General features: G+C 43.9%; 3 protein-coding genes across 3 annotated transcripts; all 3 read left to right on the top strand.

Moving 5' to 3' along the window:
• Nucleotides 1-84259: 84259 nt before the first annotated feature.
• PLXNB1 (plexin B1) lies at nt 84260-214268 on the top strand. The gene is made up of 36 exons (XM_032211836.1): nt 84260-85378; nt 111411-111593; nt 130193-130321; nt 135890-135990; nt 138660-138792; nt 142013-142169; nt 144546-144654; nt 144763-144871; nt 146832-147683; nt 151462-151587; nt 153681-153803; nt 158142-158235; nt 158894-159060; nt 163163-163314; nt 165884-165989; nt 167576-167712; nt 169818-169994; nt 172617-172785; nt 175998-176240; nt 180167-180343; nt 181949-182097; nt 182227-182327; nt 183324-183541; nt 185285-185463; nt 186753-186819; nt 187944-188090; nt 191886-192063; nt 192923-193026; nt 203464-203548; nt 203762-203928; nt 205317-205477; nt 207250-207397; nt 208660-208724; nt 208831-208906; nt 211044-211118; nt 212300-214268. Exons 1-36 carry the CDS (start codon nt 84260-84262, stop codon nt 212402-212404), a joined length of 6588 nt encoding a protein of 2195 aa, XP_032067727.1. The 3' UTR covers nt 212405-214268.
• A 27022-nt stretch (nt 214269-241290) lies between these two features.
• LOC116524032 (SRSF protein kinase 3-like) lies at nt 241291-257719 on the top strand. The gene is made up of 9 exons (XM_032239129.1): nt 241291-241494; nt 243330-243417; nt 246952-247058; nt 249375-249531; nt 252000-252082; nt 255327-255434; nt 256085-256154; nt 256247-256339; nt 257535-257719. Exons 1-9 carry the CDS (start codon nt 241291-241293, stop codon nt 257717-257719), a joined length of 1095 nt encoding a protein of 364 aa, XP_032095020.1.
• A 14055-nt stretch (nt 257720-271774) lies between these two features.
• Nucleotides 271775-284266, top strand: LOC116505029 (probable peptidyl-tRNA hydrolase 2). The gene is made up of 6 exons (XM_032212333.1): nt 271775-271905; nt 272011-272085; nt 274636-274737; nt 276463-276560; nt 280394-280508; nt 283213-284266. Exons 1-6 carry the CDS (start codon nt 271810-271812, stop codon nt 283300-283302), a joined length of 576 nt encoding a protein of 191 aa, XP_032068224.1. The 5' UTR covers nt 271775-271809; the 3' UTR covers nt 283303-284266.
• The last annotated feature ends 4092 nt before the right edge of the window (nt 284267-288358 follow it).

The raw sequence follows: 288358 nt of genomic DNA, 5'->3' as shown, positions 1-288358 counted from the left end.
GTCAGCCGGCGTCTCCCCGCGCTCGCTCTCTCTCTCTCTCTCTCTGGGTCTTTTGCAGTAGCCGCTCACTCGCAGCAGGGGCTCTCGCGCCTCGCCTCGTTGTTTGCTTTCAGCGGCGGGCCGGTCGCCGAAGTACTTTCCAAGCGCCCGGCAGCGTCGCTCGCCTCCCAGGGAAACCCCGGGTGATTGACTGACGCACCGTGCCGCCGGCGCGCTTGGATCGGTGCCTCTTTCCGCGCAAGGAGCAGCCGTGGGGAGGAGGTGGACTTGCGGGGAGTTGGAAGGGGAAAGGGGGGGGGGTGCTTGTTTACACCGCGCGTTGGAATTCCCCGCGGCGGACAGAAAGGTGACGGAGGGTCCTTCCCGGCGGCCGCGGCTGGTGCATCGGCAGAGACGCGGAGATCGCCGCCTGATTGATCTGGAGCGAGGAGCCTGGGATCTTCCCACCTCCCCCCCCCCCACCCACCCAGGGCAAGTTGTTTGGAGATGGCATTTGGGGTGAGTTTGCTCCTTACTTCTTTCTCCTCCCACCCCCTCCCCATTTCTTGGGTCTCTCTTTTGTTTCATGCTTCTTCTGCCTGCCCGGGAGGCTTCCGCGGGTGGAAAGGAAAGAAAAAGACGAACGGGAGGAGAGAGAGGAAAGGGAGGGGGGAGAGAGAGAGAGAGAGGGAGGGAGAGAAAGAGAAAGAAAGAAAAAGAATGAGAGAAAGAAAGAGAGAGAGAAAGAGAGAGCGAGCGCGCAATCAGCAGCTTTTCAACCTTGTGGCCCGCCTGGGAGGAGGGTATAGAGACCCCCCCCCGTTTCCTCTCTACCTCCCTTCCTCGTCCCCCAAGTTTTTCTTTTCTCCCATTCATTCTCCTTCTCTCCCTCTCTCCCTCTCCCCTCCGCCCCCCCCCCCAACCTCCTGAGAGCAAGGCGGCGCTGGTTTGAATGGGAGTTTTCTTGGCTCTGGAAGGGGGCAACGGGTTTGCGCGGGTTTGGGCTCGCCCCCCTTGAACTTATTTGGGGGGAAACGTCGCCCTGAACCCCGCGTCGCCCCGGCAGAGCGAGTTGGGGTTCGTGTGCGTGGGGCATCCGCTGAATCTCGGAGAGGTGTGTTTAATCGGAGGCGTCTCCGGCTCGCTGAGAATGACCCCTTTATTCCCGCTTGCTTGCGAAGCCTCTGCCCGCTTGCCTCCCCTCCCCGCTCCCATCTCTATTCCTTTTCAGCCTTGCCAAGAGAAGGGGGCTAGCCCTCACTCACCCACCCACCCACCCCCAGCTAACCAGCTTCAAGGCTGGAAATCCTTTGCTTTTGCCTTCTCCCCCTCCCTGGGGAAGGGGGAGAAGGAAGAAGGGGCGAGGAGAGCCACCCTGAAGCAGCAGAGACCTTCCCCTCCGAGGGCTGGATTCGGTCCCACCCCCCAGCCTTCTTTGTTCGGTGGAGGTACTTTGCTTGTCCCCCAGGGAGCTGGCGATCGCGCATTTCGCTTCTTCTTGGTGGAAACCTGAGATCGTTTCCCCCCCAAGAAGATGGCAAAGTGGCTTTGGGGTGCTGGGATCCTTCCCTTGAACCTGTTGTAGAAAGCAGGGATCTATGTGCTTTCTGGTTCCCTTCTGAGTTTGGAGGGACCTCTAGGAATAGAGAGAAGCAGGCGTGGTGGAGCTGGTAACAAGGATCTGTGTGGGGCAGCTCCCCTTTTGCTGCGTTTTTAATGCCCTTCTGGGTGTATTAAACGTGCTCTTTCTCTATGACTGAGAAAACCTGGGTTGTTTTTTCTTCCCCTGGCTGGCAAGGAGGTTCGGGGTTCGATTAAAAAGGCAGCGGGATTCATGGAAGAAAATCAATTTTTGGCCTGCCCATCTATTCATTTTGGGTTGCTATCTCCATCCGGGGGTGGGATGAGAGGATTCCAAAGTTGGAGAACTGATGGGAAAATGTTAAATGAACAAATCGCCATGTGGGGACAAGACTTAACAATGACTTTGTGTAGCATAATTGGCCACTTATCCTTCTTTTATGTACTTCATAATCTGGAAGGGAGGTTGTGGATTCTGTGCCCTGTCTCTTGCTTTCTCTCGAAGAAGTGAAAGTTACTGTGCTCTAATCCATCCAAAATCAAGTCTCTCTCTGTGTGTGTATTTGTGTGTATGTTAGTTGTTCATTTACGAAGATTGCATTGTCATACTTTTTAACAGGCGGCTCTGTAGATGGAGCAGGTCAGATTTGCAAGTCAAAACATACTGTACAGATATCCAGTGTTTTTCCTTATTTTATTTTACTTTTTGTGGAAAGAAAAAAAGTAAGATACAGTGGCACAACCTTAGGGATTGAAATTATTGTTTGAATTTCCCATAAAAGTTTGTTAAACAACGACTTGTAAATTGATACAAGTCTTGTCTATAGGTGTTTTCAGGCGCATCCATAGTGCTGGTGAGAACTTTTCTGCATCAATTTACAGCTTCAGGAGAATTAAGTTGAACTTGAACTGATTAGACATCTCCCCCCCACCATCCTTTGCAGTTACAATTTAGAGATTTTAAAATATATTGACAGGTAGGACATGGTGCAGCCTAAGAGAAGGATGGTGTGCATCCTTGCTGCAGTTAGAAGATGCCAAAGGTATAATAAAAACTAGGTTTCCCTCTCTTCATTTTTTTCTTTTGAGTCTACTTGGGCCATAGCTAAGGTATCCCATAGTGTAATGAATGGGAATGAGAGGTATTATTTAAAACATGCTACATTACATAATGTAGGAGAGCTGTGTTAATCTTGGCAGTCCAAAATCAGCAGTCTGGTAGCACCAGAAATTAAAGCATTCCTTTCCATCTGGGGAAAAAAAATGTTTTCAAGATTAAAAAAAAAGGAATTGAGAGGGTGAATGAGAACATAAAATCTGAGGAAGGGGCACCTATCTTTTCATGCCATGGTAAAACATGTTCAGCCAGGGTGTAATACTGGCCAGACCTAGAAAACATACTTCCGCTGAATTGCCAATTAAAGGCCAGGCCAACAGTAACTTCTTATCCTGGAGAAATGCAGACTTCTTTTTTTAAAAAGCCTCTTGTCTTTAGCAATAGAAATGCCTTCTTATGATTGGGTTTCACTTTGTGTAAATGATTTTGCTTTGGCAAAAATACCCACTCTGTCTTAGCAGATCTGGAAAATGGAACTCCTGCTTGGGAATCAGGGATGGCATGTGGATTGTTGGTCTTTTCCCTCATAGCAGTGCCCGATACACACCAGAGCAGCACCAGGCTGTGCAATAGTTGTGAAGGGCAGCCACTGTCATCACCTTGGGTTGCCTGTGGAGCAACAAATGTAACACAGTGTGGTGTGACACTTTGCCAGCAGATGTCACCCCCTGTGTTGGAGAGGAAAGATTTTAATTCTTTGGAGATTTTGAAAATAGGGAGGGGCTCTCTTTTCGCAGCACAGGATGGTCTCTGCAGCAAGGGCTTTGTCTGAGCCTGCTTTTAAAAGCCACCTCATTCTTGTCATCTGTTGAGGTCTTCTAGGCATCTGTGTCTCAAGCCACTTACTGCATTTCCAATCAGACTGACAACACTGCTAGGTCAAAAGTCCAAAACTAATGGGACATGGCCATGGGATGTTCTGGTGTAGTGCATTCCTATAAGTGCAGGACATCTGGCAAGTGAATTGCTGACTATGGACTCCTTGATTTACTAGGGTCAAAGGGGTGGTGCAGAAATTTGGTTTAATTAATGCAGCAGAGGCTAAAGCAGTAGCATGTGCCTCTGGTTAAGAGGAAAAACCTTTCCTCTATCTACCCAGTTACAGACACAGGATCTAAAGTGGTTTTTTTTTTTGTGTTTTTCAGGTCAATCTTGACTCCAGGTACCTACTTGAACAAGCCCTCTGCATTTACCACTGATTAATTGTTCTAAGTGTCAGGAAATTTCTTCTCAGTTCTAAGGTGCTTCTCTCCTTGGTTGGTTTCCCCCTTTGCTTCTTATTCTACCCTCAGGTGCTTTGGAGAATAGCTTGAGTCCTCCTTCTTTGTGGCAGCCCCTGAGATATTGAAACACTGCTATCATGTCTTCCCTAGTTCTTCTTTTCATCACACTAGATGTACCCAATTCCAGCAACCATTCTTCTTATGTTTTAGCCTCCAGTCTCTTAATCATCTTTGTTGCTCTTCTCTGCACTCTTTCTAGAGTCTCCACATCTTTTTTACATCGCGGCAACCAAAACTGAATGCAGTATTCCAAGAGAGAGAGGGAGGGAGGGAGGGAGGGAGAGGGAGAGAGACCAAAAGCCACCCAGCTGGCTTTGTGCTTAAAGCGGGATTAGAACTCACAGTCTCCAATTTCTAGCCTAATGTCTTAATCACTATACCAAGTTCCTGTATCATGCTAATCTATGTTTTTTTGGCCAGGCCACAGTGATGTATTGACTTTTAGCTGTTTCGTGTACTAGACCTGGTTTTCTTAACCAGGGTTTATTGAAGTTCCTACAGTTGGCTGGGCCTGCAATGCTAAGTTGCAAACTGTTGCTTATAACTTGTGGTAGTGGGTTCCTATTACTTGCCAGGCAAAACAAACAAATGATTGAGGGTTAGTGCAGACGTTTTAACCCAGCAAGTGACTGTCTCAAAGGCACCTCACAGATTTCATGGTTGTGTTGTAGGTTTGAACTTGGATATCCCCCATGAGGGACAGTTTGTCCTGGAGAACATCTATGATAGTTGATACTAACTTGATGGACATATAATCGATCAACCAACCAATCAATTCTCTAAGTCCAGTGCTCCTTTTTTACTTTGGCTTCTGTTTCCTTGCGGGCAGCAGCAAAATCTCTGAGGAGCAGAACAATGCCTGGAGATACAGACTCTGCTAAGCCAGCCAGAGAACCATCTGATTTTCAGCAAAACTTGAGAGCTAACAGCTTCCTCATTTTTTTTTTTCTATAGTCTGGGAGAAAACCGAGTCAATTAATTCCTGTAAGCCATCTATAGTCTGGCTTGTTTCAGGCAGTTAGATAAATTTTGCATATAAACATAAATATTCTGGCTCCTGCCACTCTGCTTCAGGCACCACAGGGACTGCTTTCATACAAACATACTTAACCTAGTTATACCATTTTCTGGGCTTCAACATTATATTAAATTGTGACTTAAGCCAACAGGTGGCTTGCATACAGCAGGCGAAGCCACAAAACACCTAGTCAAAATTACTTCTAGCCAAGTTTAGCAAGGTAGGCGAATGCAGATTGCAGGTCTTCACCCAATCTGGCTAAGTATGTTATATGAACATAGTCATCAAGCTTAAACAGCTGTGTCTAGTAAGGCTTATTGTACTGTATGAATCCAGCCTTTATAAGGTATCGAAGATGCTTTGTTGCTTAGGATATTGTTCGTTATGGGACTCAGACAATTGTGTTTAATTCAACAAACAATGGTTAACTTGATGACAGTCAGTGCAAATTGCGGATCCTATTACCCAGCAAAATTTTCCCCGGAATTCACCTAGCCTGATAATGAAGAAATTTAGAATGGGAAAAGCACCCTTCTCCTCCATTTGGAAACCACCTGCTTGACTTCCCTCCTCCCACCCTATTGTTCCAATTTTGTCACCCCCCCCCCCTTTGTTTCTTGAGAAAAAACATTAAAGTGGGAGCAACTGGGCAGTACCTTTTGATTGGAACTGCTAAGAGTTTTTGGCCTAAAGAATATCCTCTCTTCCATTCCAAGTTGCAGCTTAGCCGAACAGGTTAAACATTCACCAGTCCTCCTGTGCCACCTCTCCTGCCTCAGTTATAGTTTTATAAAATCTCATTTAGGAAGCGGCTTTGTCAAAGATCTCCCTCCCCTTTTCTCCAGGCATACTGTTAATCTCCTGGGAGAATGTGCCAGCTCAGAAATCTTTCCAGACTCCTTTATTCTAAACCTGGCCTGCTTCCCAACCCTACCCCAACCCTCTCTGTTTTCCTCATTCTGGAGCAGAGTGGGCAACTTTTGCTTTGCCACACATTTATTTTCTTCCTTTTGGTCTTCTGAAGGCCAAGGGAGAGGATGGGCGAACAGTGATGTGACTAAAAGAGTCAGGGTTACGTTTTTCACACTCATTTTCATTTTGGGGGTGTCCAGAGGAAACCTCATGACAATGAGGTGCATCAAGTTGGGTAAAAATGTCACTCTTGTTTCAGATATATGTCCTTTCCAGCAAAGCTAAATGCATAAGAATTCATCAATTCACCTTTTGTGTTTGGATAGTCTTAGAAATGGGATTGGGGGTGTGTGTGTACTAATTCCGCAGGATGCTGCTTGCTGCTCTCGGGTGTAGAGAAAATTAGTAAGAAAGTGATCCAAGAAAACCTTGCAAAGATCAGTTGTAATGATGAATGAAAGATTTCAGAAGTTCATCTGTGTAGACTATGTATGTCAAACTCAAGGCCCAGGGGCAGGATCTGGCCCACAGGCTGCTTAGATCTGGCCCACGGGGCTGCCCTGGAAACATCGAAGGACCGGCCCTCCTGAAGACAGCCCTCCTGAGCTCCATTTTCACTGGCAGAGGGTTGCAGGAGGCCATCGCAGCTGAAAATGGAGCATGCGAGGGCCGGGGGCAAACCCTCCTGAGCTCCATTTTCACTGGCAGAGGGTTGCAGGAGGCTATCACAACCGAAAACGGAGGTTGGTAGCCTGTTTCCACTGACAGAGTGCTTGGGCCACCACAGGCGCCCCCAACACAAGTGACATTGAGCTGGCCACACTCCCTGGCCATGCCCCCCCAGGTCAAACACAACCCTGATGTGGCCCTCAATGAAATTGAGTTCGACACCCCTTGTGTAGACTAATCTTCCAATCTTATGCATTCTGGATGTAGAGGATTTCAATTTCCAGAATTTCTAGTAGCTGAGTTGAACTTCATCACATCTGAAGTCCTGGTTAAGACAGCTGGTTACAGGCTGAGGGGAAAATAGGAATTAGAAAAGAAAGTGAAGGAAGAAGTCAACACCTTTCGTTTTCCTTTTGAAGTAATGAAATATGTTTGCTGAGTCTGAAATAACACTGTAATCTTAGGAATGAATATGTCATTTTAAAGCAGATGATTCCTGGTTCAGTTCTTGCCGTTTCCTTTAGAAAGACTTCTGCCAGTGGACAAGGAGGGGCCTTTGCCTTTGCATGAATGTTTGGGGAGTTGCTAAAAATGCACAGCATTAGACCGAAGTACAGGTGCAGTTATCTTTGTGATCACTACGCAGGGCAGAATCCTTCACTCAGTTTTTCTTTCCCATAAAAAAGGAGTCAGTTCACATCAGTGGTGGGTTTCAAATTTTTTTCGAACCTACTCTGTGGGTGTGGCCTCCTTTGTGGGAGTGGCTTGCTGGCCATGTGTTCTCTCTCTCTCTCTCTCTCTCTCTCTCTCTCTCTCTCTCTCTCTCATCCCCTCCTTTTGTCTCTCTGTCCCTTTTTCCTTTTTTTCTTTCATCTCTCTCTCACACTTTTTCTTTCTTTTTTTCTTTTTTTTCTTTTTTTCTTTCTTCCTTTCTTTCTCTTTCTCTTTCTCTCTCTCTGTGTGAGTCTGTGTGTGTGTGTGTGTATGTGTCAGTGGTGGGTTTCGAAATTTTTTGGAACCTCTTCTGTAGGTGTGGCCTGCTTTCCGGGTCCACTGGTGGAACCTCTTCTAACCGGTTCAGTAGATTTGACGAACCGGTTCTACCGAATAGGTGCGAACTGGTAGGAACCCACCTCTGGTTCACATATACTGAACCAAGCTTTATTTAATCATAATTTGGTGAGTAAATTGTCATTGTGTAGGGTTTTTTTAAAATAATGAACCTGACCCATAACTAAATTAGCTGAGTTCCCATAGAGATAGTCCTTGACTTACAACCATTCATTTAATCAGCATTTCAAGTTACGATAATGCTGAAAAAAACATGCCTTAAGACTAATCCTCACACTTATGAGTGTCACAGTCCTCCTGCAACTATAAAGAGAAATTTCCTAACAGCTAGAACAATTAATCAGTGGAAGGCCTTACTTTTAATAGTTCTAGGTGTTCCATCAGTGGAGGCTTTTTAAGAAGAGATTGGGCAGATAGTTGTCTGGAATGGGTCTCCTGCTTGATCAGGGGGCTGGATTAGAAGACCTCCAAGGTCCCTTCCAACTCTGTTATTCTGCAATCATGTGGTCCAAATTCAGTCACTTGGCAATCGGCATATATTTATGATGGTTGCAGCATCCTGGGGTTATGTGATCATCGTTTAGAGCCGAGGTGGCGCAGTGGTTAGAGTGCTGTACTGCAGCCACTTCAGCTGACTGTTATCTGCAGTTCAGCGGTTCAAATCTCACCAGCTCAGGGTTGACTCAGCCTTCCATCCTTCCGAGGTGGGTAAAATGAGGACCCAGACTGTGGGGGCAATATGCTGACTCTGTAAACCGCTTAGAGAGGGCTGAAAGCCCTATGAAGCGGTATATAAGTCTAACTGCTATTGCTATTGCTATTTACAACCTTCCTAGAGAGCGTCCAATAAGCTAAGTCAAAGGGAGAAGCTGGATTCACTTAATGACTACACAATTTCCTTAAAAACTGCCACAAAAAGGTCATAAAATTGGACATGACTCGATTAACAACCACGTTGCTTAGTTCCGGCCTGAAATGTGGTCTTAAGTCAAGGACTACCTGTAACTTTTCCAGGCTAAGACAAAACCAAACAAGCCCCATTAAGGGTGTGTTTCTTCTGCCAATTTTCTGGAGAAAATTCTGATGCTGGGAAAGTTGGAAGGAAAGAAAACAGGATGACCAGCAGCAAGGTGGATGGATTCAATTCAACTGGTAATGAGTGCATAGTTGGGAGGTCTGACAGAACAAGCTAGGGACAGATCATCTTGTAGAAAATCTATGTGGTCACAGGAATTCAACAGCAATATGAAGACATATTAATCAGTCAGTTGTGTGACACATGTAGCTAAACGGCCATCCTTATTAATATATATGTGCTTTAGTCAGAATCTTAAGAACCACTATTTTTTGTTTCCAGGAGTTAGTACTAGAGTCTTCAACAAGGTTTGGCTTCAAATTTCATTTTTGGTAACCCCAAAATATTGGTCATGACATTTTTAATTTATCTGATAAATCTCAGGCTTTGTGGTAAAGAGTGTAAAACAGGGGTGTCAAACTTAATACAATACAAATACAAATACAATAGTGGAGTTGGAAGAGACCTTGGAGGTCTTCTAGTCCAACCCCCTGCCTAGGCAGGAAACCCTATACCGTTTCAGACAAATAGCTATCCAATGTCTTCTTAAAGACTTCCAGTGTTGAGGCATTCACAACTTCTGTTCTAAGTTGCTTCTCTCCTTGATTAGTTTCCACCCATTGTTTCTTGTTCTACCCTCAGGTGCCTTGGAGAATAGCTTAACTCCCTCTTCTTTATGGCAACCGCTGAGATATTGGAAGACTGCTATCATGTCTCCCCTAGTCCTTCTTTTCATTAAACTGGGCATACCCAGTTCCTGCAACCGTTCTTCATATGTTTTAGTCTCCAGTTCCCTAATCATCTTTGTTGCTCTTCTCTGCATTCTTTCTAGAGTCTTGCGTCGTTACATTGTCACATGACGTATAGCGACTTTCCCCCTTCACCAAACCAGGGATGGGCGTGGCCAGCATGTGACACATTCGGTCCGCGGGCTGCGAGTTTGACATCCCTGGTGTAAGAGGACAGTGTGCATATATTTCTCTGCCAGATGTTTTGGCTTTCCCTGGTCATAATACAGTAAATGATCTCTGTCTCAGGTTTCCGGAAGTTCTTTCAGCAAACTAGGATAGACAAATATTGAGTGATCTCAATTTCTAACGCAAGTTAGGTTAGGTGTATATGATCAAACAATGTATGCCTGCAATGGAGCCTGCAATCTTGATCAAGATTAAGACAGACATCATGTGACAAAGTAGTCATTAAGAGAGACATCATGTGCTTCACTCAGTTACTGCAACTGCAATAGCAATAGGACTTGGACTTATATTCCGCTTCATAGTGCTTTTACAGCCCTCTCTAAGCAGTTTACAGAATCATCATAAGGCTCCCAACAATCTGGGTCCTCATTTTACTGACCTTGGAAGGATGGAAGGCTGAGTCAATCTTGAGTCGGTCAGGGTTGAACTCCCAGTAGCAACCTGCAGTACTGCATTCTAACCAATCCTGCTGCTGTGGTCAATAAGTGATACATGGGTTGTTAAGTGAACTGTCGGTGGGCCTCAGGAGTGGGGAGGCCTGGTGCAAGCTACAGGGCTCACTGGCATGTGAAAAGCTGCCATGGCCCAATCCTTCTCCCTGCCCCACCATGCCCTGGGGGCCTCAGCCAATTACAGGGACCAGCAGCCCCAGTTATCTTCACATTTTTATGCTATTATTACCAGGCGCACCCACCCAATGTGAGGCGTATCCTTCCCTGAGAGGCTAACTTGCGCTATTCTGCAAACAGGCGTCATTCTCACAATTACTCAAAGGGCTCCTAAGAGCCTTCCAGACAGTCACAAGAATAGCAGCAGCTCTTGTTTGCTAGCTGAGAATGAGCTGGCATTGGTTTTGAGCCATTTTAGTCTAGTCACAATGGTTAAGGCTAGAAAGCGGGACACTGTGAGTCCTGGGCCTCTCAGGCTGGGCCAGTCACTCTCTCTCAGCCCAACCTACCTCACAAGATTGTTCTTGTTGTGGAAAAGAGGAGGAGGAAGGAGTATTATATATGTTTTGCTGCCTTGAGTTATGTGTAAAAATAATAAAGGTGGGATATGAATGACTCCGTGCATGCATTATTGGATGGATGAATGAATGAATGCATGAATGAATGAATGAATAGCAATAGCAGTAGACTTATATACCGCTTCATAGGGCTTTCAGCCCTCTCTAAGCGGTTTACAGAGAGTCAGCATATTGCCCCCAACAACAATCCGGGTCCTCATTTTACCCACCTCGGAAGGATGGAAGGCTGAGTCAACCCTGAGCTGGTGAGATTTGAACCGCTGAACTGCTGATCTAGCAGTAGCCTGCAGTGCTGCATTTAACCACTGCGCCACTTCGGCTCTTATGAATGAATGAATGAATGAATGAATGAACGAACAAATGAATGAATGTTCCTTCTGTGGTTCCTATTATAAAAGCAGTATACTTTGTTGGGGGGGAAAACTCAAATGCACAGCATCAGTTCATAACTTGTTTCCAGCAAATGTGAGATTTTTTTGAGTTCAGTTCCGGTCGTTTCAGCTCATGCACCAATGTTCAGGGGAGAGTAGCAGCTGCGGAGGTTGTTAAAACCACTCTAAGGGTGCTTCCAGTAGGAAATTGGTGCCTCCAAGGCCTGCAGAGGGAAGCCATGAATGGATAATTCCAGAGAGTGTTTTGAGGGTACTGAGATTGTTATTTTGCTTAAGCAAAGCGTGTTTCAACTTGGCCAGAATCTGGATGAGAGGGAGAGCCTTGAGGTATGCAAATCTGAGCTTTTTGAAGTGCCAGTTTGGAAGGAAGAGTGGGATGTGACTAAATGGATAAAAAATAATGTCACTGAATAATTCAGCTCGAGGAGTCGAGCGTAAATTGGAAGTCTGAAAACTAAGCACTTAGGCACAAATGCAGCTCCATGGGGACTTCTGGAAGTCTGTAGCCCCAACACATCTCAAGGGCCCTCATTTGAGGATGAAATCCGTCATTTCATACGCTGCTGATAATGAGGTCATGTTTGAGCCATCTGTTGGTTCATGAGCAGGAGTACAGCAATCTATTGCCTTCATATCTCTCTTTCCATATGGGGATTTCAGGGGGATGTAGATTTCACACCCTACTGTAAAGATGCTACTCCAGAGCTAGTGAGTTGATTGGGGGGGGGGGGGGGGGCTCTAGATTGTCTGGCCTGGCCTTCAAAGGATGTGACCTGATTTTGTGCTACCCTCTTTCCCTGAAAATAATACCCAACTGGAAAATAAGCCCTAGCATGATTTTTCAGGATGCTCATAATATAAGCCCTACCCCCCAAAATAAGCCCCAGTTAAGATCATCAGCCAGACAGACACAATTAGTACTGTATTTCTCCCAAAATAAGACCTAACCAGAAAATAAGGCCTAATGCATCTTTTGGAGCAAAAAAAAAATATAAGACCCAGTCTTATTTTTGTGGAAGCATGGTATATCAGTGCGTGGTGTGGTTGCTTTTGACTCAGCAAGCTTGCTGCTGTGCATGATGAAAATAGGGCATGTTTTAAGCGTAGTGGTTCTCAACCTGTGGTCCCTGGGGGCCTGAGATGTCATCACAGGAGGTCTACGAAAGCTTGAAGAAATGGTATGATTTAAATCTTGAGTTAAGTCTTGGGGGTCCATGGCCATGGTTGGTGGCCACAAAAGGTATTTAAAGAGGGTCCTTGATGAAGAAAAGGTTAAGAACCACTGGTTTAGCATGACTGGAAAGCCTGCCCATGGTAGCTTCTTCAAGAACCCATGGTTAAATTAATGAGGGATTAAGGTGATGTGTGAATCCAGTCATTGAGCTAAGGCACCAAGTTGGGTTCATGTAGAATAGAATAGAATAGAATAGAACAGAACAGAACAGAACAGAACATAATTCTTTATTGGCCAAGTGTGATTGGACACACAAGGAATTTGTCTTTTGCACATATGCTCTCAGTGTACATAAAAAGACATGATACATTCATCAAGAATCATAAGTTACAACACTTAATGATAGTCATAGAGTACAAATAAGCATCATATCATACTAGGAAACAATCAGTATAAATCATATAGCATATTAAGCCGAAAGCTGAATAGTTAGTTGTGACTTTCAGGTGTCTATCCAGCCACTATGATTTCAAAAGTATGTTTAAAGATTCAGAGCAAGAGGCGAATCCTACCAATGATTCTTCTGTTTCTGATTCCTCTGGTTCAACTGCGAGGACAGAGTTCAGAGTTTTTTTTCCCTTCTGTTTTAAATTAACTACAATATGGGTTTCTCTGAATTCCACAAGCTGTTGCCGTCCTCTAATCTTTTGCTGTTCAACTGTGTGGGGAATTCTTTGTTGTAGCCCCAACACATTTGGAGGCCCTAGGCTGGGAGAGCTGATGTTCATTGTAGTTTGTTTGAAACAAGCTCACACCAAACCATGGTTTGTGGAGTTGATTTACTTCGACCATCCCTAGTTAAGACAAATCACATGATTTGAGGATTGGACATAATACTTGGCTGAGGCTGAGAATGTGAAAGGAGAATATATGACCCCATTCATTATGATTTGTAAATCATGGTTTAAGGTATCTATGCTGGGTAATAGCCATTGAAGCCTAATCAAAATCACGGTTAAACTAATTCTGATTTAAAACAAAGGATGAATTCAACCTGAGATATGTATAGATGTGGTACCTATGGTTTATTCACAGGTGTTTGCAAGAGAATGCAAGTATCATAATGTCAGAAATGCATAATTGGCATATTTGCATAGATGCTGGGATACAAGCTTGTTAAGGGGGATTTTTGCTGTACATGTGTTGTCATTTTTCCATCATAGTTGGCTACCTGGGGACATCTATATGATAGCCAGATGATTGGTCTATGACAGCTCAAAAAAAAAAAACAACAACCACCACTTGTGCTGCATGGAGTAGGTTAAACGACTTCCTGGTTGAGCTCAACTCTTGGTGACTTCATAAATATGTCCAGGTATTTTTCTTGAAAATGATAGGGGAATGGTTGGCTTTTGCCTTCTTCCATTTTTTTCCTCCTCAATTTTCCAGTCTAATTTGCAACTCTGGGACTTCCTGATAATTTTCAATGCAAGTAGCCAGGTCTCACCTTGATTAAATTCTTGGAGATTTGCCAAGAGAGACTGGGTGCTTTCACCAGAGCATAATATATAAAAAGAGTATAAACATATTTTAAATGCATTTTTAAAAAAGAAATGTCCTTCATTGTACAGAGTACCTGCCTTGGACTTCATTGCCAACCTATTGATGCCCTACACTGCATTGTAGGCTCTAATGAGAGAAGTGCAGGTAGTCCTCAACTTACAACAGTTCATTTAGTGACTGTTTTTTCATCACTGAAAAAAGTGACTTATGACTGTTTCACACTTACGACCATCGTAGTGTCCTCCATGTCACATGATCAAAATTCAGATAGTTTGGCAACCGGCTCACATTACGACAGTTGCAGTGTCCTGTGATCAGGTGATCACCTTTTGTGACCTTATGAGTAGCAAAGTCATTGGGTAAACCAGATTCACTTAACAAACATGTAACTGCTTTGGTTCACTTAACACTGTAAGAAAGGTTGTAAAATGGGGCAAAACCCACATAACAAATGTTTCACTCAGCTACATAAATTTTGGGCTCAATTGTATTTGTAAGTGGAGGGCTATCTGTAAACAACTTCCCCATTCATTTGTTAATTGTTGAGTTGGGATGTCAGGGAGGCCTGTTGGGTGTAGAGGTAGTCCTTGTCTATGACAGTTGTTAAATAAACACCACAGTTCCTAAGCAAATCCATTTTAACCCAATGGTCATATTTTGCCAGAAACCAGAAGTAAACTCTTTCAACCAAAATTTGAAAATCACTGTCACATGATCGCGGGATGCTGCAAATGGCCCTGAAGGTAAGCCAGTTGCCAAGCACCTGGAAGGGTGACCATGTGACTCTGTGTGTGTGTGTGTATGTGTGTGTGTGTGTGTGAGAGAGAGAGAGAGAGAGAGAAAGAGAGAGAGAGAGAGAGAGAGAGAGAGAGAGAGAGAGAGAGAGAGACAGCGCACTGCTGTTATAATTTCAAAATGGGCTCTTAAGTAGTGAAGTTTGAAGGAGTGCATCGTAACTTTAGATGGTTGCTAAACGACCATTCATAAGTGGAGAACTACCTGTATTGGGAAAAAATGAGACAGAATTTGAAACAGCAAATTATCAGTCTTGATACACCCAGCAAAAAATAGAATAAGATTTGAGATTGTTACAAAAACCAGTTTCCTTGCTGTGCATCATTTGTGCTTGTCTTTCAGAGGCTCCCAGGAGTATTCTTTTTAAAGACCTCCTTTTCTTTCTCTTTCTCTTTCCTTCTTTTCCTTCTTTCTTTCTTTCTTTCCTTCCTTCCTTCCTTCCTTCTTTCCTCCCCCCTCCCGGATTTTGCTTTGATTTATTTTAACTTGCAGCTTTGTGCCTAGCACTCACTCAGTGCCTAGAACTGAGTGCTCTCAGTATTGTATATACAATAATAACAATTCCGACTTGGGACAGCGATTCCTTCCTTGGCTTGCCTGTTATTCTTCTCGCATGCTTCCTAAATTGCTTGGAGGGAGGGGTGAGGAGGTGTTTTTAGAATGTTTAAAAATAGCTCAATTGTCTTTTGATAGCTTGCTTTTTGAACATAGGCCTTCTATGGTCTTTCCACCAGAAGAGACAGAAGAGTTATCCTTTATAAAGATTTTTTTTTTTTTTTTTGCTTGTGCTTTGGCAATTAGATTTTTTAAAAAAATACTGCCACAGATCTTGGGGAATGGAAACTTCCTGTTGAAGGAAGAACAGATGGGAAAAGCACTCTGGGCCCATGCCACCCATGGTTGCGGTGGGATAGGACCGGGAAGGTTACGGTGGGAGAACTAACTGCTATGACAAGGGGATCTGGCTTCATTGGGAGCTCTGCCTCCTACCTTCCTCAACGTTTTACATAAACACGGCACAACCCTACTATTAAGGAGGCTTGTTCTGAATTGCCTTGGCAAGTTTCTGGGCAATATGCAGACAGCTACAAGAAGCAACCTCCAGCTTCCTGCCCATGGAGGGGAGGGGGCTTGCCCCGTTCTCTGAGGTCTGCAGTGGAAACTCAAGCGAGCTTTCTCCTCCTCCTCCCCTTGCCGGAAGAAGGGGGTCTGAGCTTGTGTTTGTATGTGGTGGGGGTGTATTGGGGGAGTTGGATTTAAGCACAGCTGGCTTTGGTGGGAGTTTGGCTTTTGTGTTCCCTGGACTTCTCTCCCTTTCTGCCCCGAGTGCCAGGGAGTGACAGCTCACCGGCAAGCTGCCAAGCCCTGAATTGAAGAATGTGTGAGGCCTTCAGCTCTCTCACATGCTTTATCGAGGGTGCAAAGAATAGCCTCGACTCAAAAGCCACTGCAGTGCAGGTCAAGAGAAGGAGGAAGAGGAATGTTAGCGTTAACCCCTTGCTTGCATTCCTGGAGGGCAGCTCCCGAGGGAGAGCAGGGTTGAGATATAACAGAATAACAGAGTTAGAAGGGACCTTGGGGGTCTTTTAGTCCAACCCCCTGTTCAAGCAAGAGAACCCTACACCAGAGGTGTCAACTCAAGGCCCAGGGCTTGGATCCGGCCTGTGGGGGTGCTTAGATCTGGTCCGTGGGGCCACCCTGGAAACAGCGAAGGACCAGCCTGCGGTTCTTCTGCCAGCGAAAATGGAGCTTGGGAGGGCTATGCGTGGCTCTCCTAGGCTCCGTTTTCAGCTGCAACAGTTTCCTGCAGCCCTCTTCCAGTGTAGATGGAGCTTGGGAGGGCTGCGTGCTCCATCTTTGCTGGCAGAGGGCCGCAGGAGGATCCCCCCAGGCCACCATAGGTGCCCCTGACACGAGTGACATTGAGCTGGCCATGCCCACCATGGTCACGTCCACCACGAACATGCCCCCCTAACCCCCTCCCCCTCCAAGGTCAAACACAACCCTCAAGCGGCCCTCAATGAAATCGAGTTTGACACCCCTGCCCTACACCATTCCAGACAAGTGGCTGTTCAGTCTCTTCTTACAGTGATGGAGCACCGACAACTTCTGACGGCATCCTTAGGTTGTTGTGGGAGTGCAGCTGATGGAGGAATTCTGGGATTGAAGTCCACACATCTTAAAAACTGCTGAGGCTCAGAAAGAACTGTTATACAGATAGTCCTCAACTTGCAACTGGTTGCTTAGCGACCATTTAAAGTTATGACTCCTCCCCCCCCAATAACCAGGTACTTACAACCTAGTTCCAAAGTGGGTGAGTGGGTGGGGAAATCCCCCATGGTCACATGACTGATGACCTCTTTCTATCAGTCCACCATAGAAAGTGTCTTCACATATTGTATTACAGTATGGTATGCTGGTTTAACCGCTGCGGACAGGAAGGCACTACAGAGAGTGATCAATTGGGCACAAGAAACCACTGGTTGTCCTCTGACCCCACTGGATGACTTTACCAGATTGCGCTACTTTAGCAGAGTAAGGAAGATATTCAGAGATGATTCACACCCTGGTCAGTGTTTCTTTGCATTTCTACCATCAGGCAGAAGGCATCAAAGTATAGCCAGCCGAACAAACAGGTTTAAAGATAGTTTCTATCCTTGGGCTGTGAGACTTTTAAATACAACCACAATCACTCCATGCACACGCTAGTTTTTTTTTCTTTTTCTTTCTTTTTTTTCTTTCTGCTATAATTTTGCACCAGTGAGGTTAAAACCAATTTTGTTGTATTTAAGTACAATGACAATAAAGATTATACTTATACTTACTTATACTTACTTATGACTGCACATCAGCGAATTGGCAAATCACCTGCATTTAGGACATTTCGGCTGAAAACTAGCATTTACTTCCAGTTTTGGACAAAAATGCTCCGTAGCGAACAAAGAGCTTGTTTTATGACTGTGGTGCTTGCTTAACTGCTGCAAAAAAACATATGGTTGCAAAAACATGCTTTATAACCTTCATGACTTATGACCATAATGGGCAGTCTCCATTATGGCTGTAAGTCAAGGACTACCTGTAAAAGAACAACTTCATTTCTAGACTGTGCTGAAGTGGCTTTTTGGGGTGCGTGCATGTCATAGCGTGCTGTCTGAATCTGGCCCATATGGTGTGTTGTATTGTGGTGTGTTGTGAGAACTCAACCGCCAAGTTAAACAAATGATGCGAGCCCAGCCAATGGGTTTCCTCAGGGCCAGAGGGAAAGGCCTATCTCTAGGCTGGCATTCTCGCAGTGGGCAAAATTAACATGGCCTGCTATGCAGGGGTGGGCTGCTGCAGGTTTGCATGGGTTCGGGTGATCCTCTAGCTAAGGATCTGCCCAGTTCAGCAAACTCGCAAGTCCCACCCCTGGCTGGTCCTGCCCCACCCCTCCTGCCCCACCCACCCCGCCCCTCCTGTCCCTCTCCTCCCAGGGGTCTCCACACTGCCCGTTTGGGATGCCAGGTAAGTACAAGGCACGCATGGGGGCTCTGGGAGGGCGAAAAGCAGGCCTCCCGAAAGTTCCAGAAGATCGGAAACAGGCCTGTTTCTGGCCTCCAAAGGGCCTCCGGAGCCCGGGGAGGCCATTTTCGCCCTCCCAGAGGCTCAAGAAAACCCTCTGGAGTCCGGGGAGGGCAAAAACGCCCCCTTCCCTGCCATGGGGCAGGAGGCTAACTAGGCCACGCCCACCATGGCCACACCCACCATGGCCACGCCCATCCAGCAACCGGACAGAGAACCCCTTGCTAAAATTTTTGAAGCTCACCCCTGCTGCTATGAACGTGCCCAGTTACTTCAGTCCGGAGAGGAAATTCCCTGCTTTCTCCAGCAAGTCTTATTAAGTCTTTTCTTCCTTTGCCTTTTACAGATGAGGCCTTTCGGTTTTCCTTGAGAGGTACAGTTAGCAAATCGCTTCCTTTTTCTCCCAGACGTTTTCTAAGTTTCAAGTCATGCCTTCTTAAACTGGACTCTTATTATGGGCAATTACATAGAAAACATGCTGTTCTTGGGCATGAGTGTTTATGATGGTTGCAGTAACCTGGGGTCATGGGATGACTTTATGCAACCTTCTGACCAGCAAAATCAATAGGGAAGCCAGATTCATTTAACAACTGTATTGCTAATTTAACAACTGCAGTGATTCACTTAACAACTATAGCAAGAAATTGAGGACTACCTGAAATATAAACGTTCTTTCTTCCCTCCATCTTTCTTTCTTTCTTTCTTTCTTTCTTTCTTTCTTTCTTTCTTTCTTTCTTTCTTTCTTTCTTTCTTTCTTTCTTTCTTTCTTTCTTCTTTCTTTCTCTCCCTCTCCCTCCCCCTCTCTCTTTTTCTTCCTTCCTTCCTTCCTTCCTTCCTTCCTTCCCTCCCTCCCTCCCTCCCTCCCTCCCTCCCAAAACAATTAGGACTCCTAACACTTCATACAACAGCATCCCATAATTGGAAATTGGATCTTTCAAGTCTAGGTTGGCTAGCAAAACATATTAGGACAGGGTTGGATAGCTTATGTTTTAGCTTCTGGTGTGTAAACCCAGCCATCCCATTAAGTCCTAGGTTGATTTACTGCTCTGGCTTAGACATAATGTGCACAATGAACACAGCAATTATATGTGTGCATGGTTTAACACAGGTTTAGGGATTAGGGCATTGTGCAAATGCAGTCTGTGATTCGGAGAAATGTGAAGCAGTCTCAGATGTATAAATGAAGATTATTGTCCAATCTAAAAAAAACACCAACCCTTTAATTCCAAATGGCAAAAAGAGGTCTAATGCTGAAGCCGCTTCCTTAATTTAAGCCAGTCATTTCAGCATCTTGAGTATTCCAAGGAGAGCAAACATAATATTTATTTATGCCTTAATAGCACCGGTTTTTATAGCGTGTTCCCGCCCCAGTAACTCAAAGGAGGGAAAACAAAACATAAAGGAGTGATAGGCTGTGAAAAGACCAGATACCAGATGGCGATGTGGGAGATGAAACCAACCACAGAATGATAGAGGGAGAAAACAGGAACTGCCGAAGGTTGCACAGCGGGATTGATTATGGTGGAGCAAAATCACCATTTACATAGCTCTGCAATCAAAGAGGTCAAACAAGAAGAAAGAGGCTCATCATGGATCTAAATAGGGGAATGAGGCATGTTGGCCCAAATAAAACATAAGCAGACCAACTCTTGAGAGTTGATTGGCCAGGGAAAAAAATGTTGGTGCTGGGATGGATTCAGAGTGAAAACATGAGCCCAGTGTGCAGTTGCAGTGAAAAAAGTACACATCCTGCTGGAAATTGTTAGAGAAGGAATCTCAAAAATAGCAGTCTCCTAAAGCAGGGGTATCAAACTCAAGGCCTATGGGCTGGGTGCTTAGATCTGGCCTGTGGGGTCACCCTGGAAACAGTGAAGGAACGGCCTGCGGTGCCTCTGCCAGTGAAAATGGGCTCCTGAGCTCCCTTTTTGGTTCTGACGGCCTCCTGCAGCCCTCTGCCGGTGGAAATGGAACCCAAGGGGGCGGCGCATGCAGCCTCCCCAAGCTCCGTTTCTGCTGGCAGAGGGCTGCAGGAGGCTATCGCAGCCAAAAACGGAGCTCAGGAGCCTGTTGTTGCTGGCAGAGTGCTCCACCATCACAAGCGCTCCCGCCACGAGTGACATCAAGCTGGCCACACCCACCCCGGTGCCCGAGGTCAAACACAACCCTGATGCAGCCCTCGGTGAAATTGATTTTGACACCCCTGTTCTAAAGGTTTTTTGAGAGTCAGTTTGGTGCAGTGGTTAAAGCACAGGCTAGAAACCAGAAAACTGTGAGTTCTAGCTAGTCCTGCCCTGGGAACAAAGCCACCTTGGGCCACTCACTTTCTCTCAGCCCTAGGAAGGAAGCAATGGCAAACCACTTCTGAAAAGCCTTGCCAAGGAAACTGCAGGGACTTCTCCGGGCCATCTCCAAGAAGGCATGATTGAACAGAAGAAAAAATGACTTAATGTAATGGTTTCTCTTGAATATATCATTCTGTTCATCCCTTTTCAAAAAGGATATGGTAATGTTGGAACACAGTGGCTCAGTGACTAAGACTTGTTGATGAGAAAGCTTGTTGATCAGAAAGGTTGGCAGTTCGGCAGTTCGAATACCTAGTGCTGTATAATAGAGTGAGCTCCCGTTACTTGTCCCAGCTTCTACCAACTAGCAGTTCGAAAGCACGTAAAACTGCAAGTAAAAAAATAGGAACCACTTTTGATGGGAAGGTAACAGAGTTCTGTGCACCTTCAGTGTTTAGTCATGCTGTCCACATGACCACAGAGACCTCTTCGAACAGTGTTGGCTCTTCGGCTTTGAAATGGAGATGACCACAGCAGAAAAGGGGCTGACGTCACGACGGCACACCCTGCTATCTTGGTGCTCCGAGATCGCAGTTGATATTTCTGCTGCTAGACGGTCCATTTGGACCTAAACCGTCCCGCAGAGACGGTGATTGAGAAGGGCACCTCCTGTTGATCTCAGGGACACCGCAAAGTCCCTGAAAGATCCAGGAATAGCCTTTTTTTTCTGGTGACAGAAACGCAGCTAATGAAGCTGCTGAAGTTGGGACAGCTCTGGAACGGGAAGAAAGCGAAAAGAGAAAGTGTGTCGAATTGGTGAGGAGATTTTATTATTAGAAAAAGAGACTACCCCCCCTAAAAAAATTAAGTTAAATTAAAATTGAAGATAGAAGACTGTAAGCGGCAAAATTAATCTACATTAAACTTAGTGTGTTATCCTATTTCTATTTTTTTTCATGGATGGAATTTTTGCAAAGGCTCCCTATTTTTCAAACTGAATGGATTAATTTTTTTGTCTTTTTTCACTTTTGCTTACACCTATGGATTAAAATTTTCCTTCTTTTTTATAATGCTTGATTGGATTGTTTTTGATCTCCATTTAAAGGTTTTTTTCTTTCTTAAGCTTGGAATATAAAAAAGATAATAAGAAGGATTATAAAGAAGTTGTACCAAAAGGAGGAAAAGCAGTTACACTGCCACTTAGAGGATGGAGGGTGGATACATTGTTTTTTTTCTTTCTCTTTGATCACTTGAGATTCAAGGTTCTTTCAGTTTGTTTACTGACAGTGATAGTAGGAAGAGCACAAGTTGTTTATACAGGTGTTTTTTGGGAGTTCTATCACTAGCTATTGGAGGGAAGACAACATTTTGTCTTGAAAGATAATAAATGAACCTGTTTGAAGTTTATTAAAATAGCCTTGAATCCTATGGTGGGAGTGCCTGCAAAATTGGAAGAATGGCACAGCAGGAAAAAGAAACTGTAACATTGCAAATGATTATGTTTGAAATTCAAAATCTATTAGTTGTGACAGAGAGAATTGAAAAGAGATTGGAGAATATGGAATACAAAACAGAAAAATTTGATGGAAAAACTGAGGATGCTTATCAAATGAAGAATGTGGAGGACAGAGTTCAAAAAATGGAAGAAAAAAATGAGCAAAGAGATAAGAAAACTGTGGATACTGACAACAAAGTGAGCGTGGTTGGTAATGGCAAGAACAGAATATGGAAAGGGGAGCTAGATGGATTGGAACTCTACCCTAGACTTCAAAGCAAAGAAGAAGAAAAGAGAGAAAAAATGACGGAGATAAGGAGAGAAATCTTGACAGAAGCACCAATGATAACCAAAGATAAGCTGATGGAAAGAGCAGATGCTGGGTTTCGAGCTTTTATGAGATACGAAAGGAACAATATGTTGCGAAGAGAAGTTTATACAAGATTTATTAAGAAAGTAACTAGAATATTAATGCTACAAATGGCAAGAGATATAAGACTGCACTATTACTGGAAAGATACAGGTTGATGCAATGAAAATGTATAATAAAAACTAGGCTAAATTTAGTTTAGTAATAGTATGTATAAAATGAAGTGACAATAACTATAGTTAAAGAATGATTAATAATGATAACAATACATATGGATATATTAGTTTGATAATATGAAATTTTATATAAACAACACATGGAGAATATGAGAGGAGGTTTAAAAGCTTTATCTAGAATATGTTATAAAGATGTATTGGGATTGGATGATTTTAGGATGATTTAATAGAATGTTATCATATAATCCTATTCTAGATTTTGAATATTATATATAAAAGGATGTAAAAACAATTATAGTCAAATTAAGGTTGAGATATAATAATCGTGATATACATGAATATATGTGAATTTAAAATATGTGATTTGATATGAAAAGCAGGTGATGACTATGGAAGAGATGCATGGAAATACTGTAACCAACTGACACACTTTCTACAATTTGTATTTTTATGTTTGTTTGTCTTTGTTCAAAAATAAATAAAAATTGTTTTAAAAAAGAAAGAAATGGAGATGAGCACTGCCCCCTAGAGTCGGGAACGACTAGCACATATATGCGAGGGGAACCTTTACCTTTAATGTTGAAGCAACTCAAAAGAACAACTAGAATAATCAAGAGACTGAAGGAGCTGTTCTCTGAGGAAAGATGATTTCTCAAGGGAATAGTTAAACATTGGGGCAGGGTGGAATTGTATAAAATGATGCAATTGGAGAAGAAGTCTATGAAAATAACTTTTTTTTCCTACTCCAAAATTAGAATCTGGGGTTATCAAGGAAGAAGTTGGATGGGAATTCCAGATCAGATAAAATACTGTATGTACGGCTCATAGCTAAATTTGGATATACGCTATTTAAAATATAATGATGTGCATCTTTAAAAAGATTAATCAGACAATCATGGAGGCTGTAGGTTAAATTTAAAATCAGAGAGAAGAAGGGGGCCTCGTATGACCAGTGGGTCAGGACTTGAAGGAGAAAGATGTGATGACTTTGGTGCTCTCTGAGCTTGCTTGTTTTATTGCAGACATTTCATTACCCAACTAGGTGATGTTGTCAGTGCTAGGGTATGGGTTGGCTCCTTGTTTATATGCAGCAGCTTGCCCTGCCATTATTGGTGAGGGCACAGTTTTCTCTTTGGTAGTTCCTTAATTAGGCTATTGTTTTCTGCTTGATTGTTTGATGTTAGATGCTCTTACATTCCTAACTTGTTCCTTTTAGTAAAATGTGTTAGACCGATTGGGTGCTACCATAGTCCTGATTACTGGTAAGAGCAAATTCATGATGAAATCAAAGATACGAGGAAAGCGGCTTTCTCTTATTGAGGGCTTCAAAAAGAAGCTGGACAACTTTTGGCTTGGACTCAGTTTTGCATTCCTGCCACTGAGAAAAGAGTTGGACAGGATGTCCTGCAAGAGCCCACCCTCTTCAGTTGGGAAGGAAGGAAAGAAGGAAGGAAGGAAGGGAGAAGAGATGGAGAAGGAAGGAAGAAGGGAGGAAAGGAGGGAGGGAGGAGGGAGAAGAGATGGAGGAGGAAGGAAAAAGGGAGGGAGGAAGGAAAGGAAGGAAAAGAAAATATGAAAGGGTAGATGGCAGAAGGAAGGGAGATGTGATGGAGTAGGAAGAGAAGAAGGAAGGAAGGATGGAGGGAGGGAGGAAAGGAGAAGAGGGAGAAGGAAGGAAGAAACAGGAAGGGAGGAAGGAGGGGAAAAGGAAGAGAGAAAGGGAGGGAGAAGGGAAGGAGAAGGAAGAAAGGAAGGAGGGAAGGAGGGGGGAAGGGGAAGCAGAGATGGAGAAGGAGGAAGAGAGGAGGGAAAAGGGAGGAAGGAAAGGAAGGAAAAGACGATATGGAGAAAGGATGGATAATGGGAGAACGGGAGGAGGGGAGAAGAGATGGAGAAGGAAAAGAGGAAGGAAGGGAGAAGAGATGGAGAAAGAAGAAAGAAACAGGAAGGGAGGGAGGGGGAGAAGGAAGAGAGAAAGGAAGGAAGAAGGGAGGGAAACGAGATAGAGAAGGAAGAAAAGAAGGGGGAGAAGAGATGGAGAAGGACAGAGGAAGGAAGGAAAAGAAGATATGGGGAAAGGATGGATGGCAGGAGGAAGGGAGGAGGAGAGAAGAGATGGAGAAGGAAAAGGAAGAAAGGAAGGAAGGGAGGGAGGGAGGAGAAACAAGTAGATGCTGGTCTGCTGTGCCCCATCATCCTTTACATGGATTCCTTTCTCTTCCCCCTCCTTGTAAGTTAAGTTTATTCACTGTGAAAATAATTCAAAACAACCCAAGAGGATCTCTGTCTGCTTACTGGGACAAAACTGTATGGACGGTATTTTTTACTCTGAACTAGCATAGCTCCTTCTCCTCTTTATGCTGAAATAAAATACAAACTTTTCTTATCAGAACAATAAGAGCAACAGAAAACTTACTAATTGTAGTCTTCCATGATCCCATTCAAGGATTCTCAATGGCAAATTACAGTCCTGGAGAACCAGATCAATTTGCCTGCTTGTATTTTTTTTAAAAAATTATCCTAACTTTTGAATGCAAAAATGGCAGTTTATATCATATTGAAATGACAGAGATCCACCTGCTCATTCTTCATCTCTGACTTACTAGCTCTTTTGCATAAAGTGCTCAACGTGTGAAAAGATAGCGTCCGTGACTTACAACATTTCATTTAGTGACTGTTTAAAAAGGGACTTGGAACCGTTTTTCACACTTACGGCCATTGTAGCATTCCCCATGGTCACGTGATCAAAATTCATTTGCGTGGCAACTGTCTCATATTGGTGACGGTCGCAGTGCCTTGAGGTCAGGTGATCCCCTTTAGCGACCTTCTGACAAGCAAAGTCACTGGGGAAACCAGATTCACTTAACAGCTTAAGAACCGCAGTGATTCACTTAACAACTGTGGCCAGAAAAAGGGGGCAAAACTCACTTAACAAGTGTCTCACTTAGCAACTGAAATTTTGGGCTCAATTGTGATCGTAAGTCGAGGACTACCTGTATTTAAAAAAAAAACACAGATTAACATAAAATGTGGCTGATGGCAATGGCCTGTCCCTGCTGCAAGTGGTTTTAACAAATTTAGAGTTGGAAAGGACCTTGTAGGTCATCTAGTCCAACCCTCTGCCCAAGCAGGAGACCCTACACCATTTCAGTCCAATCTCTTCTTGAAAGCTTCCAGGGATGAAGCTCCCACAACTTCTGAAGGCAAAGCTGTTCTATTGGTTGATTGTTCTCATTGTCAGAAAATTTCTCCTTATTTCCAGATTGAATCTCTCCTTGTTCAACTTCCATCCATTGTTCCTTGTCTGGCCTTCGGGTGCTTTGGAAAATAGCTTGACCCCCTGCTCTCTGTGGCAGCCCCTCAAATATAGGAAGACTGCTATCATGTCTCCCCTGGTCCTTCTCTTCACTAGACTAGCCATGCCCAGTTAATAGCAATATAGCAATAGCAATAACAGTAGACTTATATACCGCTTCATAGGCCTTTCAGGCCTCTCTAAGCGGTTTACAGAGTCAGCATATTGCCCCCAACAACAATCCGGGTCCTCATTTTACCCACCTCGGAAGGATGGAAGGCTGAGTCAACCCTGAGCTGGTGAGATTTGAACCGCTGAACTGCTGATCTAGCAGTCAGCCTGCAGTGCTGCATTTAACCACTGCGCCACCTTGGCTCCAGTTCCTGCAACCATTCATCGTATGTTTTAGCCTCCAGTCCCCTAATCATCTTGGTTGCTTTTCTCTGCACTCTTTCAGTAAATACATTCCTTTTTTGTGATCAGAATCGACGGCTTATTCATTACATTGAAAGACTTTTAGGTGTGTTAAGTGCTCCTGTCTGGGAGCACTGATTTTTCTGTTGGTTGTGCTCTGTTTTGTGGCTTCCTGTTTGATTTAAGGATATGGCCAGGAGGTATTGGGAAAACAATCATTCCTATGAACCCTAAATTGCTTAAGAGGTAGAAAACGATCATCTTCAGCTTTGCTTACCGAAGTGGGTAGAAATTGGAGCTAATGGACACTAGATTGGGCTTGTTTGCCAAGGCTGGTTTGCATCATTGTTCATTCAGCTGCCTGTTTGCAGTGAGGTATTGTGTGAAAAAGGCTCTTTGTCTAGTGCAGAATCCGGAGAGGCGGCTTCCTACCCGGAGACAGAGCACAAGCTGCCTGCCAGGGTGTGAAATGCCCGCCTGGGCCTATTGGAACTCAGCTTCCTTCTCAGTGGGAAGTACACTTGTCCGCCTGTCAGTTGGGAAAGGATCTGCTCCTGGCATTCGGGCTAATTGCTCATATCACAGATGGCTTTCAGGGTCCATCTGCTGCCTGCCAGAGAAGCCGCATTGTAAAAGTAGAGATTGTTTGCTAGCAGGAGCTGCAAGCCATGACCTCGTTGGCATCAGAACGGAAGAGAAATTTCACTAAAGGAATCTTCTCTTCTCTTTTGTTTTTGGTTTTTTTACAGGGCTGGAGAGGGAGGTAGCCAGTTTAATTCAAGGCAGTGCAATTAAATTTGCAGCATTTGCACCTTATGGATCATGATCAAACTAGCATTCAGACCTTCTTAGAGAAATACTGAGAATGCAGCTCTCTCCACATATGGATATATGATATGATATGATAATATGATATGGTATGGTATGATAGGGTAGGGTAGGGTAGGATAGAATATGACATGACATAACAACATAAGAACATAGCATAGCATAGCATAGCATAGCATAGCATAGCATAGCATAACATAACATAACAAACATAACATAACATAACATAACATAACATAACATAACATAACATAACATAACATAACATAACATAACATAACATAACATAACATAACATAACATAATCAGAGTTGGAAGGGACCTTGGAGGTCTTCTATTCTAACCTCCTGCCTAGGCAGGAAACCCTACACCATTTCAGACAAATGGTTATTCAACATCTTCTTAAAAACCTTAAGAATGCTCCAGTTGGAGCATTCACAACTTCTGGAGGCAAGTTGTTCCAGTGATAAATTGTTCTAACTGTCAGGAAATTTCTCCCCAATTCTGCTTCTCTCCTTGATTAGTTTCCACCCATTGCTTCTTGTTCCACCCTCAGGTGCCTTGGAGAATAGTTTGACTCCCTCTTCTTTGTGGCAACCCCTGAGATATTGGAACACTGCTATCATGTCACCCCTAGCCCTTCTTTCTATTAAACTAGACATACCCAGTTCCTGCAAGCGTTCTTCATATGTTTTAGCCTCCAGTACCCTAATCCTCCTTGTTGCTCTTCTTTGCACTCTTTCTAGAGCAGCGGTTCACAACCTGTGGGTCGCGACCCCTTTGGGGGTCGAACAACCCTTTCACAGGGGTCGCCTAAGACCATCGGAAAACACATATTTTCAAAAAAATACAGAAAACATAAAATAATTTTATGGTTGGGGGTCATCACAACATGAGAAACTGTATTAAAGGGTCGTGGCATTAGGAAGGTTGAGACCCACTGTTCTAGAGTCTCCACATCCGTTTTAGAAATTTTTAGTGGACTTTTTTCAGCCAAATTACAAGTCCCAACATTCTTAGGAAAAGCAGTTCCCAAAATGATTTGGAAAGCATGTAATTCCTTTGTGCTAAATGTTCTATTTAATGGGCAACATTTGTATTTTATAATTATCCTTAATTTCAAGGTACCTGTGGTATGTACTTCAGGTATTTCTTAGATTACAACCTTTCGTTTAGCGATACTTTGAAGATACAGCTGCTGAAAAAGCTGACTTACTCGCACTCACAACTCCTGCAGCATCCTCATGGCCATGTGATCAACATTTGGAGTGCTTGGCAACTGGCATGTAATTATGATGGTTGTAGCATCCCAGGATCACATGGTCGCCCTTTGCAACTTTCCCAGCCAGTTTTCATTAAAGCAAAGTCAGAGGAGGAAGCCGGATTCATAGTCACATACAGTATTTCACTCAATCTCTATGGAGATTCTCAGTCATCCAAGTCATGGTTCTCCCAAAGGTGCTTTTTCAAGAAGCAACTGGACTTTCTGGTTTTTCTTTGAATACGTTTCTCTTCTCATCCAAGAAGCTTCTTCAGCTCTGACTGGATCCTTCCGTTCCCCACCATCCAGTCAGAGCTGAAGATGCTTCTTGGTTGAGAAGCAAAACGTCTTCAAATAAAAACCAGAAAGTCCAGTTGCCTCTTGAAAAAGCACTTTTGGGATATTTCACTTAACTGCAATGATTCACTTAAGAACCATGGCAAAACGGTTATAAAAATCAGGCGTGACTCACTTAACAACTACCTTGCTTAGCAATGGAAATTCTCGTTCCAAATGTGGTTGTAAGTTGAGGATTACCTGTGAAGAACTCCGGTATAACTAGGGTGAGAATCAATCTTGGGAATAGATCAGGAGCACAGGATAAAGATTTTTGCAGACTTACGTATTACGATAATGATGAGTTTGTCATGTTACGGTGCCCGTCTTTTAGCTGAGTCTTTATTGGATGTTTGTTTTGCAACATTTGTTAATGAAGGCAAATTTTGCATGTCCTCAACTCGCAAGATCAAAGCGAAGGGCAATTGAATATAATTCAGCTCTCCTGAAAACTAAATTAAGCTTTGCAATAATACAAACTGAACGATGACGTGCGTTGGAAATTGAAGCGAGGGCTTTGTTAGGAGAAAATCAGTAGTTGCAAAAAAAGTTTCCACAGAGGAGAGAGAGCAATGATGAAAGTGGCGACGGTACTTATTTTGCTTCTCTTTTTATGGGGCTTTTGAACCACAAATTCTGCCCCCATCGAAGACAGACAAAGGCAGCTGATCCTTCACTTATGGCCACAATTGAATCCAGAGTTTCTTTTGTTAAGTGAAACATTTGGTAAGTGAGTTTTGCCCCATTTCACGACCATTCTTGCTGTAGTTGTTAAGAGAATCACTACAGTTGTTAAGATGTAGCACGGTGTAAAGTGAATCTGGCTTCCCCATTGACTTTACTTGTCAGAAAGTCACAAAAGGGGATCGCATGACCCCAGAACTCTGAAACTGTCATAAATATGAGTCACCAATGCTCGGGAGATGCCTAGCTGAGGGCTTCTTTTGTATCCCCATAAAATTGCCCGGCGAAGTGGTACCCATTTACCATATTTTTCAGAGTATAAGACGCATTGAAGTATAAGACGCACCAAGATTTTGAAGAGGTAAATTTAAAAAAAGGTTTTTGCACTCTGCAGGCCTCCCAGACCCCCTGCACCCCTCATTTTTTGGTGAAAAATGGTTCATGCAGAGAGTTTGAGAGGCCTGCAAAGTGATCCTGGGGGCTGGGGGGGGGGCAAAAACCGAGCAAAAAATGGCCCATTTTTCGTAAAAAACAGGGCACGCAGAGACTTTAGGAGGCTTGTAGAGTGCTCCTGGAGGCTGGGGGAGGGGGCAAAAACCGAGCAAAAAGTGGCCCGTTTTTCATTTGTTTTTGCCCTCCCCAGCCCCCAGGAGCACTTTGCAGGACTCCCAAACCCTCTGCACATCCATTTTTGTGAAGGGGCGGGGTTTCGGGTGGCCAAAATGCTGCATTGAGTGTATAAAACGCACCCAGATTTTCACACTCTTTTTTGGGGGGAAATGGTGCGTCTTATACTCGGCAAAATACGATGCCTGCTTGTGGTTTCCTGCTTTCAAACTGCCGGATTGGCAGGAGCTGGAGTGTGTGACAAGAGCTCATCCCCTCCCCAGTGGCAGCGGGTCTCAAACACAAGGCTGCCAATTGTCAACCCAGTGTTTCTGCTACGCTCCTGCTCTGTAGGATATGAAAATGCATCACAAATCAATGCTGTCAGAACCCTTTGTAGGTTACCAGAGTTTGGAAAGTCTGGTCTTCCCAACATACGTGTCTCCAGATGCAAGGATTTCAGCAATGGCCATGCTGGGCATCCAATACATCTGGAAGGTGTCCAGGTCAAAAGAGGGCGCGTGGAAAGCTCTCTAGGATGGATAAGCTGTTATAGAAGTTTCTCCTGGAGGTAGAAGGTTGGTTATCTACTGGTGCATCATTCCATCGAATGAGACCTGATGGAAAGTATGAGTTTTGATGGTTTGACAGCCTTTTCCAAATAAGAATGGAAGAACTTACTGCACCCATCCACCACCCACCCAGCTATTTCCCCCTGAGGCAGTTTGAGCAAATCTCATTTTCCATTGGGGAAATTGACGGAGGCTGATGTGGGAGAGCGTTGGCCTGTCCTGGAGAAGAATCCTCCGAAAGAAGTTCTTGAGAGGCTCAGGCAAGAGTGGTTGAGTGGGCTAAACTGGAAATGGTCCCTGGCTGCCACCGCTTTCTGTGAGATTAGCGCTGGGGCAGAGACATTACTCACCAACTAGGAATGCAGCTCTCTTTTTCCTTAATGAGAACAAAACATTCTTATTCCTGCTAGTTAAAAGGCTAGGACTGGCTGTCACCATGCCAACAGATTCTTCTCCCCTGGGAGTGCCAGCGTAGAGGATCCTTTCTGCCTTCCTTTTTTTGGGGAAAGGTGAAACAGACGAGCTCATACTTGACATTGGGGTGGGGAAAAAAGCACCCCCCCCCAGTTTGTTTTATTGGCTTTCTGCAGCTTATTCTACTTTGTATGTAAAAGTCCATGTGCCTTAGCTAAGGATCACGGTGGAATTTGCTGCAAGCTAGGTGTGAGATCTCTTTGGGACCGTTTAACCTTGGGCCAGAACTGTTTTGCTGGATCAGAAGGACATGAGAAGAGCTCTGAGGGATCAGGCTAAAGGTCCCTCCAGTCCAGCTGCTTGTTTTCCCACACTGATCCACCAGATGTTTTTGGGAAGCTTGAAACAAGACCTAATAAAAGAAGCTGATTTGCCTTTGGTCTGTCAAAACAGCTAAGTCAACACTGAGCATGCTGTCTGGAGATGGATGGAGTGGGAGAAAAGTAGATGGATGTGGAAGGAATAGGACAGTGTTTTCCAAACTTGATCACTTTTAAGATACCATGTTTTCCCCAAAATAAGACAGGGTCTTATTTTCTTTTCACCCCCGAAATAAGCGCTTGGCCTTATTTTTGGGAAGGTCTTATTATTTTTGAGGTGCAGGAGACAGCGAGTGTGGTTATCTCATGGCTTCTGCTGTGTTGCAATATTTTGGGGGAGGGCTTATTTTCAGGGGAGGGTTTATTTTAGCGCCTACACTCAAAAGCTTGATTGGGCTTATTATCCAGGGAGGTCTTATTTTCAGGGAAACAGGGTATGTGGACTTCAACTCTCAGTTGTTGGCTGGGGAATTCTGGGAGTTGAAGTTAGTGGTGGGATTCAAATTTTTTTACTACCGATTCTGTGGGTGTGGCTTGGTGGGCGTGGCATGGCTTGGTGGGCATGGCTTAGTGGGCATGGTAGAGGAAGGATACTGTAAAATCTCCATTCCCTCCCTACTCCAGGGGAAGGATACTGCAAAATCCCCATTCCCTCCTGATCAGCTGGGACTCGGGAAGCAGAGAATAGTTTTGGGGTGGGGCCAGCCAGAGGTGGTATTTGCTGGTTCTCCAAACTACTCAAAATTTCTGCTACTGGTTCTCCAGAACTGGTCAGAACCTGCTGAATACCACCTCTGGTTGAAGTCACCACATCTTAAAGTGCCCCATGTTCAAAATATACTGTATTCCTGAAGAGGTCTTGGCCAGCTGGCTACCTGTGCAAATCACTCTGCAAAAATGTTAGATTCTCTGAGCTAGCAACCATTGCAATATCATGTGTTGGTAAATTGTGCTAATTATATGCTGATTTTTAAACGATTCATGCTTTTGGTTTGGTTTCTCAACATGGTTTTGAGGTAAGCTGCACGTGGATCAGTATGTCTGAGTTTATTATTTTGTTAAGTCATAATATGTTTCCTTGGGTTTGGCTCAGTCTGTAACTCTAGCCATTGTGGTTTGTAGGCTGAGATTTACAGCTTAGAGAGATGGATCAGTCTGGACAATTATAGCTTACACCTTGGTAAAACAAATCATAATGCAGTTACTTATATAAAAGTCTGTGCCATTTTTGGTTTAATAATTCATTTCTTCGGTTTCAGTCATTTTCTTTGTTCCCTGCCTTCCTGAATATTTTATGTATCAACTCACTGTTCATAATTTTATAAAGCATTCTGTCTCCATGGATGAAGATCTATCTAGGGCACTATTTCATTTACAATAGTAGCAGCTACATCCCCGTGAAGCTTACAAGCCATTTCCTTACTAATGATTTATAATATATTATGGCACATTCAACTATCTCAGTATTGCTATAGTAGAACTAATTTCTGAACTTCAAAAACCCAAACTAAACTACTATTATATGGCAGCCAAGAGATAAAGTATTTGCTGACATCTGGTACACAGGTAGTCCTCAATTTACAACCATAATGAACATGCATTGTACAAATTGTGTCATACTTTTGGGCACCATAATGATGGTTGGATTATGTTGGATAACATATTATCAGTTGCTAATAATGAAATAACAAAAGACAAGGTGTGATCTGATGTTTGACCACAATATCTTCCTTTTGAATCTGGAGAGTCCATATGCTTGATTGTGTCTTCCAAATAAGTCTTTTTTTGAAAAAAAAATTCTGTCTGTTGCAAATAAGCCCAACCTCTTTTTTTAGATAGAAATAGAAATAGTAGAATAGAAAAAATTAGGAATAGGAATAAGGAATCAGAATTCTACCAGATATGGGATAAATGGTATAGGTGGATGGAGGAAAGAAACAAGAATCAATGAAGGAATATAACAAAACTCAAAAAATAATAGTTGTGAGTAAAATAAGAGGGCTAAGAATGGTGAAATCCAAATGAAATACAATAGAAGGGGAAATAATATAAGGTGAGCGGTATCGATTGATAATTGCTATTAGAAAGAACAGGAAGCTCCTGTTCGTATTGTATTGTGTAAATGTGGTGTATGTCGAAGTTTTGTGTTTGTGTATTTTACATGTTTGTTAATAATTTTTTTTAAAAAGGTATAAGAATGAGAATGGAATAGAATAGAATAACAGAGTTGGAAGGGATTTTGGAGGTCTTCTAGTCCAACCCCCTGCTCAAGCAGGAAACCTTACACCATTTCAGATAAATGGTTATCCAATCTTTTCTTAAAAACTTCCAGTATTGGAGCACCCACAACCTCTGAAAGCCAGTTGTTCCACTAATCGTTCTAACTGCCAGGAAATTTCTCCTTAGTTCTAGGTTGCTTCTCTCCTTGATTAGTTTCCACCCATTGCATCTTGTCCTGCTCAATACAGTACAAGCCAGTAAGGGAAAATTTCTATCTCTATCCTGTGCTTAATGAGAAGAGGAAAACATTGCACACTTCAAGTGGGCCTCAGAGGCTGGGCGGCAAGATCAACTCTTGAGACGGGTTGTGCTCTCAGGAAGCAGAGTACAGAATAACAGAGTTGGAATGGACCTTGTGGGTCATCTAGTCCAACCCCCTTGCCCAAGCAGAGACTCTACTATACCATCTCTGACAGATGGCAATCCAGTCTTGAAAGCTTCCAGGGATGAAGCTCCCACAACCTCTGAAGGCAACTTCTGTTCTATGGGTTGATTGTTCTCACTGTCAGAAAGTTCCTCCTTATTTCCCGGTTGAATCTCTACTTGGTCAGTTTCCATCCATTATTCCTAGTCTGGCCTTCAGGTGCCTTGGAAAATAGCTTGACCCCTTCCTCTCTGTGGCAGCCCCTCAAATATTGGAAGGCTGTTCTCATGTCTCCCTGGTCCTTCACTAAACTAGATGATGTGATCCATTCAGTTGTGTCCGACTCTTGACGATTCTATTGGCCAGGTTTCTCCACATCTTCCAATCTTGCCCTCCTTCTTTAAGATGTTCTCTGATCTGGCTGGTTTTCTGCTTTGAGGGCATCCAGCCACCATGTTCTTTGACAGCCTGGTTTGTTTTACTCTTAACTCTCCAAGCAGGATTGCTTTCTCCAGTGAATTGCCCCACATGACATGGCCAAACTAAGTGAGATCAATTTTGTGATTTTTGCGTTCACAAGATGTCTGGTGTTATGCTGTCTGGTATTTGCTTGTTATTTGTTTTATTTTCTCTTCCATCTGAAGAGGCTGTGTATTGCGATGGAAGTCTCCTTGGTCTCTCATTCATTTTCCATTATTTTTCCTCTCACCATTCTTCTAAAAAAAGCCATTGGCCCATTTCATCTGATATTTATTTTAAGCTAAAATGGGCTCTAGTTTTGCAACTCAGTGTGTTGCAAGCTAATATGAGTTTGTGGCTTTGTGTATTATACAAACCCAGGCAAACAAAGGGAATAAGCCAAGGTTTGGTTAACTAAGGCTTAGTGTCTTGTCTGAACACAATCACTATGTTGTTACAAACGGGTCATTATCCTTAGTGAGGACCTTCCTTTTCTGCTGGGTCAATAGGCAAGAACTGATGATAAGAAAAACAGGACCTTCCCTTTACATTCTCCCTGTTATTGTGTTTTTACAGGGTGAATTGCATTGACTCAGAAGAGAAATGTCCAGGCAGTCCCAATGGTAAGTGCAATCGTGGGAAGATTCGCCATGGCATTGCTACTCAGAAGCAGAGGAGGGCGATGGGCCGGATTTAGGGATATGAATATTCAGGGATTGGGGCAGATCTTTCTGAATGATATCCGGTGTGGGATCAGTGTGGGATCTTTGGGCCAGAAGAGTGTTTCCACTGTGATTAGTCCTGATGTTTTCTCTAGATCAGGGGTGTCAAACTCGATTTCAATGAGGACCACATCAGTTTGATCTCAGGTATGTGTGTATGTGGGCGTGGCCTTGGTGGGCATGGCCAGCTTGACGTCACTCACGATGTTGGGAGCATCTGTGGTGACCGAGCGCACTGCCAGAGAAAACGGGCTTAAGAGCTCTGTTTTCAACTGCGATGGCCTCCTGCCGCCCTCTGACAGTAAAATTGGAGCTTGGGAGGGCCATGTGCGTCCCCCTCCCCAAACTCCATTTTGCTGGCAGATGGCGGCAGGAGGCCATTGCGGTTGAAAATGGAGCCTGGGCGGGCTGCACACAGCCCTCCTGAGCTCCATTTTTGCTGACAGAGGCACTTATGGTCAATCCTTCATTGTTTCCAGGACGGCCCTGTGAGCAGATCTTAGCACCCTGTGACTCGGATCTGTCCCCTCGACTTTCAGTTTGACACCCTTGCTCTAGATTGTGGGTGTCAAACTCGCCATGTCACGTTGCTGTCATGTGATGTTTCGTGACGTTCTTCCCATTTGCGGAGCTGGGGTGGGCGTGGCCTGTGCATGACGCACCCGTCCCGCGGGCCGCGAGATTGACACCCCTGCTCTAGATGCTATGCACAGATAGTTCTCAACTTATGACTGTAATTGAGCCCAGCATTAAAGTCATGCCAGTCATTAAACTGCTCATCTTGTGACTGACCCGATGTACAAATTTCTTTGCAGCAGCCATTAAGTTTATCTGTGGTCATTAAGCGAACCTATTGTCTGCAATGGTCTTCTTTGCCAGAAACTGGAAATAAACACCAGTTTCCAGCAAGAAACATTAGGATGCTTCAATGGCCATAAAAGTGGGCCGGCTGCCAAAGGCCCAAAATGCAACCATGCGACCCTGGGGGTGGAGGGAGGGGTTGTCAGAACTTCAAATCCGGAAGTATTTTGTGTGTGTGTGTGTGTGTGTGTGTGTGTGTGTGTGTGTGTGTTCCATTGTAACTTTGAATGATTTGTCTGAGGTCAGCCATCATCCAAGGGCTAGTCAGAAATGTTGACTCGATAAGGAAATAATGCTAGGTCTCTATCTGTAGGCCTATAATGGAGAGAGTGCTTGTATGTGTATGCATGGAGGTGTATTGAATTGATTCATCCAGTTGGGTTCCCTCTAGTGGAGCTGCTGCTGTTGCATCTTCTTGGGGATATTCACTTGATATTACAGAATAACAGAATTGCAAGTGTCCTCGGAGGTCTTCTAGTCCAACCTCCTATTCAAGCAGGAAACCCTATCACATTTGGTTGTCTAATCTCTTCTTTAAAACCTCCAGTGTTGGAACACACACAATTTTTGGAGGCAAACCACTCCACTGGTTAATTGTTCTTACTGTCAGGAAATTTCTCCTTAGTTCTTAGGTTGCTTCTCTCCTGGATTAGTTTCCGCCCAGGCTTTTATTCAGGAGAAAGAAATTGGAAAACCGCACTGTTTCAACTTTCTTACTCTTCTTGTAGCTTAGCAAAATGGTCCGGATGTGTAAGAAGCTAATTTCCTTTCACAGTGAGATGACTGAAGAAGGTGGAAGTATTTTTCATTTTAATTATAGTAAGGCACGGAACTAACTGAGAGTTGAAGACAATGTGGGAAAGGAAAAGGAAAATGTCATGAATCCCGCAGACTCTATTCAGCAGCTGCTCTTCCGGGAATACACACAAACGCACCATATAGGTAAAATAATAAGACTCAGGATACAATAGCACAACGGATTAATTTAATGGACCATATTTTTCGGAGTATAAGATGCACCAAGATTTTGAAGAGGCAAATTTTTAAAAAAGGTTTTGCACTCCCCAGACCTCCCCAAAACGGCCCGTTTTTCGCAAAAATGGGCCCATTTTTTATTTTAAAAAGGGCATGCATAGCCTTTAGAAGACTTGTAGAGTGTTCCTGGGGCCCGGGGGGGGGTAAACAACAAAGGATGGCCTATTTATCACTCATTTGTGCCCTCCCCATCCCCCAGGAGCACTCTGGAAGCTTCCTAAAGGCTATGCATGGCCATTTTTGCAAAGGGGGCAGGGTTTTGGGAGGCCAAAAATGCTGTATTCAGTGTATAAGACTCACCCAGATTTTCACCCTCTTTTGGGAGGGAAAAGGTGCGTCTTATACTCCGAAAAATATGTTAAGTCAATAGAAGCCTCCTGATCTGCATCTACTTCCATGATCCCTATTTTGTCCTGCTTCTCCAATCCTTCCCCAGAGAAGCTTTTTTTCCCCTGAATCCAGAGTGGGAAGAGACACTTTCTCCTCCCATGATGGAGGGGGACAAAGGTTTGAGACACAATGGAGTTTGCTCACCTTCCTTTTAAAAGCCCATCAGAAGTTTTCACGCTCTTAAGCAGTTCTTCAGGGTTTGATTTTCCGTGCTCTTTTAGCTTCTGTCTGTTCTAATTTGGCAAATCAAGTCTGAGCTCCCCTACTCAGAAATCCTTTCAGGATGGGGATTTCTCACTAGCCAGTACAAAACTAGTGGGTGCAGTTCATTGATTGTTGTGATGTTATTTTAGAGAAAGGTCAGCAGGTAGCCAAGATGGTTTTCCCAGTTGCAATGTATGGCTGTAAAAGTTGGGCCATAAGGAAGGCTGAGTGCCAAAGAATGGAGGTCTTTGAACTCTGGTGCTGGAGAAGACTCCTGCGAGTCCCTTGGACTGCAAGGCGATCAAACCGGTCAGTCCTAGAGGAGATCAACCCTGATTGCTCTTTAGAAGGCCAGATCCTGAAGATGAAACTTAAAATACTTTGGCCACCTAATGAGAAGGAAGGACTCACTGGAGAAGAGCCTAATACTGGGAAAGATTAAGGGCAAAAGAAGAGGACGGCAGAGAATGAGTTGGCTGGATGGAGTCACGAAAGCAGTAGGTGTGAAATTAAATGGACTCCAGAGGATGGTAGAGGACAGGAAGGCCTGGAGGAACGTTGTCCATGGAGCCCCAATGGGTTGGCATGGGTTCGTAATTAACAATAGCCAAGATACCTCTATCCTCTGCATTGGGTATCTTTATCCTAAAAATTGAAGAACCGTGAATATTTCAAAAATAAAAATAAAAGTAGGAGTAACCCCTAAGAGGAAGGATTGATGTAACTGCCTATTTCAGGATAGTTTTTCTCTATTTTCCTGATCATAAGCTTGCTTCTCCACAGGTTTGCAAATGAGAAAGGAGAACATTAGTAGCTCAAAGTTGAAATGAGGGGGTCCTTGGTGCTCTCTGAGGTTGGTTTGTTTTTATGCAGATGTTTCATTACCCAAATTAGGTAACATCATCAATGCTAAGAGCCGAGGTGACGCAGTGGTTAGGGTGCAGTACTGCAGGCCACTTCAGCTGACTGTTATCTGCAGTTCAGCGGTTCTAATCTCACTGGCTCAAGGTTGACTCAGCCTTCCATCCTTCCGAGGTGGGTGAAATGAGGACCCAGACTGTGGGGGCGATATGCTGACTCTGTAAACCGCTTAGAGAGGGCTGAAAGCCCTATGAAGCGGTATATAAGTCTAACTGCTATTGCTATTGCTAGCATGTTACCTAGTTTGGATAATGAAACATCTGCATAAGAACAACCAAGCTCAGAAATCACTGAGGACTTCTCAAGTTTGCAATTTTGGTAAAAAAAAAAAGTCATGCATATTTTTATCATTAAACAAATCATGGATGAAATATGGCCAGTGAAAAGAGAAAAAAATGGAAATGGGTAATGACTGTAGATATCCAGTAGAAGCCAGGATGACATCAGGTCCACAATAATATCAAGACATAGGGAACATCATGGCTTCCTCCCTTGTTCCCCCACCCCCATCAGAGATGACCATAAGTAACAGGAAGAAGTTCTCAATAACATCTTCCTCTAAACAGGTAGTCCTTGACTTATGACCACAGCTGAAGCCCAACATTTCTGTTGTTAAGTGAGATATTTGTTAAGTGAATTTTGTCCCATTTTACAAGCTTTCTTGCCTCAGTTGTTAAGTAAATCACTGCAGTAGATAGGTTTAGTAACCTGATTGTTAATTTCCCCCCCAAGGTTGCCTCAACTACAGGTGTTCCACAGATTTCTGCCTTTCCCTCTAAGCGGTTTACCAGTGATCGTTCCACCCTTGTCCGTGCATAGATCTCACCTATAGCAGGCAGGTACTAATTTTTCTTTTGTTTCTGCATGGAAGATGCTGCGAAAGGGAAACTTATTTGGTGATATTGCTGGCATCTTTTTTTGTGGATGAAGTTAACTTGAATGTCACATTATTGCTGATGAGGCAGTTCAGTGCATCTCATGGTCTACAAATGAACTAATTCAGTATTCAGATCATAATACGCTATAGAATCACAGGGCTGGAAAAGATCTTGCAGATCTTCTAGTCCAGGGGTGTCAAACTCAATTTCATTGCAGGCCGCATCAGGGTTGTGTTTGACCGTGGCCGGGGGTGGGGGTGGGTGGGGCATGGCCAGCTCAACTTCACTCGTATCAGGGGCGCTTGTGGTGGCCCAAACACTTTGTGCCAGCAAAAACGGGCTCCTGAGCTACTTTTTCGCCTGCGACAGCCTCCTGCAACCCTATGCCAGCAAAAATGGAGCGCATGAGGGCATCCTGCGGCCGTCCTGAGTGCCGTTTTCGCTGGCAGAGGCACCGTGGGCTGGTCCTTCACTGTTTCCAGGGTGGCCCAGTGGGCCAGATCTAAGCACTCCACGGGCCGGATCTGGCCCCCGGGCCTTGAGTTTGACACACCTGTTCTAGTCCAACTTCCCTGCACATGGCAAGTATTGTCGATTCAGGGTTGTCAAACTCGCATTGTCATGGCGTCACATGACGTAGCACAACTTCCCCCCCTTCTCTAAACCAGGCATGGGTGTGGCCAGCATGTAATGCAAATGAACTGTGGGCCACGAGTTTGAAACCCCTTTTCTAGTCCCTTGCTATGCCTCTATGGAAGCTCTGTTTCAGACATGTATTATATGTTGGATCTTGTGGCTTCTTTCATATTATTCATTTATTTAGAAAATTTATAAGGCTGCCCAATTCCATTCATGAAATAAAACCCCAGATACAAAACCCATTACCCCTACACACACACACACACACACACACACACACACACACACGACAACCAAACAAACCAGTTGATGGACTCTGTATCACACTAGTGTTTCTAGGCTTGCTGGCAAAATCATCAGGGCTGGTCAAAAGAATGTTCAGTGTGGGCCAATCTTATCTCTGTGGGGATGAGCAGGGGTGAAATCCTCCTGGTTCGGCCCGGTTCACTTGAACCGGTAGGGGCGATTGTCCCTGTTTCTGCAAACTGGTAATAAAAAAAAAGCTTCCGAGGATTGTGCAGCTCAGCTGTGAGTCGCGTGATCATCGGAAGCTCCCCCCCCCCCCCGCTTTTTAAAGCATTTTTTTCCTGCCTATTTGCCGAACCGGCGGGAAAAAAATGCTTTAAAAAATGAAAAAAAAAGCTTCCAACAATTGCTTGGCTAACACCTGATTTGCGTGATCGTGGGAAGCTTCCCCCCCCCTCCCGCTTTTTAAATCATTTTTTTTCCTGCCAGTTCGGGCAAATAGGCAGGAAAAAAATGCATTAAAAAGTGAAAAAAAGTTGGCCATGCCCACCCAGTCACATGACCCTCCCCACCAAGCCACGCCCACAGAACTGGTGAGCAAAAAAAAATAGATTTCACCACTGGGGATGAGGTTGCAAAGGAAGGGAGGGAGCCACCATGGAGTAGGCCCTTCTTGGTCCTGGCAGACGGACCTACTTAAGAAAAGAGACTCATAATATGCCTCCCTGCTCTGGTGAGTTGGATATATGTAACTGGGAAAAGAAAGTCCTTCAAATAACAAAGGGCAATGCTGAAATATGTAGGTGATGGCAGCATCTGCATAATGCAAACTGCCCTCATTTATTTATTTCATTTATTTATTTATTAAATTTATATGCCACCCATCTCACTCCTCCAGGCAATTTACAAAATGATAAAAAGATAAATATAAAAATAATTAAAATCAATGAAACTTAAATAGAGACTAAAAACCAAGGGGATGGATGACACAGGTCTGAGAGTCTTCCTCCTCCTCCTCCTCTTCCTCTTCCTCTTCATCTTCATCTTTGTTTCCTGCAGGAAGACTTTGTGCCAGATGCTTTTGTATAAATCCATTTTTTTTCAAACTTGGCAATTTTAAGACGTGTGGATCGACAACTCCCAGAATCCCCCAGCCTGCAAATATAATACGTTTTACAGATTATAATTGTAACAATTGAATCTAAAATAAGTAGGTATAATCTGAAAAATAAAATGGTTAAAAAAACCCACAATATTAGTAAATTGTCTGGCAGCCCAGACTTTTGCTCTTCTAGGAAGGAAAATAGAAAAGGGAATTTTTTAAAACTGTATCTCTTTTAAAAAGCAGGAAACCCTGTCTGCCACTTCATTTCAACATCTTGAATCCGGGGAAAACAATTGGTCTAAGCAAACGGTAGAGTTATATTACAGTTGCAAAGACATTGAAGCAACTGTCGATTAGGTCTTTTCCTATTTCTGTAAAGAGACGGGGAGGAAGCTGGACAGGATGCATCTGCATTTAATCGTTTTAATGGCCAAGCTAACACAGGTTGTTGCCTTTGCTGAAAAAGGTTATTTCTGCCTTGGTTCTTTATAAAGTAACTTGGCCAAGGGGAAAAAGACACTTCAGTGCCGGTGAAGTGTAATGGTTCAGATCTCTGACTGGCCCTTGGAAGATCCAAGTTCTAGTTTACCTTCAGAATTTTTCTGAGAGATTTTGGGCCAGCTCCTCTCTTTCTGCCCAATCTATTTACAATTTACTATAGCAGAGTTGGAAGGGACCTTGGAGGTCTTCTAGTCCAACCTCCTGCCTAGGCAGGAAAGCTTATACCGTTTCAGACAAATGGCTATCCAACATCTTCTTAAAGACTTCCAGTGTTGGGGCATTCACAACTTCTGGAGGCAAGCTGTTCCACTGATTAATTGTTCTAACTATCAGGAAATTTCTCCTCAGTTCTAGGTTGCTTCTCTCCTTGATTAGTTTCCACCCATTGCTTCTTGTTCTACACCTGATGACTTGGATTTACGAAGCAAAGAACCAGTGCGGCTCAAAAGAGTGTGGATGCCAGGGCTGGGCAGCCTCAGAATATGTATCCCTCCCAATTTACTGATTTACTGCAGTGCCCAAATCTTGTCCAGGTGTGCCTGAATAGCCAATGGCCTACTAGACACACCTGATATAATGCATTCTTGATGGCATGGCTCATGGCCGTGATGGTAAACCTATGGCATGTGCGCCAGAAGTGGCACACAGAATCCTCTCTATGGGCATGCGCGCTGTCGCCAGCTGCTCTTTTGGTTTCTGATGTGCGCATGCATGCCGGCCAGCTGATCTTCATGGGTGCCGCAGCACTGGAAACCCGAAGACCAGGTGGCCGGCTTGCATGCACACACCAGAAACCGAAAGACCAGGTGGCTGGCACGCACATGTACATCGCCCAGCTGGTTTTTGAGTTTCGGGTTCCAGCATGCCTGCCTGCACATGTGCACATTTTGGTTAGGGCACTTGGTGCCGAAACATTCGCCATCACTGGCTTATGGGATGCCAGGCAGGACTAGTGAAAGTGTGTGTGTGTGTGTGTGTGTGTGTGTGTGTGTGTGTGTGTGTGTGTTACAGGACTGTGCTTACCAGCTCCAGCATTAAGAAGCTGTGACCAAGTTGGTCCCTGTCTGATTAAATAGCATTTAGGTCCTAGTTAGGCATGTTGTGTGATTCCAAACAGATTTCATTTAAATTGCATTGTTTGCAATGGCTGCATGGAAGATACGAAAGCACATCCTGACAAATAGTCCTGTTAATATTAAAGGACATATTACAGGTGAAACTCGAAAAATTAGAATATCGTGCAAAAATTCATTTATTTCAGTAGTGCAACTTAAAAGATGAAACTAATACATGAGATAAGACTCATTACATGCAAAGCAAGATAGTTCAAGCCGTGATGTGTCATAATTGTGATGATTATGGAGTACAGCTCATGAAAACCCCATATCCACCATTTCAGAAAATTAGAATATTACATGCAATCAATAAAACAAGGATTCTCTATGGGGTTCAGGTCAGGCGAGTTTGCTGGCCAATCAAGCACAGTAATCCAACAGTCATTGAACCAGGTTTTGGTGCTTTTGACAGTGTGTGCAGCTGGAAAATGAAGTCAGCATCCCCATAAAACTCATCTGTGGAAGGAAGCATGAAGTGCTCCAAAATCTCCTGGTAGACGGTTGCATTGACCCTGGTCTTAATGAAGTGGTCCAAAGTCCTGTTGCTCAGTGGTCCAAAGTCCTCTTTTCTGATGAGAGCAACTTTTGCCAAAAGTACCAAAAACTGGTTCAATGACTATGGGATTACTGTGCTTGATTGGCCAGCAAACTGGCCTGACTTGAACCCCATAGAGAATCTATGGGGCATTGCCAAGAGAAAGATGAGAGACATGAGACCGAACAATGCAAAAGAGCTGAAGGCCGCTATTGAAGCATCCTGGTCTTCCATAACACTTCAGCAGTGCCACAGGCTAATAGCTTCCATGCCACGCCACATTGAGGCAGTAGTTGCTTCAAAAGGGGCCCAAACCAAGTACTGAGTACATATGCATGCTTATACTTTTCAGGGGTCTGATATTGTTCTATGTACAATCCTTGTTTTATTGATTGCATGTAATATTCTAATTTTCTGAGATGGTGGATTTGGGATTTTTATGAGCTGTACTCCATAATCATCACAATTATGACAAATCACGGCTTGAACTATCTTGCTTTGCATGTAATGAGCCTTATCTCATATATTAGTTTCACCTTTTAAGTTGCATTACTGAAAGAAATGAACTTCTGCACGATATTCTAATTTTTCAAGTTTCACCTGTATATTGAACTGATATGAGTGCTTTAGAGTTACATGTATTTTACTAAAGCTTTTGGTTGCAAATAAATGTTTAAATACAATCAGATTTCATTTGGGATCCTTTTAACTTGGACATTGTACAGGTAGTTTTCGACTTAAGAACCGTTCATTTAGTGCTGAAAAAAAGTGACTTACGATCAGTTTTCACACGCTTATGACCATTGCAGCAGCCTCATCATGATCTAAATTCAGGGCCGTGGCATGTGGCAAGTGTTTATGACAGTTTTACTGTTCTGGGTTTGTGTGATCACCAAGAGTAATTTTCCCAAGCAGATTCTGACATGCAAAATCAATGGGGGAAGCCAGATTTGCTTACTGACCGCATGATTCACTTAACAACTGCAGAAAGTTGCTTAACAACTTGGAAAAAAGGGTCGTAAAAGGGGACAAAACTCACTTAACAACTGATCTGCTTAGCCATTGAAATTTTTTGGCTCAGTTGTGTTTGTGAGCCGAGGACTACAGCAGTGGGTGTGGAGAGGATCCAAAATGGAGTCATTAAAAAAAAAACCCATTGCTACAGTGAGCCTGATGGTTGGAATAAATCATGGCACGTGTGGTCTAAAAAGGCTGGTGTATGTTTTTGTGCTCTCTAAGGCTTCTCTCTGTTTGTATTGTTGAAACATGACCAAAGCGGGAGAGAGCTGCTAGAACCGAAAGCGGAGTTTAGAAAACGAGAGGCCAAGAAAACGTGATCAAAAGCATCTGAGCGGGTGTCTATATAAAGTAGAAATTAGAATTTCAGGATTGTTTAGTCTGCAGCACACAAGAGGTAGAACCACGTTGTTTGTTTAGCTAGCAGAAAGTTATTCCTAGGACAGCTTGTTTCTTTCACTTCTAAGAGGGGAGAAAAGCATCTGGACAGCGGGAGGAAAAGGAAGATTTATTTTTTAGCATCTAATTGGGGAGTAAAGGGTAAGCAGCCTATTTTAATACCTGTCAGCCGCTGCCAGATCACACTCACAATGAAATGTGTTTGTTTCCTCGAGAAAAAGATTTCCTGCTAAATAATAGCCATGGTTTTTGCCAAGCTGGAGCTCTTCACATGTGCTTGACTTCATCCTATTAGCCATGCTGACCCGTCCCATCTGGAGATCTCTGAATCACAGTTTTGCATTCACACGTCGTGCTAAGGCATAATGAGCTTTGCTTAAGTGTTCTTATGCTGTACGAACCTATTTGGGTTTGTCTTCCAGTTGAATTTGACCCTTAGAATGTCTCCAAAAGTTGCTGTTTGCATGTGATGGGTGGGAAATTACAGGTATAGTCCTCAACTTGCAACCATTTACATAGGGGTCGTTTGAAGTTACGACGTCACTGTAAAAAGTGACTTGTGACTGCTTTTCACACTTATGATCCATTATAACATCCCCATGGTCAAAATACAAATATGTAAAATACAGATGTTTGGCAACTGGTTCACATTTATGATGGTTGCAGAATCCCGGAGTCATATGGCCACTTTTTGCAACCTTCTAACAAGCAAAGTCAATAGCAATAGCAATAGCAGTTAGACTTATATACCGCTTCATAGGGCTTTCAGCCCTCTCTAAGCAGTTTACAGAGTCAGCATATCGCCCCCACAGTCTGGGTCCTCATTTCACCCACCTCGGAAGGATGGAAGGCTGAGTCAACCTTGAGCCGGTGAGATTAGAACCGCTGAACTGCAGAACTGCAGTCAGCTGAAGTAGCCTGCAGTGCTGCATTTAACCACTGCACCATCTCGGCTCTTGCCATCTCTGGCTTCAATGGGGAAGCCAGATTCATGTAACTTAACAACTGCAGTGAAGCATTTAACACTGCGGCTAGAAAGGTCCCAAAATGGTACAAAACACACTTAGCAATAGCATTTAGACTTATATACCGCTTTACAGTGCTTTACAGCCCTCTCTAAGTGATTTACAGAGCCTATTGCCCTCCAAACAATCTGGGTCCTCATTTTACCGACTTCGGAAGGATGGAAGGCTGAGTCAACCTTGAGCCGGTCAGAATCGAACTGCTAGCAGTCAGCAGAATTAGTCTGCAATACGGCATTCTAACCACTGTTCCAGTGGTGGGTTTCCAATTTTTATTACTGCCGGTTCCCTTGTTCGCGTGTGTTCGCTCATGCGCGTGAGCGACACTTCTGTGCAGAAGTGGGTGGGCGGAGCCTCCCGCTACCACCGGTTCGCCTGATCCGGGCCAAACTGGGAGCACCTCTGCACTGTTCACCCTTGTTAGAAACCAGTGTGAAATCTTTCCCCCATCTGTTTGTAGCTCCAGTGAATATTGCAATGGATGATAGAGCTTTGAGGTCATTTCTTATTGTCTGTTAGTGCCACTCCTTGGCTCTCTCACGAGCACTTCTTCATGTGATGCTGAGCCTTAAATTCCTGTTTGGGGTGCCTCATCCTTCAACTCTACGAGGCTTTGCCACTTTTAGGTTTCCCACTTTGCCTGGAGACCTTTTCTCTCCTGCTTCAACCAAAGGTCTTGTAGTCTCTGGAATGTGCGCAACCTTTCTCCTTGCTTTGCCTTTCGTAATAATTACAGGATGCTTCCTAATGATAGGGGGTGTTTATCAGAAATCCTGATTTGCCTGTGAGTATTTCGAGATTGCCTGGAGACCAGACTGCTTTCCAGCAAAATCTTACAGAAAGTAGACTTGTTGTACAGAGTTGCGAAGGGGAGCACAGGTTTCATAATCCATCACAATTCAGTCCCACACTGCCTGGGGGCCTCTAAAGGAGGGTGGGATTTCCTATCTGTCAATACTTGCTCTCCTTTCACTTCTGCAGATGCAAAGAGGAGCAAGTTTTGAAGGAACGCTATGAAGCCCATTGTCATTCTCCCCCTCCCCCCCTGGGACTGAAGAACAAAATAGTCCCCAGCCGTATATAAATTTGGGAAACCTGTAGAGGACTAGACACGTTAATAAAGTTATCGTGAGACATACGGCAGGTTGTGGAATGCGGAGTGTTGCGGGGTTGTTTCTAGATTTACGCATTACAAGTAAGTTACAAAATGGTTTCTTCCTACCGAGTGGGAAGAATTATTTCTAGTTTTCGGGGTTGAAATGAGGGGTCCTTGGTGCTCTCTGAGCTCGGTTGTTTTCTTGCAGACGTTTCATTACCCAAACTAAGTAACATCATCAGTGCCATGTGCTTTCTTGCTTTGAACTTGGTGGTTTCCCGCAAATCCAGCCAGTCTAAACCACGTTTACGGATTAATGTGTAAAAGACTAGTTGTGTGGTTTTATTCAGTGAAGAAGGTGGCTCAGTGGCTAAGACCCTAAGCTTGTCAATCAGAAAGGTTGGCAGTTCAGCGGTTTGAATCCCTAGCGCTGCATAACGGAGTGAGCTCCCGTTACTTGTCCCAGCTTCTGCCAACCTAGCAGTTCAAAAGCATGTAAAAATGCAAGTGGAAAAAATAGGGGCCACCTTTGGTAGGAAGGTAACAGCGTTCTGTGCGCCTTCGGCGTTTAGTCATGCCGGTCACATGACCACGGAGACATCTTCAGACAGCGCTGGCTCTTTGGCTTAGAAACGGAGATGAGCACCGCCCATTAGAGTCGGGAACGGCTAGCACATATGTGCGAGGGGAACCTTTATCTTTATTCAGTGAATGGTGGGAGAAGCAAGCCAGGCTTAGTATAGGGTTTCTGGGGTCAAAGGATGTACAAACATTCAGTGTCATGAAATTGCAAACTTTTGTACAATCCTGTTCAAGGAGGTACATCATTTCCTTTAGCCTTTCTATTTGCAGGTGAGAAGTCTGTCTTAGCGCTTTCTCCCTCGTGAATGTCTTCCAGGGATTAAATATATGCAAAAGTTCGGTTCTTCTTCCATTGCAGGCGGTGGCTGTTCTCTAGAATAAAGAGATGGTGGCTAGCATGAATCTTGAGTGAGGGTTTTGACTGCACTGGAACCTACTTTAGAAGGGCAGCCACAAAGTAGATGTCTTTCGTCTTACAGGTCATCTTCAGGCTTAAAATAGCCAGAGCCAAACCTAAAATGAAGGTGGGCTTTTCAGACTGGGTGGGCTAATTATGTACATCAAAAGCCCTCATGCTAAAAGGGAAACATGTGCCAGAAGACAGTTGATGAGAAGGTATGGGTATGTGTGTGGGGGAGATGCTGTTGCTGGAATTTATATGAAGGACTATAATCCAATTCAGTTAGGTAGTTCTTCATTTTGGAGCTAAATTCTTTCCTCTCTTTTTTCTTTGTTAAAGCTTCACAGAGTTCTTGTTTTAGAAAAGCAGGAACAAAATACAAGTACGGTAGTCCTCGGCTTAATGACTGCAATTGGGACTGGACATCTGGTTGTTAAGTCATTACGGTTTTAAGTAGAAGTGCCCATGTGATTGGAAGAGTTTTTATGACATTTTTCACCATGTTGTTAAACAAACACAGCGGTTGTTAAGTAAAGGCAGTGATTGTTAAGCAAACTCTATGATCGTTACCATATTTTTGGAGTATAAGACGCACCTTTTCCCCCTAAAAAAGAGGGTGAAAATCTGGGTGCATCTTATACACTGAATACAGCATTTTTGGCCTCCTGAAACCCTGCCCCCTTCGCAAAAATGGATGTGCATAGCCTTTAGGAAGCTTTCAGAGTGCTCCTGGGGGCTGGAGAGGGCAAAAACGAGCAAAAAAATGGGCTGGTTTTTTTTTTATTTTTCCCACCCCCCCACCCCCCCGGCACCGTTCAAGAAGCCTCCTAAAGGCTATGCATGCCCTTTTTTGGCAAAAAAACAGGCCCATTTTTGTAAAAAAAAAACCTGGCTGTTTTTTGCTTGTTTTGGCCACCCCCCAGCTCCCAGGAACACTTTGCGACCCTCTCAAACTCACTGCATGCCCCGTTTTTCACAAAAAAATTAGGTGTGCAGAGGGTTTGGGAAGTCTGCAGTGGGCAAAAACTTTTTTTTTTTTTAAATACCTCTTCAAAATTTTGGTGCGTCTTATATTCCGTTGCATCTTATACTCCAAAAAATACCGCAAGTGAATCCATTCACTCAAATTGTCAAAAAAAAAACCAACGCAAAACCATTGTGAATCATACACATGTAACTGTGAAATATTGCAATGGGTTGTAAAAGTAACCAGTTGCCAAGTTTATCACATGTGGTCAAGTGATCATGGAGATGAGAGGTGGTGGTGGCGATCAGAGGGTACTTTACATTCTGTATTTGCTGTAAACATGAGCAGATGTTAAGCAAGCAGTTCTAAGTTGAGGACTTCCTGTGTAAGAAAACTTTCATTATATATGCAAGTCAAATATAATTTCAAAACATGGCATGATAAAGAGTTCCAATCAATCAAAAGGTGTTTTTTAAAAAAAAAGTACAGTTCATTATGCAGTAAATTGTACCAATTAGTTCCTGCAGAGATTCAGAGGGAATTAGTACTTTTGCAAGGATATGAATGACCAGCCAATATAGAAGCCGGAAAAACTCTTTTAGGCTACACAATTATGAGAAGCCAATCACAGTTTTCCTTTTCATTTGCTGCGTTGGGAAGATAAGCTTCCACCACTAATTTCCTGTTTCTCTTCAGCAGTAAAACTCTAGACACCTTCCATACTTGATTGCTATCATTCATTTCTTCTTATGGCAAGCAGGCACTTTCTTGGCTTATTTATTCTTTCCCTGCTGGCATTGACACCTATTAGAATTAGAATAGAATAGATCTGGAAGGGACCTTGGAAGTCTTCTAATCCAGCCTCATGCTTAAGCAGGAGAACCTATACCCATGATGGCGAACCCGTGGCACACGTGCCCGAAGTGGCACACAGAGCCATGTCGTCTGGCATGGCGTTGCCTGTTCCTCTTCCGGGTTTCTGGCGTGCATGTGCAGTCGATGAACAGCTGGCCTTAGTGCTTGCGGCAGTGCCAGAAACCGGAAGAGCTGGTCTTCCATTTTCCAGCATGAGCATGTGCGCCAGCTGATCAGTGTGTGAGCATGGGGGGCAGTAACCGGAAGACTGGCTGGCTGGCGCACACGTGTGCGGAGGAAATTGGAAGTTCATTTAATGGCGTGCACATGCCCCCCGGGGTGGCTCCTCTTCCTGGTCACAGACCAGATGAGTGCCCGCGCAAAGTGCTTCCTTTTTGGCACTTGGTGCTGAAAAGGTTCGCTATCACTGACCTTTACTATTTCAGACAAGTGGCTGTCCATTCTCTTCTTTAAAACCTCCAGCGATGAAGCTCCTACAATTTCTGAAGACAAGCTGTTCCACTGGTTAATTGTCCTCACTGTCAGGAAGTTTCTCCTTAATTCTAGGTTGCTTCCCTCTTTGATCAGTTTCCAACTGTTGTTTCTTATCCTGCCCTCTGGTGCTTTGGAAAATAATTTGACCCTCTCTTCTTTGTGGCAGCCACTCAAATACTGGACTATTGCTATCATGTCACCCCTTAGTTCTTCTTTTCTTTAGACTTTAGAATGCAGCCATTCTTTGTATGATTTAGTCTCCAAGGCCTTTAAACCTCTTAGTTGCTCCTCTCTGAACTTTTCCCAAGATCTCAACAACTTTTTTTTTTGTAGTGTGTAGTATTCTCCTGCATAATATATCTCAACGCGGCAAAAATCGCAGGGAACTCACAGCCTTTATAGGTAATATGAACCTTAATAGTTAGGAAGCCCAAATGCATACAACTCTATTGGGAATGCTGTAAGCGAGGCTGGGCCTTGGAACTGTGGCATACTAGAGGCCGCTGACCTACAAGCATCACTGACCATTGGTCATGCTGGCTGGGCTGTGGATATTTTATTTCAGTGACGAGATTCCCCTGTGGGTTTTTTTGTCAAGGAAATAGACAGCACAGGCTGTCTTTTGCATTCTAAAATCGAATTTCTGTAACAATCAGAATGGAAGAGACTTTGAGTTCAGATTTTCACCCAAGCCTGACTTTCTGGACTGGGAGAGAGGGACCAGCCCTATGCGTGCATTTTGATGAGAGAGAAGTTCTCTGAGGATGGGCTCCAGCACGAGTGCAAAGGTTCACTACAGGGTCTTGTAGATGCTCAAGAATTCTCATTGAGTTCGTTAGACAGCAACTCGGTGCCTTCCAGAAGTCTGTGTGTGTTGTGGCCCACCAGCGACCAGCGGAGCTGGCAGCAGATTCGGACAGTGAGGAGGTTGGGGAGGAACATGGGCCAGTCCTGGAGTCTGGGGAAAGGCTCTGATGAGGGCTCTGTGTCGGAGGCAGAGAGGGAGCCAGAGCCGTATGCCAATTATCAGCTGCCTTCAGAGTCAGACATCAGTGAGGCAGACAAACAGCTGGATCCTGTTCCCAGTGGGCGCATGCACAGAGGAAGGGAACAGCTAAAGAACAGGGGGCGTCTTGGGAGTAAGGCCACAGGTAGACTATGAATGGCCCCTCCCAGAGGAAATAAAAGAGGAGCGAAAGGGGAGTGGAGTTTGTAGGAGACAATTAGTTCACTTAATTAGTTTGTGACTCTCTGGAGACTCCTTGTCAAGTTTTGCAGATATGGGCCTGTCAGCTCTCCAAGCCAGATAAGGTCTGTGACTGTAAATCCTCCCTTGAAAGACTTTGCTGGATGTGAATGAGCAGAATTCACAGTCAATTAATAAAAGGGATATTTGTCGGGACAAGGAGTTTGCTGCATGCTCTCGGGAAGCCTGGGTTAGAACAGAATGTTAGGGCTACTGAATGAAACTAATATCATAGATTGCACTACCGGTGTTTCCTCAGCCTTTTAAAAGAAAATGTTCATTTGTATTTGGTGATATTATCACTGAAAGCTTTTATAAGACAGCACATTCCGTCCCCCTTAACATTTTTGAAACCCACAAATTTTGAAATTTGGGGACCTTGAGGGCTAGAAACCAAGGGACTGTGAGTTCTAGCCTCGCCTTAGGCATGTAAACTGGCTGGGTGACTTGGGCTGGTCCCTCTCTCCCAGTTCATGCTTGGGTGAGAAGCTACTTTGTCAATTTCTGTTGCAGTCCATAGATCAAACACTAGGCTGATCTGAAAAAAGTAGACCACCCATTTGCAGGAAAACACTAAGAAGAAGAAAAAAATGAAATGAACATTCATTAGGGGTTGTCCTCGAATTATGATCACAATTGAGCCCAATGTTTATGTGGCTAAGCAAAATATTTCTTGAGTGAGTTTGCCCCATTTTACAACTTTTCTTGCCAAAGTTGTTAAGTGAATCATTTCATTTGGTAAGTTAGTAACATGGTTGTTAAATGAATCTGGCTTCCCCTTTCGCTTGTCAGAAGGTCGCAAAATCTGATACCATGACCACAGGATCATGTGACCCAATTGCCAAGCACCTGAATTTGGATCGGGTGACCATGGGGATGCTGCAATGGTCATAAGTGTGAAAAACGGCCATAAATCACGTTTTTCAGTGCCGTTGTCGTGGCTTTGAATGGCCCCAAATGAACTGTTGTAAGTTGACTATAAATATAAATAATAAATATATAATATGACTATGTGTACTTTATATATATGTATGTATGTATGTATGTATGTATGTATGTATGTATGTATGTATGTATGTATGTATTTATCAGGACAAATGCAATATATATATCTATATATCTATATATCTATATATCTACGTATATATCTATATATCTATATATCTATATATCTATCTATATCTATATCTATATCTATATCTATACCTATACCTATACCTATACCTATACCTATACCTATACCTATACCTATACCTATACCTATACCTATACCTATACCTATACCTATACCTATACCTATACCTATACCTATCTATCTATCTATCTATCTATCTATCTATCTATCTATCTATCTATCTATATGTTGTGTCTGTGCTGATAAATAAATAAAGGGAGACTAGTATAGATCTATTTCAAGCTATTTAGCTCTCATCAGCTAGCCATACCCTTACTGGGATTCAAACCTGGGCTGTATTGCGCATATGTATGTATGTATGTATGTATGTATGTATGTATGTATGTATGTATGTATTTATGTGTGTATGTGTATGTGTATGTGTATGTGTATGTGTATGTGTGTATATATATATATGCTAAGTCTCATGAGATGTTGGCCAATCTCAAGAGATTTTAGCCTCTTTCCCCCTATTTCCCTATTTTCAATTTTGTTCTTGCACTCTGAAAGTATGATTGTGGAACACAGGTTGAGATTTAAACCATAAAAGCATGCATCCTATGCTCAAACCAAACAAGCTACATGATCGACATACAAACTCAATCTGAGACTTGCTGTTTTCCTGTAGATATGGCAGGAGGGGCAATAGCTGGGTTTAGTCACAGCCTGATTGGTCCAGAGACTGAGGGAATTTTCTTAAAGTATCCTTCCTATTGGCACCCAGTTTCCTCTCAGTCTTTGGTCCAAGCACTAGTTTTGGCTCCTTGATATTGATTATTGATTATTGTTGAAATTATTTGTATTTTGATTCGGTTAATTGGATATTCTAAATTTCTTTAAAAATTCGGACTGCTGGCCATAGAGTCTGCCTTGTCAGATCTCATAAGGGGGTAGGAGTGACCTGGTCTCCTACCTCTGGGCCTAGGGGTGCTCTGCCCAATCCCTGGGTGCGCAGGGGTGACAGGCTCCCTCTTTGCAGCTGAGAGAGAGAGAGAGGGAGGGAGGAAGGGAAGGAGAGAGAGAGAGGGAGAGAGAGAGAGGGAGGGAGAGAGGGAGGGAGAGAGAGGGAGGGAGGGAAGGAGAGAGAGAGAGGGAGAGGGAGGGAGGGAGGGAGAGAGAGAGGGAGGGAGAGGGAGAGAGAGAGGGAGGGAGGGAGAGAGAGAGGGAGAGAGAGAGAGAGAGGGAGAGAGAGAGTTAGAGGCTCCAGGTAGGCATTGTTTCTTTGGTCGGCTTTAAGAGACCTTTCTGCAGACGTTCCCTACAGAGTGGGAGCCAATAGGGAAGGAAGGATACTTTAAGAAAATTTCCTCGGTCTCTGGACCAATCTGGCTGTAAACCCAGCTGTAGCCCCTCCTGCCATATCTACATAAAAGAAACATTCAGGTAAGGAGCAACGTTCTTTCCAACTCATCTGGATGATGCCAAGATGTCACAGGATAGGTTCCTATGTCACCCTTAATATAATTATGACTGCATTTGACTAAAAGTTCAATTTATCCATTGAAGATTTTTCAATTTTTTTTCTTCCCTTCCCATATTAATTTTTGGGAAGCTGGGCTTTGCACATTTGGCAGGATTCAAATATTCTTTTTTTAGCATACTACAGGGCCGTCCCTGCAGCATGAGTATAAGCCCTTCTCTGGCATTAGGCCAAATTGTCAGCTTTTTGCATGTTATGGAGGTCATTATTATTTTTTGTCTTTGTCCACTATCTATTACATTCCCCCCTCCCCCTTAGGCTCCAATCATTCATGAATCCAGCCAGCGTATTTTCCACGCAGACCTTCAAATGTGTAATTGAAATATTGAATAGTATTGGATGTCTGCAAAGCCTCCTTCCGCTGTGTCACACGACTTTTGTTCAAAGTTGTTTGCTTGTCGCTTTATATCCCTTTCACGTGAAAACCTTGTTGCCTGACATAGATTTTTCAATGAGTTTGTTATTAGAGCTTTTGTATGCTAGTTACAGTTGAGGAGGGACACTGTGGCTCAGTGGCTAAGACACTGAGCTTGTCGATCAGAAAGGTTGGCAGTTCAATGGTTCAAATCCCTAGCGCCACGGAACGGAGTGAGCTCCCGTTACTTGTCTCAGCTTCTGCCAACCTAGCAGTTCGAAAGAATGTAAAAATGCAAGCAAAAAAATAGGAACCACCTTTTATGGGAAGGTAACAGCATTCCATGCATCTTTGGCATTTAGTCACAGAGGCCACATGACCACGGAGACATCTTCGGACAGCGCTGGCTCTTTGGCTTTGAAACAGAGATGAGCAATGCCCCCTAGAGTCGGGAAAGATTAGCACGTATGTGTGAGGGAACCTTTACTTTTACCTTACAGTTCAGAAGTGCTGTGACCGAAGTGTTGGTGTACTCTAGACTGAGAGTCAATCTTATTTTATACCTGGGATGGTGAACCTATGGCACGTGTGCCACAGGTGGCACGCGGAGCCATTTGTCAGGGCACGCGAGGCGCTGCCCTGTCAGCTGGCCAGTGCACATGCACGCAATGGCCAGCTGAGTTCACCCTTTTTAAAAGCAATTTTTCGCCCTCCCCAGGCTCCAGAGGCTTTATAGGAGCCCGGGGAGGGCGAAAAGAGCCTCCCCCCCCCCGGAGGCCCCCTGGAGGCTTCATGAGCTTCCCTGAAACCTCTGGAGCGCAACAAAAACCAGCCCTATGGGCAAACCAGAAGTTCGGGAACGGACTTCCGGTTTGCTCGGAGGGTCATTTCAAGTGCTCCGGAGGCTTCAGACAAGCCTCCTGAAGGTCCCTGAAGCCTCCGGAGCTCTCAAAACGACCCTCCGAGCAAACCAGAAGTCACTTCCAGTTTGCTCGTAGGGTCTTTTTTGCCCTCCGGAGTCTTCAGGGAAGCCTCCTGAAAGTCCCTGAAGTCTCCGGAGGGCCTCCGGGTGTGTGTGTGAGGTTTTTTCCGCCCTCCCCAGGCTCCTATAAAGCCCGCACACGACCCCCGCTGCGCTCCCCCCCCACTTATGGCACGCGAGCCAAAAAAGATTTGCCATCGCTGTACAGTAATCTAAAAGTAGTACTCCTTCTCTGCCAGCTGTGTCCCTCTGGATTCTACAAATGTCCAACAAATTAAACTTTGCACAAAAAAATTAAGGGACACATCAGGATTTAGAAACAGGACAAAAATAATGTCAGAGCATTTTAACTTCCCACGATATTTGCATTGCAGATCCTAAAGTAGTAAAGACAAACAAGGTTTACCAGCACAGTTGAGTGAGAAATTAAACTCAGGTACATCAAAAAGCTTTGGACCATCTCCCCAAGCACAATTGGTTTTTAATATAAGATATTCCTTGACTTATGACAAAAATGGAGCTCAAAATTTCTCTTGCTAAGCGAGACGGTTATCTTGCCACAGCTGTTAAATGGATCACTGCAATTGCTAAGTTAGTAATATGGTTGTAAAAGTGAATCAGGCTTGCTCGTTGACTTGGCTTGTCAGAAGGTTGCAAAAGGTGATCACATGACTCCGGGACACTGCAGCCGGCATAAATGTGAGCCAGTTGCCAAGTGGCCGAATTTTGATCATGCGATTGTGGACCTTGCAAAAGTTGTAAAGGGGAGAAATGGTCCCAAGACACTTTTTTTTTTAGTGCTGTTGTATCTTCGAACGGTATTACAACATGAATTGTAATTGTATTACAATTATTATTAATTTGTTGGGTTCCTATCCTACCTTTATTTGTACAACTTAAAATGGCTTGCACCATGTTTCCTCCTCCTATTTTCCAACTCAGTTTTGGGGTGGAGTGTGCTGAGAGAGAGGAACTGCCTCCCAGATCATCCAGCTAGCCTCCCTGCCTAAGGTGAGGGTGTAACTCTTTTAACAGATTAACAGAATTGGAAGGGACCTTGTAGGTCATCTAGTCCAACCCCCCCGCCCAAGCAGGAGACCCTACACCAGTGATGGCTAACCTTTTTCTAAAGCTGTGCCAAAATTGTGTGTGTGCGCGCTATTGCGCACCCACCTGCGCATGTGTGCAAGACTAACCCCCACACACATGCATACATGCCCCCTCTGCTCAATGAGGCTTTCCTGAAGTCTGGGGAGGGCGAAAACAGCCTCCCCTAGCCCTCTGGAAGGCCAAAAATAAGCTGGGCACATGTGCACTGGAGCTGAGAGCTACCATGCCGGCAAATAGGGCTCCATGTGCCACCTGTGGCACACGTGCCATAGGTTTGCCATCACGGCCCTACACCATTTCTGAGAGATATCAGTCCAGTCTCTTTGAAAGCCTCCCGTGATGAAGCTCCCACAACGTCTGAAGGAACTTCTATTCCATTGGTTGATTGTTCTCCCTGTCAGAAAAATTCTCCTTATTTCTAGGTTGAATCTCTCCTTGGTCAGTTTCCATCCATTATTCCTTCTCTGGCCTTCAGGTGCCTTAGAAAATAGCTTGACCCCCTCCTCTCTGTGGCAGCCCCTCAAATATTGGAAGACTGCTATCATGTCTCCCCTGGTCCTTCTCTTCACTACACTAGCCATGCCCAGTTCCTGTATAACCGTTTATTGTATGTTTTAGTCTCTAGTTCCCTAATCATCCTGATTGCTCTTCTCTGCAGCCTTTCTAGAATCTGCATGTTGAGGTATATTTTCACATTAAAACTATTGATAGTTCATTGTATGTTTTAGCCTCCAGTCCCCATCTCCCCTTCATCTCCTGCTTCCTGGTCCAGCACCTTAACTATCACACCATCCAGCTTCTTAACTCCTCCGACAATACACAAGGTACTTGTAATCTGCGTAAGATGCAATCTGTGTCTCCATAATCAGCCGATCTTCTCCCCTTCTCCCCCACCCCCAGCCCACCTCAAATCCTGCATCCCTTTAGCCCCTCTCTTGCATCTGATGAAATGAATTGCAGCCCCAAAACGTGTTTTCATCAGATGAAAAGGTCTATCCGACTCCTCCTGATCTGAGTGCTCCTCATGAGGAAGGTGTAACAACAGTGTTTTGGGAAGTGGGGTAGGGGGTAGGGGGTGAAATGGGGCGGAGGGGAAGGGGGTGATGTGAGCGAAATGCAAGGCAGCAGGGAGAGAGAGAGAGAGCCCATGTGATGTTTCTATGAGCAGGAACAGGGGGATTACCTGTTATATAAACATATGATTCATCTAGCCAAAGGGGAGTTGTTGGGAGGCTCCAGATCTTCCACCGGCAGCCAGATTGCTTTTCCGTGGCCCCCAGAGCCCATCCGACAACAACTACTGAAAATCAGCCTGACATTTTCATGGAGGAAGTCCAAGAATGTTTTAATGTAGGTCTCACAACAGGCAATTTGCCTCCCCAGATGTTCTCTTTAAAATCTAGAGAAAAGCAGAAAAGTTTACTTCTTAGGCCTGGCTTGGTGCTGCCCCCCTCTCCCCCCCCCCCCCGGCATTGTTGCCACAGTTGCCAGATTTCCACACCGCCATTCTGGCTCACTCAGTAGATTTCCCCTCACCTCCGAACCCCCAATTTCCCTTCTCGGTCCTGTCCTGGCCGGGCAGACATCATTCCAAGAGAAACGTCTGTTGCCTCCATCAGCTCCCTGAACAAAGAGATTGAGCCAAAGCCGAATTCCCCCCTTGACTTCTCTTTGACCAAATAGCCCCTCAGCAGTAGATGGTGGCTGGCAGGGGGTGAGGGGAGGGGATAGAAAAGGAAGGGTTTTCCTCATTTCTGTCAGCTGGAGCACATGCAGTGGAGGAAGTCCCAGGTATCTCTCAGTCTTCCTTTCCTATCGGTCTATTTATTTTATTTATTAAAAATACTTCTACATGATTATTCATAGGGAGGGAGGGAGGGAGGAAAAATGTGGGAGGAAAGAGGAAGGGAGGGAAGGAGGGAGGAAAAGGAGAATGGAAAAGGTGGGAGGGAATGACAAAAGAAGGGAAGAAGGAAAAAGAAGAGGGATAAAGGAAAAACAGAAAAAGATGAATGGGAGGGAGGGAGGAAGGAAAAGGAAGGAAGGAAAAAGATGGGAGGAAGGAGGGAAGGAAAATGAGGGAGGAACCAAGGAAGAATGGGAAAAGGTGGGAGGGAGGGAGGAAAGAATGGAAGAAGGAAAAAGGAGAGAGGGATAAAGGAAGAACAGGAAAAGATAGGAGGGAAGCAGGGAGGGAGGAAAAGGAAGGAAGGAAAAAGGGTGAGGAACGGGGGAGGCAGGAAGGAGGAAGGTTATGATGGCCACAAAAATATTCAGTAATAAAACAGACCTAAATGCTGGAATTAAGGCTGAGAAATGCTTTCATGGAAAGTTGGGTCTTTCAGAGTCATCTAAAGCAGTGGTCCCCAACCTTTTTATCGCCGCGGACCAGTCAGCCTTTGATAATTTTACCGTGGCCCGCTGAGCGTGCGCAGGGGCGCACGGGGCTCTCTTCCCTGGAGCCTTTGCGCACGGCCCAGGAGCTTTTGCGCACGGCCCAGGAGCCTTTGCGCTGCAGCCTGGTCCTTCGCCTCCCCCCCCCGGAGAAAACCGGTCCGGAGAAAGCCAGTCCCCGCGCCTCTCACTCCCACACGCGCCACCTCCGAGCGTCACAGCCCCACCAGCCCCGCATAGAGCGAGCGAGCAGCTCAAGGTCACCTCCGGACAGCGGCAGTGGCCCCTTCCAGAAAAACCTGCAGCAAAGGCGCCAGTTAACCACCACCTGCTTACCAGGGTTGGCTGCCTCGGGCGCTTGGGCAAAAGTGGCCCCGAGGAGGTGGACGCGCACAGCTGACGCGCGTCTTTCCGAGCTCCACAAAAAACCCCAACGGCCCCCTTTCGGTGCGGGCTGGAAGCCAGGCGGGAAGTTCCCGTTCTCTTACTTGGGCTGTGACGACTATTGGGGAAGTGTGCAGCGCCTCAGAAGTAAAGCTGCCGCCGCTGACGCCGTTCCTTGGAAGCGACGGAGCGGCTGAGGCAGGAAGGCGCGTGGCGGTGGCAGCTGTTCAGCCAGCCGCCTCGCAGGAGAAGAGCCGCTCTTGGGTTTCGCAGGGGGCGGCGGTGGCGGCGGTACCAGCAGCGCCCGGGGATTCCACCAGCACGTGCGCGGACCTTTGGGCAGCTGTTCAGCCAGCCGCCTCGCAGGAGAAGAGCCGCTCTTGGGTTTCGCAGGGGGCGGCGGTGGCGGCGGTACCAGCAGCGCCCGGGGATTCCATCAGCGCGCGTGCGGACCTTTGGGCAGCTGTTCAGCCAGCCGCCTCGCAGGAGAAGAGCCGCTCTTGGGTTTCGCAGGGGGCGGCGGTGGCGGCGGTACCAGCAGCGCCCGGGGATTCCACCAGCGCGCGCGCGGACCTTTGGGCAGCTGTTCATGTCCCCCGGCTGCTGCGCGGCCCGGTGCCAGGTACTCCACGGCCCGGCACCGGTCCGCGGACCGGGGGTTGGGGACCACTGATCTAAAGCATGCCAGAGTTGGGATCTGGCCCATCCTGGTGGGGAGGCCTTCCATAGGGCAGCAGAGCATGGGCCTCTAATTGGCTCCAATAATAAGCTGGGCATACTGAGTAGAATCATTGCCGAAGATCCCGAGTATCTGGAGACTTGATCACTGGAGATTTCTTTGAGGTAATTGCCCCTCAGTGGTTGGGGGCTTTCCATAATGAATGTTGCTGAGTGAAAGAGGGGCTGCATTCAGACAACTATCTTTCCTGACGAGACATAAGGGGAAACAGGGAGGAAAGCTTCCAAACCCTTTTTGACCAAACCAAAGAAAGTTGGGAGCCTATGAGTGATCACAAATAGCTGGATTAAACTACAATGTGGAGTTTCATCTGAACCCAGATCGTGTGACTTGTTTGGTTATGGGTTGTGTGAACAGAGTCATTGCGTTTTGTAAACCACGTTTATGAATTAGCCTCTTTTGTGAATGCAACCAATTCTAGCTTCTTCGATAAGCTATGATTAAATAGACAAATGACATGGAATACAGTATGGAACATATGGACAGAGGGAAGAATTCAATGCCACTTGCGGTCTGCCTTGTCGGAGAAATCACGTATGCAGCTTTAGATACTCTTCATATTTTGTAGTAGCATACAAATGTATCTCAGCATTTACACAGTTTGGTTCTCCTTGGTCTGCTCTGGGATTCCTCCAGGACTTTCTCAGCCACGTCAAAATTCTTCTCGGCCTTGAAATCAACTCCTGTTGTGTAAAGATGGCAAGACCATATGGAAGAGTTCTTCAGCTGCTCTTGCACTTTTTCTAATATACATACATACATACATACATACATACATACATACATACATACATACGTTTAAATATAAATATATTGAATACAGTGTAATTGTCCTAGCATTCCACTTACCATAAATCAAAAGTAAAAACAAAATGACATATATATATTGTTTTAAACAATGCTAGTGTTGTTCAGCAGTTTCTGGCCATCATATTCTAGTACTGTGATGGCAAACCTATGGTGCGTATGCCACAATGGCACGCGGAGCCATTTCTGAGGGCATGCGAGGCGTTGCCCTGTTAGCTCCAGAGCACATGTGCACGCTGGCCAGCTGATTTTCGTCCTTAATTTTTGCCCTCTGGAGGGTCTCCGGGGGGGGGGGGCAGGGAAGGTCATTTTTTGCACTGCCCAGGCTCCTAGAAAGCCTCTGGGGCCTGGGGAGGGCGAAAAACAGACTTGCCGGCCCTCCAGAAGTCGGAAAAGTGTCCGTTTCCGGCCTCTGGAGGGCCTCCAGGGGGTGAGGGAGGCCATTTTCACCCTCCCCAGGCTTCAAGAAAGCCGTGCGCGCATGCGTGGGGCAGCAGGGGGGGGGGTCATACATGCCTGCACAGGGGGCATGCCGTGGGGGGCATTAAATTATGGGGTGGGCACCCGAGCATGTACAATAGCGCGCATGCATGCTTTTGGCACCCAAGGCGAAAAAGGATCACTATCACTGTTCTAGTATGTCAACTTATCTATCATTCTAATATCTACATTCTAATACATACTTAGTATCTCTTTCCATGTCCACCTAATCTGATTCTTTCACATTCCAACTTCCACCTTCTAACCATTGGTAGAATCTATCCCACGTGGCATAGTATTCCGTATCGCCTTTATCTTTTATTTTTAGCGTTAGTCTGCCCATTCCCCTATCTTCCTTATCGTCTCCTCCACTCTTTTATTCCCAGATCTTGCTCTTTCGTGCATTATGAATTTTGGCCATTCATTTTTTGCACTATCACCTTGCCTCACCCAATGCTCTATCAAAAAGCAGTCCCCTTCGGGGAAAAGGACGGCATATAAATGAAATAAATCCAATCCAATCCAATCCAAAAACTTGCATATTATGTGATATTAAATTATATGCACTAAAATAGCCTTCACCATCTGGTTCCTTCATGGGTTGAACTACAATGCCCATCATTCCCAGACGCATGGTGATGGGTGCAGTCCAGAACATCCTGGGGGGGGCCCTCATTTGGGGAAGACTGTTTTAAAGGATTATACGGTTCTTGTAACCAGGGAGTATCAAAGAGATCGTGTAGCAAAGCTGTTCCTGGATTGTTCTATTCAGAGTGTAAACTGATAGAACACATTCCTTCAAAGATAATCCTTAACACACAAAGAGCGAACAAGTTGGGGCTAAAAAAAAAATCCTTCTCCCTAATATTGATTTTCCTGTGTGGTGGGAAGTTTTCTTGCCTTGCTTGTTGTAAAATAGGGGCCCACTCCATTCATTCTCTGAAACCTACATTTCAAGAACGTTTTTTCCATCTGACCTATTGCTTTCATAGCTGAGGCTTTAGGTGTAACCCGGCTTGTGAATTGCGCTTTTAATGGGGGGGGAGGGGGGGAAGACGCTTTCCTATATTTAGCACCTGGGGCATGTGTGTACTAGAGAAGACACTTTTCAAGCTATCTTACAAAATTTTAGCTGCTCCTTCCCGGCCCTAAGGAGAAGGAATAATTGACGGCTTTGTCTGTTAGGAAAGCTGTTTAAACAATGACTAAATTACACAACCCCAGATGCACACACAAGCTGCTATACTGGAATGAGTCGCTCACATTTTGGCGTGTAATTTTGCTGGGGCTTGGTGTTTTATGTCTCGCGTGTGGCCAAACTGGCATATGAGTCAAGAACCACAGGTGTAATAACCTACACGCCTAGAAGAACCAAGAAAGCTGTAAACAAAACAGGCCTCTGCATTCATAATAACTTGCTTTAAAAGGTGTCGCGCCATTCATTCCCTCTTTGCATGGTGCTCTCTCTTCCTCAAGCATAAGCTCTCCATGGTTTTAAGGCGGGGACTTTCCCTTCGTCTTCTGCCGGAATCTTTAAATGGGGGGTGGAGAAGTAACCCGAAGCCCCTGGACATTAGACAAGCCCCTTCAAAAGCTGCCTCTAATTTGTGAACAGAAAAGGAAAATGGTCCAGCAAATGGAGATCCGGATATCCAATTAACTGAATGGGTTTAATTAAATTTCTGTGTAAGCAGAAACGTGCGGTGGGTGGGGAAAAAAAGGCCACAGGGCAATCGTGGTAATACAGTCAAAGCCCTGGTTCTTTGTATATATGCACAAAGCGGTGAGACTTCGGTTGTGCTTTTCTTGCATGGATGCATACAAACGTTGAGACTCTAGAACAGTGGTTCTCAACCTGTGGGTCGGGACCCCCTGCCCTTTCACAGGGGTCGCCTAAGACCATCGGAAACACATATTTTCGATGATCTTAGGAACTGAGACACCAATTTTATGTTTGGGGGTCACCACAACATGAGGAACTGTATTAAAGGGTCGCGGCATTGGGAAAGTTGAGAACCACTGCTCTAGAAAGAGTGCAGAGAAGAGCAACAAAGATGATTAGAGGACTGGGGGCTAAAGCATATGAAGAACAGTTGCAGGAACTGAGTATGTCTAGTTTAATGAAAAGAAGGACTAGGGGAGACATGATAGCAGTGTTCCAATATCTCAGGGGTTGCCACAGAGAAGAGGGAGTCAAACTATTCTCCAAGGCACCTGAGGGTAGAACAAGAAGCAATGGGTGGAAACTAATCAAGGAGAGAAGCAACTTAGAACTGAGGAGAAATTTCCTGACAGTGAGAACAATTAATCAGTGGAACAGCTTGCCTCCAGAAGTTGTGAATGCCCCAACACTGGAAGTCTTTCAGAAGATGTTGGATAACCATTTGTCTGAAGTGGTATAGGGTTTCCTGCCTAGGCAGGGGGTTGAACTAGAAGACCTCCAAGGTCCCTTCCAACTCTGCTATTGAATTAAAAACCACACACACACACACACACACACACACACACACACACACGCCAAACGTGCTGCTGAAATGCAACAGAATTCAGGAATAGGATTCACCCTGCTCAAAAGGCAAGGAGGTGGCACTTCATAGATTAAAAAGAGCTGCACATTTCAGCTTTGAGCAGGAGTGCGAAGAATTAAACGTGGATTGATGGTGCACTCAACTGCGAGCAGTATTTATGATCCGTCTGCTTGATAAAGACATTAGGGTACAGTTTGGGATTTCTACTGGGATGCAGCACATTTGGAATCCACCAGCAGTTAAAGAAAGTGACTCCTTTTGATTGAGCTTCCCGCGAGAAGCCAGGCCTTTTTTCGCTGATACAGTTGGTCCTATTATCTAATTGCCTTCTCAAGCTTTTAATATGAGTAACAAGAAATCCCAGGAGTGAGAACAAACATTTTTAGATTCTTGGGTATATTTTGGATATACCCAGGGGCTAAATTTAGATTTCCTGCTGTTACGTTGGAGAAGGAAGACTGTATGTCTTTGTAGCTTTGTCCTCCTTAGACTGCTGTTCACCAGATGTAGTAAACTGCAGCTCCTCAAAGGCTCAGCCAGCTTGGCCTGCCGTGCTGAATGAGATGGCAAACTCAAAGACCAACACTGTATACTATATATACACCGGTATATACAGTGGTGGGATTCAAATAATTTAACAACCAGTTCTCCCGAAGTGGTGCGAACTGGCTGAATGCCACCACTGGACACACACACACACACACACACACACACACAGAGGTTTCTTCAGATGTTAAATGTTTGAAGCATTTCTTCCCTATGCTGGAATAACCTCATCTTTTGCTCAGAGACACCACACACCAGAAGTGGGTTGCTCCTAGTTTGGCCCGGATTGGGCGAACCGGTAATAGAGGCGGCGGGAGGCTCTGCCCACCCGCCCGGATGTTTCTGCGCATGTGCAGAAGCGTTGTGTGCATGGGTGAGCACGTGCGGGACCGTGCCCGAACTGGTAGTAAAAAATACATAAATGGCAACCCACCACTGCTACGCAGCCCTGTGAAAATGGACAGATACGTGAATTAAAATACAGGTATGCCTTGCTTTGCAACCATTTGTTTAGTGCAGGGGTGTCAAACTCAATTTCATTGAGGGCCGTATCAGGGTTGTGTTTGACGACCCGGTAGGCAAGGCCAGATCTATGTCACTTATGTCAGGGGCGTCTGTGGTGGCCCAAATGTTCTGCCAGCGAAAACGGGCTCCCAAGCTCCATTTTCAGCCGCGACAGCCTCACTGCAACCCTCTGCCAGTGAAAATGAAGCTCGGAGGGTCACCCGTGGCCCTCCTGAGCTCCATTTTTGCTGGCAGAGGCTGGTCTTTTGCTGTTTCCACGGGGCCCCGCGGACCACATTTCAAGCACCCTGTGGGCCGATACGTGTGTCCCCCCCCCCCAAGCCTTGAGTTTGACACCCCTGGTTTCGTGACAATTGAAAGTTAAAACGCAGCACTGGAAAAATAATTTACAACTGGTCCTCACCCTTGTGACTGTTACAGCCCCCATGGTTCGCTTCTTTTTCTATCATTCACAGTTACACCGAATATTGTCCGCATTGTGAAATATAAGGTATGAGTCCTCACATTTCTCAGCGGTACATTATTAGGCACCAAGTGAACAGGAAGTTTTTTATTTGCCATTCTATTAATAGCTCATCAAATTCTAAATGGTAGTTATTCATCTTGAGTGTCGTTTTCCAAATGCAAAAGCTTACCCTTGAAATGAGTAGTTGACCACTTAGGAATCCCGAGGCCTGGCCAAGTGACAGCTGAACTTTATCAAAAGAACAAAAGACTCCCAGGGCAGTGCCACCCTCCATCTGTACCACCCTCCTGGGCACGGTTTCAACGATAGAGGCTGTAACTCACTATTTTGTCAACAATACACTAAGCAACATAGTCATTTTGCAAATACATCATAACAACATAATGTAGTAAGATGTGCAATAAATAATACTAAAGACAATGGCGAAGAAATCAACCTTAAAAACAGATGGCTTAAAAGCTTAGCAAAAAAACAAAAGTAATAATAGTACTTCTGTAAATTGGTAGCTGATCCTGGAGGCTGTGTGGTGGTCAGGATCTTCAGCAAAAATGATTTAGAGGTTGCATGTAATCCACTGATCACGGCTCGTCCTACCCTGGAGGATTTTTGCCTTAATTGGTTCACTTCTGGTCTTGTCAATTAAACAGTGTCACCCAGTAGAGCCCAGGAAGTTGGCCTCTGATACGGGATCTGCCTGGTTGAATGACATCCCCCCACAGAGGTCCTTAAAAAGTATCTAAAACAAGCTGGGGTGACTGGGGTTAGTTGGGGAGCCTCTTTATGGTATAGAGAAAGAATTGGTCGCTGCTTCCTCCAGAGGTTGCTGCCTTTTGGTTTTTAGTGTGCATTTTATTTTTCGTATTTGTTCAACTGCTCAGTCTTTGGAGTTGGGAAGCTTCAAACTCTTCTTTTCCTTCTCCTCCCCCCTTCTCCTCCTTCTTCTCCTCCTCCTTCTTCTCCTCCTCCTCCTCTTCCTCCCCCTCCCCCTTCTCCTCCTCCTCCTCCGTCTTCTCCTCCTCCTTCTCCTCCCCTTCTCCTCCTCCTCCTCCTCCTCCTCCTCCTCCTCTTCAATACAATACAATACAATACAATACAATACAATACAATACAATACAATAGCAGAGTTGGAAGAGACCTTGGAGGTCTTCTAGTCCAACCCCCTGCCTAGGCAGGAAACTCTATACCGCTTCAGACAAATGGCTATCCAACATCTTCTTAAAGACTTCCAGTGTTGGGGCATTCACAACTTCTGGAGGCAAGCTGTTCCACTGATTAGTTCCACTGATCTAATTGTTCTTCTTCCTTCTTCTTCTCCTCCTCCTCCCCATTCCCCTCCTCCCCCCATTCTCCTCCTCCTCCTCCTCTTCCTTCTTCTCACAGCATCACCAGCAGATGGATTTGTAACTGGCTGGCAAACCATATTCAACGAGTAGTCCTTAATAGTACCACATCCACATGGAGGGAAATAAGCAGTGAGGTACCTCAAGGTTCTGTCTTAGGCCCAGTGCTCTTCAATATCTTCATAAATGACTTAGATGAGGGAATAGAAGGAGAAGTCATCAAATTTTCAGATGACACTAAACTTGCAGGAACAGCCCGAGAAGTCAAGCTCAGGAACCAAAAAGACCTTGACAATGGGCCCTATCCAACAAAATGAAATTTAATGTGGAGAAAAGCAAGTTTTACATCTGGGCAAAAAACTCCAAATGTACAAGTACAGATTAGGCGAAACCTGGCTCCCAAATGATAACTGTGAGAGGGACCCTGGTGTTTTAGTGGACGATCAGTTAAACATGAGTTAGTAGTGTGCAGCAGCTGCCAAAAAGGCTAATACAATCCTTGGTTGTATAAACAGAAGCATAGAATCAAAATCACTTGCAGTATTAGCACCACTTTATAAAGCCTTGGTAAGACCACACCTGGAATACTGCTTCCAGTTTTGGTCACCACATTACAAAAAAGAATGTTGAGACTTTGGAAAAAGTGCTAAGAAGAGCAACTAAGATGATTAAAGGCCTTGAGGCTAAAACATATGAAGAACAGTTGGAGGATTTGGGTTTGGCTAGTCTAGAGAAAATAAGGACTAGGGTGAACATGGTAGTAGTATTTCGGTATTTGAAAGGTTGCCACCAAGAAGCAGGGGTCAACTTACACTATATTGCCAAAAGTGTTCGCTCACAACTGAGTCTGAATATGTGGATGGGTGAGCGAATACTTTTGGCAATATAGTGTATTTTCCAAAGTAATAGAGGGCAAAACAAGAAACAATGGATGGAAACTAATCAAGGAGAGAAGCAACCTGGAATTGAGGAGAAACTTCCTAACAGTGAGGACAATTAACCAGTGGAACAGCTTGCTTTCAGATGTTGTGAATGCTTCATAATTGGAGGTTTTTAAGAAGAGGCTGGATAGTCATTTGTCTGAAATGGCTGAGCAGAGGGCTGGACTAGAAGACCTCCAAGGTCCCCTCAAGCTCTATTCTGATTCTGAACGTTTGCGGAATATATAGTTGTTAAACAAGGATTACCTGTACTCACAGGTTAATATATACTCAGTTAAATGTTAGGTACCAAAATGCACCCAAAAAAATTCAATACATTGCTGATAGATGCAAAGAAATAAGTTGTCTCTCTCAACCCCCCCCCCCCAAAAAAAAAAACAAAACCCTGGAACTATAAGTACCTTTAGAGAATAGAATCAAAGTAAATCAAACATAGAATTTAACTCAACTTTGTAATTATTTTGGGATTATAATACTATATGGGCTTGTACTAGATCTGAAATATCTTTCACATGCTAGTAAAATAATACTTCGGATCATCCAACACAGATTAGAGCCTTACATGGTAAAAGAGATGCCAGATGTTCAAGTTGGTTTTATAAAAAGCTGAGGAAAGCAAAACAATATTGCTGATGCACACTGGATAACTGAGAATACCAAAGAATACCAGCCAGAAGTCTAGTATGTCCTTCATCAATTATAGAAAGGCTATCTCTCTCCCACTGTCCCCCCCTTTTCTAAAATGTTAGAAATGGAAATAAGTTGTGGAAGACCATGCTGAAGAGTTGACATTGGTCTGTGATTTGTTTCTCTCATTATCAGATATTATTGTGATTATTATTACTAAACACATGAAACCTAGTTTGGAAGGGGGAGCAGTGGTGGGATTCAAATTTGTTTAATACAGGTTCTGTGGTCGTGGCTTGGCGGGCATGGCAGGGGAGGGATGCTGTAAAATCTCCATTCCACCCCACTCCAGGGAAAGGATACTGTAAAATCTCCATTCCCTCCCCACTCCAGAGAAAGGATACTATAAAATCTTCATCCCCTCCTCACTCCAGGGAAAGGATACTGTAAAATCTTCATCCCGTCCTCACTCCAGGGGAAGGATACTGCAAAATCTCCATTCCCACCCACTCCAGGGAAATGATACTGTAAAATCTACATTCCGTCCCCACTCCAGGGAAAGGATACTGCAAAATCTCCATTCCCACCCACTCCAGGGAAAGGATACTGTAAAATCTCCATTCCCTCCCCACTCCCGGGAAAGGATACTGTAAAATCTCCATTCCCTCCTCACTCCCGGGGAAGGATACTGTAAAATCTCCATTCCCTCCCCACTCCAGGGAAAGGATACTGTAAAATCTCCATTCCCTCTCCACTTCAGGGAAAGGTTACTGCAAAATCCCCATTCCCTCCCAATCAGCTGGGACTCGGGAGGCAGAGAAGAGATGGGGGTGGGGCCAGTCAGAGGTGGTATTTACCAGTTCTCCGAACTACTCAAAATCTCCACTACCGATTCTCCAGAACTGGTCAGAACATGCTGAATACCACCTCTGGGGAGGCGGGCATTACATTCTACTGCCATATGTATTTAGGGCTTAAGAGAGGTTGATCGGGGAGATAATAGAGGAAAAGTCAGATCAATCTTTTACTGCAGAACTGAGATTAGAATTTCTGATAATGATGAGGAGGTGGGAGGAATGTGTAGGTTCTCTTCATTTTGCCTCTTGGACGGAAAGGCGCCAGAGAAGGGCAATCCAATACCAATTAATGTACATTTCAGTTTTAAAACAAAATTAATCAAAAGTAGCTCAACAAGTCTCCTTTGCAGCTCCAATGTTCCCTGACAAGTGATACAGGCTTCTCTGGCAGAAGCAATTAATCCTTCATCGCCTTCTGTTGCAGTTCAGATTAAATACAGCGAATCTGGGAGTGGTATTTTGGCTGTGTAGGGTGGGAAATTTCCTAGGGGACCATCAATAAAAAAATAAACGGGCACAGTGTTATCTTCCTGATGAAGAATAATTAATGAGTACTTCAAAGGAGTAGCTAGTGAAGTTAATCAATCTTGTGAAACATGCGTGCGCGCGCGCGTGCACACACACACACACACACACACACAAACACACACAAACACACACTGCAATGATACAAGAGAAGAAAAATTCAGGGTCAGTGGAGCCAGTATGCAGATTAACAGATTCCACCAGCATTTGCAGATGGATATGTAGATTATCCATCACTATCCCTTTCATCTAGCTATTATGATGCTGGGATTATCAGAGCAGCTGAAAATTATGTAGGGCAATAAGGCATTAAACAAATGGTTGCAAGTGGAAGACTACCTGTACTGTATACTTACTAACCAAACAATTCCCGTTAGCAGTTGACAGCCATGGCTAGGAGAGCTTTTTAATTAATTTTAATTTTATATATTTTGTCAAGCATGTATAAGATAACAAATCTAAGTATAAAAATGATTAGGAATACAGGAAATGGACACGACTAAGTGGGGACAGTAGGACAGGGACGGAAGGCACATTGGTGCGCTTATGCACTCCTCTTAGGAATGGAGTGAGGAAGTCCATGGTAGACAGTCTAAGATTAAAGTTATGGGGGTTTGGGGATGAAACCATAGAGTCAGGTAGTGCATTCCAGGCATTGACCACTCTGTTGCAGAAGTCATATATTCTGCAACATGTATTTTCTTTTGCACAGTTTTGTGTTGTGCACCAGTTGTGAGCATTCCTGCACTAGGAGGCTCTGCTACTGATCGCTCTAGCCCCGATCATCTCCTATGTGGACTACTGTAATATGCTCTACATGGGCCTACCCTTGAAGAGTGTTTGGAAGCTTCAGCTGATGCAAACTTTAGTTGTGTGCCCCCGAGCAGGGGTGGGTTGCTCCTGCCGGTTCGGTGCCCATTTGCACAAAAATAGGTCTGCGCATGTGCAAAGCGTTAAAATAAATAAATTTGTGTAATTATAATTGTTCTGCGTATGCGCAGAACCGAAAATCAAGATGGCAGCCCCGTAGGAGAACCGGTTCAGGGGTGTGGCAGGCCTGGGTCGCTGCTGGGTCCAGCGACCCAGGCCGCCAAACCACGACTTGTTCGGCTAAACTGGTCCGAACCGGTAGGAACCCACCTCTGCCCCCAGAGCAGCACCCCAGTCCCATGATCTTTATTGATTTACACTTGATTTCTGGGTCGAATTCAAGCTGTTGGTTTTACCTTTAAAGCGCTTTAAAGTGCCAATTACATCTGCCCATCCCATCAGATGCTTTGGGTCTCATCTGTGAGAGACTTTCAGCCAGCAGGACCCAGGAGACAGGGCTTTTTCTGTCATGGCGCCCGCTCTGAGGTGAGATTGACTCCATCCGTGATATCTTTCAGGAAGACCCTCAAAACATAACTATGTCAGCAGGCTTGGGGATCTCAAGGAAATGGTGGCTTACTGAGAGGTTTGCATTTCTTAATTATCCTGCTATTAATAATGTTGTTGATGTCTTTTCAGCTGAACTGCCGACCTTTCTGATCGAAAGGTCTGTCTGAAAAGACAGACCTTTCGATGAGAAAGGTCGGCAGTTCGGCGGCTCAAATCCCTAGCATCGCGTAATGGAGTGAGCTCCCATTATTTGTCGCAGCTTCTGCCAACCTAGCAGTTTGAAAGCATTTAAAAATGCAAGTAGAAAAATAGGAACCACCTTTGGTGGGAAGGTAACAGTGTTCCGTGCACCTTCGGTGTTTGGTCATGCTGGACACCGGACCATGGAGACGTCTTCGGACAGTGCTGGCTCTCTTCAGCTTTGAACAGAGATGAGCACCTTCCCCTAGAGTCAGGAACAACTAGCACATATGGGCGAGGGGAATCTTTACCTTTACCTTGCATTGTTTTTCACATCAATGTTCTTAATTATCCTGCTATTAATAATGTTGTTGATGTCGTTTCATTGGAGATGTGGAGATGGTTAGCAACATCAAATTTCTGGGTGTGCAGCTAACGAGTAGACTGGTTTGGTCACTCAACTGCGAGACAATGCAGCCCCTGCATTTTCTGCGTCGCATGAGAAAAGTTCATCTTCCTTCCCCTTTCCTTACCACTTAAATCTTTAATTTCCTAGCTAAGAAACAATATTTATATCTTTAATTTCCTAGATAGATATTTGGTGTGTCATGGGCAAGGCATCATGAGGGCAGAAGGACCCTAGGTGTGGTATATAGGACTCTTCTTATATTCTTTTCTTAGGCTATGTGTCTGGATCAGTGGGTTTCAAATTTTTTTAGAATCTCTTCTGTAGGTGTGGCCTGCTTTGTGGGAGTGGCTTGACGGCCATGTGACCGAGTGGGAGTGGCTTGGCAGTCATGTGACTGGATGGGCGTGGCCAACTTGTAAAATGTAGTCAAACTCACTTAACAATGCTCTTGCTTAGCAATCAAAATGTTGGCTCAGAAACTCTGGCATTTGAAGCACGCAAGTCTTAAAGCTGTCAAGTTACAAGACCCTTGCACCCCTAACCCTTTAGAACCCTCCCCCCAGGGGTGTTCAAACTTGACAGCTTTAAGACTTGTGGACTTCAACTCCCAGAATTCCTCCTCCAGTCATGTTGGCTCAGGAACTCTGGCATTGTAACCTGTCAAGTTACAAAACCCTTGCACCACTAACCTTTTAGAAAAAAACAACCCAGGGGTGTTCAAACTTGACAGCTTTAAGACTTTAAGGTTTAGATAGGACTCTTAGAGGCGGGCGGGGCAATTGGTGAACCAGCCAATCAGTGAGCAGCAGGCGGGGCAAGCATGGTTCGGATGGGCAGGGGGAGGGAGCAGAAACTGGTTCTAAACGGCACGGTAGATTTGTGGAACCTCTTCTATAGAAGAGGTTAGAACTGGCAGGAACCCACCCCTGGTCTGGATGTGTAGGCCTCATTGCAGGACAGAAGATTGAGCATGCTAAGTGAAGGAGATGTTGGCTGTGCCCATGCTTCCAACCTGGCAGGACCTGCTTTGGGTGCTTTCCCTAAACACAGGTAGTCTTTGACTTATGACCACAATTGAGCCCCAAATTTCTGTTGTTAAGTGAAGCATTTGTTAAGTGAGTTTTGCCCCATTTTACGACCTTTCTTGCCACAGTTGTTAAGTGAATCACTGCAGTTGAGAAGTTAGTAACCCGATTGTTAAGTGAATCTGGCTTCCCCATCGACTTTGCTGGTCAGAAGGTCGCAAAAGAGGGTCACATGACTTTGGGACACAGCCACGGTCATAAGTATGAAACCATATAATATATGGGAGCTATTTTAGAGAATAAATATGAAAATAATGTATTACAAAGTTAAATAAATTAAAAAGAGAAATGTTACAATAACAGATATGTGAAGTTTTAAGTACTAGTATTAAAATAAGAATAGAGAGACGCTATATAATGAATATGGTGGTAACTAGCTTTAACTATTACGACACAAAAAAATGGTACCCAGACGACACACTGTTTAATGAATGATGAAATGTTTGGGGAAAAAAACATTGCCAAGGGTCTAAATTTTGATCACATGATCATGGGGATGCTGCAAAGGTTGTAACTGTGAAAAGAGGGTGGTAAGTCGCTTTTTTCCATGCCGTTGAATGGTCACTAAGCAAACTGTCATAAGTCGAGGACTACCTGTATGTGGAGACCAGCCCATACTCATCAATGCAGGCAGACTCTGAGGGTAGAATTGCAGTCCGGGACTGCTTCATGTTTCAATAAGATTTTATAAACCATTTCCTAATCTATCTGCATATGAAACACTAGTCCATAAGTTCAAGTCCATTTCCTAAGTGGTTTTTTTTTAATGAGTGTCCAGACCAGTTCCATTTACGGCAATTCCATGGGCTTTTGGTTGTTTATCCAAAGCTTCTTTATGTTGTAATCATCTGAGTCCGTGGAAAATATGTTTCCTGTCAGAATAAACAGCAATACTGTGACCTTTCATATTTTATATCTTCCCTCACATCCTTTTTTCTCCATTTCCCTCCCTGGTCTTTATTGTCTCCACTTTTTATGCTTCCTTCTTGGCCATGGTCCCTATCATGTCATCCTTCTCATTTTGCCCTCTGCTAGAGTTAAACATTTAAGCATCTTTAATTCTGCCAAATATTTGTGTCTGTTTTCCTTTCTCTATTGTTGATGAGATAGGCATTTGCAAAGTACCTGCTTTGAAACCTTCACAGGTAGCTATTAATGCTGTGGGATGATAGAGGATAATTACTTCTTTAAAGGTAGCAGACATTTCCCGTCTCCGGCTGTTTGAACTTGTTAATAATGCTTTCTAAATAATTGTGGACAATCCACCTTGTTGTGTGTTCACAATTATGGGTGCTGGTAGATTAAAGGAAACTTAGAAAACGGTATAAAAGGATTTGGAAACTTCAATTTAGCCTTGTTGCCATACAATTTATTAGAGTGTTAGTGAGAATCCGCTAACTTGGCTGCTCTCTTTCCAAATCTGTCTATTGGGGTAATACAGGTGGTCCGCTGTTTACAACCACAATTCTGTTGCTAATTGTTAAGCGAATTTTGCTGCATTTTACAACCTTTCCTGCCTCAGTTGTTAGGTGAATCTCTGCAGTTGTTAAGTTACCCTGTTTCCCTGAAAATTAGCCCCCCCCCGGATAATAAGCCCAATTGGGCTTTTGAGTGCATGTGCTAAAATAAGCCTCCCCTGAAAATAAGCCCTCCTCTAAAATATTGCAACACAGCAGCAGCCATGAGGTGACCACGCTCACCGCTTCCTGCACCTCAAAAACAATGAGACCTCCCTGAAAATAAGCCCAAGTGCTTATTTCGGGGGTCAAAGGAAAATAAAACCCTGTCTTATTTTCGGGGAAACATGGTAGTAACATGGATTGTTGCATGAATTTGGCTTCCCCATTGACCGTGCTTGTAAGGTCACATGACTCTGGGACACTGTAACCACCAATAGATATGAGTCAATTGCTAAGCATCCAAATTTTGATCATGTGACCATGGGGATGGCGTAGCGGTCGTAAGTGTGAAAAATGGTCGCGCGTCACTTTTTCTAGTGCCGTTGTAACTTTTAAATGGCCACTCAATGAACTGTTGTAAGTCGAGGACTACCTATACCATTGATCAGACTCCATTCCTGACACGTCTTGTTCTTTCTGTGTTTCTGTACCAAGATCCCTCCAATTCGGCCCAATTCCAAGAGAAAGGGAAAAAAAGGTGATTGAATTGTTTTTTTTCTGGAAGCCCCTCAGTAGAACTGAAAACCTCATGAAAATTATATGAACTCGAAAGGTAGCATTGTAGCAGGGGTGGAATCCAGCAGGTTCTGAAGAACCGGTAGCGGGAATTTTGAGTAGTTCGGAGAACCGGCAAACGCCATCTCTGGCTGTCCCCAGAGTGGGGTGGGAGTAGAGATTTTGCAGTATCCTTTCCCTCGCCACGACCACCAAGCCACACCCAAAGAACCGGTAGTAAAAAAAATAGAATTTCACCACTGCATTGCAGCCATGTAATCCCGCAGCCACGACCATCATTTTGATAACAATTTCCCCTTTTTTAAAAGTTCATAATGAGGATTCATATGAGGAAAAGAGGGCAAAGAAGGACCAAGGGGGAAGCAGATATCTCATAGGTTAGCTTGATTTCAAATTACCTGACTTCATTTGACATAATAGCCCAGTTACATATTACGTGCTTAAATCAGCCATTGGAATTTACAACACCTGCAAAACTGGTTACAGGAAGGATTGAAATGTCAGAAAACAAACATCTTAGCTGCCTTGGGAAGGGGAGATTTTGTTGGACTTGGTGACCCAGTAGGACTCCTTCTATTGCTTCACCTCTCCTTAACGGATCGTCCAATTCACCAGAAGAAAAGATAAGACGACATATTATCTATATTCATGTCAATGGTGGATTTCCAATTTTTTTTTCTACTGGTTTGCTCATGCGCGCGTGCGACGCTTCTGTGCATGTGCAGAAGCGTCCGAGCAGGTGGGCGGAGCCTCCCGCCACTGCTACTACTGGTTCTCCCAATTCAGGCTGAACCAGGAGCAACCCACCTTTGATTCATGTCCACCTCTATGTCTACATCTGCAGTATTTTGCACTGTTGCTTAGGAGACATGATAGATTTAAGTGAGTGGATGTAAGAGATTTTTGGGCTTGTTTTTTTTTGGGGGGGGGGGGAACCTTGGCATTCGTTCCTGAAGCATTAATGTGACCATTTTGCTTCTTAAAGCTTCAGGAAAATCAGTAGATACCTCACAAGCCATCTCTTCTGTAAAGGGTTGTTGTTATTGTTCAGTTGCTAAGTCATGCCCAACAACCCTTGGCAATGCCATGGATCATAGCACACCAGCCCCCCCCCTCCCCGTCCTCCACTGTCTCCTGGAGTCTGCTCAAACTCATTCCCATTGGGTCGATAGCACTGTCTAACCATCTCATCCTCTGCCATTCCCTTCCCCTTTTTCTTTCGGACTTTCCCAACATCAGGTTCTTTTCCAATCAATCCTCTCTTCTTATTAGGTGGCCACAAGGACTTGAGTTTCAGCTTCAGTATCTGTCCTTCCAAAAAACAGTCGATGATTTCCTCAAGGATTGACCAATTCGATCTCCATGGTAGATTAGATTAACAGAGTTGGAAGGAATCTTGTAGGCCATCTAGTCCAACCCCCCCCCCCCCCCGCTCAAGCAGGGGACCCTACACCACTTCTGACAAATAGCAGTCCAGTCTCTTCTTGAAAGCCTCCAGTGATGAAGTTCCCACAACTTCTGAAGGCAAAGCTTCTGAAGGCATTGGCTGAGTGTCCTCACTGTCAGAAAATTTCTCCTTATTTCCAGATTGAATCTCTCCTTATTCAACTCCCATCCATTATTCCTTATCTGGCCTTCAGGTGCTTTGAAAAATAGCTTGACCCCCTCCTCTCTGTGGCAGCCCCTCAAATATTGGAAGACTGCTATCATGTCTCCCCTGGTCTTTCTCTTCACTAGACCAGCCATGCCCAGTTCCTGTAATCGTTCTTCATATGTTTTAGCCTCCAGGCCGCTAATCATCTTGGTTGCTCTTCTCTGCACTTTTTAAACAGGAGCTCCTCAATATTTGGCTGTTATAAATGCATCTCAGTCTCTCCTGCCACCTCCCATCCCCATGACCTCAGTGCAGAGTAGCTGGGAATTTCACATGAGTGGGGGATCCCCAATGGCTTTGTAAGGAGGGAAAACTGTTAATATACTGGGAGAATATCCCCTCTGAACAAAAGACCCTCTGTTTCAACTCAACGCGGTGTGTGATGTGAATCAGTGTATGGGAGCTGGGAGGCAGCGTGCCAGCGTGGCTTCATTGAGTATGAGTGTTTTGTTATCTTGCTTGCTTATCTAAAACAAACCCATGGAGCTGGATTTTAGAGCTTAACAAAATGCTACTTGTTAAAATAAATAATCAGCACACCCTGTTCCCTTCCTTGATATTTGAGCACAAAGGTACTTTGAAGGAAGTATTCTGGTTTATTTTCTGAAAAATGCAGGTTTGGCCCATTGGAATACCTTTGTAAGGGAGATTTAAGAATATAATTCAACGTCTATTTATAATTACCTTAGTCTACTAAGTGTAAGATCTCCTAGGAATATAGATTGATTGATTGATAGGTTAATTAAAATACCTCGTCCTTCCAATATGTAGAGTTACTCCAAGTGGCTATCACTGGTGAAGACCAATGGAGTATTAAAATCCTTTAAAAGAAATACCAAATATCCCCCCACCTCCAATTAAATAATAAAATGAGGGAGATATTATAGGCAAGACTGGTTCAGATATTTATTCTTACATAAGTACAAATTATTTTGGCTTAAATAATTGAGCCAAATATTTCTGTTGCTAAGCAATTGCTAAATGAGTTTTAACCCATTTTATGAACTTTTTGCCACAATTGTTAAGTGAATCCCTGTGGTTGTTAAGTTAATAACACAGTTGTTAAGTGAAACTGGCTTCCCCGTTAACTTTGCTGGTCAGAAGTTTGAAAAAGCGGATCGGATGATCCTAGGACGCTGCAGCCTTTGTAAATAGGAGTCCATTGCCAGATAGGCGTCTGAATTTTGATCATGTGACCATGGGATGCTGCAACAGTTGTAAGTGTAAAAAAACAGTCACTTTTTTTCAGTGCCGTTGTAACTTCAAAATGGTTGCAAATGGTTATAAGTCAAGGACTACCTTCCATGTGGAATGAAGGAAAGCAGAAAATAGGAAAATCTTAAATCAAATGGCAAACTACCAATAGAGAGTCCTTGTCCTCCTAAAATAGGGATCCACAGTTTTGATGTTAGCCCTGATAATGTTTCGAGCACATTAGCAGAGAAGAACCTATCCCACACCTTGCAGGATTTATATAAAATAACAATAGCAATAGCACATAGACTTATAGTCCGCTTCAAAGTGCTTGGAGCACGCTGTGACAGTTGTAAACATGAGGGGCGAGTCATAAAGTTACTTTTTCAGTATTGTAATGGTCACTAAAATGGATAGTCAGTAAGTGAGGTTTCCCTGTACAACAAGGGGAACATAGAAGTAACCGTATATGGAAATTCTATTGGAATATTCCCTTTCACTCAGTGCTAACATAAAGCTTTTTTTCTTTATTGTTTTATTTTTGTCAGCTAAGTAATTTTGACATTCAGTTAGAAATCCCAAAGTAGTTTTTTTAGAAATATGTTATGTGATTTACCCGATTACTGTATTGTTGCCAGGAATTTTGATGGTTGCTGCTATGTGGGACATCAATGGGCAGAAGAAAGAAAGAATAGTGATACTCGATATTCTCAAAACAACAGCCATTTACACCTAAGGAAAAGCTGTCTTTTAAGCATGATGGTAATATTGCCTTTGGTTAGTTGTATTGTGATGAAAAGGTGGGGTAGCTCTTTTGTTCCAGTATCTCTGCCGCATTTTTCGTGCTGCAGCATTTAAGGTGAAGTTTCACGTTTAAGTAGTTTCACGTTGCAAAACATGACTTACGATAAATCAGTTTTAACTTATACCTTAAATTTCATAGATGTATTACAAGCCAAAGGAGTATTTCAGATTAAATTCTATGACAATATTTCATGGCCTTTGAGACAAGAGAATAGAATAGAATTATTGGCCAAGTGTAATTGGACGCACAAGAAATTTGTCCCCAGTGCATATGCTCTCAGTGAACATACAAGCAACAAGTGATAAATCGTGATCATAATCAGAAAATACAATCACCCTAAATCATAAGACACAACATTCAGTGATAGCCATAGGATACCAGATAAGCAATCAACACAAATCATAATAGGACACTAAATAAAAACAATCATAAATCATAAATACAAACAACAAAGTTATAGTCATAAGAAGCTAAGGAAATAGGTAATAGGAAAGATGAGAAGGATAATAGTAAATATAGCTCTACTAGGTGGCTTGACATTCCAGGACATAAAACAGTGTTGTGTGAATTAGTTGTTTAGTAGAGTGATGGTGTGGGGGGGTAAAAATTACATATCTCTGCATCTAGTTGTTTTGGCATACAATGCAGAGGTAGTATTCAGCTGGTTCTCTCCAGTTCAGGCAAACTAGTTCAGCCCACCCACCCCGACGTCATGTGTGAGCACTGCACATGCGCAGACGTGATGCGTACGCTCACATTTGCGAGCCTGTAGGGAATGTAAGTTAATCCCACCGCTGGTGCAATGCCCTGTAGTGTCGTCTTGAAGAGTGTGAATGGAAGTCCAGGTTGCAACTCTTTTGAAGCAGCCGTATCTTAAGCTCCAACAGTTGTGCAAGTCTCCAAAAAGACACGGCTGCTTTAAAGAGTTGAGTATATATTAATGCTCCCAGGTGCTCTGAAGTTCTGTTTTGGATTCCGCAACCCTGTCCGCTAGGTCTCATAAGTTTTGGTATTCATGTTCCTATTGGAGAGGCGAGGATTGGAAAATATTCATGAATTTCTTCCCAACTGAAAGCTTCCATTTATTAGTGGACATGTGACTCAGCGGAATGACTTGAGAGAAAGAGACTTGGCATGGACAGCCTGTTCCTCATCAGGCTGTGGAAAGCTGTGTGTCCAGCCTCTTTTTGATGGAGCTTGTTCTCCCTCGCCAAGCCGAGTGTGTGAAAAAGCCAAGTGTGCTGGCTGCATCAGGAGGCTTTCCCACTGAGACTTGAGCCTGGACTCTTCTTTCACCACCCTGGCCACGTTGACCCTTCACGCCTTGATGGGCAGTTCCCATAGTGATGGATTAAGAATGGGGAGGGTAGGTGGCATTGTTCCCTTGCGAAGGCCTGAAATTGTTGTCTGGCAGACTCATTTTTGCAAAACTTGGATGGTTGAGAGGCCCAAGTTTCTTTCTTCCTGGGAAGCCTTCTTTTTTGTTCCCACCTTTCTCTGGCAAGGCCCGCTCCCTTGCCTTACTCAGTAAATTGCTTTCTTGTTCCGTAAAATCTATTATTTCTTTTTCTTATCTTTTGATCATTAACATAAACCTGACTTAGTGGATGGGTTTGCGCAACACTGCAGCTAGTTGGTTTACAACCATTCATTTAGTGACAGTTTAAAGTTGCAATGTCACTAAAAAAAGGGCACTTATTATAGGTCCTCACACACTGGCGACTGCTGCAACATCCCCGTAGTCATGTGATCAAAATTCAGGTGCTGTGTTTGCAGCTCCAAGTGGGGAGAAAGACACTGGAAATATGTAGGCTGATTGGAAAGATGGTCTATTGATGGAGAGGACCACATGGGTTTGAGGTCCTGGGCAGCTGACCACATGGAGTGCAGAGTGAGCGGTATTGCTACCCTCTCTTGGGCTTTGAACTTGAGCTTCCTGTTCCTGTGCAAGAGTATGTCTTCTATTGGCTGCTGTCAGACTCCCGTGGTGCTATGCAGAGGTCATAGCTGAGGTTGTCTGAGATAAGTTTGGTTGAACCTTGCTGGGTGATGCAATGTCCTTAGGAAATTTTGCAGTCAACCTTGCTGCTAGATGGGTAGAGGGCTAATCCTATTATGTCCCAAGGGGTCATGTCTTAATCCCATCACCCTGGAACTGGAGGTCTTTTGTCTTGTATGATAAGCTGGCCCAGTCTTGCTTAATGTGACCAAAATATCAGCTGGGGCAGGGAACTGAACTCTGAGTTTTTGTCTCCCTTAAGATTTCTATTTCTCTTTTAGGGGAAATATAATATTCAGCGGTTTCATTTAATGACAGTGTAATTCATTTAACTGCAGTGATTCACTTAACAACTGTGGAAAAACAGATCATAAAATTAGGTGCGGCTCACTTAACGATCCACCTTGCTTAGCAATGGGAATTCTGCTCCTAACTGTGATTATAAGTTGATGACTATCTGTACTAAACCAGAATGAAATGAGGTTAGGTAGTTTCTGATTCAGTGAGCCGTGTGAATCCAAGCATTGTCCTAGCATATTTTGTGAACTAGGCCATCAGAATAGGATAGGGATTATCAAACTTATACCCCTTTAAAAGAAACAGAGTGTGTGGGACTCCTTCATGAATAGAAGACATGATTTCATTGGGGCTAGAGCTGGCCAAGAAATAAGCATATCAGATAGTTCTAATAATAATTTAAAAAAATAGTTTTTGTGTTCTCAGACCTTGAAGTAATGCAACACACTGCCAAGCTTGTGCAGGGAAAGTTGAGGGCGAAGCCCAGAATGAGTTTTGACAATGCTGCGGCTTTGTCTGTGCAAGCCAATTCTTTTTAATTGTGTCCCCTCTAAATTGTTTGCAATTCCCAGGATATGTGTGTGTCATGATGATGACCCACTTTTTGAGAATGCAGCCATGGTCATATATTAGAGCAATTTTTCAGATACTGCATGTTATGTAGACAGAGCCTTTTTTGGGGCGTTAATATGTTCAGTTTATTGTATACATCCAGCCATTGTGTTCAACCATTTGTGGTCCCATCCAACTGTTTTGTGGCTCTCAAGATGTTGGACTTCAGTTCCCATCAGCCTTAGCTACCAGAGTCAAATTTGGAGGGGGGGGGATGGGATCAGTAGATGTGCAGCAAGACCATTCCATTTTATTCATATTTTCATTGGCTCTGCAAATTTTGGTTCAAAACTCCTTGGCTGTAATGAGCAAAGATTAACTGGTGGCTAGTTGAATCAAGATTTTATTTGCTCTCACCCTTCCTGTTTACATGGGAAGTTTAGATTTTATTAGTGGAACGCATGCAGTTTGAAAGAGAGAAAAAGTATCTTGTGGCCAGCAGAAAAACAGAAACAAAAATGAGTTTATGAGTTTTATCTACTTTATTTATTACATTTTTAATCGGCCTTTATTATTTCATAAGTAATTCAAGGGAGAAAACATAACATAATACTTCCTCCCCCTCCTCCTTTTTTCCTCACAACAACAATCCTGTGAGGTAGGTTGGGCTAACAGAGAGTGGTTGGCTTAAAGTCACCTAACCCAACTATGTTTTAATTGGGTTTGTTATAATTTTTATTTGTTTTTTTTTAAATCCTGCCTTTATTACTTTATAATGTTTGTTTGAAATGTTTGAAATGTTTAAGTAAGTAACACAAAGAGGTGAACATACATAATACTCCTTCTCCCCTTATTTTCTCTCTCTGCAACAGCAACCTTGTGAGGTAGATTGGGCTGAGAGAGAATGATTGGTCCAAAATCACCCAGCTGGCTTTCCTGCCCAGAACAGAAACTAGAACTCACAGCCTCCTGATTGCTACGCCAGCACCTTAACCACTACACCAAATAATTCTTTTGCATAATTGCCCCACTCTTTCTAAAAATTGAGTGTGAAATTATTACTGTGTTTCCCCGAAAATAAGAACAGGGTGTTATTTTTTTTGACCCCCGAAATAAGCACTTGGCCTTATTTTCGGGGAGGTCTTATTATTTTTGTGGTGCAGGAAGTAGCGAGTGTGGGCACCTCATGGCTGCTGCTATGTGGCAATATTTTCAGGGAGGCAGTGGTGGGATTCAGCCAGTTCGCACCTATTCGGGAGAACCGGTTGTTAACTTTCTAAGCAGTTCAGAGAACGGGTTGTTGGAAGAAAACTCCTTTTGTTTTTTTCCACTTTACAGGGCTAATCCTGTAAGGAAGGCAGGAAGGAAACATTCTGGTGTTGTTTCTAGCCTCATCTTTATTGCCCTGCTTACAGAAACTGCCTCTCCCATTAATCCTTATTACATTGTAACAGCTAAGGCAAAGCGCCCATCGACGTGAGTGACATTGACTTGGCTATGCCCACCCAGTCACATGACCACCAAGCCCCACCTACCCAGATGGTCATTAGGGCAGAGAACCAGTTGTTAAATTATTTGAATCCCACCACTGCAGGGAGGGATTATTTTCGGGGGAGAGCTTATTTAATTGAGCCCAAAACTTCAGTTTGCTAAGTGAGACAGTTTTTAAGCAAGTTTTGCCTCATTATATCAGATTTCTTGCCATAGTTGTTAAGTGAATCACAGCAGTTGTTAAAGTTAGTAGCACAGTTGTTAAGTGAAACTGGCTTCCCCATTGACTTTACTTGTTAGGAGGTCACAAAAGGTGATCATGAGATCACAGCTCACTGCAACAGTCATTGTTAAGTGGCTGAATTTTGGTCACATGACCATGGGGATGCCGCAACCGTCTTAAGAGTGAAAAACAGCTATGAATCAGTGCCGCTGCAACTTCGAACTGTCACTAAATGAACTGTTGTAGGTCAAGGACTACCTGCAGTATACCATACACCCTTTCAAAAGAAAATGTGCAAATATAATAATTCACATATGAATGTGCTTCAGCTTCTGTTCTTAATTTCTCTAACTGCATGAGGAACTAATTACTTCTGGTAGATGCACACAAATTGAGAATAGGTGGTAAATCTGTGATCCTGACTTTTTCAGTAAAAAATAAAAGCTGTGTATGGTTTGACAATTACTCTTTCCTATTGATTATTTTGCTCCAATATGTGGGGGATGTAAGTAGATTTGAATGTTATAATCTATTTGAATTACTGCTGCAAGAGTAGAATTGCACATGGTATGATCTTAAGCCTCCAGCTTTGAAAGAATTGTGCTTTAAGGCCTGGAGTATAGCAATAATAATTACATTTATATCTAGTAAATTGTATTGATTACATTTATATTCTTCTTTCCTCTTAAAATGCCCAAAGAGCTTTATCTCCAAGGAGATGACAGATAGTACGTAGAAACGTACGAATGAGCATAATCTCCTTTGTTTTTTGAAATGCAAAATAGAATATATAAAGAAAATTCAGTCTCGTACAGATTCTTTATGTTATGAAAATTTCAAAAAAAATAATAATAACTTTACTTCTGTCATCTTCTCTCTTGTAGGATAATAAGTATGATGCCTCTGGGAACATTGCTTCTCCCTGTTCTGTGTTTCCTGGGGCCAACAATTCCACAGGAACTACGGTATCCCACCTTTTCGCGCAATGCCACCAAATTTATTCACTTTATTATGGATCCCGATTCAGGAACTCTGTATTTGGGGGCTACCAACTTCCTGTTTCAGTTGACCCCAGACCTGGTGATGGAAGAAGCGGTTTCCATGGGCCCCATCTTAGACAGCAAAGATTGTCTTCCTCCTGTTTTCAAGCAGGATTGTCCCCAAGCCCTGGAGACCGACAACTACGTCAAACTCCTGTTGATCAACTCGCTAGAGAAGGAGCTCATTGTTTGCGGCAGTGTGTGGCAAGGCATCTGTGAGAAGAGGACTCTCGGCTTCATTAAACATGTCCTCTTCCAACCCCGGACACCAGGAGACACTCAATATGTGGTAGCCAATGATCCCAATATTTCCACCGTGGGGCTGGTTGGTTACTCCAAAGAAAACGTGCCGCTTCTCTTCGTTGGCCGAGGATACACCAGTCGGGGCGTCGGAGGCAGCATCCCTCCCATCACAACTCGCAATCTCAGGGCCCACCCAGGAGAGGTGCCAGGGCCCGACTCCCACTCCATTTTTTCCTACGAGGAAACAGCCAAGTTGGCTGTAGGTCGACTCTCCGAATACAGCCACCATTTTATCAAGTCGTTCACTCACGGTTCCAGTGTCTACTTCCTGTTCTACCGCCGTGATCTCAAGTCGCAGTCCCGGGAGTACAAGACGTACATTTCCCGGATCTGTCTGGATGATGCCCACTATTACTCTTACGTGGAGCTGCCCTTGGTCTGCAGGACCCAAGAGAAGACCTATAGCCTCTTGCAGGCAGCCTATGTGGCACAGACAGGGGTAGAAGGACAAGTAGGAGATGCACTTTTTGTGACTTTTTCTGCCTGGCAGGCTTCTTTGGGGAAGCTGAGTGAGGAATCTGCACTCTGTGTTTATCCCATGGAGGAAGTAGATCGCTTCATAACTCAAACCAGGGACCTTTGTTATACCAAGGACGGGAAAACGGAGGATGGCAGGGAGGTGGCCTACATAGAATACGATGTCAGCTCTAGCTGCGTCCAGCTCTCCGCAGTAAGTGCACTTTTATTAAATTTCTACCTCACCCATCTCACCTAAGTGACTCTGCGGGGTTTACGACATCACATTTATTGCAGATGGATGTAAAATCTATCCAGGGTGCAGGAAAAGTCAGTGCCCACAAGCAGTTTGTTACATCAATTACGTTAAAGGTTTGAATGGGTTGCCATTTCCTTCTAAGGGCTTAACCTATTTGTGTAACGCATGACCTTTGAATAACCTAACATTTTCTCAGAAAAAAAAATTAATAAAACATACTGCCCTTTGGGGATCGTATTTTAAGTTCATCCTATGCATGTAATTCACATGGTTTTTGGATGGGATTCCCAGGCAATTTGCCATTCAGGCCTTCCCAGTCACATTGTTTTCCAAGCTGAAGATCCCTCATAACCTTTAAGAAGTTTGTTGGAGGAGACATTCCAGCAAACAAGGATGATGATGATTAGATTTCTTTCCCATTAATTCATTCATTCATTCATCTATCTTTCTTGGTCAATTCAAGTTGGTGAACTCACCTTTTGCTCCTATCTTCTATTTTCCCCATGACAATTAGTTTTTATTTCATTTTTTAAAAATTGTTATTAAAATAAGCAGCTGATAGGATTACTTTGAAGCCGTGCATTCATTCATTCTCTCTCTCTCTCTCTCTCTCTCTCTCTCTCTCTCTCTCTCTCTCTCTCTCTCTCTCTCTCTCTCACACACACACACACACACACACACACACACACACGTGTTATATCCAAGGTATAAATTGGTATCAGTTTGAAAGAATGAGGGAGGAGAATCAATGCCTTTGGGGGCTGGGTGCTAAGCTGACCCTAGCTTTATCAACATCATAAGAGATTATGTGATATTAATCATTTTACTCTGCACATTGGCTGGATTTTTCCCTGCTGTCACCTCCACCTATTCCTTCCACAATCTCATACAATGAAAATGGGCTTTGGCAATTACAACTAAATTAATTAAAACCATGGTGATGTCTTCCTTTTCGTTATCTGCTATCCTTCCTTTCAGAGTCAAGAGGAATACTGGCCAGCTAGAAGACTTGAGAACAAAATTACTTGTTGATATTGATTGATTGATTGATTGATTATGTGCCATCAATTCACTGTCAACTCTCAAGAGACCACATACAATACAATACAATAGCAATACAACACAACACAACACAATAGCAATAGCACTTAGACTTATATACTGCTTCACAATGCTTTACGTCCCTCTCTAAGTGGTTTGCAGAGTCAGCATATTGTCCCCAACAATCTAGGTCCTCATTTTACTGACCTCGTAAGGATGGAAGGCTTGACCTGGTCAGGATTGAATAAATTAAACTTCTGGCAGTGAGCAGAGTTAGCCTGCAACACTGCATTTTAACCACTGCGCCACCATGACTCATAGATAGAGATAGATATTCTCCAGGATGATCTGTATTTTAGGTCCTCCAACAATATGTCCATTGGCCACTGTAACTGAGCAACTGACCAAGAGGCAACTGGACTTTTTGTTTTTTTCTTTGAAAACAGAGCTGAAGAAGCTTCTTGGATGAGAAGCGAAACGTCTTCAAAGAAAAAAACAGAAAGTCCAGTTGCCTCTTGAAAAAGCACCTTTGGGACAACCATGACCTGGATGACTGATAATCTCTTTTTTTTTTAATGTAAATGTGTTTTTATTTTTCCATTTTCATTTTCGTACAGTCACATATATACTGTGCATAACCGGGGCCATATAACATTAAACAATAAACACAGCCATTCCTCTTGTCAACAATACCCCCCAAAATAGAAACCCAATGTACCTCTTCGACCCTCCATACACCCTTTCTTTCGCCCCCCTCCAACTTTCCATCTTCTGTAAGATAGGAAGATGGGAAGACTGATAATCTCTGTAGACACTGTAACTGAGTTCATCCACCTTGCTGCTGGTTGTCCTCTTCTTCTCTTTCCTTCTGCTTTTCTCAGCATTAGAGACTATGCAGAATGTGTCCATAATAGGATAATTTGATCCTGGTCATTTGTTCCTTGAGTGAGAACTGTGGGTTGATTACCCTTTGATAGGACAAATGATATTCCTTAACAGCTCGTCTGTAGAGGCTCACCAAGTTGTAAGGAAGGCATACTCTCCTATGAAACAATCTCTATCCATGTACTTGCCAGACACATAGACTTAACTTAAATGGCAGATCAGAGCTTTCGTGTGGTTCCCATTCATTGCTCTGTTTTTTATGGTGGTCAAGAGCAGGTTACATATGAGTTCTAATTTCTAAGTGACCTCACGTGGACTGGACAGGGACACCCAAAGGGCCAGATATGACATTAAAATGCCCAGGTCTGGTCAAGAAGCTGTATCAAGCTCAGCACAATATGCCTAGGATTTATGACTATTATTCAGCTGCACTTCCCCATTGATTCCCAGAGGGAATTCATAGGGTCCTTTCAGTTGGGGGAGACCGAAAGGCAGCTGTCCAAGCCAGCTTAGAATCAGTCATTCTTCACTGATTGATGTTGCAGGCCTAATTCAGCACACAGGTCGCTTCTGATCTAATTTATGAATGATCTGCTTTGTTGGTACCAGTGAAAGACCAGCTAAAGCTGGTGCAGAGGTGAATGAAGTCCAGAATTCTGTTTTTTTTTTTTTAAATAGAAGTCATAGACACCAACAGAGGTTTTTCAGTATACACCCATTCATCTTGTATTCCTGAGCATTTGGCCCTGAGAAAGATATTGGCTTTGATCCTGGAGGAGGTGTGTAGCTATCATGAGTACTGACAGTTTTATGTCTATTAATTTTTCTAATCCCCTTTTAAAACTGTCCAGACTTCTGTGGTTTGACTGATGTCCCAAGTGGAAAGCTTCTTCTTGGCCTGTTCAGAATGTCTCATAATTCAACTTCACTTGATAAGAGATGGGGAGAAGCTTGTCTGCCACAGGTTAAACATGAGCCAGAGCATAATGCAGTTGCTTAAAAGGCATATGTTATCTTAGGGCTCATGATCATCTGCATAGAGGATAACTAATGGAAATTAATGGTTCTACTCTATTCTTCCCTGCTCACATCCTGTTTGGAACATGATGTCCAATTTTGGGCACTGCAGTTGCTCATCTGGCAAAGATACTCTGTTGTGGAGTTTTTCAACCTTGGCTTCTTTAAGTCGTGTGGAATTGGCTGGGGAATTCTGGGAGTTGAAATCCACACATCTTAAAGAGGCCAAGTTTGTCAAACAATGCTCCAGTGGTGCTGTCCAGAGCAGGGGTTAGATCAGATGACCTCTGGGGTCTCTCTGCCAACTCTATGATTCTGGTATTCTATATCAGGGGTCTCCAAAACCTTGGCAACTTTAAGCCTGGAGGACTTCTAGTCCCAGAATTCCTCAGCCAACAAAGAAAAGCTGGCTGGGGAATTTTGGGAGTTGAAGTCCTCCAGGTGTAAAGTTGCCAAGGTTGGAGACCTCTGCTCTATACCATCTCTCTGAGTACCCAAGTGTTTCCTTAAAAGGAAGCTGAGTACATTAGTTGCATCCTTTTGTAGCTTTTCCAGTTTAACAGTATTAAATTTGAGGCCTAGAATTAAGCGAGCTTACAAGATGGATTTGTATGAAAGGGTTAGGATCATAGTCCTTTTGTTCTGGATTCATTTCTTTTTTTTAATATAATCTTTATTGAAAGTTTTCATAGAATAGAATATAATTCTTTACTGGCCAAGTATGAGTAGACACACAAAGAATTTGTCTTCGGTGCATATGCTCTCAGTGTACATAAAAGATATGTGATGATTCATGATCATAGTCATCATAAATACATTCATCATAAATCATAAGATGGGACACTTAGTGATGGTAATAGGATACTAAATAAGCAAACAAAACCATACTAGGGAACTAAATAAAACAATATAAATCGTAAGATACAAGCAACGAGATTATAGGCATAAGTAGAAAAGGAGTTAGGTAATAGGAAGGATGAGAAGGATAATAGCAATACAGTCTTAGTAGGTAATATGACAGTATTGTGGGAATTAGTTGTTTAGCAGAGTGATGGCATTCAGGAAAAAAATGTCCTTGTGTCTAGTTGTTCTGGTGTGCAGTCCCCTACAGCTTCCTTTTGAGGGTAGGAGTTGAAACAATGTATGTCCAGGATGTGAGGGGTCTGTAGATATTTTCACAGCCCTCTTTTTGACTCCTGCAGTATACAGGTCCTCGATGGAAGGCAGGCTGGTAGCAATTATTATTTCTGCAGTTCTAATTATCCGTTGAAGTCTGTGTGTGTCTTGTTTGCTTGCAGAGCCAAACCAGGCAGTTATAGAGGTGCAGATGACAGACTCAATAATTCCTCTGTAGAACGGAATCAGCAGCTCCTTGGGATTTAACAATTATTAATAACAATTAATGGCAACAATAATAAATGCAAACTAAAATGGGACATTTCTTAAAGTTCCTCCTCACTTTCCTATAGAAAACAGCTTCTCTGCATAGCACTAGCCCGACATCTCAATAAACTAGCTGTCATAACCCTACGATACCTCCAGATGTGTTGCTGTCATTTTACATCTCATCAGGCACAGGAGGGGAAAGTCCAGAGACTATCTGGCTGCTTAAACGTTGTTTGTTATTTTTTGGTCACTGGCCAGCTGGGAGAGAGAACAAACTGCTATTAGCATCCAGGAAAGCAGGAGCTTTCTTCAGAATTGCCACATAGGAAGAAACAATGATCTTGCCTAATTTGAGATCCCAAGAAGAGATATGAAATTAAAGCTTTCCTTGTCTCTTCATTGGTCCTGATTTCCTTCTAGGCTTGAGGCAGTAATTTCTGAAATCCCTTGGCCTCCTTTCTTGGAGAGACACTTTCCTTCTAAACCCGGATTTTCGTAGATCAGAGCTGGGCATTTCATAGCCCCTGAACCATATGCCCAATGTGCGTGAACTCAATGGGAAATTAGAAATCAAATGTAAATAAGTGTAAGCCATGTACAGCAGCAATAGCAATAGCTCTTAGGCTTATATACCGCTTTACAGTGCTTTACAGCCCTCTCTAAGTGGCTTTACAGAGTCAGCCTATTGCCCCCCAACAATCTGGGTCCTCATTTTACCCACCTCGGAAGGATGGAAGGCTGAGCCAACCTTCAGGGATTTGAACTGCCAAATTGCAGGCAGCTGGCAGTCAGCAGAAGTAGCCTGCAATACTGCACTCTAATCACTGCGCCACCATGTCTTATATAAAACTGCATTGCTTTTATTTTGAAGGTGCTTGTTGACCCCCCCCCCCCCAATTGATGTATATATGTGTGCATGTGTGCCTTTACACCTTCACAGCCCTTTTGGTTTGGCCCCTCCACAACAACCCTAATTTGTGATGTGGCCCTTGGGAAAATTAATTGCCCACTCCTGTCCTGTATTGGTTCTGAAAGTAAAAAAAACCCCAACCCTCCCATATTCAGCTATATATGGAAGAAGCTCATTCACAAGGCATATCTTTTAGTCGACTCGGGTAGATACTGTCTTCACTGTGACACTTTTTGCACATCGCAGACAACATTTAATTTTGTAATTGCTGTTGTAGCGGTACTAAACAGAAACGCGTAGCATCATAATTAACTTTGCTGCACAAGAGAATAATAGGTAATTTAAACTCTGCGTGGGTTGTTTCATTTTTTCTGCTATAAATTGAACCTCTAAATTGTTATTTCAAATGCCCTAATCATATACTTCAGAAATAATTAACTCTCCTCCTGTCTCAATACACACAAACACTTTTGGTAGTTGCAGAAACATAAATGTTTGTGGAGGGAAATGCTTGTAGCTAGAATATGATTTGTGCCATATTATTATCTCTTTGGATGGAGTGCCGTAAAAAAATATATCCAAAATCTTGCTTCTGGTGGTGTTAACCTTCTCTTTGTGGCATCCTCCAGATGTGTGGACAACATGCCTGAAATCTTTGCAGTGTCCATTTTTTGCTGGACTACAACTGTATTAGAAGAGCATCTGGTCTGGTATATTGGAACAATTTCCCTCACAAAGTCATCAATCTAAAGGGAGCCCCCGGTCTGGGTGCTCCCTTTAGATTGATGACTTTGTGAGGGAAATTGTTCCAATATCTGGAAGATATTGGCTCGTCCTTGTTGGAAGAATTGTCCTTCTGGGTTCAGTTCCAAGTTGGGAAAAAGACACTGGATTCATGGAAGTTGCTTGGAAAGAAGGTTTATTGATGATGGACAGGACCACATGATTTGAGGTCCTGGGTGGGGGGGGGAAGGGAAGAGATGCTGAGAGTGCCCTGGTTTTATGCCCACTCTGGGCTTTTGAACTTGAGCTTGTATTCTGATTGGTTGCCAGACTCCCATGGGGCCATGATGGCGAACCTATGGCACATGTGCCACAGGTGGCAGGCAGAGCCATTTGTTAGGGCATGCGAGGTGTTGCCCTGTCAGCTCAGCTGACTTTGGCCTTCTTTTAAGGCCGTTTTTCACTCTTAAAAAAAACCAGTCCTACAGGCAAGTTCACGAACAAACTTCCAGTTTGCTCTTGGGACATTTTTTGCCCTCCGGAGCCTTCAGGGAAGCGGGGGAGGCTATTTTTGCCCTCCCCAGGCTTCTAGAAAGCCTCTGGAGTCTGGGGAGGGTGAAAAAAGCACACCAAAAGCAAGGGGGGGAAGCACTGGTTGCGCGTGCATGCACGCTGGGGTGGCGCGCATAGCATTATGGGTGTGGCATGCTCGCACACAACCTCCCTGCGCTTCCCCTGCTTTTGGCACGCGATCTAAATAAGGTTAGCCATCACTGCTGTAGGCTGTCCTGAATCCCAAACTTGGTTGAGCCTTGCTGGATGGTGATGTAATGAAAGGGCTTTGGGCAATTCCTACTATGTCTCTGCCTGAAGGAGATAGATCTTTGTTATGTAGAATAGACTGGGTCAGGCCTTAATGGTCCATTGACAAAGTTGGGGAGGGTGCTGATTTTCTGCCTCCCTTTTAGGGGAAATATTCTGTCCTTTTAATATTTCTAAAATATTTCATTTTTCTAGGAGAGGGGTGGGTGCTAACTTCCTACATCCTAAAACACATAAGCAGAGTTTTGATAAATCACACTAAAGATCAAAGAGGCTTTTGGGAAGCTGAGAAGGGAGAACCAAGCAATATCCTTTGTTGTTATTTCTCCTGTCTGTAATTATTCTCCTGTGCCTCTAACACCTAGTTATACTTTCGGAGGCTCAATATAAAAGAAGCGGTTACAGCCATGGTCGTGCTTTCTGAGGGAGGCCATGCTCACTCATGGCTATTGCTGCATGTTATGGCAATGAGCTGGAAAAAATTACATTGTGTGGCTCCAGCTTTTCTTCCTTCATCTGCCCTAGACAGAACATTTTAAATGGAAAAGGCTGAGTGGCGTCAGGGGTCAACTGATTTCCAATTCTGAGGGCAAATGCACAAGTGAATGCACACACACACCCTTCACAACCCTGTTCTTCGTGGTTTCTTTGCCTTATATTTAAAAAGACACTTTTAGGCTAAAATGTTTTGGAAAAGGATCAAAAATTGGCTGGAGGCAATAACAGGGGTTAAAATAGAATGGAAACCTGAAGGTTTTTTTTAATTAGGAATAATGTCTGTGAAATACAAAAAAGAAATCCAGTATTTAATACTACATATAATTACGGCAGCAAGGATTGCCTTTGCCCAGAAATGGAAAAACAAATTAATTCCAAGCGAAGATGAAATTGTAAGAAAAGATATGGATTGTGCTGAAATGGACAAACTAACTAAAGAAATCCAGGGAAAAGAAGAATCAGAATTCTACCAGATATGGGATAAATGGTATAGGTGGATGGAGGAAAGAAACAAGAATCAATGAAGGAATATAACAAAACTCAAAAAGCGGACCGGCCCTAAAGGAGCAGGGGCCAGTCAGAGCTGTGATGGTCGCGGGAACCCACTGTGGATCCCCAGAAAAGGAACGGGCCCATACGGGATCCCCTAACTTAAACGTATGGGAAGGAAGGGCCCCTAGGTTGCTCGGCAGATCCCCTGCGTAAAGTGGATGTAGCCTATCTAGGGGGGTTCGCAATCTCCTTCCCATCAAGAGCTCCGCAGGAGTTTTATTAGTCGTTGGGCAGGGCGTAGAGTGCTGGCTCAGGAGATACGCCGCCACTCTTTCCTGCCAGTCGCCCTGGTCCATACGGCCCAAGGCTTCTTTGGCTGAGCGAACTGCACGCTCCGCCCGGCCGTTACTAGCTGGATGATAAGGGGCTGTGGCTGCGTGTCTGATTCCTTGTTCGGCCAGGAATTCTTGGAACGTGGTGGAGGTAAACTGGGGCCCATTATCTGAGACTATCACATCCGGTAGCCCATGTGTGGCGAACATCTTACGAAGGGCCCTCACTGTACTCTCTGCTGTAGTGGAGGTCATGGTTACCAGCTCCACCCACTTTGAGTAAGCATCAACGACTATCATAAAAGTTCGGCCATGGAAAGGGCCAGCGAAGTCAATGTGTAAACGGGACCATGGGCCTCTAGGAATTTCCCACTCCCGGGGGGCGGCTGTGGGAGGATTCGGCCTAGAGTTTTGACATATCCTGCATCGACCTACATAATCTGCAATTTCCGAATCTAGCAAGGGCCACCACACATAGCTGCGGGCTAAAGCTTTCATTCGCGCTATGCCGGGATGGTTTTTATGAAGTGCAGGCAGGATTCGTGCCCGCAGGGCTGTGGGGATCACTACCCTATCCCCCCAGACAAGACAACCCCCATGAAGGGCAAGTTCGGCTTGTCGTGCTTTAAACGGTCGAAATCCTTCCGCTACCTTTTCCACGGGCCAACCCCTCAAAACCCATGAAGCTACTTGGGATAAGACCGGGTCAGCCTTTGTACAAGCTGCGACATCCGCAGCAGAGACGGGGAGGTCCGATTCAGCAATGGACAAAATAGAGAGAGAAGGCACGTGGGCTGTGTCCGTCTGTGGCAAGGGGCAACGGCTCAGGGCGTCTGCGTGCCCTAGCTGCTTACCCGGACGGTATAACAGCGTATACGAATATGCCGTTAAAAACTCAGTCCAGCGTGTCATGCGGGGAGACAAGATGGGGGGAGTTGGCTTGTCGCCTGCTAGTAGCCCCAGGAGCGGCTTGTGATCCGTGACAAGTGTGAAATTCCTACCATAAAGGTAGTCATGGAATCGCTTAATGCCGGACACTGCAGCCAAGGCTTCTTTATCGATTTGGCTGTAGTTCCGCTCCGTTGAAGAAAGTGTCCGGGAGTAGAACGCTATGGGGGCCTCTGAGCCATTCGGGAGAGCATGGCTCAGGACCGCCCCTATACCATAGGGAGAGGCGTCGCATGTCAAGACTAGGGGCATTTTATCGCTGTATTGAATCAGGACTGCCGACGAAGTTAAAATATCTTTTATAGCCGCGAATGCGTGCGCTTCACGGCCACCCCATTTCCAGGCCGCTGACCGGTCAAGCAGTCGATGTAACGGTTCAGCTAACGAGGCCTTGTGGGGAATAAAAGGGGCATAAAAATTTAACAGCCCCAGGAACGCCTGCAATTCCGACCTAGAGGTGGGTGCAGGTGCGTTTTTAATGGCAGCAACTTTGGAGGGAGTGGGGTGAATGCCTTGTGCATCGATGAGAAATCCCAAAAATTCTACTTGGGGAACAGCAATTTCGCATTTGCTGCGCTTTAGTTTCAGTCCTGCCTCCCTAAAACGTGTAAGAACCTCCCGCAGTATTTTCAGGAGTTCCGAGTGGCTAGGGGCTGCGACCAGGACGTCGTCAAAGTAGGGAACGACGCCGGGGAGCCCGTGGAGCAACCGCTCCATAAGGCTCTGAAAAATCCCTGGGGCAACCGAAACGCCGAATTGGAGACGGCGGCAACGGAAGGCCCCGCGGTGGGTGACGATGGTCTGGGCTGTAGCCGCGTCATCGTCTACGGGGAGCTGCTGGTAGGCCTGTGCCATATCTAGCTTGGCGAAAATACGGCCTTGCCCTAAGGAGTGGAGTAGATGTTGCACTACGGGAACGGGATATGGATTTGCCTGCAGGGCCAAATTGATGGTCGACTTATAGTCGGCACATATCCTCACCGATCCATCAGGTTTGACCGGGAGTACTATGGGAGTTTCCCAACGGGCATGATCTACGGGCTCGATTACCCCTTGCTCTATAAGCTTATCAAGTTCAGCATCTACCTTTGCTCTCAATGCGAGGGGGACCCTGCGTGCCTTCAGCCTAATGGGCGCGACCTGGGGATCGAGGCAAAGGGAAATGGGGGTGCCCTTATAACAGCCCAATCTCCCATCGAACACATCTGCAAACTCGTCTAACACACTATCTACGGTGCGGGGAACTACCCTGTGCACCCCTTCTATAGTGAGACCCAAAGCGGGGAACCAATCCAACCCAAGGAGAGCGGGCAGGTCATTCCTAACAATTAAAACTGGAAGTTTTCCTTTAAAATCTCCGTATTCCACCCGGATGTGGAATATTCCTGCCGTGGGAATCCCATTTCCCTGGTAATCTAGAAGGGAAACCCCAGCGGGGCGCAATTTACTCTGGGGAACCCTGGGGCAAAGGCGGGAAAACAAAACCCAAGATAGAAGGGAACGGGAAGACCCAGAGTCCACCTCCATTCGGCAAGGCTGACCTTCGAGACGGACGACGGTACTAATTTTGCGATGGCCGGCGGGAACGTTAGAAGCCTGGTAGACCACGCAGTCGGCGCTAGAGGGCTGATAGGTTGAATGGCAGTCCTCAGCTCGCCTCGCAGAACGTGGTTGTTGGCGGCCTTTCAGTGGCTGGCGCTGGTCGCTGGGCTGCATAAACGAGGGAGCTGGCACAAGAGCCCGGCAGACCCTGGCGAGGTGTCCTTCTCCTCGGCAACGGCAGCAGACGGCAGAACGAAACGGGCAGGATGCGCGGCTATGGCGACCGCCGCATCCGCGGCAAGGAGCGTTTGATGCTGGCTGAGCGGGCGTCGGTGGTTGCTGGTGTGGCCTCCGCTTTAGTTGAGTCCTCATTTGTCCGACGGTTTCCTCCTCCTCATCTTCCGAAGGAGAGGGGTCGTCGACGAGGTTCGTCTGGGTGGAAGGCGCTGCAGCAGTTTGCGCGGGGGTTTTCAGCTGGAGACGTTCGATGTCAGCCGTGGATTGTTCGGAGAGCTCTGCTGCTCGTGCGGTCTCCACGGCTTGCAGCAAGGTAATTTTGTGGTTCCGGAGCATACGGCTGCGCAATTGCACGTCGCGGACCCCGCACACAAACTGCTCCACGAGGTTCTCCTCCAGGTCCGCAAAATCGCACTGAGCGGCCGCTGTGCGCAAAACCTCTAGAAACTGGCTGATGGATTCGTTGGGCTTCTGCACTCGGCGGCGAAAAGTAAAACGACGTGCGATCAGAGAAGGTGAGGGGGCGTAATGATCCCTCAGCCTGGACATCAGCTCGTCCCACCCAAGTTTGTAGGCTGGCCTCGGGGCGGCCAGAGCTCTCGCAGAGGCAAACATGGAAGGCTCACAGCAGGACAAGAAAAAACTGCATTTCTCCTCGTCAGTCTGTGCCTGGTTCTTCGATGCAATTAGATAACATTCAAAACGCTCCATGAAACCGTCCCATGATTCTCCGGCAGATCCAAAAGGCGCGAAAGGAGGAAGCAATGATGCCATTGTGGTATGAAGCCAGAGAGGGAAAAAAGACGGCAAGAAAAAAAAAAAACCCTTACGTTCGCTGCCGGAATTCTCCACCTAAGGAGCGAATTCGTGCTGCTTCAAACGCGGTGGCAAGCTGGCTTGTTCTCCTCCATGGTCGCGGGGATCTCATCCCACCTTCGTCGCCAGTTTTGCATCTTGGAGCGAAGGGAGAGGACGCGACAAGAGCTGTAGCAAAGCAGTAACCTTTATTCAAAGCATAGTAACTACGATTCAACGTGGCGTGGTTCGCGCCAAACATTTATACCCCCAAGTTTGAACAATGAGCCAATAGGGCGTCGAGTAGCTCAACCAATCGAAGAGAGGATTAAACCGGCTCCGCCCAAGAACCAATCAGAAAGGGAGACCTTACTTCCCGCGCTAGTATTCAACAAGCGGTATCGATTGATAATTGCTATTAGAAAGAACAGGAAGCTCCTGTTCGTATTGTATTGTGTAAATGTGGTGTATGTCTAAGTTTGGTGTGTGTGTGTATTTTACATGTTTGTTAATAATTTAAAAAAAAAAAAAAGACTCAGGCACATCCAGTTCAAAGCATCAGGTAGCTTGGAATGAGAAAAATCCACCCTGGTCTTGGAAGACAGGGCAGAAGAAAATAGGATAAAAGAAGGGGAAAAAATGACTTTCTTGCCATTCTGGTTCTTCCTGGCAACGGAAGAGTTAAAACTTCCTCTTTTACAACTTCTCTGATTTAAGCATCTTCCTGTTCACCTACCCCACCCCCACCCCCAATTTTGCAGCTGCTTGGCCAGCCTCCAGATTCCCAAGCATGGCTTTCCATCAAATATCCATCCTGCTCTTAGGAGAGAGGTGAGGGGTGAGAGGGAGGATTTTTAGAAAACTGCAGCCAGCCAAAACTCATCCGAGCAGGGAGGAGGAAACGAACAAGGAAGTGCCAACCTACTTATTAGAAAGGGTCCCGTTGAAAATCCTCATCCCTCAGCGTTCACTGGGATTGTTGTTCACATCTAGCATCAACTTAAAATTTACAAATGATAGCTAAGCAGCCCAAAGTTAAAACACTGAGTTTTACTGTGTTTCCCACTCAGCCAACTTGCATGCAGTTAGTCCTCAAGTTACAACCATTCATTTAGGGACCATTCAAAGTTGCCACAGTACTGAAAAAAGTGAGTTATGTCCATTTTTCATGCCCGTGACCATTGCACGGCCGTGATCATGTGATCAAAATTTGGACGCTTAGCAACTGGCATGTATTTATGATGTTTGTGGTATCCCAGCATCATTGATTGATCACCTTTTGCAACCTTCTGAGAATCAAACTCAATGGGGAAGCCAGATTCACTTAACAACCATTTTATTAACTAATCCCCTGCAGTGATTCACTTAACAATTACGGCAAGGAAATTCGTAAAATGGGGCAAAATTCACTTAACTGCTGTCTTGCTTAGCAGAGGAAATTTTGGGCTCAATTGTGGGCGTAAAACAAGGACTACCCGTGTTGTACTTACAGCTGCTGCTGCCACAGGACATATGTTTTGGAGATTGAGAGCAAGAGCGAGTAAGAGCAACACAATGTGTTGTTTGGGAAGAACCAGCTGCTTAAAAGCTTGTTATAAATCAAAAAGGATGATAAATTTTATGATATTCACCTCCGGCTGATTTCATTAGATTGACAGGAATTTCAAATTCTCTGTTGTTTAACAGCAGAAGTGAGAAACCCTTATTTCTTCCCCACAGATTTCTCCTAAACTGCAAGAGGGAAGATCTGGCATATCTAGTACTTTGGGCCTTTCTGAGTGTAAGAAATAAGAGGTCAGTTTATTTCGGGTGTAAAACAAAAGCTAGACTGTCTCGGAGGAAACAAATCCTCTGAATTGGTTCAGAGATCTATTTAGCTATTTAGATAGGTGTCCTTTTCAGCTGACCCTAGTTGATGTATTTAAAAATCTTGACCAAAACAAAAAACGATAACCAGGTCCCAATTATTCTTATATTTTCCTTTATTCCAAGTGTGGATTGTAACAAGTGAAGCCAAAAACCAAGATGGGTGCCTCTTGTGACTCACACAGCAGGTTGATGAAGGACATAAGGAAGATATGCGATGACCTGCAGATCAGAGGAATGTTAAAAGTCCCAAATTTAACAACCGGTTCTTTGCCATAATGACTGGCTGGGTGGGTGTGGGCATGGCCAGGGGGTGTGACAGGCAGCACTTGGCCTCCGGCACCCTCCTTGTAGCAAAAACAGGCTGCCCCCCCCCCCCCCCCGTGCCCCATTTTGGACCTAGTAGGCCTCCCTGCAGCCTTCTGGGAGCAAAAACCAGCTGCAGGGGGCCCAGGCTGCACCTCCCTGTGCCCCGTTTTGAGCCTAGAAAGGGCAGGGCAGGAATGGGTGGGGCCATCCAGCAATTTAACAACCGGTTCGCCCGAACTGGCCCGAACCAGCTGAATCCCACCACTGCCAAACTGGTTTGCAACCTGGCATACTTTGCTCCAGACATCTGATCTCTCAGCCATGAGTTACTGTAAATGGAGTTAAATGGAGCACACACAATAGCACCCAAACTGGGAAACAACATCCTCCTCAATTCCCGGTGGATGTATTTCCTTTAGTTATAGGACACCAAGAGGGAGTGATGGCAACATTTTTATTTGTTTAGAGCAGGAAGGAACAGAAAGATGAATCAGCTCTATCTGGATGAAAAGCAAGAATCAAGATTTGCAAGAAAGGGTCTCTAGATTTGCTACATTAATGCACTCAATTAGGAGAGCCTTTGAGATGAACAACTGGAGAAGAGAGAATTGTGTTATGACATCCCAAAGGGTAGTTGTTAAAGGTATCAACTAGAGATAGTTCTTGATGTTGGAAGAAATGTCCCTCTGCGTTCAGTTCTAAGTGGGGAAAAAGACAATGGAAACATGGTGGCTGCTTGGAAAGATGGTTTTAGTGGTCGACAAGACCACCTGGGGGGAAAAGAGGGATCACATGCCTTGAAGATCTTGAAGAAAAAAAGGGAACAGATGCTGAGAAAGTTTTATACCCTCTCTTGAGTCCCACCTTAGAGTTTTCTGCTCCTGTACAAGAAATATATCAACCTTTGACTGTCAGACTCCCAGGGGGCAGGGGGCAGGGGGCTTAGCTAACTTTGTAGGATGACTGTGTCCCAGGCCTGGCTGAATCTTGCTGGGTGATGTAATCTCCCCAAGTGTCATCGTGAGTTCTGTTGCTAGATGGGTAGAGGGCAGTGGTGGGTTCCTACCAGTTCTGACCAATTTGGCAGAACCGGTAGTAGCTTGGCGGGCTGGGTCGCTGGAACCGGCCATGACCCAGGCTTGCCACGCCCCCGAAATGCTTCTCCTGGAGGCGCCTACAGTGCCGCCATCTTGTTTTTTGCTTCTGCGCATACGAAGAACAATTTTAGTTGTACTACACATGCGTGGAAGGCGCACATCAAGCGCACACGCATGGCGCACCCCTGAGCAAATCGGCAGTAGTCTCTTCCGGAACTCACCCCTAATAGAGGGCTAATCCTATCATGTTTTAATCCTATCATCCTGGAACTGAAGGAGGTAGATCTTTGTTATGTAGAGTAGACTGGCTCAGGCCTTAATGGCCCATTGACAAAGTGTTTGTGTGTGTGTTAAAGTTTCTGCCTCCCTTTTAGGGGAAATATTCTGTCCTTTTAATATTTTCTAAAATATCTCATTTTCCTAGGAGAGGGGTGGGGACTAACTTCCTACATTGATTTACTATCATTCATTTAGTGGCCATTTGAAGTTACAATGGCAGTGGCAATGGAAAAAGTGACATGTTTTTCACACTTACGACCATTGCAGCATCCTCATGGTCACGTGATCAAAATTAAGACACTTGGCAACTGGCCTGTATTTGTGACGGTTGCGGTGTCCCCAGGGTCGTGTGGTTCCCCTTTTGCCACCTTCTGACTAGCAAAGTCAATGGGGAAGCCAGATTCACTTAACGACCATGTTACTAACTAAGCAACTGCAGTTAACTAACTTAACAACTGTAGCAAGAAAGATAATAAAATAAGACAACATTCACTCAACAAGCAACTATCTTGCTTAGCAAAGGAGATTTTGGGCTCAATGGCAGTTGTAAGTCAAGGACTACCTGTAGTCCTAGTTAGATCATTTGAACACCCCTGGGCGGAGGGCAGAACTGATCTACAGAGGAAGGTTAAAAAAATTAAAAATAAAAGAGAGCAATAAATGTTAAAAAAAATGGCAAGATGTTGATTACATCGTAATGGTCACCATCTTCTGCTGATTCTTAGACTTTCTTTGCATTAAAATATTTTCCTTTATTCTCACTAACCATTAAATATCCACTGGGCTAAAAACACTGAGGGCTGCATAGGAAGTTAGCACCCATCCCTCGCCTAGAAAAATGAAATATCCTGGGAAATATTGAAAAGGCAGAATATTATATTTCCCTGGATAAGAAATGGAGAAACATGTTTTTAGGCAGGAAGCAGACTCACTCTTAATAGCCCCCACCTTTGTCAATGGGCCATTAAAAGGCCTGAGCCGGCCTATTCTACATAACAAAGACCTGCCCCTTCAGCTCCAGGGTGATGGGATTAAAGAATGATAGTATTAGCCCTTTACCCATCTCACCTGGGAAGAAGCAATGCTCAACCAAACCTGGTCTCAAAACACAGCCTATAGAAATGCCCCTGCATGGCCCCATGGGAGCCTGACAACCAATCAGAATGCAAGTTCAAGATCAAAGCCCAGAGAGGGCATAAAGCCAGGAACTTTCCGCATCTCTGCCTTTTTTCTTCTCCACCCAACATCTTGAAGCATGTGATCACCTTTTTCTCCAGGAGCTCAAACCATGTGGTCCTGTCCACCATTAAACCAATCAGCCTCCATGTTTCCAGTGTCTTTTTCCCCACTTGGAACTGAACCCAGAAGGACATTTCTTCCAACAGCCGGATGCTGTGACTAGAACCGTCATGGGTGAAATCCATCATAATGTCTTTATAATGTGCGGTATCAAAATAAATCACATGGCTGAATGAAAAAAAAAAAGATCTGTGGGAAGAACCATTCTTATCTCCAAAGTATTGGCTTCTTAGCACTATATGATTCCAGCTACATAAATATGCTGTAAGGAACCCAGTGGTTTGAGAACTTAACCTTTAGCCTTTAATTTAAGGGAGGATTTTAAAAATCTCTGTGTGGTCATCTCCACATTCTGTCTCTTAGCTTTATTGCCAGAGGCAATTTTTAGCTTGGCTGGTCCCTGACAGTGGTCAGTCTCTCTTCTTTTTTAGGCAAAAGTCTATTTTTTCCTCTCCTCAACTTTTCTGTCAGTCCTTCTGTACCGGTTTGCTCTGGAAACCATTTCTTTAGGCAGTTCCCAAGCCAGTTTTGGTTTCTATTTTCAACATTTAGGGGACAGCTAAAAAGCATCAGACGTTAGACAAAAGTATAGCTTGGCCAAAACCATTGGCCTGGATTCTTGATGATCTGAACAAACTCCAGCCAACGGGAATGTGTTTCAGATGAGGATGAGGGTTTGGGAACAAAAGTATAGGTAGTTCTTGACTTACAACCCTAATTGGAAGCAGGATTTTAGTCACCGAGTATTACTGTCATTAGGGGATGTGGTGGCTTAGTGGCTAAGACGCTGAGCTTGTTGATCAGAAGATCGGCAGTTTGGCGGTTCGAATCCCTAGTGCCACGTAATGGAGTGAGTTCCCGTTACTTGTCCCAGCTTCTGCCAACCTAGCAGTTCGAAAGCACGTAAAAAATGCAAGTAGAAAAATAGGAACCACCTTTGGTGGGAAGGTAAAAGCGTTCCATGCGCCTTTGGCGTTTAGTCATGCCGGCCACATGACCACGGAGACGTCTTCAGACAGCGCTGGCTCTTCAGCTTTGAAACGGGGATGAGCACAGCCCCCTAGAGTTGGGAACTACTAGCACATATGTGCGAGGGAACCTTTACCTTTAATACTGTCAACTTGAAGGACAGGCCATAAATCACTTTGAAAGGGAGGGAGGGAGGGAGGGAGAGAGGGGGGAGAGAGAGAGAGAGAGGGAGAGAACGCTTTGAACCATCAAGGATTACCTCCATGTGTACCTGAGTCAATTTGCATGTGACATAAAGAATATTAAAAAAGGAAAAAAAGGTGCTTCTTTTTCTAAGAAAACACAGTCTTCTTGCAGGACCTCGATGGGGATTGGCCTACGGCTCCTGGAGGTTTCTACCTCTTTCTGCCTTTTGCTTTTAAAGACTATTCGCGGGAACTTTTAGAAAAAAAAGAAGATTTCAGGGCAATGATTGGCAGGAAATGATCACAAAAAAGACAGGGCTGTTCGTCTTCCTTTCTCCACACTACGGTTTTATGGTCTGGAACAGGACCAAGCATAGCGACCGGCATCATTTGCACAGTGGACAAGCTTCTGTCATCTGCATGAAAAACCACAACGTGCTTTCAAAACTTCAGAGATGCCCCCTGCCCCCCAGGTCAAAAAGATTAGACATCTTTATTGCAAGACGTCCAGTAGTTAAGATTTCATGTGAAATACTGGGCACCGCCATAGCTGAACGTCCCAAGCAAACTGTGAGAGGGATCTTGGAGTCCTAGTGGACAACCCTTTAAATATGAGCCAGCAGAGTGCAGCAGCTGCCAAAAAAGCCAACACAGTTCTAGGCTGCATAAACAGAGGGATAGAATCAAGATCACGTGAAGTGTTAATACCACTTTATAATGCCTTGGTAAGGCCACACTTGGAATACTGCATTCAGTTTTGGTCACCACTATGTAGAAAAGATGTTGCGACTCTAGAAAGAATGCAGAGAAGAGCAACAAAGAGGATTAGAGTACTGGAGGCTGAAACATGAAGAACGGTTGCAGGAACTGGATATGTCTAGTTTAATGAAAAGAAGGACTAGAGGAGACATGATAGCAGTCTTCCAATATCTCAGGGTAGTAATGGTATCCCCTTATCTTCACTACCAGCAGAATACCACCTCTGTCTCAGGGGCTGCCACAAAGAAGAGGGAGTCAAACTATTCTCCAAAGTACCTGAGTGTAGAACAAGAAGCAATGGGTGGAAACTAATCAAGGAGAGAAGCAAGTTAGAACTAAGAAGAAATTTCCTTTACAGTTAGAACAATTAATCAATGGAACAACTTACCTCTAGAAGTTGTGAATGCTCAAACACTGGAACTTTTTAAGAAGAGATTGGATAACCATTTTTCTGAAGTGGTTTAGGGTTTCTGCATAAGGAGGTTGTCGGACTAGAAGACCTCCAAGGTCCCTTCCAACCAGAGGTGGGTTCCTACCAGTTTGCACCTATTCGGTAGAACCAGTTCGTCAAATCTACCGAACCGGTTAGAAGAGGTTCCACCAGTGGACCCGGAAAACAGGCCACACCTACAGAGGAGGCTCCAAAAATTTTTGAAATCCATCACTGCTTCTAACTCTGTTATTCTGTTATAATGTGCTCCCTTTCACAAAAGACTACGTCTGTTTAATATAAACCTATCTCCTTGGACCCAGAGGGCATCCTGTCTCTTTAAATTTAGCTCCTAGGATTTCTGGCCAGCTCCAGAAAACTTTTTATGCAGGGCAAGATAGTGAAAGTATTAGACAGGCCCAATAAATCAAGCCTGGCTTACTCATTTGTTTAACTGCTGTAGTCCAACGAGACTCTTTTCTTCGTTGATTTTCATGATAAAACATAGCATCCTGCATATTTACATTTGCATATTGTTTGGCTATGGAAAAGAGAAGCAAAGGCTCTGAGATAAGAAAACCAAGTTTGAAATGCAGCCTCTCGATGCAGATAACTGGCGCGTCCTTCAACAGAAATAATGACAAAAGGATACAGATGACAGCAAGAGTTCAAGGAAAGCTTATAACTGTGATGGTGGGCGTTGTAGAATGGTTGGCTAGATGGATGAGTTTTCATCTCCCATCTCTACTAAAGCTGGCTGGATCACAAGGAATTATAGGAATTGTGATCCCAAAACCTCTGGAATTGCCTAGTTTTGGACTAAGGGATGTGACTTGGGTTCAAAATGATTTGGGGAGGAAACATAGCAATCGACTTTTTTTTGGGGGGGGGGTTTGCAGGTGCCTGGCCTTGGAGTGTTGTGTTAAGACTCGAAATAAGCAAGCTGGCTTTAGGTCAGCTGCTAATTAAATTTGGTCCTTAAAATGTCTTGCTTAGATACATCGTGCTAATGACACCATATGCATTCACCAAGTGCTCTAGCAGACCTAAAAAAGAGGTTAGGTAGCTACTTTGTCTTAACCTCTTTAAAGGTCTTATTTTCCCTTTTTTGGTTTTGGGGTTGTGGTAAGGAAGGGGATAGAACAGGGGTGTCAAATATGATTTCATTGAGGGCCGCATCAAGGTTGTGTTTGGGGGCTGGGGAGGGCATGGCCAGCTCGACATCACTCATGTGATCAAATGCCACTTTGGCTTGTAGTTAGTTTTGCTAGCGCTCTGCCAGCAAAAATGGAGCTCCTGAGGGCATGAGCTCCGTTTCCGCTGGCAGTCCTGCAGGAAGCTGTCGCAGCTGAAAATGGAGCCTGGGAGGACCACACACGGCCCTCTCGAGCTCCGTTTTTTTCTGGCAGAGGCACTGCAGGCTGGTCCTTTGCTGATTCCAGGGTAGGCCCACAGGCCAGATCCAGACCCCAGGCCTTGAGTTTGACACCCTTGGGATAGAAGAAGCAGTAGGAAAACTTGGAAGGGTGTTAAATGGAGGATAATAACTGAACTCCATTTCCATCAAATCCCAGAGGTCAGGCGGAGCAACTGCACAGCAGAAGCCCTGTCTAGACTACATCTGGACTGTCCGGGTCAAGGAACAATTCTGAAAGAGGGATCCTTTGAGAGTTTGCACTAATGCTATTGACATTGAAGGCTTGCGATGGATGTAGTGAGGAGCTGGATCCCCAGGAGAGAGGGGGTGCATTCCAGAAACATAAGGGGGAAACTCAAATGTTATATGTGAGAGAAAGAGGGTGAAGATAGCCCCTCCCTAATAGTTCACACTTCACAGTATATTATAAAAAGGTAAAGGTAAAGGTTCCCCTTGTACATATGTGCTAGTTGTTCCTGACTCTAGGGGGCGGAGCTCATCTCCGTTTCGAAGTCGAAGACCCAGCGCTGTCCGAAGACGTCTCTGTGGTCATGTGGCTGGCATGACTAAATGCCAAAGGTGCATGGAACGATGTTACCTTACCGATGTTACCCTTACTACCCTCCCGGCCTACGCTTACTACCCTCCCGGCCTTCCGCAAAGCGGTTAAGTCCTGGCTGCTCCAGCAGGCCGGGGGGCTCTCGAAATATCCAGCCCCTCGGAAATTGTGACTGTTGTATATTTTAATATGTTGTTTTGTCTATTATCCCCCTCCCTTGTTTTATTGTAAGCCCCCCAGAGTCCTTCGGGAGTGGGCGGCATACAAAATCAAAAAACTAAAATAAACTAAACTAAACCAAAGGTGGCCCCTATTTTTCTACTTGCATTTTTACGTGCTTTCCAACTGCTAGGTTGGCAGAAGCTGGGACAAGTAACGGGAGCTCGCTCCATTACGCAGCACTAGGGATTTGAACCGCTGAACTGCTGACCTTTCTGACTGACAAGCTCAGCGTCTTAGCCACTGAGCCACTGCATCCCTCAGGGACAATATATTATACATACAGATAATCAGCTTGGAAGAATGTGGCATTCTTGGTTATGAGCCTGACAAGACTTTTGATACTCTAGTTCAGGGGTGTCCAACCTTGGCAACTTTAAGACTTGTGGACATCAACTCCCATGCTTGGCTAGGGATTTCTGGTAGCTAAAGTCCACAAGTTTTACAAGGTTGGACACCCCTGCTCTAGCTGATTCTCAGCCCTTGGCTATAGCTTGGGGAGACAAACAAGCCCCCTCATCCTTAAGGGATGGCTAGGGAGCCATTAGCAACTACAGGATTGATGAAGTTCTCCCAGCTCACATCTTACCTTAGAGGAGTGGTAATGAACTCTTATTTGCAATCTGAAGTTGATGGGGACAAATGTACCATGTTTCCCTGAAAACAAGAAAGCGTCTTATTTTCTTTCGGCCCTGAAATAAGCGCTTGGCCTTATTTTTGGGGAGGTCTTATTTTTGAGGTGCAGGAGGCCTTTAACCTCGGCCCGCAGCCCGTGGATCAGCTGATCCAGAGAGGGCCGGAAGTTCTGTCTCTGTTTCTGGCACACTCTTGCCAGCCCTAGCGTCGCTGGGCCTGCCGCTCTTTTTACAGCCGCCACTAAGAGAAGGGGCGCGGTAGCTAGGGTTTGCGGGAGTGGCCTCTGCGAGGCTGTTTTGTGTGGATGGCAGTGCATGTGGGGAACCTGGGGCATGTTTCCCCACTTTATTCCCCCAGGAAATGACAGGGACCAGTTGCACATGCATTTAAATATTTTCAGGGAGGACTTATTTTCAGGGAGGGCTTATTTTAGCGCATGCGCTCAAAACCCGATTGGGCTTATTATCCGGGGAGGTCTAATTTTCAGGGAAACAGGGTAGAGAAAATGGGTTTGAGGAATGACCAGCCAATGGTAGCAGTGTGGTAGAGCTCAGGCTGGGTTCGGATCATTGCAACGTCAACCTGGAAGAAGAACAGAGCTTTGATAGGAAGAAGCAATATGCTTTCCGTTGTAAATTAGTCCATTTTCTTTCAGATTCTGCCCAGGGTTGTGATTTATAAATCCTGTCTCCCAGACACAATGGAAGTCTGTTACCCAGAGCCAAATACAAAGTGGTGATTCAGAGAAAGATACCAGCCCTGCACTCTGTGAGTTGACGTACTACTACCTAGCCCGCTGAGCAGGGAGCCTTTGCATAGGCTCTGCAAAGAACTTTGCTGATAGAATGACTTCGTGTCTCTTCCAGCTAGGACTTCACATTCAGAACAGGTGCTGGTGAGATGACAGAGATAGGCAAGGCTCCAGAAATGATGATTTTTCAGTCCACGCAGCCTAAGCGACTTGATGGACAGGTTGCTTGGAGAAGCAAAGCCAAGCTCACGCGTTTTGGGCCTGCGCCCATCTTGGCTGGCTGTGAGGAGTGGAAATGATAAATCCTTATTTAAAGGAGTGCTGTGTTCTAAAAAAGCCGATTGTCAAGAGACTTTATTAAAGTCCCCTCTTGCCATTTTACCCGATATATCAGCTTCTTGTAACCTTTTTTTTTCTGAGTACAGTTCACGAGTGGGTGTTGGCGTCATAGGTCCGAGTTTTTCTTGGATTAATCTAATTATTTGGACTCACCGTAAGCTTGAATTCAGATCTACAGGTGGTCCTCCACTTACAACCATTCATTTAGTGACTATTCTAAGTTACAGTGCATTGGAAAAAAAAAAAACAGTTAGGATTGGTCCTTGCACTTATCAACCATAATGAAACAAACAAAACGTTAAAAAGCTATGATATTTATGTAGTTACTCACCAAGCACACCTAAATTATATTAAAGTAATCCAAATATCTTTACAACCCGCAAGGCATGTCACAACGTTTGAGCACCCCTAATGTTTGGAAATCGAAAGTTGGGAAAAAATTGACACGCCCTACCATTGCAGCATTCCCCACAGTCATGTGATCAAAATATGGTTGCTTGGCAACCAGCATGTGTTTACAATGGTTGCCGCATCCCAGGGTCATGTGACTGCCGTCGTTTGTGACCTTCCCAGCTGGCTTTCAACAAGGAAACTCAGTGGAGACAGCCAGATTCACTTAACGACCATGTGATCTACTTCAGTGTTTTTCAACCTTTTTTGTGCAAAGGCACACTTTTTTCATGAAAAAAATCACGAGGCACAACACCATTAGAAAATGTTAAAAAAAATTAACTCTGTGCCTATATTGACTATATATAAAGTGTTTTTCCCACGGCACACCTTACACTATGTCACGGCACACTAGTGTGCCACGGCACAGTGGTTGAAAAACACTGATCTACTTAATAGCTGCAGTGATTCAATTACCAATGGCAAAAAAATATATTATATAATTGGGCCTGCCTCACTTAACAACTACCTTGCTTCGCAATTGAAATTTTGGTCTCAATTGTCAAGGACTATTTCCTGACCCAGGCTTCCCGAGAGCATGCAGCAAACTCCTGGTCCCGACAAAAAACCCTTTTATTAATTGACTGTGAATTCTGCTCATTCACATCCAGCAAAGTCTTTCAAGGGATGTACAGTCACAGACCTTATCTGGCTTGGAGAGCTGACAGGCCCATATCTGCAAAACTTGGCAAGGAGCCTCTTGCTCCTCTTTTATTTCCTCTGGGAGGGCCCATTCATTGTCCACCTGTGGCCTTACTTCCAAGTCGACCCCTGTTCTTTAGCTGTTCCCTTCGTCTGGCAACTCTGCCCATGTGCACACTGGGAACAGGCTCCAGCTGTTCATCTGCCTCACTGATATCCGACTCCGAAGGCAGCTGATAACCGGCATACGGCCCTGGTCCCCTCTCTGCCTCCGACACAGAGCCCTCATCAGAGCCTTCCCCAGACTCCAGGACTGGCCCATGTTCCTCCCCAACCTCTTCACTGTCCGAATCTGCTGCTAGCTGCACTGCAGGCCACAACAGATTACTTCTATTACTCTTTCAATAAAACTCTGCTTGTCTACAGCACCTTCCCCTTCCATGCAGCCATGTCTTCCTGGCCGTTTCCAGCTGCTGTGTTTTCTGCCGATTGGCAGCTGCCATTGTTCTATAATCTTTGTGGACATTCCAGCGATGACCTCTGCATTAGGGTCAAAGATAGTGTGGGAAGGAATGGGGTGTGAAGGCAGCCAACATCTGGAAAAGCAAAAGAAGAGGCATCGGGATTTGTGAGGTGGGAAGAATGACTAAAAGGAAAGATAGACCAGTGTACAGAAGAGGCAACCACTCAGCCTTCCCTTTCCCTGCCTGGACAGAAGCAGAGGAACAACCGATCGGTGCCTGTAATGGCTTCCGGTTTGGTGTCATGGCGATAACAGTCGAGGGAAAGCTGGGCTCGGCTTTAATTGCTGCAGTCCAAACAGAGTACCGACCGGTTCCTTTGCCAACCGTGTTCAGTCCAGGCTGGATTTTCTGAAGCTGGCTTAAGAAACAGCTAGGAGCAGCCCCAGAAACAAGCAACTTAATACTGCAGTGCAAAACTGCCTTAGATTATTCCAGCATAGTCTAATAAAGGGCAGAATCCACATAATTCAGAAAACAGAAGATAAGCAAATAATCGTTCTGCAATTTAGAGACCACATAACTTAGAGCTTTGATTGGTTGTCCTGGCTTCTGGTTCTTTCTGGTTCATCCTGGAGTACAATTCCTCATGCTGGTTCTTCTCTATGAAACTCTTAAAGCGTTCGAAATTTGTAATCGAAATAGTTGAATGCCTACTATCTCTTCCCATACCCAAAAGGTAAAGATTCCCCTCGCACAAATGTGCTAGTCGTTCCTGACTCTAGGAGGTGGTGCTCATCTCCGTTTCAAAGCCGAAGAGCCAGCGCTGTCCGAAGACGTCTCCATGCTCATGTGGCCAGCATGACTAAATGCCGAGTTTAATTGCCATACATATCTGCTCTTCATTTTCAAATCCTGGAAAAATCTTCTGCTAACGAGGTGTTTACCATGCTTTCCATCAGCAATGAAAGTTAAGGTTTTGTTTCTGGTGTTGTCTCCTGATTGCATTGTGATGAATGCAGTTAGCTTCTGATTTATTTATTTTATTCCCAGATACTGCTCTCTTAGATTTACTTCTTTTATTCACATTACAATACATTTTATTACATTAATTAATTTATGCCTTTATATGCAACTCAGGGAACACGAACAATTACCAAGATGGTGAATACAAGTACATTATATTTTTAAATAGTTCTGTCTAATGTTTGTACGTTGTCTCCATCACTTAACTGTTGGAAAGTGTTTACAAATATGCAGATGATGATAGTCATGATGGAAAAATCTTTATCTGAGTTATTATGTCAAACATCAGCCAAAGGGGGGTGGGAATCTCTGTTGTTTCTACTATTAAATTATGCAAGGAGACAACCTTTGTTGAAATTATGGAAGGAGACAACATTTGTTGGTGCACTACACAACTTCCTGTGATTTTCTATTCTGTTCCCCATCCACTTACTACCCACTTATCCAGTTTATTCAATCTTGGTCATTTTGAGATGTCTGAATTTCAACTCCCAGATTCTCTAGCCACCATGGCAGCTGGGGAATTCTAGGAGTTGAAGTCCAGACATCTTAAAGTTGCCATGGTTGTTGACAAACCCTATCCTTGGCAGTGATGAGTATTCTTGAACTCTATCATGATATATTTGTGTCAAAACCACTGATCTCATTTTCTTCCTTCATCCAAAGGACACGTTGGCTGCCTATCCTTGTGGTTCGGACCATACCCCCAGTCCCATGGCAAGTCGAGTACCACTTGAAGCAGCACCAGTCCTGGAAAAACCAGATGCCCGACTAACTGCCGTGGCTGCCAGCATCGAAGATGGACACACGGTTGTTTTCCTGGGTGACAGCCAAGGCCGACTACACAAGGTAGTTACCTCAGACCTGAGAGGAAGGTGTGCTTATATAATGTTTTTATTTTGTTTCTCAAAGTTGGGTTTTTACAGCCAAGAGGAGGATAGCTCTCCATATGCCTTGGCCCAATGGAAACCTCATTTCAAGAAAAAATAAATATTACCAGCAGAAGAGTTTGAACGGTGCTCAGGACTGAATGGTGGGGTTCTAGGTGCTTTCTGAGTTTGATGCTTTTCTTGAAGACATTTCATTACCCAGCTAGGTAACATCATCAGTGCTAGTAAGGAGTGGGGTTTGCTCTCTGTTTATATTTATATTTATATTTATATTTTATTAATATTTATAGGCCGCCCTTTTCCCCGCGGGGACTCAGGGCGGCTTACATAAAATAGGGAGGGGGGGTATAAACAATAAACATAAAACAATACATAAGAGTAAAATAGTACACAACATTCATTCTTCATTCGGGTGGGGACAGATTGTGATCTTATCCCCAGGCCTGACGGGATAGCCAGGTCTTGAGGGCTGTGCGGAAGGTCTGGACGGTGGTGAGGGTACGAATCTCCACGGGGAGATCGTTCCAAAGGGTCGGAGCTGCTACTGAAAAGGCCCTCCTCCATGTAGTTGCCAGTCGGCACTGACTGGTGGATGGTATTCGGAGGAGGCCCAATCTATGTGATCTTATAGGTCGCAGGGAGGTAATTGGCAGGAGGCGGTCTCTCAAGTACGCAGATCCACTACCATGGAGGGCTTTATAGGTGGTGAGTAGCACCTTGAAGCGCACCCGGAGATCAACAGGTAGCCAGCGCAGCTCGCGGAGGATAGGTGTTATGTGGGCGAACCGAGGTGCGCCCACAATCACTCGCGCGGCCGCATTCTGGACTAGCTGAAGTCGCCGGATGCTCTTCAAGGGCAGCCCCATGTAGAGCACATTGCAGTATTCCAGCCTAGAGGTCACAAGTTGTTTGCCCTGTCAGTTTTGGTGGAGTGTTCTTGGTAGTTCCTTGATTAGGCTACTGTTTACTGTTTGCTTGCTTGTCTGAATTAGAAAATATTCATTATATAATGAACACAGAATTGAATAGCCTAAAAATATAAACATTTGAAAAATTACACACAGATTATGAAAGTGAATATAGGTATGTAGTGATGAAGATATGTATAAGTATAATCTTTATTGTCATTGTACTTAAATACAAGGAAATTGGTTTTAACCTCACTGGTGCAAAATTATAAAAGGAACGAAAAAAGAAAGAAAAAGAAAAAAAAACAGCGGGTGCATGGAGTGAGCAGAATTGGAGAGATTTAGATTCAAGTTTCCACAGAAGTATCCGAGTGACTATAGGCCAACCATACTCAAGCCAAAAGCCTGATCAGAAGAGGTTTTGGGATTGTTGGTTGCCCTCTCCCCTCTTTGGAAGAGCTTTATAGCTCTTGCTGCCTTAAGAAACATTCTTAAAGACCCATCTCATCCTGGGCACCCTGTTTTTGAACTATTACCATCTGGCAGACGGTACAGGATAATAAAAACAAGGACAAATTAGGCTGAAAAAAACAGCTTCTACCCCAGAACAGTAACTATATTGAATTCTACTGTACAGCGCAACATTAATGTAATATCAGGGGCTTTCAATTCAGTTGTATAGAATGTGAAGGATGTGTGTTTGTTTTTTGTTTTTTTATGTAAAATGTACACTGAAGATGGCATTTAATTTCATTGTACGAGGTGCAATAACAATAAAGTAAGCTAACTAACTAAGTACTAACTAACTGGGACTGGCAATTCCATTGCTAAGGAAAGCAGTTCTTAAGTGAAACATCCCCTAACCTGGCTGCTTAGCTATGGCTTTTGCAGCAATCCCAGTTATTGCCATTAACTGAACCCTGCATGGTTGTTAGGTAAAGGTTGACCTCAATCCAAGCCATTCCTGCCTTGATTAACCCCAGCTTCGACCTTTGGTTCATCCAAGACGCTTTCAGACGCTCACTAAGCCAAAAGAGGCCAACTCTGACCAGCACTGATGACATTACCTAGTTTGGGTAACGAAATGTCTGCAAGAAAACAACCATGCTCAGGGAACATCAGGGACCTCTCATTTCGACCCTGAGCTGCAAATACTCTCCTTTATTAGAGGTGACTAATTTCTTCTCTCCTGTGTGAACTGCCTCCAGTTCTGATCCTCCCACCTGCCTCACCTTCCCTCACCCGGAACAGCATGGCCAAGGTGAAGAGGCTGCTGTATTCCACCCTGCCTCCTTTCCCACAGAAATGGGGACAGCAGTGAAAAAGGGGGGACAAGCCCAGTCTGGCTTAGCCCGTATAATACATTTTGGAGAACAACAAGAAGAAAGGGTGCAGAGAAGACCAACAAAGTTTATTTAGGGGACTGGAGGCTAAAACATATGAAGAACGGTTGCAGGAACTGGGTATGTCTAGTTTAATGAAAAGAAGGACTAGGGGAGACATGATAGCAGTCTTCCAATATCTCAGGGGCTGCCACTAAGAAGAGGGAGTCCAACTGTTCTCCAAAGCACCTGAGGGTAGAAAAAGAAGCAAAGGGTGGAAATTAATCAAGGAGAGAAGCAACTTAGAACTGAGGAGAAATTTCTTGACAGTTAGAACAATTAATCAGTGGAACAACTTGCCTCCAGAAGTTGTGATTGTCCCAACACTGGAAGCCTTTAAGAAGATGTCGGATGGCCGTTTGTCTGAAACAGTATAGGATTTCCTGCCTAGGCAGGGGGTTGGACTAGAAGACCTCCAAGGTCCCTTCCAACTCTGCTATTGTATTGTATTGTTGTTGAAAGAAATGTCCTTCTGGGTTCAGCTCCAAGTGGGGAAGAAGACACTGGAGACATGGAGGCTGCTTGGAAAGATGGTTTATTGTTGGACAGGGCCACATGGCTTGAGCCCTGACCAGAAAAGGTGATCACATGTTTCAATGTTGATGGAGAAGAAGAGAGAAGGGCTGAGGAAGGGGCTTGCTAGGCTTTTATACCCTGTTCAGTCCCACCTCTCTGTTTCCTGTTCCTGTGTAAGAAATGTATTCTGACTGGTTGTCAGACTCCCATGGTGCCATGCAGGGGGCTACTCTCTAGGCTGTGATGAGTTCTCAGTTGCCTTGTGGTCAGTTGAGTAATATCCCTTCCCCCTACACCTGCAGTGAGGAGAAGTCTTTATTATGTAAAGTGGGCTAGCCTGGCCATCTTAATGGCCCATTAGCTGGGGATGGGCAGAAAGCTATAGGCAACTATTCTGTCTTTTGAAACAGGTTTCTTTTCACATCCAGAGAAATATTCTGCCTTTTCAATATTTCCTAGGATATTTCATTTTTCTGGGAGAGGGCTGGATGATAACTTCCCACAATCCCTCCTTTTTTTTTTTTCAAAACATGTGAGTGGAACGCACATGTTTTGACAAAAGATTAAAATTGGTCAGATCAGGGAGACTTAATTCTTCTGATGAAAAAGCATTGAGAGAGACAGTAGAGGATCTCTTCAGTGGCTCCCAGATAGCTTTCAACCATGAAGGTCTAGCAACCAGGGCACAAATTTCTGGAAAGAAATTTACAGTATCCAATTTTCCATGCCAATTAGTATCAGATATCATTTTCTGTGAGCTTTCAGACAGGTTTTTTAAAAAAAGCAGAAATCCCAAAAATTATTCACAGCCTTGCTTTCCCTTTAAGTTACAGGCTGCCCATTTTAAAAGGGATGGTTCTTCAACCTGCCCTGGCTCTTATTTTAGTGAGGCCAAATTGAGTTCAGATGGTGTGCAATCCAGGTTATCTAGTATTTGTAAAATTACACAGAATGAGCCTGGGGACTCCTACTCATGAGACCACCAGTGCAACATATCCTGTTTTACTGGGCAGCGTGGGTTTTTTTGTCACAGTGAGGGCTTGGGTTTGTTTTTTTCCTTTGGAGATCCTCTCTGCTAGCTCTTCAACTGGGGGAATTGCCTGAGGGGAATTGACCCTCCCCCAATGGGATTAAAAGGGAGAAATCTGTTTAGGCTTTTGTGCCTGGGGCAAAAATCAAGCTAGGAAAAAACTGTGTGTGAAGGAGATAGTTTCAATCTAATTCTGAATAGGCTATTCTCTCTCTCTCTCTCTCTCTCTCTCTCTCTCTCTCTTTTTTCTTTGTGTGTGTGTGTGTAGCTGGTTCTACAATACAGAAAATACAGACATTTTGGACAAACTTTCCCTCCCACTAGACAGAAATCTAAGGTGTTCAAAATTGCTGTACTAGCCATTCTTAAATACAATTCTTACATGAATACATTAAACTGATTACAATATAAATGAGACAAGAAAGAAACCTTACAATGAATTTCTGTGAAGGAAGCAAAGAAAGAAAACTTTAGGATCAATTTTCACCCTCCCCTATAGTCTTTACAGCTGTCTTCTGGGGATGGAAGAAAGTCTTTTGGTCTTTACTTCTCCATCTCAGGGTCCATTCTTTCATATCTGCTGGGTGGCATTAAGCTTAGCTTGCTGATAAGAGTGGTCAGTCAGGCTTGGTAGTCAGTTCCAGACTTGGCTAAGTTTTTCCCCCCCTCATGTCAGGTTTTATCAGGATGCAATCACCAGCAGCCAATTCAAGAGTTATGGTTTGAGCTAGCAGTCCTTTGTTTCTGAGGTGAAGAAAAGAGTATACAGTTCTTTACAGACATATCTTTAGTCTCACGTTGTGGAATCTCACCCATTCTGTCCAAATGTGGAAATCCAAACATTATTCCAGAGGGCAGACAATGTAAATTTCATGGAACATGACATTCCCACTGCTTCTATGATTGAAACACTTTTGCAGTAAGATGAGTAAATTTTTCAAAAAGGACAACAACTTGTGTTGCAAACAAACAAACAAAAAAAATATCATAGGGTAGAGCACCTTGACTCACAAGCTTTTAAAAATGCACTCAGGTGTAAAAGAGAAAGGGAAGAAAAACAGCTTTTTTTTAAAAAATGCAATTAAAAAAAGAGGTACTTTGAGTCAACACTCCAAAATATTAGATTCCATTCAGATGGAAGCAAATTCTCATCAAGTATGTTAAAACATTTACAAATGTAAGCAAAATATCTCAAAATCATTTCTTTTTATAGGTTTAATTAAGCATTTTAAACCTCAAAAATTTTCCAGAAGGAAAAGAAAAAAAATCAAAATTGTATTCAGAGCAGAAAAGGAAATGTAATTGCATAACTTTTATAGATGAAAATATAACAGTGAAAGGTAAGGGTGAAGGAGCAGGTCACCCATTTACTCCAAATTTCTCAGAAGAGAGAGGAAAAAAATGGTTAAAGTGAGCAGATTTTTGTGGCTCTGTGAGCTGGGTGTGCCATGTACCATCCTCTTGCCAGGCACAAGACAGTTATAGCGTCTTTGATAGGAAAAAGCTGTTGAAGGAGGCTTCCACTGGAGCGGAAGGGCTTTTGTAATTAGGGCTGCAAAAAGGGCGGGTGTCTGAGAAATAGTGGACAAGTGTCATGAGATCACATTCTTGGGGAATCAAATTTGGATTGGGGAGGCCGCACGGCAGCGCTCCCATGGGTTGGAGAATTTTATTAACAGCCCGCAAATCATGCAAAAAACACCATTTACCAGATTTCTTTTTTATAACAAACACAGGGGTGTTATCAGGGCTGTGGGATATCTCTTTCCTCTTCCTCTCTTCTCTCTCTTTCCCTCTTTTCACTTTCTCTTTCCCTTTCTTCACTTTCTCTTTCCCTCTTTTCCATTCTTCTGTCACTTTCTCCTTCTCCCTTCTCTCACTCTTTTTCTCTCTCCTCTTTGTCTCTTTCTGTCTCTTTCACTCTTTTCCTTTCTTCCCCCTCCCACTCTTTCACCACTTTCTCTTTACTCTCTACTGCCCAACCTGTCCTCATAATTTACCTACTTTCCTAAATAGGCGCAGTTCCCTTAATGGATCCCTCGCTCACTCAAACACATACACACACATACCATTAAAAAACCATGCAACTTACTGTTTCTTTATATGAAAGGAATTGAAGTACATTCATACCAACTTTTACTATCAACACTCACATTTGCACTGCAATCAGGCTGCTTGTGTAAATTAATTTCACATACAAAAATATCCCATTTCATTCTTTCTTCATACAAAGCGATTATTACAATTATTTCAGGGAGCTGTACATAAGCCAATGAGCTCCATTTTCTATTATTAAGGGATCTCAACTTCCCTCCAGGCCTGGGGGAGGTTCTGTCCCTTTAAATCTTCAATTTCCTTTACTTGGGGAACATGTGGTTCATTCTGCAAGCAGTGGGGAAACTCAGAGAGAGCAGTTTAAATCCTAACTACTCTCCCCTCCCCCACAGCTTCAAGCCCAAGCTTATTTATTTATTTAGCTGGTCAAACATATCACCATCAATTCAATTCAATATGTTATTAGATGCACATCTAAGAATTTTTTAACAGACATTACATCAAAGTAATCAAGTCCAATTACCTAGGTCTTTCCATTCAGTTAGGCTTTACCTCATTACCTGCTAAATTTCTTACTTTTGCTCGAAGTTACACCCGTTGTTCTATCTCCTTAAGCACTAGATTGTTAATAACTGTCTTTCCCTGGGATGTTCGTTTTAAAATTGGATCTGCCAGCCCACGCTGGCTAATTTTTAAAGATCCAAACTCTTATATATCTTGAACTCCCAGCAGCGCTGGCATATTTTTAAAGGTCAAGATTTATAGAGACAATGTATAGAGATGTTTGTCCTACACATTGTTTGAATTGGCCAGGGTTCCAGGTTGGTCCTCCCAGCTGAGCGCTGGCATAGTTTTAAAGGTCCAAACTCTTAGCTCTCCCAGCAGACCGCTGGCATAGTTTTAAAGAGCAAGATATATAGATATTTTATTAACACATCATTTGCATCTGGGTGGGGCTCAAGCTCTACTTTTCTTTTAAAAGACAACTATTACAGCTGCAACAATTTCTAACATATCCCTGTGGACTCCTTAGTCACTTCGGGGAAGAAACTCAGGTAGAACTTCTCTTCAGTTCATCTGATGGTGGCCAGAAAATCAGCAAACTTGTTACAAAATCTAAATCAAAACTGTCTTCTAGGGGCCAGGTTTCGAGTAGGTTGGCCAGATAGATGTGCAGAGGGTTTTTGCTCAGGTTGAAGGCAAACCTTTAGTAGGAATTTCCTTCATCTTATACATGCACACACAAGGCAACACTCTCCTCCTTCCCCCAAAAGAAAAAAAAAATCTTTACTCACCTGAAGAGTAAATCTTCCAGGCCTGAAAAACATGAAAACAAGGTTCCCTCCCCCACAGAAAAGGCATTGTTGGGGGATTAAGGGTAAGGGAGGGGCTTGGGGGGGTAGAAAGCTTGCAGGCAGAGTTTTTTTAAAAAAAGGTAAAATCATCAGTTACTAAACAGATAAACTGGTAACATTATGGGGATATCACAGATGCAAAATGGGGTCTGGATTCACATGCTTCAGGAAGGAAATAAACAGGTAAAATCATTTAAACACAGGATAGAAGCAAGGATGAAACTTTTCCTGTAAATGAACTTAAAACATTTCCTGGGTTGTTACTTTAAGGCAAAGGGAAGGAAGGAAGGAAAAAAATACTTCTCTGTACTCTGGTTTTTTTTGGGGGGAGGAACAAACTGAACGAAGGCAATTTCTGCCAGTTTACTCTTTTCTTTCATTGAACACTTTAAAATCCTTGTCTTTTGGTTCAGAGACATCTTAGTTACAATTACTTTGAAGGTGCACAAAGACTTAAGCACACATTTACACAAGAACAAGGAGAAAATAAGAAAGGAGAAAGACAGAACTCTTAGGTTTTCACATCCTACATTCTTAGTTACAAATCTGTTAAATTAGGGAAGGCACAAATCTTAACAAACGAACCACGTGGTTACATAGAAGACAAACAGACAAACAGACAAGAGAAAAAAGAAACCTCAACATTTTTCCCTTTTCTTTTAAGTACCTTTATGTAGCCAAATTAGTTTTCCTGTATTATCTTTCAGCAAAGCCCATTTCTCACACAATTTCCTTGCCTTCATGCCTGCCAAGATAGGCATGTGCCTGGCGTCCCAGGCTTCTAGGAAATCTCCAAGGGATTTTCCTGTCACCCTCGAGCTAACGCTTCCCATGACCCATTACATGCAGGGCTCACTTTGGCTTAGCCGGGTGACCACCGCCCCGTAAGTTTTCAGAAAAAAAAAGATTCTGGGAAGGACTTCAAATTCCCTAATGAAGTATTCGGTCCCTTCCTACCAGGGAATTTCCGCTAGGGTTTCACAGATCAAAAAGGTAATCTGCAGAGGACCTCTGTTCCCTTTAACAGTTAGTACCTGCACCTCTTTTTCTTTACACACAATGAGCCTTTGCTTTTTCATTCATTTAGAGAATTAAAATTTAAAGGTACTCACCTTCTTTCCAGGCAGCCTTTGAGCTCAAACTCAAAACCCCTTTAAAGCCTAGATCCAATGGTTAAGGCCAAGATAAAGTCCACCCTCAGACTCAATGGGGTCTGTGCCGGCATGGGAGGCTTACCTGGGCCATATCCATTGGTTAGGCTAGCTTGGAGTCCCATCTGGGGGTCGCCAATTGTTGAAAGAAATGTCCTTCTGGGTTCAGCTCCAAGTGGGGAAGAAGACACTGGAGACATGGAGGCTGCTTGGAAAGATGGTTTATTGTTGGACAGGGCCACATGGCTTGAGCCCTGACCAGAAAAGGTGATCACATGTTTCAATGTTGATGGAGAAGAAGAGAGAAGGGCTGAGGAAGGGGCTTGCTAGGCTTTTATACCCTGTTCAGTCCCACCTCTCTGTTTCCTGTTCCTGTGTAAGAAATGTATTCTGACTGGTTGTCAGACTCCCATGGTGCCATGCAGGGGGCTACTCTCTAGGCTGTGATGAGTTCTCAGTTGCCTTGTGGTCAGTTGAGTAATATCCCTTCCCCCTACACCTGCAGTGAGGAGAAGTCTTTATTATGTAAAGTGGGCTAGCCTGGCCATCTTAATAGCCCATTAGCTGGGGATGGGCAGAAAGCTATAGGCAACTATTCTGTCTTTTGAAACAGGTTTCTTTTCACATCCAGAGAAATATTCTGCCTTTTCAATATTTCCTAGGATATTTCATTTTTCTGGGAGAGGGCTGGATGATAACTTCCCACATTGTATTGCACTGTATTGAAAAACGGGCCTACTGGAAATTCAGGAAGGCCAGTAATGGGCTCAAGGAAAGCCTCCAGAGCCTGGGGAGGGCAAAAAATATCTCCCCCTGATGGTTATTAAGAAGATATTGGACAGATATTTGTCTGAAATAGGATAAGGCAGTGATGGCTAATCTTTTTGTCCTTCCTTGCCCACACCCATAATGCAATGTGCATGCGACACCCCCCACGCCTCCCCTGCCCCTCTGCGCATGTGTGTACGACCGCCACCACCACCCCGTGCCCCGTTTTGGGCCTAGCAAGCCTCCCTGAAGCCTCCTGGGACCAAAAATGGGCCGTGGGGGGGGCACGCCACACACTCCGTGCTCCCCCCCGTGGGCCCCCCCATGCATGCATGTGCATCTCCCACATGTGTGGCAGAGATCTAAAAATAAGCTGACCAGAGGGAAGCATGCGCACATACACGGTGGAGCTGAGCTGGGGCGACGGCTCACGGGCGCGCAGAGAGGGCTGTGCGGGCCACGTGCGGCACGCATGCCATAGGTTCCCCATCACGGGTATAAGGTCTCCTGCTTGAGCAAGGAGTTGGAGTAGAAGACCTCTGAGGCCCCTTCCAACTTTGTTACTCTGATTTTATGTAAGAACAAAGTCTGTTGGAGGTGATGGTGGCCAGGGATCAGCAGGAATGGGGTGCCCTGAGGACTCTGCCAGCACTGGGCTTCACCCTGCCTCCAGGAAGCATGGAGGAAGTAGGAGGAAGTTAAAGAGTCCTCTTCATATCAGCTATGCTACTCAGGGCAGCCAAAAGGGGAGAGACTGTGAGGCGGGGAGGGGGGGAGGGGAGATAAGCAGGACATTGCCAATACCATCAATGTGCAATGGTTGTCAAATGCGCAAATTTTGATCACCTAATTGTGGAGACATAATTCCAGATGAATGGTTGTTAAACTGACTATAGCTGTAAGTGGAAATCTCCATGCACAGTGCCTTGAACTCCCCAAGAAAAATGGTCTCATAAATGTAGTAAATAAAGGAATATAAGTTACTTATAGTCTCACATATATGCTTGGCTAGGTAAAGGTAAAGATTCCCCTTGCACATATGTGCTAGTTGTTCCAGACTCTAGGGGGCGGTGCTCATCTCCATTTCTAAGCCGAAGAGCCAGCGCTATCTCCGTGGTCATGTGGCCGGCATGACTAAACGCCGAAGGTGTACGGAACGCTCTTATCTTCCCACCAAATGTGGTCCCTATTTTTCTACTTGCATTTTAACATGCTTTCAAACTGCTAGGTTGGCAGAAGCTGGGACAAGTAACGTGGGTTCACTCTGTTATGCGGCGCTAGGGATTTGAACTGCCAAACTGCCAACCTTTCTGATCGACAAGCTCAGCGTGTTAGCCACTGAGCCACCGCAGCCCTATGCTTGGCTAGTTTCTCTAATAATTCTATTGATTTTACCTGGGGCCACATTAAGGGCCACATCTGGCATTCAAGCAAAACAAAACTTCTCACAGATATCTAAAAACCTGAGTGGCTTCAGTGAACTGAGCAAATTCTGAGATTTCACACGGCCTCGTCAATGACCAGAAACTTGAAGAAAAATTAGAGTCTGAGATTCCTCAAACTAGCACCAATCTTTGTGTTTGTTGTAAACAAACATTCTGTTCTTATTATTCTGTTACATATCCCTAAATAATTTTTCTTCTTTTTGGCAATGCAGGGAGGTGTAGAACACTCTTCCCTGCAATGTATATTTGATAAAATGCACGGCTTCTTTGAAAAGTAGGTACATTTTTGAATTCGGAAAAGTGACTGGGCTCATTTTTCTACATATAAATAGCTTGCGATATGAACCTTGATTTGATATATGGCTGCATTAGTGGCAATGGCATTTAATGCAACCTTGACTCAAGATTTAGAAGTACATGTTTTCCCCTCAGCTATCACCCAGAAATGCTTTCTTTTCTTTTAAAAAGAAAAATTTTGCAACCCAGAATGGCAATTATTTTGGGTGGGTTCATGAAAAGAAGAAATCCATGATATCTGGTATGCAGTTTCCACATTATAAATCAGAAAACTGAAACTGCAAGATCATCATAGAAGTCCAGACTGAAGCTCAGCTGTCATTTAGCCTGACAAAAAGACGTTCTGAGGCTTTGCAGTACAGGTAAATCCTTCCTCACCATTGCCTCATTCACCTACCGTCCTAAGTTACGACGGTGCTGAAAAAACAGGTTTACAACCGGACCGCAAACTTGTGGCATTACTGCATTCCATGGTCATGTGACCGTCATTCAGGTGCCTTCACTCCTGTCTCAGCTTCCTTCCGTCACATGATAACCATTTGTGACCTTCGTACAGGGGTCAGCTTCAAAAATTTTAGCCAGGGGTTCTCTGCCTGGTTGCTGGGTGGGCATGGCCATAGTGGGCGTGGCCTAGTCAGACTCCTGCATCACGGCGGGGAGAGTGTTTTTGCCCTCCCCGGGCTGCCTCCGGGGGGGGGGGGAGAACAGCCTCCCCAAGCCCATTACTGGCCTTCCTGAATTTCCAGTAGGCCCGTTTTTCAATACAGTGCAATACAATACAATACAATAGCAGAGTTGGAAGGGACCTTGGAGGTCTTCTAGTCCAACCCTCTGCTTAGGCAGGAAAGCTTATACTGTTTCAGACAAATGGCTATCCAACATCTTCTTAAAGACTTCCAGTGTTGGGGCATTCACAACTTCTGGAGGCAAGCTATTCCACTGATTAATTGTTCTAATTGTCAGGAAATGTATCCTTAGTTCTAGGTTGCTTCTCTCCTTGATTAGTTTTCACCCATTGCTTCTTGTTCTGCCCTCAGGTGCCTTGGAGAATAATTTGACTCCCTCTTCTTTGTGGCAGCCCCTGAGATATTGGAAGGCTGCTATCATGTCTCCCCTAGTCCTTCTTTTCATTAAGCTAGACATACCCAGTTCCTGCAACTGTTCTTCATACGTATGTTTTAGTCTCCAGTCCCCCAATCATCTTTGTTGCTCTTTTCTGCACTCTTTCTAGTATCTCCACATCTTTTCTACATCGTGGCGACCAAAACTGAATGCAGTATTCCAAGCGTGGCCTTACCAAGGCATTATAAAGTGGTACTAACACTTCTTGTGATCTTGATTCTATCCCTCTGTTTATGCAGCCTAGAACTGTGTTGGCTTTTTTGGCAGCTGCTCCCCGAGCCTCTGTGTGCCCTCTGCACTTACCTGCACTTACCTGCATCCAATTGGGTCACTTGGGGACTCCTGGGAGGGGAGAAGTGGGCGAGGCCAGCCAGGAGTTGGATTTGGGAGTTCTCTGAACTGCACAGAATCTTAGCTAGAGGTTCTCCCGAACCCCTACAAGCCCCCAGCAGCCCACCCCTGCCTTCATAGCTAGATTCAGAGAAGCAGAGGTAATGGGGAAGGTGGCAGGAAATCACAAGTTGTGGCCCTTATGTCGCACTTAACAATTACTCAATGATTTGCTTAATAACCACAGCTAAAAGTGATAACATAAGTTGGGCACATGATGTTTCATTTAACAACTGTATTGGTTAGTGATGGAATTGCCAGTCCCAGTTGTGGTGGGTAAGTGAGGACTACCTGTACCACACAGCGGTATCTTTATTCAAACTTTGCTGTACCAAAATGATGCATGTGTCTGATGATGTCATCACTCAAAGAGTCTTGATTTGGTCTCGTTTTGTGAAGGCTGATGCAAGTTCCACACATCGGGGCAGTTGCATGGTGATCCTTATTTATTTCTTGTACTGTGTGTAAAAAGGCAGCTGCAGATGATAAAGAATTGAAAAACTACAAGTGCCAAGAAACAACAAGCAGCTTTCCAGACCCTTTAGCCCAGGGGTGGCCCAGGGATGGCCTGTGGGCCGGATATGTCACGTGCAGGCCACGCCCACCCCAGCTCCGGGAATGTGGGGAAAAGTGAAATATCACGTGATGGCAATGTGATGTTTTCAGTTTGACACCCCATGCTTTAGACCAGTGTTTCTCAACCTTGGCAACTTGAAGATGTCCGGACTTCAACTCCCAGAATTCCCCAGGGAGTTGAATTCTGGGAGTTGAATTCTGGGAGTTGAAATCCGGACATCTTCAAGTTGCCAAGGTTGAGAAACACTGCTTTAGACCCTTTTGAGATGAGAATCAGAAAAATCTCATTGGGGGGGGAGGGGTGATCTTCCAAAGGGTGAGTGATGTGACATCACAGTAGAGGTAGCCCTCAGCTTATGACCACAATTGAGCCCCAAAATTTCCCTTGTTAAGCAAAACAATTGTTAAATGAACTTTGTCTACTTTACAAACTTTTTTCTACATTTGTTAAGGGAATCTCTGCACTTGTTAAGTTAAGTGACACAGTCGTTAAGTGAATCTGGCTTTCCCATTGACTTTGCTTGTCAAAAGATTGCAAAAGGTGATTACGTGACCACTGGACACTGAAACCATCATAAATACAGGCCGGACAAAATTGTGATCACCTGATCCCAGGGATGCCGCAATGGTTGGAAAGTGTGAAAAACGGTCATAAATCTTTTTTTTTCATTGCCATTGTAACTTTGAACGGTCAATAAATGAATACCCCAAATGTGCTTTTTCAGGAGGCAACTGGACTTGGTTTGGTTTTGTTTTTTTTTGAAAATGTTTCACTTTTCATTCAAGAAGCTTCTTCAGCTCTGACAAGATAGTGGGCAAGTGGGTAGCCTCCTGAAAAAAACACTTTTGGGACAACCATGATCTGAATCAGTGGTGCTATTTAGCAGGTTCTATCTGGTTTGGTCGAACCGGCAGCGGTGGTGGTGGGAGGCTCCACCCACCCGCCCAGACAACATAGTTTTTGATGCTCTGTGCATGCGCGCGCTCACATTTGTGAACCCGTAGCGAAGGTAAGTTGATTTCACCCCTGACCTGAATGACTGAGAATCTCTACAGACTTTTCACTAAATGAATTGTTGTTAAGTTGAGGTCTATCTTTATCATCATGCACACATCACTGTCGCCTCCCCATGGACCAGTGGTGGGTTTCAAAAATTGTTTGAACCTACTCTGTGGGTGTGGCCTCCTTTGTGGGAGTGGCTTGCCACCCATGTGACCAGATGGGAGTGGCTTGCCGCCCATGTGACCGGATATGAAGATGCCGACATCACTTGTCAGAACCACCTTAAATTACCTCACACACAGAACTGGCATGCATAAGAATGTGATGTAAACCTGTTTTTTAAAGGGCATCTTTGGTTTGGGTTAAAACAACTTCAACACACGCAATGTTCTGATTGCACCACAAACGCAGTAGTCATCCTTACCTTTCACAGAGGCACTGAGTTTTATAAATATGAGCATGATAGTGTAGAATAATCATATCCAAGGACCAGTGGTGAGTTTCAAAATTTTTTGGAACCTCTTCTATAGGTGTGGCCTGCTTTCCGGGTCCACTGGTAGAACAACAAACCGGTAGATTTGACAAACCGGTTCTACCGAATAGGTGCGAACTGGTAGGAAGCCACCTCTGCCATGGACACACCTGGTCCCACAGCAGTGCTTCTTATTGTCAGTCCACACTAGTCAGCCCATACCGAGAACCAATCTTGCTTCATTTTGGAACATTATCGCCACCTAGCGGTTCTGGGAGTTGAAGTCCCCATATTTAAAGTTAGAGTATGCAATAGTTGGTGGAGTATGCAATAGTTGGTAGAAACAGTTTATTACAGCATCTACTCTAATTGAGCTTAAAATGCAGAATAACATATATAATAAATGTTAAAATAATAAAGAAAAAAAGAGCCAAAGAAAAGACGAAAATCACAACAGCATCAACACAATATTAGAAGACCGGGAAAAATAAAATGGATTGGAGGAGGACACTCCAATATCTAAGGACTTCTTGGCATCCATTTGCAGCACTTCAGAATAGGAAAATGCAGATGGCTTTATGTTTTGGGTAACAACATTGTGGAAGGTTTCCTTTGATGGCACCAAACTGTGAAGGCCTGATAGATTGTCTAAAAAAACGTCAGAGGGGACCAGACTGGAGAGAAGTATCCCAAAGCAGATATTGCAATGCTTCATTGTCTACATTTCTAATCCAATAGCAGCAAGGAAAGATAAGCAAAGTCAAGAACCAGAACCGGCACATATTCTAAAAATACTCTCAGTGAGGTATAATCACAATCCTGAAAGCCTGCATAGTTTCTAGGATCCAATCTGGGTCGGCCTCTGACACCAGAATTTAGTTTTCCAAGTTTTTGGAATGTGCTGGAGTCCATCCTCAGGGAACTTCTCTCTCACATTCTGGAGAAAGAGAAGTTCCCTGATGATGGGCTCCAGAACATACCTAGAATATTGCATCCAGTTTTGGTCACCACTCTATAAAAAAGATGTGGAGACTCTAGAAAAAGTGCAGAGAAGTGCAACCAAGATGATTAGGGGACTGGAGACTAAAACATATGAAGAATGGTTGCAGGAACTGGGCATGGCTAGTCTAGTGAAGAGAAGGACCAGGGGAGACATGATAACAATGTTCCAATATTTGAGGGGCTGCCACAGAGAGGAGGGGGTCAAGCTATTTTCCAAGGCACCAGAAGGCCAGAAAAGGAATAATGGATAGAAATTAATTAAAGAGAGATTCAATCTAGAAATAAGGAGAAATTTTCTGACAGCAAAAACAATCAACCAATGGAAAGCTTGCCTTCAGAAGTTGTGGGAACTTCATCACTGGAAGCTTTCAAGAAGAGATTGGACTGCCATTTGTCAGAAATGGTGTGGGGTCTCCTGTAGGACTAGATGACCTACAAGGTTCCTTCCAACTCAGTTAATCTGTTAATCTGAGTCTGAAAGCTTGGAAGACTAAACCTCTGGTCCCAGTGACTGACCCAGATTGGATCTACAGCATTATCCTGTATCATCTGTATTATCCTGTATCATTATCTTGTATATTTGCCTTCATCCTGCATAGTTTCTCTTTACATCTTATACTTAACAAAATCAAGAAGTGGGCATTATTTTGAGATTCTCCCCCCCCCCATCCCCTGCGTTTCCCTCTTCCCAACTCTTAATAATTCATTGTTCCCGTTCCTCTTCCCAAGGCCATATCTACATTATTTCACATCTGGATCCTCTCTAGGTCGCAGGGTAGGAAACGGCAAAGCATCTATTTGATCTATTTGAACTCACATCGCAAATCCCACAGGAAGCATGAAAGTTCTGTTTTCAAGGGCAGAAAAGGTTCTGAGCAGCAGTTTTGTGCTTCGAATGGACGGTAAATAACAGTTTTGTGCTGCAAATGGGACTTTAGGGAAATGTCATGCTCAGAATGGTTTGACACACAATGGTTGTACACACTGCTGTTCAAGAAATGGTGGTTTCCTTGGCACGATCTTGCAATAGGGGAACAGGTATGGCACCTTTCTGTATGCTTTCTTACCCACCGGGGCAATATTTCTCAAGCCTGGCAACTTTAAAGAGGTGTCGACTTCTATTCCTGAATTCTCCATGATGGCTGGGTATGCAGGAATTCATTCCAAACCTCTTAAAGTTGCCAAGTTTGAGTCACACTTCGCTAGAGTTATTTTCCTTTAGTTCAGAGGCGTCAAACTCGATTTCATTGAGGGCCACATTAGGGTTGTGCTTGACTTCAGAGGGGCGGGGAATGGGTGTGGCCAGGGTGGGAGTGGCTAGCTCAATATCACTTGTGTCAAGGGAGCTCCTGAGCTCCGTTTTCGGCTGCGACGGTATCCTGCAACTCTCTGCCAGTGAAAACGGAGCTCGAGAGGACCCGTGTGCAGCCCTCCCACACTCTGTTTTTGCTGGCAGAGGCATCGCGGGCCAGTCTCTCTGTTTCCAGAGTGGCCTCACGGGCCAAATCTAAGCACCCCGTAGCGGGCCGGATCTGGCCCCCGGGCTTTGAGTTTGACACCCCTGCTTTACTTCATGCCTTTTGTGAGTGTTGAACTACCACAAGAATAACAGAGTTGGAAGGGACGTTGTCATAAAAACTTGAGGGCTACCTGGTTTTCATTCCCTTGAGGTTCTGGAGGAGAGGTGGGGAGTATTATCCTAACAGTTCCAATGCAGGGACATGTCTAGCCACATCTGTTTAATGCAGTGAACACCAGCCCAGATGCTCCTCCCCATCTTCCTCCCCGGGTCCTGCTTTAATCTGGCAACCATTTGCTTTTGTTTTTTCAAAAGTCCCAATTGTTTTCATACTCCCCTTTCAGCTCCATATCAAGCTGCCTTTTTACAAACCTGAATTGGGAGGGAGGGGCCTTTCTCAGCCACCTTCCAGAGGCCAAGTTTCTCCTCCTAATACCATTATCCTGATCTAATATTCCCAGTGAACAGACGTCAATGCGTGGTTCTTCTCAATCTTTTTTATCAATCTGAAATGTAACTAAGTTTGACGGAAATGTCTTAAAGGATATTTGCACCAGAACTTGACAATGAACACTGGGCCTCTGGGGCCATCATCAATAAAGTTGCCAAAATTAAATAATGGTTAATTAAAAACGTCAGGAAGATTGAAATTGGTGAGATTTCATGGCACCAATAAGATTTTCAGTTGAAAATATGAAAAAAACTTAGATTAGGACCTATAACAGTTTTCTGAGATTTGGGTGAGCTTGTGAGATTTTGGTTCTAAGTGTCTATGGAGATTCTCAGTCATCCAGGACATGGTTATCCTAAAGGTGCTTTTTCAAGAGTCAATGGGACTTTCTGTTTTTTTTCTTTGAAGATGTTTTGCTTCTCATCCAAGAAGCTTCTTCAGGACGAGAAGCGAAACATCTTCAAAGAAAAACAGGGAAGTCCAATTGCCTCTTGAAAGAGCACTTTTGGGTTGGCCCTGTCTATTTTTTGGAGGTACCCACACTATTGCATGATTGTGTGCTGTAGTGCTCCATACCCCAAAATGCCAGTCTCTAGTTTACTTTGACTGCAACATTGAGTATTCAGGAAGGTTTCTGATAAAAGAGGCATAGAAAAAATCTTTCTTTTCACCAAAATACTTCCTCCAAGAGCTGCTTAGTTCCTCTACCGCTTTAAATTAAACTAAATGATAACCTGGCATTACCTGGGTATTTATTTATAGAGGGAAATGTCCGGACCAAATGTAATTTCTAATGTTGGATTTCCCCCCTTACCAGAGGGAGCCCCTTTGTGGAGTACGGTGAAGCTGTTACTATGGCAACTCCACTACAATGTACAGTAGAAGCCATTTTACGGCACAACAGGCTGTATCTTAACAGAACCCACACCCCAAAGGGCTTTAGGGGTGTCTTACCCCCACAGTATTTTTCTCCAGGGAGTAAGTCATCTGTGTATCAAGTTTGGTTGAAATTGCTGGAGGCGTTCCAGACTTATGCTGGAATATACACACAGACACAGCCATTTATATATATGTGTATAGATAAAACATTAGCCATTTTGATTTATTACCTTGCAGGGCTACATGGAAACAACAGGAGAGACCATTCTCTATGCTTCTTTGATGATCCAGCCGAACAGTGCAGTATGTAGAGACCTTCTGTTCGACCAGCCGAAGGAGCACCTCTACGTCATGACTCAGTCAATGGTGAGATGAGGACCTGTTGATGGAGATGAGGAAAAGCATCATATGATGATGAGAGAGCTTGTTCTGTTCTGTTCTGTTCCGTTGTGTTCTGTATGGGGCATGCTAAATCAGTAGAGTAAAAGAACCCAGTAGTGTCCAGACTGAATCCTCAGCCATGATGTAAAAAAAGATGTGGAGACTCTAGAAAGAGTGCAGAGAAGAGCAACAAAGATGATTAGGGGACTGGAGGCTAAAACATATGAAGAACGGTTGCAGGAACTGGGTAGATCTAATTTAATGAAAAGAAGGACTAGGGGAGACATGATAGCAGTCTTCCAATATCTCAGGGGTTGCCACAAAGAAGAGGGAGTCAAACTATTCTCCAAAGCACCTGAGGGCAGGACAAGAAGCAATGGGTGGAAACTAATCAAGGAGAGAAGCAACTAGAACTAAGGAGAAATTTCCTGACAGTTAGAACAATTAATCATTGGAACAACTTGCCTCCAGACGTTGTGAATGCTCCAACACTGGAAGTTTTTAAGAAGATGCTGGATAACCATTTGTCTGAAGTGGTGTAGGGTTTCCTGCTTGAACAGAGGGTTGGACTAGAAGACCTCCAATGTCCCTTCCAACTCTATTACTCTATATTCTATATTCTGTAACTAATGTATCCCACCTCAGACCTTAACAAAAACATTGCAGACAAAAAAATGTTTTCTGCATCTAAACATTTAAGGATACAATCCTATCTTTTACCCATACCCAAGAATATATATGATAGGACTGTAATAGGGTATTAGTTCCAAGCAAGCATAATTCCTTTTTAAATGCTACAAAATTGGCTCCTGAAGAAAATGGAAGCCATGAGACTGTGAGTTCTAGTCCTGCCTTAGGCATGAAAAACCAGTTGGGACAATTTCTCTCTTTCTCTCTCTCTCTCTCTCTCTCTCTCTCCCTCTCCCTCTCCCTCCCTCCCTCTCTCTCTCTCTCTCCCTCCCTCCCTCCCTCCCTCCCTCCCTCTCTCTCTCTCTCTCTCAGTTAAACCCACTTCACTGGCCTCTTGTGGAGAAAATAATCATAGGAAGGTGTACTTTATTAGGTATGCTTGCTACCTTGAGTTATTTCTAAAGTAATAAAGGCAGAATAAAAATGTAATAAATAAGAGTTAAAAAATCTAATAAATAAAACAGTATTCTAAATATTAGAGGTGTACCAAATGATTTGGAATTGATGAAATCTTTATGGTCTTGCAGCATGTGGACTTTCGGCCACATTTGGTGATTCAATGTATTTTTCATCTTATGTTCCCCAAAGGAAAAATTGTTCTGACATTCTTATAAATTGGAGCCATTGGTGTAGTAAAGCAGGGATGGCAAGTATAGCCCCTTTCTGGCCTGGAATACTGGCCTAGGCTCAGGAATACTGGGAGTTGAAGTTCACAGGTCGTAGAGGTCCTGTAGTTACCCACCCCTGTAGAAAAGGATGGAAAATACGCATCCATGAATAAATATAACAAAGCTGTAATATCCAGATGATTGTTGAATATTGGAAGCTCCTGTGCCAGAAGCAAATGCTGTGTATTAATTTAGTTTGACCTATGGAGTTGCATTTCATTTTGAAATAAAATTGAAAATAAAGCCGCCAATGTAGTACAAGATCTCAAGAGAAATAAAGCAATGTAGAAATAAGGTTTACAAACCTTAGCTTAAGTTTTGTGGAACAGCTGGATTAAATCAACTTAAGGAATTGATTGCTCTGATATGTGGCATATCTAAGGCATGCAAATGTGTGTGCCCATAGAATAGAATAAAATAGAGGCGTCTGTATTTAATTAGAATTTGATCAGCAGTCTTACAGAAACATCCTTGTGGAAATGAACAAGAATTATTTATTTGGTAATAAGTATTTGGTACTCTTTTTTAAAACAAGGGATGTTCTTGCATGCAATTTGAAAAACATTTAAATATAATCATGGCCTTTCAGATGTTATTAGCCCACTGATGTTTGGATGGTTGCTATGGAGACTTCAGATCATATACCTTTGCCATGTTTAAAGTGGCATTTACTCAGGAAATAAGAGCATTAAGCTCAAAGTGAAATAAAGATGTAATTGTAAAATGGATATGGATTTAGAGAAGGGACCAGTCTCACAAACATACTTTCCTTTAATTTATCTCTTATCTTGTTATCTGCTTTTTCCCAATGACTCCGGGACTTAAGATTGATTATGTAACTATACTTAAGGATGGGCATACAAACATGTAGGCATTAAACTATTTAGCACCTATGGACTGCAATCCATTTATTTGCAAATCAGCCCCATCAGAGTAAATACAACATTGTCAGACTTTGCAGACCCACAAGAATCCAGAACCTCTAATAAATAATTGTTACTGACGAAATTAAAAAGCCATAGCCAATTTTTTTTGGCAACTGCTGGGTTTCAAGAACAACCTCTCTATATAGAAACCATCATCAAACCCACTTGTGCCTTTTTCTCCTTCCCACACTATGTAAGGCCTTCTTGGCCTTTCTTTTGACAGGGCTGGCCAGTTGTGTCTGGCTTTTGATTTTTGCAGTGGTCAAGATTTGTTACGGTGTGATTTTTCTCTGGCGTGGGTGAGGTAAAACTCTCACTTTTGTCTGCAACGCACAATAGGGCCATGCAAGGCTTTGCGCTCAGCACCACAACAGTGCTTTGGGAAACGGGGGGGGGAGGGGTTATGTGGGTCTAGTCTGCATTTTTTTTTCTTGATGAATGTATTCTATTTTATTTTTCTTTATGAACACTAAGAGCATATGCATCAAAGACAAATTCCTGTGTGCCCAAACACACTTGACCAATAAAGAATTCTATTCTATTCTATTCTATTCTATTCTAGTCTAGTCTAGTCTAGTCTATATTCTATTCTATTCCCCTCAAACTAGGCATCAGCCTCTCCAGTTGCTGGGTGATCATGGGACAGGCCCAGAATAACATTAAAGAGTTATAGAAAGGTGCTGTGTTTTGAACTCATGAATGTTGCAAAGCACATTTTTAGGAATTAGTTCAAAGGGCCCCCTTTCATAGCATTCATGAGGGCTAGGGAGGAAGAATTAATGTTAGCTTTTTAATTATAAAATGGTTCAGACAATACTGTACCTTGGCCAAAAAGATCAGATAACTGGTTGGAATAAACCTAGCAGATGAAATTGTCCTCTATCTAAGAATCTCTCCCAGTCTGGTGCCATTGATCGCTTTCTGTTTTTTATCAGCTCTCCATCAAGTTTCTCATTAGGAACCACTAGTTCTGTGTCCAAGCCAATTAGGAATTTCAACCTTGATATAAATCCAATGCCAGAAAATTTCATCGGAGCCCCCACTCTTCTCGCCCACCAATTTTGCAAGCACCCTCCTTCCTGGTATTGCTGTAACTTTTTGAATCTTTGATAATTTCCCCACCTGCAGCAAGCAATGACAGAACTGGGCAGGCCTGGATATATTCTGCATATTTAAACTAAGGCTGTTGTGTTCAGTCAGAATCACCTATGAAAAACAGAGCATTTCGATGCAGTAATAATAGACCTTTCATTATTTAAACAGGAACTAGTCCAAAACCAAAATTTTAATATGTGGTTTTTGAAACAAATACATTTATACAGAGATATGATTCTTAGAACTTTTAATAATGAAAAAAAATCTGCTTCTGCTTCTAACACGGAAGGAAGTACAGGTAGTACAACCACTATTAGGATCAGAATTTTGGTTGCTAAGTGATGCATTCATTAAGTGAGTCATCATGTGACTAGACGCAATTTTACAATCATTTTTACTAAGACTGTTAAGCAAATCATGTGGTCGGTAAAGTGAATCACACAGTTGTTAGGCAAATATAGTTTCCCCAGCTGACTTTTGTCAGAGTTTGTTGCAGCAATTGCATCCAGAAAGCACACACAGGTAACTGATTCAGCAGGATTCATTAACTTCTCTTTATATATAGTATAACTCATGAAGTAAATATGCAATACCAAAAGCAGGTTTTTCAACATGGTAATAAATACAAGCAAAACACAGGCAGAGGAGAGAACAGTTTCAGTTTCAGTTCAGAGTTCAGGCTAGTTTTAGTACAGAACAGTTGAGCTAAGCCACACCCAGGCTCCTAGTTGTCTCCAGCAAATACTGTTTCAGTTTTCAAACACCCCCTCATGGCTGACCCGGTTGCCTGTCTCTTCCAGTCATGAACTCTTAATATACTGGCAACTTTACTTGTCAGAAGCCACCTGGAAACGGGAATCAGAGGACCGCAAGGAACTTGCAACCATTGTAAATGCGAGCCAGTTGCTAAGTGCCTGAATTGTGAACGAGTGATTGTAGGGGTGGGCAACAGTCATGACTTCGAGAACGACCATTTTTCCTGAGGCTGTTCTAACTTTGAACCATTGTTAAACAAGCAGTCGTAAATTGTACAGAAAAACAGTGATACATTATCAAAATGAATTGATTAATTTATTTGGTATTTGGTATTTATTGGGATTTATATGCCGCCCTTTTCCCTGAGGGGACTCAGGGCGGCTTACAACCACAGGGGAGGGGAAGTGCAAGGTCAAAACAAAACAATATGTGAACAACAAAAAAATAATAAAACCCAACTTTCATTCAGCAATCAAACAAACACTCGGGCGGGTAATTAGGAGCCTATCCCCAGGCCTGCTGGGAGAGCCAGATCTTGAGGGCTGCGCGGAAGGTCTGGATAGTGGTGAGGGTGCGGATCTCCATGGGGAGCTCGTTCCATAGGGTCGGGGCAGCAACAGAAAAGGCTCTCCTCCGTGTGGTCGCCAGTCGGCATTGACTGGCAGATGGAATTCGGAGGAGGCCCAGTCTGTGCGATCTAATTGGTCGATTTAGGGAGGTAATCGGCAGAAGGCGGTCTCTCAAGTAGATTAAATTCTCTTCCCCTCCACTTCTTCAAATGACAAGTGTTGAAATTAAGGGAAATTAAGGAACCATTGCCCATGTCCCCAGGATAATAGAGCAATAAAAGTAAAGGTTCCCCTGCACATGCATGCTAGTAGTTTCGGGCTCTAGGGGGCGGTGCTCATACCCATTTCAAAGCTGAAGAGCCAGCGCTGTCCAAAGATGTCTCCATGGTCATGTGGCCAGCATGACTCAATGCCAAAGGTGCATGGAGCAGTGTTACCTTCCCACCGAAGTGGTCCCTATTTTTCTACTTGCATTTTTATGTGCTTTCGAACTGCTAGGTTGGCAGAAGCTGGTTGTCCAGCTCACTCCGTTATGCGGCGCTAGGGATTCGAACTGCTGAACTGCCGACCTTTCTGATCTACAAGCTCAGCGTCTTAGCCACTGAGCCACCGCGCCCCAAATAGAGCAATACAGACTCTTAATTTGGAAAGTGCTTGGGCTTTTGAACTGAACAGGGAATTCCAGGCTCAAGTTTCTGGTCAGCCATGGAGGTCAGCTTCCAAAAACTGTTGTGGGATCGAATGAGGAGAGACCTGCTCTGTGCATTGTCTTGAGTTCCTAGGAGAATGCTGGGATAGAATTATAATGTAACAGCATGTCAAAATCCATTGTCTGCTTCTCTCTTCCAGTTGGCTAAAATCCCCGTCTTTGAATGTTCCCAGTTCTCCGATTGCAAGTCCTGTTTGGCAGTGAAAGACCCCTATTGTGGCTGGTGTGTTCTTCAAGGAAAGTAAGACCTCATTTAATTCATATCCATCTGCTTTCATATGAGACATCTCTGCTGACTTCCAGAAATTAACACAACATTGTCCAGAGGGTGAAGTAGTTGCAATCCTAAGATCCCCCCCCCCCCCAAAAAAAAAAAGAAAAAGTTTTGCTATAACTTTGTACTGGGTAATTCTAAAGAAGTCCTTCAGGGGCACCAATGAGGATTTTGCAGAATCCTTTGTTCACATGCAGCAGTAGTCCTGAATTCGTATACAATTCGTTTTTGGAAGTTCTTGTAAACTGTAATTCAAGAAGTTGGTTATAAAAGTCCCCTGTAAATCCTAAACATTTGTTCCGTAATAGGCTTGGCAGGACATCGTTCTTACAATTTAGAAAGGACTGATTAAAACTCCTTGTTAAGCAGTGCATTATCTACTTCTGGAGATCATCTGAGGTTCCCAGACGAATTCATTGATTACATCTGTTCCTGGGATTTGTAATTATGAGTAAATTAACCGAACAGATTCTAAATGGGAAAGAAGAATCACTTCCAAGAGCCCATTATCTCTTGTTTCACATATGGATGCAACCAAATGTTACCAGGCAAGAAACATAGAAAATTTATTGAAAATGATGTTCCATTTATATTTTCCAGTATTTTCCCAGCACTGTTTGGAGAATTACGGTTGGAGGAAATTTCTTTAAAAAAAAAAATTTAAATGGAAGCAGAAAAGTGTAATAGCTATTTTGGTCTTGTTTTCCGAGTTGCATTCTTATTTCTATATTATTTGCATTTATGTAGGTATAAGTAACATAAAACATAAATTAAAAAGCTTTCTCTTTGCTTGAAAACATTCTTTAAATGCTGGTTTCTGAGGGAATCAAAAACATTACAGAGGATTTGGCTTTGGAACTGAGATCCAGTGCTAATGGTTAGGGCAGTGGGGGCGAACCTTTTTCTCCTTGGGTGCCAAAAGCACACACACGTGCATGTTCACGTGCCCACCCACATAGTTTAATACCCCCCCTCTGCACCGTGACCCCTGCGCATTCACATGTAACCCCCCCACTCCTCTGCAGGCCCTCCTTAGGCCGGAAGAAGCCCGTTTTCCTACTTCCGGTGGGCCCAGTAAGTCAATTTTTCGAGGGCAAAAAATGGCCCAACACGCAAACCGGATGTTCGGGAATGGAGTTCCAGGTTGCCCATTGGGCTGTTTTTCTCCCTCTGGAGGCTTTAGGAGGCTTCCCTGAAGCCTCCAGAGGGCGAAAAACAGCCCAACGCGCAAACCGGAAGTTCAGGTGAACCTATGCCCGTGCCATAGGTTCACCATCACGGGGTTAGGGAGTTTCTCCAAATTAAACCAGCTTACGGATCAACCTCATCTGATTTTTCCGTAAGGCAGTGCTTCAAAACCTTAGCAACTTTAGGATATCTGGGCTTCAACTTGCAGAATTTAGGGAGTTAAAGTCCAGACATCCTTCTTATCTTTTTCTACTACCTTCTCCCATTGGTATCTTATGATTATATTATATTGTTGTTTGTATGTACACTGAGAGCTCACACAGGTAGTTCTTGATTTACAACGGTTTGTTTAGTGGCCGTTCAATTTCACAACAGCACTGAAAAAAATGTCACTTATGGACGTTTTTCAGCGTTACAGCCTTTGCAGCATCCCCCATGACAGTGGTGGGTTTCAAAAATTGTTCGAACCTACTCTGTGGGTGTGGCCTCCTTTGTGGGAGTAGCTTACCGCCCATGTGACCGGATGGGAGTGGCTTGCTGCCCATGTGACCGGATATGAAGATGCTGACGACACTTGTCAGAACCACCTTAAATTACCTCACACACAGCACTGGCATGCATAAGAATATGATGTAAACTTGTTTTTTAAAAGGCATCTTTGGTTTGCGTTAAAACAACTTCAACACACGCAATGTTCTGATTGCACCACAAATGCATTAGCCATCCTTACCTTTCACAGAGGCACTGAGTTTTATAAATATGAGCATGATAGTGTAGAATAATCATATCCAAGGACCAGTGGTGGGTTTCAAAAAATTTTGGAACCTCTTCTGTAGGTGTGGCCTGCTTTCCGGGTCCACTGGTGGAACCTCTTCTAACCAGTTCGGTAGATTTGACGAACCGGTTCTACCGAATAGGTGCAAACTGGTAGGAACCCACCTCTGCCCCATGATCATGCAATCAACATTCAGAAGCTTGACAACTGATTCATACTTATGACTATTGCTCTGTCCCAAGGTCACGAGATCACCTTTTCTGACCTGTTCACAAGTATAATCTACGGGGAAGCTGGCTTACTAAGTTATCATCTGCAGGGATTCACTTAACAACTGTGGCAAGAAAGGTTGCAAAATGGGGCAAATGTCTTACTTAACAACAAAATCTTGGTCTCATTTGTGATCGTAAGTTAAGGACTACCTATACACCGGAGTCAAATTCTGTGTGTGTCCAATCACATTTGGCAAAAAAAAAAAAAAATCTATTCTGTTCTGCTGTGTTCTTAAAGTTGCTAAGTTTTAGGGGCTTAGCAAGGGGCTGAGAGCAGCATTCATTATTTTCCTCATCCAGAAAGTATATTTTCTGGGAACAGCATGGATATTTTCAGGCAACCCTATACAATCACCTCATTCAAGAGTCTCGTTGCTCTGCCTTTATGCGTGTCTCTGCAGGTGTAGCCGTCACTCCGAATGCACCAGGTTCCACGTGAAAGAGCAGTGGCTGTGGGGCTTTCACTCTGCCCAGCAGTGTCTATCCATCCTGTCCCTGAGCCCCACCAGCATCAGCAGGGAAGAACAGAAAAACGTGAGCTCTGTGATCCATAACATTTCCCTTTGAAGGCATCATGAGATGGTTCCTCACCCTCCGGTGACAGCAAAGTTGGCATGCACCTATTTTACAGAAAGAGAGAATGTGGAGTCTATTTACGCTTTTGCTATTATTGCAAAATGTTAAATGGATGTTGATGATTGGATAACAATTGGAACCGAAAGATGCTTGTTCAGAACAGGTGGATGGAATAGAAGCCTAGCGTGGGTCAAAAGAGAAGAGGGGGGGGGGGATGAACAGATAGGCAGAAGAAGACGTTGAGTCAAATAGATGTTGAGTCAAATAGAATAGGACCAGGGAAGGCACCCTAGCAATGTTCCAATATTGGAGGTGCTGCCACAGAAAGGAAGGGGTCAGGCTATTTTCCAAAGCACCTGAAGGCCACACAAGAAACAATGGATGGAAACTGATCAAGGAGCAATTCAATGTAGAAATAAGGAGAAATTTTCTGACAGTGAGGACAATCAACCAATGGAACAGAAGTTGCCTTTGGAAGTTGTGGGAGCTTCATCACTGGAAGCTTTCAAGAAGAGACTGCTCCTGCCATTTGTCAGGAATGGTGTAGAATCTCCTGTTTGGGCGGGGGATGGCCTACATGGTCCCTTCCAACTCTGTTGATCTGTAGATCACTTCAGTATTGTTAGGTAGCAGCTCCCAGAATTTTGGTCAATAATCCTTTTCAATCCCTTAGGAAAATGTCAATGATTGAAGATTCACACTGAATGACAGTCACTTTGTCTCTGCCAGTATATCTGAGGTTAGATCCTAAATCTTCCTTGTTCTAACTTAGCCGTCTTTCAGTTGTGATGGAAACAAAAGTACCCCTTCTATAGGTCAGCAGAGAGCAATTACTGCAGGGTCCTTGATGGTCTCTGAGCTTGGTTGTTTTCTTACAAGCATTTCAGTACCCAAACTAGGTAACAGCAATACCAATAGGACTTAGATTTATATACCGTTTCACAGTGTTTTACAGTCCTCTCTAAGCAGTTTACAGAGTCAGCCTATTGCCCCCAACAATTTGGGTTCTCATTTTACCCACCTTGGAAGGATAGAAGGCTGAGTCAATCTTGAGCCTGGTGAGATTCGAACTGCCAAATTGCAGGCAGCCAGCAGAAGCAGCCTGCAATACTGCATTCTAACCATTGCGCCACCACTGCTCAATGAACCTGGCTTTGTCATATCCCACCCTGGAAGCAGAATAGAATGTTGGTACTGGTTGTGAAGGTTGCTTCTGATTTAAGAAATAAAAAAAAAATCCAAAAATCCATTGTAGTAATGTTTAACGACTGTCCAGAATTCATGAATTTAGAACTTCAGATGCCTAGAAGTTTTGATTCAAGAACATTCTGCAAAAGATTAATGCCAGTCCAGTGCCCGGGTGAAAGCTCACTCTTGGTTTTTCATTTTAAGTTTGTACAGCTTGTGGAGACCTTCTTAGGGGAATATGGGAGAACCAAATCCAAGTCATTTTATTCTTTGTCTTCAGAACAGGTAGAAAGCTTTAGTCCTCCCAGGTAATCCCATGTGAGAAGAAACCTCTTCCTAAGCACCCGAGGGCCATTTTGTTCCATTCTTGTTTTTCCATTGTGCAGTTTTTGTGGAATAAGTGGACAAAAATCCTGTGTTCCTTTGACAGTCGAAACTGGCCTTCCTCAACTTGGATATCAGTAAGATGATTAGGCGAGGCAGATTCAACTCAGCAGTAAATTAACACATGGATATGATTGGAGTAAATTACATTTTGACAGAATATCTTCATGCACATGCTTAATCTGGTTACTAATCTGGTTACTAACCTATGTGGCAGAGTCAAATAACACAGTAAGCAAAAAACAAGCAAACACGTCATTCCCACCCAACTTTACACAATGTATAAACACAATACATACAGCATAATTGATGTAATCAAGAACATTGTGCAATTACAGCCAAAATGTACACTTTATAAATTTACAGTTCACAAAGAGAACCTTTATGTTTCATCTGGCCTATTTAAAGCTTAGTTGACCATCATCATATTTTACAAGAATGTTTGGGGAGGCCTGGATGTCACTTCTGGTTAAAGAGAAGTGCTGTCAGTTTATATAAATTTGGACAGATCTCCAACTCACATATCACCTATCCCAGGGATTGGCAAACTTAAACACTTAAAGAGCCACAAAGGTCTTAACCGGAAGCCCTTCGTTCAATTCTGGAGCCGACTAGAAGTCTGGTTCCCCCACCAGAGTCTCCTCCTAGCGCAGGGTCCCTTTTTCCTCTATCTGTCCTAACTGAAAGTCCTATCAATTGTGGAGCCGACCGGCCACAGGGAGCCACAGCAGAGGGATGAAAGAGCCATATGCAGCTCCAGAGCTGCGGTTTGCTGACCCCTCACCTATCCCCACAATGTAGGAGATGACCATGCTGACTTTAAGGGATGGGCCAAATGCATCATCAGTCTGGAGTCCCTAGACCCCCCCCCCCAAAAGTGTATCCCCTCCTCCCCTTGAAGTTTGTTGACTCTTATCTGGCATCAATTTGCCTTGAGTAGATCAGATTCTTGTGTATGGAATAAACTCAGAGTGCTTTTGAACTCTATCCTGGCTCCTGGTTTCTCACACTTGACAAACAAATCTGTTTTTCTCCATTCTCCCTCACTCATTTTCAAAGGGGGAGAGAGGAGAGACTCTAGAAAGAGTGCCGAGAAGAGCAACAAAGATGATTAGGGGACTGGAGGCTAAAGAATATGAAGAACGGTTGCAGGAACTGAATATGTCTAGTCTAATGAAAAGAAGGACTAGGGGAGACATGATAGCAGTGTTCCAATATCTCAGGGGTTGCCACAAAGAAGAGGGAGTCAAACTATTCTCCAAGGCACCTGAGGGTAGAACAAGAAGCAATGTGTGGAAACCAATCAAGGAGAAAAGTAACCTAGAACTGAGGAGGAATTTCCTCACAGTTAGAACAATTAATGAGTGGAACAGCTTGCCTCCAGAAGTTGTGAATGCCCCAACACTGGAAGTCTTTAAGAAGATGTTGGATAGCCATTTGTCTGAAACGGTATAGGGTTTCCTGCCTAGGCAGGGGGGTGGACTAGAAAACCTCCAAGGTCCCTTCCAACTCTGCTATTGTATTGTATTGAATGCTCATTATACAAGAGAATCTTCCTTAGGAAAAGCAAATTACTGTACTGATCTGTCTGCTTTCTGATTGACAGATATTCCTGACTTTTTCGGACTTGCCAGCCCTACAGAACGGAGAGTCCTATTCTTGCTTCTTTGGAGAGTATAAGAGCCCAGCTATATTGATGGGTTCAGGCATTATGTGCCCCTCGCCAGAGCCCAACCATGCCCCAAGTTTGAATGCAGGGACAGGTAAGTGGCATGTTCGGAGAGATCTCTGTGGTGGAATTTTTTTTTAGAAAGGATAAGCAGGCAACTGTTAGAACGAAACGGCAGTTTCCTTTGTAATGAATGATACCAGCTGGTTCTTCAGCTTGATGGTATGAGATACAGGGCTAGAATGGACATCTTTTTTCCAGTCTCAGGGCCGCATCTTTTCATTCGCCCTTGCTTTGAAACCGCAAAGCTGTGAGGTGAATCACTAACGGGATTACCAGAATGAGGAAGGGCGAAATTGTGGCCTGGTATTTTGCGACAGGTTACTCCTTAAGATTCTGAAAAACAGGAGGGGAAAAAAATGTACTCGATGTTTAATTTATGCAGGTGACAGCTTAAAATATCCCAATGTTCAGAAAGGTCCAAAAATATCAACCCAACCATTCTAGGCGCCACATGTGAGCTCTAGGCATCTCATGGACTTCCCTTACTTCTCTAGGAGAAGACATGAGACCTGCTGCAGGAATTCTGTAGCATGATTCATTTTCAAGCTTAGGGAAGGGGTGGGCTGCAAGTAGGTTACATTCAGCCCTCAGTTTAAATTCAAATCACTTTAGGCCTTTGGTTAAAAGCAGCTTCTCCTCTCCTACCTGGTAGAAAAAGACAAGCAAATTGAGAGGGGAGAGGAAGGAGAGAGAGAGGGGGGAGGGGAGAGATGAAGGGGAAAAAGGAGGCCGGAGAATGGATGTCCCTACCCCTACATACTGTATTTTTTGGAATATAAGATGCACCAAGATTTTCAAGAGGTAAATTGCACTCTGCAGACCTCCCAAACCCTCTGCACGCCTCATTTTTTGTGAAAAATGGGGCATGCAGAGAGTTTGAGAGACCTGCAAAGTGCTCCTTGGGGCTCGGGGGCGGGGGGGATGAGCAAAAAAGGGCATAGTCTTTAGGAGGCTTATAGAGTGCTCCTGGGGGCCGGGCGAAAACAAGCAAAAATGGCCCATTTTTCACTTGTTTTTGCTCTCCCCAGCCCTCAGGAGCACTTTGCAAGCCTCTCAAACCCTCTGCCCGTCTATTTGGGTGAAGGAGGAGGAGTTTCGGTAGGCCAAAAATGCTGTATACAGTGTATAAGATGCACCCAGTTTTTCACCCTCTTTTTGTGGGAGGAAAGGTGCGTCTTATACTCTGAAAAGTCTGGTAGTTTTGATGTTGTGTCTGTGGCACCACAACCCCTCCAAGAGGAAACAGTCCTAAACAGGGATCAGCCCACCCTATTTTAACAGATCCTCCCGCAGATTTGAGATTTGAGTCATGATAGGTATTAGTAGTTACTTGGGGACCATAAATGTTGTGATCCCATGAATGTGATTCACATCAATATTGTCTTAAAATGCTGGTCTTGAAGAAGCCTTAGCTTCCCTTCAGCTAGTTCTCTGACTAACAGGTTGTCCTTGACATATGACTGTCATGGACCCTGCCCATTTCGGCCATAAGTCGCCAATACTATTAAAACTACTCAGACCTGTGACCAACCTCATTTAATCATTTTTTGAGGCAGTCATTAGGTGAACACTGCAGTTGTAAAGCAAATGCATGGTTCACGATGGGTGTGGTGTTGCCAAAAGAAGGAAGTGGTGGTTTTCAGGGGAATTATTGTAAAACATTGTCACGTGACCACAGGATGCTGCAAACAGCCTTAAATGTAGCCATGTTACTGAGCGCCTGAAGTTTGGTCAGAATCCAGGTCTTAAGTAGACCAAAAGCAGATCTTCAAATGGTTGCTAGGTGACCGGTTGTAAGTCAAGGACTACAGTACCTGTAATCCAGTGGTGGGTTTCAAATTTTTTTAGAACCTCTTCTGTAGGTGTGGCCTGCTTTGTGGGAGTGGCTTGGCAGTCATGTGACTGAGTGGGCATGACCAACTTGTAAAATGTGGTAAAACTCACTTAACAACACTCTGCTTAGCAACCAAAATGTTGGCTGAGAAACTCTGGCATTGAAGCACACAAGTCTTAAAGCTGTCAAGTTACAAGCCCCTTGCACCCCTAACCCTTTAGAAAAAAAAACCCAGGGGTGTTCAAACTTGACAGCTTTAAGACTTGTGGACTTCAACTCCCAGAATTCCTCCTCTCGCTCTTCATCTTGATGATGCACGGAAGGGCGGGGGGAGGGAGCTGGAACCAGTTCTAAACAGCACTGTAGATTTGTGGAACCTCTTCTATAGAAGAGGTTAGAACTGGCAGGAACCCACCCCTGCTGTAATCTTTCCTGTTTATGTATGTCAAAGCATAGACAGAAGAAACAAGAAATATTGATATGTAAGCCCCTCAGACTGGAAATACAAATTCCAGCTGCAGATGCTGTTTGCTGTGGCATCATGTTTGAAGCCTGCCTGATTTCCATTTTCAGACCACATCACCATTCAGCTGGAGGTGCGCTTCCACGACATCTTCATTGCCTCAACAACTTTCTCCTTTTATGACTGTTCTGCGGTGGCTTCCCTGAGGAGATCTGCACCGTACGTCCATGAAGAGACCTTTCCTTTCCCCAGATGCCTTTCCCCACGATTGCATTCTCACTTCAATTGGTTGGGTCTACTCAACAGCTGTTGTGTTCTTGTTCTTAGGTGCCAGGGATGTGTGAGCAGCCACTGGGGGTGTAATTGGTGCGTCCATCAACACCTTTGCACACACAAAACTGTCTGTGAAGATGGGTCTATTATCTACAATAAGAAGGTAGGTTTTATTGTGGCCTGCCAGCGGCCAGCAGAGCTGGCAGCAGATTCGGACAGTAAGGAGGTTGGAGAGGAACATGGGCCAGTCCTTGAGTGTGGGGAAGGCTCTGATGAAGGCTCTGTGTCAGAGGCAGAGAGGGGGCCAGGACCGTATGCCAATTATCAGCTGCCTTCACAGTCAGACATCAGTGAGGCAGATGAACAGCTGTAGCCTGTTCCCAGTGTGCACATGTGCAGAGTTGCCAGATGAAGGGAACAGCTAAAGAACAGGAGTCGACTTGGGAGTAAGGTCACAGGTGGGCCCTTCCCATGGGGAATAAAAGAGGAACGAAAGGGGAGTGGAGTTTGCAGGAGACAATTAGTTTGCTTAATTGGCTTGTGACTCTCTGAGACTCCTTGCCAAGTTTTGCAGATATCGGCCTGTCAGCTCTCCAAGCCAAATAAGGTCTGTGACTGTAAATCCTCCCTTGAAAGACTTTGCTGGATGAACAAAATTCACAGTAAATTAATAAAAGTGTTTTTTTTTGTTGGGACAAAGAGTTGCTTCATGCTCTTGGGGTGCCTAGGTCAGAAAAGGTTTTTCATAGGTCTTCTAAATCACAAAACTGCACTTCACCAGTTTTGGCCATGTCGCGGGTGAGAATTCACAAAGCAATTGTGTTGGGTAGAATTAGCAGACAAAGGAAACCAGGCCTCCAAAGAACATAATAGCTGAACACCATCAAAGATGACTCCAGCCAGAGCATAGAAAAATACAAAGAAGCAATGCAAGATTGGAAGACGTGGAGAGAGCTGGCCCATAGAATCACCAAGAGTCAGACACGACTGAATGGATAACCTCATTGCCATCAGCAACAGCATTGGTCTTCTGTGAGAATGATGACAGTGGAGGATTTGGGAATACATGTGCTTGAGCATGTGTACATATTTAATGTGCAACCCTAGATCCAAATATCAATAAAAAATACCGGGAATGAAAAGATAGTTTGTTCCTAGCTTACAAGAACCTTAGCTCAGGTGGACCATCGGCCTGGTTTGGAATATGAGACTTTCATAGAGACTGGAACACTTCTGCACACTTCTCAAGTAAACTTGGGAATAGTGGGTTGCTATGTATAGTCCCTCTTCTTAGCTTTCTGAAGTGAGAAATATATTAATTTTCATTCCTGGATATCACTGTGGTGGCGCAGTGGTTAGAGGGCAGTACTGCAGGCTACTTCTGCTGACTGCCGGCTGCCAGCAGTTTGGCAGTTCGAATCTCACCAGGCTTCATAGTCGACTCAGCTTTCCATCCTTCCAAGGTCAGTAAAATGAGGATTGTTGGGGGCAATATGCTGACTCTGTAAAACCGCTTTGAGAGGGCTGTAAAGCACCGTGAAGCAGAATATGTCCAAGTGCTAATATTGCTATCACTGGCCACCACTCCCACTCCCAACTGCACAAGAATTGTTCACGTGTTTTAAAAAACGATATTACATAATACACTAGTTACATAATACACTAGTTACACTAAAATGCATTTCAGGGGTTGGTACTGCAGAAGCCCAACTGTTGTCAGCATAACCTGCGACCCACACTATCACATCACATCAGGAGTGAAATCCAGCAGATTCTGACAGGTTCTGGAGAACCGGTAGCAGAGATTTTGAGTAGTTCGGAGAACCGGCAAATGCCGGCTGGTCTCAGAGTGCGGTGGAAACGAAGATTTACAGTATCCTTCCCCTGCCACGCTCACCAAGCCACGCCCACAGAACCGGTAGTAAAAAAATTGAATTTCACCACTGCATCACACCGTACCATGGTTTATTTGTTTGGTGATGGCATTTAGTAAGAACACAGCAACAGTTTGGCTAAGCTGTTTTTATGATTTAGCATGTTGTATGAACTCAGCCACAGAGCGTGGCCTCCTTCTGATCCCGTACTTGCCCTGACTAACTGTTTCTTCTTTTTCGCTTCTCCAGACTCAGATACTGGATTCCAGCCCATTCCCTTCCTCATACACTCCAAGTACAACACAGTCATCTTTGCCTATGGTGGCCACTGAACCCCCTACGCTCTCAGAAGCACCAGGGACTACTTCCATGCCTGCTCCCACCACCACTCCCATTATCTACACCAGCCTGCCAGCCACTTCTGCCCCAACTACTCTGAAGCCCGAAACCCTTCCTTCCACCGAAGCACCTCTATCAACCCCAAGTACTGTTACTTTGCTGGAGACAACCCGGGATTCTCTGATATCGCCCCCCACTGAAGTGCCCACTACTGCGACTGTCGGTCCTACCTCAGAATATCTCTCCAGCAGCCAGCTGGAGATGCTTTCTTCCACAGCGCATCCTACTTCAGAACCAACTGCAGATCCAGAAGACGGCTCCACCGATCCTTCTATTGCCGTGTATAGCACACCCCAGCCTGTTCTAGAGGGAAAGACTCCTTCCCTTGAAGCTGAAAGTTCCTCCACTCCACCTTCTGCCCCTGCGACTTCTCCCCTAAGTCCTCTTACCCCTAACCAGACCGGGAGCCCTTCCACATCTACTAACGTACCACCCATTGACCTGGAGACCGAGCCTCCCATTCTCGAGTTGCCTTATCCTACAGACCTTCCAAAGTGGCTTCCTCCTGAAGACATCGCAGAACCCCAGGAGAGTGAGGAATGGATGGTTTCGCTGCCCTCTGAAAATGACACCTCCTCTTTCTCTGCATCCATCCTTCTCTCGGGGGATGGGGACTCCTCCGAGAGTGACATCTCTGATTTCCCTCGAATTCTGCACCCAACACTAGATTATCAATATGATGCACCTGGATTTCTGGATTTGGTAAGTCTCATGCTTTGCTTCAGAACGCCACAGATGTTTTTGCGTGTCATTGATGGCTGGTTTACTCTGCATACACGCACAAGCATATATGCCTACGGGTAGTCCTTGACTTACAGCCATTTGTTTAGTGACTGTGCGAAGTTACAGTGGCACTGAAAAAAGTTCACACTTATAACCATTGCAGCATCCCCATGTTCACAGGTCACAATTCGGATGCTTGGCAACTGGTTGTGTCAAGCGCCAGGGGAATTGGGAGATCCAGGCAGTCCAAATGAATATAAAGTTTTATTGCAAGCTTAAGCTCTCTACAAGAATCTGAGCTACTAATGGTTAAAGGGAATTAGCGGCAGTTAAGAAAGGAAATCAAGGCGGGCTGGACTTAGATCTCTTGTGGTGCACAGGGACTCATGACTGATGATGTATTTGACTCCTCATTTGGACTCGGCCTGGTCATCTCCTACAGCCATGATGGCGAACCTATGACACACGTGCCAGATGTGGCATGCAGAGCCATCTCTCCTGGCATACAAGCCATCACCTGTTTTTCTTCTGGGTTCCGGTGTGCTGGCCAGCTGGTCTTCACATATGTGGGAGCGCTGGAAATCAGAAGAGCAGTTGCCCGGTGTGTATGCGCGCGGTGGGAAGATGAACTTCTTGTTTCCGGCGTGCCCATCCATACCAGCCAGCTGGTTTTTGCGCATGCATGTGCACCAGAAACCGGAAGACCAGCTGGCTGGCGTGCATGCATGTTTTGGAAACTGGAAGATCATTTTCTGAGCACATGCATGTGCACTGGGCAGCTGCTCTTCCAGTTTCCGGCACGTGTGCATGTACACTCCCGTTTCGGCACTCGGTGCCAAAAAGGTTTGCCAACACTGCCCTACAGGATCATAGTTTATGAAGGCTGTAGTGTGCCAGGGTCATGTGATCCCCTTTTGCAACCTCCTGACAAGCAAAGTCAACAGGGGAAGCCAGATTCACTTAATAACCACGTTACTCACTTAACAACTTCAGTGATTGGCTTAACAGCTGTGACAAGAAAGATGGTAACATAGGGAAAATTCAAATGTTAACAGCTGTCTTGCTTAGTAACAGGAATTTTTGGCTCAGTTGTGATCATAAGTCAAAGAAAGGACTATTTGTATTCTTGAATTTTATCCCTACCAAGCAACCTTGATTGATAAGCTGGGCTTAGATGAGAGGAAGCAACTCACCCCAAGTCATCCAGTGAGCTTTCATGGTTAAGATGGGCTTGGTCCAGTAATCTTCATCCATTAATTTTTGTGCAGGAAGATACCCGTGAGGGAAAAGAGAAACCCTAAACCATGTAGTTCTTTCAACTCCTAGCAACCTGATAGAATTTCTTTGTGATGATCTATCCCTAGCTGCTGCTTACAAGTCATCCAATGGTGCATTCATCACCACTATAACTGAGTCTGTCCATCTGGCTAGTGGTCGTCCTCTTCTCCTCTTTCCTTCCATCTTACTCTGCATTGGAGCCTTTTTCCCAGAGACGTGAGTCTTCTCATAATGTCTCTGAAGTAGGATATTTTTATTCTGGTCACCTGTGCCTTAAATGAGAACTCTGGGTTGATTTATTCACTGATCCACTGGTTTGTTTTCATGACTATCCATGGTATTCTCAGAAGTCTTCTCCAACACCAAATTAAAAGGAGTCAATACTCTTCCTGTCCTGTCCTACAAAGCCCAACTTTCATTTCCACCAGGAATCCAAGGGAATACCGTGACTTGCACAATCCTGATGTTTATAGATACAGAAATTCAGTGTTCCTAGCCAAGTGTATTTTTAATACTCTTCTTCCCCTTCAGGTCATGTAAATCTTTTGCCAAATGTATATTTAAAACAATTTTTATCAGATTAATGAAAGCAAATTATAAAAAAGGATTCATCTTGATTTTTTTTTCTTCCCACAACTTGAAGAGGGATGTGGAAGGAGTCCTGGTCTTTAGGTCCAAAGTGAGTGATCTAGAATAGAATAGAATAGAATAGAATAGAATAGAATAGCAAAGTTGGAAGGGACCTTGGAGGTCTTCTAGTCCAACCCCCTGCTTAGGCAGGAGACCCTATACCACTACAGACAAATGGCTGTCCAATCTCTTCTTAAAACCTTCTGGTGTTGGAGCATTCACAACTTCTGGAGGCAAGCTGTTCCACTGATTACTTGTTCTAATTGTCAGGAAATTTCTCCCCAATTCTAAGTTGCTTTTCTCCTTGATTAATTTCCACCCATTGCTTCTTGTTCTACCCTTAGGTGCTTTGGAGAATAGTTTGACTCCCTCTTCTTTGTGGCAGCCCCTGAGATATTGGAACACTCCTATCATGTCTCCCTTAGTCCTTCTTTTCACTAAACTAGACATACCCAGTTCCTGCAACCGTTCTTTATACTGTATGTTTTAGCCTCCAGTCCCCTAATCATCTTTGTGGCTCTTCTCTGCACTCTTTCTAGAGTCTCCACATCTTTTCTACATCGTGGTGACCAAAACTGAATGCAGTATTCCAAGTGTGGCCTTACCAAGGCATTATAAAGTGACATTAACACTTGACGTGATCTTGATTCTATCCCTCTGTTTATGCAGCCTAGAACTGTGTTGGCTTTTTTGGCAGCTGCTGCACACTGCTGGCTCATATTTAAATGGTTGTCCACTAGGACTCCAAGATCCCTCTCACATTTACTACTATTGAGCAAGGTACCACCTGTACTGTACCTGTGCATGTACTGTTCCTGTTCTGGAAGAGAAGCATGATCCATCAATCATGCTTCTACTCCAGAACTTAGTAATTAAACTAGCTGACTGTAAGGCCGATAATCCCGCTGACATTATGTGGGCAAAGCAGGAAAAACCCTCCTGTTTGTAGAATTGGATAGTAATAGAAACTTTTTGACAGGAGAGTTTCTCCAGAGAACCTCCTGACTGTGGCTCCAGGCTACCAAGCGGTGATGGTGAGAGGCTCTTCATCAGTTGTCATCTACATGTTATATATTGACAAGAGAAAGATCTTTTCACCCAGACATTTAATCTGTTTTTGGGCCTGTTTGTGCTTTTTCTGAATGAACTTAAAACCACTCGAAGTTACAGCAGTGTTGAATAAACGGATTTATGACCATTTTTCATACATAGCCATTGTGGCACCCCCATGGTCAGGTGAGCAAAATTCAGAGGCTTGGTAACTGGCTCATACTTACGACTTGCAGCATCCTGCGGTCATGTGATCCCCTTTTGTGACTTTCTGACAAGCAAAGTCAATGGGGAAGCCAGATTCGCTTAACGAACTTAACAACTGCAGTGAGTCACTTAACAACTATAGCAAGAAAGGTCGTGAAATGGGATAAAACTCACTTAACAAAAGGTCTCACTTAGCAATAGAAATATCAGACTCAATTGTGGTTGGAAGTCGAGGACTGCCTATATAGGAGAACCTGCTTTCTGTCTTTTGTGCATATTCTGTTCTATCAATTTATGCCAGGGGTGTCAAACTCAAGACCCCCATCGGCCAGATCTGACCTACGGGTCCCTCCTGGGCTCCGTTTCTGCTGGCAGAGAGCTGCAGGAGGCTGTCGCAGCTGAAAACGGAGGTCACGAGGACTGGGCGCAGGCTGCAGGATGTCAAACTGGCCACGCCCACCCTAGCCACACACACCCGGTCCTCCCCAAGGTCAAACGCAACCCTGATGGGGCCCTCAATGAAATCGAGTTTGACACCCCTGTCTATGCAGAATCCTCTTTTACTCTCTTCAATGTGTTTGTGTGCTTTCAGACGGAGGAGTACAGCTGGGGCCCTGAAGCCTGTCCGTGTGTGAAGGGCATCCAGGGATCCTCTCTGATGCCGGTCAATGTGCAGAAAAAGATCACCCTGATTGGACAAAACTTTCACCTCTATCAGGCAAGACTGTGGCAGCGGGTCAGGTGGTGTGTGTGTGTGTGTGTGTATGTGTGGCAGGGTGTCGTGGCCCTGTGCTCTATCTGGAGGGCGTAAACCCAGTGGTGTGCTGCAAGCCAGCTTGCATTGGCTTCTGAAAGCCGATTATTAAATTTTCTGGAGTTTTGCCAGCTAGCTGAGAGCAGAACTGAGCCACTAGGCAAGGCTTTTGCTGGTCTAGGACGGTAATAACGATTTGATTGATCACCTAGCTTAGCACGCCAATCAGATGTTCTGTGCTGATTGAAATGGAGCCAGCAAAGACAATTCTGAAACATTTACAAGGACACCACTGTCGGCACCTTTTCTATGACTCTCCTACTCCTGTTGCAATATTAATTCTATGAGTTTCGTTGTTGATGCTTGTGGAAGGAAAGATAAAATATGAAGTATATTTCTGTTCTCTTTGCTTCAAAAGCAAGTGCCATAGAGAGAGTCCTCACTCACCAACTACTTGTTCAGCAACTGTTGGAAGTTGTGACGGCGCTGAGTGAGTGACGTTTACAGCCAGGCCTTAAAGTCACTCCGCTCCCGATAACGGTCGTGATCTGGATCCTTGGCAGCTTGTTCGCACGTTAGATGCAATATCCCACAATCACAATTTGCCACCTTCTCTGCTGGCTTCCCAAAAGCAAAATCAATGGAGAAGCTGGCAGGGAAGGTTGCGAGTCATTTAGATACACCTGACAGCAGTCAGCTCCAGGCCCAAAATCTCTTGCATGTGGAATAGTGTACAAAAAATGTATCTTTATGAGACATATTGCAAAAAAAAATATGTGTATGTTGGGGGAAAGGCAATTGGACTTGTGAGAAGCTAGTTCCCACCCCAAGGATAAATCACCCAGACAGAAACTGAGCAACGTGGTACATGCAGTACAATGCAGTGAGCCATGTGCAGATCAGTACATTGGGGAAACAAAACAACCAGTTCATAAACACATGGCACAACATAGGAGAACAAACCCATCAGGACTAAATTCAGCAGCCCATCTGCATTTAAAAGACACAGGCCACCATTTTGAAGACTACAAAGTCTTCATATTTTAGACAGAGAGGATCGCTGGTTGGAAGTGGGTTAAAGAGGCCATCTATATCAAAATTGAACAGCCTTCTCTCAACAGAGGGGGAGGGATACAACACCATCTATCTCCAATCTACAGCACAGTCCTTTCAACAGTTGCAAGAAGGCTCCACACTCATTTGCACCACTCAGGTGACCTGATGACTCAGATAAACCTCCAGGTGACCTTTAAGACCCGCTAAAAGAATTAAAATGACCAGCTGTCTGCAAGGAGTATAAATCCTCTCAATCCCCACCATTCAGTCAGAGTTGAAGAAACTTTCTTGGATAAGAAACAAAACCTCTTCAAAGAAAAACCAGAAAGTCCAGTTGCCTCTTGGGAGTGGGGGTGGGTGGGAAATCACCTTTGGGACAACCATGACTTGGATGACTGAGAATCTCCATAGACATAAATAAAGCTGCTAAGAATGTAAATGCACATGAAATATGCGACGTGCAAAAACTTACCAAATTTGCAAAATGATTTGGAAATGGGATGGAACAAACCTGGGTTTCAAGTGGACTAAATGTCAACGGCAGATTGATGCATTTGCCCAAGGCTGGCTCAGAAGAAGTGAAAAGAGTTACCGTATTTTTCAGAGTATAAGAGGCTGAAAATCTGGGTACGTCTTATATACTGAATACAGCATTTTTTGCCTCCCGAAACCCGGCCCTCTTCACCAAAATGGCCGTGTATAGCCTTTAGGAGGCTTTCAGAGTGCTTCTGGGGGCTGGGGAGGGCAAATTTCCCCCCACTAGCCCTTAGGAGTACTCTATAAGCCTCCTAAAGGCTATTAATGCCCTTTAAAAAAATGGGTTGTTTTGGGGAGGTCTGCAGAGTGAAAAATCTTTTTTTTTTAATTTGCCTCTTCAAAACCTTGGTGCGTCTTATACTCTGGTGCGTCTTATACTCTAAAAATACGGTACATGGGAGGTTTGGAAAGGAAGGCAGGAATCTCATTCATAAGAATCAACTCCGCTTTTCTTTCCCTTTAAGGATCAGTTTTGGGACTATGAATGTGCCTTGGTTCTGGAGGGGAAGACTTTGTCGGTAGAGGCTTATATTGAACAAGATGAAAATGACCCCTCCATTTTCTACATCACATGCCAATTGCATCAGGTAAGGGCTTCATGGGAGCAGAGCTAGGGTTCCCCTAACTTTGGTCTCAACATTTGTTTATTGATTTATACCCGGTCTGTCTTATTTTTATAAATAACTCAAGGCAGTGAACATGTCTAATACAGGTAGTCCTTTTTCTGACCTAGGCTTCCCCAAAAACACGAAGTCGACTCCTTGTCCCGATAAAACCCCTTTTATTCAGCTTAAAGGGAATTCCTCTAAAGCAAAGTCCCGGCCAACAGTCTTTCATGAGATTTCACAACTACAGAGCTTTATCAGGCTTGGAGAACGGCCAGGCTGATATCTTCCAAACGCCACTCTGAGGCAGACAATACTTGGCAAGAAGTCAGGAACAGATCTTCACTCTAATGAATTGAACTAATTGTCTCCTGCAAACTCCCCTCCTCTTTCGCTCCTCTTTTATTCCCTATAGGAGGGGCCATTCACCATCCACTCCTGAGTCCACCCTTGTTCCTTAGCTGTTCCCTTCTCCTGGCAACTTTGTGCATACACACACTGGGAACAGGCTCCAGCTGTTCTTCTGCCCCGCTGATGTCTGACTCTGAAGGCAGCTGATAGCTGTCGGACGGCCCTGGTTCCCTCTCTGCCTCCGACTCAGAGTCCTCGTCAGAGCCTTCTCCAGACCCCAGGACTGGCCCATGTTCCTCCCCAACTACCTCACTGTCTGAGTCTGCCACCAGTTCCTCTGGCTGCTGGCAGGCCACAACAGTCCTTGACATACAACTGTTTATTTAGTGAACATTCAAATTTAACAACAGTAGTGGAAAAATGAGACTTAAGACCATTTTTCACACTTACGACTTTGGTAATGTGATCAAAATTTGGATGCTTGGCAACCGGAAAGTATTCATGATGGTCACAGGGTCCCATCTGATTGCTTTTTTTGTGACCTTCTGAGAAGCAAAGTCAAAGGGGAAACTAGATTCATTTAACAACCATGTTACCAACTTAACAACGGCAGGGATTCACTTAACAACTGTGGTCAAAAAAGTCGTAAAATGGAGCAAAATTTCACTTACTGTATTTTTCCGAGTATAAGACGCACCCCCCCAAAAAGGGTGAAAATCTGTGTGCATCTTATACACTGAATACAGCATTTTAGGCCTCCCGAAACTCCACCCTGCACATTCCGTTTTTCATAAAGGGTTTGGGAGGCCTGCAAAGTGCTTGTGACGGCTGGGGAGGGCAAAAGTGAGTGAAAAACTGCCCCATTTTTCATGAAAACAGGCCAGCTTTGTGCAAAATAACGAGACGTGCAGAAGGTTTGGGAGTGTAGAGTGCTCCTGGGGGCTGGGGAGGGCAAAAACAAGTGAAAAAGGGGCCGATTTTCACAAAAATCAAGCCCTTGGGAGGGTTTTTGCCCTCCCAAGCCCCCAGGAGCATTCTGCAGGCCTTCCAAACACTCTGCACACCCTGTTTTTTGTGACAAACAGGTCTGTTTTTTGTCTCCCAAACCTCCCACACATCTTGTTTTTGCTCTCCCGGGCCCCCAGAAGCACTTTTCAGGCCTCCCAAACACTCTGCATGCCCCATTTTTCACAAAAAATGAGACATGCAGAGGGTTTGGGAGGCCTGCAGAGTGCTCCTGGGGTCGGGGAGGGCAAAAACATTTTTTTTTAATTTACCTCTTCAAAATCTTGGTGCGTCTTATAGTCCGAAAAATATGGTAACTGTCTTAACAGAAATGGAGGTCGAAAGTCAAAGACTATCTGTACTCCTTCCTCCTCCTATTTTCTCCACAACAACAACCCTGTGAGCTAAGTTGGTTGAGAGAAAGTGACCCAGCTGGCTTTGTGCCTAAGGCAGGATTAGAACTCTAGCCTGGTGCCTCAAACCACTAGACCAGACTGGCTCTCATGTATTTAAGGCCACCCACATGTTGAGTGATTCTCGGTAGCTGCCAAAGCATAGCCAAAGAAGGCTGGGTATAAAGTTTGTAAAAATCTGTCATCAGAAATATGTTACTCCCCCGCTTCGATATCTAACAGCCAAGATACAAAGAAAAATAGAATGGGGGAGAAACAGGAAAGCCAGTAAATCTCGGTGACCAGCCGGATGAAAAAATTCTGGAGAAGGAAGGAGACAAATAGTAGCTGGTCTCACTAAATTGATGCAATAATAAAAGATAGTTTCGGTTGACCCAAAATCAAGTCCTGGTCGTATCCTGGCACAAAATGGCACACAAGTGTGGACATTGTGTGCCATTTTGTGCCAGGATATAATTTTGACTTTCTAATTTAGCCTACAGCTCTGGGATTTCTCGCTGCTCTTAGATCCAGGCACTAAAAGTAGGTTTTACTAATTTTCTGTTGACTACCCAAAGTCATTTAAGTGTAGCTAAAAAGAGTAATCCTTCACACTACGCCAGATGTTCCTGTCATCAGCTGAAATAATTGGAAAAAAGTAAAAAGATGAGTGTTAAAACGATCTAAATCAGATTGTAAAAAGAACATTCAAACCATCTGGAAAGCAGTTAACAAAAGAAAAGAATCTTATACCATTTGATTTTTATTTCTAAAATCCAAAGTGCAAAAAGCAGAAATCTGGAAAGACCAACTCATTTCTCCAAGGCAGAACTCCATTATTCTTTCCTATTATTATTATTGATGACCTCATTGATACACTAAGAGGAAAATCCAAGGAATACAAACACCTTTCAGAGGGGGGAAAAACCCTAAACTCATAGTATCAGCTCAGTTAGTATATTCAACTAGGCACATACCAGTCGGAGGGTTAGGAGGAAGAAAAGACAAAACAGATCAGAAAACTGCTAGAGCAAAGTGAGTGGAATTGTCACTAAGATCTCAGGCTTGCTAGAAATTACAGTGATGCATTTGTACAAGTTTATACAAATGGCAACACACTCGCAATTCCATAATACATGTGCTCTACATGGGGCTGTCCTGAAGACCACACTGAAGCTTCAGCGGTTCCAGAACGGAGCAATGTGAATAGCCTTAGTCATGTTTTGATGTGTTCATAGGACACCTCTGCTTCACGAGCTGTGCTCCTTGCCTGTTTGCTTCCAGGGGTGGTACAAAGTGATGGTTGCTACCTAAAAAAAATCTCTCTGCATCACGGGTGTCAAACTCGCCACGTCACATTGCCATCACATGAAGTTCCGTGCTGTTTTCCCCCTTTGCGGAGATGGGGTGGGCGTGTCCTGTGCGTGACGCATCTGCCTTGCGGGCCGCCAGGATTATCATTCTCCAGATTCCTTTGATGAAATAATGTTGTCGACTGAGACCTGGGACTTGTGCTCTCTCTGTAGTAGCGGCCTGCCCTCTGCATCAAGGTTTTGGGCACCTCCACTCCAGAGGTTCTGACCAGTTCGGGAGAACCGGTAGCGGAAATTTCGAGTAGTTCAGAGAACTGGCAAATACCACCTCTGACTGGCCCCCGCCCGCATCTATTCTCTGCCTCCCGAGTCCCAGCTGATTGGAAGGAAAGGGGGATTTTGCAGTATCCTTCCCCTGCCACACCCACCAAGCCAAGCCCACAAAACCGTTAGTAAAAATGTTTTAATCCCGCTACTGTCCCTTTACAGTATCTTTCCCATGCCACGCCCACCAAGCCACATCACGCCCATCAAGCCACGCCCACAGAACGTAAAAAATAGTAATTAAAAATAGTAGTAAATTTTTTTGAATCCCATCACTGATCCACTCGGCTATTGTTTAGAAGCGCCATCCTGGCCTTGCTCTTCACCCAAGTCTTTTAGTGAGTAACAAACAGGCACATTGTTTTATTCCCTCCAAGCCCTCGTGCTTGCTGTATTTTATCAGGTTTATTATGATTTAGTTTTCCCTCTATACAACAATCATGAAATGCATGAAGGGAAAAGGAAACAAAATATGGTATAATTGGGAAGGCAATCTTTGAAGTTATTTTTTCCCCTAGTTTTTCTTCTTCTAAAAAATACCAATAGCATACAAGCTGTCCTCAACTTATAGCCATTCATTTAGCAACCTTTCAAATTACGACAGCACTGGAAAAAATGACTCACAACCAGTCCTCGCACTTACAACCAATGTAGTATTCTGACGGTCAGGTGATCAAAATTCAGGTGCATGGATTAACCATCTTACATTTACGACAGTTGCCAAGCCATGTGCAACATTCACACATGTGCGGATTCACTTAACAACCGCATGAGTCACAGCAGTGGCAGAAAAAGGTTGGGAGATCGGGCGCAACTCACTTAACAACCGCTTTGCCTAGCAACAGAAATCCTGGTCCCAATTGTGACGGTAAACCGAGAACAATCTATGATCTTGCATCTTTTCCAAGACTAATACTTGGGCGTCTCATTTTCAGTACAGCTACTCGGCTCCCCAACTAGAATTCAGTGTGGTCATTTTCGTCCAGCGGAAACGGCATCTCCGAGTGGACAGCATTGAAGATCTCCATGGTAACAGGGAAAGGGCCCCGGGATATCATGGCTTAATAACAACTTCTTTGGAGCAGCTATAGACAAAAAAAGTCTTTGTTTTATGAAATAAGAGAGTTGTGGTAGTTTCTAGGCGTATCTTGATATGGAGCTTTAATGGCGCTTGCTTGCATGTGACTGAGTTGCATTCTGCAATGAACTAGGAGCGAGTGGGGCTGTTGAAGAAGAAATGTTGGTAGGCAAAATATAGTGCCTATCAAGACTGGGTGGGAAGGGAGGGCGGGAGGGAAGGAAGGAAGGCATAGGAAAGAAAGGCAGGCGGAGGGAAGGAAGGAAGGTAGGAAGGAATAGGGAAGGAAGGCACATGAAAGAAAGGCAGACGGAGGGAAGGAAGGAATAGGGAAGGAAGGCACAGGAAAGAAAGGCAGGCGGAGGGAAGGAAGGAAAGGAAGGAAGGAAGGTAGGAAGGCACAGGAAAGGCAGGCAGGCAGAGGGAAGGAAGGAAGGAAGGAATAGGGAAGGAAGGCACAGGAAAGAAAGGCAGGCGGAGGGAAGGAAAAGAAGGAAGGAAGGAAATAGTTTGCTAAATCTCTTCTGTTGTATCATTTGGTTTCTGCATCTAAAGAATTGCTGCACAGACCTTACTAATGCCCATCTCAATGTGTCTCTTTCTCTTCAGTGACCTTATACAACTGCTCGGTGGGACACTTAGATTGCAGCCGCTGCCAAACCGCCGATGCCAAGTATAGCTGTGTGTGGTGTGGAGGAGAGCAGCCGAGCTGCCTATTCCAAGACTCCTGCAAAGAAGAGGTTGCAGACACGTGCCCGGCCCCATTGATTCATGCAGTGAGTAAACCGTCCAGGGTGATGGAAGCCAGATGCTTGGTGAAGAAACCCACAGGAATCTAGAATGTTTGCAAATAGCCCAAGGAGGCCCCAGACTGGTGGAGATAATGGTTACCAAGGCAGCTAGTTCTGTCATAGCAACGGGAGAGCTTCTCGTCCCAGGAACCACCAGCAGCAGCTTTCTTTGGAGAAAAAATAGTCCAGGTTTCCATTTGTTTCCAGCAGCCTACAATGATTCTGCACCTACCTAAAGTTCTGAAACTCCTTCGTTATGGAAACATTTGGGGCTTTTCTTTATGCACAAAACAGAGCAGCTTATAATAAGTTGTAATTGTATTACAATATAGAATAATGAATACAACGGTAGTAATGATTGGAAGACGGGAAGTCAAGAGACGTTCTCTGCTTTGGCTTCATTCAGATGGAGCACCAGGCTCTTAAGGGGGTGCAGGTGGAAAGGAAAACCTGATTCTGTCTCCAAGCTCCAGCTTCCCATTAAAGAGAGAAAGCAAAGCATGTTGGCTTGATCTGCCTACAAAGCATTTGCAGCAAGTGCATTTGGTTACACAGTTAGACCCATGATGGCGAACCTATGGCACACGTGCCACAGGTGGCACACACAGAGCCCTCTCTGCGGGCGTGCAAACCGTCACCCCAGCTCAGCTCCACCGTGCATGCGCACGCACCTCCTGCCGGCCAGCTGGTTTTCGGATCTCTGCCATGCATGCGTGGGGGGCGGGGGCATTTGGGAGACACGTGCGTGGGGGCAGGGGGAGTGCAGGGGGATCACATGCACATATGCGGGGGAGCACTGGGGTCGCATGAGCATGGGGCTGGGCACGTGGGGGGTGTTGCGTGCGCATTGCATTATGAGTGTGTGGATGCAGTTGCACATGCTTTTGGCAAGCAATGACAAAAAGGTTAGCCACACTGAGTTAGACCATTAAGATCCAATGGAGCTCTAAATCTCTATCTGAAGGGTAATGTAATAGGATATTTTTTGCATTCTAAAAATGGAGCCATATATTATAAATATTATATATGTGTGTGTGTGTGTACGTACATACATACATACATACAGACGCACACACACATATTTCATGAGTGTTGCTTTGTTCTGAAAAATACATAAACTGTGTATCGGGACCGAGTCTTATTTATATGAGCCGTCTCAATAAGTATCTGTAAGGCAACCGATCAGAGAATAATGTTCAGAGCTCCCCCTTCATGTTTACCAGCTTTTTCACAGAATTGACCTTGACAGGAGAAATCAATATTATACTGAAATTTAGAGAAAGGTTTCACTGAGGAAGGGATTCTTAAGGAAGATGGAAGCGAGATGGGATGATAATGAACAGAGAGGGCAAGTAGGAGAGAATTATCCCAGAAAATAGCATACGCCAAAAAGAAGAAAAGGCGATTTAAAAGAGAAACATGCAATAGCAATGAAAACAAACAGGAGGATATGAAAAGATGAAAAAGGCGATAAAGCAAAGACAGAGAATCAGAGAACATTAAGCAGATATGTCTAAAGGCCTTGATAAGATCAGAAGAAAACCAACAGGGAACAAAATCCAAAACAACAAAGATTATTAAAGGGCCTTAAATAGGTAAACAGATTAATAGGTATGTAGATTGCTTTCTGTTTAAACATTTCAGAGATAAGCGTGGAAATGATTAAAATACAACTGATAAATTTACAAAACCTTAAAAAATAACACACATGCTTTAAAAAGGGATGGGGCCAGGAACAAAACTAATCCTTTAAAACACGTAGGGATGAATAGGGAAATTTCCGGAGAAGCCCTCACAATAGATTCTACTGAAGAAAGAGGTAACTCTGTGCCCACGATAAAGAAGACTGAGTTGTGAATTACTACAATACGAGAGTCATGCTGCAGGCAGAAAGACCGCCTCAGACACAGAGAATCCATGGTGATAACATGGACTCCACTCCCTTCATCAAAGGAAGCCTAGACCTGGATGTCTAGACCAGAGGTGTCAAGCTCAATTTGATTGAGGGCCGCATCAAGGTTGTGGTTGACCTTGGGGGGTGGGCATGGCCAGCTTGATGCCACTCCTTAAACTGCTAGTATGTTTCCCCTTTGCATTGGGGAGACTGGGCCGAAGCAACGCAGATAGACCAGGCCAAAGCGATGTGGGAAGACTGGGCTGAAGCAACGTGGGCCGGTCCCTTACATTTTCCAGGACGGCCCAGTGGGCCAGATCTGACCATATCGCTGGCCAGATCCAGCCTACGGGCCTTGAGTTTGACACCCTTGGTCTAGACCACAACTTCCAGGTTGTCATCTCCTATGTTCATTTCCAAAGAGGCAACTGTGATAGTTGCAACAAAAACAAAAAAGAGGTTTTTTGGCACCTTGAAATTTTTATCCCTAACACAGTTGCCTCTCTAAGGACTAGAAGCACACAAACAGTGTCCTTTGAATGTCATCCATCAGAATTTGGCAATCGTGGGGAATGCTGAGTCTAGTCATCCTTCATTCCATGAGTTTAAAATTTAGGATGCAGTGAGCAATTTTGAAGCAAAGTCATAATCATGCTGCCCAGTGGTGGGTTTTAAAAATTGTTCGAACCTACTCTGTGGGTGTGGCCTCCTTTGTGGGAGTGCCTTGCTGCCCATGTGACTGGATGAGAGTGGCTTGCCGCCCATGTGACCGGATATGAAGATGCCGACGACACTTGTCAGAACCACCTTAAATTACCTCACACACAGCACTGGCATGCATAAGAATATGATGTAAACTTGTTTTTTAAAAGGCATCTTTGGTTTGCGTTAAAACAACTTCAACACACGGAATGTTCTGATTGCACCACAAACGCAGGAGTCATCCTTACCTTTCACAGAGGCACTGAGTTTTATAAATATGAGCATGATAGTGTAGAATAATCATATCCAAGGACCAGTGGTGGGTTTCAAAAAATTTTGGAACCTCTTCTGTAGGTGTGGCCTGCTTTCCGGGTCCACTGGTGGAACCTCTTCTAACCGGTTCGGTAGATTTGACAAATCAGTTCTACTGAATAGGTGCGAACTGGTAGGAACCCACCTCTGTTGCTGCCTATCCCATAATAGTTCATCTGGTGAAATCTGTATAGCATTCTAATTAACAGACTAGAGGACAAATCTGGAAATCCATACCTTACATTATGTTTTTCTTTTTATGACCCTAGTCCCTTAATAGGGACGCAGTGGCTCAGTGGCTAAGACACTGATCTTGTCGATCAGAAAGGTTGGCAGTTTGGCGGTTCGAATCCCTTGTGTTGCATAACGGAGCAAGCTCCTGTAACTTGTCCCAGCTTCTGCCAATCTAAAAGTTCAAAAGCATGTAAAAGTGCAAGTAGAAAAATAGGGACCACCTTGGTGGGAGGGTAACAGCATTTTGTGTGCCTTCGGCATTTAGTCATGCCAGCCACATGATCACGGAGACGTCTTCGGACAGCGCTGGCTCTTTGGCTTTGAAACAGAGATAAGCACCGTCCCCTAGAGTCTGGAATGATTAGCACATATGTGCGAGGGGAACCTTTACCTTTAGTCCCTTAATTCAGGGTAGAATCAAGACGACTGGATGTATGCCCTTCCTGACACCTATGTGGAATTCACAGTAGATATTTCTTCTTAGAGCCCTAAGAGAGAAACATCTGCTGCTACCTAGCATTGAACTCTCAACCTTCTGAGTGGAAGGCAAGCATCTTCACCACTAAGCCACTACCCCGTTCGCCTTACAACTTGTTTATGCCTTAAGAAACTCTTCCTCCAAAATTAGGTCTGTCCCATCAGCAAGAAATTATAAAGACTGAAGATCATTATTGGTCTGTTTCTAGTGTATGGTGCATTAGATAAGCTATCATGCTCACCAATTTAATGTAATTTTCAAATAATCAGATAATATACCGGTATCTCAGCTGCAAATTTCTTGGCAGCTACACATGTTGATTTTGGGTGTTTTTATTGTCCTTTATTGCTTTAAAATGTTTTTAGTGTTTTAATCGTAATCCATTCTTTTGAATTGTAAGCCACTCAGAGTCATTGACTATAGAAACTGAATAAATAAAATAATAAAAATATTCCTGTGGTCATCAGGTGTATCCCCTAACTGGTCTGGTTGAAGGTGGCACCAGAATCACCATCACAGGTTCAAACCTTGGGCAGAAGCATCAAGATATTGCAGAGACTGTCACAGTTGCAGGAATCCCCTGTGAAGTTGATGCTCTGGTATATGAAATCTCCAGCAGGTAAGTGCATGACCAATAGGCTCATGGCAATAAGAATGGCAGTGTTCCATGGCATAGCTGGTAGTGGGTGAACATTTCTGCCCTTCTCCCTTTAAGCAGATGGAGGTCTTTCCATCATCAGCAGCAGCATCTTTCTTACCACTAGCTGCTTCTATCCAACCGGTGAGGGTGGGAGAGACTTGCCATGGGCTACCGGAATTCATAGAATCAGCTTTATTGGCAGGAGAAAGACTACAGGAGGATCTGGCAGTGACAGGCTGAAATCTGAAGCTCTGGTAGATTAGTATGAAGTTTAAGACATGTGTTCACAGAAACCTATAGGTCCACCCAAACCTAGCAGATTGTTAGGTAAGCTCCCCGTTGGGAGAGGAGTACGTTCAGAGAAGCGTTGTGGGAGTGTTGTTGGAGAACACACAAACCAGCATACAGAGACACTGCAGTTTAAATAGGCTTTTATTTTCGTGGAAATAGAGGTATCAGAGTCCATCAAACAGTCCAAGTCATACATGGATAAGACAGTCAGTCATCAATGTCTTTCAATTAAGGGATAATCCAAATAACATAGTCCATACAAACAGTCTGGTACACAAAGTTTGCTAGCAGTTGCAAAACTTATAATAGCTCACAGCACTTCTAACAGCCAGTGTCCAAAACACTCAGATCAGATCAGCCCAGCATCTAACAAACAGAGATTCTGGCTCCCTCTTATGGCTGATTGAGGAAAACAGCAGCCAATCACATTTTACAGTATGATTTAAAGAAACAGGTACAACATTGTTACATGATTTATATATTGCCAACCCAACTGTTAGATTATATTCCTAACACAGATGGCAAACAAACCAAAGTTACATCCCTTCCAAATAAAAAAATGCCAGTTGCTGTATCAGACACTTTCCCCTCATTCCTATTTTACAAGGTACTGGGAATTGTAAAGCAATGAAGGTAGGATAGCTACTTGACTCTGGAGTTTCTTTGTCCCAAGTCAATAAGACATGTTCATTTATGCTTCTGCCATTTAAGCTGCCTTGTCCACGAACTCACTTGTGAGATAATATCCTGAAGGCAGGACAAAAAGCCATGGATGGAAACTAATCAAGGAGGGAAGCAACCTAGAACTAAGGAGAACATTCCTAACAGTTAGAGCAGTTAACCAGTGGAACGAGTTGCCTGCAGAAGTTGTGGGTGCTCCAATACTGGAAGTTTTTAAGAAGAGATTAGACAAGCATTTGTCTGGAATGGTATAGGATTTCCTGCCTCAGCAGTGGGTTGGACTAGAAGACCTCCAAGGTCCCTTCCATCTCTGTTGTTCTGGTATATCCATAAAAGCAGGAGAGAGAAAACCCTTGATTGCGACAGCTGTTTGCTCCCATTGGCACAGAGAAGGAAAAGTTGATCACTGTGGTGGAGAATTGGTCTTTCTCCAGCTATTGGTAGATTGTAATTATTTACAGTGAAAAAGAAGTGGACTCCAGCAGAATTTAGATCAGTGTTTCTCAACCTTGGCAACTTTAATATGGGTAGACATCAACTCCCAGGATTCCCCAGCTAGCATAGAATTGAAGTTGAAGTCTACCAGAGACATCAATTTAGAACAGGGGTGTCAAACTTTCCGCCTGCGGGCCAAGGTGGCGCAGTGGTTAAATGCAGCACTGCAGGCTACTGCTAGATCAGCAGTTCAGCGGTTCAAATCTCACCGGCTCAGGGTTGACTCAGCCTTCCATCCTTCCGAGGTGGGTAAAATGAGGACCCAGATTGTTGGGGGCAATATGCTGACTCTCTGTAAACCGCTTAGAGAGGCCTGAAAGGCCTATGAAGCGGTATATAAGTCTACTGCTATTGCTATTGCTACTGCTATTGGATGTGTCATGGGCTGGCCCCACCCATTGGCTGGTTTAGCGAAAGGGGAAAAAGTCCCAATGCATCACATGACGCCACGCAAGTTTGACACCCTTGATCTAGAAGAATAAAGACCTACCGGTAAATGGCCATGTATTCTGATTTTGGATATTTGAGCTCTTGAGACTGCAGGCGTCAGTTTTGTAATGAAATTCACCTGCAATAGGAGAATTGTTTTCAATAAAGAGGCTACTGCTTTGCTGACCGATGTCTCTGGCCAAGCTGTGCTTTGAGAGATCCTGTGTAATTGAAATCTAGGGAACCAGGTGAGGCAAACCCCATGTTGTTTGAACATAAAATTTCTCACATGAAAGATGGGTGACAAAATGCAGTAACAAGGAGTTGAAAGGTACCCAGAATCCACCCCATTCATCTTCATGCTCTGAATTTGGTCATCACCAGCACAAACGCTCACACACAGTCTCTGGCATTGCCAAAAAAAAGATGTATTTGCCAAGCTCTTGGCTCGAGGAAGTGATCCAGGTCTCAAGACTGTGGAGGAAAGACATTGGCTCAACAGGATAAGCCTTCAGGTGGGTGACGTCTCCTCCCCCACCAGGCCAAGAGCTAAAAGTGCCCCCCCTCTCATTAACTCAGGTTTAGAGCAGCCCATGTGGTGCACCTTGGTGGGGGATTCTTCTCCATCCTCTCTTCTGCCCTTGTCCTGCAGTATCGTATGCACCACGGGCAGAAGCGGCACTGAGAGGTCCGGGCATGTGGTCGTGGAAGTCCCTGGAGGTGGGCAAGGCATCTCTGCTCATGTATTCACCTATCAGGTAAAATAAGTCTACAGCTCAAAAGGAAGGAATGACTTCCAGGAAAAAGCAAAAATCTTCCCCATTTAATTGCCGAGGTGGCGCAGTGGTTAAATGCAGCACTGCAGGCTACTTCAGCTGACTGCAGTTCTGCAGTTCGGCTGTTCAAATCTCACCGGCTCAGGGTTGACTCAGCCTTCCATCCTTCCGAGGTGGGTAAAATGAGGACCCGGATTGTTGGGGGCGATATGCTGACTCTGTAAACCGCTTAGAGAAGGCTGAAAGCCCTATGAAGCCGTATATAAGTCTAACTGCTATTGCTATTGCTAATTGAAGCTCTATATAATGCATCTGGTGCCATTAATGCACTTAAATCCCAGGACATTTGCAAGAGGTTGTTCTCTTGCGGATGTTTCATTACCAAACTAGATTCTATCATCGGTGCTCACTGATGGTGTTATCTAGTTTGGTAATGAAACGTCTGCAAGAAAAATGTCTATGGAGATTCTCAATCATCGAGGTCATGGGTGTCCGAAAGGTGCTTTTTCAAGACACTTTCTTTATTTTTCCTTGAAGACCTTTTGCTTCTCATCCAAGAAGCTTTTTCAGTTCTGATCCAGTGAGAGCTGAAGAAGCTTCTTGGATGTGTAGCTAAATCTCTTCAAAGGAAAACCCAGAAAGTCCAGTTGCCTCTTGAAAAAAAAAAGCACCTTTGGGACAACCAGGACCTGGATGGTTGAGAATCTCCATGGACCTCTGGTTGGAGTAGTTAGGAGTGGCGTGGCCTGAAAAAAGTGACTTATGACTGTTTTTCACACTTACGACCCTTGTGTCATCTCTGCAGTCACTTGATCAAAATTTAGGGTTTCAATTAAGGAGAGAGACTTCGGCTTTTCCTGGAACCATTGTAAATACATACCATTTGTCAAGTGCCCCAATTTCTATCCCGTGAGCGGTTTTATCATGTGATAAACGCAAGGACTGATTGTAAGTCGCTTTCTTCGGGGCCATTGTAATTTCAATCATTCACTAAACGAATTGTTGTAAGTTGAGGACTCCCTGTACCACTATGCTGGGTGGGACCGATAGTAATTGGAGTGCTAAATAGTTCAGAAGACCATACATTCCCACTTCACCTCCCACCTCATGATGCTTTCACATGGAGCAGGTACAATGAATGGGGTTGGATTTTCTTTTCTATGAACTGGGTGGTGGAGGCAGTTTGGTTTCCTGAGCAAAAATTGGCCCTAAAGCAATCAGGTCACCCTCAGTAATTTAGAGCAGTGGCCCCCAACCTTTTGGGCACCAGGGACTGGTTCCATGGAGAGAGGTTTTTCCCCAGACCAAAAGGTTCATGGGTTTGCATGCTGCCTACATCCATGGATGGGGCTTCACCTGTTTGTGCACCCCGGTTGCTGGTATGCTGCAGCCCAGTACCTCCGCTCCACCTACTGGGGGTTGGGAACCCTGATTTAGAGGACCCTGTTATTCGATGCACTGATGGTTTCAAGAGGACTAGCACCCTCACTCCCCAAGCACCGGTATCTTTTCCCTGTGCATCTTGCCTTTCCTGATGCAGCCATGCCCTTTCCTGCTCTTCTCTGCAGAATCCAGAGCTGAAATTCGTTTCTCCAGTTCGAGGCCCCAAAGCTGGAGGAACCAACCTCACGCTGACCGGATCCAAGCTACTGACTGGAAATCCCAGCAGAATCAGCATTTGGGTTGGACACTTCCCTTGCTACATGTAAGAAAAGCGGGCTGGCAGCAGCAACTTTTTCAGATTGGCTTCTTGTTTCAGGATGTAAGAATATGGCTTTGTCTGAGATGCATTTTGTGGAAATCCAGCTATTCATATATGCATACAATTATATGGGCATGCATAGAGAGATATACAGCAGACACATACATGCATAATCAAAGAGAACCATGAAGAAGAGGGGGTCAAGTTATTCTCCAAAACATCTGAGGGTAGGACAAGAAGCAATGGGTGGAAACTAATCAAGGAGAGTAGAACTAAGGAGAAATTTCCTGACAATTAGAACAATTAATCAGTGGAACAACTTGTTTCCAGAAGTTGTGAATGCTCCAACACTGGAAGTTTTAAAGAAGATGTTGTATAACCATTTTTCTGAAGTGGTGTAGAGTTTCCTGCCTAAGCATGGGGTTGGACTAGAAGACTTCCAAGGTCCCTTCCAACTCTGTTATTCTATTCTATGTTTGAACCTTTGCTATGGGGTTGGAAATCACTCGGGGGGGGGGGGCTTGCAAACCCCCCTCTTTTAATGTTGGTCGTGCACCTTATCCTCTTACATGAAAAACCAGGAGCACCCAAATCTCTAGTCTGCCTGCTTTCTGGAAGTTTGGGGTTTCTTGACTTCATTTTTGCAAATTTATTATCCCAGTTTCTGAGTTCTCGTTTTTCTGTTCATGCATCTTTTCCAGTTCCTTTCTCAATTGTATGTCTATACATGTATATATATTTGCCCGGAGTACATAGATTTTGCCAACAATTTCCCCAATGCATTTTTGTACATTATTTTCATGAATATATGCATTTTACTACAGACATGCTCCTACATTATGCTTTTGTAAAGCACATTTAAAAAAAAAACATATATCGGTTTTAAAAGATGCAAAACCAGATCTGATCTCATTCAGATAAGAAGCTGAATATCTTTCTTCCCATATCCCTATCCTGTACGTCTAAGCAAATTTGACAGAAATCCTGCTCAGCCCCTTGTGAATCTTACTAGGGTAATATTCAAAAGTTTTGTTACGATGTATATAATGTATTTGTGATAGGAAAATCCATCAGTCAAAGCCTTTTAAATCTGTTTAGGTTGTAATCCTACACATAGTTGGGAATAAATGAGTCCCTTCGGGAATAGGGCGGCATACAAGTCGAATAAATCCAATAAATCCTATGCCGTCCAAGGAAATAATTCTGAATATATAGGATTAGGACTACACTATTCATTGTTACAAACATTAATAAAATAAAATGGTTATCAAAATAGTAAACAAGAGCTTTCCAGTGCCATTAGACAGAACATGGGAAATGATGGAGAAGATTTACTTTATACCAATTATTGTTTATTATAGCACAATGCTATTTGCATCGTTGTTTTCCTTTATATGTCTCTAAGAACAAAAGTCTAGAAACTAAGATTTTATGTATAATGAAAAAATACAACTGAAGACTCAATAACTTTTCATGAAAATGTTTTTAATGTTGAATTACATCAGGGAAAGGAGCTTCTGGAGACAGCATATATTTACAATCTCTTAAAGCTCCCTCTCTTTCATTTTGCACTGGCTGTGCATTTAGATGTGATTCGTTTTTATAGCAAGATTAGGAATGTTCTCACAATTTATAGCTGAGGAGAAAAGGCAAGTCTGTGAATTCAGTCTTCTCACCTCCTTGTCTTGGGGTGGCTCCTGGAAAAGAGGTGGTATTCAGCAGGTTCTGACCAGTTCTGGAGAACCGGGAGCAGAAAGTTTGGGTAGTTCAGAGAACCAGTAAATACCATCTCTGACTGGTCCCGCCCCCATCTATTCTCTGCCTCCCGAGTCCCAGCCGATCTGGAGGAAATGGGGATTTTGCAGTATCCTTCCCCTGCCACGCCCACCAAGCCACGCCCACAAAACCGGTAGTAAATTTTTTTTAATCCCACCACTGTCCTGAAAGATATTTTACAGAAGGCCACAGAGTGCCCAGCTTTGCTGAAGAATACAACATTGCTTGTTAAAATGGTCTTTTTCAAGTTTTATTGTTTTTGGGCTATCGGTAAACTTAATATTTTCTAGAGTAAGTTTATATATTTCTCTTGCTTTCCTTTTCTTCCAAAGTCATTCTGAGATGCAGGAGCATGAATTGTTATGCCAGACAAGCGCCAGCAATGTGTCTACAGAGTTTTCCATCACAGTCAAATACGGCCATCAAGAAAGGAGATTGGAGCATTCCTTCTTCAAATACACCCTGGACCCCAACATCACCTATGCAGAACCAGCCAAGAGTTTCCAGAGGTAACCGCAAACAGGGCAGATCTTGAGATGATCTGTTTGTCAGGGTTCCAAACAACATCCAAAATTAAATCAGAGTCCAAGGCAAAGTATTGCTCAAAGTTCTAATTTATTAAGAGAGACATGTTGGCACATCTGGGAAAACCCGAATCTGAAAGCTTCCTGGGTTTTCCCCACCCAGTTGAGAGTTCATGATCTTGCCCCCACACCCACAAGCCCATCACATGGCCCAATCTTCCACTGCCATGCTGACAGTTCCACCCATCCAATTCCAGTCAGGTGCAGAGGTGTAGAGACAAAGGATGACTTTGGATTCTAGAAAGGAATTTTATTTTTACAACATCACATTCTACTCCTTACTATTCCCCCTCCCAATTCCCCACTAATGAAACAGCATAGTAGAATAGAATATTAGTGTGGCAGGCCAAATATCCCAAAAGGAATTGGCTGCAGGCCTGACACTGTTGTGGTTGGCAAATCTTGTCCCTTCTGCTTGTTGTTGACTAAGATTGATAATTTTATCAATCCAGGGGTGTCTAAAGAGGGACAGATCCCTATCCTACCTTATGCTGAGGTATTCTAGCATTAAGGATTACATAACCTGCAGGTTTCTGTCATGCTGCCTATTGGTGTTTCGGAACCTGCGGTGTGGAGATCATTGGTACATCATGAGGACTATCCTAGTGGTTCCTGATATAGAGGCCAAAATAAAATAATAATTAAAACTAAAACAAAGTCTCAGAAGACAGTTGGGGCAAATCTAACATGTTATCAGTTGTTTTCCAATTTTATATGTAAATTTAATGTTGAGGTCCAACAGATGCCATTTGAAGAAGATCATAGGTGCCATCATGCTACAGTCAGTGGCATTGTAGGCATGATGCAATGGTCCTCTAAATCTCTTGATTATAACGATGTACTGGTCCACATAAAGGAGAAGTTAATCTGTATCAGAAACTAGTTAGTCTTCCTGAAGAGAAAGCACACAGTGTAGGTTTTGTATACCCCATTACAATTCCCAAGATCAGATCAAATTTTCCAACCAGTAGTAGTTCTCGGGAGTCAGACGGAGAAATTCTTTCAGCCAATGTATCTGGAGCTGTTAGAGTTGAGTTACCAACAAGATGGACCTCTGGATAGCATGACTGAAAAAGAGTTTCTACCATTCGTAATTCAGCATTCTGACTATTGCAGGGTCGCAATAGCAAGAGCACTTAGACTTATATATCGCTTCACAGTGCTTTTACAGCCCTCTCTAAGTGGTTTATAGAGTTACCTTATTGCCCCCAACAATCTGGGTCCTCATTTTACCCACCTCGGAAGGATGGAAGGCTGAGTCAACCTTGAGCCTGGTGAGATTCAAACTGCCAAGTTGCAGTGAACCAGCAGCCAGCAGAAGTAGCCTGCAGTACTGCAGTCTAACCACTGCACCACTGCAGGTAATGATTATCATCCAGTGAGTGAATCCACATATTTTTTCTACAAAGCATCAATAATTGAACACGCAGGCAGACAACTCTGTGAACATCTGCTGCTGGACATCAAAGTTTTTCGTACCGTGTTTCCCCGAAAATAAGACAGGGTCTTACTTTCTTTTGACCCCCAAAATAAGCACTTGGCCCTATTTTCAGGGAGGTCTTATTATTTTTGAGGTGCAGGCAGCAGTGAGCATGGACACCTCATGGCTGCTTTTGTGTTTCAATTTTTTTCAGAAAGGGCTTATTTTCAGGAGAGGGCTTACTTTGGCGCATACACTCAAAAGCCCGATTGGCATTATCCAGGGAGGTCTTATTTTCAGGGAAACAGGGCAGTTGTTATGTTTTGGCTATTTTCAGGTGATATTCCTTAAATCCTATAATAAGAATGCGGAATACAAAAAGGTTATCAGAATAGAAATACTGGGGACTGCCTTAATCTGTTTTAGATTATTGGTCCATTGAATTGCGAATTCAGACTCTACATTTATATGCAAATTCAAACTCTAGAACAATTGATCAGTGGAACAATTTGCCTCCAGATGTGGTGGGTGCTCCAACACTGGAAGTTTGAAAGAAGATATTGGACAACCATTTATCTGAAATGGTGTAGGGGCTCCTTCCTGAGCAGGGGGTTGGACTAGAAGACCTCCAAGATTTCTTCCAACCCTGTTGTTGTTGTTGTTGTTGTTGTATCAGTGGGAAACAATCTGTTATTAACCCATAATGGACTACTTTTCTTATTGGCCCCTGACAAAGGGTTGAGTGGCCATGAATTATAGAAGTTGTACTCTGAACCATTTGGACAGCACCAAGCTGCCACCTCCTGTTCTATGCTGCCTGATGAGGCAAATGTGATAGATTCTATGTGGCTGCAAGGAATCACTCTGGGATTGCTTTTCGTTACTTTAATGCAGAGGTGGGCCACTATGAGCTCTTAAGAGCCTGTGGACTTCAACTCCCAGAATTCCTGAGCCGGCATGAATGAATGAATGCCTGGCTCAGGAATTCCAGGAGTTGAAGTTCACAGCCTCTCAAAGGGGCCACATTTGCCCACCCCTGTCTTAATGAAACAATTCCAAAGCTTCAAATACCAAAGCTAAATGTGCTCAAACTGTGAATCTTTGTTCATCTGTATGCATTATTTCAGTGGTGGGCGAGAGATAAGAGTCCGAGGGCATAACCTCGACGTTGTGCAGTGGCCAAAAGTCCGGGTCACCATTTCACCCTTGGAGCGCCGACGTCGGGGAGTGGGAAGATGGCGTAGGATTATTCCAGAAACAGGATGTCTAGAGAATGCTCTCTGCAGTGTCCAGCAAGTAAGTGAGATTTTAAAAAATATCTGTCAGGGTTCCAAGTAACATCTCCAACGCAAGAAGACTCCGAGGGTAGAAGTTCCTCAAAGTTCCATTTTATTAGAGATGTCATGTTGGCACATCTGGGAAAACCCGAATCTGAAAGCTCCCAGGTTTTCCCCACCCAAATGAAAGCCCAAGTCTTTTCCTCTGCACCCACATGTCCATCACATGGTCCAATCAATGCACCGTTCCAACTGGAGATGCCTCCCAGTCACGCTACTCCCGGTGCAGGCTGAACATCCTTGACTCTCAAAGAAAGGAATGTTATTATGGCTAGATATCCTTGCAACTCCCTGCAATCCTCCCTCCCAGTTTCCCACAGCACTAAGGGTGGTAGCCCTGAAGTTCCAAAGAAAAAGATGGCCTGACAAGTTCTCTCTTAGCCTGTTTCAAGTTAATTCTAGAGGGATCCCAGTTGGAGAATAAGAACCATGTTCTCCTCCAAGAAGAATCAGTAGGATTGAAGACAGTTCAACAGTCAGAGCCATTTGGCTTCAGCTGATGTTCCTAGCATGCCACATATGAGGAAAGGAGCCATATTCTATTCTGGAGACATTCTTGAGATCACCCAGATGGCGAAGGCCAGTCCCCCACCTATCCCAAGAGCCAGACTATAAAAAGTGTCGGTTTAAATTACAGGAAGGCAAATCCTTATTGAGTGTTAGAAACAACTTCCCAAACAGTAAGAATACTTTGACAGTGGAACTAATTACAGGTAGTCCTTGACGGACGACTGCAATAGAGTCCAAATTTTCTGTTTTTAAGCAAGACAGTTGTGTGTGTTTGCCTCCTCTTTATGACCTTTCTTGCTACAGTTAGTTCCACTTCAGTTTTATAGGGTTTCCTGCCTAGGCAAGGGGTTGGAATAGAATACCTGCAAGGTCCCTTCCAACTATACCTCTTCTATTCTATTCTGTTCAATTCTAATTCTAATCTATTCTACTTCTATTCTAATTCTAATTCTAATCTATTCTACTTCTATTCTAATTCTAATTCTAATCCATTCTATGGTGTTCTAATTCTATTCTATTCTAATTCTAATATATTCTACTTCTATTCTTTCTATTCTTTTCTAATTCTATTCTAATTCTAATATAGTCTGCTATTCTTTCTATTCTATTCTTTTCTAATTCTATTCTATTCTAATACTAATATATTCTACTTCTATTCTTTCTATTCTATTCTAATTCTATTCTATTCTAATTCTAATATATTCTACTTCTATCTATTCTATTCTTTTCTAATTCTATTCTATTCCAATTCAATATATTCTATTCTTTCTATTCTATTCTGTTCTAATTCTAATATATTCTACTTCTATTCTATTTTATTCTTTCCATTCTATTCTTTTCTAATTCTATTCTATTCTAATATATTCTACTTCTATTCTATTCTTTCTAATTCTATTCTATTCTAATTCTAATATATTCTACTTCTATTCTTTCTATTCTATTCTTTTCTAATTCTATTCTACTCTATTCAAATTAGAACCACAGTTGTTAAGTGAATCTGGCTGCCCCATTGACTTCGTTTATGAGAACGTCCCCATCGTACGGACCCAGGACAATGCAACCATCATAAATATGAACCAGTTGCCAAGTTTTAATCATGTGACCATGAGGATGCTGAAATAGATCATAAAACAGTCATTCCCCCCCCCCTCCGTGCCATTTTGACTTCAAATGATCACTAAATGAATGGCTGTAAGACGAAGACTACCTGTAACCCAAGAAGTGATGGGTTCCAATTCCCTAGACATGTTTCCTTTCCCCAGACAAGTTGAAACTAGACAGCCCTCAGTGAGGAATGCTTCAGTTTGGGATTCCTGCATTGAGGGATGGGTCTACTGGCCCCTTCTAGCTCTTTGGCCTTGCTTCAAAGTTTTTTGCTACACTGGGGAGTGTGGTGCCATTTCTTCAGTGGCAACAACTCTGACAAATCTTTATTACATTTATTACTCTAAGCAATTGGTGCTCATAGAGATATTTGAGTCTTGGGGTTTCCTTGGGAGTTTTTGCAGAGATTTATATATTTCTTTATTTTAATTAAAACATTTATGCATCCGCCCATTTTCTAACCAATTCTGGGCATCTCCCAATCGAGTTGCTCCTACTGCCTCATTACAAATTTATAGGCAGTCCTTATGACCACAATTGAGCCCAGCATTTCTGTTGCTAAGTGAGACATTGGTTAAGTGAGCTTCGCCCCATTTTACGACCTTTCTTGCCATAGTTGTTAAGCGAATCGCTGTAGTTGCTGAGTTAAGTCTCAGGGTTGTTAAGTGAATTTGGCTTCCCCCTTGATTTTGCTTGTGAGAAGGTCACAAAAGGGGATGACGTGACCCTGGAACATGGCAACGGTCATAATTATGAGTCAGTCATGGGGATGCTGCAAAAGTGTGAAAAAAATGGTCATAAGTCACTTTTTCCATTGCTGTTGTAATTTCAAATGGTCACTAAATGAACTGTTGTAGGTCAAGGACCACCTGTGTAACTATCCCATGTAGAATAATTCCCACCCTTTTACCTTTACCTTTTTAACAACCTTATGAGGTGGATTGGGTTGAGAAAGAGTGAGTGGCCTAGGGGCCCTCAGCCGTCTTTCATACCTAAGACAGAACTAGAATTCCCAGTTTCCTGGTTTCTAACCTGATGCCTTAATCATTACACCAGACTGGCTCAGTTGTAGCAAAGCAGGCAGAAGGAATCATAACCAAATGTGAATCTCATATTTTTTTTAAAAAAATGTCCATTGTTTAAATATATCAATAGTATCTTTTTACTACTGGATTTGTGTGAATTTTTTCCTTTACACGACTGCAAATTGTATTCATTATTAATTTATTTTCATGTGAAGGTTTCATAACAACGGGGCATACATCTGACTCCCAACCCCCCCCATCCCAATTCCCCCCCCTAAAAAACCTCTTTGTAAAATAGGTTGCACTGAAAAGCAAAATATAGATTCAAAGTTTCCCTGGTTCACTTGGGTCTTACAGACTTTGGTCCAAATTTCTAAGCTCTAACTCAGTCTGTTCCAGTATAGGATAGGAATGGGCCTTGGAAAAGGGTATGAAGAGCTGCTTCATGAATTTCTTGGAAATAGAAATTTCTTTTTAAATGGTAGCTTTGGAAGAATTGTAATCATTAATTTCCCTTCATTTCTGATCCTAGTTTGAAGAGCCATGTCAAGTCAATTCCTCCAACCTCATACTTTGCAAGACGCCAGCAATTAAGACATTGCTCCACTCCGTTCGAGTAAGACTGGAGTTTATCCTGGATAATCTCAGCTTTGACTTCAATGTCTTTCACCCCACTGGCTTTTCTTATGAAGTTGACCCTTCCCTGAAGCCCCTCAATACAGATGACATCACCAAACCTTACCGTCACAAGCCTGGAAGCATCATCTCCGTGGAGGTAAAAAGAACAATTTGTTCCCCATAAGTGGAGGCAATGCCTCTTCGTTGGTTATTTGCTGTGATTACCTTGCATGATGTAGGATACTGCTCTTACGGCTGAGATTCTCAGGATACCGTTTTTAATTTTATTTTATTTTTCTCAATTCTGAACCGCCCATCTTTCTCAAAGAAGGAGTCTGGATGACCCACACAACAAAATATTAAAATAAAAGAAGGTATATACAAAATTTTAAAGTATTATTTATTTATTTATGATAGATTTATAAATAAATAAATAAACAACTATATATGCATTTATATATATGCAATTTGAGGGATTCAGTGGCTGAGTGGTTGAGCTTATCGATCAGAAAGGTCGGCAGTTCAATGGTTCAAATCCCTAGCACCGCGTAACGGAGTGAGCTCCCGTTACTTGTCCCAGCTTCTGCCAACCTAGCAGTTCGAAAGCATGTAAAAATGCAAGTAGAAAAATAGGAACCACCTTTGGTGGGAAGGTAACAGTGTTCTATGTGCCTTTGGCGTTTAATTATGCCGGCCACATGACCATGGAGACGTCTTTGGATAGCCCTGGTTCTTCGGCTTTGAAATGGAGATGAGCACCGGCCCCTAGAGTCAGGAACGACTAGCACATATGTGTGAAGGGAACCTTTACCTTTATATGCAATTGATCCATTCATTAATTGACATTGCAATTCTAGGAGCTCATGGTGATATAGCTAGTCTTCTGTCCACTCACTTTTTCCCCACAACTAGAAATCCGAGAGAGAAATGTCAGGCTGAGGTAACTCAAAATCAGCTATTAATTTCTATGGCTGATGGTGGCTTGAATTGGGATATGCCTGGTCCTAGACAACACATCTTACCAAACATTGATGAGCCAAGTAAAGCAGGAAGAATATTATTCTTTCCAATTTACATGTAGTCTGCCTCAGGCTTGGACATTCTCTGTAATCCCTGGGATAATAATACAAGATACTGTAGACCAGCGACCCCCAACCTTTTGGGCATCAGGGAACAGTTCTGTAGAGGGAGGTGTCAACTCTGAAGTGAACTTAGCTGAAGCCATCTTGGGCTGCCTCACAGTTGCCATGAACCCTGAGAGTGGGGAGGGTTAGGGTTAGAGAAGTAGACAGATGGCTAATAGTCAAAACAAAAAGTTTTCCTGTGAGAACCAAGGTCATCTCAACAAGTGGCTGTGAAAGGAGGAGAGGAGTGGCCAAGCAGCCTGTCAGCTATTTTCATTGGACAATGTAACCAGTGACATCTGGGAGGGTGGATTTTTGCTCTTTTAATTAGGTGAAAACCATGGGAACTTTTAGAGTGGTTTTCACTGGGCTGTGACGATATGATGTATCAGGGGTGGTTCCACAAATCTACAGTGCAGTTTAGAACCAGTTCCAGCTCACTCCCCCTGCCCGTTCACACATCATCAAGATGAAGAGTGAGAGGAGGAATTCTGGGAGTTGAAGTCCACAAATCTTAAAGCTGTCAACTTTGAACACCCCTGGGGTTTTTTTTTCTAAAGGGTTAGGGGTGCAAGGGTGTTGTAACTTGACAGCTTTAAGACTTGCACACTTCAATGCCAGAGTTCCTGAGCCAACATGACTAGAGGAGGAATTCTGGGAGTTGAAGTCCACAAGTCTTAAAGCTGTCAACTTTGAACACCCCTGGGGTATTTTTTCCTAAAGGGAAAGGTGCAAGGATCTTGTAACTTGACAGCTTTAAGACTTGCGTGCTTCAAATGCCAGAGTTTCTGAGCCAATATTTTGGTTGCTAAGCAAGAGCGTTGTTAAGTGAGTTTCACCACATTTTACAAGTTGGCCACACTCACCCAGTCACATGGCTGGTAAGCCACTCCCACCCGGTCACATGGCCGGCAAGCCACTCCCACAAAGCAGGCCACACCTATAGAAGAGGCTCTAAAAAATTTTGAAACCCACCATTGTGATGTATCCAATAAACATGTTCTTTGAGGAATCTACCTGCCTCAGAATTCTGCTTTTGGTGGGTGCATTATTTGGAACGCTGACATAAGGTTTTTCCGAGGATTGCAGGGGGCGTAGTTTTGTGTGCTGCCTGCATTCCCTGGATGGAGATTTGTCTGTTTGTATGGTCCAGTTTCTGTCATGCCACAGACTCAGGCCGGTCCACGGACCAGGTTGGGGACCCCTGCTATAGACCTCCTCTACTTGCATAAACCTGACAGATCCTTTTAACGCAGGGATGAAGAATCTATGATTTTTCAATTTTTTCTCACCTACAATTCCCTTTAGCACTAATCTCTGGATTGGAGTAGGAAAAAAATGGATGAAGAGGAAATCATAAATGTAGGGAGTGTTGAAAACGTAGATGGCTGCAGGCATGGATGAATTAACCAGAGAAGAATTAAAACTATGGGTGTGATTAAAATATATAATTTGTTTATGGGGAGCTAGAAACTTACGTAATATGTACATGAGGGGTGCATCTATGCCTGATGAACTGGAGGAATGCCACTATTGTTTCTTTATACCAGTGCTTTTCAAACTTGCTGGCTAGAGAATTCTGGAAACTGAAGGCCATTCATCTTAAAGTTGCCAACTTTGAAAAACACAGCTTTGTTCAAATGGCAAAGTAGGAAGAACAAATGCTAACACTGCATGGAGCTTGGTTTGCGGATGTAGCCTGGGAATGTTTGAGAGAAATCTGGTTTAATGGATAGGAGGATGACAGTGAATCAAATTTGAGAAATGAAGTGGGATTCTACACCTGGCAGGGGATGCATAAGCCAATTTTTTGCTCTTAGGAAGTTTTTGAGAAATGTGAAATGAATGTGAGAAAGAAAGATTAACGCAGAAAAAGCTTAACTGCCAGAAAATGAATAATAAAACAAACAGGTTTGAGATAGAATGTATTTTGTACGGAGTTCAAATTTAGTTATCGAATGTAATAAGCCATGATGGAACAGGAACATGTTTGGTAATAATTGGAATTCACAAAGAACACAGGACCCTCAATCTCTTCTCAGTTCTCAGCGCGGAAAAGTAGCTGGAACTTGCCTGCCCCTAACAAGCTAGTGGTTATTCTATTTTTATTTTTGTTTATTTATTTGCAAACTGGAAATGAATAGACCAGGGTCCGTCAAAATAGGCAGTGTTATATTGATGGGTCAATGCAAGGGGTCGATACTCTTGTTATTAATATTATTCACAGTATTATTAAGTAAAGTAGCATTTATTAAATTATTTCATATAATAAATGTTTGGAGTTGAGCAAACAATCTGAAACTTTATGAAGAAGTTGATGAGCTGTTGGAGAGCTCATTGATATTGGCGTAGAGCAGGGTTGTCAAACTCAAGGCCCGGGGGATGGATCTGGCCCACGGGGCCACCCTGAAAACAGCGAAGGACTGGACCATGGTGCTTCTGCAGCAAAAACGGGCTCTCAAACTCCGTTTTCAGCTGCCACAGCCTCCTGCAACCCTTTGCCAGTGAAAACGGAGCTCTGGAGCCCATTTTCGCTGGGAAAGCACTTGGGCCACCACAGGTGCCCCCCGACAGGAGTGTCATCAAGCTGGCCACGCCCCACCCCAGCCCCCTGAAGTCAAACACAACCCTGATGCGGCCCTCAATGAAATAGAGTTTGACACCCCTGGTGTAAAGTAACCATAGGAGTTTTTTAAAAGGCAACTGGCCTTTTTTCCCCTTGAAGATATTTTGCTTCTCATCCAAGAAGCGTCTTCAGTTCTTTAAACCCTTCCATCCCCCACCATCCAGTCAGAACTGAAGACGCTTCTTGGATGAAAACCGAAATGTCTTCCAAGAAAAACAAAGTCCAGTTGCCTTTTGAAAAAGCACCTTTGGGACAACCAAACTAACCGACAATCTCCATTGACATAGTATAGAGTAGCTTTTCACAAGGGTGCCCTTATCTCTGTTCCTCCAGGGAGAAAATCTGGATCTAGCCATTTCTAAAGATGAAGTAAAAGCCATGATTGGAGTTGGGGTCTGCTCAGTCAAGACCCTAACGAAGAACCATCTGTATTGTGAGCCTCCTACTGAACAGCCGGCCCCTCAACACCGGGCTAAACGGGAAGGTATCGACTCTCTGCCAGAATTTACGGTAAGAAATAATCCAGGACAGCGTTTCTCAACCTTGGCTTCTTTAAGGTGGAAGGACTTCAACTCCCAGAATTCAACTCCCAGGAGTTGAAGTCTACCCATCTTAAAATGATTAAGGTTGAGAAGCACTGGTCTAGGGACATTGTGAATTGAATTCAATCCAGAATGGGGAACTTGGTTTAGGAACTTTTTTATTTATTTATTTATTTTCTCAAACATGTATAAGATAACAAATATAAGTATAAACATGATTATGAATACATGAAAGGGATACGAATAAATGGGGTTGTTAGGAACAGGGACGGTAGGCACACTGGTGCGCTTGTACACGCCCCTTACAGACCTCTTAGGAATGGGGTGAGGTCAACAGTAAACACTTTAAAGTTAAAGTTATGGGGGTTTGAGGATGTAACAACGGAGTCAGATAGAGCATTCCAGGCATTGACCACTCTTGCTGAAATTGTATTTTCTCAAATTGAGTTTGGAGCAGTGTACCTTAAGTTTGTATCTATTGTGTGCTCGTGTATTGTTGCGGTTGAAGCTGAAGTAGTCATTGACAGGTAGGACATTGTAGTACATAATTTTGTGTACTATGCCCAGGTCAGACCGAAGGCGGCGTAGTTCTAAATTGTCCAAGCCCAAAATTTCAAGCCTAGTGGCTTACGGTATTCTGATGCAAGCAGAGGAGCGGAGGACACTTCTCGTGAAATATCTCTGGACTCGCTCAATTGTATTAATGTCTAATATGCAGTGTGGGTTCCAGACAGATGAGCTGTATTCGAGAATAGGTCTAGCGAAGGTTTTATGTGTCCTAGTTTGCAATACAATATTACTGGAGAAGAAGCTTGGTTTTCTGCTTTAAAAATTGCAATGCTGTGTAATCCATTCCAGAGGAAACCGGGGGAAGGGGAGGGATTAATGAAAATGTTTGGTCATTGGTTTCTTCCTTCCCCATCCAGCAGCTTTGAGGGTGTATTGAATGGGTGTCCAATTTTTTGGCTTCTCTGGACTGTGTTTAGTGAGGACAAATTGTCTTGGGCTGCATATAAAAAATATAATATAGCTGATGTATATAAATATTGCTAAAATCACATAAGAATGTTAAAAGTTTACAATCTTGTGGGGCTACATTATTAGCTGTCCAGGGCTTCCTGCGGCTCATGAGCTGCAGGTTGCACAAACCTCGTCTATCAGATAAAGGATCTCAAATTCTTGTCAATAAAATGACAGCTCAGAAAATAATGCCAAAAGGAGGAAGCATAGGGCTGGTGGTTAGCTGTGGTGCTTGAGAAATTGTGATGGGATGTAGTGAGGAGGTGGAGGGGAGGGGTGCATTCCAGAGGAGTAACGCAGCTCAGATATCATGAGAGAAAGAGGGTGAAGACAGCCCCTCCCTAATAGTTCACAGACTACATTGTAGACACAGACAGTAGAATGCTCAGTCTGGCAAGATTCTGTCTATAGGCACGAAAAGAACTCGGCTTAGAAGGATTGCCACATGCCATTCTAGGTTTTGAGCCTGAGAGAAATATTATGTTTGTCCAGGGTGATGCAATTCGTACTGTATCTCCCAGGCTGTTGTATTTACATGTTTGTCCTCCTGCAGGTTCAAATGGGGAACAAGAACTTCTGGCTCGGGCGTGTGCAATATGACACAGAGAGCCAGCTCACTTTCCCCCTGGAGGCCCAGATTGGCTTGGGAGTGGGCACCTCTTTCGTGGCTTTGATTGTACTCATCATCGTCTTCATCTACAGGTGAGAAGAAGGTGGTGAATTGCAGTCGTAAGTCGAGGACTACATCTATATTAACCAATAAGGGGGGTACCTGCATAAGATTTGGGAAGAAAGGGACCGGCATGTTTTTATTTTCTTTTTTCAATATAGGCGAAAGAGCAAACAAGCCCTGAGGGATTATAAAAAAGTTCAAATCCAGCTCGAAAATCTGGAAACAAGTGTTCGGGATCGGTGCAAAAAGGAATTTACAGGTACTATTTCCGATTCTATCCTTTCTTACAGTCACAGATCAGAATTAAAATTAAAAATAAAATAAAAAACAGAACAAAAGTTAATATTACACTACAGTTAGTGGTGAGAACGCCGATGACTGACCAAAGTCTGCCTCATTTTACAGACATGATAATAGAATTTAACTTCATTCAAAGAAATGAACTGAACTGATAGTAACAGCTGTGTACATAAAATAGATAACAATTTCCCAGTTATTTTACCAGGTAAGGAGTTACGAGTCCGTGAATCCTTATAGAGGGAACAATATAACAGCATATGAGCTGTAGTTTCAATGGCCCCTTGTCTGTAAAGGCAATAAAGTCTCAGGTCATATGGGACCTCCAGAAGTGCTTCATTAGAACATGCTAGAGTTAGTGCCCTTCGAAATTTAGAAATAATTATACAATATAGGCATCTTGCTGGTTTATGAAGGGTGGGGGGAGGGCTCAAGAAAATGTTCTTAAGTACAGCAGATAGATCCTGTTGGATTTCTTGGCCTTTAATACATTGTATAAATGGGGACAGTAAGACAACTTACTGTGGCCAGCTCGCCATGGGCCAATCCACATGGGATAACTCAATGCGATAAATGTTATCCGCCACTGTCCCTTCTGCGTTATTTCCATTTTTGTCAATGAAAACAATGTCGAAGAAACAGTGGCGGATAATATTTATCGCATTGAGTTATCCCGCATCAAATTGTCCCTCAGGGAGTTCCCACACGGTGAGTTGGAGTTCCAACACGGTAGGTTGGTGATAAAATTGTAGCGAGTCGGCTGCAGCAAGTTGGCTATGACGAGTTGTCCCATTCTGGTTTAAATATATTGAGTGCATCTCATAGATGAAGATGGCATGTTCACTCAGTTCTTGATATGAGGCAGAAACACTTTTAGTTTTCTACGTTTATGACACACACACAGACATCTCTTCTCAGGCCACTTCCACATGTCTTGTGTGATTCCCTCTGTTTCTAGACCTCATGACTGAAATGATGGATCTCACCAGTGACCTGGTTGGCACCGGGATTCCTTTCTTGGACTACAAATCCTATGCAGAACGGATCTTCTTTCCAGGCCACCGGGAGTCCCCACTGCAAAGGGACCTCGATGTGCCTGAATCTCGCCGGCAGACAGTTGAACAAGGCCTGGTGCAGCTCTCCAATCTCCTCAACAGCAAGCTCTTTCTCACCAAGGTATGTTTTAAATATGGAATCAAATCAAATTAACCATACAAAACACAGTTCTGCCATGGCAGGATCCAGGCCCTAATGAACAGACTAAAATGTTGCATTCAGTATGCTATGGCTGGACTTCCATTAATGCCCAGGCTTGTTTTAAGGCCTACGGACTGCACTCAAATAACATGCTAAACTTGTTCGGTTTCAGAAAAGCCAATGCAATCCTAAATTGCATTAACAAAGGGATACAATCAAGATCAAGTGAGGTAGTAATGCCACTCTATAAAGCGTTAGTAAGACCACACCTAGAATAATGCATCCAGTTTTCATCACCACACTATAAAAAGATGTTGAGATTCCAGAAAAAGTGCAGAGAAGAGCGACAAAGATGATTAGTGGACTAGAGGCTAAAATGTATGAAGAACGGTTGCAGGAACTGGGCATGGCTAGTCTAGTGAAGAGAAGGATCAGGGGAGACATGATAACAGTGTTCCAATATTTGAGGGGCTGCCACAGAGAGGAGGGGGTCAAGCTATTTTCCAAGGCACCCGAAGGCCAGACAAGGAACAATAGATGGAAACTGATCAAGGACAGATTCAACCTAGAAATAAGGAGAAATTTTCTGACCGTGAGGACTCTCAGCCAATGGACCAGCTTTGCCTTGGGAAGTTATGGGAGCTTCATCACTGGAAACTTTCAAGGAGAAAGGTTTGTCAGAAATGGTGTAGGGTCTCCTGCTTGTCAGGGGGTTGATGACCTACAAGGCCCCTTCCAACTTAATTAATCTGTTTTAAAAACTTGGTGGGGTTTTTTTTTGGCCTTGGCACGTTGTGCGAATCTAGCCTGCTTGTTGAATTTTCAGTATAATGCAGAAAACGGGTAACCCAGTGACAAAGTTAAATAGTGTTGTGCAAAGTCAGTGGATGTTCACTACATGAAGCATAAAAGCAATTTCCTAGTCCCCAAGATAGGAAAACATTGGAAAGCCTATTAGCAGTTATTACAAAATGAATTTTAAAAAGAACCTCCCGAGCATACGACTGTTACTCAGCGCAACTTTTTATTTAAAAAGTTTTATAACAAAAGCCTGTTACAGGCAGTCCTTGACTTATGACCAAGATTCTAAGTTCCAGCAGTTGACCCCGTCTACACAATCACGTGACTATACTCGTTTGAGAACTGGACCGCATTTATGGCCGTCTGCAACATCCTACGCTCACATGACAATGTTTTCCACCATATTTACTTCTGATTTTTGGCAAACGTCCCCCACATAGCGAACCATTGATTTGCTAAACAACCGTAGCTGCTCACTTGATGACATCTTATTTCGTAGTCATAAAATCAGGTTAGTCGTGTGATCAACCTGCTTTACAACTGTCACATCTTATGACCATGATGGGCATGCTCCGTTATGGTTGTAAGTACCTGTAATAAGTTATTTGTAAAAATAATAAAAAGCAGGATGCAAAACAACAAAAATGAACAGATTCTTTGAGTGTGGAGGAGTAGAAAAAGAGATTGGAGGTTGGAGAGAAATTACACCGTGATTCTTTTTTTCTTAGAAAATGCAATCTTGCCCAGACTGCATATATTCTTTCATTTGCATGTGACATGGCTTTATTTATTCCTGCTTGAGGGTTGATGGGGTTGTTTTTTTTTTGCTTGTCTTAACAATCAATTAAAATGCCTATTCTGCCCCTCGCCCAATAATTGCCTAATTGCAATGCCATCTTAAATCATCTCCCTTTTGTCTAGTTTATTCACACCTTGGAAATCCAGCGTACCTTTTCTCCAAGGGACCGGGCTTATGTCGCATCCCTTCTCACAGTCGCCTTGCATGGGAAGCTTGAGTACTTCACCGATATCCTCAAGACTCTCTTGAATGACCTGGTAGAGCAATACGTAGCCAAGAACCCAAAGCTGATGCTGAGAAGGTGAGGGTCCCGCTCAGAAGAAACGCCTGGGGCAGATAGGCAAATTGAGGAAGGGTCCATGCTACTGATCAGATAGTTGGGGGGATACTACAAAGATGGGGGGATAATAAAATGAGGGAAGTTTTATTGTCCTTGTTCCTGATATGCAGATTTTTTTTGTAGGCATCTAGTATAACTTTGTGGAAACAGGACTTTGGATCTAAGAGGCCTTTCCTCTTCTTTCTCAAAGTGAATAACCTTCTCTTGATTGCTGGCTCATATAGATAAACCTGGTCTTGATCTGAATACTTACTGTACCAAAAACCATCAGAACTAAATCAGAACAATTATATTAATCCAGTGTTCAGTTTCTAGCAGAAACCAGCAAAAAAAACTTAGTTGTGGCCAGGGGTGGCTTCAAAAATGTCAGCAACAGGTTCTCTGCCCGGTTGCTGGGTGAGCGTAGCCATGGTGGGCGTGGCCTAGTCAGCCTCCTATACCATGGGGGGGCATTTTTGCCTTCCCCAGGCTTCACAGGCTTTCTTTGAGCCTCTGGGAGGGCGAAAACTGCCTCCCCCAGGCTCTGGAGGCCGGAAATCGGCCCATTTCTGGTCTGCCGAAACTTCTGGGAGGCCCATTTCCCCCTCTGCCTGAGTTTCCGCACGGGCCCTGCACTTACTTTGCATCCAAAAGGGGCCGCGTGGAGACTCCTGAGAGGGGAGGGGCAGGGTGGGAGGGACGGGGCACAGTGGGAGGGGCCAGTCAGGGGTGGAATTTGGAGGTTCTCCGAACCAGCCATAACGTTAGCTATGGGTTCTCCCGAACCCGGGCAAACCTGTAGCAGCCCACCCCTGGTTGTGGCCAAGAAGGCAATACTCCATTCCCAGTATTTGCCAGTTAGCACAATGGCCCACTAAGAAACAATAGCATATATCACATCTTGATATGGGAATGGAATAAAGGTCTTTTCAGGGGGGCCTTCTAGTACAGGGGTCACCAACTTTAAGACTTGTGGACTTCAACTCCCAGAACTCTGCCAAGGTTGGAGACCCCTGTTCTAGTAGAATCCCTTCTATAAGAAGCTGACTGTGTCCACATCTCACAAGAGATTTAGGCAGGTATTCTCTGCACGATGTCAAATTGTGTGTGTGTTTTTTAAGAGAACTGAATTTGCCTCCATCCTCAGTGTTAGGTTGTAGTTTTTAATATCCTTCGTTTTGGATTCTTTTAAACCAATGGGGAGGATTGGTAGCATTGAAGGACAATATACAGTGGGATCAAGGTTGAAGCAACTTCAACTTCTCTTTCAGGACAGAAACTGTGGTTGAGAAGCTGCTGACCAACTGGATGTCCATCTGCCTCTACGCATTCGTCAGGGTGAGACATCCATCAATTCCATTTTACGTAGAAGGTCAATAATATATATCATGTACTTCTCAGCCAGGTAGCCACATAACCCTCTGCTCTAATGCCAAGGAGCCCTTCATTCTCAGCTGTTGGGATCTTGATGGAGGAGTACAGAAGGCTTAGGGAGACATCCGTGCGTGTCCTCTGGTGCATTAAATATTGCTAAAGCAGATGAATAAGAATCTGAGCTGGCTCTGTATCAGGAACAAGACATTCTAGCCAAGCTTTTTTTTTTATTAGTGACATGATGACATACTGGGAACAGTCAGACCTGTGAAATAGGGATCTATACCATGCCTGGTTTTGGCACACTAGTGCTTAGGTTGAGCCCAGACATATTTAATGCTGCTGCTAGCCAGCCAACTGCTGACTAAAACAGATTTGCTTATCTTATGAATTGAATGTTGAATGTCCTTCTGAATCTTTCAGGGTTTTGAGACGCAGGTGATGCCTTCCCTAAGATCCATCAACTTATAATATATTTGCATGGTACTAATGTAGCGCATCAGACTGGATTTCTTTGCCAGGTGAAAGTTAAAATTTAGCACTGAACCTGGCCAAAGACTTCAATCATCCACTGATCTATTTCTTACATACAGTTAAAAGGTTGGAAATACAAGGTGGAAACTCTAAATGCTCTAGATCAGGAGCCCGGGGGCCAGATCCGGCCAGTGGGGTGTTTAGATCTGGCCCACAGGGACACCCTAGAAACAGCAAAGAACTGGCCTGTGGCACTTCTGCCAGCAGAAACAGAGTTTGTGAGGCCCTCCCAGGTTCCGTTTTTGACTGTGATGGCCTCCTGCCACCCTCTCCATCGAAAATGGAGCTCAGGACGGCCATGTGCGGCCCCCAGAGCTCCATTTTCACTGGCAAGAAGCCGTCACAGCTGCAAAAGGAGCTCTGGAGCCCGTTTTTGCTGGCAAAGAGCTTGGGCCACCACAGACGTTCCCGACATGACAAGCAGCTGGACACACCCACCCCGGACATACCCGCACTGGCTGCCGAGGTCAAACACAACCCTGATACAGCCCTTAATGAAATCAAGTTTTCCACCTGTGTTCTAGATGATGAGGATTTCTCTGTTTCTCCATTAGGACTCTGTTGGGGAGCCCCTCTATATGCTTTTCCGGGGTATCAAGCACCAAGTAGACAAGGGCCCCGTTGACTGGGTAACTGGGAAGGCAAAGTACACCTTGAATGACAACCGACTTCTCCGAGAAGATTTGGAATACCGCACGCTGGTAAGGGCCAAGGATGCACCTATCGGGAACACGTACAGCTAGAACCAGACGTACAGCTAGAACTAGTCTTGGACCACGCAATCAGCCGCATGCGTCTAGCCATCTTCAAAACCCAGGACGATTCTTTCCAATCTCCATCTTGCTCTTAATAGGGTTCCCATTCTTAGCCAGTTGTCCTTTTCAAGCTCTGTGGATCAAGCCAGACTTCACCCTGGCTAAGGAAACATAATATGGGGTAGGAAATGATGCGGCTGTTCTTGCCTGGTCTACTCCAACCTGTTGCTTTCCACGGGATGTTAGATTTTAATTTCCACATTGAATGTGCTGTGACATCATTGCACCAATGGCATGGTTGCATAATGATATGACACTGGACAAATATAGTAAGTATGACAATTGGATTTGCTGTGAAAATCCTGAGGGCTGAAGCCATCACACACCTATTTTGGAGAAGAGTGTATTAAAGCATGCACATCAGAGGTGGTATTCAGCCGGTTCTGACTGGTTCTAGCGAACCAGTAGCGGAAATTTCGAGTAGAACCGTCAAACACCACCTCTGGCTGGTCCTGCCCCCAATCTATCCGTTGCCTCCCGAGACCCAGCTGATTGGAGTCCCAGCTGATCGGCTGGGTCTTATTTTGTTGCCCTGCACAGGAGAACAGAGCTGGAAAGCAGATTAGTGGGGTGGGATGGAAATAGAGATTTTACAGTATCCTTCCCCCGGGAATGGGGATTTTGCAGTATCCTTCCCCTGCCACGCCCACCAAGCCACACCACATTAATCAAGCCGCATCACACCCACCAAGCCACGCACAGGGAACCGGTAGTAAAAATTTCTGAATCCCACCACTGACGCACATCATTTTCTGCTCTTTTTTTTCCAGCTTAAATAATACTTGTCTACTTTAATAAGGCTAGGTGTCAGCGTTCCAAATATCATGCAGAATTAAATCAGAGTCCAAGGCAGAGCTATCCTTAAAGTTCCAATTTAATAAGACAGACATGTTGGCAACCATCTGTGGAATCCCAGTTCTGGAAGTTACCTAGGATTCCCACCCTGTTGAAAGTTCATGATCTTGTCCCCACACCCACAAATCCATCACATGGTCCAATCTTCTTCTTCCACGCTGGCTCCACCCAGCTGGTTCCAGTCAGGTGCAGAGGTGCGGAGACAAAAGATGACCTTGGGCTTCTAGAAAAGAATGACAACAACACATTCCACCATTCTACTCCTTTCTATTCCCCCCTCCCAACTACTACACTAATGAAACAGCATAATAAAATAAGAGAGAGTGTGGCAGGCCAAAGTTCCTAAAAAGGATATAACTGTAGGCCTGACACTAGGTTCACATACTGAGCTGAAATGAAGAAAATACAGTGACTGTGTCCACATAGCATAATGTTCTCAGCCATTATGACAAATTTCCCATAGTTTGCACGAAGACGGGATTGCAGCACTTACACTGAATTGGCAATTACCAGACCTATTCTCAGTGAGGCTAGCAAACTGTGTAAATTCTGCATGCTAAATGTGTGCTCCCAAACACGTCCTTTTTCTACAAAGATTATGCAGAGTGAAAGTATCAGAATCTTACCTGCCATAGAGTGGCTCTCTTTGAAAATGTACCTCCCCTCCCAAATGCATTCATTTCTACGGTTTAATTGGAGAAAGCTGCTTCTCTCCAGAGCTAGTATGGTACAGGTAGTCTCCGACTGAACAACCATTTGATTAATGACAGTTCAGTCAGGACAATTCCGGACTTATGACCGTTTTTTACACTTATGACCATCGCAGCATCACATGGTCATGTAATCAAAATTGATATGCTTGGCAACCGATTCATATTTATGATGTTTGTGGTGTCCCAGCGTCATGTGATCACCTTCTGATAAGCAAAGTCAAAGGGGAAACCAAATTCACTTTACAACTATGTTACTAACTTAACAACTGCAACTATTCACTTAACAACTGTGGCAAGGAAGGTCATAAAATGGAGCAAAAGTCATTCAACAGCTGCCTCGCTTAGCAACAGAAATTTGGGGCTCAATTGTAGTCATAAATTGAGGACCACCTGTGTATTGCTTTGGATCTAGATGGACAGAATTCAGTTCCCCATGAATCCATTATACTTACTAACTTGGGCAATCGGAATCTCTCTTTCTGATCTATCTCACAGAATGGCTCTGCTCATGCGGCACTTTTAACTGAGCCAGAGTGGGGTAGGGTGAGCCAAAAACCTGAATCAAGTCTCCCATTCCTCACAGTCCTGAATACTCTGACAGATCAGTCTGTCAATATTTAACAGCTTCCTGTCAACTAACTGTTTTCCTTTCCTCTCACTGAGATGAAATCCTGCAATTGAGTGGGATTGAAATTTTTTAGCAATCAGTTCTCTGCCTGGTTGCTAGGTAGGTGTGGCCATGGGGCTGTGGCCTAGATGACTTCCTGCACCATGGTGGGGAGAGGGTTTTTTTCGCCCTCCCCAGGCTCTGCAGGCTTTCCCCGAGCCTCCAGGAGAGCAAAAACGGCCTTCCCTGGACTCCGGAAGCCAGGGGTGGGTTCCTGCCAGTTCTAACCTCTTCTATAGAAGAGGTTCCACAAATCTACAGTGCCGTTTAGAAACGGTTCCAGCTCCCTCCCCCCGCCCGTCCGCCCATCATCAAGATGAAGAGCAAGAGGAGGAATTCTGGGAGTTGAAGTCCACAAGTCTTAAAGCTGTCAAGTTTGAACACCCCTGTGGTTTTTTTTCTAAAGGGTTAGGGGTGCAAGGGCCTTGTAACTTGACAGCTTTAAGACTTGCACACTTCAATGCCAGAGTTCCTGACCCAACATTTTGGTTGCTAAGCAAGAGCGTTGTTAAGTGAGTTTCACCACATTTTACAAGTTGGCCACACCCACCCAGTCACATGGCTGGCAAGCCACTCCCACCTGGTCACATGGCTGGCAAGCCACTCCCACCCGGTCACATGATCGGCAAGCCACTCCCACAAAGCAGGCCATCCTACAGAAGAGGTTCTAAAAATTTTGAAACCTACCACTGCTGGAAGTCCTCCGGAGGCCAGAAACGGGCCTGTTTCTGGACTTCTGGTACTTCCAGTAGGCCTGTTTTTTGCCCTCCCGGAGCCTCCGCGCGGACCCTGCACTTATCTGGCATCCAAAACAGGCTGTGTGGAGACTCCTGGGAGGGGAGGGGTGGGTGAGGTCATCCAGTCCTTGCAACTCCTGGTTCGATGAACCAGATTAAAATTAACATCCAGTTCACCTGAACCAGCTGAATCCCACCCCTGCCTGCCGTGCCCTACCAAAAGCAGCTTCTTTAAGCATGCAGTTTCTGCTGCCAGTTGAGAGAAAAGCCTCCGAAAATCAGCCTCAGGGAAGGAAAGTTTATGAGTCCCTCCCCACCCCCAAACTCATCTGCCATGTCACCTATCCTGCTTGCACCATTGTGGATATTTTCTCCATGATTTTCATTCTGGCCAAATCATAATCACAACAGGGAGTGGGAGGGAAGCCACCCTCCTTTTTCACTGTCTCTCTGATGGCTGATCAAATCTTTCCAGTCTTACATGGCTGGCACATACCAGTTGGGTCACGTGAGAGGAGGGTTGCGTAAGTCATGAGCCAAATCAGTGACTGTGAGGATAAAAGAGAAGCCACATGTACCTCCAATTAATTAATGAATCCAATTCTAATCCAAGACTACAGAAGGGGCCAGCAGCACTCCTGTGATTACCAGGAGCTAAGAAGAAGGGGAATGCACTAGATCAGTTGGCCTTCATTTCTTGTTTTTGCAGACATTAACAGCACAATCGCAAGCTGGGAACACAGTGGGAGGAACGGAGGGCAGCCAGGGAGTGTTGGTGAAGGGTCTGGATTGTGATACAATCACCCAAGTGAAAGAGAAGATCCTGGACCAGCTCTACAAAGGGACACCTTATTGCCATCGACCTGACTCGGACTCGCTTGACTTGGGTAAGTCAAAGACATTGGAAGGGCCACCTTGAGTAAGATCCCTAAAGTGGGAGGCATCTTGTCAGCTCCTCCCCTTGTAGGCTTTGTCTAGGTTGTTGTGGCCCGCCAGTGGAATTGGCAGCAGATTCAGACAGTGAGGAGGTTGGGGAGGAACATGGGCCAGTCCTGGAGTCTGGGGCTCTGATGTCGAAGGCAGAGAGGGGGCCAGAGCCGTATGCCCATTATCAGCTGCCTTTAGGGTCAGACATCAGTGAGGCAGAGGAACAGCTGGAGCCTGTTCCCAATATGCACATGCACAGAGTTGCCAGACGAAGGGAACAGCGAAAGCACAGGGGTCGACTTGGGAGAAAGGCCACAGGTGGATGATGAATGGCCCCTCCCAGAGGAAATAAAAGAGGGGCAAAAGAAGAGTGGAGTTTGCAGGAGACAATTAGTTAGTTAGTTAGTTTGTGACTCTCTGGAGACTCCTTGTCAAGCTTTGCAGATATGGGCCTGTCAGCTCTCCAAGCCAGATAAGGTCTGTGACTGTAAATCCTCTCTTGAAAGACTTTACTGGATGTTAATGAGCAAAATTCACAGTAAATTAATAAAAGGTTTTTTTATCGGAACCAGGAGTTTGCTTCATGCTCTTGGGAAGCCTATGTCGGAACACATGTTGGTAGGCAATTGCAAAAAAAAGTATTCCCATGCATTTCTGAGGCAATCCAGATGAATCAAATTAGACAATAGGATGTGGGGAGGATCACTTGACTAACTGCAATAGTCAATAGCCTGCCAGATGAACAAATGTGGAATTTTGCAGAGTGCTGCTTCCTAACAAGTTTTGCCTTTTGTCTTTTCTTCTGGGTGATGACAACAGAATGGCGGTCTGGACTGGCTGGGCATCTCATCCTCTCTGACGAGGATGTGACTTCAATCATCCAGGGCAGCTGGAAGAGGCTCAACACACTGCAACACTATAAGGTGAGGGAGGCTCTCTTACTTCTATGGCTCTCTCTGCAGTGGTTAGCTGAAAGAATAAGCTTGCATTGAGAATGCAAGGATTCTCCCAATCCGATGGACCACTCCACGAATTTCTGATTCCTAGGCTGCTTTGGCAATGAGACACACATGCACACTGCAGACTGGGTGAAAATGGTGGTTTCTGGCTTAACCAGAGCACTTTTTATTAGGAAAGTTCAAAGAAACTAGTCAGCAGTTAGTACAAACAAAGGATTTCACAGTATGTTACAAATCACTTCTTGATTACACATCCTGGCATTCCACATCCTGATAAGGAGAGCAGGGAGGAGGAACAAACGGTTTTACTGTTGCTTTGATTAGGAGAAATTAGGAGGTATAGAATTGTAAATCACACAGAGAGCTACATTAGGCATCTGGGAGTAACTGATTTGTTACACGAGGCGGCAAAAGGATGCAAGGCTAATTCTGTGTGTTTATATCTCAGATAATAGAGGCCTCTCATCTCTGTGTGTATATCTGTGTATTGCTATTCACATAAACACTTGAAATGAATTCGGCTTCCTTATCTAAAAGCTTTCCCAGGACTGTTTTTTCCATATGGCTCTTGGCAAATGTTCACTGGGATCAATTCAAATAGTTTATTATTCTCTTGATCACAGCTAATCTACCTGGCCAATTATGGGGCAGATTTCCCACATTTCCTCCTTTTTTATTTATTTTTTTAAATGGAGGGGGCAATTGCCATGGGTTGTTTCTTTCTCACAAATCCCCCTTCCATTGGATATCCAGGAATTATTAATTCTGATGTGTTGACACTTATTAATAATGCGTGATGCTTCTGGATAGCAGCGTCCGCAATACTTTGCATAGTGGACCTCAATAATGGTATTATGCATGGCAACATAGTTAATCCCAAAAATATCATTCCGATAAAAATAACCCTTGCTTCCAATTGTTAAAAATACCTCCAAGCCAACCATCAGTGTCCAATATGCCTTTCCAAGTTTGTACAGGAACATGTGCAGTTTGTATCATAGTTCGAGTTATTTTTTCTATTACAATTCCAGAATCATCAATTTGTATACAACAATTACTAAGATTAAATTTACCACACACTCCGCCCTCAGCAGCGAGCAAATAGTCTAAGGCTAAACGATTTTGCATAATATAAGTTCTTGACAATACACTTTCTTTTGCAAGCTTAGTTAATGCCAATGCAGTTTCATTTGTAATTATTTCTAATACAGCTTGTAATCTAATAATACGATTAATCATATATATCGGCGTTCTATATCCCCATGATCCGTCTTGTGCCCACGTCGCAGGATCATAATATGCAATAATTCTCTCAGGGGGCCACTCATCATCCTTCCAGTTACCTATTTTTATCCCTTTAGAGAGATCTATTGATCGTTTTCGTCTTTCAAGAGTATCATATACAGGGACTCCCAATTTCTGTTTTTTCTCTATAGGCATTAGGAAGAAAGAAGGTTGAATTGCCCCCAAAATGCATGACCCATACCAACCTGCGGGTAACATATTATAGGCAAAATTACCACATATCCAATATAACCCATCAGGTGAATTCCACACAATAGTATCATTTTCAGGGTCTGAAAGTCCTCGTAACTTAGTTACTTTCAGCAATGAGTTTTCAGGTTGGGTCATATTAGTTTGTGAAACCCAAGTGTTATTTTCCCACTCATTAGAACATTTTAGAAATCCCATAGGTTTATTTCTTTTAGTTTGATTATTTTTATTTCTGGTATAACATATATGACCTATTATATGGGAGGTAACTTGCCAGGTTTCATTGAAGTTGTTATTAAAGGTGAAGTTCCCTTTCCATTGAGCTATTTCAGTATAATTTGCTTCTTGTACATGCCATGGCCAGCGATCTCCCATAGTGGTTCCTCCACATACAAAACAATTTTTTAACATAAGTTCTGTAGCAACTTCTTGAGCCAAATTAATAAACATATTTTTTGCTTTTGGAGGTGTAGGTAGATCGTTAAGTTTAGCAATCTCCTGCTCATAACTCCAAAAAAACTTTACAGGTTGATTTGTCAATTTTGTTGCTTCAGTCTTTACAATAATATATCCATAAGGATCCTTCCCTGCTTTATCTATACCAATACCATAATGATAGTATCGGGTGCCTAAAGTACCTGCTACCTGCGCAGAAAGGCAGAGTGGCGTGCAGTGATGGGATTGACAATCAGTAGTGACTGGAGTAATAGAAAGATCAAAATTATTAGGTCCATAGCCACTTGTATACCAATATACACTCGGTAGGGTATAGCCTCCATGTGATGAAAGTGTCGAGCGAGTGAATAAATATCTACGGTTTTGGATATATGATTGTTCCCACGACTGTCCTCCACAGGTTACCCCCGCGGATCCTGTTCCTTGCCCTATATCAATTGCTAAACATGTATCAAAACAAACAATAATGGGTGCTATTCCCTTTGAGACATTATGGGCTATGTACCCTGATAATCTTTGTGCTGTAAGAAATTGATGTTTTAAACTAGATCCTCCTTTATAGCCATAAACATAGATGCTACTTGTTATAGGTCCTACTGCTTTTGGTTCATAACATTGTATCCCATTTGGTGTATAGCACTGATTGTATTGTGTATTATTATGTGTGCATGGTGGTATTAAAGTTCCATTGCATTCAGGTTTCATAGTATAATATATTAAGGTCATAGAAATTTTTGTGCCTTGTTTGGTTTTTTGTAAACAGGCTGTGCAAATGTCCTCTTTTATCTCTCTTTTTGTAAGGTGGCGAAAGCTGCCTCCTCCTATCTCTTGTTGATAACTCAATAATGTTAAGAACCACTCACTAACTGGGGGAAATTTTATGCTTGCTCTTGAAGTTACTTCTGTTTTTATCATTTTATTAGGTAACCCTTTTTGATATTGTATGCATTGATACCAACCTATAGAATTCTCTGTAATTTTTACTTTAATGTGTGATAAACAGCTATTCTCTTTCGGGTGTGAAATACCTCTCACATTCTGGATTGCCTTTTTGAATTTTGCAGGCAAAAATTGCCATGTAATTAAACACGCTGCAGCTGGATTTTTCAAATAACAAGTTAAGGTAACTTGTGTATTGGCTTCTCCGTATGTATTGTGAGGGTAGATGCATATCCCTTGAGAATTGCAGTTTTCCCTATTGGAGTACGGAATGATCGCTCTTTTTGAGCGGTTGTGTGTGAAAGGAATTTCTTGAATATCCTCCACTATTCCCTTCTTATGTTTGCGTTCATATTCACATGCCCCCCATACAATTAAAAGCACAATTCTCACCCCGAACATCATTAGCAAAAGGTGCAACAGAAAATGCTTACAAGACATTGGAAGAGCCCAAAAATCCCAAAATCCCATTTCCTGTCCAGGCGACGGTCCTCTGAAAAATGGGCATCGGGGCTGACGTACTCTGGGAACATATGACCGGCCAATGACCTGTTCCGGACGGATTTTCATTTTTAGCACTAGACGTCAAAAGAGGGATCAATAGATCTTACGTGATAATCGTTAGAAAAAGGATTATCGATAGCTTGTTGTACTGTGGGTGTAGACTACATGTGGCCTAGCAGTTAACTAGTGGTTTTCCCAGTTGCAATGTATATGGCTGTGAAAGTTGGACCATAAGGAAGGCTGAGCGCCAAAGAATTGAGGCCTTTGTACTATGGTTCTGGAGAAGACTCCTGTGAGTCCCTTGGATTGCAAGGCGATCAAACCAGCCAGTCCTAGAGGAGATCAACCCTGACTGCTCTTTAGAAGGACAGATCCTGAAGAGGAAACTCAAATACTTTGGCCACCTAAGGAGAAGGAAGGACTCACTGGAGAAGAGCCTAATGCTGGGAAGGATTGAGGGCAAAAGAAGAACGGGACAACAGAGAATGAGGTGGCGGGATAGAGTCATCGAAGCAGTAGGCGTGAGCTTAAATGGACTTTGGAGGATGGTAGAGGACAGGAAGGCCTGGAGGAATGTTGTTCATGGGGTCACAATGGGTCGGACACAACTTCGCAACTAACAACAAAGCAGTTAACACACTGGGTTTGTTGACTGGAAGGTTGGCAGTTTGAGACCCAAATGCCACATGATGGGATGATCTCCCATTACTGGCTCACCTATTGAAAGCGTACACATGCAAGTAGATAAATAGGTACCAATTCAGAGGGAAGGTAAAAGCATTATTTATGCTTTGACCAGGGGTGGGTTTCAGTCAGTACGCACCGGTACGCCCATACCCATTCGTGAAATTTAGCGTGTCTTCACGTACCCGTTCTTCTGGAGGCCCCGTACCGGAACGCTCCCTCCCCTGGCCTGCTCCCTTGCTCACTCCTCCTGCCCGCTCAGTCACCACTCGATCACTCGCTTGCACCAGGCTTGCCCTGCCCACCCACTTCCTTTGCTGGAGCAAAGGATTGGGAGAAGCCCACGTGGCGCGCGCTCCTTCTCTTTGACAGCCACCTGGTTTCCAATGGGGGTTGGGGAAGAAATCCATGCGTTTCCTCTCTCTTCATGGATCCCCCCCTCCGCAGCTCTAGGGCAGACGCCCCCGGCACAGCCCCTGCCCAACCAGAGAAAGGCAAAGCCCCTGGAGAGGCAAGATGGTCAGTTGTGCCAGATGCTCAGAACCGAGGCAGAGAAGAAGACCGAGAGAGGTGGAGCCACAGACTCCCCCCTTTCCCACTGCCCCACAGCTTGTTGCCTTGGGTGGGACCAGGGCGCACGTGGGATGAGTGGAGTTTGCGACCAACTTCAAAGTGAATAGGGCTGTTTGTGACTAAATGAGACAGAAAACATAGAGGGATGTAAGAGAACATGGAGGTAATCTAGTCTAACCCCTTCCCAAGGCAGGAGTCCTTACACTTCCTTCTCTTTGAGAGCTGTCAGTGGCAGACATGAGGGAAATTGTGCGTGTGTGTGTGTGTGTGTGTGTGTGTGTGAGAGAGAGAGAGAGAGAGAGAGAGAGAGACAGACAGATAGACAGACAGGCAAAGACAGAAAGAGAAAGAGAGAGAAAGAATGAGAAAGAAAGAAAGAAAGTTGGAGAGAGACAAGAAAGAAGGAAGGAGGGAAGGAAGGAAGAGAAAGAGAGAAAGTGGGGGGGAGAGAAACAAGAAAGAAGGGTGGAAGAAAGAAAGAGGAAGAGAAAGGAATGAAAGAAGGAAAGAGGGAGGGAGAGACACAAGGAAGGAAGGAAGGAAAGAAGGAAGAAAGAAAAAGAAAGGAAGGAAGGAAAGAAAGTTGGAGAGAGAGACAAGAAAGAAGGAAGAAGAGAAAGAAAGAAAGTGGGGGAGAGAGACACAAGAAAGTAAAAAGGAAGGAAGGAAGATAAAGAAAGGAAGGAAAGAAAGAAAGTTGGAGAGAGAAAGAAAGGAAGGAGAAAGAGAAAGAAAGAAAGAATGAGAAGAGAAAGAAAGAAAGTGGAGAGAGACAAGAAAGAGGAAGGAGGGAAGGAAGAGAAAGGAGAAAGTGGGGTGGAGAGACACAAGAAAGAAGGAAGGAAGGAAAAGAGGAAGAGGAAGGAAAGAAAGAAAGGGAGAGAGAGACACAAGAAAGAAAGGAAGGAAGAAAAAGGAAAGAATGAATGAAAGAAAGAAAGAAAGAAAGAAAGAAAGAAAACTTATGATCACAATTGAGCCCAAAATTTTGGTTGCTAAGCAAGAACGTTGTTAAGTGAGTTTCACCACATTTTCCAACTGGGCCATGCCTACCCAGTCACACGACCGCCAAGTCACTCCCATTCGGTCACATGACTGCCGAGCCACTCCCACAAAACAGGCCACACCTACAGAATAGGTTCTAAAAAATGTGAAACTCACCACTGGCCTTGAGATATATAATCATGCCAGCCACATAACAATGGAAATGTCTTCAGACCAAGGCTAGGAAATAGACATGAGCACTGCCCTGTTTTTTTTTCTAAATAATAATACTAGCCACTTCAAAAATGAGGAGGGGCAGCACTGGAATAGCAATCCTTTTAAGGAGCTCTCCGTAACTGGAGGAAAACTGAAGATCACGGATAGCCCATTCCTTCACTTCAACCTGAGGCCTTGTGTATCATTAACATTGGGAAAAGAGTCACCAACACATGAGAGGAGGGATGGCACACAAGAAATTACAATGCCCTGTTGCAGAGCACGCAACTGGGAAAGTCTGCTAAATCACAGGAAACTGAGATGCTTAAGGCCACCAGGAGATAAATCCTATGCAACATTTACAACATGCCTGCAGTGTAAGCAGCAGACCTAAAGCAATTATAACCCAGGAATGTACATCTCCTTCTTCTATACACCTTCAATCACTTTCTGATGAAGGCACCTTCAGTGTGATCACTGGGACTCCTTTTGACAATTAGCATTGATGAGTGTCAGAATAAGACTCTGTATTAGGTCAATGGTTGCCTACAACTCATACCACAATAGCTGTTGGTTTTTTTTGCAAAGCTCTTAATATAAAACAAAACCATTGCTTGCGACATAAAATAATCACCACATAAGGGATGCTCAGATTGATGAACAAGAGGAGCATAATTCCTTCCTTGTGAGATCAAAGATAATGACTATAGGTAGTTGTTAACTTACAACCAGTTGCTTAGCAACTAATTGAAAATGCAACGGACCTCCACGGGGGACTTACAACCGAGTTCCAAAGTTCCAATCGCTGTTCCCTCCCTCATCCTGCATGGTCACATGACTGCATTTCAGGTCCCTGACAATAGCCATTTACAGCATCACATGGTCGCACTTTGGTGAAAACCGGCATTTACGACAAAACTGATGAAAACTACGGGTTTGCTTACTGAGCATAGCATTTGCTTAACGATTGCCGCAAAACAGATCATAAAATCAGGTTGAACGTTTGGGTGACTCACTTGATGACCGTCATGACTTACAACAGTAATGGGCGGCCTCCCTTAGGACTATCTGTGGTAATTGGCAACCTCCCCGCCTTTCCGTCCATGGTAAAATCTTCCAAACTGTCCCGAGGTGGGCTGCTGCCGGTTCGCCCTGGATCAGGCGAACCGGTTAGTGGGGGCAGCAGGAGGCTCTGCCCATCCGACCGGACGCTTCTGCGCATGCACGGAGCAAACTGGTAGTAAAATAAGTTGCAACCCACCACTGAACCTGTCTGTGTGCATCAAGAAAGATTGCTGGCTGGACTGAAAAGAAGTAATTAAGTCCCCAGGCAGCCTATTAAGATGTAATCGGTGAACAATAGTTTTGGCTTCCTAGCATCACCATCTTTCAAAATAGATTTTTCCTTACATTCTGTTAAGTTTTGAAAGGCTGGCAAGCTCAGGAAACAAGAAGCACTTGGATTTCGGGGAAAAAAGGCAGATTCTCGGAAACCTGCTGGAGCAATTCTCTAGCTCAACTTGTAGCAAAATTAAGGTGGAGTTATTCGTAAGTCTCTTTCTCCAATCGCCTCCCTACCCTGGATTTAAAAGTCCATTGTGTAATTGCCCCGTTTCCTCTCTTAATTGTCTCCTCTGTATTCCCAAAGCCAGTTAGGCATTTCATCACACCTTCAGACAACAACTCATCCCACTCCATCTGCTGCACCTGGATAGTTCTTAACCGGCTCCTTTATTACTCCCATAAGAGTTTTTAAAGATCGGCCTTTATAGTTCCAAAAGTGCTTTTCAAAAGGCAGCTGGACTTCCAAGGGCAAAAAAAACCCACAAGAAAGTCCATTTGTCTTTTGAAAAGCATCTTAGCAACAACCACGATCTGGATGATTGAGAATCTGGGCGATTGAGAATCTCCATAGACAATCAACCTTTATGGCTGGTCCTCCGGGACAGAGTAAATAAGAAGTATATGTTGCCTATCACTGGAACAACATCTGTCCCTGTAGATATGGGCAATCCTTGAGTTATGACCACAACTGATCCTAAAACTTCCATTGCTAAGCAAGATTAAATGAATTTTGCTCCATTTTATGACCTTTCTTGACACAATTGTTAAGTGAATCGCTGCAGTGATTAACATGTTAGTAACACGGTTGTTAACAAATCTGGATTCCCATTGACTTTGCTTGTCGGAAGGTGACAAGAAGATGATCGCACAACCCTGGGACATTGCAACCGTCATAAATACATGCCAGTTGCAAAGTGTCTGAATTTTGACCATGTGACCCCAGGGACATTGCAAAGGTCATAATTGTGAAAAGTGGTCATAAGTCACTTTTTTCAGCTCCATTGTAACTTTGGTTGTAAGTTGAGGACTATCTGTAATTTCAGGCAACCCTCCACCAACTACAGATTCTCAATTTATGACCGGTCACTTAAATCATTGATCATTGATCATTACAACGTGCGGTGAGGTTTATGGCTGGTGAGGCAAGCAGGCAAAAGCTGCCCTATGTCGGACACAGCGCCGGGGCTTTCCGAAAGCCCTGCCGCTGTGTCCGACATTTCGGAAAGCCCCAGCGCTGTGTCCACCATACTGTTGCCTCTAGTGCCGGGGCGGCAGGGCGGATTTTGAAAAAACCGCCCTGCCGCCCCGGCGCTAGAGGCAACAGTCGCCCTGCCACTATGTCCGCCATAGTGGCGTCCCGCCTCTATGGCGGACACAGCTCCGGAGCGTCCAAAAGCCCTGCCACTATGTCCTAAAGCCCTGCCGCTATGTCCAAAAGCCCTACCGCTATGTCCAAAAGCCCTGCTACTATGTCCAAAAGCCCTGCCGCTATGTCTGACATAAAAATAGTGCCAGCCTGTGCGCCAGCAGAGGCGGGTAAAACACACACACACACACACACACACACATTACTTACAATAATACAATTACTTACAAATTACATTAATTTTGAATTCCTCCCCCCTCCCTCTGACCCACATACCTTTTCCAGCTGTTTCACAGAGGATTTCAACTCTGCTCTTGTCTGCCATGATGAAAATGTAAAAATGTAAAAGGAAAAAGGCAAGAGCTGCTGAGGTCAGGCTGGGTTAGCTGCTGCCAGAGTCCCCAATGGATGACTCTGTTTAACTGTTTAAAAAAGCCTCTAAAAAAATGCCCCCTACAGAAGGAGGCGAGAGAACCACGTGCCTCATCTACATAAAGAATTTTTCGGCTTTTAACCCTTGCTTAACTTTGCTCAAGTGATTGTAAAGATAGACTAAATGAGGCACGTGGTTCTCCCACCTCCTCCTGTAGAGGGCACTTTTTTAGAGGCTTTTTTAAACAGTTAAGCACTAAGCAGAGTCATCCACTGTGACTCTGGCAGCAACTACCTCAGCCTTTTTCCTTTTAATTTTTTTTTTCTTTTCATGATGACAGTGGTGAGGACCTTTCTCCCCTGCCTCCCCTGACTGTACGTCACTGGGTGGAAAGGAAACAACATTCCGTGCACCTTTGGCATTTAGTGATGCCGGCCACATGACCACAGAGACATCTTTAGACAGCGCTGGCTCTTCAGCTTAGAAACGGAGATGAGCACTGCCCTCTAGAGTCGGGAACAACTAGCACATATATGCAAGGGGAACCTTTACCTTTAGCTTATCCTATTTTGCTATACTGAAATTTGTAAAGGGAAATTGAATTCTCTTTTTTCACCTCTTCTGTGTCAATATTCAGGAAAGCTTAGGCCATAGTTGAATAGAGCTTTTACTTTATGATTCTTGTATTATTATTACTGACACCATGGCTAAATTCTATGCTGCTGAGGTAAAAACATGCCACCAAATATTATATATCTATTGTTAGCTTTTTATTTTTCTCTAACCTATTGATTGCAATAAAGTATGTGAAAATCCAGTCTTGAGTACTGCTTTGATACTGGAAAACAGGATATAGACATAAATAAATAACTAGCTACAATTAACAACAAGTGCCGTGATCAAATAAAAGAGGCTACTTTTAAAAATACAGTCTGCATAAGGGAATCCTTAGAGAGCCGAGGTGGCGCAGTGGTTAAATGCAGCACTGCAGGTTACTTCAGCTGACTGCAGTTCTGCAGTTCTGCAGTTCGGCTGTTCAAATCTCACCGGCTCAGGGTTGACTCAGCCTTCCATCCTTCCGAGGTGGGTAAAATGAGGACCCAGATTGTTGTTGGGGGCAATATGCTGACTCTGTAAACCGCTTAGAGAGGGCTGAAAGCCCTATGAAGCGGTATATAAGTCTAACTATTGCTATTGCTATCCTGGCCCTAAGTATTTTGGAGGTGAAGCGTGTCCTGTCAATCTCCAAGCATTTTAAATTATGGGCACTGCTGAACTGGTTAGCTTCTGCTCTAATGATATCAAAAGCCATATTATGTAAAATATCACATTAGCACACAAGGAGATAAGATGATGTTATGTGTCTAATCTCAAATGCCAACTTCCAGATATTTTTTGCTGAAGTACAATACAACAAGATGTTGAGTCCAGAAAGCTGTTTAACCCATTTTTATTTGTCCATGCTCAGGTGCCTGATGGAGCCACTGTTGCCCTAGTCCCTCGTATGACCAAACACCTTCCCAGGGAGAATCAGGATTACATCCCTGGAGAGAGTGAGTGACCAACTCTTATTTGGCTATTAGGGAAAAAGCAGCTTGGGTCGACTGAATGGTCAAAGGAACAAAAATGGACCAGACCAGTTTGGAGTAGCAGCTTAATTTAAGAAGATGGGGAGGGGGGGATGGTCAATTGAGAAATTTAGCAACTGCTATCTGATGATCTATTGCCAATCATCCAGAGTGGTCTTATGCTGGCTTGTGTTTTAGAAACTCCAATGCTGGAGGATGCAGATGAGGGTGGCATGAAGCTTTGGCACCTGGTGAAATCGACCGAGGAACCTGAGCTGCCTAAACATCGGCGAGGGAGCCTGCGGGAACGGGAGAGAGCCAAAGCGATTCCAGAGATCTATCTAACGCGCCTCCTTTCCATGAAGGTAAGAAGGGATCCAATCTTCAGTTTGGCTCTATTTATTCCCAACAATTCTTTCAGGCTTTATGTCCCTGCATGCAATCTTGGGAGGAAGCCCTGTTGAAAGAATAATGCTTTCTCCTGAACAAACGTGCACAACTGCGGGTCTAGTTTCCTTGACTTGATCTCATGGACAATGTTGTTTACTAGGAATTTAATTGGAAGGCAAATTAGAACCAGCAGTGGGTTTCTCTTTTTGTTATCACCAGTTCGCCGCACATGCGCCCCAGGGGTGGATTTCTGCCGGCATTACTACCGGTTCAGCATGCAAAAAAATTTGTGCACACATGCTTCACTCACCCACACACTAGATGCGCATGCACATTTGCACCTAAAAAGGTCTGTGCATGCGCACGTTAGAAAAGGGCAAAAAAGTACATTTTTGCAATGAAGATTGTTCTGTGCAGTGCAGAACAGAAAATCAAGATGGCGGCTACAAGGTTCGGGTGCATGTCCGGCAAAGTTACCGGTCCAAACCGGTAGGAACCCTCCTCTAATGCGCCCGGTCTTCTGCGCATGCACGTGCTTGTGCGTATGCCTTCCGCGCATGCAGCCAGCCTCAAACACATGCCTAAACAGGATGGCATAGAGCCAGGGTGGGTGGGCTAGCCCACCTGTGATTTCTGCTACCAGTTCAGGCGAACTAGTCCAAACCGGCTGAATACCCCCTCTGATTAGAACAGATAAAAGGAGACATTTCAACACATCAGGCATATGGGATTCTTTGACACAAGGTGTAATAATAATGTTAGGATTGCTGAGAAGTTACCCAACACAATATACTTCTAAGGGGGCTCCATAGGAAAAGGTATTTAAGGTAGATGCAATTTTTGCTTTCCAATTCTGTGATAGAAAGATTTCTTTATTAGTGGAGATTAAGAGAAACAGCAACAAATAATTTGGCATAGGAGATCCTGTAAAAAAAATTCATGTAGGAAATGACCTGCTATTTTTTTCTTCTCTTCTTGATCTATTCCAGGGGTCTCCAAACTTGGCAGACAGGTGGACCTTAATGCCCAGAATTCCCTAGCCAGCATGGCCGGCTGAGGAATTTTGGGCGTTGAAATCCACAAGTCTTAAAGTTTCCACATTTGAGGACCCCTGATCTATCAGGATTCTCTAGCCCACAGAATTTGTGATTCCCTTAGCTGGTTTTCCTTAGATCAGAACTACATGGTAGGATCACCTTTCCCATTTTGACATATAATGGGAGAATCCGTAACATCCGTTGGCTGTAAATTTATCCTGAACTTTCCTTCAAGGTTTTCATTGCTCTTGTATTTGTTGCCCCCACCCCCACCCCAAGAGAACTGTGCCATAACTTGTTCAGATTTGTGCTGTGTTTGCTTGTAGGGCACGCTACAGAAATTTGTAGACGATTTATTCCAAGTGATCCTCAGTACCAATCGTCCTGTCCCTCTGGCTGTGAAATATTTTTTTGACCTGCTAGATGAGCAAGCACTGAATCATGGGATCACAGATCCAGAAACCATCCACATCTGGAAAACAAATAGGTAGGCAACCAAATCTACTGGAAGCCGCTTCTCAAAAGCTGAATGTCTTCATTGTGCTATTTATTGGTTTGCTCTTCATTTCCCCACAGAAGGTAATAACCTCGCAAAACTCTGCTGATGCCCAGCCCAATATTATCTATGTGATATTAATAATCCTATTTTACAGTTAGGGTATATTGCAATCAGAAAATTATGGACCAGCCTAGATGGGATGGTGAATATGGCACCAGTGGGAGGGGGTTTATCTATAAGACAAAATAATTATAAATTTTGTAGGCACTGCAGTTGGAGAACAATAGGGTAAACCACATGGTTTCATGTTTATAGGCTTAGTTAAGTATCCTATAAATTGCGCTACAGAAATACTTCACATCATGAAACTGGCATGTTTTGCACGTACATTAATAGTGTAACTGACACTTAATTCGCTGGTTGACTCATGTGCCCAGGGCATTTCATTTGTAGACAGCTTCAAACAGCCCTGACAACATCGATATGGTGACCTGGGCCTCATGGCATCATTGCACAAATGGCTTTATTGCGTAATGATGTCATGACGCTACACAAGTTTACAGTATACGTTTGATCGTTGTAAAATGGGTCAGCAGCATGATCGACCCAATTTTTACATTTTTTGCAAGTTATTAAGCACAAACTATGCAGTTGTCAAAAGGCCTCTGTGGTTGTTAAGCAAACACAGCAGTTGTTAAGCAAATCCATAGTTCACTATTGGGCAACCAAAGGTGCTTTTTTTTCCCCAAGAGGCAACTGAACTTTCTTGGTTTTTCTTTGAAGACCTTTCACTTGTCATCCAAGAAGCTTCTTCAGCTCTGACTGGATGGTGGGGAATGGAAGGATTCAGCATCCAGTCAGAGCTGAAGAAGCTTCTTGGATGAGAAGTGAAAGGTCTTCAAACCAGAGGGTCCGGTTGCCTCTTGAAAAAGCACCTTTGGGACAACCATTTTTTTATTTTTATTTATTTTGTCAAGCATGTATTAGATAACATATATATGTATAACCATGGTTTTGGATACATGAAATGTATACGAATAAAAAGAAACATTAGGACAGGGATGGTAGGTATTTTGGTGCGCTTATGAACGCTCCTTACAGACCTCTTAGGAAGGGAGTGAGGTCAACAGTAGACAGTCTAAGGTTAAAGTTTGGGGAGTTTGGGGAAGAAACCAGAGTCAGGTAATGCATTCCAGCATTGACCACTCTGTTGCTACAATCACATTTGGAGCGGTTTATCATAAGCTTGTATCTCTTGTGTGCTCCTATATTGTTGCGGTTGAAGCTGAAGTAGTCATTGACAGGTAGGACATTGTAGTACATAATTTTATGTACTACACTCAGGACAGACCGAAGGTGGCATAGTTCTAAGTTGTCCAAGCCCAAAATTTCAAGCCTGGTGGTGTAAGGTATTCTGTTGCTAGCAGAGGAGTGGAGGACTCTTCTTGTGAAATATCACTGGACTCGCTCAATTGTGTTAATGTCCGATATGCAGTGTGGGTTCCAGACAGATGAACTGTATTCGAGAATTGGTCAAGCAAAGGTTTTGTATGACCTGGATGATTGGGAATCTCCAAAGAAATCCACTATTGGGCACTTCCCCCCCCCCAAAAAAAAACAGAAGTTGTAAGTCGAGAACGACATTTATGTAATTGATATCATTTGTGTCATGATGTTGTCGTGAACGTGTCATTTGCCAGCCTTTGCATGTTAACAGTCCTGACGAGTGCTCTCGACTGAGCCTTATTTTCTTCCTGCAGTCTGCCTTTAAGGTTCTGGATCAACATCATCAAGAACCCCCAGTTTGTGTTTGATGTGCAAACGTCAGATAATGTGGACGCTGTGCTCTTGGTCATTGCTCAGACTTTCATGGACTCCTGCACCCTTGCTGACCACAAACTGGGTCGGGTAAGCCTGGAAGAATGCAGCTGAGAATGAATGTGAAGAGAATCTGGAAGCCATGTCCCCCAAATGGTTATTTCCTGGTGCAAGAGGTGTGTGACAGGGTATCCAGGTTTTTGGAAGGATAGAATCAAGATCATGTGAAGTGTTAACACCACTTCATAATGCCTTAGTAAGGCCACACTTAGAATACTGCATTCAGTTTTGATCGCCACAATGTAGAAAAGATGTGGAGACTCTAGAAAGAGTGCAGAGAAGAGCAGCAAAGATGATTAGGGGACTGGAGGTTAAAATATATGAAGAACGGGTGTGTCTAGTTTAATGAAAAGAAGGACTGGGGGAGACATGATAGCAGTGTTCCAATATCTCAGCAGTTGCCATAAAGAAGAGGGAGTTAATCTATTCTCCAAAGCACCTGAGGTTAGGACAAGAAGCAATAGATGGAAACAAGGAGAGAAGCAACTTAGAACTGAGGAGAAATTTCCTGACATTAGAACCACTAATCAGTGAAGAACAACTTGCCTTCAGAAGTTGTGAATGTTCCAACACTGGAGGTTTATAAGAAGAGATAGGACAACTATTTGTTTGAAATAGAATAGTGTTTCCTGCCTGAGCAGGGGGTTGGATTAGAAGACATCTAAGGTCTCTTCCAACTTTATTGCTCTGCTCTGCTCTGCTCTGCTCTGCTCTGCTCTGCTCTGCTCTGCTCTGCTCTGCTCTGCTCTGCTCTGCTCTGCTCTACTCTACTCTACTCTACTCTACTCTATTGTTTTTCTCTCAGCTGGTTGGTTCGATGATTTGATCTATATTCTGGCAAGAACTCAAAGGAGCTATAGTTAATATGATATGATATAATAAACTAATAATATAATATAATAAACAAGAACTCAACAGCCCCTTCTCTTGCAGTTATATTGTCTCCAGGTATAGAAGTCACAGGAATTTCTTAAAGGGAAGATGCTACTTTATGAGCATTAGTGTAACTTGTCATATGAGATGTGGTTGCTGCATTATCATGGATATCTCTTAGCTAATTCTAGTGATGGCAGCAATGCTAAGGAGCTCTGCACCACATTTTTCAGAGGAAGATTTAGGTGTGACTGCTTGGATAAGGAGAGGAAATGGAAGTAGTCTGCCAGTGCCTCCAATTACAGCTTTTTCTTCCTTTCCTCCTCATTCCCCCCTGAGAGAGTGTTAATTGTTTTCTTTATGTGTAAAATTTTCTAGGCATTAAAATTAATGTATTTCTTTTCTGGTGGCCTTTCCAGGATTCCCCAATTAACAAGCTGCTCTATGCCCGTGACATTCCACGCTATAAACAGATGGTGGAAAGGTAAGGAGGAAGATTCAAAGGGAGGTCATATATATTCAAAGAAGGGGAACAGGCAGAGGGCAAGCTGGATGCAGCAATAATAAGAAAGAGCCTTTCTCTTCTGCAGGTACTATGCAGATATTCGCCAAACCATCTCAGCCAGCGATCAAGAGATGAATTCTGCCTTGGCAGAGCTGTCACGGGTGAGAATCCTCCCAGCTGAATCCTCCCAGATGTTGGATAACCATTTGTCTGAAGTGGTGTAGGGTTTTCTGCCTAAGCAGGGGGTTGGACTAGAAGACCTCCAAGGTCCATTCCAACTCTGCTATTATGTTCCATTCCATTCTATTCCATCCTATCCTATTCAGTGTTGGGTTCTGGCCAGTACGGGCGTACCGATGCCTGCTGGGAGCAGCAGGCACCGTTCCAGTACGGTGCTTCGGAGAGCCCACCCGCCCGCCCGGGCTCCTTACCTGGTTGCGATGGGATCTGGAACCCACCAATGATTCTATTCTATCCTAAGCTACATCCTTCCTTTTTTTGTACATGTTCCCAGCCAAGGCCTTTATCAGGGCCATTCTTAGAAGCAGCATCAGTGTCCCTTGCCACTTGTGATTTTATTACAGGTAGTCCCTGACTTATGACCAGTTACTTAGCGACTCTTCCAAGTTATGTCTTACCTCACATGACCACACACTTCAGGCGTTTGGCAACACAGCCGTATTAACCTGTTTGCTGCATCCCACACTTGGCTGCATTTTATGACATATTTGCCCCAAACCGTCACTTAACTTCCGGTTTTTGGCAAAACTACACCTGTAACGAAACATTGGTTCACTTAACCCCCACTGTATTTGTTTAACGATGCAGGGTTTTGTTTTGCAAGCGCCACATAAAAGAGTTGTAAAATCAAGTGAGCCCGTAGGGAAGGCTGCCCTGTACTGCAATGATTTGTAGCCTGGACTCTCTTTGAAGATCGTTCGACAACTTCAGTTTCTTCAAAACAAAGCTTCAGGGTCGCTCAATGGAATTGGCTGATAAAATCATGTGAAACCAGTGCTTCGCAGATGCTTTGGTGGCCAAGCCATTTCTCCACCTGGTTGGAGATTTCCAACAACTTGAATGGCTGCTGGGGGCAGGGGTAGGGGTAATGGTGAAGGTATCTCTTCTGACCTAGGCTTCACAAAATCACCAAGCAGACTCCTTGTCCCGACAAAACTCCTTTTTATTAAGCTAATGTGAATTCCCCTCATTCCCCTCCAGCACAGTCCTGGCAAACAGTCTTTCAAGGGTGAATTTATAAGCACAGACCTTATCAGGCTTGGAGAGCTGCCAGGCCAATACCTTCCGAACACAAGAAAATACTTGGCAAGGCGTCTCTGAGAGTCACGAACAAATCTTCACACTAATTAACAGAACTAATTGTCTCCTGCAAACTCCCCTCACCTTTTGCTCCACTTTATTTCCTATGTGAGGGGCCGTTCATCGTCCACCAGTGGCCTTACTCCCAAGTCGACTCCTGTTCTTTAGCTGTTCCCTTCTTCTGGCAACTCTGCACATGCGCACACTGGGAACAGGCTCCAGCTGTTCATCTGCCTCACTGATGTCTGACTCTGAAGGCAGCTGATAACTGGCATACGGCTCTGCCCCCCCCCCCCCCGCCTCCGACACAGAGCCCTCATCAGAGCCTTCCCCAGACTCCAGGACTGGCCCATGTTCCTCCCCAACCTCCTCACTGACTGAATCTGCTGCCAGCTCCACTGGCTGCTGGTGGGCCACAGCAGTATCTCAAGGAACGTCTCTTCCTTATGAACACACCCAGGCTGTTTAGTCCTTTTTTGGGTTGTTTTTTTAGGTTCGCTCCCCATGTGAATAAGTCAAGAGTCTGCAAGGGACAGACTTCTCTTAGACACGAGCCCCATCAGGTTTGCTCACCAAAGTCTTTTTGAATGAAGCTTCTATTCCCCCAGGCATTTTCTCTAGTTTATATGCTCACTTTCACCGAGTAGAGCACCTTTGGGAAAACGATGACCTGGATGACTGAGAATCTCCATAAAACTCGGATTAATTCAGATCATCCACAGGCTGCAGGCCTAACTCTGGTTATGCAGCCCTTGCTCGTCCCTTGGCATCTCCAGCTCAAAGGCTCCGATAAGATATGATGAGCTAGGCATGAAATGGAGAAGAGGCGGCCATTCATCTGCCTTAGTGTAAGGGAGTCTGACTCATTGGCCACCTGGCCTACCCAGCCTGGAACTTGATCTACTGTACTTTGAAACATGGCTTGGTGAGGCTTTTGGCTCCCATGACTAAATATAGCTGGTGTCTCTTTGCTTACAGAATTACTCAGGTGAACTCAATTCCTTGGTGGCTCTGCATGAACTCTACAAGTACATCAACAAATACTATGATCAGGTGAGGCTATTTTCCTTCCAGCTTGGGTTTTTGTTTGTTTTGGTTTGGTTTGTGGGGGGAAGGGAGATGTAGAGACCCCACACCCATCGTCCCTATTCTGATTGTGGTGACAAATGGGTGCCAAGAAGATTGTGGCTCCCTTTGGGTGCCCCAGTGGCCAAACCATACCTTCAGATTGCATTCCACCAGGGGTTTTGGAGCATCGGTGACTAAAGAGAAAGCAAGTCCCATCAAGCAATCAGCTTCTTGCCTTCTGTCAAACTGAATTGAATAAACTTAAAACTCCTCTCACTCCATGCCTCAGACATCTGTTTTCATACTTCTCCTTGGCTTATGAAAGGGTCAGTAAGGAAAGGAGATCTGGGGATCCATTTTGAGCACAGGGAAGAATCCAGTTCTCCAGATCTGAAGGAGCACATTGTATAGTTAGAACATCACCATCCAAAAAGGCCCCAAATGCTAGCAAGGAAAACAGGTCAGTCAAAGCTTCTGGGATTTGGGAAGGTTTAGATCAGGGGTATCAAACTGGGTTTCTTCGAGGGCCGGATGAGCATTGTAATTCTCTTCCACAGGCTGGCTTGGGAGAGTGGGGGGAGGGATGGAGGCCTCCTGCAACACTGCTGGCCAAAATGGGGCACAAAACACTCCCCTCATGCCCATTTTGGCCAGCAGGTTGCTGCAGGAGGCCCTGTAGGTCAAAAACGGGACGTGGGGGCCAGGGGTGGATTCTGGCTGCTGCTACTGCCAGTTCGCTCAGAGATGTGCCGTGCGCACGCTTGATGCACGCTGTGCGTGCATGCACAGTGCAACAAAAAATGCTCTGCGCATGCGCAGAAGGCAAAATCAAAATGGCGGCACTATAGGAAGCCAGTTCAGGGGCATGGCACGGCTGGGTCGCTGCCAGTTCCAGTAACCCAGGCCACCAAGTTACTACCGGTTCAGCTGAACCAGTCCGAACCGGTAGGAACCCACCTCTGGTGGGGGCCATTTTGGCTGTCCGAGGCACTGCTGCTCTGTCCTTTGCTATTTTCAGGATGGCCCTGTGGGCCAGATTTAAGCCCCTCACAGGCCAGATCCAGCCCACGGGCCTGAAGAGAGTCCTTCCTTTGAAGCGTTCCCTCAGACATCCAGGTCTGATGGTGAAGGCGATCCCTGGTTAATAGCTCTGGTTCTGCCCACAGATCATCACAGCCTTGGAGGAAGACCCGATCGCACAGAAAATGCAGCTGGGGTATCGCCTGCAACAGATCGCCGCAGCCGTGGAGAACAAAGTCACAGACTTGTGAGGTGTCCAAGGGACAGTTCGGGTAGAAAGAAAACAGACAGCACCCACCGCCGTCCCAACTGAGGCTCTATGCTGAGGTGGAGAGAAGCAGCAGCAGCAGCAGCAGCAGAGGGTCAGGAAATGCCAAGGGCGAGGAGGTGCCAGAGAACTACTTTTTTTTAAAAAACAGACTCCTTTTTAAAAAAAAAAAAAATAACACTTAAAGTAAAACGATAATAATGAACTTGTGCCCAGAAGCCGAAAGGCTCCATCAGATGAACTGAGCCATTTTCAGCCAGGAGGCCAGATGTTATGAATGTGCCAAGGAGAGTTAGAGAACAGTGCAGCTGTGAGGGATGCTGGATCTTCACACACACACAAACACACACAGAGAGACAGACACACACATGCCCTGTGAAGAAAGAGGTGGGAACCTGAACTCTCCTGGAGCTTCCTATGGACTTTCTTGGATTCCTTAGCGAGAGCATCCTACTGGCTCAACATGGGGAGATTCACCCCTGTCCTCCTTGCTGCGCTTGGGAGTCTCAACACCCAGCGAGACGTACTTTCCTCTGGAATGATGGGGGGCGAGCCAAGACGAACACAACAGACAAAGGATACAGGCAGAGGAAGGAAGATCCAGCTCCCAACTGGCAGAAATCCCTGAAAGATTGTGGGGGGGAATCGCCTCCCTTCCTCCCACCTACCCCCTCAAGACGGTCCTGACGTTCCCTGGGCGTGTGTCTTCCTGTAGCTGCTGCTTCCGGCCCTTTCCCGCTCTGCTTTCCTCAAACGAACAACACGACCACCACTGGCCTTGCCTTCCCGACAATGAACCGGGGGGGGGGGGGTGAGGCTGCCAATCGCTCTGCAGAAAAGAGCGGAGGCCTGTAGGAGTTTTGAGGTCCCTCCCTTGCCCCTTTGGGTTAGCATTTCTCGAGTAAACCCCCTTCCTCCTGAGAGGTTCCTTCTTCCTAGGCACCTGATTCCACCCTTCCTCCCCCTTTAGAGACTTTCCCACCTTTTTTTCAGACGCTTCTCGGAAGGATGACAAAGCTGGGGATTTGCCAGCTTTGATTTTTCTCCTTCACCCTGGCAGGTTTTGCTATTTGTATGCCCATTTGTTGCTATGCTCTCCTCCTCCTCCTCCTCCTCCTCCTCCTCCTCCCCCTCCTCCTCCTGTCTCTTTGAGAGCAGCTAGATTTACAGGCATTGGCAGACAGTAATGTTGATCTCCATGTCGTGACAGGCACCGCCTGCTGATTTTTGTAACTTAATCTGCTATTAAAGAACAGGGGGGGAGCCAAGCAGAGCGCACACACACACACACACACACACACACACCACACACACACTTTTCTGGGGCCAGCTTTATTCTGATTAAAATTAAACCTCAGCGATGGGTTGATGCGTTGCCTAATTGTTCCCCAGTCCTTTCTATTGAGAGATGAGGTGAGCTCACCAGCGCTCTTAATTTCATTTCCTTTGTCTCTCTTTGTCTCTTCTCTTTGTCCATTATCTGTTAGTAACCCAAATCCAGGGGGAAAAGAACCCTTCCGTGCTCCAGTCAGCTATGCTCTGATAGATTGGGATCTTTCCTCATTACTAGTTTAATCCAATACCAGAAATAATTTCATTTTGTCATTCGGTATCACAGGCTTCTTCAGAGCTCTGCAAAAACCTCTAGTACAGGGGCGTCAAACTCGATTTCATTGAGGGCTGCATCAGGGTTGCATTTGACCTTGAGGGGGGGGGGAGATGGAGTGGACTTGGGAAAGGTGGGCATGGCCAGCTCGACGCCACTCACGTTGGGGGCATATGTGGTGGCCTGAGTGCTCTGCCAGAGAAAACGGGCTTCTGAGCTCTGTTTTAGGCTGCTACAGCCTCCTGCAATCCTCTGCCAGTGAAAACAGAGCTTGGGAGGGCTGCATGCAGCCCTCCCGAGCTCCATTTTCGCTGGCAGAGTCAGAATGGGCTAGTCCTTTGCTGTTTCTAGGGCGATCCGCACTCTGTGGGGCGGATCCGGGGGCCCAGGCCTTGAGTTTGACACCCCTGCTCTAGTAGCATTACAATCTTTTGGGTGGGATTGTGCACAAACAGGTGGAAGTGGCAGTCACGCAAATACTCTCACTTTTGTAGGTATAGGCAGCAGCAACTAACTTTTATTGCTTTGGTGAGATACACTAATGGCAGCTTTTGAGTTCAACCAGTTTTCAAGAATGTGGCTCAACTTTAAAAAAAAAAACGCAAAACCAACTACATATTGTGTTTGGGGACAAAAGTACGTTGACTGCTTGGGGAGAAAATGAAATGTCACGTAAGAAATATCTAAGCAGCCTACTTATGCCATTATTTAAAATCAGCTACCAGAGAGAGGGATTTGGATGGAATATATGGACACTGCTGGGAGATAGTTAACCATTCTGCCCTGTGCAATTTCCTAAATGAATGCAGCCCTGATATTGTTCTTACCTTGTGGGATTGGAGAAACGCAGACGCTGTCTGAGGCTGATGTATGTTTTCACACTTGTAACCAAACCTTAGTTTCTAGGCAGGGAGATTTAAAGGAGAATCTCACAAGGTAGTAAGGAAAATGAGCCACCATTTCACGTTTTACTGAGGTCACCCATTCTCTCTCCTAACTATTTTTGAAAGTTTTCCTCTGTGGCCAACTGCTTTTTCAGAAAGAGATTGAACACTACAAACGCATTTAGCTTTTATGTCAATAGGAATTGTATAAAAAGATCCTGTATCGATGAGAATTCATTGGATGCCTCTAACAGCACACAGAAACCTCTGTACTTTTTTGTCTCCTGAGTCAAATATCCATAACAAGACAGGAAGGTGTGAGAAAGGCATGGGATATCCCAAAGATGCTTTTTTCAAGAGGCAACTGGATTTCTTTTGTTTTCCTTGAAGACGTTTCGCTTCTCATCCACGAAGCTTCTTCAGCTCTGAAGTCCAGTTGCCTCTTGAAAAAGCACCTTTGGGACAACCATGACCTGCCATGACTGAGAACCCCCATAGACGAGGCATGGGATTTCTTTGATCTGAGCTGGGAACACTCAAAATGGTGCGGGCTATTTTGAGCGTTCCCAGCTCAGATCAAAATAATCCCGACCTTCTCACGTACCTTCCTCTCCTCCTAATAGATACAGGTCAACCTGCTCTTGAAGCCGAAAGAAATGGAGAAGTTTCACCATCTCCCCCTTTTCTTGGCTGGCCTTTGATGGGTATTTAATAGCAGCCTGAACCACAGATACGGGTAGGTGATAATACTTCAGTTCTTGACCCGCTGATAGCAGCAGAATAATCAGGCTGGACCACAACAGGACTTGTTTAACAAAACAAGGCTGCAGCTGCTCCCCTTTTTACAGCAGCAACTCTGTTTTGGCAGCAAGTCCAAGCATGATACATTAGTAATTTACCTCCAGCAAGGTGTGTGGTTGACTTGGGGGGGGGGGGTCCCTATATACAAGTACTGTATTTTTTGGAGTATAACACACACCTTTTCCCCTCAGATAAGAGGCTAAAAATTTGGGTGCATCTTATACACTGAATACAGCATTTTTTTGCCTCCTGAAACCCCGCCCACTTCACCAAAGTTGCCGTTCATAGCCTTATGGAGGCTTTCAGAGAGCTCCTGGGGGCTGGAGAGGGCAGAAATGAGCAAAAAATGGGCCGTTGAACAGGAGCCAGGAACACTCTACAAACCTCCTAAGGGCTATTCATGCCTTTTTTTTTTAAGGGCCGTTTTGGGAGGTTTGCAGAGTCCTCGACTTAACAACTTTTTGTTTAGGGACTGTTCGGCACTGAAAAAAGTGACATGATCATTTTTCACACTTACAACCAGAGTTGGGTTCCTGCCAGTTCTAACCTCTTCTATAGAAGAGGTTCCATAAATCTACCGTGCCGTTTAGAACCAGTTCCAGCTCCCTCCCCCTGCCCGTCCGCACCACGCTTGCTCCGCCTGCCGCTCACTGATTGGCTGGCTCACCAATTGCCCTGCCCGCCTCTAAGAGTCCTAGCTAAACCTTAAAGTCTTAAAGCTGTCAAGTTTGAACACCCCTGGGGTTGTTTTTTTCTAAAAGGTTAGGGGTGCAAGGGTCTTGTAACTTGACAGCTTTAAGACTTGCACACTTCAATGCCAGAACTAATGTAACAATTGCAGGGATTCACTTAACGACTGTGGTTGTAAAATGGGGCAAAACTCACTGAAGAACTCTCTCGCTTAGCAACAGAAATTTTGGGCTCAGTTGTGCCTGTATAGTGCAGGAAGGGCTTCCAACCCTGAAGGCTACAGAAAATGGCCGTGGCTACTGAGGAAAGGGCTCCCCAATTTTAAATTTGGGGAGAGTTGCAAAGATGTTATACTGCTTCTATTTTGGCCCTTTTGCATTCTGAGCCAATAATCTGCCTCTTTCTTTCTTTCTTTCTTTCTTTCTTTCTTTCTTTCTTTCTTTCTTTCTTTCTTTCGCATTCTGATTCAGCTCCTTCCTACTCACCCCTACAAATCTGCTCTCTTAACTGATTGGAGGATTAGATCATTATTAATCTGAAAACCTTGATGGACAACCCCAGCCTGATTTTCCTTATGATTGTTGTTGTTCCATAGTATAATGTTATTGTAGATACTGCTCTGAGCAAAGTAGGGATTTTTATCATGAAATGAGAAGTTTTGTCTGTAAATAATCAGCTTAGATTCCAGATGACTTTTATGACAGAGCAAAATTCTTACGTGGTAATTCAATAAACTTTAATATACAATACAGAATGTGGCTCCCTTCTCCTTGTTAACTGGCTTCCTTCCGTATGCATCAGATCTTCCAAGGGGGAATGTGAGGAAAAATCAGTGATTGTTTTTTTACTGGATTTATTTTTGCCTTTTTTTTTTTTTTGCAGAAGACATCCATAAAATTAGCAGATAACAGGGAGGAGCATCAGCTCACTTGCACTAAGTTTTAATGTAGTTTATAGAGTGTATGAATGAGATATTGTAATTTGCTGACTGCCGTTTATGACATATTTGTAAAGCAATTGCTGTGATTTGTCCAATAAAACAAGACTTAAAGTAGTATATGAACCTAAGTGCCACCATGATTTGAAACAATTGTAGATATCGCGTTTAAAGCAGGATATTGATAATCTGGAATCAAGTCTTATCAAGAGAAATCATACAATATGATATTTTATTCCTCAACAAGAAATGATAAAGGGGCAGTGATTCAGTTCACACATCATACTGAAACACAGAAGGGGCCTATTATGGGTGAGCTCCATTATTTTGACTTTATAAACCATGTCTTATGGTTTAGTGTCCCAGAACAATAGCTGAGTCCTAAAATCCTTGGTTACAGCCAAGTAATTGTTTATAAAGTTGCAATTCTTAATGGGACAGATGTGGGAAAGTACTAAATATCTGATTTCTGATTGTGTGCCATCAAGTTATCAACTCTTAGCAACCATATAACATGGCAGTTTATTCCTAACTCGTTTTTGAAGTCTGCCATTTTTGCACTTATCACCACTGTAATTGAGTCTATCCTCCTGCTGTTGATTGTCCTTTTCTTCTCTTTTCTTCCATCTTTCCCAGCATTTGAGCCTTTTCTGGAGAGCTACATCTTTGCATCATGTGTCCAAAAGAGGATAAGCCAAGCCAATTATTTGGACCTCAAGTAAGAGGATTTCATGATTCATTGGTTTGGGTGTTTTGGCTCTTCATGGTACTCTTAGTCTTCAAAAGCGTCAATATCCTTCCCATCCTTCTTCAAAGTCCAGCTTTTGCTTCCATAGATTCTCACAGCTTGTGTGATCCTGATTTTTGTAGATATACTATAGCAGGGGTCTCCAACCTTGGCAACTTTAAGACTTGTGGGCTTCAATTCCCAGAATTCCTCAGCCAGCTGGCTGAGGAATTCTGGGAATTGAAGTCCACAAGTAGCTGGCTGAGGAATTCTGGGAATTGAAGCCCACAAGTCTCAAAGTTGCTAAGATTGGAGACCCCTGCACTATAGACACATTACAGCATTTAAATATTTTTTCCAGGGCCCTCATGGTTGTTTACCAAGTGCTAGTCTTATTTTATTTCTTGAGTGCTTGTTCCTTCAATAGTAAACACAGATCAGCACTTGATTGATCCTAAAAGGCAGAAGCTATTCATAGGATGGGAGAATAATCATATTATTTGTATTACATTGTAAGGAAGCTACACTTATTTTGAGTTTTGGCTCCTTTCTATGGCTGCTTGAATGGCAGACTGATGCAGAAAACGTTGGGCATTGCTCAACCCACCTGTGACCGATTAAAATGCAATCCAACATGTCACTGCTCCAGTGGTGAAATTCCATTTTTTTTTACTACAGGTTCTGTGGGTGTGGTTTGGTGGGCGTGGCAGGGGAAGAATACTACAAAATCTCCATTCCCTCCTCACTTCTGGGGGAAGGATATTATAAAATCCGCATTCCCTCCCCACTCTAGGGCCAGCTAGAGGTAGTATTTGCCGGTTCTCTGAACTACACAAATTTTCCACTACCGGTTCTCCAGAACCTGTCAGAAGCTGCTAAATTTCACCCCTACACTGCTCCCTATGATGAAAGAACTAAAGTCCGTCCATCTGAATGTATTTGAAAGTCTCCATATATAATGGAGTAAATATATTTTCTTTTCTTTTAAATGGTGGAACACAATCAAACTCATATTTTTTTTAGTGTCGGGCTGCATACAAGTTTTAATTTGTATTACCCTTACCCTTATTATTATTATTTAGGTCCTAATTACAAACAGGAATGCCAATAAGCTTCAATATAACTTTTCAAAATTATTCCACTCAAATTTCATTTGCTCTAGGATAATCTTAAGGTTACCAGATCTGGATTGCCGAACTGCTCAGTGCCACTGCAATTTCCCCTTTGCTGCCATACAGAGGCCGTCTGGATTTTTGCCGCTCAGATCATGTGTAGCCCTAGCAACGCAAGCTTGCTTCGAGGAGACATTACCAAGTATCACACCTTCCAGTCTCCACTATAAATTGCTGACTACAACAATAATGAAGCCCTTAGGGCCCAGGTGCTGCTTTACGAAGCAGCCTGCCCTAATCCTTCTGTGTCGCGTTAAAACCTGCGAGGTGGTGGTGGGGAAAACATTCTCTGTCTGACCATGAAGCAATTCTTTCGGCCGGTCTCTTTTTCGTACTAGTGCTTGAAGGAAAGCAACCTGGACTTTCAAGGCAAATGGGCGAAAGGAAGACTGTCACCACGCAGTGGTCTTGGCACGACGGGCGCCCACGGCTTGGCCCATCCCGGAGAGAATCAGAATCAGAATAGAGCTGGAAGGGATCTTGGAGGTTTTCTAGTCCAGCCCCCTCCTCCAGCAGGAAATCCAATGCCATTTCAGACCAATGACTGTCCAGCCTCTTCTTAAAAACCTCCAGTGATGAAGCACCCACAACTTCTGAAGGCAAGCGGTTCCACTGGTTAATTGTCCACACAGTTAGGAAGCTTCTCCTCAGTTCTAGGTTGCTTCTCTCCTTGATTAGTTTCCACCCATTGTTTCTTGTCCTGCCCTCTGGGTGCTTTGGAGAAAAAACTGACGCCTTCTTCTTTGTGGCTTTCTGGTGAAGCTGCGCGCCTAGACCCGCTTCCTGGATTGGGAGGGGAGCCCGGTATTGGACAGATGCGGCGGGAGAATCTAGCTAGTTTAGATATGGAGAGAAAGGGCCATGGGACCGAGGCGGGGGGGGGGCAGTTGAGCTGGGTGGCATTTTTGATGGATCTAGTCATCGAGGCAGAGGCGCTTTTCCCGCCGAAGGATCCTTTTTTCCCACAGTATCTGGGGGATCTTCCTCCGCGTGGCCTGGGTTTAGTCGACGCGGGCGCCACATCTGCCGGATCCCTTCATCCCGTGAGCTCGGAGAGGGGATCCCAGCGTCACACAAAGCAGGAGAGATGCGTGGCTTCCCACGGGCAGCAAATCGTTCGCCTGATTCCTTCGGTGGTTTTATTTATTGCCCAACAAGGGGATTGAGAAGCAGCATCCGGGCAGGGCCCTTGCGGGATTTCCTGCCTCGTCCAAAGTATGCGCCATGACGGGCGCCGTTCAACTCCGTGGTGCAAATCAAATCCGGTCTCATTCAGACGGAGCATCAGCTCTCCGTTCAGCAACAGTTCGCGGTTACGCGGCTGCCACATTTAGGCTGCCAAAACCAGATGGTCGCGAGGTGGCAGCCGAGAGCTTCTGTGTCCCCTTATTTCGCCACGCAGCGGCTCCGCGGGTTTTTTGCCTTCCTCATCCGACGACCTTTCATGCAAAGCAGCCAACACGGTAAGGTTGGGTTAGGAGGTATTGCTGAGGAAACTCTACCATTTTGATGTAGGAAACAATAGTCCTAACAGATAGACTAAAATGAGCGTCTGAAACTTGGTGCTTGTCCAGATGGTTGTTCCTTCCCAAAAACATTTTGAAAAATAAGATATGTTCGCTTCTGCCCTGACATCTGCAATCCATTGACTTCAATTCTACAAGCAACCGGAACTGCCCGACCCCATTTGGCTGGTCTAGCATGTTGTGGGAACCTGGCCACCTCCTAAAGGAAGGGGGCTTGAGGAGTAGAGAAGTTGGCAGTTATTTATTAATTTAATAAATTTATATGCTACCCATCTCACTGTCCAATATTTCAAGTGAACAGCCCAGCTTTTCTCATTGGCATGAAATGGGGTTTTTCCCCCCCCCTCAGGTCGTTTTCAAACTCAAATTTTATTTTGTCAGCTTCTCCCCTCATACCAAATCTAACTCTTCTATTTACAGTAGTTTTTATGGTATTATGCTGCTATCAGACAGACTGACAGAAAGAAAGACAGATGATAGTTCTGAATCCCTTTACATATTTTCTTCTGTATTCTTAGCATCTATAAGTGACCTGCTGTGCAAATGCTTTAAAACATGGTTTATTTAACCATGATTTGCTAAAACAAATCATAAACTGGCTCAGTTTCCCTGTTAGAACTGTAAGAAGTTATCACCCAGCCCTCTCCCAGAAAAATGAAATATCCTAGGAAATATTGAAAAGGAAGAAACATGTTTTAAAAGACAGAATAGCTGCTTGCAGCTTCTTGCCCATCCCCCTTGGTCAATGAGCCATTAAAGCCTGAGCTAGTCCACTTTAAATAATAAAAGAATTCTCCCCTTCAGCTCCAGGAGGGATGGGATTAAGGCATGATAATATTGGCCCTTTACCCAACTCGCCACATAGCATCTGAGAACTCAACCAAACCTGGATTCAAAACGCAGCCTAGAGAGTTGCTCCTGCATGGCCCCATGGGAGTCTGACAACCAATCAGAATACAAGCTCAAGATCAAAGGCCAGAGCGGGCATAAAACCAGGGACTCAGCTTCTCTTCCTTCCTTGCCTTCCCTTCTCTTCTTCTCCACCAACATTGAAGCATGTGATGATCACCTTTTCTATTCAGAACTCAAGCCATGTGGTCCTGTCCACCATTAAAACCATCTTTCCAAGCAGCCTCCATGTCTCCAGTGTCTTTTTCCCCACTTGGAGCCACATTTCTTCCAACAGAACCAAACACATTAAGCCAACACTAAGGCATCTACATTTTGGCTGTGCATAATTATGAATAACCATCAACATGGGAATCAAAAGTCACCCAATAAAAATGAATCCTGCAAGAATGAGAAGAAATGTATTTTTAATACAACATGTAATTAAGCTTTGGAATTCACTACAATGCTATGCAAGGCTTGCTACCATGTTGGATGGTTGGCCAAAATGGGTTGGACCTCTTGATGAAAGTCCTGGGAATCCATGGTTACATTCTGATCTAGGCTTCCCAAGAGCACGAAGCAGACTCTTCATCCCGATAAAACCTCTTTTATTTAGGTTAGAAGGGAATTCCTCTCCAGCAAAGTCCCGGCAAACTGTCTTTCATGAGATTTCACAACTACAGACCTTTATCAGGCTTGGAGAGCAGCCAGGCCGATATCTTCCAAACGCCACTCTGTAGCAGACAATACTTGGCCAGAAGTCAGGAACAGATCTTCACTCTAATGAATTGAACTAATTGTCTCCTGCAAATGCCCCTCCCCTTTCGCTCCTCTTTATTTCCTATGCGAGGGACCATTCACCATTCACCTATGGCTTTACTCCCGAGTCGGCCCTTGTTCCTTATCTGTTCCCTTCTGGTAGCTCTGTGCATGCGCACATCGGGAACAGGCTCCAGCTGTTCTTCTGCCCCACTGATGTCCAACTCTGAAGGCAGCTGATAACTGTTGGGCAGTGCTGGTCCCCTCTCTGCCTCTGACACAGAGCCCTCATGAGAGCCTTCCCCAGACACCAGGACTGGCCCATGTTCCTCCCCAACCTCTTCATCGTCCAAGTCTGCTGCAAGCTCCGCTGGCGGGCCACAACAGGTTATTAGTCACGATGGTGATGTATGATGCCCTTTTGGAGGCCACCTGCCAGCAGACTAATGGGCTTCTTTGTGCAGTTGTTTAGCTACTTTAAGAACAGCCTGCTGGATGAAATGGGCCAGGAGTCTGATCCAGCAGGGCACTTATTTATTTATGACACAAGCATTTCGCACCAGACATTTGTGTAGTGTGGACACAGTTGCCACAAAACCCCAGGGAAAGAGATGTCTTACTAAAATGGAGAAATTTCTTGCAGCCCCTGAACGCTTGGGGATAAAGCAAATGTTTTATCATGCCACCATCAAAATCTGATGGACACTTTTTGGATTAGATCAGACAGATTGGGCTACGCTGGACAAATCTGTCTTTGAAGCAAGATTTCGTCCCCTTCTGCCTTTAGGAGATGTTCATCCAAGAGACTATTGTCGTATTGTACTGGGTTTCTTGAGTGCTGTAAGCGTTTTGGAAAACATAATTTGAAAGGGATGATTTTTTTTTAAAGTGTGGGGCTGTTTTTCTTTTGAATATTTTATTCCTTTGGCTGCTGTGTTTAGAGATTTTGAAAGAGATTTGTATTGTGAATCAAGAAGTCACCAAAGATAGCTCTTCCAGGAACTTGGTAGGGGACTTTTGACAAGCTGGCCCATGTGCAAATCATAGAAATGAGAGAGAGAAGGAGGGAGGGAGAACACTAATCTGATTCATACATGCCAAATAATTAGCTAAAGTAAAACCAGAATTTATCAAATAAACTAGAAGTCAGTGTTTACACACAGTGGACTAAGCCAGAGGTTGTATTCAGCCAGTTCTGACAGGTTCTGGAGAACCAGTAGTGGAAATTTTGAGTAGTTTGGAGAACCGGCAAATAGGCTGGCCCCGCCCCTGATGCCTCCCAGCCTCCCAGCTGATCTTCTTTTGCTGCCCTGAACAGAAGAACGGAGCTGGGAAGCAGGATAGAGGGTGCGGAGGGAATGGTGATTTTGCATTAACCTTCCTCCAGGAGTGGGGAGGGAATGGGGATTTTGCAGTATCCTTCCCCTGCCACACACACCAAGTCACACCACCAAGCCACGCCCACAGAATCGGTAATAAAAAAAATTGCATCCCACCACTGGACTAAGCCAACAAAGTACAAACCACATTATTGGTAAACATGATGTGGAATCTATATCATTGGAAATGCTCACAAAAAGAATGATTCCCAGTTTGATCCAATGGTTAGGCTAGAAAATCCTGCCTTAGGCATAAAAGCTAAGCCAGCTGGGTGACTTTGGGCCAGTCATTCTCTCTCAGCTTAACTCACCTCACAGGGTGGTTGTTGTGAGGAAAATACAGGAAGTCCTTACCTTACAACCGTTCATTTAATGACTGTTCAAAGTTACAACAGCAATAAAAGAAAGCGACTTATGACAGTTTTTCAGACTTTCAGCCATTGCAATATCCCTGTGGTCACGTGATCAAAATTCAGACCCTTGGCAACTGACTCATATTTATGACCGTTGCAGTGCAAAGTCAATGAGGAAGGCAGATTCACTTCACAACCAAGGCACTTAGCAACAGAAATGTTGGGCTCAATTGTAGCTGTAAGTTGAGGACTTCTTGTAGGAGGAGGAAGGTGTGTCAGATATTTTCACCACTTGAATTATTCTTTTTTTCTCCATGTTTTATTTATTTTATTTATATAACATTCAAATCCCATCAAACAGTGTGTGATCTGGGTACAGTTATTTTTGAAAAATCATAAACCACATATTTATGATTGCATTCATCATAATAATATTAAAAATACAATAATATAATAGCAATAATACTTAACATCTTCTTTAACAACTTTTCACATTAATATTTCCTCTTTTTATATCTCCTCCTTTCTGACTCCTGTTTCTATTGTCTAGCCAATGATAAAATACATCCTATATCAAAACATATTCAGTTTCTTTATCCTTAACAGTGAGTGTTAATCTACCCATTTCTGCGCATTCTAATATTTTCTTAATTACTTTCTCATTTAACGGAATCTCTTCATTTTTCCATTGCTGTGCAAATACAATTATGGTTGCGGTTAGTATATGTAAAACCAGATATATAGTCTTTTTATCACACTTTTCCGGTATAATGCCCAACAAGAATACCTCTGGTTCCAAGTCTATGTGTTGCTTTATCACTTTTTTCCAACCAAATATGTATTTTCATCCAATATTTTTTAGCTTTTGGACACGTCTACCACATATGGTAGTTTGAACCAGATGATAGATTATACTTAGAGCACTTAGCAGATCTATCTTTATACATTTTTGTCAGTCTTGCCGATGCAAAATGCCATCTATAAAACATTTAGAATAGAAGAATAGAATAGAATAATAGAGTTGGAGGGGACCTTGGATGTCTTCTAGTCCAACCCCCTGCCTAGGCAGGAAACCCTATACCACTTCAGACAAATACCTGTCCAATCTCTTCTTAAAAACTTCCAGTGTTGGGGCATTCACAACTTCTGGAGGCAAGGTGTTCCACTGATTAATTGTTCTGTCAGGCAATTTCTCCTCAGTTCTAAGTTGCTTTTCTCCTTGATTAGTTTCCACCCATTGCTTCTTGTCCTACCCTCAGGTACATATTTTCTTTGTATGCAGTTGACATAGCCAATTCTTGAATTATTCTTTATAATAATAAAAGCAGGATATAAGTAAATACATTTATTTTTTTAAAATCATTTTAATGAGACAATCCCCTGCCCTTACAATGAATGACTGTCAGCCCAACCTCAATTTCCCAGAGAAGGATAGGAGTGTCATAGGCCTATGGCCATGATGGTGAACCTACAGCACGCATGCCACAGGTGACACACAGAGGTCTCTCTGTGGGCACGCGAGCCATTGCCTCAGCTCAGCTCTACCACGCATGCGCACATGCCTTCCCACCAGCCAGCTGATTTTTTTGGGTCCCACTTTTGCTCCGAGGAGGCTGCAGGGAGGCCTACTAGGCCCAAACCGGGGCATGGGGGAGGGTCACAGGTGCAGAGGGGTGGGGGGAACACGGGGGGAGCAGGTGCCCATTCGCAGCGGGCGGGTGGGGGGGGCGCATGCATTGCATTATGGGTGCAGGCGCGCACAAACGCTTTCGGCACACGACGACAAAATTTAGCCATCAGTGGCCTATGGGCTGCAGCAAGACCTCTGCCTAGGGGGGCTCCATGTGCCTTTCTCCTCTCATGGACATACAGGAAAAAATAGCTCGAGGGTGAGAGTCAGCCAACTGTACAGCGTAAAAGTTTGCATTTCTCTCCCGGCTATCTGTAAATGCTGATCTATAAATACCCACCCGGGAGATTCCAGATTTTGCTTTGGCAGCAAAGCAGCAACAGAGCCAGGAAAATATTAGAGAGCAAAGCAGGAAGCCGTGGCAACAGGTGCGGAGCGACAAGAAGGAATGGTAAAAGGAGAACTTCCCAGCTGTCCTGGCCCGGAGTTGCATTGGAGACTTGAGCTCAGTCCAATCCAAACTCTTTCTCATCGACACAGCTATGCCAGGGGATTTGGGACGACCCTCCCTCTCTCTCTTTCCAGCTGAGCCTCTTTCCAGAGGCTAAAAAGAGAAGCAGGCAAAAGCTTCTTGGATGATACTCCCCAAAGCTGCAAAGCCTGGCAGATCAGGAAGTGGTCTCCCCCACCCACCCCCAATCTGCTTAAAGGGTGCATCTGGGGAATGAGCTGGGATACCATCCTAACACTGCAGAAGACGTAAGTTTCATGCATTTGCTGGGTTTTAGTGAAAGGTAATCTGGTCTGTCACCAGGACCTGTTTCCAGTCTTAGGAAGACAAACATGGATCATTGAGAACTTCAGAAGCTCCTGGGTTACAGTTGGCTTGCCTGCAAGAATGACCCGTTTCTTTAGGTGTCAAACCTCTTGATTTTGCTACCTAATTACATGGATTTATTTAGCATAGGGTGGGAGGAGAATTCAGCCACCTTGTCAGACAAATGACAGCCCACCATATGCTCTTTATTGGGAAGTCCACTTACCATCTAGCGCAGTGGTCACCAACTGGTGGTCCGTGAGAAATTTTTGGTGGTCTTGAGAAAAATAATTTGCATTTTTTATATTGCACTAAATACTATTTATCTTTTTTAAAAAAAATCATATTAGTGGTCCATGGGATTTAAAATTATGAATTTAGTGGTCCTTGAGGTCCGAAAGGTTGGTGAACCCTGATCTAGTGTGTTTCTTAATGGCAAACATTGGGAGGAATAACCAGGGTTGGAATGAATTTTGGGCTCAAATGTTCTTAATCTCAATTTATTTATTTGTTTGTTTATCAAATAAATTGATCAGTAACCGATCAATAATACTGATCAATAAAGTGATCAAAGTCTGACTTTAGATTTTATAATGCAGCAAATAGCTTTGGTAGACTTGATATTCAAGAGACAATGTTTTTATTCATACTGCCTCCATTTCACATTAAAGCAAAAGTGATTTGGGGGGGTGGCTTTTATTTGTATTTGTATTCAATTAATAAAACGCTTTTTTTAAAAAAAAGGTTTTTTTAAAATTTGTTTCTCTATGCCAAATGACACATAAGCAGTAAAAAAATCAATTTAAAAAAGAAGTCCTTGATTTTTTTAAAAATGGGTTTTATTAATTGAATACAGAATACAGAACAATACATACACTGTTTAAAATCTTGTGACCTTCAGTAGATTATTATAGAAATAAAAACATACACGGCACCACAATATTGTGATAGTGAAACCATTCGCAAATATTATTGTTAAATTATGGAAACACAATATAAATTAATGCAAATAACGTAAATTTGTATTTAATGGACATTTGGATCATGTAACAGAGCCTCCTCCTCCTCTTCCAATGCTCTAGTCAACTGAGGTTTTATTCCATGTGTCTCATGATTTAGAGATGAAATAGCTATAGCCACAAATTATTTCCCAATGTTAACCCAGATTTACTTTCAAGCCAAGCTCTCCCTCCACTAAAGGCTGATAGAGCTGAATAGGTAATCAGAACAGGTTAAATAGGGAATGCGTGAGTTCCATTGTTCTTCTGCTTTGGAAATGGGAGTCCAAGTTGACTGACACAATTTACTAGATCAGCCAAGCTTCCCAACAGTAATGAAGGGGCCCTTTCCTTGCAATCTTCTCTAATCTTTCTAAAAATCCAGCCAGAGAACCCAAAGAACCTGAGATCTCATTCTGGTATTGTTCCAGGTCCCTGCAGCAGAGAGCAGCGATGGCTAGACTTTCCCTGCTCTCATTTGCATGCAAACCCTTGAAATAACTGCTGCTGTGAGCTCCCCAGCAGGCCTGTTCCGGAACTCAAAGCGATAGAAGTCGGCTAATGGACAAAAACATTGTGAAAATGGTAGAAAGAGTGTGGGAAAATGTACGGTACTTTTCGGAGTATAAGACGCACCGGAGTATAAGATGCACCAAAATTTTGATGAGGCAAATTTTTTAAAAAAGGTTTTGCACTCTGCAGACCTCCCAAAACGGCCTGTTTTTTGCAAAAATGGGCCCGATTTTTGTCAAGAAAAAAAGGGCATGCATAGCCTTTAGGAGGCTTATAGAATGTTCCTGGGGGTGGGGGCAAAAATGAGCAAAAAATGGCCTGTTTTTCGCTCATTTGTGCCCTCCCCAGCCCCCAGGAGCACTCTGAAAGCCTCCTAAAGGCTATGCACAGCCATTTTTGCAAAGGGGGCAGAGTTTCAGGAGGCCAAAAATGCTGTATTCAGTGTATAAGACGCACCCAGATTTTCACCCTCTATTTTGAGGGGGAAAGGTGCATCTTATACGCCGAAAAATATGGTAACTCCCGATGCCTGTTGCATTGCATTGCATTAGAAATTGGATTGTGTGACCGTACACTTGTGGGTTTTGGTGGGGAGGGCTGGTCTCAATGGCCAGCCTAAGTGGCTGTTTTCAATTCCATAATTCTGTGATAAATGGAGGATGGTCTACGCCTGGAATACCGCATCCAGTTTGGTCACAACTTTATAAAAAAGATCTTGAGGCTTGGGGAAAAGAGCAACTAAGATGTTTAAAGGCTTGGAGATTAAAACATATGAAGGACCGTAGCAAGAATTGAGTATGTCCAGCCTAAAGAGAAGAAGGACTAGGAGTGACATGATAGCAGCTTTCCAGTATTTGAGGGGCTGCCATAAAGAAGAGGGGGGGTCAAATGATTCTCCAAAGCACCAGAAGGCAAGACAAGCGATAATGGATGAAAAGAAATCCACCAGAGAACCAACCTGGAATTAAGGAGAAACTTCCTAACAGTGAGGACAATTAACCGGTGGAACAGCTTTGCCTTCAGAAATTGTGGGTCCTTCTTCATCACTGGAGGTTTTTAACAAGAGTCTGGACAGCCACTTGTCTGAAAGGATATAGGGCAGTGATGGCAAACCTTTTCGGCACCAGGTGCCCAAACCAGAATGTCCGTGCATGTACGTGTCCTAGAGCACCAGAAACCTGAAGACCAGCTGGCTGGTGTGGGCAAGCCTGTTTTTTTTTGGGGGGGGGGCATTTTCCAGGCCATTTTCCGGCCATTTTTCTGCCATTCTGGGTCAAAAAATGGCTTGAAAATGCCCCCCCAAAATTGCCCTGTTTTTTGGCTGCTTTTTTGGCCGTTTTCAGGCCTTTTTCCAGCACTCTGGTGCCTGCAAAGAGCAGCTGGCAAGTGCACATGTGCGCGCTGGAAACCAAAAGAGCAATTGTCAAAAGTGCGCATGCCCACAGAGAGGGCTCTGGGTGTCACCTCTGGCACACATGCCATGTGTCCTCCAACATGGGCATAGGGTTTCCTGCTTGATCAGGAGGTTGGACTAGAAGACCTTCAAGATTTCTTCCATCTCTATTCTGATTGATTGATTGATTGATTGATTGAAACTGTAGGAAGCCCAGTGGTGGACTTGCACATCTGTGAAAAAATATTGGGAAAAAAAATAAAAGATTGGCTAGAGGAGATTACTACACATTGCACTAAAACCTGAATTGTTTTTGTTATGAATTATAAAAGGAAATTATGAAAAAAATATTAGATGCTTAATTCTACACATGATCACAGCAGTTGGAATTACATTTGCACAAAACTGGAAAAATAATTATACACCAACAGAAGAAAATGTAATACAAAAAGTATTGGAATGTGCAGAGATGGATAGGCTCACGAAAGAACCGAACGAGAAAGAAGAATCTGAATATTACTCCGTATGGGATTTATTGTATAATTGGCTAGAGCAGTGTTTCTCAACCTTGGCAACTTGAAGATGTCTGGACTTCAACTCCCAGAATTCCCCAGCCAGCAAATTCGCTGGCTGGGGAATTCTGGGAGTTGAAGTCCAGACATCTTCAAGTTGCCAAGGTTGAGAAACACTGGGCTAGAGGAAAGGGGAGGGGGAAGCAGGAAATCAAAAAAAAAAAGGAAGAAAGATCAACAAATTAATAAACAACTACAAAACCGGAAAATTATTAAAAGATAGAAATATGAGATAGACTATAGCAAATAAACATTATACAAAATGACTCAAATGTAATAAAGACTGTTAATATATAGAATATTATATATAGAATGAAAAAAAATGTATGAAATAATATAAATGCACATATATATATAAAGTTATAGTTTTAAAATATTTATTTGTATAGATAAAAGAATCGCAACAGATATGTAAAAAAATGTAAGGTGTTGCAAAGATGTGAAGTTTGTACAAACAAAATAAAAAGTAAGAAAAAAGGAAACTATAGCAAGTCCTCATCAACTTCTATCAATCTACGAGCATCTTAAGTGTCACAGATACTGCAATATTAAGATAATAAGATCATACCGTGGAACTCATTCAGACCATCGAGTCCAACTTCCTGTGGCTCACTCATCCTTGAGGTGGAAATGAGCTGTGATGTATAGCAGCCTGGTTTGCCTAGTTGCCCTTTGCCCTGACAATTTTATTCCTGGTGGGGAAATGAACCTGGGAACAGAAAACACCCAACAGGCTTACCTTGAAGCGGTTGTACCACAAAACCGCGGACGACAAAATCGCGGTCGACAAAATTGCGTATGTGACGTCATCACAGCGCGACGAAAAAGATCGAAAAATGTAAAAATAAAGCGAAAACCTTACCCTAACCCCCCCAAACCTAACCCTAAACCTAACCCTTAACCTAACCCTAAACCTAACCCTTAACGTAACGAAAAACCTAACGCTAACCCTTAACCTAACGCTAAACGTAACGCTAACGCTCTAACCCTAACCCTTAACCTAACCCTAACCCTAACCCTTAACCTAACGCTTACCTTTATGTGAATCGGCTTGCTGTAATTTAATTTTTATTTCAATTTTTCGATCTTTTTCGTCGCGTTGTGATGACGTCACATACGCAATTTCGTCGACCGCGCTTTTGTGGAACGCGGTTTTGACGGGTCACGCCTTGAAGCGACTCTTCTGCAGAAGAATCTGCAGCCTTCCTACGAGGCAGAAGGACAGGACCCAAGACCCCTGATAGGCTTCCAATGCTGAGGATGGACTCGAATGGGGAACTTTCTGGTATCAGTCCAGTCCCTTAACCCTTCATTGCCGCTCAAAAGCCTAATGTCTTGTTTGAATTCGACTCCTAAGGACTTCCTTGGCAATAGGGCAGAAATCGCGTGCCCTTGTATCTTTTGGGATAAAATTAAAGTTATTTTAGGATTTGCACCACAGATTTCAAGTATTTCCTTCTCAACATGGCAGAAAACCCTACTTTCCTTTTTTATGTCATTAAAGATAGAGGTAAAGGTTCCCCTTGTACATATGTGCTGGACGTTCCCGACTCTAGGGGGGCGGTGCTCATCTCCGTTTCAAAGCCAAAGAGCCAGCGCTGTTCGAAAACGTCTCTGTGGTCATGTGGCGGACATGGCTAAACGCTGAAGGTGCATGGAACGCTGTTACCTTCCCACCAAAGGTGGTCCCTATTTTTCTCCTTGCAATTTTTACATGCTTTTGAACAGCTAGATTGGCAGAAGTTGGGAACAAGGAATGGGAGCTCACTCTGTTACGCGGCACTAGGGATTCGAACCGACCTTTCTGATCGACAAGCTCAGCGTCTTAGCCACTGAGCCACCGCGTTCCTTTTTATGTCATTATGTTTGGACAAAAGGCCTAGGAAGGTTGCAATAAAAGGGGCTCAGAAGTTGTGCATAGCCATGAAATCCAGACTGATCACTCCTGGTAATCCCTTTCATCTAGTCACTAAGTGTGTAGCTATCCTTTAGAAGAGGCTGGGAGCTGCAGGTGCGTGTGCGTGTCCATGTGTGCGTGTCTTTTCTTGCTCCTGGTAAGTGTCAACGTACAACTGACTGGGTTGAACTCCTTCTGGCCTTAGGTATAAAACCTTCTCAGCCTGAACAGATGCAGGAACTCTTCTCCTTCAAGGGGTGTGCCATGGAGGATCCCTCTTTGACCTCTGGTGAAGGTGAGTTGCAAACAAATCCTGCTTAGTCTTGGATTAACTAACCCCTGAGGTAGATGGCAGAGCTGTGGCTACATTAGGAAGGAAAGGAGTCTCAGTGGATTTTACACCGCTAGTTGTTGTTGGCTATAGGGGGGGGGCAGTGCTCATCTCCGTTTCAAGGTTGTGACCCGTGCGAACCCACAGCAGCCCACCCCGGTGCCACACACAGACAATCTTAGAGACACAAGATAAACATAATTAGCAAGTTCACTGTGCATCTGAGAATCGTCTTAAATTACCTTCACATTAATCTCATTGCAGAAGGGGCTTCTTCTTTTTTTTTTTAAATAAATGTTTTTTAATTTTAATTTAAAACAGGTACAGCATCTTTCTTTACATCTGTAGAAAATGTGTCAATCAATGTGGTACATCTCCTCCACAGTCAACCAACATAACTCATATTAACTCAAGCATTATTATATATCCATTTTCATTTAACTGTAATTATTATTTAGAAATATTAATAAAAGTAGTAATCTTAAACAATACCTGCCCACACCGGTGGGAAAAGAAAAAAAAAAAAAGGCAAATAAAAATAAAAATAAAAAATAAAAAATAAAAATAATACAAAAAAAGACAAAAACGACAAGAGACAAGGCAGGAAAACAAAACAAAACACAGGTGTCTATTATAAAAAAAAAGAAGTATATCTACTGGTTACAACATGCTTTGGTGCTTCTCTTCCATTAACTCATATTAATTCAAATATCTTAACTCGAATATTTACCATATCAACATCATTATACCTCCAGTTTTAATTACCTATGGTTATTTAAACATCCTTCATCCTTAGCTATGCATTACATAATTAATCCATAACACATGCTGACAATTCATTTACTTATTTGTAGAATCCTCTATTATCATCAAATCCTCATGTCCTATTTTAGCTGGACATCCATAATATTTAACTATATCATATATCATAACATTTTCCCAGTATTGATTAACATTTGATTGTATGTATTTTATTTAGTTTTTTTAATAGTGATAATTATTGTAGTTAATACTCTTTATGTATAATCTAAAGATGTTTTCTCAGATCCAATTGTTAGTTATCATATCAACTCCACATTATATGCATTACTATCAATATCAATTATTATTCAACTATATCTGTTACAAAAAATAGCAATTAGGTTTAGCTAGTTTTCAATTGTATTCTTCAATCTATCAGCCAGTTCTAAATTATATATATTACTATCCATATCAGTCATTATTCAGCTATATCTATTACACATTAAGGTAATCAGATTTAGCTAATTTTAAATTACGTTCTTCCATCTGTCAGCCAGTGTCTCTCCAATAGCAAAATCTTCTCAAACCAATTGCCACGCGTTGGATAAATTTACCAAATGTTTTCATAAGCAAATCCAGACAAAGATATTTTCGCACCTTTGGACTCTGAATGTCAGTGATGAAATAATAATGTTGTCCTGGGCTTGTAGAATTTTCCAAATTAACTTTAATTCTCAAGGGTGGATTTTCCATTCCTCCTGCACTCTGTCTCTTTAAATGAGTCTTCTTTATAGCTCCCCCCCCCCTCCTTTCTTCCTCTGAGATAGACCAGACACCATTTCTCACATTTTCCATTTGTATTTCAGGAACATTTAAACATTCAACGATCTCAGTTTTTACTTCATATTTTAAAATCAGATGATCCAATTTTCTTTCCAGCCTTTGATAAGAGTCAAAAAGCCCTCTACATGCGGAAAAAAGAATCTGAAATGAAATCTTAGAGGTATTTTGAGACGCCATGATGTGTCGCAGTTAAAAATTGCAAGCTCTTTTTTCCCCCCACAGACTTCGAAGCACTTTTCTTATTCTCTTGCAGGCTGTGCAATCTTATCTGATCGTAAACAGAGCCAAGTAATAAAGTAATAAAAATGTCGAATCGTGACGGGCTAATTAGTAGAAAATAAATTTTACGATCCACTTAGGGAGAGTCAGAGGGGGGAGGATGTCGAGGAGTTTCTTGAAGCATTTAAGAAGTAAAGTAACCACCAGCCATAAATCCATTAAAAAAAGCCAATTCGCCGCTAAATTTTCCTATTCTTTGGTTTCAGTTAGCTTAAGTTTTTAACGCGAACAGTCTCTCTTGGATAATAAAATGAGCTTACCAGATGACATCACTTCTACCATTCTTAGGGGCAACCTGCAGTTTCAGTTAGCACGCAGCTAATCCAGAAAGGAATTGGCACGAGGAGTTAATACCCCCCCCCCCAGAGACTTGCGGGTGTCTCTGAGGTCCTGGGTCTCTCCTCACCTTCACTGTCGTCTCCGGGACAGCTAGAGTTCAAAGAACCCATCCAAAAATCCTTCGGTATAGAGGAATTTCAGGAGTAGCCTGAAACTCCATCTTCTCACTGCTAAGCCCCGCCTTCTTCCTCGCAGAAGGGGCTTCTTGTTATATTCTGAACTATACATCCTTGTAAAACTAAGCAACCAGCCTTTGGATGTCTCCTCTAAGGGATCCTCCACTTACAACCAGAATTTAATCCAGAGTTTCCATTGTTAAGCAAGGCGGTTGTTAAGTGAGTCATGCAGTTGTTAAAAGAATCGTGGTTTTCTCATTGACTATGCTTAGCATGACTCCACGATGCTGCGTAACCATTGTAAATACACACCAGATGTCGAGCAACCAAATGTTGATCAGGTGAGAGCAGGGATGCTACATTGGTCACATTTTTCAGTGCTGTAACTTTGAAGATTCACTAAATGGCAGTGGTGGGTTTCAATTTTTTTACAACCTCTTCTGTAGGTGTGGCCTGCTTTGTGGGAGTGGCTTGCTGGCCATGTGACCGAGTGGAAATTGCTTGGCAGTCATGTGACTGGGTGGGCATGGCCAACTTGTAAAATGTGGTGAAACTCACTTAACAATCTCTTGTTTAGCAACCAAAATGTTGGCTCAGAAACTCTGACATTTGAAGCATGCAAGTCTTAAAGCTGTCAAGTTACAAGACCCTTGCACCCCTAACCCTTTAGGAAAAAAACCCCAAGGGTCTTCAAACCTGACAGCTTTAAGACTTGTGGACTTCAACTCCCAGAATTCCTCCTCCAGTCATGTGGCTCAGGAACTCTGGCATTGAAGTGTGCAAGTCTTAAAGCTGTCAAGTTACAAGGCCCTTGCACCCCTAACCCTTTAGAAAAAAACCCCAGGGTGTTCAAACTTGACAGCTTTAAGACTTGTGGACTTCAACTCCCAGAATTCCTCCTCTTGCTCTTCATCTTGATGATGTGCGGATGGGCGGGGGGAGGGAGCTGGAACTGGTTCCAAACGGCACTATAGCAATAGCAATAGCAGTAGACTTATATACCGCTTCATAGGGCTTTCAGCCCTCTCTAAGCGGTTTACAGAGAGTCAGCATATTGCCCCCAACAATCTGGGTCCTCATTTTACCCACCTCGGAAGGATGGAAGGCTGAGTCAACCCTGAGCCGGTGAGATTTGAACCGCTGACCTGCTGATCTAGCAGTAGCCTGCAGTGCTGCATTTAACCACTGCGCCACCTTGGCTCTATAGATTTGTGAAACCTCTTCTATAGAAGAGGTTAGAACTGGCAGGAACCCACCCCTGCTAAATGGATGGTTGTGAGTGGAAAACTACCTGTAGTAACCTAGTGATCCCCGCTTCCCTTTTTTTTTTGCAGACGGCTACTATCCGGTGAAGAAAGGAGAGACCTTCAATGGAAGATACCACGTGGTCCAAAATCTGGGCTACGGGTACTTCTCAACAGTCTGGCTTTGCCAAGATGCTGGGTGAGTAAACAAAATGACCAGATCTTAATTAACTTTTTGATAATAACCCATAGAAAGTGATAAGTATGCATTGGGCTATTAAAGAAGGGTTATAGACTTGGCGGAAATCATTTTTACAGCAAGGAAAATAATTTTAATTCCAGTGTGGGTGTAAGAGAAGATTGGTGTTCGAAACCGTGAAGTGGTGGTGCCAGTTCCTTTGTGAACCTTACAGAGAAAGGACAGAAGTGTACACCCAGGGCTCTCTTAACGTATGGGCCTGATGGGCAATTGCCCTTGGGCCCTATACTATGAGCATAGGGTCCCCATACTAATCTGTGTATGTTAACCCTTCAATGAACCTTGTATCATATAAATACAGCAACATATTTATTACATTTCATGGCATTTTTTAATTAATACTAACATGAAAATATATACTTAATTTTATCGACCATTTACATTTTTATTCCTGCGAGTAGTTGCCGTAGGGGCCCCAGTACACTGCTTTGCCCATGGGCCCATAATGCTATCAAGATGCCCCTGTGTACACCCCCCCACACAAGAGTGTGTGGTTTCTTAGAAGACAGCGGTATCTGCTCTCCTGCCCTTAGAAAGATTGTATTAAATTTACCTTCCTCAATTTAGTATCTTCATGCTGACTAGAGAATTCTGGGACCCTAATACTTTTGGGAGACACCTGTTGGAGAAGCAATAGCAATAGCAGACTTATATACCAGTTCACAGTGCTTTATAGCACTCTCTAAGCGGTATGCAGAGTCAGCATATTGCTCCCAACAATCTGGGTTTTACCAACTTCGGAAGGATGGAGAGTCAACCTTGAGCCAGTAAGACTTGAACTGCTGGCAATCGGTAGAATTAGCCTGCAATACTGCGTTCTAACCAGAGGTGGTATTCAGCAGATTCTGACCAGATCTGGAGAACTGATAGCAGAAATTTTGAGTATTTGGAGAACCGGTAAATACCACTTCTGACCGCCCCCGCCCCCACCTATTCTCTACCTCTCGAGTCCCATCTGATTGGGAGGAAATGGGGATTTTACAGTATCCTTCCCCTCCCACGCCTACCAAGCCATGCCCACCAAGCCACGCCCACAGAACCGGTAGTAAAAAAAAATTGAATCCCACTATTGGTTCTAACCATTGAGCCTCCATGGTTCTGTGTCATCATGACTCACTGAGAATTACTCAGGTTGGCTGACAATCATTCATTTTTTTAAATTAATGTTTATTAAAGTTTAGAACTAAGAACAATGTAAAAGAGTAAAAGGGAAAAAGTGCAAGGAAAAATATTTAAAAGAAAGAAAAAATATACACAGTAAAGAAAAAAGAAGATAGATACACATGAATTCCCTCATCATCTTGACAAGTAGAAACAATTTCAGGAACTTAGCACTTTCTCTGATACTATTGAAAATAGAATGAAAAGTCTCTTCTTCCTCTATCTCAGCTTGTGTCTATAAACAAATCTTTAAACGCTTGTAATTTATCAGCAAAAAAAATCCATTAAGAGTTGCTAGAAACAACAACATATATACTTTAACTTCAATCAAATAAATTAACTTTGTACTTTTTCCTTTGCTTTTAATTATCGTCATCTCCAATCTCTTGAAATAGTGTCCCAAAACTTGATTTCTTTTCATTGTTCTTTAAAACTTTAACACTTGTTTGTAAATCCAAAATAGTTATCCGAGTCATTTCTTGTGATATATTATTTGCACATCCCTTTTAATTATTAAGTCATCAGCTAGTTTTATTTCTAAATCCAGTGTGACATTGTTTTCATCTCATTATAATAACCTGTCATTTTAAAATCCACATTGGAATAAACCTTAGTCTCTGTCTTATCCAGTAAAACCAGTTCCTCTTCTATAATTTATTTTGAATCAAGTTTTATGACAGCAGACAATCTTAAAAATAATTTCTGAGTGCGTAGTTCCCAAATATTTTTGAATTCTTCCAAAGTTACATTGCTCAGATCATTATTAATCAATCTTTTCTCTTTTATTTATAATCTTTGCTTCTGGTTCTCTCCAACGTCCAACCTTCAAAATCCTATTTTATGGTGTTTTTTATTTTTTGATCAACAGAATTTTTCCGCAGGAAGAATTCTTGTCATTAATTTTAAACTCTTATTTCAAAACAATCTGACTCCTTAACCTGTTTTAAATGTTCCAAAATAAACATTCTAACCACACTATGGCTGTTTATTCCAAACTAAGATTGTTTTTAAGTCCTTAAACTTGCATAAAACTTCTTTTCCAAAGATTGAAGGAAACTCACTTGGTGTGAGGGAAAAACGCTTTTCTGAAAATCATTCATTTATATATATATGTATGTATGTATGTATCCATGCATGTATCTATGTATACACACACACACACACACACACACACACACACACACACACACACATGTTTTCATAGATTTTCACGGGTGTAGGTATGCTGGTCTTGTTGTATTCGGATCTTTTCCCATGGAAGATTGAGATTGTCTTGGCAACGTTTCAGCGAGGTCTCACTCGCCATCTTCAGGTTGGTGTTTTTGGCTTAAAGCGTGGCCAGAGCTGCCGTCTTTGTATAAATCTTGGTGGGGTGTGTGGAGTGCAGACGTTGTTTCAGTAAGTGGATTGATATGATGTGTGGCTGTATCATGATTGGTAGATTGGTGCTGATTGGTGCTGGCTGTGGGTCCGTTGTTGTTTTGTATTGTAACGGCCTGGGTGGTCGGTGGGGCTCGTTTATTTACCAGGGCTGGTTTCCAGATGTCTGGTAGGCGGGAGGTATCGTCACTTTTATTCATGTTGTGGGGGTGTTTCTCTATTTCGATGCCTTCCATAATTATACTCTTGTTGAAGTGTTCAGTTTTGGAGATTAACATGGTTCCTTCAAAATTAATTTCATGTCCTGTAGCTTTAAGGTGCTGGAAAAGGGAGGAAGTTTTTTCTTTTTTTCTTCAGGCTGATGTTCTCGGCTTTGTGTTTGTGTGAGACCTCGCCGAAACGTTGCCAAGACAATCTCAATCTTACATGGGAAAAGACCCGAATACACATCAAAGATGCTTCCAGATAGACCTTTTTATTATGCAATTGTTCTGTCTCACTCAGTAACTGTGTGGATTGGCCAGGCAATCTTGTTTTCTGTCAGCAACGGTCAGATACAAGAACCAAGGAAGACACATGGAATTACTTCAGAGCAGTTTCCTTTATTGTTCCTCACCTACAGACAGAATCTTGCCAATCTAAAGCAACTATTTGCATCACTATACATATTATTATGAGAATTCCTAGGGAGGAACCTTCTTAATTCTCTTTCTCCTGACCAAACTGTCTTTGCTGTCTTTTTGCCCTCTGGAATGCAGCCACTCCTTCCTACATTCCATCACCGTAATAGATGTCTTCCTATTTCTTCAACCATCCTTTTTTATGCCTTCATCTCAAAACAATCCACCTAGCAGGAAAGAATGGAATAATGGCACAGAGACATCTGATTGAAAGTGCTTTATGCTCTTCATTTGAAGCAACCTTAACCCAGCACTGGAACCTGAGAACTAGAGGAAAGGCTGAAGAACTTGGCAATGCTTTTCTTAAACTGGCTGGAAGAGTGACTTACCGTATTTTTCAGAGCATAAGACACACCATTTTTCCTCCAAAAAGAGGCTGAAAATCTGGGTGCGTCTTATATACTGAATACAGCATTTTCTGCCTCTGAAACCCCACCCCTTTCACCAAAATGGCCCTGCATAGTTTGTAGGAGGCTTTCAGAGAGCTCCTGGGGACTGGGGAGGGCAGATAGGAGCATAAAATGGGCCATTTTTTGCTCAATTTTGCCCCCCCCCCGCCCCCAGGAGCACTCTATAAGCTTTCTAAAGGCTATCCATGCCCTTTTGTGGGCAAAAAATGGGCCCGTTTTTGCAAAAAATGGACTGTTTTGGGGAGGTTTGCAGAGTGCAAAACCTTTTAAAAAATTGCCTCTTTAAAACCTTGGTGGGTCTTATACACAGCTGCATAATGGGCAAAGAAAGAAATTCAGAAGGATACCCCCTGCCCAGGTTCTCAAGCAGGAGATTTGTTCTTTCAGATGTGCAAGATTCTATTAGTGTAGCCTTATACAGGGGTGGGATTCAAACATTCAAACATTTAGCCCAGTTACTGGGTTGGTGTGGCCATGATGGGCTTAGCCTAGTTGGCCTCCTGCCCCACGGCGGGGGGGGGGGTGCTTTCTGCCCTCCCTGGGCTCCAGAAACTTTCCTTGAGTCTCCAGGAGAGCAAGAACGGCCTCCCTAGGCTCCGGAGGCCCGTTTCTGGCCTTTCCAAACTTCCGGTAGGCCCATTTTTCACCCTCCCTGAGCCTCCGTGTGCACCCTGCACTTACCTGCATCCCAAATGGGTCACCTGGGGATTCCTGGGAGGGGCGGGGCAGGGTGGGTGGAGCCAGCCAGGAGTGGGATTTGGGGATTTTCCAAACTGCACAGAATCTTAGCTAGAGGTTCTCCCAAACCCCTGCAAACTCCCAGCAGCCCACCCCTGGCCTTATAATAAAATAGAATTAACTCATCTGATTGTGTTTCAGGCTACAAGGGAAAATGGAATTCTAGGCTTTGCTTTCCTAGAACAGCTCAATCCTTTAAAATAAGAGGGTCTGGCATTTTCCTCTGGATTCAGTGCTGGGAAAGGTTTAGGGAACCAGATATTAGTGGTTGCTGAAATCTTGGGAGCAGCAGAGGAAGTACAGACCTGAGAGACTTTCCCTTTTTGCAACAGAGGCATCCTTAATAGATACCTCCCTCTCCATGGTGAGATGTCTATCTTGCTGTAAAGAAAAGCAGGCTGAGCTGGAAGGGCAGAGTTAAACATGTCATCAGTTTGGAATCCTTGGGTTGCCACAAGAGACCCAAGTCCAGCCCTCCATGAATTCCATTGACCCTCATCTAGGGCCAATTTAGCTTTGACCCAATTTTTGTGTAAAGGTGGAAATAATGAACTCTTCTGCATTTTGAATTCAATGAAGGCACCTGATTATTTGCATCTAACACCTGCCTAGCACATATTCCCCTCCCACATATCTATTTCCTACTCTGTGTTTGGCTAGGAGATATCTGTCCTCTTTGTATTGTACCTTACAACACCTATCCACTTCAATATTCAATTATTTCAAGGAAACCATCACGTCCCAATTTACCTCTAAAGGTTGCCCCTTGAAAGCAGGCTTCATCAATGGACTTCCACAGCTAGATGTGGAAATGTGGGCTGATGTCTGAAACAGCGGCCAATGGCATTCAAAGCAACCCAAAGCCAAGAAAAAAGATCTTTTATTCTGTTCTCGTTTTAAGCAATGAATTTTATTTCAGGAAAAAGAGGTGTGTGGCGGTGAAGGTACCTAAAGGAGGGGAGAATTTTGCTGAGGCAGCCCTGGATGAAGTCATGCTCCTTCGCTATGTAAGTATCAATGAAGAACAGAATAATAGAGTTGGAAGGGACCTTGGAGGTCTTCTAGTCCAACCCCCTGCTCATGCAGGAAACTGTTTTTCATTCCAGGCAGATGGTTGTCCAATCTCTTCTCAAAAGACTCCAGTGATGGAGCACCCAACCTCTGAAGGCATGCCCATCCACTGGTTAATTGTTCTTAGTGTTAGGAAATTTCTCCCTAGTTCCAGGTTTTCTCCTTGATTAGTTGCCACCCATTGTTTCCTGTCTCACAGTTTGATGCTTTGGAAAATAGGTTGACATCCCTCCCTCTTCTTTGTGTCAATTCTCAAATGTTGGAACACTGTTATCATGCCACCCCCTAGTCTTTCTTTTCACTAGAGTAAGATAAAAGTAAAGGTTCTCCCTCACATACGTGCTAGTCAGTTCCGGCTCTAGGGGGCGGTGTTCATCTCCGTTTCAAAGCCAAAGAGCCAGTGCTGTCCAAAGATGTCTCCATGGTCATGTGGCCGGCATGACTCAATGCCGAAGGTGCAAGGAGCACTGTTATTTTCCCACCAAAGGTGGTCCCTATTTTTCTACTTGCATTTTTTACGTGCTTTCGAACTGCTAGGTTGGCAGAAGCTGAGACAAGTAACGACAGCTCGCTCCGTTACGCGCCACTAGGGATTTGAACTGCTGAACTGCCGACCTTCTGATCAACAAGCTCAGCATCTTAGCCCCTGAGCCACCAGGTCCCATTTCATAGATTAGACATATCCAATCCCTGCAACCGTTCTTCAGGATGCATCAGGATGAACCCAATCTGGTTTCCCATCTCAAGAATCTATAAAGCGGTGTTTCTCAACCTTGGCAGCTTGAAGAGGGGTAAACTTCAACTCCCAGAATTCCCCAGCCAGCCATGCCTGGGAGTTGAAGTCCACCCCTCTTCAAGCTGCCAAGGTTGAGAAACACAGCTATAAAGAATGGGGGAAACCTCTGGCCCACAAAGTCTATTTTGGCCTATCAGGGCGGCCCATCTGGCCTGCAGAATCTCCTCCTGACCCTTTGCATGTTCAACTACCTCGGAGGGATGCTGAGGAGGAGCACAGGTGAAATCATCAGGAGGATTGTTGAACAGCAAAAAGTGGAAGATGCCTATCCCGATATTCCTGCTTGTTCATCCCGCCTTGATTCACACTGCTTGTCGAGACAGGCACTTACTCTTCTCCAGTGGAGGCCTATAGAACATCGGAGGCCAACCAGATATTTATAATTTACAGCAACTTCAGTCAGTGTGCCTTAAGTGGTAGCTCGGCATGAAAAGGACAGGCCCACCTTTTCGGTGCTCCATAAAGAACAAGCTGGATTGCTCCACTGCCTGCTGGTGTATATAAATCTAGATTCCAATTATCCCTAAACTGCAGAACTAGGAAAGTTCAAGACACTCTTAAAAAAAAATGAGTGATTTGCATAAATTCTGTACAATTATACGGCTGGCAGGAGTCATTCGGTCCAACCTTTTGTTCAGTGAAGGAATTTAAATTAAAGCATCCCCAACAGATGGCTATCTAGCCTCTGCTGGAACACATCCAGGAGAGTAAAATCCACCACCTTTCTGGTACTTACTTTCCCTGCTAAGCTGCTCTTACATTTCCAGAAGCCTTTCTTAACCCTCAATCAAATCTCTCTTCCGGTAAACTAAGACTGCAGGAGTTCCCTGCTTTGAATTCTAGGATGACAAAGAGAAAAGACTGTAGCTTTCTTTGTTGGGTTCACCCTTCTTCTTCTTCTTCTTCTTCTTCTTCTTCTTCTTCTTCTTCTTCTTCTTCTTCTTCTTCTTCTTCTTCTTCTTCCTCTTTCGGCAGGTGAACAGCAAAAGGAGGAAAGACCGAGGCAGCGATTACATCATCCACCTTTTAGATGATTTCAAAATGATTGGAGAAAATGGTTTCCATATCCTTTGATTGATAACACAGGTTGTCAGGGTCCCAAGTAACATCCCCAATGAAAGAAGACTCCGAGACTTGAGTTTCCTCAAAGTTCCATTTCATTAGAGATGCCATATTGGCACATCTGGGAAAACTTGAATCTGAAAGCTTCTAGGTTTTCCCCACCCAAATGAAAGCCCAAGTCCCTGCCCAGCACCCACATGATCCAATCAGGCACTGTCCCAACTGGAGATGCCTCCCAGTCACACCACTCCAGGGGCAGGGCGAGATGTCCTTGACTCTCTGAGAAAGGCATTTTATTTAGACTATATATCTCCCATACTCCATATAATTCCCCCTCCCATTTTCCCACAGCAGAAAATGTGGCAGGCCAGAAGGCCCAATGTAAAAGATGGCTTCCAGGCTTGACATGGGGACCACGAAGCCACCAAGCCAGACTTGCATTTCCTGAATGCCTCTTCCTCCTCCAACCGAGTGTCCTCCAGATATGATGGACTACGACACTCCTTATCTGATGGGAACTGTTGATGGGAATTGTAGTTCCATACATCTGGAAAATCCTAAGTTGGGAGAGCTAACATTGAAAAGGCTAATAATGGGGATGGATTAGATAGATGGATGGATGGATGGATGGATGGATGGAAAGATAGACAGATAGATAGATAGATAGATAGATAGATAGATAGACAGACAGACAGTGTTTTCCCCAAAATAAGACAGGGTCTTATTTTCTTTTGACCCTTGTAATAAGCGCTTGGCCTTATTTTTGGGGAGGTCTTATTATTTTTGAGGTGCAGGAGGCGGCGAGCGTGGTCACCTCATGGCTGCTGCTGTGTTGCAATATTTTCAGGGAGGGCTTATTTTTGGGGAGGTCTTATTTTGGGGGAAACAGGATAGATAGATGATAGATGACAGATAGATAGATAGATCGAGAGAGAGAGAATCAGAGAGACAGATAGAGATAGATAGATAGATAGATAGATAGATAGATAGATAGATAGATAGATGATAGATAGATAGATAGATAGAAAGAAGTTTATTTATTAAAAATTTATAGCCACCCATCTCAGTCAACGATTCTGGACAGCTTACCATTCAAAAATATATTACTTTTAAAAAGACTAAAAACATTTTAAAACCAAAAATATTAAAAAAACTTCCTAATTAAATAGACATAGGAGCAAGATATTTAATTACCAATACAATCAGAAAATGGGGCCCTTAATACATTCAGCAACCCCAATCACGGAAACATAGTCAGACTTTTCGGGTCCTACAAAAGGTTAACAGGGTTGGGGTCATTCTAAATCTCCAAAGGGAAGAAATTCCTTAGTGCAGGGGCCACTGCAGAAAAAGGCCATCTTCAGGGACCAGCCTGGCCAATCAATAAACTGAAGGGAAGAATTAAAATATCACTTGATTTAAAAAACAACAACAATGATTCAGGGAAATCTAAAACCTATTCAGTGAAAGGGGTTGTGTGTGGTTTGCACAGATTCATTAGGGAGATGGCATCTGCTCTCAGACTTCATTTGCAAAAGATAAGATGCCAAAGGAAAGAGAGCAGAGGTGAGGATGGAGAAGGTGGTGGGAAAGCAAGCTCTTTCTTGGAACACTTCCCCAGATGAAAACAGCCCTTGGGAGAAGAGCTGCTGATCAGGTGACAGCTTGGAAAAAGCTCAAGACGGCTGACCCCATCAGAGAGGTGATGAAATCGCACTGCAGCTGTTCTCCTTCCTCTGTGTGGCAGCCTGACAGAAGAGCAATTTCTCTCTCAGGGCAGACAGTGTGAGGGAAGAGCCGCATCAAATGTGGCCTGTCCTTGACAGGGAACTTTGGCTAAATATGGTTTCTCTGTCTGTTCCCTCCTGTCAGTGATTTTGTAGCTTTGGCTGAAAAACTGCAGACAGGCATGGGAGATCTTTTAACTTTCATTAAATAATTTACTTATGTTGTTCAACAACATCTCAACCTGCTGCAATCCCAAAGTGGGGTGGCCTAGAATAGTGGTATTTATATATAGTGGGTTTCAGTAGGCAAGAACCAGACCAGCATTGCTGCAACAGTATTTATTGACTCGAAAATGGAACTGAGGAACTGCAGGCAAATGCCTGTGATTTATACTCTGGACCCACAAGGCCTTAACCAATCATAGAACTAGAAAAAGCCTACCCAAATGTAAATGTTCTAATTTTCCCTCCAAAAACAGTTGGGTCATCTAAAGGTTAGTTTCACTTTAGCCGAGTTAACAGTTGGGGTCATCTAAAGGTTAGTTTCACTTTAGCACAGTTAACAGTTGGGGTCATCTAAAGGTTAGTTTCACTTTAGCACAGTTAACAGGACTATATACATTCAATACATAACAGTAGAAGAAATCAAGATTACATACAGAAGAGCCAAAACATTACACTGGTCAATATAATCAATGATTCCTGCAATGAGCACCCACCCATTCATGGGAACAGATTTTAACAGAATAACAGAGTTGGAAGGGACCTCAGAGGTTTCCTAGTCCAACAGGGGGGTTGGACCAGAAGGCCTCCAAGGTCCCTTCCAACTCTGTTATTCTCAGGCAGGAAACCCTGTACCATTTCAGACACTTGGTTGTCCAATCTCTTCTTAAAAACCTCCAGTGATGGAGCATTCACAACTTAGAGCTGGACTTCGGCCTCAGTGAGAACTAGATTCAAAGAGGTTGGACAACCATTTGCCTGAAATGGTACTGTAGGGTGTGAGCCATGGCGGCACATTGGTTAGAATGCTTTACTGCAGGCTACTTCTGATGACTGCCAGCTGCCGGCAGTTCGATCCTGATTGGTTCAAGGCTGACTCAGCCTTCCATCCTTCTGAGGTGGGTAAATGAGGACCCAGGTTGTTGAGGGCAACAGGCTGACTCTGTAAACTGCTTAGAGGGGTCTGTAAATCACTGTGAAGCGGTATATAAGTCTAAGTGCTACTGTTTCCTGATTGAGCAGAGGGTTGGACTAGAAGACCTCCAAGATTGCCCCCAATTCTATTATTCTGTTAAATTCCTATTCTACCACCAATTGTCCTCATTTGAGGACTGCTGGCAAAGTGCTGTTGCCCACCTCATTTGTGAGGCTAAAAGGCAGGAAGTCATCCTGATTGCTGCCCTGAAGTCTATGGGGAGGGGTGGGGGAAATAAAATAATCTAAAATTCCTAGATGATGATATCTTGTTGTTGTTATCCACATCTCACAGAAATAAAGGCCCCATTTGTTTAGAGGGTTGAGAGAGAGAACTGACCACAGACAATGTCTTTTTATAGCCTTAATTGTCGAGAGCCAGAAAATGTAGTTAGGTTTTGTAAGTGTGTAAATAAATAAACCACAAAGTCTTGCCTGGAGCAAGACTGATAGCCTTGGGTTTAACCCTTGACTGTCTCAGCTGACATTTTAGGAGGTACACCATGCTAAAAAGTGCCCCTCCCATCTCCATGCCTCCCCACTCCCCCTTTTAGAGCAACTTCAGCATTAGAGGAACCTTCTCAGTTAGTGGATCCCTGACTTGGCCCCACATGTGTGCTTAGTGATGGAGCTGCTGGGACCTTCGCTCCAGACTCTGCTGAGCTTCCGAGGCTCCCAAGGACTCCCTCTGCCCTTTGTCAAGAAGGCCATGCGCCAGGTGAGTAGAGCTTCACCCGAGAGCTGAAGAACAAAAAGGTGCAGCGGTTGGGGGAGGGTGCGCCAAGATCTGCGGAGTGGCAGAGGTGGCGTGGTGATTCAAGCGTCACCCCCTCCTTTGTGGGCATGGACACAATAGGTAGGACTTCAGTCACAATACTACACCTTGCATCCTGCAGAAGTTGACACCAGTGGTGGGTTCTGGATCCTGTCGCAACCGGTACGCTGCAACGGGGCCAGGCGTCCACCACCAGCACGCGTGCTGCACATGTATGTGCACACCCCCCCGCTATGCTCCAGCTGCTCAGCAGAGCGTCACGTAGGCGCTGTATGCTGCGTGCACAAATGGCCCGATAGAGTCAAATACAGGTAAGGAGGGCAGCCGGGCCCTCCGCAGCACTGTACCAGAACGGTACCTGCTGGTCCTGGTACCACTGGTTGACACATACACATATACGGCTACAACACAGACCAGAGACAGTACATTAAATTTCTGGGGATCTTACTGCCCAGAGGGGCTAGCCGGATGCCTATTCTCCTGCTTTCCCCCTGTGGAATGGAAACACCTTCTAGTACAGAAATCCCCAATCCCTGGACCATGGATTGCTACTGGTCCACAGCCTGTTGAAAACCAGGCCGTGCAAGTGGCAGGCAAGCACACAGATCTCCATTTGCGCATGTGTGGGATTAGGCTGCACACACTAAAGCATCCCCTTCCACCCCTGACTGCCACGTCTACTGCTGGCTTCTGGAGCTGCAAAGGTTGGGGACCGTGTTGTAGTAGATTCCCAACTGAGGACAAGGTATCAAGGTATGAGCCGTGGTGGCGCAGTGGTTAGAGGGCAGTACTGCAGGCCACTTCAGCTGACTGCTATCTGCAGTTCGGCGGTTCAAATCTCACCGGCTCAAGGTTGACTCAGCCTTCCATCCTTCCAAGGTGGGTGAAATGAGGACCCAGACTGTGGGGGCGATATGCTGACTCTGTAAACCGCTTAGAGAGGGCTGAAAGCCCTATGAAGCGGTATATAAGTCTAATTGCTATTGCTATAGTATTGCAGGCTATTTCTGCTGACTGCCGGCTGCCTGCAATTTGGCAGTTCAAATCTCATCAGGCTCAAGGTTGACTCAACCTTCCATCCTTCCGAGGTGGGTAAAATGAGGACCCAGATTGTTGGAGAAGGCTGTAAAGCACTGTGAAGAAGTATATAATATATATTGCTATTGCTATCTCTGCTCACCATTGGTTATCGGCACAGAGATTGTTCTATTCACGTGCTGTGCTGATCCTGAATGTGTTTAAATCATAATTGGCATGATTCCCTCAACAGGCTAAGCCATAAGCAATGGCTAGCAAACCACAATGGCCATGCCAAAACCAATCAATCAGCCACATTATGGCTTTTAGACCTAGAGCTAGCCACCACTAGGGAAAATCTGAGTCTCTGGATCACCATTTTAAACTTGTTTGATCAGAGTCAGAGGCTTGAAACAATTTAAACACAAACAAGTTTTCAGAAATAGCAATAGCACTTAGACTTATATACTGCTTCATAGTGCTTTTACAGCCCTCTCTAAGCGGTTTACAGAATCAGCTTATTTCCCCCAACAATCTGGGTCCTCATTTTACCCACCTGGGAAGGAGGGAAGGCTGAGTCAACTTTGAGCCTGGTGAGATTCAATCTGCCAAACTGCTGGCAGCCGATGATCAGCAGAAGTAGCCTGCAGTACTCCACACTAACCACTGCACCACCACGGCTCTATAAACAGAGGCAAAGCTTTTCTAGTTAACGCTGGAACAGGCCCAGTGTGGGTTCCAGATCCCATTGCAACCGTACCGGTTGCAATGGGGCCCGGCGTCCTCCACATGAACGCGCACAGCGCACACATACATCTTACCATACAATAACGCCTCTGCGAGCCTCTGTGATGCTCCAGCTGCTCATGGGAGCATTGTGCAGGTGCTGTGCACGTGGGCGGAAGCGTCGAAGAGTTTAAAGATAGATAAGGAGTGCCCTCCAGAGCACCGTACCAGAACAGTATCCGGTGCTCCGGGCAGGCTCCGGTACGCCAGTATCAGGGCGTACTGCCTGCAACCCACCACTGGACAGACCAGTCTAGAGTATAGAAGTAAAACAGAAAGGATTAGTCTTTGGGTGGTTAAAAGCTGGACCAGGCAACAAAAGAAGGCTGTTATCCTGTGGCCAAGGAAATTATATACCCGACTGATGATCATGGCCAAGGATCAAGGTTGACTTCTGAGTCTTTATCTTGACCTGGTATCAGGCCACTGACCGCCTTTCGCATCTGGCTAATGCAGATACTCCAAGGTTTACATTTCCTGCACAAGGAATGTCGCATCATCCACACAGACATCAAACCAGACAACATCTTGCTGTATGTTACCGAAGAAAACCTGCACAACATGGTTTCTTTTCAACACAGCCTGGGCTCAAGCCACAAGCCCAGGGCAGGAGGTACGTTTGGCCTTGGGAAACAATTGGGAAATGGGGGAGCAATTTGTAAGAAGCACCTGCTCTTGCCCTCTGTAGGGCAGGAGTGTCAAACTTGATTTCATTGAGGGCCACATCAGGGTTGTGTTTGACTTTGGTGGGGAGGGGCATGGCCAGGTGGGCACGGCCAGCTCGATGTCACTTGTGTCTCAGGTACCTGTGGTGGCTTGGGCTCCATTTTCACTGGCAGAGGCACCGCGGGCCAGTCCTTCGCTGTTTCCAGAACAGCCACGCAGGCCAGATCTAAGCACCTGCAGGCTGGATCCGGCCCCCAGGCCTTGAGTTTGACACCCCTGCTGTAAGGAATACATCCTAAGCCAACAAACCTTTTGGCACAGTGAAGCATTTCCACTATAGCAGATGATGGGAGATGCAGAGAGGATAACCTTCACCACAGCTCTTATCAACATCTAATGGTGGAATAGAGACCAAAAACCAAGAGACCAGGCATCATTCTGCTCTCAGGCAATCCTACCTATGGCCTTCTGTATTTGGACTGCAGCTCCCATCTTCCCTGATGGTTAGCCACGGTAGCACAGTGGTTAGAGTGCAGTACTGCAGGCTACTTCTGCTGACTGCCGGCTGACTGCAAATCCCACCAGGCTCAAGGTTGACTCAGACCTCCATCCTTCCCAGGTGGGTAAAATGAGCAGCCAGATTGTTGGGGGAAAGAGGCTGACTCTGTAAACCGCTTAGACGGGACTGTAGAGCACTGTGAAGCAACATGTAAGTCTAAGTGCTATTGCTATGATTAGCCATGCTACCCAGCCTGGGTCTGATAGGAACTGGAGTCCATATTCAGGAGGAGGGCTCTGGATCTCCAGCCTACTTTTAGGCAGGAAGAACCAGTATCCAGATGCAGAGACATATAGCATTTTTAAATCAGGCTCTGTTCCATGAGTGATTTCACTGGGTGGTCTCGAGGACAGGAAGGCCACCACACTTCAGCTGCAAGAGATCTGAACAATTTCTTTGCTGTGATCTAGTCTAGTGGCTGTCCGGATTTTGCAGCCTAAATTGGGCAGCCTTTGTTTTGAATGATCGCTCATTCCAATCATTAGGTACACCACAGCTCTCACATAGCTACCAAAAAAACCCCTGCTTTTCCTTTTACAAACTATGATCGCTCTCCCAAACAAAAATAAGCAATCATGGCTCAGTGGGTTGAACACATCTTTGGCCACCAGAGGCCCCCACTTTGATTTCTGGAATCTCCTAAGTTTCTAAGGGTTCCAAATAGCATCCAAAAGTAAATCAGAGTCCAAGGCAAAGGATTCCTCAAAGTTCCAATTTATTAAGAGAGCCATGTTGGCACATCTGGGAAAACCTGAATCTGAAAGCTTCCAGGTTTTCCCCAACCAGTTGAAAGTTCAAGATCTTTCCCCCCACACCCACAAGTCCATCACAAGGTCCAAGCTCCCACTGCCATGCTGGCAGTTCCACCCATCCAGTTCCGGTCAGGTGCAGAGACAAAGGATGACCTTGGCTTTCTAGAAACAATTGTGTTATGGCTACATACCATCTCACTCAGTACAATCCCCCTCCCATTTTCCCACAATAGAAAAATGCATAGTAGAATAAAAGAAAGCGTGGCATTTTTTCCACGAGAAAAAGTGGCTGCAGGCCTGACAGAGGATTCATTACATATTACATTTATGGCACAGATATTGTGTATTTCTCTTTGGCTGAACTCAAGGTGGAATAATGGCTTATGTGGTTCAGAAAGGGGAGGGATGGAGGGAAACAAATCAAGTTTAAAATCTTTTTTTCTACACAGCAAAGTTAAAGGCAGAAAAGCCGGTTCGGGATGGGGACAGTCAGTCCCATGTGAACCTCAGTGGGACCGGGTGCTAAAAAAAGAGTTGGCGATAAGGTGATTGTAGCCATCGCCCTTGATGTTTTGGCCCTTCCCCTGCAGAAGCCCCAAGTACAGATGCAACTGGTGTTGATGCTACTATATAACAACTAGCTGATAACTCGGGTTTGCCCGGGTATTTATTTATAGGGGGAAAATCTCTGAACCAAACATAATTACTAGTGTTGGATTTTCCCTCTTACCAGAGAGAGCGCCTTTGTGGAGTACTGTGAAGCCGTTACCATGTCAACTCCACTGCGCTGTACAGTAGAAGCCATTTCACGGCAGTATGGTAGAATCCATTTTAAGGCACAACAGGCTGTATCTTAACAGAGCACACACCCCAAGGGCTGTTAATGGTTTCTTACCCCCACAGTATTTGTTTCCAAAGAGTAAGTCATCTGTGTACTAGGTTTGGTTGAAATTTCTCAAGGCTTTCCAGAGTTATGCTGTAACACACACACACACACATACACACATATAATATAGAAGATATAAATATGAACTGGGGTTGAATATGCAGCTGGACCTCCAAGAAATATCTTCAGCTGGTTTTGTTTGTGTGGCTTTGTTCTAGATGGCCCAGCAGCTCTTCTGGACTGTGGCAACCTAATGAAAATGGGAGTGAAAATTGCAGACCTGGGAAGTGCATGCTGGATTGTGAGTCTATACCAGCCTCTCCTCTTATGCTAACTTCTTTTCCACACATCTGAAAGTGCAGAACTCTTTGAGTGGATTCACACCTTGTGTTATGGCATGGTGCATTTGATCATGATCTAATAATCCACAAGTGGCTGGATCCACAAAACCCTGTAAGCCAGTGGTGGGATTCTAATTTTTTTACTCCTGGTTCTGTGGGCGTGGCTTGGTGACCATGGCATTGCTTGGTGGGCGTGGCTTAGTGGTCATGGCAGGGGAAGGATACTGCAAAATCCCCATTCCCTCCCAATCAGTTTGGACTCAGGAGGCAGAGAATAGATGGGAGGGGGGCAGTCAAAGATGGTATTTACTGGTTCTCTGAACCACTCAAAATTTCCGCTACCGGTTCTCCAGAACTGGTCAGAACCAGCTGAATACCACCTCTGCTGTAAGCCATAAGATGTAGTTTACAAGTCACAGTAGCTTAGATCCCTGAGATGACTTGGTGACTAGAACCTGTCAGTCCTGGCTACAAATCAGCTTAAAAAAAGAGAGATAGAATGGAATGGAATGGAATGAAAAGGAATGGAATGGAATGGAATAGAACAGAACAGAACAGAACAGAACAGAACAGAACAGAACAGAATAGAATTCTTTATTGGCCAAGTGTGATTGGACACACAAGGAATTTGTCTTCCGTGCATAAGCTTTCATTGTACATAAAAGATATAAGTGATGAATCATGATCACAGTCATCATAAATACGTTCATTGAAAATAATAAGCTAGAACACTTAGTGATACTCATAGGATACTAAATAAGCAATCAAAATCATAGTAGGAAACTAAATAAAACAATATAAATCGTAAAGATGCTGAAAAGGTAAAGAGATAATGGTTCTCTAGGGCAAACTTGACAACTCTTAAGACTTGTGGACTTCAACTCCCAGAATTCCTCACCCAGCCATGCTGGGAGTTGAAGTCCACAAGTCTTAAAGTTGGTAAGGTTGGAGACCCCTGCTCTAGGATCAGAAATGGCACCTATCCACGGGTAAAGTGCCATCACATCCCTAGCCTCCTCCAACAGTCCACTTAAGTTCAGCTTCCTACACAGAGCACCCAGGTACCTCTGGAAGTCTTGCCCGCAAAACTCAGCAAAAACCATTTCCTGCTAATGCCCCTTCTCAGCAATTGATTTTCTGTTCAGCAAGCTTCCTTTCCATATAGGAGTCCCATAAAACCACACACTCCTTAAATATTCACAGGCGTGATCTCCACAAATGTGTATATTAATTTTGTTTCTCAGGATAAAAAAAGCCAGTAGCTGCAATTTGGGGGCATGCCATTTTTAAAAAATCACAATTATACAGGAAGTCCTCGACTTAGCAACCATTTCTTTTGTGACCATTTGAATTTCCAACAGCACTGAACAGCACTGAAAAAAGCCACGTTTAGTCCTCTACTTATGACCTTTCCAGCATTTCCACAGCCCTGTGATCTAAATTCGGGCTCTTGGCATACATTTACCACTGTTGCAGCATCCCAGGGTCATCTGATCACCCTTTGCAATTTGCCCGCTTTCTGACAAGCAAAGTCAATGGGGGGGGGGGGGGAGCCAGATTCACACAACAACTGTGGCAAAAAGGTTGCGAAAATGAATGTGACTCATGTCACGTAAAAAAATAATACATTTTTTTGTTCTCAACCTATCAGTAACCAGTGCCACTACAGGTAGCCCTTGGCTTGCAAACAGATCATTTAGTGACTGTTCAAAGTTACGACGGCGTAGAAAAATGTGACTTATGATCCTTTTTCACATCTCCAATAGTCACATGATCAAATTCACACGCATGGTATGGCAGTTGCAGTGTTCTGGGGCCACGTGATCACTTTTGTGATCTTCTTATAAGCAAAGTCAACGGGCAAGCCAGATTCACTTAACAACCATGTTACTAACTTCACAACTACAGTGATTCACTTAACGATGGTGGAAAGACAGGTAGTAAAATGGAACAAAAAAATCACTTAACAACTGTCTCGCTTAGCAACAGAAATTTTGGGCTCAATTGTAGTCATATGTCAAGGACTACCTGTAGTTGCCCATGCATTTCAGTATTGCTTAGAAGTGCTTAGAAATGAGAGATAAGATAGCCGCTGGGTAGCAATAGCAATTAAGACTTATATACCGCTTCACAGTGCTTTTACAGCCCTCTTTAAGCAGTTTACAGAGTCAGCATAATTGCCCCCAACAATCTGGGTCCTCATTTTACCCACCTCGGAAGAATGGAAGGCTGAGTCATCCTTGAGCCAGTTTTGGATTGAACTGATGGCAGTGAGCAGAATTAGCCTGCAATGCTGGCTTCTAATCACTGCGCCACCATGATTAGAATCCTGCCTCCATCTTTAGAAACTTCTATTGCTTACCATACATGCTTACTCAGAAATAAATCTATTAACTCTGTTAATGGAGGTTTTCAGCCTTAATCGTCTCTTCTCGTAACTAAGAAAATCTGCCTGTCTTCAAACAGATGGTTCCCGAGCTTAACTCCACAAATACATTTGGTGTTCTTTGAGGTTCTTGCAGGGCAAATAATCCTGTCTAAGCATACCCAGTACTTGGGACGGTTGTGTTACTTGAGAGACCGCCTGCTGCCAATTACCTCCCACAGACCCATTAGATCTCACAGGGTTGGCCTCCTCCGGGTGCCATCTACCAGCCAATGCCACCTGGCTATTACCCGGGGGAGGGCCTTCTCTGTGGCAGCTCCGGCCCTCTGGAATGAACTCCCTGCAGGGATTCGGACCCTCACCTCTCTCCAGGCCTTCCGAAAAGCCGTCAAAACCTGGCTTTGCCGGCAGGCCTGGGGGTGATGAGTTCCCTCCCCTCTCGACATGTATGGCTGTGCGACTGTTGTCTACTTTTATTACCTGTATTTTGTCTTTTATGTTCCCCTTTTTTCCCCCTTGAATTGTTCGCTGCCCTGAGTCCTCCCGGAGAAGGGCGGCATACAAATAATACAATACAATACAATACAATACAACAGGGGTGTCAAACTCGTGGCTTCATGTTATCATCACATGATGTATTGCAATCCCCCCCCCTCTTTTTTTGATAAAACGAGATGAGCGTGGCCAGCGTGTGAGGCATCCGGCCCGCGGGCAGCGGGTTTGACACCCCCTGTACTACAGCCTCACTCAGATCTAAAGGGATGTGTGAGAATCCACCCTCAATATCTCAATTGTTTGGGTTTTTTTTTCTGTTCCAGTATAAACCATTCTCCAAAAAGATCCAGACCCAGCCCTACAGAGCTGTGGAGGTTCTCCTCGGATTAGATTACAGCACCCCAGCTGATATTTGGAGCGCAGCCTGTTTGGTAGGACCAGACTCCTGGGTAATCATTGTAGCAGAAACGTGGTGGTGATACTGTCCTGTGGAATTTCAGCCGTCTGTTTAGAGCTGAACCTGGAGGATAAGCAGATTACCAGAGATATAAGACGTTGGTGGCCATCCATGGAATGTCTTCTTTTATTTAGTCTTCTTTTCAATGTTCAGCCAGTCCTTCATTTACAGGCAGTTGCTTGATGCCCTACCCTGAAAAAGAGGACTTACGAACCAGATGTGAAGTTCTGTAATGGGCAGGTTTGAAAGAACAGATCTCTACCCCCGTTAGCTTCTTCTCAGACCTTGTGACAGTGACATATGGACTTACCTCCAGTCTGTGACATTGATGTATTGCTTAGGCAGGTAATCTAATCTATGAAAAGGGCAAGACAGCCCTAGCCTGCTCAACCTTTGATAATGCAGACAGGAGGGTCAGTTTAGAGTTTAAAAAAGAAATGCACTAAAAAGCCTTTTGCTTCCTTTCTTGTCCTTGGTGTTCGCGTAATTTCTGGGAAACGCAACTTTCATTCTACCTGTAAACCTTCGCATTACACGAAACCACCGATATGTGTTGCTGGGTATTGTTTCTATTATTTGAATTGGCTTACAGCTGATTTGATTCCAGGCTCGTTCGTCTTGTAGGCTTTTGAACTGGCAACTGGAAAGCACCTTTTTCAACCTCAAGCCGGCCAGTGTTTTTCCAGAGATGAAGGTAGGCCCACATTGTCCGTGCGCAGCCTCTTTTGCGAGCGCCTTCCTCTCACCTAAACCTATATATCTGTCTCTGCTTTCTATTCCTTGCAGATCACGTGGCTCGGATCATTGGACTCCTGGGCAAAATCCCACCCAAAATTGCTTTGCTTTGGCAGCAGACGTCAACTTTCTTCAGCAGGCAAGGTGAGGATGCTGTCCTGACCTCGGCTTCCCAAGAACACGAGGCAAACTCCTTGCCTCGACAAAAAACCCTTTTATTAATTAACTGTGAATTCTACTCATTCACATCCAGCTAAGTCTTTCAAGGGAGGATTTACAGTCACAGACCTTATCTGGCTTGGAGAGCTGACAGGCCGATATCTGCAGGAATCTCAGAGAGTCACGAACCAATTAAGCAAACTAATTGTCTCCTGCAAACCCCACTCCCCTTTCGCTCCTCTTTTGTTTCCTCTGGGAGGGGCCATTCATCGTCCACCTAAGCCTTACTCCCAAGTGGACTCCTGTTCTTTAGCTGTTCCCTTTGTCTGGCAACTCTGTGCATGTGCACACTGGGAACAGGCTCCAGCTGTTCGTCTGCCTCACTGATGTCTGGCTCTGAAGGCGTCTGATAACTGGCATACGGCTTTGGGCCCATCTCTGCTTCCGACACAGAGACCTCATCAGAGCCTTCCCCAGACTCCAGGACTGGCCCATGTTCCTCCCCAAACTCCTCACTGTCTGAATCTGCTACCAGCTCCACTGGCGGCCCACAACAGATGCCAGGATGAAGAGAGGAAGCTGTGATCCTCCCATCGTTCCCCCCTCTCCTGGAATTTCCAAGACGTTTCTTCTGTAAACCCATCCAAATCCAATATTATATTTGGCACGGCTGCTAGTAGTGTAAAACCTGCGAAACCTGGACAACATTTCGGGAACGGCCACCTACCGTATTTTTCGGAGTATAAGATGCACCTTTTTCCTTTAAAAAAGAGGGTGAAAATCTGGGTGCGTCTTATACACTGAATATAGCATTTTTTTTGCCTCCTGGAACCCCACCCCCTTTGCAAAAATGGCTGTGCATAGCCTTTAGGAGGTTTCCAGAGTGCTCCTGGGAGCTGGGGAGGCAAAAATGAGCGAAAAACAGGCTGTTTTTTTGCTCATTTTTGCCCCCTCCCAGCCCCCAGGAGCACTCTACAAGCCTCCTAAAGGCTATGCATGCCCTTTTTTGATGAAAAATGGGCCCGTTTTCATGAAAAACGGGCCATTTTGGGAGGTCTGCAGAGGTGCAAAAACTTTTTTTTAAAATTTGCCTCTTCAAAATCTTGGTGCGTCTTATACTCGGTGCGTCTTATACTCCGAAAAAATATGGTAACTGCTTCTTTTTCCTCTCCTTTGGCAGGGGCTCTTCTCCGGATGTCCTGGATCTCCTTCTACGACCTCTATCACATCCTCGTCGATAAATACAGCTGGCCAAAGCCTCAGGCCACCCACTTCACCAGTTTCGTGCTGCCCATGCTGGAGTATGCCCCAGAAAGACGGGCACGGGCTGAGAAATGCCTTCAGCACCCCTGGCTCAGCCCCTAGGGCTGCATCTCCCAACTTCCTCTGCCCCTCCGGCAGAGATACAGGCAGTCCTCGACTTACAGCATTCATTCAATGACTGCTCAAAGTCAACAGCACTGAAAAAAAGTGACTTGTGACCATTTCCCCCACTCGTTTGCAGCATCCCCATGGTCACGTGATCAAAATTCACACGCATAGCGACTGACTCATATTTATGACAGTTGCAGTGTCTTGGGGGGGGTCACATAATTACCTTTGGTGACCTTCTGACAAGCAAAGTCAATGGAGAAGCCAGATTCACTTAACAACCGTATTTCTAATTTAACAACTGCGGCCACTTAACATCTGTGGAAAGAAAGGCCAAAAAATGGGGTGAAACTTAACAACTTCCTTGTTTAACAAAGGAAATATGAAGCTCAGTTGTGTTCCTAAGTCGAGGACTACCTGTACGAAAAAAACAGGCAAATATCCCCTTCAGAATAATTTCTTAGGACCAAACTAGCTATGATATAGCTGTGTGAATTCAGAATTTACCATTTAGAATAAGATCTACTGCAGCTTTCCAGTAAAAAGAGTTGTTGGAAGGAATGTCCTTCTGGGTTCAGTTCCAAGTGGGGGAAAAGACACTGGAAACATGGAGGCTGCTTGGAAAGAAGGTTTAATGGTGGATTCGATTACATTGCTTGAGCTCCTGAGCAGAAAGGAGGGATTACATGCTTCCAGATGTTGGATAAAGAAGAAAAAGGGCAGAGACGCTGAAAGTTCCTGGCGTTATGCCCTCTCTGCCCTTTGATCTTGATCTTATATTCTGATTGGTTGTCAGGCTCCCATGGGGGCCATGCAGGGACAACTCTCTAGGCTGTGTTTTGAGTCCAAGTTTGGTTGAGCATTGCTTCTTCCCAGGTGCCCTGTGGTGAGATGGGTAAAGGGCTAATACTATCATGCCTTAATCTCATCACCCTGAAGCTGAAGGAGGAGATCTTTGTTATGTAGAATAGACTGGCTCAGGCCTTTTAATGCCCCATTGACAAAGGTGGGGGCTATTAAGAGTGAGTCTGTTTCCTGCCTAAAAATATGTTTCTCCATTTCTTATCCAGGGAAATATAATATTCTGCCAAGATATTTCATTTTTCTAGGAGAGTGGTGGGTTTTAACTTCCTACAGAGTAAAGCTATATATATAGCTTTATATATTGTTGTTTCGTGTTGTAATGGCCTGGGTGGTGGGTGGGGCTTGTTTGTTGACTAGGGCTGGTTTCCAGATGTCTGGTAGGCAGGAGGTATTGTCACGTTCATTCATGTTGTGGGGGTGTTTTTCTATTTTGATAGCTTCCATAATTATTCTCTAGTTGAAGTGTTCGGTTTTACTGATTAACCTGGTTCCTTCAAAATTAATCTCAGGTCCTGTAGCTTTAAGGTGCTGGAAAAGGGAGGAAATTTTTTCTTTTTTTCTTACTGCGTTCTTGTGTTCTGTGATGCGTGCATTTATTCTCCTGTTCGTTTGTCCTATGTATGTTGCAGGGCAGATTTTGCATGGTATTTCGTAGACTCCTTGGTTTTCTAACTGGATTTTGTCTTTGGGGTTTCTTAAAATGTTATCTATTTTTGGTCAATGTTGAAGGCTGTCTTGATATTGTGTTTGTGGAGAATTTTGCTGATTTTATCTGTGGTGCCTTTGATGTAAGGGAGGAGCGAAATGCCATTGTCCTGTTCTGTGTCTTGGTTTTTTGGGGGAGTCTCCCTTTGGATTAGGTTGGTAATTGTTTTTCTTTGGAATCCATTGGAGATTAATACGTTTGTGAGAGTGTGTAATTCAGTTTTCAGGTGGTCTTAGTCGGCTAGGCGTTTGGTTCTGGAGATGATTGTCTTGGCTACAGAGTTGATCTGTGCAGGGTGGTGATGGGATTGTGCATTTAAGTAGCGGTTGGTGTGCGTTTTTTTCTGGTAGATAGTGTGGTAGATATGTTGATGACACTTTCGTGATTTGGCCACATGGGGAAGAAAAACTGGACAACTTCCTTACACATCTCAACAGCTACAGCTACACCCCAAAATACAATTCACCATGGAAATAAAAGCAAACAAACCACTTCCCTTTCTGGATGTCCTAATCTACAAAAAACCCAATGGCTCCCTGGGACATCTGCAAACCAGCCCTAGTCAACAAACAAGCCCCACCCACCACCAGGCCGTTACAACACGAAACAACAATAGACACACAGCCAGCACCAATCAGCACCAACCTACCAATCATGATACAACCACACGACCAATCATTCCACTTACTGAAACAAAGCCAGCACTCCACACACCCCCACCAAGATTTATAGAAAGACGGCAGCTCCGATCACACTTTAAGCCCAAAACCCAGCCTGAAGATGGCGAGTGAGACCTCACTGAAACGTTGCCAAAACAATCTCAATCTTACACGGGAAAAGACCCGAATACAACAAGACCAAGCGCTTTCTTTGAAACCAAAACAGGTTTGGAAAGGAAAGGAAAGATTGGGTGGTTTCAGATAGAGGAATTTTAATGATATCAGTCACAATCAAGCCCTTCTAGCATCTCTTCTGCAACGTCTTTCTCTTGGGAAGAAAGATGACAAAAGCCGTAGGGACAACAAGGCAGGTTTACAAAGAGGATACATTCTGTAAAAATCTACGACTGAGCCAACCACAGTTATTTTTTCTTAAAAAAGGAGGAAGGGAAATAATTAAATTGCTCTTTCTCACTTTCCATGTTTCTTGATCTGCCCTGAGTTCCTCAAGGTTGTAATATACATAATGAAACACGTCATTAACCATGCTTACAAACTGAAATATCATTTCTAGTTTGATTTTTTTTTATATAATTGGGATGGAGCGGAGGCCAACCACATTATGGCTAAGTAATCTCAGACAACCATTGCTGGCGTGAGGAGCTTTCCTTTGTGGGTTAGTTCAGTGTTCAACTGTTCTGTCACAAAGAAGAGGGAGCCAACCTATTTTGCAAAGCACCTGAAAGCAGGACAAGAAGTAACAGATGGAAAGTTTTCAAAGAGAGATCCAACCTAGAATTAAATAGAAATGTCCTGATAGTTAAAACAATCAACCAGCTGAACGACTTGCCTCCAGAGGTTGAGGGTGCTGCAACACTGGAGGTTTTTAAGAAGAGAGTGGAGAACAATTTGTCTGAAATGATAAAAGGGTTTCCTGCTTGGGCAGGGGGTTGGACTAGAAGGCCTTCAAGTTCCCTTCCAACTCGGTTATTCTATACTAGCTGATAACCCGGCGTTGCCTGGGTATTTATTTACCTGAATCCTGCATTAGACAGGATTTCTAATGTTGGAATTTCCCCCTTACCAGAGGGAGCCCACTTGTGGAGTACTGTGAAGCCGTTACCATGGCAAGTCCACTGTGCTGTACAGTAGAAGCCATTTTACGGCACAACAGGCTGTATCTTAACAGAACACACACACACACACTGAGGGGTTTTAGGGGTGTCTTACACCCCACAGTATTTGTTTCCAGAGGGTAAGTCATCTGTGTACCACGTTTGGTTGAAATTGCTCAAGGCGTTCCAGAGTTATGCTAGAACACACACACACACACACACACACACACACACACACACACACACACAGAGCCATTTATATATAGATAGATAGAACACAGATTCTGATGACTGGGAAGATTTTGTTTTTAATGGCATTTCAGTGAATCTGCTTTGTACACAAAAGCCTTATGTATCAAACTTACAAAAACGCCCCCATGCTATGATACTTAAGAAAGAGGCTCTATAAAAGTTATACAGGTAGTCCTCAATTTATGACTTGGTTCCCCCTGTGGTCTCATGACCACATTTCGGGCACTCAGCAACCAGCCCATATCTACAACTGTTTGCAGTGTCCTGAATTCATGTGATTCAGGGGTGGGTTGCTGCTGGCGTTACTGCCGGTTTGCAACCCATCTGCAACATGCGTGTGCACTCTCCAATGTAAATTGTTCTGTGCGCATGTGCAGTCACCAAAATCCAAAATGGCGGCGTCCAAGCAGCAGCGAGGAAACTGGTTCGGGGGCGTGGCAGGCCTGGGTCGCTGCCGGTTCTGCGACCCAGACCTGAATTCCAATACGGGTTCAGCCGAACCGGGCCAAACCGGCAGCAACCCACCTGTGATATGATTGCGATTTACAGCAATTAAACTGGTGTTTACTTAAAGTTTCTGGCTGAAAAAAAAGTCCCATAACCAACAAGGGTTTCACTTTGCTTAATGACCATGATTTTATTTTAAAAATTGTAAAATCGAGTGCGGTCACATGGCGATTCGCTTAACAACTGCCATAACGATCATTGAGACCGCAATTATGTAAGTCATAAGTCGAGGACTACCTGTATCTATCCTCCCCCCACTTCTATCTTATATTGTAGGAGGAGAACCCATAATGTCAAAAAAATAGAAATCTTATAGCATCCTTTCCCGACTAATCAATCTTATTAAAAGGCCTGAACTGTTCTGAGCTTCACTGTACTACATCTGATGCGTAGAGTGGCTAGACTCCTGTGGGGTTTCAATTGGGATAACTGTGATGGTGCAGTGGTTAGAACGCAGTATTACAGGCTAACTCACTGCTCACTGCCGGCAGTTCGATCCTGACCGGTTCAAGGTTGACTCAGCCTTCCATCCTTCCAAGGTCAGTAAAATGAGGACCCAGATTGTTGGGGGTGGGGTGGGGAGAATGCTGGTTCTGTAAAACCACTTAGAGAGGGCTGTAAAGCACTATGTAGCGGTATATAAGTCTAAGTGATATTGCTCTATAGGTCTAAATGCTATTTCTATAACGAGATGAGATGGGAAAATAGATTAGCGGTGCAGTTTTCATGAGAAATAGATTAGTTATACACCTTTATCAATTCCCCCTTGTAGTTGTTGAAAAGCCATTGTGTTGTGTTGGTAAGCATTTTTCTGTTCCTGTTAATTTTGCATGTTTCCTAGAATTTCTGATATCTCCATCTGTACTGATTTAACATGCTGGTTTCAATTATGTGAAAAAAATAGCCTTATTAAAGATCAATGACACATAATGTGAATCCAACATAACGACTAATGGAAAGGGATGTAACAAAACAATTACTAACCTTACCGTGATCACCCTTACGTTTCTCTGAACCCAAGTTCCATTTCTGCCATTTTCCTCTGCAACATTCAGAGCATTTTATGCCCCTTCCTTTAAATATTTTTCTACATTTTTGTCTACATCCCTATCTCACAGGAACTTCTCTTTCTTTCCATGCAAGCCCCGTATCACAATCACATGGAGATGTGTTAAAATACTCCTCAGTCTGATTGTGATATAGTTCAAAATATGACTTGTTTGTCCATCGTAATGCAAGATATGGCCTGTCCTCAACTTACAACCATTCATTTAGTGCCTATTCAAAGTTACAATGGGAAGTGAAAAAAGTGGCTCATGGCCGTTTTTCACATTTACAACCATTGTAACATCTCCATGATCCAAATTTAGATTCTTGGCAACTGGATCATATTTATGACTGTTGCAATGTCCTGGGCTCATGGGATCATATTTTGCAATATTCTGACGAGCAAAGCTAAGGGGGAAGCCAGATTCACTTAACAACTGTGTTACTAATTTAACAATTGCAGTGATTCACTTAACAACTGTGGCAAGAAAGGTTGTAAAATGAGGAAGTATACACTAATGCAGTGGTGGGATTCAATTTTTTTTACTACCGGTTCTGTGGGCGTGACTTGGTGGGTGTGGCATGGCTTGGTGGGCGTGGCAGGGGAAGGTTACTGCAAAATCCCCATTCCCTCCTGATCAGCTGGGGCTCAGGAGGCAGAGAATAGATAGGGCGGGGCCAGTCAGAGGTGGTATTTACTGGTTCTCCACCACTCAAAATTTCCGCTACTGGTTGTCTCGAACTGGTCAGAATCTGCTGAATATCACCTCTGCACTAATGATCCACAAACATACATTTCAGGCCGAGGTAGCGCAGTGGTTAAATGGAGCACTGCAGGCTACTTCAGCTGACTGCAGTTCTGCAGTTCGGCTGTTCAAATCTCACCGGCTCAGGGTTGACTCAGCCTTCCATCCTTCCGAGGTGGGTAAAATGAGGACCCGGATTGTTGTTGGGGGCAATATGCTGACTCTGTAAACCGCTTAGAGAGGGCTGAAAGCCCTATGAAGCCGTATATAAGTCTAACTGCTATTGCTATTGCTATAGTTGTGGTCATACATCGAGCACTACGTGTATATACTAGTGACCCCCTAACTCACAGAAGTGAGAAACAGGTTGGTGATCTTTTTATTATAAGAACCAAGGGAAGAAGAACATGCGGGCAACAAAAGATGACAACTCCTGAAGCAAAGGAACCATAATTAAGTTGCACATAAAGGAGTCTTTGCCAAAGTTCTTGAACTATAAAGAATTACACGGGGAAAGATATCACTCTGTAATTAAGGATCCATGGTATTGATCTCAGTTTGGCTGCTTCTTTCCTCCTTCTAAGACTTTCCCATAGCTTTGGCATCTTTCCTTTCCAATCCCTCCTCCCCCCCCCAACAATGTGCATGTTGCATACGTGACAACATGCATACATACATTTTTTTCCCATCCCAGCCCGACCTACTTTCCAATCCCCCTGAAGGGATTCATATTGCAGGAACCTTCCTGTTCTGTCTGGCCCCAGGCTGTTTTCAACCGGCAACTGGCTGCGAGGTCACCAGAAGTGCAGTTCTGGCATTCCGAGTCTGAAATGAGAAGTGACAGGATTCACTGGAGAACTCATCCCTTTTATTCATTGGAGCAGTTGGGAGAGATCTACTACTCGATGCTGAAGTAAAATGCATGGCAGACATGGTCATTCCTTTCAGAATGAGCTGCAGTATTCACGCAGGGCTCTAAGGTTGAGCCAGACCAGGTTAGCACTTTGCAAGAAATCATAGCTTAACCATGGTTTACACTGGTTAACTGCAAATTGTGAACTCCTTCATTTGAGGCAACGCACCCTGGGTTACGAAATTTGCATTTGACGTTAAGCCAGATTTCACATGGTTTAGTGTGGTGCCGAATCCTGAATCCACTGGTTGCGTTCAGAATGACATGTTGGTAGCCAAACAAAATAAATTATAATAAGACAAGATTCATTGGGGATTAGAGCTAGAAAAATTTCCTGACAGCGAGAACAATTAATCAATGGAACGACTTATCTCCAGAAGTTGTGTGAGCTCCAAATACTTGACGTTTGAAAGAAGAGTTTGGACAACCAGTTGTCTGAAATGGTATAGGGATTCCTGCCTGGATAGGGGGTTGGACTAGAAGACCTCCGAGGTCCCTTCCAATGCTGTTATTCTGCCATTCTTTCATATAAAGACGGAATTATTTGGAGTTTCTTAATTTAGAAGAAAATATAAAATGTCTGCAATTACACAAGAGTTTCCACCACAGACTAAATCTGGGTTACAAAAATACAATTACTATGTTCTCCATCAGATTATGAATTATCTTAACCATCAAACAAGGGTCACCAACCTTTCGGACCTCAGGGACCACTAAATTCATAATTTAAATTCTTGTGGACCACTAATATCTGCCTAATGACTGGCTGGGTGGGCGTGGCTAGGTGGTCATGTGACTGGATGGGTGTGGCCAACTTGATGTCACTCACGTTGAAGGGCATCTCGCCTGTCTCTACTCACCCCTCCCATCCCAGCTACTCCTCGCCTGTCCCCCCAAGACAGGATCACATGCCTTGAAGATGCTGGGTGAAGAAGAAAAAAGGGAAGAGATGCTGAGAGTGCCTGAGTTTTATATCCTCTCTGGGCTTTTGAATTTGAGCTTGTAATTCTGATTGGTTGTCAGACACCCATGGAGGCCATGCAGGGGCAACTCTGTAGGCTGTGAGTCCACGTTTGGTTCAGCATTGCTTCTTCCCAGGTGCCCTGTGGTGAGATGGGTAAAGGGCTAATACTATCAGGCCTGAATCCCATCACCCTGGAACTGAAGGGGGAGATCTTTGTTATGTAGAATAGACTGGCCCAAGCTTTTTTAGTGGCCCCTTGACAAAGGTGGAGGCTATTAAGAGTGAGTCTGCTTCCTGCCTAAAAACATGTTTCTCCATTTCTTATCCAGGGAAATATAATATTCTGCCTTTTCAATCTTTCCCAGGATATTTCATTTTTCCAGGAGAGGGGTGGGTTTCAACTTCCTACAGGAGGTTGAACTTCAAATTACCCAACCCTATTTTAGCTTAGACTATTGTGTTAACCCACCCATGATGTGCCTCTCCTGGAATTACTACAGAACAATCTTGCCCTGCTCATGCCTCTAAGGGAGGTTGTGAATACCGAAAAACATAGTTTCAACAATGCACCCATTGTAAATCTACTTTTGGCCCCCATTTTAGCCTTGCTTCACCCCAGGGAACTGAGGGCTGGTGCAACCAGTTTTTCCTATTTTCAGCAGAAGCCAGGTATGCAAGTTAATTGTCTGGCCATGTGACAACCACACTCCCCCCTCTGTGCAATGTTTCCCATTCAAAGGCAGACGAACAAAGCAACAGGAAACAACACAAAATAAAAACAGCCAAAGTGTTAATAATGAACCAGACCATGTTTAATTATTGCTGTTTTTGATTTGCTTGAACTTAAGATCAAGAATTATTAGGATTAACCTAGAAGCCCACAAAATACTTACACTTACGTCATTTTTCTTAATCAAACATAAATACAAGTCCAGGCTCATAATGCAGGTAGTCCCTGACTTACGACCATCATTGAACCCAAAATTTCTGACACTAAGCAACACATTTAAGTTTTGTCCCATTTTACGACTTTTCTTGCTGCCTTTGTTAAGTGAATTGCTGCAGTTGTTAAGTTAGTAACATGGTTGTTAAATGAATTTGGTTTCCCCCATTGACTTTGCTTGCCAGAAGGTTGCGAAAGTGGATGACATGGCCCCAGGACATTGCAACCGTCATAAGGTTTGAAGATTTGAAGGTTTATTTTATTTATATGCTGCCCTATTCCTTGAGGGACTCAGGGCGGCTCACAAACCCAAGGGGGGGGGGGAAGGTAAACACGAAGAAACTACAACAGAAAAGGTCCAGGGGAATTTAAAAGACAATCAACAGTCACACGATTCGAGAGGGGAAGGGAACTCATCAACCCCAGGCCTGCCGACACAGCCAGGTTTTAACAGCTTTTCGGAAAGCCTGGAGAGAGGTGAGGGTCCGAATCTCTGCGGGGAGTTCGTTCCAAAGGGCCACAGAGAAGTTGAGTAAAGGGATATGAAAAGAAAGAAACATGTTTTAAAAGACAGAATAGCTGCCTGTAGCTTCCTGCCCATCCCCACTTTGTCAATGGGCCATTAAGAAGGCCAAGCTAGTCCCTTTACATAATAAAGACTTCTCCACTTCAGCTCCAGGGGTAGGTGGGAGTAAAAGCATGATAATATTGGCCCTTTACTCAACTGACCACATGGCATCTGAGAACTCAACCAAACCTGGATTCAAAACACAGCCTAGAGAGTTGTCCCTGCATGGGCCCATGGGAGTCTGACAACCAATCAGAATACATTTCTTACACAGGAACAGGAAACAGAGAGGTGGGACTGAACAGGTTATAAAAAGCCTAGCAAGCCCCTCCCTCAGCCCTTCTCTTCTTCTCCACCTACATTGAAGCGTGTGATCACCTTTTCTGTTCAGGGCTCAAGCCATGTGGTCCTGTCCAACAATAAACCATCTTTCCAAGCAGCCTCCATGTCTCCAGTGTCTTTTTCCCCACTTGGAGCCGAACCCAGAAGGACATTTCTTTCATCAAGCTGAAAGAAGGATTTATCTTCCAAATATTGATACCTGGGCAGGCTTCTATGCAAGAGTATTGTATTTCAAATAGGCTGGCTTTTAAGTCCATTTCCCCCCAAACTCAGCCTTTCATGGATCAACACAGGATTTCTGTTTTCTATCCATTTACTAATGTAAATGCAAGGTAAAGCTGTGAACGTTGGACCATAAGGAAGGCTGAGTGCCAAAGAATGGAGACCTTTGAACTTTGATGCTGGAGAAGACTCCTGCGAGTCCCTTGGACTGCAAGGGAATCAAACCGGTCAGTCCTAGAGGAGATCAACCCTGACTGCTCTTTAGAAGGCCAGATCCTGAAGATGAAATTCAAACCCTTTGGCCACCTATTGAGAAGGAAGGACTCACTGGAGAAGAGCCTCATGCTGGGAAAGATTGAGAGCAAAAGAAGAAGAGGACGACAGAGAATGAGGTGCTGGATGGAGTCACTGAAGCAGTAGACGTGAGATTAAATGGACTCTGGGGGATGGTAGAGGACAGGAAGGCCTGGAGGAACGTTGTCCATGGGGTTGCGATGGGTCGGACACGACTTCACAACTAACAATAACAATCCATTTATTTGTAAATTGCAGGTATGTGTCTGATTCAAAGCAAGGCACACATCATCAGTGTAATTCAGCTTTTAGAGACAAAATTGAGCAATTTAGAAGGTGATAATATTTACATACCAGCTTGAGATTTATTTTTAGAAACTGCTCTTAAAGTCTAACATGAGATGTCAAATTAGATAGCCTTGGTTAATTATGGAAAGACGTAACTCTCCTCACCCTGGTCTCACCTTTGGCAATAGAAACTAACCTGCCTTGATTTTTAAACAATGCTAATATAGTTACTACCTAGCTGGCAATTGTCCAAGTATTTTCACAAGATACAGAACTAAGATACAATTTCCAGCTGTAATGATCCATAGAGGGAGGGGGAATGTGGGAGAGACACTGGAGCTTATTGAACAGATTATTACCTAAATCTTTTTATATTGCTCAACAAGAAAGGTAAAGAGGAATAGTGACTTTGCTTGCCTGTTTGTTTTCTTCGGCTGCACCTTGAGTACAGGTAGTTCTCAACTTACAACAAAACTGAGCCCAGCATTTCTGTTGCTAAGTGAAACATTTGTTAAGTGAATTTTGCCCCCATTTTATGACTTTTCTTGTCACAGTTGATAAGTGAATCACCGCAGTTGTTAAGTTAGTATTGTGGGAAGTTATCATCCAGCCCTCTCCCAGAAAAATGAAATATCCTAGGAAATATTGAAAAGGCAGAATATTTCTCTGGATATGAAAAGAAAGAAACATGTTTTAAAAGACAGAATAGTTGCCTGTAGCTTCCTGCCCATCCCCACTGTTAATGGGCCATTAAGAAGGCCAAGCTAGTCCCTTTACATTGTAAAGACTTCTCCACTGCAGCCCCAATTTACTGTAGTCATGAAAGACACAGCCACTTCATCTTCTGCCCTGATCGCTTGAATTCTCCCTCTGGGCCAAGTAACAATCTGGTTAGTACCTAAGTAATGGTTTGTTCCTTTCGTGCCATCCAGAAAGAACATATTTCTCAGCAAGAAGGGCTGATAAGTGATGGTTACTTCTTAGCTACTCTCTCTTTCTGTAGTACTTCATCCTATGCTCATCCTCTCCCTTTGGCAATGCAGCAGAATTGGGATTTAGCAGAGCTATCCAAAGGAAATGAAAAATCTCCTTGCCTTCTGCCTGCTCATTCAGCTTCTCAGTTTGAAATGGGAGAGGAAACCAATGAACATGCAGAAGCTAACAGAATAACAGAGTTGGAAGCGACCTTGGAGGTCTTCTAGTCCAACCTCCTGCTCACACAGGAAACCTTACACTATTTCAAATGGCTGTCCAATCTCTTCTTAAAAACTTCCAGTGTGGAGCAAACACAGCTTCTGTGTCTTGATTAATTGTTCTAAATGTCAGGAAATTTCTCCTTAGTTCTAGTTTGCTTCTCTTCTAAATTAGTTTCCATACATTGCTTCTTATCCTGCCTTCAGATGCTTTGGAGAATAGGTTAACCCACTCTGCTTTGTGGCAGTCCCATATATATATGGGAACATTGCTATCATGCTACCGCTAGACCTTCTTTTCATTAAATTAGACATACTCAATTCCAGCAACCATTCATATGTTTTAGCCTCCAGTCCCCTAAAACCTTTGCTGCTCTTCTCTGCATTCTTTCTAGAGTCTCAACATATTTTTATATCGTGGTGAACAAAGCTGGATGCAGTATTCCAAGCATGCTCTTATCAAGGCATTATAAAGTGGTATTTTCATGTGATCTTGATTCTATCCCTGTTAACGCAGCCTAGGACTATTTTGGCTTTTTTGGTAGATGCAGCATACTGCTGGCTCATATTTAAATGATCATTTCCTAGGATTCCAAAATCCCTCTCACAGAGCATTCTCCTACTCCCCTCTTGCTATAAAGTACAGGCTGGATGGTTGCAATCATCACTACCAATATTACCCAGAATGCTCTGGAGGGAGGGAGTCAGTGGTGGGTTTCAAAAATTGTTCGAACCTACTCTGTGGGTGTGGCCTCCTTTGTGAGAGTGGCTTGCCGCCCATGTGACAGGATGGGAGTGGCTTGCCGCCCATGTGACCGGATATGAAGATGCCAATGACACTTGTCAGAACCACCTTAAATTACCTCACACACAGCACTGGCATGCATAAGAATATGATGTAAACTTGTTTTTTAAAAGGCATCTTTGGTTTGCGTTAAAACAACTTCAACACACGCAATGTTCTGATTGCACCACAAACGCAGGAGTCATCCTTACCTTTCACAGAGGCACTGAGTTTTATAAATATGAGCATGATAGTGTAGAATAATCATATCCAAGGACCAATGGTGGGTTTCAAAAAATTTTGGAACCTCTTCTGTAGGTGTGGCCTGCTTTCCGGGTCCACTGGTGGAACCGCTTCTAACCAGTTCGGTAGATTTGACGAACCGGTTCTACCGAATAGGCGTGAACTGGTAGGAACCCACCTCTGGAGGGAGTGAAGAAAACTGGCTGTCCATTCTATGCCCCTTCCTTTCATAACAAATCACTATGGCTATCTATAGTTCAAGGATCATCATTTGCTCAGTTGAAACATTTTTCAGGGTTTGCACAGCACATGAAACCATAGGCTGACCACAAGGGATGGATTGTCAGAGTATTTATTTGTTTGTTTATTTATTTATTTATTGTTTATTTATTTGTCAACGTGTACAAGGTAACAGGTATTAGTATAGACATGGGCATTTTCACATGATTGGTACAAATAGATGGATATAACGTGCCCATGAACACATAAAATGAGTACATATCAATGGGGACAGTAGGACAGGGATGGTAGGCACATTGGTGTGCTTATGCACGCCTCCTTAGGGACCTCTTAGGAAACGTGTGAGGTCCATGGTGAACAGTTTAAGGTTAAAGATGGGGGGGGGTGAGGAACTAACAACGGAATCAGGTAGTGTTCCATTGACCATTCTGTTACTGAAATTGCATTTTCTGCAATAGAATTTGGAGCGGTTTACTTTTAGTTTGTATCTATTGTTTGCCTGTGTATTATTGTGGTTGAAGTTGAGGTAGTTGTTTACAGGTAGGACGTTATAGCAGATAATTGTGTGTACTATGCTTATGTCGGAACATAGGCAGCGTAGTTCGTAGTCCAGGCCTAAAATTTCAAGCCTAGTGGCTTAAGGTATTTTATTAGGAGCAGAGGAGTTAAGTACTCTTCTTGTGAAATACCTCTGGGCCTTCTCTCTATTGTATTAATGTCCGATATACAGTATGGATTTCATACTGTAAATAAATTTAAATTTAAATACATTTAAATTTAAATAAAATGCGGGTGCTTAAGTTCACAGACCATGCACAGTTTCTTGTGCAAATTCAGCTTCTCTATACACCACAGTCATTATTACTAACAGCCACCTTGATGTAATGCTTAAGGCTACCTTAACTTTTACAAGGATAGCCGCACTTCAGATGATAGCCCCACTTATCTTTCAACTTGGACTACAACCCCCACAGTTCCCAGCGGCAAGGGTCCTGCTCCTAGAAATCCACGTGAAACCCGAAACCATTAAAAGCCAGCCCGCGCTCTGTTACGGGCGCAGGTAATAGTCGCAACCCAAGAAACAGGCAGGGCCATTGGTCACCGAGCGATGACGAAAGGAGCAGACGCCGTTTCATTGGTCGAGAAGCGAGAGAAGTGGCCAATAGGTGGGCAGAGCGCCGGCAGCTGTAAGGAATGGAGTCGCAATCGCCCGATTCGGATGCCAGCGTCGATGAGTCTCTCTTCGCCCTCTTGCTGGACCTGGGGATTCCCGAGGCTGCAGCGAGGAGGGTGGGGTCACTTTTGTCAGTGGATCGGGATCCGGCGCGGGTTGGGGATCCATTCCGCTTGGTTTATTTCTAACCCACCCACCCCCTCCTCTTTTCTTGCCTCCAGGCTCTGGCGCTCACCGGAGGTCATTCTGCTGAAGCGGCGGCGCAGCTTTACTTCAGTAGCGGTCTCGATTCCCAGGTATCTGCTTTTGCGATCTTGGTTTCCGTTTTTGATCCAATGAAAGATCGGTTTCTGGCCTAGTGCCTATCTATATATATAATATATGTATATACGATCGCATTTCAAGCCCTAGCCTGATGGTGCATACATATATATGTCCCAGGCTTGGTTGACTCTTGATGGGTGATGATGTAATGAAAGGGCTTTGGGAAATTCCTATTATGGCTCTGCCTGAAGGAGGTAGATCTTTATTATGTAGAATAGACTGGCCCAGGCCTTAATGGCCCATTGACAAAGGTGTGTGTGTGAGAGAGTTTCTGCCTCCCTTTTAGGGGAAATATTCTGCCCTTTTAATGTTTCATTTTTCTAGGAGAGGGGTGGATACTAACTTCCTACACTACCTATCATTTCCTCAAGAAATATTTTTCTTGAGGAAATGATAGATCTAAAAGGATTCACATATTTGTAGGGATATTAAAAGCTCTGACTTGCAAACCTTTAATGGAATGGAGGAGGCGGGAGAACTTATGTATTGGTGCATTTCCAGAATTCTATGGATGTTAATTTGTAGTAGCAAAGCAGCAAAACTCTAGTGGCACCTGAAAGATAAATATATTTCTCATAGTATCAGATTTTCTGGCTGATAAAGGTGATGTTAGGTGATGTTACTCCAAGTCACTCTTAATTTTTTTTTAAAACTATCCCTATCCCTGTGTTCTGAGTAGCTTTATTTGAAAAAAAAGAACATAATAGAAAACACTTTACTTGTATCCAACTTATAATTCATTTGCTTGGAGTACCATGAAGCAAATAAATAAAGTGTGCTGAAACATGTGTCTACTAGTCTATCCTACACTTTAAGTATTTTTATAGTTTAATTTTCTAAATTTCTTCAAAGAATTATGAATGACCTAAATGCTTATGATGTATATTGAAGAATATATGGATGATGCTGTTCTTGCCGCAGAAACATGAAAACATGTTTCTTAGATGCTAGAAGTGAATGATTTGAAATGTAGTTCAAGGCTTGAATTGCATACATATTCTGATTAAAGGGCTATATCATTGTACATGTATATTTATATAACACACTCGCACAGACTTAAACTTAGTTTAAATGCCAAAATTCAGTCTTGCTTCTACCAGAAAATCTGGCTTCCTAATTTTTCAGAATGTAACCACCTAGTTTTCTACAGAAGCAAAGCTATCTATGTGCAATTACTCCAAAACCAATTCAAGATTCAGCAATGCCAAGGCCTTTTTTTACAAAGGGACTTATGAATTACACAGTCCTTGAGAATCATCCTGAAGTGGCAAAAAATACTTCTCCCTGGCCTTAGGAAATATTTATGATTTGGAATAATTATATTGATGAACTGTAATCATACAAGCTGCAAAAGTGCAGCAAATATGATATGCACATTAATTGCTTGAAACTCATATATAGTACCATTTTAGTATAATGTCTGTAATATATGTTTCAAGCAGTTAATGCACTTATCATATTTGCTGCACTCTAGTAGCCTATATGATTACAGACCATCAATATAATTGTATGATTTTATATATGTATGATTTTTGTTGATATAAACAAACCTGTCCACAACTCTAACCTAGAAGGTCCCTGCAGTTGGGAGAAAGCATACTAACCCTTTCCACCTTCTTCCAACCTCTGCTTGCATATTGTTCACTGTTTAGTTGTGTAGTGACAATGTAGGGTATATACTGTAGTGACTGTGAATGTCTAGAATTAAGATCAAGAGTGATCATAAACCATTAATGGATTGGAGGGGAAGACCATCTTGGAACATAACCATTTTCATAAGGAGAGGAATTTTTCTACTGGGGTGCATGAGATTAATAACATTGTAATAGTGCCATCTGTTTCGCTGATGAGTAAGGCAGAATACAGGTAGTCCTCGACTTATAACAGTTCATTTAGTAACCATTCAAAGGTACATTCAACGGCACTGAAAAAAAGTGACTTATCATTTTGCACATACACCACCATTGCAGCAGCCAGATGGTCAAATGCTCAAAATTCAGATGCTGGGCAACTGACTCATGTTTATGATGGCTGCAGTTTCGCAGGGTCACATTTGATCACAGTTCACAACTTTCTGACAAACAAGGTCAATGGGAAAAGCTACTTAAGAATTGTGATGTTAACTTAAGAGCTGCAGTGATTCACTTAACAACCATGGCAAGAAAGAAAAAAGGTTATAAAAAAGTGTCATAAAATGGGGCAAAACTCACTTAACAATTGTCTTGCTTAGCAACAGAAATGTTGGGCTCAATTGTGGTCATAAGTCAAGGACTACATGTACTTCCAAAAGCAGTGTCGGTAGTTATTTTTGCTCCTCTGCACATTAGCCCACTGATTTATCAGTAAGGTAGACATAAAGCTGGTGATTGGCCAAGGATTTTCCTGTGAACTTCATGGATGACCAAAGATTTAAACTTGGGTGTCCCCAGTCATAGTCTGACACTTTAATATCTTTGCTCTGTGATTTCATATATAGTTTATTACAACAGAAAACTTTATTACGGTCAAACTCTCTTTTGCAGGATGAAGATGAGGCACAGGGCAGTGATGTCAATCTTCTTCCAGGCAGACACCACAAGATGGTCTTTGTGGTAAACATGGAACTCTCCATGGGAACTGGAAAGGTAAACTCTCTTCAGGGTATATTGTCTTCTAACATTTTAAACTTTAGGGTTTTTTTTAATCTGATTTCATTATGAGGGGCAGATCCAAGGCTGAAACTAATAGTCAGCTGGAGAATCATTCAATAACTTGAAAAGCTTTCAAAAAGCTTAGTTCGTTTTCTTCTAATATGATAAATGTAACACCTGTGGCTCAGTAACAAGTGTGAATTACTTAAGTCCTCCAAGTACAGGCAATCCCCAGTACTCAAACTGCCTAAACTCAAAATTTAAGATTGTCCAACTTAAAAAACAACCTTAGTTACAAACAGGCTGCTTATTACTAAAAATGGCAAACCTCCTTGTCTTTTTTCTAGCACTAAAGCCATGCAGTGCTTTCAGGAACTGCTGAAGTCAAACATTTTTAATATACAGGTTGGTTTCAGCAGTTTCTGAAAACAATGTATGCCTTCAGTGATTCATCAACTCAAGAAAGGACAATGCTGTCTACCATTTACGGTAATAACCGAAATAAATAACATTTATAAGTTTAGGTTGTCCTTGACTTACAACCACAACTAACTCCAAAATTTCCACTGCTAAGTGAGACAGTTGCTAAGTGAATTTTGCCCCATTATACGATCTTTCTTGCCACAGCTGTTAAGTGAATCACAATTATAGATAAACCTCCAAGTACTTCAATGAACCTCTAAAACAGTGGTTCCCAAACTTGGCAACTTTAAGACTTGTGGACTTCAACTCCCAGAATTCTCCAGCTAGCTCTTCTGGCTGGAGAACTCTGGGAGTTGAAGTCCACAAGTCTTAAAAAGTTGCCAAGTTTGGGAACCACTGCTCTAAAAGGATGCAAATGACCTGTTGTCTGCAAGGAAAATGGATGAGAAGCAAAACATCTTCAAAGAAAAAACAAGTCCAGTTGCCTCCTGAAAAAGCACCATGGGAGAACCATGACCTGGATGACTGAGAATCTCTACTGACTTTTAGCTATACAATTTGGGATGAACATCCTTTGAATGGTGTGGGAGTAGGAATGGATTTCCAGAGGAATAAAATGGCAGACTACAGGAACCAGGAGCACTGCTAAGGTGATCCTGAGGGCACAGATAAACCTCCAAGTGCTTCAACGACCCTCTAAAAAGGATGCAAGTGATCAGCTGTCTGCAAGTAATATAAATCCTTCCATTCCCCAGTATCTTGTCAGAGCTGAAGAAGCTTCTTGGATGAGAAGCAAAACATCTTCAAAGAAAAAACAAAGTACAGTTGCCTCCTGTTAAAGCACCTTTGGGGACAAATTCAGTTTAATGACACACTTAGGGAATGGAACATCTTAATCCAGAACTGCCTGCATTGTTGATCCATGTTTACAAGATGAATTTGTCAGGATTTCTAACTAGACTCCTACATACAACTTGCAAGTAATGAATGATCCCTTCCCTAGGGATATAGCAATAGCAATAGTGTTTAGACTTATATACAGCCCCATACTGTTTTATAGCGTACTCTGGGCGGTTTACAATGTAAGCATTATTTGCGTATTGCTCCCAACAATCTGGATCTTCATTTTAAAGGATGGAAGGTTAAATCAACCTTGAGCCGGGTCAGGATCGAACTGCAGACTGTGGGCTGAGTTTGCCTGCAATATTGCAGTCTAACCACTGTGCCACCAGGGGCAGCAGAATTATTTCGGCAGAAGCAAGACAAACCCCTAATTTTGAATGTTTTCCTCCACAGATTGCTGCTCAGGTGGGGCATGCAGCAATTGGCTTGTTCCAGCTGGTGCATGAAAAGCCAAGTCAGAGGGGCATGATCAACCAATGGGATGAGCATGGGTAAGGAAATAAGATTGGGCCATCTTTGTCAGGATTCTGTTAAACTTGGTTACATACATACATACCGTATTTTTCGGAGTATAAGACGCACCTTTTTCCCTCAAAAGAGGCTGAAAATCTGGATGCGTCTTATACACTGAATACACCATTTTTTGCCTCCCGAAACTCCGCCCCCTTCACCAAAGCGGCCATGCATAGCTTTTAGGAGGCTTTCAGAGAGCTCCTGGGGGCTGGGGAGGGCAGAAATGAGCAAAAAACAGTCCATTTTTTTGCCCCACAGCCCCCAGCAGCATTCAATAAGCTTCTTAAAGGCTATCCATGTCTTTTTTTTTTGACAAAAAATGGGCCATTTTTTGCTCGTCCCCCCCCCCCCCAATCCAGCACTCTACAAGCCTCCTAAGGGCTATTCATGCCCTTTTTTTGAAAAAAAACAAACGGTTTTGGGAGGTTTGCAGAGTGCAAAAACTTATTTTAAATTTTCCTCTTCAAAACCTTGCTGCGTCTTATACTCCGAAAAATACAGTACGTACGTATGTACATACGTACATACATACATACATACATACATACAAACTACAGCAGCTGGCTTCCCCTAAGATGCAGCTAAACTAAAAGCAAATAAACCACTTAGTGGCTTAGAGTGTTGCAGTAAACCACTATACTGAATGAGCACAGTTTAGGATTAAGCAACTTAAATTTCCAACTGGATGGGTAATGTGCTAAAGCTGATACCAAGGTAATAAAATAGAGGGTGTTAATTTAATATAATAGGCTACCTGACTGGGGAATTTTGGGGATTGAAGTCCACACATCTTAAAAGTTGCTGAGGTTGGGAAACACTGCTGTAGGCTATAAAGAATCTTGAAAGTCTGTCCAAAATGTTCTGTCTCATGCTAAACAAAATCAAGGAAGTGTTATTTTGAGTTTCTTTTGTTTGCTTCAAATTCCTGGCCCATATCATCTTTACTACGAATGGTTCATAACCTTCCCCAAGATCATCTCTTAATTCTTTTATATTACACAAATTAGGCTGCAAACAAGCCATAACTTTGGGCGATATGGTATTCTTTAGCTTCAAGGTCTAGGCCAGAAACTCAAATGGGATTCTTCCGTGTTCAGTCTCCTTTCTGTTCATAAATGAAGCTTGGTTCAGAGCAATCCTCTGTCACCTTTCTGATTTTATTCATAAAGCATACAGTAATGCAGCTTGGTTGGCCATGACTTAGTACAGTGATGGCTAACCTTTTCCGGACTGAGTGCCCAAAGCATGCGTGTCTGCGCCCGAACCTCCAAAATGCAATGCATGCGCAGCCCCTCGCATGTGCCCCCCGTGCATGCACGCACAGCCCCAGCCCCCGTGCATGCACGGCAGAGACCCCAAGAACAGCTGGCTGGCGGGATGTGTATGCACATGTGCAGCAGAGCTGAACTGGGGTGACGGCTCACGTGCCCAGAGAGGGCGCTGTGTGCCGCCTCTGGCACATGTGTCATAGGTTCATTATCGCGGACTTAGTATATTGTATAAGTCCAGCTTCTTTAGTTTGTAAGCCAGTGATGGCGAACCTATGACACGCGTGTCAGTGCTGACACACGTAGCCATTTCGGGTGACACGCACATGCTCCCCAAACTTGTTTCAGCGGCAGCTCTCAGCCTGGGCGGCAGCGTCACGCAGGCTGTGGAAGGAGGAGGAGGAGGAGGAGGAGGAGGGAACCAACCAAAGAGAGGCTTTTACCGGGTCTGCGCCCCACAGCCAGGATCGTCCTTGCGCCTCAAGCCGCGTTTCTTCCTGCAAAGCCCTTCGGGCAACCCGAGAGTTCCGCTTGACGCCAGAAGGGCTTTGCAGGAAGAAACGCGGCTTGAGGCGCCAGGATGGTCCTGGCTGTGGGGCGCAGACTCGGCAAAAGCCTCTCTTTGGTTCCCTCCTCCTCCCCCTCCTTCCACAGCCTGTGTGACGCTGCCGCCCAGGCTGAGAGCTGCCGCTGCCGCACAACTGAGGGAGGGAGAGGGAAAGCAGAGGTAGCCTCAAATTCCACCGTTGGGACAGGGGAAAGGGCTTGTCCCTCAAGAGTGGGGGGGGATAGAGGTGGGAAGAAGGGGCCCGGCCTGTCCCCAGCGCCCCCCACAGACGGATTACGGATCGAACGCTTCTCTCTCTGCAGCCTTTTTCTGCAAGTCCCAGCTACTCAGCGGGGCGTCATCATTTCCGGGGGGTTGCAGTTTTCCAGCTCAGATATCAGGATCCGCCGGGATTAAGTGGGAGAAAACGCCGCTGGCCGAGCGGAACAAACACATCCAAAGGTTAATCTTATTTTACGAAAACACAACTTCCAAAAGTCGATCGTGGCCTCCGTCAAGAAGCTCTTCCCCCACCCTCCACCCATTCTGGGGTCTTGGTGTCCCTCGGCTAAGATCCACCCCGGAAAGCAGAACGGGGGCAGCCCTCCTGTAATTCTGGCTGGGTTAAAGAGCAGGGATGGAGGAGCCATATCACACCTTCATTCAAAGGGTGGGGAGGGGGAGGCCCGATAAAGTCCCTCCCTTGGGGTGTCTGAAGTCCCAGCTGAAGCAGCCGAAGGAAAAAGGATAAGCATCCGTCGCTGCCCAATGGCGCTTGGGGGAACCCCGCTGGGCAGAGCCAGTCGAGGCTCATCCTGCAAATGAGGGTTTCCTTTGGGGAGGGCCAGGTGGTTTCAAGCACCCCAAACAGCCAATCTCTCTCTCTCTGTCCCCCTTCCTTTGCTCCTGGGGCTGCAGAACTTTCCATGGGCTCAACAGTAATTGAGTAAAATTCTAAGCCACTGCAGTAGCTGCTTTTTGGTTTTATTTTTTTTAATATTTATCAGTCTCTCTTTTAGTTGAAGAGTTGAAGTCCACAAGGCTTAAAGCTGTCAGGTTTGAAGACCCCTGGGGTTTTTTTCCTAAAGGGTTAGGGGTGCAAGGTTCTTGTAACTTGACAGCTTTAAGACTTGCACGCTTCAATGCCAGAGTTTCTGAGCCAACATTTTGGTTGCTAAGCAGGACCGTTGGTAAGTGATACTGATAATAATATCAAGGGCAACATACGAAATCGACTGATGAACAAAGAAGTTACTAAGCAGCTATGTTAAATAATTTGTTTTTGGTTTATTAAATACAATTATATTGCAATTATATATTTTTGTAGTTTAAACTATAAATTGCGCAAAATTATGTTTTTGTCGAAGTGACACACAACGCGAGTTATGCTCGATTTTTTGCCGATTTTTGACACACCACGCCAAAAAGGTTGCCCATCACTGTTGTAAGCCATGATTTACAACAGTCCAGAGTTTGTGAACTAAGGTTGTGTCTTTGTAGGGGCAAGGGCTGGTAAAAAGGGTAAGCCCCATTTAAGGGTTTCTTTAGGGATCTAAGGACAAAAAAAACCTTTCGGTGGGTCCTTAAATCAGCTTGTCTCTTGGGAAAGTTGCTTTAAGAGATAGAAGGACTTCTAGATAGTTTAAGCCCCATATATTTAAAAAGGGCCAGAGATTTGACTCTCCTAAGCCAGAGGTGATTAGAAGTGGGACAGATGTGGTGCAGGGATCTTCTTCTCGGTTTGTTTACTGTGGTGGTTGAGTCATCATACATCATGTTCAGCCGTACATTAACCTCGAAAACCCAGTTTACATAAAATGCTCAAATCCACTTTTCTGGGAGATGATGGGTTGGTTTTGCCCGTCAAAAGGTGCAGACTTCAGCACACGACAAGGTTTCGTCCAACTGCTTTTATAATTTGTTTTAGTTAGGCTCCTAGCCAACAGGAAGGGTGGTGTGATGGTCTTACAATGAAGTATTGCTTTGCCCTTCTTAGTGCAAAGAAAGTTGTACTTCAGGGAGTCAACACAGACCAGTTGCTGGAACTGCATGCGCTCGCCCTGAGTCTAGAATTGCCAACATACCTAGTGCAAGATGCCGGAAGGACACAGGTAAATTAGTTATTGGGGGGGGGGGAATGTATCTCCATAAATGTCTCATCCTGAACCAAGCGAACCAAGCTGGCTCATGTGTTGTGAAGGGAGGGTTGGAATTCATGCCATAGTTTATGAGTCAGGCAGACTGAGAGCATTTTCAAAGCCTGAGAGAGAGAAAAAAGCTTGAAACTTTTTGCCTGTTTTAGAAGAATGTCTCTTTGAGAAATAGAGCTAGTCCTCGACTTACGACCTGTCGCTTAGCAACAGTTCCAAATTATGAAAGACTCCCCCCCTCCCCCCAAAGCTGCTTATGATCCAGTTCCGAAGTTCCAACATCACGTGACTGCGTTTTGGGTGCTAAGCAATAAGCCTGCATTTATAGTATCGTAGTCGTGACCATGGTTTATTTTTTTTCACAAAAACCAGTGTTTACTTTTGATTCCCCCCCAAAAAAATGTTCTTATTTCGAGCATTGAACTTGTTTAACAACCGTCCAAAAAAAAGTTGCAAAATCAAGTCCAATCAGATGATCGGCTTTATGACCATGACATCTTACAACTAATCGCCAGATTCCATTGTGGTCATAAGTCGAGGACTACCTGTATGTACAGGGGAATAGGTGTAGAGCAATTGAAGATTTCTCTGAACAGAGATGTTTTGGCACTTACTTATGTAAAAAGATGTATCGGCCGCCTGTCTTAAAAAAACCACAATTCTGGCTTTATATAAGTCTTGTGAACTGCCCAAACTTAGAAACAAAAACCTGGTGCTTGATTAATTATTAATAGTTTTTATTTTATTAGTTATTATTAGTTATAATAATCAAGGTAATCAATAAAGATAAAGATTCCCCTTGCATGTATGTGCTAGTCATTCCCGACTATAAGGGGTGAAGGGGATGGTGCTCATCTCCTTTTCTAAGCTGAAGAGCCAGACCTGTCCAAAGATGTCTCCATGGTCATGTGGCCGGCATGACTAAATGCCAAAGGCGCACGGAATACTGTTACCTTCCCACCAAAATTGGTCCCCATTTTTCTACTTGTATTTTTACATGCTTTCGAACTGCTAGGTTGGCAGAAGCTGGGACAAGCTCACTCTGTTATGCAGCGCTACGGATTCGAACTGCCAACCTTTCTGATTTGACAAGCTCAGCATCTTAGCCAAGGAGCTATCTTTCAGTTATTTCAGTTAAAAATTATTTGTAGGTCTTTTTCTCACTTTCTAGTATAATTTAGACCACAGCATTTTATTGACACTGTTGGACAAGAATGAAAACACAATAGTTCAGCTCTTATTTATGCCCCTGAAAGCAACTTTCTACTACAGTTGATACTAAAAACCAAATGGGATGGAATACAATAGACTGGATTCCCGGGAGGGAAGAAGAGCATTCCAGAGGAATAAGAGACAGCTGCAGTCCAGATATTTTGTGTGAGAGAAAGAGGGTGAAAACAGTCCCTCCCTAATAGTTCTCCCTAATAGTTCTCAGCATATACTATAGGTGCAGATAGTAGAATGCTTCAGTTTAGCAGGATTCTGTCTTGAGGTGTGGAACAATAAAGAATTCACCTTGGAAGAATCATCACGTGTCTTTCTTGGTTTTGGGACCTGACACCAAATCTAGCATCAGTTGTTTGTCTCCAGCCATGACATCCTATGCCTGACAGAACAATTAGTCTGTGGAACGATTTGCCTCCAGATTTCGTAAATGCTCTAACACTGGAGGTTTTAAAGAAGAATGGACAACCATTTGTCTGAAACGCTATAGGTTTCCTGCCCAAGCAGGAAGTTGGATAAGGTCTCTTCCAACTCTGTTATTCTGTTATTTTGACCCCCTCAAAAATGACAAAGTAAAACAATACTTAAACGGGGGTGGATTTTGAAACTTTTTTTTAAAAAAGTTTCTTTTCACCATAAAATGCCATTGACTTCTCAGTTTCAGTTTTCACTTTATTTGTATGCCGCCCTTTTCCCTGGGGGGACTCAGGGCGGCTCAAGGATATATGAATAAGCAACCTTGCTGAAGAAACTGATTTGGGAGTTTCTCCATTCCTTTCCCTCCCCAAATTTATCCACATCCATCAGCACTTGTAAGGGAAGCACTGAATAAATATTAAAATGGATTTCTGCTATTGGCTTCCCCTATCCCCCTTTTTACAGGGTTATTTCAGTAAGAATTGCATTATGTCTCCCAAATACATTTACCTGTGTACATCAGCCGAGTCATATCCCAAAGATGCTTTTTTGAAAAGGCAACTGGGCCTTCTTGTATTTTTTTCTTTGCAAATATTTTGCTTCTCCTCCAAGAAGCTTCTTCAGTTCTTCAGAAAAACCAAGAAAGTCCAGTTGCCTTTTGGACAAACCTGACATGGATGCCTGAGAAGCTCCATAGACATTCAGCCAAGTCATAGTTAAGGAACACTGGAGAAACCAGCATCACAGCATCTACAATGCTGAGCTAGAGCACAGTATGTTAAAAGAAGCCCATAGGCATCAAGGCGTCCTTGGTGCTCTCTGAGCTTGGTTGTTTTCTTGCAGACGTTTCATTACCCAAACTAGGTAACATTAATCAAGATTCAGCACTGATGATGTTACCTAATTTGGGTAATGCAAGAAAATAACCAAGTTCAGAGCGCTAAAGGAAAAGCCACAACCGTTCTGAACTCTCATTCATATTGCATGGGTCCCTAATGAAAAATAAATACCCTTCTTTTCTTAGGTCTCAGCTGGGTCACAGACAGTCCTTGCCATCATAGGAGAAGAAGAGCTGGTGAATCAGGTGACCGGGCAGCTAAAACTGCTGAACTGAGATGTTGTGAAGTTTGGCTGCCTGTGGGATCCCAGGGGGGGAAGAGCCTAAGCCATCTCCTCCTCTGCCAACAACTCAAGAAACCACCCGAGCCGAACAGACACCTCAAAAGACAGCTGTCTTTTGTGAGAGGAGCTTTCTCCTAGACAACGGAAGTGATAGTTCTCCGGATCCAGATTTCTAGTGGGATTCTCAAGTGGGTCTGTGTGAAGGTCGGACCCCCTTAATTCTTCACCATTTATAACCAAGCTGCTCTATATTAAGTAATGCTTAGGCGTTTTCAGTTAAGGGGAAAACTCCAAGGATCATCCAAGGTTGCCTTCCCCTCCTGATGCCCTTCAGATGTATTCACATAATCCATTAACCCCAGTCAAGTGTGGTCAACCCCCCCCCCTCCATCTTTCCCAAGTGAGAAAGTGCAGGTTACTCTAGTATATAAATTCTCACACCATTTGGATATCTTGTGCCAAGAGTATAACACTCTATTATTATTATTTTCTGTGATGTGAAAAGGAACAAGTGTGGCAATTTTTGGAGAGCTTTATCTGACTTATCTGCTAGGACTTCTCTTCAACAGCCTGTAGAGAGCCAAAGGACGGTTGTTCCTATTTAGAAGGCTGTAAACGTCTCTGTTTAGCTAGTGTATATTGTAATTGGTGGTGTCTTGTTTGTATCTTATTTTTAACTTCCACAAGTGGGCTGTGTCTTGCTTTATGACGTCCTTGGTATCAATTTCCAAATGGCTTTGAAAAACTGAATTTTCAAAGCAATGCTAGTCCTGTTAGGACATTTCTCTTTAACAAATAACTGGATTAAATTGCAGTGGTCAGCATTGGGGGTGGGGTGAGGGATGTGCAGCAACATGACGGTCTAGATTTTCCCAACTTAAAACAGCTCTTTTTTTAATGTTTGTGTGTTTGTTCTCAAAATGTTAAGAATAAGAAAAAGCCAAGATTATGTAGCAGATCTGTGACAGCGTCTTTTTCTGTATCTTTGTTAAAAGTGATAACATTATTTTCTGGGTTTTTTCCAATGTTGGTCCAATAACTCTTCTTTGCCAATACACATAGATCCCTATGCTAATTTTTGCATAGACAATCCCCCCCCCCCCCCCAAAAGAGTGGAAATTCTAGATTAATATGTTCTGATACTAGGAATGACTGGAGAATTTCAGCAAAACCTGAATTGTATACTGTATTTTTCAGAATATAAGATGCACCTTTTCCCCTCAAAAAAACAGGGTGAAAATCTGGGTGCATCTTATATACTGAATACAGCATTTTTGGCCTCCCGAAACCCTGCCCCCTTTGCAAAAATGGCCGTACATAGCCTCTAGGAGGCTTATAGAGTGCTCCTAGGGGGCTGGGGAGGGCAAAAATGAGTGCTATAAGCCTCCTACAGGCTATACATGCCCTTTTTTGGACAAAAATAGCCATTTTTTTGCGAAAAACGGGCCGTTTTTGGGAGGAGGTCTGCAGAGTGCAAAAACTTGTTTTTAACTTGCCTCTTCAAAATCTTGGTGCGTCTTATACTCTGAAAAAAAACGGTAGTTGAGATTAGCTTTTTAAGGAATGGCTGATATTGATCAAGTAGCAGCTAATGTGGTGTGTTCCAACATAGTTACAAGTCTTTCTCTCTGGCAGAATTTTTAAACATTTGGCAATCTGAAATTTAATACTTGTCATTTTCCCCTCCCCCCCTTAGTTTTTTAGAAAACTAAGGGTTGGATTTTTTTTGGTGTGTTTGTTAGCTCCTCCAACTATTAACTGTCAATACATGCTATGCTTTTTGTTATGCCTCGCACTCGCACCTCTTAGTGCATGCTGATGAAATAGTTGTGCGCAGATGATGAAACCTGTGCAATTTGCTGTACAAGTGGTTCGTAAAATAAGAGGACAAAGCCTCTAAATCTAAGCTCCATTTGAATGACTTTTAACGATAAAGCAGTATCAGTGGTTGGCGATGGATCAGCTAGCTAGAGACAGCCCCAGGCATACTGAGGCATTGATGAATTTGCCTCCACTTGCAATCAGATCAATTGGAAGGCTGGACCGTCTATTGGCTTACAGGAACAGCATCATCTAGAGCTGCACAAATATCCTATTTGTGCAGCTGATAAAGCCAATTTTTTTTTGTTGCTGCCTTCACTTAGTACTGTGATTTGGCCCACTCCCCTGGCTGCCTTTCTTGAGTCATGGGAGTCTAAAGCTCGAGTGGGGTGAGTGGGGGGGGGGGCTCCCTTTTTCTTTCCTCCAATAGCAATGTTAATCTCCCTCTTCCCCCCTCCTCTCTCTCTCACCATGCCATTGAAGTCAAGTATTTTGCCACACAATGACACTCATTATTGGTGGGAACCCACATTGCAGACCAACAGGGAAAGACGAAATTAAAAAAAAAAAAGCTGCAAGTAGGTTAAGAGCCTCTTGAAATAAAGACAACATGATGTTTATGGCTGAATCATAAACCCCCCCCCCCCCCCAATTGTCTGGAGAGAGAGGAAGGCCCGTTGGTGGGGATGCAATTGACTTAAGTTTATGTAGCTACAAAGTAAAGAAACAAATCGTCTCAGCTATTTAGGGCCGGTGAAGCCAGGAAAGGGGGCGGCATATTCTCTCTTTGCTTTGCCTTTTATGTTCCAAAGCATGAACTGGTTCAGGAAAGTACAAATAAGCTGCCAATTAGAAGAACGTAAAGACTCTGTAAAGAAGGATGAGGGGAACGCTTACTTCCAATCTAAAAGATTTGGCCGGTGACCCATTCATACTTTTCTTAGTAGCCAAGGTTACGAGAGTTTGTGGAATCTGATGTTTACATGACAGGAAATCCCACTTAGATCAGTACAGCTTACTTTCATACAAACTCAAGCAGAAGAACTCTTGACGATTGCTATTACAAAGTAGTCCACCCCCCCCCCCCCAATCGTTTCACTGCTTCTTCCTGTAAGACTGGGGCGGAACTGAATCCTTTCCTCTTTAACACCAGGGTGGGGCGTAGAGACAGCACTACTACAGCCAGCTCCCTTTACATTAGTAGTATAAGTATTAGCACTTTGGGAAATCAATGTAGCTGTTACGGTTTGGTGATTGCTAGCAGAGGTGACCCTTCACCCAATGTATGGGGTTGCACTAGCTAGAGCTGAGCAGTAGGTACCATGTAGCCAAGGAAATTGGAAGGCTGCACTCCAGATGGATGGATAAAATCGGGACACGATGTGCCCTCTGAATACACGTCTCACTACACTTGCAGAGTGCTTTTGCTGGGGCCTTCCATCTTTAAGCCCTTAACCAAATTCCACACAGCACAGCATAAATAATTTGAAATGGGTGTGTTTCCAGAAGTTAGTGTGACACAACAGCAAATATCAGAACTGGGGGGTTTTTTTGGTTAAAAAAAAAAGAAAAAAGACATGCCTGTCAAAGACTTGATGGATGGCATAGTATCTTGAAAGCTACCAAAGAGATGTGTGGTGCACTTAGGCAAAGTGGACTCTCAAGGCGTGAACTTTATTCACTGCAGTAATAATTGCATTTGTCATGTGTGTTTAACCAGATGAGTAGTGGTCTCAACACACTGCAAACCCAGGCCAAAATTCCATGCTGTACTCCAGGTTTAACATTCCTCATCAGCTGGACCAGGAAGAGAGGTTACAGGTCAAGTTACAGTATGGAATCTAGCATCTTGAGCAGTCTGAAAAATAATGCTGGTATTGTTTTGTCTTTTTCTATCTAACCCCCCCCCCCCCAAATGGGCTTGGTTCGTGTAGCACAGTGGTTCCCAAACTTGGCAACTTTAAGACTTGTGGACTTCAACTCCCAACTCTGCTGGCTGGAGAATTCTGGGAGTTGAAGTCCACAAGTCTTAAAGTTGCCAAGTTTGGGAACCACTGATGTAGCACATTTGACTAAGATGTGGCACTAGGCTCAAGTTTAGCCCAGGAATGTCAAACTGATGGCGTTATGCATAGGCCATGCCCACCCCAGTGCTGCAAATGGGCAAAATGTTGTGACAGCAATGTGACGCCATGAGTTTTGACACCCATGGTTTAGCCGGTTATATGAACCCGAGCCACCATATTAAACCACAGTCTGCTCAGAGCGTACTGTTTGAACAAGGCATGTGAACACAGCAATTATATCTTGTTAACCAAGGTCTAGGATGTATCTGAACCCAGCCTTGATTTCCTTGGACGTCTGCCACAGGATAAACAAGTTATTCACTGGTAGTGCTAGACAGGATAAGGTATGGTATGTGCACACGCCCAAGAGCCAGTTTTCCCTTTTAAGCTACTGGAAAGTTGCTTATTTTTGCTCTAGGAGGTTAAATCTTTTATCACATTTTTGCACCAAGGCCCAGGTTGATTGATTTAGTAACAAAAAGATGCCCATATGTTCTTAAACCATGCATCTAAGCCAATTAGCATTAAAAAAAAATCCAGAGGGCATGTAGCAGTGGAGATGTAGGCCTACCCACAGGGCAATACTGCATGCATTTAAGTCGCATCTCCCCTCAGACCAAGGCAAGGACATCCAGTAGCAGATTCTGGGGAAGAAATGAGTGCCTTGAGAATTACTTTACTCATGTATCCAATTAGCCTGACATGCTGGTGCTAACCAGGAAAAGGATTCCATTTATTTTATTTATTTACAGTAATCGTTTGTACCGCCTACTCCATATACACAGACCGGTCAACATTAAAAAAAAAAAAACCAGCGTGCTCAATGTTAACAGTAGAAAGTATTTGTCAAGTTTATTTCTCACACAGTGACTTCAGGCAATATAACATACTGCTAACCATTAAAACAGTAAACATTGCAAGTGGGATCCCATCCTAGATCCCATCAGGCGGTTGAAGACAGGATCCGCAGCATGCCAGCTTCTGATGGCCCCTTTGGGATGGGTAGATGTAATTGGGAAGAGGCAGCCGCTTAACCTGCCCCCATGCCAGGTCAAAATCGGTATCTTGATTTGGAAGCAAACTGGTCACGAAGTAGAGATGTAACCGATATCCAGGGGTGGGATTCAGCCAGTTCGGGGGAACCAGTAGTTCCGGTGAGCA

Source organism: Thamnophis elegans, chromosome 2, assembly GCF_009769535.1.
Source record: "Thamnophis elegans isolate rThaEle1 chromosome 2, rThaEle1.pri, whole genome shotgun sequence".
In the NCBI taxonomy this organism is placed as follows: Eukaryota; Metazoa; Chordata; class Lepidosauria; order Squamata; family Colubridae; genus Thamnophis; species Thamnophis elegans.
This window is presented reverse-complemented; position numbering and strand designations above follow the sequence as displayed.

Bases quoted from the DNA above. Each gene is read 5' to 3' on its own strand.
- LOC116524032 (XM_032239129.1), top strand. From the start codon at position 241,291: ATGTGGAAATGTGGGCTGATGTCTGAAACAGCGGCCAATGGCATTCAA. The intron at 256,155-256,246 runs GTAGGCCCACAT...TATTCCTTGCAG, and splicing joins GTGTTTTTCCAGAGATGAAG to ATCACGTGGCTCGGATCATT. The intron at 256,340-257,534 runs GTGAGGATGCTG...CTCCTTTGGCAG, and splicing joins AACTTTCTTCAGCAGGCAAG to GGGCTCTTCTCCGGATGTCC.
- LOC116505029 (XM_032212333.1), top strand. From the start codon at position 271,810: ATGGAGTCGCAATCGCCCGATTCGGATGCCAGCGTCGATGAGTCTCTC. The intron at 271,906-272,010 runs GTGGGGTCACTT...TCTTGCCTCCAG, and splicing joins CCGAGGCTGCAGCGAGGAGG to GCTCTGGCGCTCACCGGAGG. The intron at 274,738-276,462 runs GTAAACTCTCTT...TTTCCTCCACAG, and splicing joins TCTCCATGGGAACTGGAAAG to ATTGCTGCTCAGGTGGGGCA.
- PLXNB1 (XM_032211836.1), top strand. From the start codon at position 84,260: ATGATGCCTCTGGGAACATTGCTTCTCCCTGTTCTGTGTTTCCTGGGG. The intron at 183,542-185,284 runs GTATGTTTTAAA...CCTTTTGTCTAG, and splicing joins GCAAGCTCTTTCTCACCAAG to TTTATTCACACCTTGGAAAT. The intron at 208,725-208,830 runs GTAAGGAGGAAG...TCTCTTCTGCAG, and splicing joins TATAAACAGATGGTGGAAAG to GTACTATGCAGATATTCGCC.